Source organism: Pelobates fuscus, chromosome 3 (assembly GCF_036172605.1).
Source record: "Pelobates fuscus isolate aPelFus1 chromosome 3, aPelFus1.pri, whole genome shotgun sequence".
NCBI lineage: Eukaryota > Metazoa > Chordata > Amphibia > Anura > Pelobatidae > Pelobates > Pelobates fuscus.
The window spans coordinates 379518522-379805746 of NC_086319.1; the positions used below are offsets into that span (position 1 = coordinate 379518522).

The following is a 287225-nucleotide window of genomic DNA, read 5'->3' on the forward strand; positions in this document are numbered from 1 at the left end:
CATCTATTCTGCTATCACCTAAATTCGATGTTTAGAATTTAGTCAGTGATCTGACCTAATACAGTCTGTATTTCAAGTTAACACATTGTGAATCAATTCCTCGGGGGCTCGCTTCAGGTCTCACTTTTTGCCGAAAATCTATATTTACTTTATGTTCCGCTGCATTGTTTGCAGCATATTGCTTAAGAAACCGGTTGAAATGCTGGTAAGAATCCATCTCCATGAAGGATCTTGTCTTCACAGGAACCAACATGCAATAATCCAGTTTGCAAACCTGGAGCTCACTGATTTCACATTTCATCCTGAGTTCTATTAATAAAACAGGAATTTCAATAACAGTACAATTTCTGTAGAACACTAGTAGCCATTCTTACGTAGCATGGGAGGAATTTCCAAATCCACCTGACGTTGTCTCAGTCATTTTGATCGCAGACTACATCTAGGCCCAGATGGAGATTATGGCTAAGGAATAGCGTGGCAGTTTAAGGTAGGTTAACTATTGTCATGTGGAATAAGGTAAAGATTAGGGGGAAAAGGAAGCGGTAGTGAGGTGAAGTGGTGCTATAATTATGAGAGTTTAGCGTTTGGGAGAATTCAGGTTTAGGAAAAAGGCTGTGGAGTTAGGGTTACCGATTAGTCCTCACAAACAGGGTAAGGCGTTAGGTAACATTATGAGGACCTTGGCAGTGGTAGGTCAAAGATGCAACCTATGACAGAAGCTTCTTTTCACATTGATGCAACTGTTGCCTTTACTTTTACATTGCCGGAATCAGCAAACCTACTCCCTCATCATCATGTGTTAAGAGTCTAGAAGGCTTGCAGAGGGGCTTGAGACTTAGCCTATGGTCCAGGGGTTAGGGGCCTTCTTGTACTCAGAGACTCGATCAGCCAGCCCTGACCAGGGCAGCCTGTACAATATAACCTGACTACTACATGAACTTCATTTGGTGCAGTGCCATCTGTTGGTTGAGAGATACTTTGTTGCAGATATCAGAATTGAATAGATGTTTAATGTAAACAGTTTGCATATCTACATATATTTGCATACCACAGGCAAAATGATTCAGGTTTTTATTATCTATGTTTCCCTGACACCTATACCTTGTGACAAAGTTTTGTTTTCATGGATAGTTAGTTTCACGTTTCCCCATACTGTTGTTTTATCTGTTATTTTACATTTATCATCGCAAGTTAAAAGTAGAGTAGTGAAAGACTAGTCCTAATTTAATATATATTTGAGACTGTTTTCTGTGTCTTTCAGTCATACAAGTAGTAGAGCTGAGTGCCATAAGGCAATTGAGATGTGCTATAAAGTCCGAGATACTGTTGGTTAAGGTCTATCACTACGGCTAAAGTAACTTAAAATATTGTTATAGGGGCGGAGCCTGATTGGGGAGCTGCACAGACACGCTTACTGTAGGCTCCGGAGCCTGCACCCGGTTTTCGGCGAAAATCAGCGGGAAATCGACAGATCCTGCACCCCAGTTCACCCTGCCTTGCTACACAAAGGAAGGGGTACCGGGGGACACCTCACATGCCTAAATGCCCGCTGTGATACTGGACCGAAGGACCGAGGCCTACATCTCACAGGGCTGTCGAGAGACGGCCGCTCTCCCAGCTCACCAATCCATGCACCTGCAGTATCGGACCTCCCTCCCCCCCCCCAGGACCGGCGGGGTTATCCCGGTCCCCACTAGCATGTATTGTCGGCCCACAAATGCCGCAAAAGCTGACGACACTCCACAGCAGGCTCTGAACCAGCAAGCTGAGTACCACAAAATGGCGACCACAAACCTTAACGCCGAGCCTGCGTCCCCTCAGCCTCTTCAAGAACGCCTGGATGCTCTGCTGCAAAGTTTTTGGGAGAAACTGGGGCAGCGGAGGGCTCAACGAACCCCTAACCGACATGAGGTAATAGGGCAGCTGGAGGCCGCGAGACGGAGAGGGCAGATCCCGGGCACAGCCGCCTTACACTTGCTGGCGGAATGCCCTCCTAGGCAGGGGCCCAACAGGAGACTCACTCCAAAACACCGACCACACCGCAGGAGGGTCGCCCGCCGCTGGCGGCGGAGAACCATCAGGGCCCTCCACAGCGCCCACAATGGGAAAGACCCGGCCCCGAGAGGTACCCGAGTCTGTGGACACGAGGTGTGGGCCCAACCTAAAGCCTGGAGCTGGGGAGAAGCTTCGCGCCGCACTCCATTCTCCTCCACGTTGACCCACCTGACACCTCTGCAGCTGAACAACCAATTACCCCTCCACCAACATCAACCATGATGCTGACAGGGATCGGCTGAATGAAACCAAGACCCAGACATAAAAGGCCAGACCACAAGCTGACGAACACTTACAACCTGGCGCAATGTTACCCAAGCAACCTGCCTACGTGATATGAATATCCCCATGTTTTGTATTACCAAGTACTGCACTTAAGCCTTACTAGTTATTCCCATTTTTCATAGGGGCATTAGCTGTGCCAGTCGCGTAATATCTAAGATATATATTTAGACCATGCGACCACCAGGTGGCATTTTTAAGTGTCTTGCCACCATAATTGTATAACTTACATCTCTGACTTACTACTATAGATACATTAATGGAGGTAAACATTTCGGATTGCTACTGCATCCAGGCTGACACCAAGCTGGCAAGGAAACCCGGCGGGCTAGGTGGTCATATATCCATTTATATACGCTGGTGCCCACTGTAATACTCTGCGTGATTAGGAACGCATCTAGCTACTGTTTTGAGCACCCAGCTAATTAACTCGTAGATTGCCCTATAACTACCTTGACGACTAAACATGTTAGTTACACACGTTATAAGATTCACCGTATGTCTTTGCAAAGCTACCTTCATAACTGCTACATTATACGTGTTATTACCTTTTTGGAAAGCTTGCTTAATATAAAATGAGGCTGCCATTCGTAGGAGATGTACTATTGTGTTAAAGTGACCCCATCCTGTACAAATACCGTGCATCCCCTCTTCTCTATTCTGTACCCCATTTAACTCCTGCCTCAATAAAAGAAAGATTGACAAAAAAAAAAATATTGTTATAGAGCTGAAACGTAGGCATCCAGAGGGGACAACACCCTTCTGGGAAAAGAAGTACGTAGAGGAGTAAATAGTAGCCAGTCCTGTGTCATAAGGCAAGACCTTACCTCAAAGAATTGCCGCAGTGATCCCTGGGGAAGGGACACTATAGTACTTTCTCAGGCAGGTAGAAGTACTGCGTGGTTTTGTTAATAAAGATATGTGCTACTGTTTAATAATCATATATTGGAGCTCTAAGTTTTCCCACATTAGTTCCCACAACGTTCTCAGCTAAGCAGTAAAATAATGGCTCAAAACTAGAGCCTTCACTAAATTACATTTGAAGAAAAAGACCAAGATCTGGTGCCATATTCGCCTGAGGGTCCCAAATTCGGAAGCAATAAAAATAAAACAAAGAATGAAGCACCGGCAGCACTTTGATTGTTTTCAAACTATTCACACACAAAAAAACAAAAACGGTTTAATCTCACGTGATTCTCTCATGAACATGAACATAGTTTACTAAAGTGGATCTGTCATTCATGGAGTTTCTCTTTCAGTTCCATTTTGCTCCTCTTTAAAGGATCACTATAGTGTCAGCAAAACAAAGCGGTTTTCCTGACACTATAGTGCCCTGAGGGTGCCCCAGCCTCAGGGTCCCCCTCCCGTGGCGCTGAATGGGTTAAAACCCCTTCAGCAGCTTACCTTAATCCAGCGCCGGGCTCCCTCGGCGCTGGTTATCTCTCCTCCCCCGCCGACGTCAGATCCCCCGTCCGACGAGCAGAATGTGCATGCGCAGCAAATGCCGCGCGTGCATTCAAAGTGTCCATAGGAAAGCATTTCTCAATGCTTTCCTATGGACGTTCTGCATGCTGAATGCGATTTCCGCATTCAGCGTTGCAGAAGCACCTCTAAAGGCTGTCAGGAAGACAGCCACTAGAGGCTGGATTAACCCTAGTGTAAACATAGCAGTTTCTCTGAAACTGCTATGTTTGCATCTGAAGGGTTAAAACCTGAGGGACCTGGCACCCAGACCACTTCATTGAGCTGAAGTGGTCTGGGTGACTATAGTGTCCCTTTAATTATATCCTACACTTTCACTCGTCTTTCCTCACCTTCATCCTTACTCACCGGAGCTTAGCAGTGTTCATTTTATCTATCTTTATCATATCACATAGCTATTTTTAATTTTAAAAAATTGGTTCAGTCCTTTCACACTTAATTCTTCTGTTTTAATCTGCTCACACAAAAATAACACTTTGATATGATGATCGCACAAGATCTTGACAGAGTCTTAAACCACCTGAGCAATGGCAACTGTCAGCAGAGACAAGAGGAACTGTCATAATAACCCATGAAACATTAAGTAGAGCTGCCCACCACTTGTGCCTCCACAGCTTAAGCTGATGATGTACTTGTAGTGGGGCTTTGATGATGCATTGGGTCATTTCAGTGGCATGGCTGATATAAGAGATAGTTGGAAAGATGTCTAGAGGTCGGAAAGCATAAACCCAGAATGGGATGGGAAAACTTTAAACTGATAGAGGGGATAAAGAATCAGGGACGAAGGAACAGTGAAGCAGGGCAACAGGAATTAAGAAAATGGGTGCACGCACAGCAGTCTTCACTGTACAGAATCTGCCTCAAAGCACAGTTCTGGCATTCGAAAGAGATCGACTTGAACTGTGTGAGTGTGTGAGTGGGCAGTGTGCGTTCAACACTATTTCCCCCATATGATGTAAGTGGGAAGTGAGGTGGAGCCAGGCCTGGGCAATGGAGATTAACACGAAAATCATGGCAATGGTTAATTTAAAGGCAAGGTTTCAGAACCCGCAATGTAGTACCATTATAAGCTGTACTAAAAGCTGTATTGGTTAGTTTTGAGTGTTGCTTTAATTCCAGTCACATGCTCAGTTCTTTATCTGCCGTAAATCTCTAATTAGTGCTCTTACACAATCAGGTATTTTCTAACTTAGTGCTCCAAAACACCCAGAATTTCTCTACGTGAGAGTTCTCACACACAGATCTGTCTATCTTAGAGGTCTCATGTATATCTCTTTATTTTTTCTACCTTAGTGCTCCCACACTCTCATCTTTCTCTTTTTTAGTGCTCTCCGATCCTCTACCAAAGTACATTCACATACATTGTTCTCTATCTACTTTACTGCTGTCACAAATGAAATACATTTTCTGCACTTAAACTCTCACCCTCCCTTACCCTTCCTACCTACCTTAGTTCTCTAGTTCACTCGTTATTTTTTTGTTTGTTTTTTGCTGTAGTGTTTGCACACCCTAACATCTTTATAAACCTTATTAGTGCCAATACCAATCCCTTTGCTGCAATGCAATTGTCACCGTGCAGAGAAACAAATTTCTGTGCCAGGGTTTTATTCTGTCCTGTCATATCTCAGAGGGACTGTAATCTATACTCCCCTTCTCCCACTGTACAGCAACCTTTGTTGGTCAAGCTACACTGCTGCATTAAAGCACCCATTAGGCAGGAGGGATGGTTTTAGGCACATTTATCACACTCCATAGATACTTTGTAGGCCGCAATAGAAAAGCCTTGTATAACATAGATTATTGGTGTCATTGAACTGGCTGTATGCATTCCTAAAAATTAGATCAGGTTCCTCATAAATACCCATGAGGGCATTTAACAATTTCCATGTATCTATTTATGTCATGCTTACTACATGTGAAAAAAATGGTATTCCACTTCTATGCTAATATTTCAAACCCTGACTGAAACATTGCAAGCTGATGGTTTGCCTACATTTTTGTGAAGGATGAACACATAAATAATGTGTTCATAAATGTACATTATTTTAGGATTCCAAAAACAGCAATCTGTATGTTGAATTGTTATTTTATCTCATGTTTATGTGCCAGCTGTGTATTCCATATTTCAAATAAATGTAATACGATTTATTTTGTAAATGAAAAAGAACATGTCTCAGTTCTTTCTCTGAGTTCTAACACACTCAGATCTTTATATTGTAAAGCTATAATCCACTTAGCTTTTTCCAAAAGTAGTGTTATTAAACACTGGCAGAGTTATTCACTAAAGTGAGAATTCAAAGTGAATTATATATTTAGGGTCGAAATAACTGAACTAGAATAAATCTCTAAGTCAGCAATGCTTCAAGTCCAGCTACTTTTGCCTAAAATTTGGAAGTCACTTTGAATTTTCAGTTTAGTAAATGGCCCTGATTGTGTTTACTTTCAACTCTCGCTTTGTCTTTAAATGACAGATCTAGGAGTAGCTTAGAATTGTAGAAATCTCTGTATCTCTAAGCCCGCCCTTCAGAGATGTCTGTCAGGTAGTCTAGAATTAGAGTTCCGGGTTGCCTGCTTTAATTTTATGAACATCACACACACTCAACTTGGACTGAGCTCCCTCTCCTCCAAGGACAGAGAGCCAAGCTTTGGATTGCGCATGCATTTTCATTTTGAGTTTATTTTATGCATGATTTCTTTTTATTGCATTATTTTTTATGATGCTTTAAAATCTGAGTCATTTTATCCCTTAATTTCTCTTTAATACTAAAACTCACTCAGCTTTTCTACCATTGAGCTATAGCGCACTATCACTTGTTCTTAGTTGTCTCTCAAACATTGGCTCTGTATTAGTGCTCTCACACTCAATTCTCTCTGTACCTCAGTGCTCACACTCAGCACTATGTCTGGTTTAGTGATCATGCACTCACTTTTCTCTTTACATTAGTGTGAGCACAAACATCTCCCATGCACATTGCTTCTCCTTTCTACACTCATTCGCTTTTTCTTAAAATGTCTCTCGTATTCCTTAATTTCCCTTACTGCAGCCCTCTCTCACACTCATTCATTCTCTCACTCTTAAATCTTCTCTCTCACTAAAGCACACTGTCACTCAGTCTCTCCATGAACCATTTCTCACTCTCATTCTTCTCATTCACCAGCCCTCTCATTCTCACCCATTCACTCTTATTATAACCCACTCTCAATTAACAATTTTTGATTTCATTAGCCTTATTGAAGCCTCCACTCACACTTCTCTCTTCCTTTAAATTCCTGCACACTCAGTTCCTCACCCAAACAACAGCCCTCTAATGTGTGCATTACTGCAGCCCCCACTCACATTCATTCCTTTTCTTACCCCAGTCCCCTCTCATTCTTTATTCTCGTCAAGCTCTCTCATTCAACTTCCTTTCACAGTCAGGTTTAAATGCACTCTCACACCTTCCTTTTCACGGTTTATCAGACACCTCTCTCTTTCTTTTATATTTTACTCTAAACTTCTTCTCTATTGTTCTGTACACCTTTAATATGCTTTCTTTTATTACCTGTTCTACTCCCCTCTCCCCCGCCAGTTGTAACTCCCCCCCCACCCCCCAGTTGTAGCAATCCCCAGGTGCAGTTTTGATACCCCCCTCCCTCCCTGCCAGTGTAACCTTGATAGAGAGCCTATGAAATCACCCACCAGACCTTTGTCCCTCTAATCTTCCCTATCAAATGTTATATGGCCACATTCTTTCAGATTATTTCACAGGGGGAAGTTAAGGCTGCAGGGAAAAAAAAATCAACTTTGCCCCCAAAATAAACTCTCCTTCTTCCTTCCCCCCTGCTCACACCCTTCCACCTCCTGCACCCCAAAAGCAATACACACCTTGAAAGATTCAGTAGATGCAGCCATATATTTAGCAGGACACAGGTCCTCTGATTACTCTGAGAAACCATCATTCCATCTGGAATCTGTACTGTACTTCTCTTGCTTTCTCTGTTCTTCAACCCAGTCCCCTTCTTTCCAGACTTTCCTCTGCCTCACTTGTGTTCAGCCTCCTTTCCAACTTTTTTTTCACTTTCTGTCTGTTTTCTTTCTCTCTCTCTCTAATTCACCCCATTCCTGGCTCTTGGCACCAACCCCCCCTCTCTCTCATTCACGATGCCCCATTCCCACCCTGCTGTACCCATGGCACTCACAGATTACACAATGTTAACACTACTGTAAGTCTCTTATTAATAATTCAATCACGACTTCAGTTATACCCTGGCACGAGAGAGAGAGAGAGAGAGAGAGAGAGAGAGAGAGAGAGAGAGAGAGAGAGAGAGAGAGAGAGAGAGAGAGAGAGAGAGAGAGAGAGAGAGAGAGAGAGAGAGAGAGAGAGAGAGAGAGAGAGAGAGAGAGAGAGAGAGAGAGAGAGAGAGAGAGAGAGAGAGAGAGAGAGAGAGAGAGAAATAAGAGAATGTGAGAGGAGCGAGAGAGGAGAGATAAAGGGCTGTTGGGGGAAAAACAGCGAAGAAAGAAAGTAAAGAGGAAGACACAAAAAGATAAATAGAATTCTAAAAACGATAGAATGAAAGAAGCAAAATAAGAAACAAAAATACATAAAGTGATCTGAGTGTGAGTGAAATAGGGCGCAAGGAGAGAGAAGAGGTAAAGCAATTTAGGAGACAGAGGTAAAAAGAGAGGAGGTGGCAGAGAGGGAGAGGTGGGGGGAGAGAGAGAGAGAGAGCTAGGGGTGAGGAGAGAGGGGGAGCCGGAGGGTGGATGGGGGGAGAGAAAGAGAAAACCTAGCCAAGAGAGAAAAACTCCAGTCCATGCCAACACCAGAGTTGGCACTAAAATGGCATGGGAGTCAAAGTAAAAATAAAGCAGGCAGCATGAAAAGCAACTGATGGGGGGGGGGGGGGGGGCTTGAATAGGAAAGACTGGAAACTCTAAACTAAGGAGTGAAGTAAAAGGAAAGGAGATAAAAAAAAAGAAAAAGAAAGAAAGTAAAAACTTACGGCACTTGGGGGAAAAGAGACAGCCGGGCTGTCTCTCAGAGTGTCTCTGTGTGTGTGTGCCCCCCCTCCCTGCACAGAGAGTATTGCAGGCTGACTGCAGCTGAGAGATCCTACAGGCTGGCTGCTCAGAACATGGCATGGCTCCAGCTCTCTACACTGACTTTCCTACATTTTGGACTGGGTGTAAGACTAAAAAGCAATTGAAGCAGAGGAGAAAGGATCAGTAGATGTAAGGTTTACCAGGCGCCTTTTTTTCCCACCATTTTTTTACCCCCCTGTTTTTTTTTTTTAATATTCTGAATAATTATTTGTCTCTGCTGAATCTCCTTCTAGGCAACACGATCACTCTGTCTCTCTAGAAGTTATTCTTTTGTGTTTTCTATTCCATTTTTTTGTTTTACCTTTTTTTGTGTGTTCCTGTACAGGAATTCCTTAACTCCTCAAACATTCTTTTTTTTTTCTTCCTTACTTCTCTGGAAACTCAAAAGTTGTTTTTATTTTTTATTTCTGTGTGTGTGTGTGTAGGGTTGAACCTGCTGGCAGATGTGCCATCTCCTGCCTGGTATGTGCATTTTTTTTTCATTATTATTATCATGATTAATATGATTAAACTTCCTAGGTAATGGGGTAGTATCAATAATAAAAATACAATTCCACAATGATGTATTTTGTTGGGTGGTGGAGGATGGTATAAGCTTTGTGATGGAGGTTGGTAAAGTTTGTCCTGGCCTCTTTGTAGTGGTTCTGTATGCCACCCAGACTGGCACCAACCCGACCCAGACCCAGGGTAGGACTGACCCCATACCACCTGCCCTGCAACCTTTATTTAAGGACAGGAGTGCACAATTACTTTGAGATTGAGCACTTACTACATATATGTACCTATATACCTGGTAGATTTACATGCATTGAGAAATGGGATTGTATATAGTACTGAAATGTAAAATATGGACTTTAGGTACACTAAAGAAATATATTTTATTTATTTTTTAAAACAGAAAAAGAAAGATGCATCAACTATTTTTATGCAATATACACATATAGGTTATAATACAGAGAGTAAAATATTGTATATATACATTTATATTAGATTATAAATGATTACACTGTAATGCTGCTTTCCTTCTAATTGTATTTTATTTTAAATATGTACACAGGTGTGTGTGTGTGTATATATATACACACACACACACACATATATATATATATATACATTTATTATATTTATACATTACTCTGATTTTTTTTTTAGTATCCATTATATTATTAGTAATATATGTATTGCATTCAGAGGGAATCTGTCATGTATTGAATTTTGCAGCTGTGGGGGTGCTAGCGAGGGCCCCCCCAATAAAATATCTTGGGCTGCTCTGTGCCAACCTAGTGCCATTTACTCCCTGCCAGAGCCACTGCTTTGCTATCTATTTGTGTGTGTGTCAATCTCGTGGATTGTGGATCTGTGGACGTGTCAGGTCTGGTCTCTTTCCCGCCTGATCTGTATCAGTCTGTGAGTTTACAGGTGATTGTTTTTTGAGCATACTGGGGCAAATCCCTGTTTTTATAACCACAAAAATGAAAGCTCACTGTAGGCATGATAGGCAAATTGAGTGCCAATCGGTTGCTGCTGGTCTTGTAGTACCTGCTGTTTTTGCCACATATTTGGTGGACATACCTTGAAGTGTCCCGCACTACTGGTACATGTGTCTGCCATACGTAAAGTGCTCATTCCTGGCAAATTGTGGGGTGAAGGTATTTTTAGCAGGTTTGGAAATTATATGTGCCTTTTACCCTGAATTTGAGGACTTTCAGTCACTTAAGGAGCACGTTCCTATTTGTGAGCTACTTTGAAGGGGTAAGTTATTTGTGATTATTATGTAGTTGAGGTGGTTCCACTCCATGAACTAAATTTGGGGTACCTGTCCTTGTGGCCCACATTTGAAAAACGTATATGTTATCTCAGTGACCACAGTATAAGGTTCCAGAGCAAAGTGTGAACCACTTTTTGGTTAGTCCTGTTGAGGTATGGGTTTCTTTGAGGGCCACATTAAATACATTGAGTATTTACGCCTTTGTTCATTTAATTGGAGGTGTAAGTACTTGATGGTCAAAGTTAAGAAATGTGGTTTATTGAAAGTCACTCTCAAGTCGCAGATCCTTATAGGAGTTATGTTTGAGCGGGGTTTCTCCAGTTAGCCAACACATGAGCAGTAAGGTCAAATTAAAGTACTGACCTTAAATCACAGTTTTAAGGCAACATTTGTGATAAAGTTCCCTCTCAGCTTCATTTGAGATATTGGGTAGTTTTCTTGTTTTGAGTTATTTTGTTACTTATGTGAACATTTCACTTTTGGCATTATAGCACTCTTCTTTGTGATAAAAAGTTTTGGACGGTAAACCTTATTGCAATAGAAATAATAATAATGTATAACGCATAAGCATAAACAAATCTGTTTATGACTTATTTTTAGATCACTCTTAAGCCACAGTGATATACAGGTATTATACATTATTATATCTTTATAAATATATTGTATTGTTTTATTGCTAGAATTGATTTTGAAAATACTTACGCACAAGTTATATATATATATAGATAGAAATAAATATGTGTGTGCGTGTATATATATATATACTCACAATATAAATTTGTATACATTAGAATTTATTTCTTATGTTTGTGGGTATATTTATTCCAGTATAGAAAACTAGTCACGGCTCTTATGCATTTTATTAAATCAACGTGGATTTCTTGAGTAATATATATCAGTGTTCTAGTTCAATATTGCTTACTTACGTTTGTGTTATTCACATTAAATAAGCACTTCTCTGAGTTTAAAATAAGTATGTATAATATATGTTTAATATAGTTAAATACATGAATATACGTGTCTATGTTTGTATGCCTTAAAAATATATACGTGTGTGTAGTATAGTATAGAATATATATTATAAATATATTGCCAGCTTAAGATGCAGAAAAGCAGAAATATGTATAAGTAAGGACCAGCTATAGAGCAGTTACTGGCGATATATATATATATATATATATATATATATATATATATATATATATATATATATCTGTAATTCTTAAATCATTTAAACATCTGCCGTACATACATTTCTGATAAAGTGGATAATGGATTCAATATGTATATTAATGATTATCTTTCAAAAAGAGAAAAAGAATTCTATGTGAATACATTTGTAAAGACTATTCTAATAAACAAAAATGTGCTTTGAAACTTGATTAATTACCATTTAGCTCTTAAAATAATGCTTAACAATAACTTTATTAGTCCAGTTTCAGTTACTCTTCACACTAATAATTGTTAAATGCAGGGAAAAAAAAGTACGGGCTTAAGGGACGTTAACTTAAAATTAAAAATGAAAGCAGGATGTCATAATATGGATTTAATAAAGTCTTCATGTCCTTAAGTGTACAGAAAGACTATAAAAAGAGACGTGTCACATAAATTATGACTAGTGCTTACATGACACTATAGGCATTAGTCTAAGTTTCTTATAATTTCAAGAGAAAAAGAGTGGGAAGTATATTTTTAGATTAATTCCATCGCCGATGATAACTGAGTCCTCCGTCCTTAAATACACTGAAATTTCTCTGTCTGCAAACTACATGCCGACATATTGCAGGAAACACGTAGCCCACTCCCATAGTATTGTGTTTGTGAAGTACACATATTTTGTATTGTTTATTTTATATATGATTCAAGAAATAGCCCAAAGGTGTGTTTTTTCTGTCTCATAAAAAAAAAATCTATAAATTTAATGTTAGAAACGTAAATTAAACAATGTGAAGGTAGAGCTCTAAACGGGTTTTATATATAGTAAGGTAGGGATTATCAAGGAGTAAGAGGAAGAGGTTATATGGAGAGGTTATATGGAGTAATAGGAGGAGTTATAGAGAGAGGTTATATGGAGTAATAGGAGGAATTATAGGGAGAGGTTATATGGAGTAATAGGAGGAGTTATAGGGAGAGGTTATATGGAATAATAGGAGGAGTTATAGAGAGAGGTTATATGGAGTAATAGGAGGAGTTATAGGGAGAGGTTATATGGAGTAATAGGAGGAGTTATAGAGAGAGGTTATATGGAGTAATAGGAGGAGTTATAGAGAGAGGTTATATGGGGTAATAGAAGGAGTTATAGAGAGGTTATGGAATAATAGGAGGAGTTATAGGGAGAGATTATATGGAGTAATAGGAGGAGTTATAGGGAGAGGTTATATGGAGTAATAGGAGGAGTTATAGGGAGAGGTTATATGGAGTAATAGGAGGAGTTATAGGGAGAGGTAATATGGAGTAATAGGAGGAGTTATAGAGAGAGGTTATATGGAGTAATAGGAGGAGTTATAGGGAGAGGATATATGGAGTAATAGGAGGAGTTATAGAGAGAGGTTATATGGAGTAATAGGAGGAGTTATAGGGAGAGGCTATATGGAGTAATAGGAGGAGTTATAGAGAGAGGTTATATGGAGTAATAGGAGGAGTTATAGGGAGAGGATATATGGAGTAATAGGTGGAGTTATAGAGAGAGGTTATATGGAGTAATAGGAGGAGTTATAGGGAGAGGTTATATGGAATAATAGGAGGAGTTATAGGGAGAGGTTATTTGAGTACTAGGAGATATAGGGAGAGGTTATATGGAGTAATTGGAGGAGTTATAGGGAGAGGTTATATGGAATAATAGGAGGAGTTATAGGGAGAGGTTATATGGAATAATAGGAGGAGTTATAGGGAGAGGTTATATGGAGTAATAGGAGGAGTTATAGGGAGAGGTTATATGAGTAATAGGAGATATAGGGAGAGGTTATATGGAGTAATAGGAGGAGTTATCGGGAGAGGTTATATTGGGCAATAAGAGGAGTTATTGGGAGAGGTTATATGGAGTAATAGAAGGAGTTATAGGGAGAGGTTATATGGAGTAATAGGAGGTGTTATAGGGAGAGGTTATATGGAGTAATAGGCGGAGTTATAGAGAGAGATTATATGGAGTAATAGGAGGAGTTATAGGGAGAGGTTATATGGAGTAATAGGAGGAGTTATAGGGAGAGGTTATATGGAATAATAGGTGGAGGTATAGGGAGATGTTATATGGAATAATAGGAGGAGTTATAGAGAGGTTATATGGAGTAATAGGAGGAGTTATAGGGAGAGGTTATATGGAGTAATAGGAGGAGTTATAGGGAGAGGTTATATGGAATAATAGGAGGAGTTATAGGGAGATGTTATATGGAGTAATAGGAGGAGTTATAGGGAGAGGTTATATAGAGTAATAGGAGGAGTTATAGAGAGAGGTTATATGGAGTAATAGGATGAGTTATAGGGAGAGGTTATATGGAGTAATATGAGGAGTTATAGAGAGAGGTTATATGGAGTAATAGGAGTAGTTATAGAGAGAGGTTATATGGAGTAATAGGAGGAGTTATAGGGAGAGGCTATATGGAGTAATAGGAGGAGTTATAGGGAGAGGTTATATGGAGTAATAGGAGGAGTTATAGGGAGAGATTATATGGGGTAATAGGAAGAGTTATAGGGAGAGTTTATATGGAGTAATTGGAGGAGTTATAGAGAGAGGTTATATGGAGTAATAGGAGGAGTTATAGGGAGAGGTTATAAGGAGTAACAAGAGGAGTTATAGAGAGAGGATATATGGAGTAATAGGAGTTATAGGGAGAGGTTATATGGAGTAATAGGAGGAGTTATAGGGAGAGGTTATATGGAGTAATAGGAGGAGTTATAGGGAGAGGTTATATGGAGTAATAGGAGGAGTTATAGGGAGAGATTATATGGAGTAATAGGAGGAGTTATAGATAGAGGATTTATGGTTAATGGGAGGAGCTATTGTGAGTATGTAGTTGTATGAAGTGGAGAAAATTGAGCACTAGTACAGTACAGTTACAAAACATTACAATACACACCTTTATTCCATATGGTATGCATTTTTAGTTAATTAAACAATGGACTGCACTGCCATTTTTCACAGTAAAAAGTAACATCCAACTAAGTTTCCATTTGAAAACATTGACAGGACCTTGGAAATTTTCAATTTACTTTATTTGCTCAACAGAAAGTGTATAATTAACCTTCTACAACTCTCGGTGCTCTATTTAAAGTCACTAGAACTACCTAGATGGACATGCAGACTACTGTTGCTTCATAGACAGCCCATGACTGATAATATAGATAGTCACTATAATGTCTGCAAATACTAGATAGACAATTGCAATAATGCCACCATTATATAGATCATAAAGACAGTCCAGATGGCTCCATCATAGACTAAACACTCAACCACCAAAATTCCAGCACTGAGCACACAGCCACCAACTATAACTCCAGCACTGAGCATACAGCCACCAACTATAACTCCAGCACTGAGCACACAGCCATCCACTATAACTCCAGCACTGAGCACACAGCCACCAACTATAACTCCAGCACTGAGCATACAGCCACCAACTATAACTCCAGCACGGAGCACACAGCCACCCACTATAACTCCAGCACTGAGCACACAGCCATCCACTATAACGCCAGCACTGAGCATACAGCCACCCACTATAACTCCAGCACTGAGCACACAGCCATCCACTATAACGCCAGCACTGAGCATACAGCCACCCACTATAACTCCAGCACTGAGCACACAGCCACCAACTATAACTCCAGCACTGAGCACACAGCCATCCACTATAACTCCAGCACTGAGCACACAGCCACCAACTATAACTCCAGCACTGAGCACACAGCCACCCACTATAACTCCAGCACTGAGCACACAGCCATCCACTATAACGCCAGCACTGAGCATACAGCCACCCACTATAACTCCAGCACTGAGCACACAGCCACCAACTATAACTCCAGCACTGAGCACACAGCCATCCACTATAACTCCAGCACTGAGCACACAGCCACCAACTATAACTCCAGCACTGAGCACACAGCCACCCACTATAACTCCAACACTGAGCACACAGCCATCCACTATAACTTCAGCACTGAGCTTACAGCCACCCACTATAACTCCAGCACTGAGCATACAGCCATCCACTATAACTCCAGCACTGAGCATACAGCCACCAACTATAACTCCAGCACGGAGCACACAGCCATCCACTATAACTCCAGCACTGAGCATACAGCCATCCACTATAACTCCAGCACGGAGCACACAGCCATCCACTATAACTCCAGCACTGAGCTTACAGACACCCACTATAACTCCAGCACTGAGCATACAGCCATCCACTATAACTCCAGCACTGAGCATACAGCCATCCACTATAACGCCAGCACTGAGCACACAGCCATCCACTATAACTCCAGCACTGAGCATACAGCCACCAACTATAACTCCAGCACGGAGCACACAGCCACCCATTATAACTCCAGCACTGAGCTTACAGACACCCACTATAACTCCAGCACTGAGCATACAGCCACCCACTATAACTACAACACTGAGCACACAGCCATCCACGATAACTCCAGCACTGAGCATACAGCCATCCACTATAACTCCAGCACTGAGCATACAGCCACCAACTATAACTCCAGCACGGAGCACACAGCCACCCACTATAACTACAACACTGAGCACACAGCCATCCACTATAACTCCAGCACTGAGCATACAGCCACCCATTATAACTGCAGCACTGAGCATACAGCCATCCACTATAACTCCAGCACTGAGCTTACAGACACCCACTATAACTCCAACACTGAGCATACAGCCATCCACTATAACTACAACACTGAGCATACAGCCATCCACTATAACTCCAGCACTGAGCTTACAGACACCCACTATAACGCCAGCACTGAGCATACAGCCACCCACTATAACGCCAGCACTGAGCTTACAGACACCCACTATAACGCCAGCACTGAGCATACAGCCATCCACTTTAACTACAACACTGAGCATACAGCCATCCACTATAACTCCAGCACTGAGCATACAGCCATCCACTATAACTCCAGCACTGAGTATACAGCCACCCACTATAACGCCAGCACTGAGCATACAGCCACCCACTATAACTCCAGCACTGAGCACACAGCCATCCACTATAACGCCAGCACTGAGCATACAGCCACCCACTATAACTCCAGCACTGAGCACACAGCCATCCACTATAACGCCAGCACTGAGCATACAGCCATGTACTACATGACTTTCATTGGTACCTGAATCAGTGATACCTTAGCCACGTCGAAGCTCGCCATGTGTAGTGCATCGATATATACTCATGTATTGCAACTTGTCTTAATTGCAGTCACAGCTGGCCAGCGAGACAAAGAACCTCCGCTGTCACTGCCTAGTGAAATCTGTTTCATTGAAGACTTTCTGTAACTCACTGCATAACTGATCTTCATCAGTCCTCTATTATTGTAGAAAAGAGGACCGATGCTCTTATAAAAGCAACTCCGTATTGGCTGGACAAATGACCAGGGTACTAATGAAGTCAGAAATATAGACAGATGCCTTCATATGTCCTATTTTGTTGCCAATCATAGAGCTCACATAGCATACCTTTACTCTAGAATGTGATATTCTATTAATGCCACCTTTACACATAATTTAGTAATAGTATTCAAATCTAAACTAGCAAAACAGATTCCCCCCACCTGCCCAAAGCAATGATGGGTCTTCAACTGGTCAAACAAACTGCTATTAACTGGTAAAGTAACACTATCCTTAAATGAGACTGTCACCCCACAATTGCTATTTTTTTTTTCTATACATGGTACTAGGAGTTTTGCTAGCATATCCATAGATTGGGAGAAAAACCTATTTAAAATTAAGATTCTAAACCACCTGTCAATCAGTTTTTTAGGATATACTCTAGTCTATACCAAAGAATTGATTGACAGGTAGTGCAGAAAGGACCTCCCACATGTGGTCCTTCTGCTCTCCACCTCTAGCAACCAACGCACATGCACTTTGGTTGCCATGGTAGTAGTGGATGCGTGGAATAGACTTCCAGTGGAAGTGGTAGAGTTTAACACAGTGAGAGAGTTTCAAAGAGAAGGAGTCCGCACTCTTCTGAGTCAAGGTTCAACTGGACCAGGACTGGCAAACCCCCATACATAAATTGCTTTTTAGATGCCCGTATTCTAGTAACACAGCCAGAGTGTCGGGATCATGGAGGAAGTTTTCCCTACTTAGGAAAGCATCCCCAAACAGGGCAAATCAGTGAAGACCGCAGGAGGCTCATGGTTTGACTAAAGATGTGTTGCAGAAGTGTAACACCCACCTCTATAAGGAGATTGTGGTGGGGAAGATAAGGGTCTAGTAAATGCCTGACAAATTCTCTTTAACTAATCCATTAACTCCTCCCTTAAACCATTCAACACTAGGCCTGAAGAATAACCTGCACCTGCATTGAGCTAGTAAATGCTCTTTTACTGGTTGAGTAAATCCTCTCCAACTAATCCAATAACTCTTTCTAATTGGTTCAGTGACTCCTCGCCAACTAGAGAAACAAATCTTCCTTAAACCAGTAGCTTCCCTCGAACTAGTCCAGTAACTCTTCTTCAAACCACTAACTCCTCTTCAACTGGTCCAGTAACTCCTCTTCAACTTGTCCTGTAACTACCTTGATAACTGGTAAAAAGAAAAAAAAATCTTTCATGATCCTACGGTTTTAAAAACTGCTCTCAAATGACCCAATAATGCTAAAAGTAAGTGATCCAATAACCTCCTCCTTCAACAATTGATACAATAAATTCACCCTAAACGGATCCTATAAATACTTCCATTAGATCCTGTCCCCAACTTGTTTGATGACCCTTACCCCAATGATAAAATGTCTCTTCCCGTATCACCTCCCTGTAACTCCAGCACTACCCAATATAGCACCAACCTACATTCTTAAATATTACAAATCTAGAATAATTGATTCAATACAGCCTCTAACAGATCAAATAATTCTTGCTATAAATAATTTGATAATTGCTTACTCTACCCTATCCCAATGCCTTCTTCCCCATTTTGTAATCACCACAGTCTTATAACTCAATCCTGGAACCCATCCTGTAACTTTTTATAAACCAATAATTGACTCTTACTATAATGTATCCAACATGTTTTGATTCTGCCCATCCTAAGCCTTCTCCTTAGGATATTTATTGCAATTCCCCAAACCTGTCTTACTTATCAGATAATCCCATCGACACTTTAGGAAACAAGTGCACATTGTTATATACTAAGGAGGAAGCTCTCCTGATGAATGTGAAAAATCTTAGACTGCATGGAAAGATTCTAACCGTGAATGAGTATATTCTCTGAGTGAATTCATCCTCTCTTGTATGATTCCTCACAATGACGAGGAAGAGATCCATCTTGAAAGAGAGTCGAAATTCCAGAATGTTTTACTCATCTTACCTGAATTCCAGGTTTATTAAACATCCAGTTAGATGTGAGGATGGAAGCAATACAAGAAAAATAAAATGCAAAGAAGGTTACTTAAAAAATAATCAAAAGATATTAGTGTCCAGAATGTAAAGGGGATGGCACTTCACGAATAGTCACCGTACAGAAGATATTAATTTACTGGTAAGTATAAATATATTTTTGGTTCTTGAGATGGTGAAGTTTCCTATAAGTTCTTTAATATTGGGTTCAATACCTTCAGATTCAAAAAACAACAAAACAATGAAGTGTTCATTGGGGACCAAGGGCCAAGTAGCTGCTTAGCAAATCTCGCCCATAGAGAACACCTATTGATAGGCCCAGCAAGTATGCAGTCAAAGCTGTAGTTGACTGGGCAGTATTCCTGCAAGGTAATGCCTTACCCTCTAAAGGATGCACATGCCTAATTGCCCACCTAAGCTGTCCATGCTCAAACTGTTTGATTTATTCTTTGGCCTTGATAAGTGAACAAAGAATCAGCTATGCGTAAGGAGCAAAAGATAAGAAATTCTAAATCAAACAGACTTTTCAATAAAGGAAGTGTAAACATTAGATGACTTTTTACAGGAAGTGTTTAGGAAGGCTGTGTAAGTCACATGCAGGGAGGTGTGACTAGGGCTTCATAAACAAAGGGATTTAACTCTTAAATGGCAGAGAATTGAGCAGTGAGACTGCAGCGGCATGATCTATACACCAAAACTGCTTCATTAGGCTATAGTTTTTTTGGTGGCTAGAGTGTCTCTTTAAACTTCATGAAGATTGTGGAGTAGTCTTTCATTGCTATTTTTAGACTTCAGATAAAATGAAGGAACAATGAAGAATGATTTCATGGTATATAGAACTAAGAGAAACTAGCTTAAAAAGAGATGAATCTGACATGCTCAAAAACAGCCTTACTTTCATATAAAATCAAGAAAACAAATACAGACCACTGGTCAGATACATGCCATGCTGACAAAATAGCCATGTCAAGTGGAGGCATAGTTCACAAAGCATATCCAGACTGAGGGACATGCTTCCTGAAAACAAAGCATACGTTCATTGAGTAAAGCTAACTAGGGCCTGCTGTGAGTGTGAACTGACAGACAACTCCTCGGAGAAATAGGTACATACTCATAGATTCTGGTAAAAGATACAGAAGGGAGTTTGGAGAACAAAATGTTAGTTCTGCACAGTTTTAGTAGCCAAAAGAACCAAACGCTAGAGACTGGTGGAATGCCAAATAGAGGACAGCCCAAATAATCAACATTTCAGAGGTCACCAAGGCCAATCCATTGTACGTGGATTCTTCAGGCTGGTAGTGGTGAGTAACTTTTAGAACTGTCTAGTAGCTTAGGACTGATTCCCAAATACTATCATTATGCACCATTCCCTAAATTTACCCCTAATACTGACACAATTCCTGCCACTCCGTTACCACTCTTGCTAGTCACTGCTCTCTGCATCCCACCTCAACCCATGTACTTTAATTTGTAATTTTCCAGTCTTCTGTGAATCCCCCGTTGCCGTGTGCCCATCAAATACAGAATAAGTCCTTATTTCTCATTATTACATTCATGGGTTTCAATATTTCACCAAAGCTAGCATAACTAGTCTTCGAGCACTGCACCGGGTTTCTGTATATGGCTTCAATGTGTAGTCATGTTTCTATGTCGTAGACCTGCTGCACACTTTTCTCAGAGCGTCTGTATTTGTGTTTATTTTGACAAGATGTGCCCCCTTATGCACACCCCCTCCCACTGATCACCATGTGTGAAAGGAAAGATAAATCCCAGCTAAGATCTGATCTGGACTCTTAATTAATTACTGGGAAAGAGAGCTACAAAAAGCTGCAAAGCATAATGGTGTTGGGTATCTTTCTGTTACGAATCTAGGCATCGGTATGTCCTATCCATGAGCGTGTGAGAAGTCTTATGCAGAGTACAGATATGCTGGCAATGAATATATCCTGGTAAATAACAAAGTAGTTACTATATATAAACACAAAGAAAGTGATATACAACCACCCTACACAAGTGTACCTCACGAACACTTCAGTATACAACTAATACGAACAAATATACACCCCAATAGGGGAAGTATGAAATGGGGGTTGTGATATACAGAGAATGTAATAAATCTATCCTGCTTTATACATATGTGTACTTTGTATAACGTCATATAGGACATACAGGTCTATTTAATAACAATTACAATGTACGCACCTATTCATATACGGATATTCAGAAGATGTTGTTTAAAGAACATCATTAGAATAACGTGGTGTTGGGTAGCAAAGAGTGTAAACTGTAATATATCTACATCCAGAATTGCTCTTTATGGATGCAGTTGGATTATCTACAATATTGTCAAATGTTTGTAGAATGGTTGGGAGAGAAACAAGACGTGAAGAAGAGATGAAGAGAATTAGAGAGACAAGGAAAAAAACTATAAACATAGTAGAGTAGAGGCAGAGTGAGAGAAAAGTATGGACAGATAGATGGGGAGAAAGACAAGAAGATCTAAAATGGGAAAACACAATAATGAGAACTGTCGGAGAGTGGGGGAGACACAAAAAGAGGAGAGAAGAAGAGATGGAGGAATACACGAGGGAGAGATAAAAAAAAACACATCGAGGAAGAGTACGCAAGAAACATGAAGAGAATGAGTGGGTGAAAGACGAAGAAATTGACATAAGCGAAAAGGTGTGGGAGAAACATAAGAGTGAACAAAAGGAAGAGACAGAGCGATGCGTTGGGTGATATATCGTGGGAAAGAGAACTAACAGTACAGTGAGGTAGAGATGAGGAGTTACATAGAAAGATAGAGGCAGATAGAGGTAGCGCCCGCAGGAGTGGAGGACAAAGAGAGAAACAATGACGGTGAAACACATCATAATAAGTGAAAAAAGAAGTAGAAGAGGAAATTGGTGCAGAAAGATGAGATATAACGGGGTTGGTGTTATAGAGAAAAGGATAAGGAGGGGAGGCAAGGACATTATGTGAGAAGGGATGAATGGAGGAGAGCAGGGATATTTAACAAGTAATTAACATTCAAAATAATATTGACAACCAAAAATTAAGAAGACCCTGCTCGAACATGCTTATAATCCTACAAATGTAAATCCTTAAATAGATAGATGGAGAGATTTGGTGAAATACAGTGAAAAAGAGAGGAACATATTGGGGAGAGGCAGTAGGCAGGCAATTAAGGATGACATAAAAAGGGCGAGAATTAGGCAGAAATGGACAATGAGCAAGAGTGGAAATACAATGATGAACAAAATAACAGATGGGGGGCAGAAACAGAAAATATGAGGCATAAAGAGCAACAGTGAGAGAAAAAATGAAGAGCCAAGAATGTTAGGCCATATATACATAGAACAATTATGGGGTATTAAATATAAAAATTAAATAAAACAGTCACCATAGAAACCAATGACATGTTTTTGCAGATGGCTTCATTTTAGCTTTCTGCCCCTGTATTATGTATATAGGGGAGAATGAGACAAAAGCTTAGTGAGAAATGACACATTGCACAGTGCTAGTAAATTACAAAGGAAGCCGTAAAATGTGGTTGAGAAGACCTCAAACAAGAGAGACATATTTTTACAAATGTCTGTAACAAATTTCATGGGTATTACTGTCAAAGTGTGGAGCAGAGATCACCACGTGTCTGGGTCAAAGGCCATCTGTGGTCTGGTTCAGTGTTTGGATCACTTCATTAGACGTGTGTATTAGAAACTCTACTTTACCATATCACACATACATGTATATATAAAAACAATAATATTTACTGTTTTAAATTATCTACAAGGCAAGCATATACTATCTAAATTATTACCATTTATATTACCCTAATACAATATCTGTGCAGCTGTTGTAGTACAGTATATACTATCCTTTAAATATAATGCATTCTGTAAAGTGATAAATTAGATCTATACATTATAAATTTATAGGGAGAGGTTATATGGAGTAATAGGAGGAGTTATAAGGAGAGGTTATATGGAGTAATAGGAGGAGTTATAGAGAGATTAAATGGAGTAATAGGAGGAGTTATAGAGAGAGATTATATGGAGTAATAGGAGGAGTTATAGAGAGAGGTTATATGGAGTAATAGGAGGAGTTATAGGGAGAGGTTATATGGAGTAATAGGAGGATTTATAGAGAGAGGTTATATGGAGTAATAGGAGGAGTAATAGGAAGAGGTTATATGGAGTAATAGGAGGAGTTATATGGAGAGGTTCTATTGAGTAATAGGAGAAGTTATAGAGATGTTATATGGAATAATAGGAGGAGTTATAGAGAGGTTATATGGAGTAATAGGAGGAGTTATAGGGAGAGGTTATATGGAGTAATAGGAGGATTTATAGAGAGAGGTTATATGGAGTAATAGGAGGATTTATAGAGAGAGGTTATATGCAGTAATAGGAGGAGTTATAGGGAGAGGTTATATGGAGTAATAGGAGGATTTATAGAGAGAGGTTATATGGAGTAATAGGAGGATTTATAGAGAGAGGTTATATGCAGTAATAGGAGGAGTTATAGGGAGAGGTTATATGGAGTAATAGGAGGAGTTATAGAGAGAGGTTATATGGAGTAATAGGAGGATTTATAGAGAGAGGTTATATGCAGTAATAGGAGGAGTTATAGGGAGAGGTTATATGGAGTAATAGGAGGATTTATAGAGAGAGGTTATATGGAGTAATAGGAGGATTTATAGAGAGAGGTTATATGCAGTAATAGGAGGAGTTATATGGAGAGGTTATATGGAGTAATAGGAGGAGTTATAGAGAGAGATTATATGGAGTAATAGGAGGAGTTATAGAGAGAGGTTATATGGAGTAATAGGAGGAGTTATAGGGAGAGGTTATATGGAGTAATAGGAGGAGTTATAGAGAGAGGTTATATGGAGTAATAAGAGAAGTTATAGAGAGAGGTTATATGGAGTAATACGAGGAGTTATAGAGAGAGGTTATATGGAGTAATAGGAGGAGTTATAGAGAGAGGTTATATGGAGTAATAGGAGGAGTTATAGAGAGAGGTTATATGGAGTAATAGGAGGAGTTATAGAGAGAGGTTATATGGAGTAATAGGAGGAGTTATAGGGAGATGTTAAATTGAGTAATAGGATGAGTTATAGGGAGAGGTTATATGGAGTAATAGGAGGAGTTATAGGGAGAGATTATATGGAGTAATAGGAGGAGTTATAGAGAGAGGTTATATGGAGTAATAGGAGGAGTTATAGGGAGAGGTTATATGGAGTAATAGGAGGAGTTATAGGGAGAGGTTATATGGAGTAATAGGAGGAGTTATAGGGAGAGGTTATATGGAGTAATAGGAGGAGTTATAGAGAGAGGTTATATGGAGTAATAGGAGGAGTTATAGAGAGAGGTTATATGGAGTAATAGGAGGAGTTATAGAGAGAGGTTATATGGAGTAATAGGGGAATTATAGGGAGAGGTTATATGGAGTAATAGGGGAGTTATAGGGAGAGGTTATATGGAGTAATAGGAGGAGTTATAGGGAGAGGTTATATGGAGTAATAGTGGAGTTATAGGGAGAGGTTATATGGAGTAATGGGGGAGTTATAGAAAGAGGTTATATGGAGTAATAGGAGGAGTTATAGAGAGGTTATATGGAGTAATAAGAGAAGTTATAGGGACAGATTATATGGAGTAATAGGGGAGTTATAGGGAGAGGTTATATGGAGTAACAGGAGGAGTTATAGGGAGAGGTTATATGGAGTAATAGGATGAGTTATAGGGAGAGGTTATATGAGTAATAGGGGGCGTTATAGAGAGAGGTTATATGGAGTAATAGGAGGAGTTATAGAGAGAGGTTATATGGAATAATAGGAGGAGTTATAGAGAGAGGTTATATGGAGTAATAGGGGGAGTTATAGGGAGAGGTTATATGGAGTAATAGGAGGAGTTATAGAGAGGTTATATGGAGTAATAGGAGGAGTTATAGAGAGAGGTTATATGGAGTAATAGGATGAGTTATAGGGAGAGGTTAGGGGAGTTATAGGGAGAGGTTATATGGAGTAATAGGAGGAGTTATAGAGAGAGGTTATATGGAGTAATAGGGGAATTATAGGGAGAGGTTATATGGAGTAATAGGATGAGTTATAGAGAGAGGTTATATGGAGTAATAGGGGAGTTATAGGGAGAGGTTATATGGAGTAATAGGAGGAGTTATAGGGAGAGGTTATATGGAGTAATAGTGGAGTTATAGGGAGAGGTTATATGGAGTAATGGGGGAGTTATAGAAAGAGGTTATATGGAGTAATAGGAGGAGTTATAGAGAGGTTATATGGAGTAATAAGAGAAGTTATAGGGACAGATTATATGGAGTAATAGGGGAGTTATAGGGAGAGGTTATATGGAGTAATGGGGGAGTTATAGAAAGAGGTTATATGGAGTAATAGGAGGAGTTATAGAGAGGTTATATGGAGTAATAAGAGAAGTTATAGGGACAGATTATATGGAGTAATAGGGGAGTTATAGGGAGAGGTTATATGGAGTAACAGGAGGAGTTATAGGGAGAGGTTATATGGAGTAATAGGATGAGTTATAGGGAGAGGTTATATGAGTAATAGGGGGCGTTATAGAGAGAGGTTATATGGAGTAATAGGAGGAGTTATAGAGAGAGGTTATATGGAATAATAGGAGGAGTTATAGAGAGAGGTTATATGGAGTAATAGGGGGAGTTATAGGGAGAGGTTATATGGAGTAATAGGAGGAGTTATAGAGAGAGGTTATATGGAGTAATAGGAGGAGTTATAGGGAGAGGCTATATATATATATATATATATATATATATATATATATATAGACTGTAAGCTCATTTGAGCAGGGTCCTCTTCAACCTATTTTTCCTGTAAGTTTTCTTGTAATTGTCCTATTTATTGTTACATCCCCCCTCTCAAAATATTGTAAAGCGCTACGGAATCTGTTGGCGCTATATAAATGGCAATAATAATAATAATATAGAGTTATAGGAGGAGTTATAGAGAGAGGTTATATGGAGTAATAGGGGGAGTTATAGGGAGAGGTTATATGGAGTAATAGTAGGAGTTATAGAGAAAGGTTATATGGAGTAATAGGAGGAGTTATAGAGAGAGGTTATATGGCGTAATAGGGGGAGTTATAGAGAGAGGTTGTACGGAGTAATAGGAGTAAATATAGAGAGAGGTTATATGGAGTAATAGGAGGATATATAGGGAGAGGTTATATGGCGTAATAGGAGGAGTTATAGAGAGAGGTTATAGGGAGTAATAGGAGGAGTTATAGGGAGAGGTTATATGGAGTAATAGGGGGTGTTATGGGGAGAGGTTATATGGCGTAATAGGGGGAGTTATAGAGAGAGGTTGTACGGAGTAATAGGAGTAAATAGAGAGAGAGGTTATATGGAGTAATAGGGGGAGTTATAGGGAGAGGCTATATGGAGTAATAGGAGGAGTTATAGGGAGAGGTTACATGGAGTAATAGGAGGAGTTATAGAGAGAGGTTACATGGAGTTATAGGGTGAGATAGTATGGAGTAATAGTAGAAGGTTTATGATTTGGTATAGCTAAAGGCTATATAGTTTTAAGCTATGCAAACATAGGAAACCAATTGTGTAAGATAATGTAAGCTACACAAGATAAACGTGTTAAATGGAAAGTGGGACAGAACAAAGAGTCAACAAAACCCAGCAATAGATAGATAGTAGAGCTCAGCAAGCGATTACTGAATGTGTGAATGAGAGGTAGAATGATTGGTGTCAGGATGATAGATATAGAAAGACACTAGGAGGGGAGATCACATAAAAGCTGACATGCATTTCTCAGACATGCACCCTCTGTTCACAGAAGAAATTCCGAGTTTGTTCGATCCCAGTTTTAGACATTTAGGGTGTCTTTGTACACCTCTCACCACTTTTTTCTAAGGGCAAAGTTAGTTTTTACCTTTAGTGAAGCCTACAGTCCCTTTCTTTGGCTTGGGTGCATTGAGCTGCTGATTTATTTATCCATAAGTCATTGAACTAACAATGTATTTTTCTGATTTGCGCTCGGTCTGTGTTCTATTCTGTGCTGTACTACCTCATCCTAATGCTCTCTATTTTTGGTCATTTTTTAAATGTAATTTTTTAAAATTCATTTTTAAACCTTTCTTTATTTCAGAGACATCCAGAGAAATACAAATATCAGAAGAGAGACAGGATAAAAATACACCAAGAGTGTAATATAAAAGGAGATATCCTTAAAAGACATCCCTAGGAGAAAAGACACTTAAAGAAAAAAAATTATAGAGACATCGGCACTTGGAGAAAAAGAGAGAGACTGTCTGGAGGAAAATATTAGAGAACCCAACTTGAAACAGACAGAAAACAGCTAACATTCCAGAACTGCAGAGACACCCACACACAATGAGACAGCCCTAGACGGCAACCAGGCCATCTGAAGAAAGACCTGTCATCCAGGGATATTCAGAGAGTTAGAGACATGTATTCTCCTTACTGTCTCACCCAGGTACTGGGGCAAATCAGAGTACCACCAGGGTGGGAAGGGCTTTTTATATTGCTTTCCTATGTCTCTCCAAGCTTGATTTTCAATTATACAGCTTTCCGTACTTTAATCCTGCTCGCTGTTCCTCACTCCTTAACCTGTCTTTTATCCCTTTTCTACTATTTACAGCTGTTTCAATTCTTCCTTCTCTCCATGCTGCCAATTCAATTGTTCTCTTCTCCCAACAAATCTTTCTGCATCTCGCTCCATGTCCTTCAACCCTTAAACCATCCTACACTGATCACCCTCAATAACAGGTTTATTTAAATTCTCCAGTCTGTTTGAGTAAACCATCAGTAACATGTAGCATTACAGTTCATGTTCTTTATATAGCGGTAAGATATGTCCTTGAACAAGAATACTTTAATTTAAAGAGCTGTGTGTGTGTGTGTACTCCTGCTTCCGGAGAGAACTTGAGTGTTGTTTGTTAATCAACAAATTGTTTATTCGTAATACTGCATTGACATGGCATTAATAACAGCATTTTTTTTTTATTCACAAGTTAATGTGATATTAAAAACCTGGACAGAATGGGGCAAATAAGGGGGTGGGTAGATTACCTGGGAACAAATAATGGAATCTAGTGTTATATTGACGCAAAGGTAGGCTGACTGTTTCAAAGACATACACAAGATCACTAGGTATATAAATATATTCATAAATTTAAAAAACAAAAAAACACCAATTGCCAGCAGATTGTTGCCTCACTATTTCTCACTACACACTAGGTGAACAAGGTTTGCCGAAGGAAGCGGAAGAGATTGTGCATATTTGGATGGCAGTAAAACAGACGACTGGTTATTCTACAATCACCCTATAGCTTGATGATGCCTGCACCCTATACGTCTATATCCTATTAATCAAAGTTTAATATGTAGCTGCTAGCAGGGTCCATATGGTGTTCTTTTAGCTAAGCAGCTGTTTCCCTTGCTCCTAGCTCTATGGGTGCCTCCGGAGAGCTCCGCAGATCATCCGGTATTTTGGGCTGCTTCTGTCATGTCCAAGTACTTTTGGGCAGTGTCTAAAACAATGGACAATGCCGAAAAATCTGCTGCTTCACTGGAGGCACCTGGAGAACGGACAGCAATGCAAACTGCTGCCTGAATTGAAGAGTAGGTACCCACTGGCACGCCTCATTAAGGATTCACTAACAATATATAGATTCATGCAGCTATCTCTATCACTAATAGGGCCCCAAATAACAGCTGTCCAAATTCCACCCGTAACAGCCAGACTGCAGGGCTGGCTAGATTAACTGAAATCCGAATAAACAATATGAAAAAATTATAAGAGCTTTTAAAAAAAAAAAAAAAAAAAATTCATGAAATTTAGGTTGACCCAACTACATATACATAATCACTAAATTTTAATAATTTGGTCTATCTCTATTGGCTTACATGTTAAATAATATGTGCATTGTGGGAGCTACGTAAAAATAAAATAAAAATAAGAATCTGTAAATCTATCTTTTAGTTATACAGCTCCAACATACTGTGCAGTGCTAAATAGTGGGTAAAATTGATATGCCACTAAGAGCCACAATGCATTATTTGATGATATATAAATGGACAGATGCATAGTTACATAGTTACATAGTTACATAGCTGAAAAGAGACTTGCGTCCATCAAGTTCAGCCTTCCTCACATATGTTTTTTGCTGTTGATCCAAAAGAAGGCAAAAAAAACCCCAGTTTGAAGCACTTCCAAGTATTGTTGTTGTTATCAATACTTAATCTATATAATCAATTGTTCCAGGTTTTACCGCTTCCTGTTTTCAGATACATCTTTGTGTAGACATATATATCAGGATGCTTTGATTTACAATCATGTCGCTACTTTTCAGTGACCAGCTCCTTTTCCATACTCCATACTCCATGCCCATCTTGTGGCCCTTTATGCCACATTGACATAGGTATTCAGACCCTTTGCTATGACACTTGAAATGTAGCTGATGCAGATGCATCTAATTTTCCTGGATCTAATTTAAGATGTTTATGCAATTTGGAGCCCACCTGTGGCAAATTCAGTTGAATGGGCATGATTTGGAAAGGCACACACTGTCTATATAAATGCATATCAGAGCAAAGACCATGTCAACTGACGGCAGAGCTCAGAGACAGGATTCTGACCCGCACCGATTTGGGGAAGTTTATAAAAAATGTGGCTGCATTGAAGGTTCCCAAGAGCACAGTGGCTTCCATCAAGGCCATCTTTAACTTGGGGCAAATAAGGCAGCTGCTCCAGTCCCAATTACTCCTGAGGTGCTCAAAGCATCTGCCCCATAGGCCCGCTGCCTGCAACAATCTCTATTAGGATTGCCAACTCTATCTCGGTGCAGCCGGTGCAGGTGCTACGGCTGCACAGAGGCCCGAACACTAAGGAAAGCCATTGGGTGGACCACCTTGGGACACTCCGGTGGGCATGTGTCAGCAGGTGCCCGGTTGAGCTCGGTGACCGTTTAACAGTGCGAACAGACCCCCTTCCTATCGGCAGCAGTGGGGGGAAGTGACAGCCAGACACTTCCTCCCAGTGAGACTGGAGCCTCATGGGAGACAGAAGCAGAAGGCAGTAAGGAGAGGGCGCAGACCTGGAGTGCCAGAGCCTTACTCCCAACAGCCTCAGCCAGCACACTGGATCCCAGGTAGTCATCCCCCTTTACCCAAAAGATAGGAAACTGCAGGGTGGCTTTAAAAGTGTAAATGTTGCATGTGAGTGTGTGTCAGTATGTTTGCCAGTATATGTGTATGTGTATGTCAATTTGTATCTGTATGTTGTCAGTATGTGTATCTTCATGTATGTCAGAGTGTGTATCTATATCTGTATGTCTGTGTACCTGCATGTGTGTCAGTGTTTGTATATGTTTGTCTGTGTATCTGCATATGTCAGGCTGTGTATCTGTTTGTCTGTATATGTGTCAGTGTGTGTATCTGTATGTTGTCAGTATGCGTGTATCTGTACATTGTCAGTATGTGTATCTGTATGTAGTCTGTGTGTATCTGTGAATCTGCATGTGTGTCAGTGTTTGAATCCGTATGTCTGTGTATCTGCATGTGTGTCAGGTTGTGTATCTGTGTGTCTATTTGTCTATGTGTCAGTGAGTGTATATGTGCCTGTATATCTGTTTGTGTTTCAGTGTGTGTGTGGTAGTGTATGTGCATATGTGCATACATCTTAGCATTCAAACGCCAAGACTACACACAAATACAACCCTGCATTCAAACTTTAGCACTACATACAAACACATCCATGTGTTAAACAACAAAATTATAAATAAACACATCCCTACATTCAAAAGCCAACACTACACTTAAATGCATGCTTGCATTCAAACGCCAACACCACATAGAAACAGACCCCTACATTCACACAAATGTACTCCACACAAAAACATGCTTACATTCAAAAATATAAACACGGCTTAGTGCAAAATAAAACCCTACAAGCATGGGAAAACGGTAGAGCCCCAGCTGTCAAAGCATTGTTGGATTTCCACAACAGATGGGGATCTACCTTTTGGCCACCAGGGCCCTTTCTACTTTAGTTCTGCCAATTCGTTGGGGTGGAGGGCGTGACAATGCCAGGGAGTGGGAGGGGGAGGGGTGGAGGGGTGCATGATCCAGGGGGCCCATGCAAATGCTTGCCCAGGGTTCAAGCAATATTAAAAATTGAAAATTCGTACATGGAAGACGTTTGGAACAACCAGGACTCTTCCTGGAGCTGGGAGCACGGTTTAACTGAACAATCGGGGAACAAGGACCTTGGTATGAACCCGATAGTAACATTGGGTGAGGTGCAGAAATCATGTGTGGAGATGGGTGAAACTTGCAGAAGGACAACCATCACTGCAACAGTCCTCCAATCTGGCCTTTATGGCAGAGTGGCTAGATGAAAGTCTCTCCTCACTGCAAGACACATTAAAGCCAGCTTTGAATTTGCAAAAAATCACCTAAAGACCCTCAGACTGTGAGAAATAGATACTCTGGTCTTATAAAACAGAGATTGAACTATTTGGGTACAATTCAAAGTATCACGTTTTAGGAAGAAACCAGGCAACACTCTTAACCTGCACAATATCATCCCAATGATGAACTATGGTGGTGGAAGCATCATGCTTAGGGGTTGTTTTTTCAGCAGAAGGGACTGGGAGGCTGGGCATGGTTGAGAGCATACTAAACTCAGCAAAATACTGTGATGGCCCACCAGACTCTTGTCTGGAACTGGAACTCAAGTGTAGCAGAACATCAGTCCATTACACGTACAACCCACAGGGTACCCTGGAGGTGAAGACATGATATTGGTGGATCTATGACTGCACGTGTGCTATATTAAGTAGGTGGTTAACCAGGTATCAGTTCCAAATGGGCATGAAGGTAAATCAGTTGAAAGACAGTCTGATGGTCGGAGCAGGGGGCAGAATACAAAGGTAGAGAGAAATGCCAAATACTGATAACCAAGAAGACACATACTAGAATATACTGTTAGATGCAAGGATAACGCTGTGAGACTCAGACTAGGTTACAGAACAACTAAGCAATTACTGGAGGGAGTTAGCAAAATTTATAAGGCCGAGATGTCACATGACAAATCTCTCCCTACGCAAGAGGAGTTACAGGATCCTATTAATGCTCATAGCACTCAACGTCCCTCTCAGATGCATCATTGCCCTCGCTTTGTCCATTACGCGTGTGATCACGCTGGCCCAGTCTCCCCCATGTTGGCCGCTATCTTGAGGGGGAGAAGTGGCTGTTGCGGGTTCCCTATTGGCGGATGGACCAGTGAAAGCTGCATGACGTCATGGAGTAAAGAATCACTGCCAGCTGACCTCATGGATGCTGTGGGCACTCCGGGCAGGTGAGTGATCGCTTACGGATGTGACAAACACAGAGATATCCTGGAAACCTGATCCAGACTGCTCTGGACCTCATCTGGGACATAGGTTCACCTTCCAACGGGACAATTACCCTAATTACACAGCGAAGACGATGGAAGACTGGCTTAGGGACAACTCTGTGAATGTCCTTGAGTGGCCCAGCCAGTCCCCGAATTTGAACCTCAATCAAACATCTCTCCAATCGAACATTGCTGTCTACTGATGGTCCCCACCCAACCTGACAGAGCTTGAGAGTATCTGCAGAGATGAATGGCAGAAACTATGCAAATCCAGGTGGTCAAAGCGAGTCGAATCATACCCAAAAAGATTTAAAGATGTAATGTCTGCCTAAGGTGCTTCAACTAAGTACAGATTTAAGCATCTGAATACACATGCCAATATGATATTTTACGTTTTTTTTTTCTGCTTGAAATATATAATAAAATTATTTTTTTTTGCTTTGTCATTATAAGTTATTGAGTGTAGACAAGGCTGCAACATGAAAAAATTAAGGGGTCTGAATACGATATGGATACACCTTTTTTTAATATATACGTATATATTTATTGCATGATAGAAAGCACTCTTTATTGTTCTCCATAAGTAGACACAAGCACCATGCAGTGTAATGTTTAAGTCCATTTCCTCTGACTTTTTAGAAAGAATAGGGCTGAAACTTAGATATCCTATATAGTCTATGTGTTTGCTTACAGAACATAGCCGAGTTTTTGTTTGCATTAAGCCCCAAGAGTGCTCTCTGTCATGGACTTTATATATAGAATGGAAACTGCATCGAAGCATTAAATATATAGGATACACAGAACACAGCCCCAGGTGAGTATATCTATAATGTATCTCCACAATATCACATTTATCCTGCAAATATTAATTTACACTGATATAGACAGATGGCTAGCACTTTCATATTCTTTGATCATACATAATAATAACAAGCATTATACCCTCAGTACAATCAATATATACTTAGGAGGAGCACACAAATGTCCTCTGCTTTACAGTTATATGCAGACAGAATCTCATATAGACACATACTAAAAAAGGTTTTAATAATTCCAAATATTTGATATAATACATGTCAAAAACATGATTATCATAATTATTATTATACAATATTCAGTCTACAATCGTACTATAGCAAATACAATCTCCCTATAACACCTCCTAACTATTCATACACTCTCACTAAAATCTCCCTATAACTCCCTATAATCCCTTCTATTACTCCCTATAACTCCTCCTATTACTCCATATAACCTCTCCCTATAACTCCCTATAATCCCTTCTATTACTCCATATAATCTCTCCCTATAACTCCTCCTATTACTCCATATAATCTTTCCCTATAACTCCTATTACTCCATATAACCTCTCTATAACTCCTCCTATTACTCCATATAATCTCTCCCTATAACTCCTCCTATTACTCCATATAACCTCTCTCTATAACTCCTCCTATTACTCCATATAACCTCTCCCTATAACTCCTCCTATTACTCCATATAACCTCTCACTATAACTCCTCCTATTACTCCATATAACCTCTCTATAACTCCTCCTATTACTCCATATAATCTCTCCCTATAACTCCTCCTATTACTCCATATAGCCTCTCCCTATAACTCCTCCTATTACTCCGTATAACCTCTCCCTATAACTCCTCCTATTACTCCCTATAACCTCTCCCTATAACTCCTCCTATTATTCCATATAACCTCTCCCTATAACTCCTCCTATTACTCCATATAACCTCTCTCTATAACTCCTCCTATTACTCCATATAACCTCTCCCTATAACTCCTCCTATTACTCCATATAACCTCTCCCTATAACTCCTCCTATTACTCCATATAACCTCTCCCTATAACTCCTCCTATTACACCATATAACCTCTCCCTATAACTCCTCCTATTACTCCATATAACCTCTCTCTATAACTCCTCCTATTACTCCATATAACCTCTCCCTATAACTCCTCCTATTACTCCATATAACCTCTCCCTATAACTCCTCCTATTACACCATATAACCTCTCCCTATAACTCCTCCTATTACTCCCTATAACCTCTCCCTATAACTCTTCCTATTACTCCATATAACCTCTCCCTATAACTCCTCCTATTACTCCATATAACCTCTCACTATAACTCCTCCTATTACTCCATATAACCTCTCTCTATAACTCCTCCTATTACTCTATGTAACCTCTGTCTATACCTCTATCTAACGTCTACCTACACCCCATCAATATTGAATTATGAAACGTCAATACAAAGATCAGTTGCATTATAATAGAGTATAATAAAGAGTACAGAGCAGTTGTACACAGTTTCATTATTTAATGTTCCATGTTTATTATGAGTTTGTAGATACTCTGCACTTCTCTAAAATGCTCATTAATAACACAATGGCCAAGGGATTTAGTCTGAAATTTATTACACGTTAGTTTCCCCCCATACTGGCCATATGGAAAAAGTACTAATACATAATCGTTGTACTTTTCTTCCTCCAGCTTTGCTTTACGCGCTCTCAACCCCCCTTTTTTTCCTGTTCGTACTGCCCAACCCCTTTCACTGTCCTTCCCCCTTTCTTTCCCCCCTTTCCCTCCATCCCCTCTCCAACCTTTCCCCTGCTTCGTTCTGTTCCCCCTCATGCTCTCTCCCCCTTTCCCTTCCCCGTCTAAGTCTGCGTATGTTTGGACGGAGTCCTGTTCTGTAGTCCTGACCTTGCATTACCTTATCATGTGATGCTGAGCTGGGTTTGGTTTATATGACAATAATGAGCAGGCCGGCAAACAGAATTAAAACACTATGTTTAACTCTTTCTCTGACAGATTGCTGTTATACTATACATAGTATCTTTAGGGCTGCAAACCAATGAATTATAGAATGTTATGCTGACTTTTTCCCTCTTTAAATCAACTTGTAATACTGAATCATACTGCAAGAGTTCTTTATTTTTTTTATCCTTAAAGAACACAATCCCTGCCATAAAGTGATATCATAAACTGGACCTCTCATCTAAAACAATTTTAGATTAATCAGCAGAGCTAGGAAACGCTCTATAAATTGTGTACGTGTTAACAACAGTCCATCAGGTTTTAAGAATTTTTTTTTCCATTTATAATAAATTTCCTTTTACAAATCTTTGTAGAACTTTGCAACTTTCTCAGCAATATGTTTTGTGGATCTGGAAGGATGAGTGGGGTCCCAAGTAAAGCTTGGCAATGTATAAAGTTACAGTATTCTTACTGCTGTTTCGTAGAATAACCTTAACTCCCCCCCAAATAAAAAAATGTTAATGTGTTATAGTTCTTTCTTCTGGGATTCTCTGACAATATGTAAGTATATAGAATCATTCAATAATATCTGCAGGGTAAGTCAAAGTGTCAATCAGGATAAAATAAATTAAAAATAAAAATGTTACATAAACAAACACAATGGTATATATTTTAACGAAAAAGCAACGTAACGAATAAATCAGCCAACAACCTAAAGATAAACAATTATAGCAAACGCCTTACAAGTTAAATAGAACGGAGAGAGAGACAATCAGATTCCATTACCCCTACTTATACCCTTTGTGTCACTATACCCCGCTCCCTCTAGCATGTAGGCTCATTGAGCAGGGCACTTAACTCCTCTGTTCCTGTGTGTCAAAAGTTTCTAGTTACAATTACGTGTCTGTTAGTCCACCCATTGTATGGCGCTATATAAATAATAAAATAATATTAATTATATTTATATTTAGTATTAACATGATTACTTATTGAGCATGTGCAGGTCCCACAGTCTTCCCAATGCAATGGAACTCCAGTTAATATTACACAGAGTTATTTAGTAACGTAAGTATTCAAAGTGTATTTTACGTTTTATAGGGTCATTCATTAAAATTCAAGGTAAATTTCCAATTTATGTTCAAAAAAAGCCAGACTGGAAAATGTTTCTTTTGGCTATGCGTTAATTTTTAGTCTGGGATTACAATTTAAATTCACATTCCAGTTTCACTTTAGCGAATAACTCTATTAGGTCGAAGTGACTGAACTTGCAGTATAGGTGAGAATTTTGTTTTTTAATTAGGTTATTTTGGCCTTAAGTTTGAAATTCACATTGAATTCTCCCTTCAGTTAATAACCTCGTCAGGATTATTTAATAATGTGAGAATTTTAGCCAATTCAAAGTAAATTCAAAGTGAAATTTCAAATTTACTGCCAGTATGAAGGAGACGACCAGTATAGGAATAAGACACAAAAATAAAACATAGTACGAAGGGGACTAGCACAATGGTCTTTGGGCTTTAGTCCATCACTGCATATGGTGATTAAAATATATCAGGAAATAAAATATTAATGGGATTAAAAGCTATTGATAACATCAGAAGTTTTTGTCTGGAGGATAATGAAATCCATTGAATAAAACTGAATTCCTGGGTGGTTGATATTAAGTGTTTGGAGCCCGAAATGAAGTTGGAAGTAACATTAAAGATTGATTGGAAAAGGGAAAATGGCTGAGATTGATGCTGTTTCCAAAAAATGTTACAGTAATCCTTTTGAGATGCAGCTAGGGAGATTTGAAAGTGACATATATCTTGCACAAACCATAAATGGGGCTTTGCTGTACACAGTGGCATTATCATATAGGAACTGAGAAAGTGAAATATAGACTGTTAATGAAGGATCTACGCGGGATCTGGGCTCTTACACAGCAGTCTATACCAATCTCCTAATTCTGTTTAACTGGGGATAATAATATATCCTAGTATGCTGGCTGTCTATGAGGACTGGTGTTACAACATTACAGTGATACCCTTTATAACGATTCCATACTTTTAATACTAACCAATTTTGATACACTAACAAATAGACATTCACAGAATCAGTAATATGTAGTTTTATTTCCTTAGTACAGTTCTAGCTTGGTAACACAGTACAAAAGGTAAAGCATGAAGCGCTAAGTGCATAGTCGGAGGCAATCTATATTTAATCATGGTTTTACTCTTAACCAACCAGTAATTCCACATGTGGTTGTTTATTCCTCCTGCAAACATCTTACAACCCTTGAAGTTTTTCGTGTCATCTATGAGCATCTTACATAAACAATAAATAAATACATCTGAAGAGCAGAGATTCTCCTATTAATTGTTTTTGTGGTGGAGTATTTACCTGTCTGATAACTGGGGAGAAAAGGTTTGAAAATGTAACTCTAATAAGAGATGAACAGACAGTAGTATTTATGGCCTCGGAATTGTAAAATGATTTATGAGAACAACAAACGCATAAGCTAACAGGGTTTTATAATATCAACAAGCCAGGGAATAAAACAAATATTGCTGTATGATGTAAAGAAAATGCATGGATGTTTAAGCAGAAAACAAACCACTAATCCAAAATGATTGCAAGTCATAGTAATCTACAGAAAAGAAAAAGTCTTGCTGTGATATGTTCAAGGCAGCTTTATTGGATCCGCAACGTTTCGACCTGTACCCAGGTCTTTATCAAGCTATCAATAAAACTGCCTTGAACAGATCACAGTGAGTGCCTGAGACTTTTTCTTTTATGTTGATTATATGGGGTATGCTGACCCATGCTCAGTGCACCCTGTGTTGATTTTTGTGATTGAGTGCAACCCTCCTTTTTATTTTTAATAGTAATATACAGAGACGGAAATGCTTACTGGTGTACAACAGTCAGCACAAACGTAGCGTGTTTCAAACCATAGACTTATCCTGGACACCATAAGTGGCTCTTCCACTCTTATGACAAACAAAATTGCAGCATAGCTGCTGTTGCCCCCAATCGCCATGTTCGTCTTGTTGTAATAAATCTCAATAAAGAAATACAAAGTTAAACTATATCAAACAGGGGAAAAAATATATACTTATTATTACTATAAACAACAACACAGATGACTATATACCAAGTGATAATGAAAGATAATATATTATCAACTTGCCATTGGCTGTCTGTTATCAGCATGCTGTTTATGCTAATGACATGCGCCAACTATGCACAGAATTGCCATTAGCCCACTTGGAGGTCTTGTTCCTAACTGGCTGAGGCGCTAATGACCCTGCTGGATGTAAAGTTACACTTTCAGCAGCAAAAGGCTATATCTTTACATACAGACTTACTCCAAACACGATATAAACCTTTAAGGGACACCAATTTAAAATAAAAGATAGTAATTTTGTTTTCCTTACAGAGCACAGGAGAATGTAACAAGTGTGTATAGATAAAAACATATGGTAAAATGTATATATCACTCTTAAAAATGTATACACCATACCTCCATGGTGTGTTCTATATAGATCCACAAATCATCTAGTGCTCTGTAAAAGGGACATATCCCTGTTTATTTATCACTATTGTATATACAACATAATATTTTTGTTTTTCACGCATTACATTAATGATTTCAATATCTTTTGTATTTTACGCGCCCCCCAGGAAAATGACCAGAATGCCACTACCTTTACCTCCATAAGAGAGGACTCAATGGGTCAGGCTTTGTGGGCTTTACCGACACATTAATCACATTACAAATATAATATATACTAGATTATGTTTCAGTATACTTATTTTATTTCTTATGGTATAAAGGAAGGGATACATTTGAGGTGCTGTGTATAAATGTCAGTTTCCCGTGAGAGGTGGGGGGCTCATTTTGAACTGATTAAAAGCCCATTCATTATTGATAAGAAGAAAGGGGAACACAAGGACCAGCATGGATTTGGAAGGAATTGAACCTGAATAATTAATATTGAGTAGAGAGCATTCTTGGAAAAGGGGCATGGACATCATCAGTGCCATGCTCCCTCTATACACACTGGTACACCATGGCAATGCATGCACAATATAGACAACAGGAATACGCCACTTAAATGTAGAGACAGAAATTTAACGTGTGTACAGATAGATACAGAAAATTCACTAACGCAAACACCACAGCTTTAGTGGAATCAGAGATATTACTATTCCCAGCAGAACACACGACATTACCATGCAAATAATTCACAAAACAATCCTGGGCAGGCAGTGACCATGCCCAGGCTTGAGAGCTGTGTTTTCAGACACAGTTGGCAATGCCAATGTGTGTGTGTGTGTGTTTGCATGAAGGGATGAAAACTAAATGCTGGATTGGTCATTACCATTTGAATGATATGGCTGTCTCTCTCTGCTGCCCAGCTGGCTCCAAGCCACCTGAAAAGTCCAGCAGCTTAACTGGTACGGAAGAGAAGGCTAGCATAAGACAATAAGGCATGCAGGACTGTAATAAACAGCTACTTTGGAGTAATAAGCCACTCAGGAACCGGGTTACTGTAATAAGATGTTAGAGGGTAATAAGGCACTCAGGAGCCGGGTTACTGTAATAAGATGTTAGAGGGTAATAAGGCACTCAGGAGGCGGGTTACTGTAATAAAATGTTAGAGGGTAATAAGGCACTCAGGAGCCGGGTTACTGTAATAAGATGTTACGGGGTAATAAGGCGCTCAGGAGCCAGGTTACTGTAATAAGATGTTACAGGGTAATAAGGCGCTCAGGAGCCAGGTTACTGTAATAAGATGTTACAGGGTAATAAGGCGCTCAGGCACCGGGTTACTGTAATAAGATGTTACAGGGTAATAAGGCACTCAGGAGCCGGGTTACTGTAATAAGATGTTACAGGGTAATAAGGCACTCAGGAGCCGGGTTACTGTAATAAGATGTTACAGGGTAATAAGGCACTAAGGAGCCGGGTTACTGTAATAAGATGTTAAAAGACACTGAAGGGTTATGTTATTTTAGTAACATGCTACAGGGATTAAGAATGACTCAGAAACTGGGTTTCAGTAATAAATATTAGATGCGAAAGAGCTTTATGGAATTCCCCTTATTGCTTGAGAATCAATGTTTTGGACTGCATCATTGCTTTTGGGGGAGGGGGAGGGGCATGTGCAAGAGTTTTTAAAGGGACTGTAATTACTATAGTGAAGCTTAATTTACAGCCTAATAATTGATTCAAGATCTGGGTTACTGTAATTCGAAGATTCAGAGTAATAAGGCACTCAGGAGCTTGATTATTGGAAAAAAAATGTTACCAAGGCATTTTCTTTTAAGACAATTTACACTATCTAAAAACTATGTGAACAATAAGTGATGCCTTTAATGACAACTGGAGAGCAAAAATGCACCTGACAGTGTTATGGAAATAATTATTCTACTAAGCAATTGAAAGGAAACATGACAACTTCATTAGAATTAAGTTGTTATGGTGTCAACAGGTTCCTGGCTCAAGTTTTAGGGTTTAAAAAGTTCACGAACAGTTTAACTCCAAAGTCCAATATCAATCGCCTGATCGTTTGGCACTATGTCCTCCCACTGCTCAGAATCTTGAAAATGAAAGCCTGGGACAGGGGCGCTGCTAATTGGCTGAGAGTGTCAGTCAATACTTTGCTAATATAGGTTATTTCAAGCAGCCTTTTACATTTTTAAACTTTTTGCGCGAGCGGTTCCTTACGCTGTAGTCACTATTGAGAAGGTGTCAGTGTGAAATGCGTCCAGCTGTTCTTTGCTTCTGGCCTTTTCTGTTTTCTTCCCTTCTATATGGTGTGTAGACTATTATTATTTTGTGTTTCATAGTCTTTTTATGTGGACTTTTCTCCCCTTGTATAGTAAAGTAGAGTTTACTGGTAACTTTGTACACTGGAAATTGTATAGACAAACCAAAGAAGGCTAACTGAATATTGTATTAAACATTAAAGAGCCACTATAGTTATTATAATTTTTTCATCTTAGTGATTTGCTTATAGTGCATGGAGCCCCTTTAGACTGTCCATCCATTCAGTTCTAAAAAAACATTTTTAAACAGTTTAATGGGGCTCCTGGCTTCCCATAGCCTGCCCCCAGAAGGTATGGCTAAGACAGAGATTACCCACATCCTTGTAGCCATACCATATATAATTGTAATGGGCACTGTGATAGGCTGAATGCAATCAGCTGACCCACAGCCAATCACAGCCACCCATTGCGGCTCCGTTGAATGCTTCCTCATTAGCCCAAGCGGCACAGAGGAGATGGGTTGCTGAGGACTCTTGTACAGCATTAACATATTAAAATGGTTTAAAGCTGACAGTACCAGGGGACTGCAGACACTATAACCACTTCAGTAAGATTAAGCATTTACAGCACCTACAGGGCCCCTTTAATATACTATGAGTACAGGGAGTGAGGACACTTTTGTCCACATGTGTAGGTCAGGGATAGGATAATGATATACGGTAAGTTAAGTCAGGTGTAAGTTAATTCACCTTTGGTTTTGTATGGGGAGGGAAGTAATGGTACCTGAACTTAATCTCCTGGCTATCCCTATTTAAAGAAATGAATGGATTAGGCATGTCCTAATATTTTACTATATTGGTTTGTGGTACTTAAAGAAACCCTAACTTGGTATTTATATGTAACAGGAGAAGATCTATAATCTGCTCATTGTCCTGACAAATTCTGGATGCACCATAGGACAATGATGCACAGTTGCTGCTTATAGGGACACTATAATCACCAAGACAACTTCATCTCATTGAAGTGGTCTGGGTGCAGTGTCCCAGTTCCACTTAGACCTGCAATGTAAAACATTGATTACCTTGCAGGTCTAAGAGTTGCTGGTTGCTTAAATGACGCTGGATGTTCACACGCTCTGTCTGAGGACATCCAGTGTAAGTGAAATCCCCATAGAAAAGCAGGTTGAAGCAATGCTTTCCTATGTGGAGAGCCTAATGTGCTTGCTGCGCATGTGCATTATTGCCCCTCCCCCTATTGGATGACATCAGAGGAGGAGAAACGTTGAGGGACATCAGCTCAGGAATCAGGTAAGCGACTAAAGATTTTTTTTAACCCTTTATGTCCAGGATGGGGGGGGTCGCACGCGAGGGAGGCACACGGCTCTATAGTGTTAGGTATACAGGTTTCTTTGGCATAGACCTATTTCCTTCAGCAAATAATGTATTTTATTTTCGTTGTTCAGTTGCATTCTTACAGGTTGTTCTTTTTTGATTAACGTATCTTTGACTTTTTACTTACACCAAATTCTTTTCTTCTCTGTAATGTCAGTGTTCAAAGTATTTTTTCTACAATTCATCTGTCTTTTCTTTCTAATAATCCTATTTACTATATCTCTCTTTGTCTATTGTTCAACATACGTTTCTCCATATCCCTGTTTCTCACTATGCTATTTCTTTTCTTTACTTCTCCTTTTTTAGGAAGTTACCTGGATAGTTTTTGTTACTCTGTTTTGAAATTACTCTCTCTATGCCAGCCTACTCATAGTCCCCTCTCGTTTATGATTTGTCCTGCCTCACTGTTTTTATCGCTCATTTACATCCACTGATCTTTTTGACACTCTCTAACTTTTCATTTGGTCCAGCTTTTGATCACTCCTTATATCTTTTGACATTTCAATTTTTTTAATAATCCCATCTTTCTATGTCCCCAACCTCATTCTGCCCCCTACTAATCTTTAACTATGTCCCCCTGCTCTTTCCGCGCCTATTAATCTCTCTCTATGTCCCCCTGCTCTGTATGCCCATACAAATCTCTCTATGCCCCCCTGCTCTGTCTGCCCCTACAAATCTCTCTCTATGACCCCTGCTCTGTCTGCCCCTAGAAATATCTATGTCCCCCTGCTCTGTCTGCCCCTAGAAATATCTATGTCCCCCTGCTCTGTCTGCCCCTACAAATATCTATGTCCCCCTGCTCTGTCTGCCCCTACAAATATCTATGTCCCCCTGCTCTGTCTGCCCCTACAAATATCTATGTTCCCCTGCTCTGTCTGCCCCTACAAATATCTATGTCCCCCTGCTCTGTCTGCCCCTACAAATATCTATGTCCCCCTGCTCTGTCTGCCCCTACAAATATCTATGTCCCCCTGCTCTGTCTGCCCCTACAGATATCTATGTCCCCCTGCTCTGTCTGCCCTTACAAATATCTATGTCCCCCTGCTCTGTCTGCCCCTACAAATATCTATGTCCCCCTGCTCTGTCTGCCCCTACAAATATCTATGTCCCCCTGCTCTGTCTGCCCCTACAGATATCTATGTCCCCCTGCTCTGTCTGCCCTTACAAATCTCTCTCTATGTCCCCCTGCACTGTCTGCCCCTACAAATATCTATGTCCCCCTGCTCTTTTTGCCGTACTAATCATTTCCTTTGTTTTTAATATTCTCAGCTAATCTCTCCCTGTCTTTACTCTTTCTGTCCTCATTTAATCTATGTCTCTCCTCTTTCTGTTTTCGAGAAATCTCTCATTCTCCCTGTTCTTTCTTTTCTCTAATCTTTTCACACAGTTCTTTCCGTCCTCCAATCTCTCTCTTTCTTTGCTCGGTTTCTGTCTAATTTCTTTATAACTCCCTTCACCCACTATGGTCTTTCTGCTGTTCTCTCCATCTGCTCTTTCTGTTTTCTTCTAAGCTCTTGTAGTCTGTCTCTGGTCTCTCTGTTGTCTTGTAGTTTCTCTCAACTCTGTTCTTGACTAATCTCTGTCTTGCTCTCTCTCTGCTCTTTCTGTTCTTGGCTAATCTCTCTCTCTCTCTCTCTCTGCTCTTTCTGTCTTTAATCTACCTTGGTTCCTGCTCTTTCTGTTCCTCTCTTGTTCTTTTCTGTTCTCTACAAACTTCTAGAATTCTCTTAATCCACATTCTCTCTGATTGCTCTTTCTGTTCACTGCTAATCTCTTTACCCCTCTTTCTGTTTCTACCAATGTCTGCCCCACACACTTTCCCCTTTCTATTTCTACTAAATTCTCTTTTATCATTCTCTTGTTCTCACTCTTTTTTCTCATATTTATATGCACGGTGTTACGCCTATGACCTGTAATCTGTCTCTTTCACATATCTCTCTCTGTATACTCATTCTCTCTGCTTGCATTCCTATTCACCTGGTTAGAGCAGTAGGATCGAAAGCAGATTATATACAGATATGCTACACTCCCTTTAAATCTATTAATCCGATGGGGCAATTTACCATGATAATGCACTAAAGAAATCTTTCACAATCAGCTGAAACGTTTGTTGTTGTAATTAAGGGGTAAAGGTCACATTTCAGAGTTTGGTACTTGACTATTAATGCTGACATGTAAAATAAAAATTAGTAAATGCAAACATGTAAATATTCAGAACACTCTCAAAATCGCTCATTTCTTATTTTTACCCTTTCCTGGATTCTTATGTTTTACCTTTTTTTCTCCTTTAATATACTTTTACCTCCTCTAACTTTTTTTTTGATCGTTCTCTGGTTTAGTCCTGTATTTTACTGTCTTCTCCTTTTCCCCTCAGTCCTTTTCCATGGTTAATTTCAACATGATCATTTATGTTTCCAATTTCATGATATTGTTTCAGTGTTGTCCTCTTTTATGTTCTTTTGTTTATTCCGTACCTGTATTACATTCTGTTTACTCCTTTCTTCTTGGCATTCTGCCTATTTTGACATATCTTTTTTCCATTTTATAAAATCATCTTTGTTTTCCTGTTGCATTTCTTGCTATTAGGTAGAATTGTATAATTCTTTCCTAATTGCAATTCATTTTCGTGTTTTTCTCTAAACCGTTATAGTGTTTTTCCGTACCTTACATATTCTATAATATTCTAGCTTCTATTTTTCTATTACTTTAGGTATCTTGTTTCATAATATCTTCTTTTTCAATATCCGGCTTTTTTATATTTTTTCTGTCTTGTTTAATTATGTCTTCCTTTTCTCAATTGTGCTTTGCATCTCCCTGTCGCCAATTCCTTAATCCCTTTATTTTCTCTATTATCGGCATTATATTTTATTTTATCTTTTTGATTTTGATTATCCTATTTCCTTATTTCTCGTAATGTATTTGGCTTCTGAGTCATGGTCTAAAAAAATATTTTTAACTGTTCATTTCTCCGTTTCACGAAATTTAACTTTTCGGAAACCATGTTTTTTTGTTTTCATTTACCTCTTTATTTTTCCTTCCTTTTGTTCTGTCTTATTCTGAAACCTTTTTTACCCTCAGTTTCATTAACTCTTAATTTTGGCTGCACGTTTACATCATTTTCTACCTTTTTTCTTAACTCATTTCAAGATCTTTCATTTTTTATGTTAATTTTTACTGTCTTTTTTCCCCTGAATTTAGCACATTTGTAATCTCTTATATCAAACCAGAACCACAAGCTTCAATTTTTTTACCATGTTATTTCATTATATCATGATATTATCATATTTATTTTCATTACATTTCGCTTGGATTTATTAGGGTTTCTTGTTCTAAATTGATTTTCATGAGCTCTTTATTTCTATTGTCCAGTTTCATATTTGACCATTCGGCATGTTTCAAGTTCTCCTTTTTTGTCTTTGTCATCTCATCCTATTCCCTGCCACATTTCATGTGCCCTTTTTTTAATTTGATATTCTTCAGTTTCTTATTTTCCTCCATTCTCTTTGTTAGTATTTTCTTTATATGACTTTTTAACTCTTCAATTTCTCAGTCCCATTTTACTAGTCACCTTTTTTCCACCTGATTTTCAATATTCTCCTCCTCTGAATTCTATTTCTGCATTTTCTTATTTTCTTTGCATTTAGTCCGTAAAATGCTTCATTTACCTCTTGATAATTCATCTTTCTTCTTCCTTTAGCCATTGTTTGACTATTCTTTATATAATTGTCCATTTTATAGCCCTTTAAACTGTTCCAAATATTATTTTCATCCAGTTTCTGCTTATTTCTCTATTTTTACTATTTTCCTTGTCTTGTTATTCTCTTGCTTTTTGCCGGTTCGCGCACCACCTTTACCGAAACACTACAACATTTACCCAATCAAATACACAAATGACACGGCTCTTCTCCCTCTGTTTTTGTAATAGCTCATCTTTGTCTGTCTTACTCTTTATCTCTCTCTTCTGTTGACTGAACTGTCTCTCTTCCTTTTGTAAACCACCTATGAAGTTCTCTTTCTAAAACCATAAAACATATAAAAATATTTTCTTTATCAGCATAAACACTGGGACAGACAAGCCCACACCCCACCACCACCACCACATGTTACAGAGGTTTGGGACAAAACCTCCACATTCTTTGCAACCTGGCAGCACTTTTTAGGGGCTATGGACTAACAAACTAATAAACAATAGGAGTAAAAACAAACAAAAGCAAAAAAAAAAAAAACTATAGCCGAGAGAAAGAGTGTAACAAAGAGGCTAGTGGTGGGAAGGGTACAGGGTGTGGGTACCTGATATATTGCTAATAAAAAAGGAAATCAAATTCCTTTTAAATCCATCCAGACCACGGCTAGATTGGCAGGGGGATGGACTGACACAGCTGAGATCTATTGAGGTTCACCCACTGCCAAAAGTGCACTGCGGTTTTTTGAAGCCAATCAGCGTGCAGGATTTTAGTTTTTGGACTCCAGTATTTTTAGGGGGCCTTGGTCCTTGGAGATTGGGGGCGGCTGGTTGCAGGGGGGAGAGGGGAGGGTGTCCGTCTCCAGTTTTCTTGGTACAAAATTTAACTCATTTAGGTTCTTTATTTCTTTCTTTGGGGGGAAGGGGGGCAACATTGAAGAGAATATAGTTGGTTGCTGGAAAGTGCAAGTGAATAAGGGAGACAAGGATTATTATGGGGTGGGTGTATAAAGGTGTTTTGTTGTAGTTGCTTATTTTTTAAAATAAAAATCCAGGCTGACTGACCGTGTCTGGAACTGGCATCTTTTCCTTTGCCTGCATGGCTTTATATATATATATATATATATATATATATATATATATATATATATATATATATATATATATATATATATATACATACACACACACACACCCTTGGTGGCATTCTTTTTTCTTTAATCCTTCTGTAGTTTCTCCCTTTCTTTATTCCACTGTGTCTTCTTTTTTGCTTTTTTTTTGCCTTGTGTTTTATTTACCTTTCATATGCGCTATTTGCTCACGTTGCTTTTTTTCTCTATGTTACTCTCAAATGTTTACTTCGTCCCTTTATCTTTTATGTTTCTCTTTTTCATCTACATTCACCAACGCTCCCCGTTTTCAGCTTTTGTTTTCTTTCTTTTTATTTGCATCTGATTTTTCCATTCCCTTTTTTACACCATTCCCTTTAATTCACATTATTGGTTTTACAATCTGTTTGGCTATTTTTGTAACAAAACCTGTTTGTGTATTGTGTTTTTTTTTTTTTTTTAATTGTTATATTTACACATATCTTTCCTTTCTTCGTGAGTGAATTTATTGTTTTTAATTTCTTTATATCTTTTTTTATCTTGTTTTATAGGCATTACAGGATTTATAGTTTCTGTTTTAGGTATTTGCCAAATTATCCCTAATATAATAAATGTCACTGAGATCTGTAATTGAAATTATCGATTTTTTAATTTACATTAAGCACTAACTTGGAACTGTGGAATTGAAAAGTGACGGCACATTTTTAGACCAAAATAATAAAATTCAGAAAAATTATCCAGTTCAATTGCTTTTCCAACTAGTTGGTATAGTTTCTCAGTTCTCCATATATAACATCGATATGCCCACTGCTGGTTTATTGCTCCAGAACTATCTGTGAAAACGAAATATCAAAACTAACCCTTCATTTTATTTTGATTGAAGCAAAACATCTCTTTAGCTACTTGATGAGTGGTGTGCAATCTGTACACAGCGACAGCTTTAAATGTTATCACTACTGCTTCGGAGCCTCAGTTAAGGTATTCTCATAGTAAGTGAGTTTGAAAATGTGAATTGTTTACATTTCTATTAAAATCAACATTCAGATTTGCTTATTACTAAATTAAACCCAGATAAGGGTTTGGAGAAGGCATCTAGTCTTTATCCAAATTTTCCACAGTTTATTGTGCGATCATTATCAAACATATAATAAAGCAGACTCTTCGCCTTCAAGCACATTACCATAGACAGAATTGCAGTACCAGTTTGTATCTAATATGATCAATTTCCCATGATCTGCCCTTAAAAATAAACTCTCTATCCAAACTTCCGCTGCTCATAACCTGGGATGAGGAAGCCTTGGATAGGAGTTAGCAGGGGAAACAACTCCTTGCCCTCAATTTGATGGGACATAATTTCCCAACAGAGTGGCTTCCCCCCCCCCCCCCTCTAACCTCTGCACCTAGGAAGAACAAAGGTCAAAAACCATAATCAATTTATGTGTCTCTTTATCAGGGATTTAGAGAGTTAAATTGCCTAAGAGACAGACAGCAGGAGCTTTGACACTGTGTGTATAAGTTGCCAAGCCATGTGTAGCCTGTCTATGGTGTCTTTGGTTAGCTTGCTCTGTGTCCTGATACCAGGTTGCACACAATTGATACTGCAACCAGGAAGAGAGTATCCCAGCTGGCTGACTAACAGCCCAATGGGCTGGCCTTACACACAGAAGCCGTCATGAAACATATTTAGAAGCCACAAGTATTTGCACCATAACCATTTCAGTAAGATGAACTGGTTATGGTTCTAAGAGCAAAACTTTACGCCTTATTTTAACAATTTTTTTTACATTGTTATCCAAAACATTTTACAAAATGTAGCAGCTAATGATAGGTAAAGTTGAAAACAAAGGGATATATAGTTAAACAAACAAATGGGGAAGAGCATAACTCAGCAGTAGGAATAAGGTTAATAACTGTAGCACTTATGGTATATGTGACTAAATTAGGTGGGGACTTGGTCTATGATAGTTTTCCAGTGGTTGGCTGTACAATCAAAACTAAGTTCAGGTTGCTAGATTAGGAGTGGTCTGACAGTCTGTGTACAGATTTATTGTTCCACTGCACAGTTCATGAAGGTCAGTCTTAATGGCAAAACTAGTTGGACTGCCCATGCTGACATCACACATGGAACAGATGGATAGTGAAAGAGATAAATATAACAGGGGTTCATAAGGATTATATTGCTTATAAAATCTATTTCTATCTGTCTGTCTGTCCATCTATCTATCGCCAGGTATGGCCAAGGCGGAGTTTACACTCTGATTTACCAAGTCATGCCTGTAGTGGTGCCTGTGTTTGGTAGAGAGTGGTCAGCTGATGCTCTCAGCCTATCACTGGCACCAATCATTGCTTGGGCAGCATAGGGGGTCAGATTAGAGAGTGTCGGAGCGCACTAATTCAGTGTTAAAATATTTGAAAATGCTTTAACACTAAATGGAGGGACAGAGCTAGGAGACCCCAGGCACCATAACCACTGCAGTGAGATAAAGTGGTTATACTGTTGAAAGGGTCCCTTTACCAGTAACAGTAACATTAGATATCTTGCACCACCTCAAGAATGTAAGCATCACACTCTTCTAATTAAATATGTAGACAGAGAAGTAGATATCATTTTGCATATATGTAGAGAATGACAGATGGAATAGGGGTGGATTTGATTGCATTCTGAATATTCTAAATGTGATCCCTTTGTGTCATCTAAACAGCTGCTAAGACTTCGGTATGTGTATAAAAGACCCAGGTCATGCATTGGAGAACACAATATGAAGTGAAAGAGACATTTCTCTGCCTGAATAAAAAATACAAATAAAACAACCAGTATTTAGTAGATATACCCCAATAAAAACACATCTAATAACAGTTTGCAAAAGCTGTACATCTCTAGCCTCCAGCCTTTGCAAGTCCTCTGTTTCTAACCCTGTCAAGACTTTCTGTGACTGTTCAACCACAGACTTTTACAACACAGCTCAATTGCAATTCTTTGCAAGCAGGTGCTCTGGGCAATTGTTGCCCTTTGAGTTTAGCTCCACTGAGCTAACCAAACCAGGAAGTAACAGCCATTGACAGCCAAGGGGTGTACCAAGGTTAATTAGGAGCCTATCTACCATTAGTTGGAAGAGGGCATTCTTATCTGGAAATGCATGACCTTAAAGGTACAAGCCAAATGGTGTCATGAAGGCTGAGTTCAGAATAGCATTCTCGGCTTGGGGAATTTTCCAATAGGGCTATTGCGGTGAGATTTCACCAGTCCCTGGCCCAGAAGAGATTGGAGAAAATAAGGACAAGATTGCTTGGCTGGAAGCCAAGAAATCATTGTAGTGACAGAGCCACTTTAAGCTGGGTGGGATATGGTACAAGCCGATTAAGAGAAGAGCTACAATGGGAATGGTTATAGTCATCGAGAGCAACAGCAAGAGCAGTGGGAGGAGTTACAGAAAAATGAATATTGGAGAGCAATTCAGTGGGAGGAGTTATAGACAGATGAAGATGGCGAGCTGCAGAGAAGTGTAGTATGAGGGGTTCCAACAGAGAGCTGCAGAGGGAGGAGTTCGGAGCAGTGATATAGAGAGGTTCAGTTACAGAGAGCTATAATTAGTGATCTACAGGGAATGCCAGATTGACTCTGGCTGACTTACTTGTAGTCCGACACTGTTCCTTTAATTCACTCCCTTCTGTCTATATTTGCTTCCTTCTATAAATTCTTCTAGGTTAAGCAGAGCATAAACAGAAAATTGATGGACAGCTTATTGTGCTGAAACTCTATGAGAAGTATTGTTTTATTTTTGTTACTGACAGTTTCCATGTGTTTTATCAGAGTAATTCCCGTGTGTAATGTGAATTTATGATTACATAGTTGTTAAAGGACCAATTAAGGCCAGAATGACTTCATCTCAGTTATAGGGAGAGGTTATATGGAGTAATAGGAGGAGTTATAGAGAGAGGTTATATGGAGTAATAGGAGGAGTTATAGAGAGAGGTTATATGGAGTAATAGGAGGAGTTACAGGGAGAGGTTATATGGAGTAATAGGAGGAGTTATAGAGAGGTTATATGGAGTAATAGGAGGAGTTATAGGGAGAGGTTATATGCAGTAATAGGATGAGTTATAGGGAGAGGTTATATGGAGTAATAGGAGGAGTTATAGGGAGAGGTTATATGGAGTAATAGGAGGAGTTATAGAGAGAGGTTATATGGAGTAATAGGAGGAGTTACAGGGAGAGGTTATATGGAGTAATAGGAGGAGTTACAGGGAGAGGTTATATGGAGTAATAGGAGGAGTTATAGGGAGAGGTTATATGGAGTAATAGGAGGAGTTATAGGGAGAGGTTATATGGAGTAATAGGAGGAGTTATAGAGAGAGGTTATATGGAGCAATAGGAGGAGTTATAGAGAGAGGTTATATGGAGTAATAGGAGGAGTTATAGAGAGAGGTTATATGGAGTAATAGGAGGAGTTATAGAGAGAGGTTATGTGGAGTAATAAGAGGAGTTATAGAGAGAGGTTATGTGGAGTAATAGGAGGAGTTATAGGGAGAGGTTATATGGAGTAATAGGAGGAGTTATAGGGAGAGGTTATATGGAGTAATAGGAGGAGTTATAGAGAGAGGTTATATGGAGTAATAGGAGGAGTTATAGAGAGAGGTTATATGGAGTAATAGGAGGAGTTATAGGGAGAGGTAATATGGAGTAATAGGAGGAGTTATAGAGAGAGGATATATGGAGTAATAAGAGGAGTTATAGAGAGAGGTTATGTGGAGTAATAGGAGGAGTTATAGGGAGAGGTTATATGGAGTAATAGGAGGAGTTATAGGGAGAGGTTATATGGAATAATAGGGGTTATAGAGAGATGTTATATGGAGTATTAGAAGGAGTTATAGGGAGAGATTATATGGAGTAATAGGAGGAGTTATAGAGAGGCTATATGGAGTAATAGGAGGAGTTATACAGAGAGTTTATATGGCGTAATAGGAGGAGTTATAGGGAGAGGGTATATGGAGTAATAGGAAGAGTTATAGGGAGAGGTTATATGGAGTAATAGGGGGAGTTATAGGGAGAGGTTATATTGAGTAATAGAAGTTATAGGGAGAGGTTATATGGAGTAATAGGAGGAGTTATAGAGAGAGGTTAAATGGAGTAATAGGAGGAGTTATAGAGAGGTTATATGGAGTAATAGGAGGAGTTATAGGGATATGTCATTAGGAGTAATAAGAGGAGTTATAGGGAGAGGATATATGGCGTAATAGGAGGAGTTATAGAGAGAGGATATATGGACTAATAGGAGGAGTTATAGAGAGAGGTTATATGGAGTAATAAGAGGAGTTATAGGGAGAGGATATATGGAGTAATAGCAGGAGTTATGGAGAGGTTATATGGAGTAATAAGAGGAGTTATAGGGAGATGTTATTAGGAGTAATAAGAGAAGTTATAGGGAGAGGATATATGGAGTAATAAGAGGAGTTATAGGGAGAGGTTATATGGAGTAATAGGATGAGTTATAGTGAGAGGTTATATGGAGTAATAGGAGGAGTTATAGGGAGAGGATATATAGAGTAATAGGAGGAGTTATAGGGAGATGATATATGGAGTAATATGAGGAATTATAGGGAGAGGTTATATGGAGTAATAGGAGGAGTTATAAGGAAAGGTTATATGGAGAAATAAGAGGAGTTATAGGGAGATGTTATTAGGAGTAATAAGAGAAGTTATAGGGAGAGGATATATGGAGTAATAGGAGGAGTTATGGAGAGGTTATATGGAGTAATAAGAGGAGTTATAGGGAGATGTTATTAGGAGTAATAAGAGAAGTTATAGGGAGAGGATATATGGAGTAATAGGAGGAGTTATAGAGAGAGGATATATGGAGTAATAGCAGGAGTTATGGAGAGGTTATATGGAGTAATAGAAGGAGTTATAGAGAGAGGTTATATGGAGTAATAAGAGGAGTTATAGGGAGAGGTTATATGGAGTAATAGGAGGAGTTATACGGAGAGGTTATTTGGAGTAATAGGAGGAGTTATAGGGAGAGGTTATATGGAGTAATAGGAGGCGTTATAGGGAGAGGTTATATGGAGTAATAGGAGGAGTTATGGAGAGGTTATATGGAGTAATAGGAGGAGTTATAGAGAGAGGGTATATGGAGTAATAGGAGGAGTTATAGGGAGAGGTTATATGGAGTAATAGGAGGAGTTATGGAGAGATGTTATATGGAGTAATAGGAGGAGTTATAGGGAGAGGATATATGTGTTTGTTAGTCCACCCATTGTACAGCGCTACGGAATTTGTTGGCGCTATATAAATAATAAAATAATAATAATAATATGGAGTAATAGGAAGAGTTCTATGAAGTAAGGAAAAGTAATTGGAAGAAGTTATATGGAGTAGTATGAAGAGAATACAAAAGATCCAGGACATCAGGTTAGTGAGAATGACATCTCTAGGAGATAAAAATAGGAACCCACATATGGAAGATTCATGCTGCCACCTCTAGGATTGAAGACATTATTTGCAGATTTTAAACTGGATGCTTATAGTGTACTTATAGCAGCTGGAGAGTTAACAGGTCTCGGATCTGTAATGTCTCCCCCTTCCTGCCTTGGCTTAAGGCCCATGGCCAGCGCAAGTCTTGATTTAAACCCCACTTTACAATCACCTCATCAGGCCGCCCCAGGAAATGACAGGCCCAGCAGGGAGGGAGTGTAAGGTTAACCCCTGCTGTCCACACACCCTTTCATTGCAGCCAAGGGGTTAAAAGTTATAAACCCACTGATTGACTTTAAATGCATAGAATATCTAGTGAACGAATATATGGCCTGTGTAATATTTTGTGTGTTTCTTTTGGTACAGTGGATTCACTCTCTATTCCTGATTGTCTATTTGTAGCCGTCTCACAGCTTTTTTACTCCTCTCTCTTTTCCTAACACTCTTTACTAGTTTCCCTCTTCTCTCTCTTGCTCTCTCCCCCTATCCTAGGCCCATAGTACTTTGATCAAAACAAACTTGTGTGAGTGATATTGGAGTTATTTCAGGTCGCGTTGGCTCAGACTCAGGTCTGTTCTGCATTAACTTGCTTTTTTTTGTATATATATTTATATATATATATATTCAGTGTAGAGTTATTAAAGGGGAAACGTCCATCTCAAAAAGTTCAAGGGAATTAGAAAACCACATACTGGGAAGAACAGACTCCATGCCCTATAACTCACTACTGTCTGTGTCACCCTGTGCTGGGAGGGACAGACTCCATGTCCCATAGGTCCCTCCTGTCTGTGTCACCCTGTGCTGGGGGGGGGGACAGACTCCATGTCCCATAGCTCTCTCCTGTCTGTGTCACCCTGTGCTGGGAGGGACAGACTCCATGTCCCATAGGTCCCTCCTGTCTGTGTCACTCTGTGCTGGGAGGGACAGACTCAATGTCCCTTGGCTCCCTCCTGTCTGTGTCACCCTGTGCTGGGGGGGACAGACTCCATGTCCCATAGCTTCCACCTATCTGTGTCACCCTGTGCTGGGAGGGACAGACTCCATGTCCCATAGCTCCCTCCTGTCTGAGTCACCCTGTGCTGGGAGGGTCAGACTCCATGTCCAATAGCTCCCTCCTGCCTGTGTCACCCTGTGCTGGGAGGGACAGACTCCATGTCCCATAGCTTCCTCCTGTCTGTGTCACCCTGTGCTGGGAGGCACAGACTCCATGTCCCTGCTGGGAGGGACAGACTCCATGCCCCATAGCTCCCTCCTGTCTGTGTCACCCTGTGCTGGGAGGGACAGACTCCATGTCCCATAGCTTTCTCCTGTCTGTGTCACCCTGTGCTGGGAGGGACAGACTCCATGTCCCATAGCTCCCTCCTGTCTGTGTCACCCTGTGCTGGGAGGGACAGACTCCATGTCCCATAGCTCCCTCCTGTCTGTGTCACCCTGTGCTGGGAGGGACAGACTCCATGTCCCATAGCTCCCTCCTGTCTGTGTCACCCTGTGCTGGGAGTGACAGATGCCATATTACATTGCTTTCTTTTGGCTTTAATACCAGATTGCTCTCTGGGCCAAAGGTCTCCTGAACACCTTGTTGTTGTTATTTCCTGTGACAGTTATCTTTCCCATTTTATATCTCTATTTTACAACTGAAGGATTATTTAACCGACTAGAAGCAGAGGTATGCTTGCTTGATGGATGTGCTGCACTTTATAACAATGCTGAGTATCTATACACTGATAATAAACACACTACACTGTATAATAATACTGAGTATCTATACACTGATAATAAACACTGCGCTGTATAATAATGCTGAGTATCTATACACTGATAATAAACACACTACACTGTATAATAATACTGAGTATCTATATACTGATAATGAACACACTGCACTGTATAATAATACTGAGTATCTATACACTGACAATAAACACACTGCGCTGTATAATGATACTGAGTATCTATACACCGATAATGAACACACTGCACTGTATAATAATACTGAGTATCTATACACCGATAATGAACACACTGGACTGCATAATAATACTGAGTATCTATACACTGATAATGAACACACTGGACTGTATAATAATACTGAGTATCTATACACTGATAATGAACACACTGTGCTGTATAATAATGCTGAGTATCTGTACACTGATAATGAACACACTGCACTGTATAATAATACTGAGTATCTATACACTGATAATGAACACACTGTGCTGTATAATAATGCTGAGTATCTGTACACTGATAATGAACACACTGCACTGTATAATAATACTGAGTATCTATACACTGATAATGAACACACTGCGCTGTATAATGATACTGAGTATCTATACACTGATAATGAACACGCTGCGCTGTATAATGATACTAAGTATCTATACACTGATAATGAACACGCTGCGCTGTATAATGATACTGAGTATCTATACACTGATAACGAACACACTGCACTGTATAATAATACTGAGTATCTATACACTGATAATGAATACACTGCGCTGTATAATGATACTGAGTATCTATACACTGATAATGAACACGCTGCGCTGTATAATGATACTGAGTATCTATACACTGATAATGAACACACTGCGCTGTATAATAATACCGAGTATCTATACACTGATAATGAACATGCTGCGCTGTATAATAATACTGAGTATCTATACACTGATAATGAACACACTGCACTGTATAATAATACTGAGTATCTATACACTGATAATGAACACGCTGCACTGTATAATGATACTGAGTATCTATACACCGATAATGAACACACTGGACTGTATAATAATACTGAGTATCTATACACCGATAATGAACACACTGGACTGTATAATAATACTGAGTATCTATACACTGATAATGAACACACTGCACTGTATAATAATGCTGAGTATCTATACACTGATAATGAACACACTGCGCTGTATAATAATACTGAGTGTCTATACACTGATAATGAACACACTGCGCCGTATAATAATACTGAGTATCTATACACTGATAATGAATACACTGCGCTGTATAATGATACTGAGTATCTATACACCGATAATGAACACACTGCACTGTATAATAATACTGAGTATCTATACACCGATAATGAACACGCTGTATAATGATACTGAGTTTATATACACTGATAATGAACACACTGCGCTGTATAATGATGCTGAGTATCTATGCACTGATAATGAACACACTGCGCTGTATAATAATACTGAGTATCTATACACTGATAATGAACACACTGCACTGTATAATAATACTGAGTATCTATACATTGATAATGAACACACTGCGCTGTATAATAATATTGAGTATCTATACACTGATAATGAACACACTGCGCTGTATAATAATACTGAGTATCTATACGCTGATAATGAACACACTGCACTGTATAATAATACTGAGTATCTATACACTGATAATGAACACACTGCGCTGTATAATAATACTGAGTATCTATACACTGATAATGAACACACTGCACTGTATAATAATACTGAGTATCTATACACTGATAATGAACACACTGCGCTGTATAATAATACTGAGTATCTATACACTGATAATGAACACACTGCGCTGTATCATAATAAATATTGAGTATCTATATACGAGACACACTGCACTGTATAATGATGCTGAGTATCTGTGATGATTCTAAGTATCTCTACACTGGTATTAAGCATACTGGACTAAAAAGTAGATGAAAAGTATAACTTTGTTAGTTTTGAGGACTGTCTGTTGAAGTACTCTACTTGGAGGATGAATGAGTTAATTTTATATTAGACTGCAATAAGGATTGTGAAACAGCCCATTGTAATTTTTAGAAAATGTGAAATTGCAAAGTCCTCAGTTTTAGCATGATTTTATTTAATTAAGCTCTGCATTATTATGTCATATACCTTTTCTAACTCAGGGTTGTTTTCTCCACATATCAAAAGGGGCAGCTGCTACACAAGTGGTCCCATAGATGCTCATTCTGCCACTGTTGCACTTTGTAGGTAGACAGATATACAAATTAATGTACAGTATAAGATAAGAAAAGATGTGTCACTAAAAATGCAAACCGAATATAGTTTCAAACTCACCATTTGCTCCGTATGTAGATTCAGTTTGGAGAGTCATACACACACATAAAACTCAAAACACATATAACGCTACTTTACAACCCTCCCTCCCTACCCATAACTTGTCAATCTATCCGGCAATTTTGATCTTTTTCTATATTTTTCTGACATTTTTGCACTGTGTCCATTGAAAACATCAAACTCAATACATTTTAAAATATAACTGTTTTCTCTATAAATGGATTTGAAATTCTGAGACAGAATTTTAAGGGAAGTTTGGCTACTGCACTGAATATTCTGTGGACTTTAACATAAATAATTCTCAGCAACATAAAATCCATTTAAAACGGTGCAATCCTAATGGAGCATTATATATTTATAGTTAAATATTTAGTGTCATATTAATAGTGCATTAATGTTTGTAATGTTATCAGTAAGGTTGGTTGTGTTTAGAGGAGAGTCACTTTAGCTTAGTATTCTTAGAGAGTTCGGAAGGTTAGGTGAGTATCCCATAAAGAGGCACTAGAGACCCTGTGGAGGCTGTTAGAGTTCACTCTCACCACTAGGACCACCAGGGCTTCTCCAACGGACCACCAGGGATTGCAGGAAATGTCCCACCTCCCAGGCAAAGGTAAGCAGGGATATTAAAATTACTATTTTTTTTTCATTAAAAAATATATACATTTATTAATCTACCCACCAACCCCACAATCATTCTCCCCTATACACACACTGTCCCTATACATACACACTCCCCTCTATACACTCACTGCCCCCCATACACACACACACACACTGCCCTCCCATACACACACACACACAGTGCCCCCCATAAACACACACTGCCCCCATACACACACACACACTACCTCCCCCCCACATACATATACACACACAAACTGCCCCCCATACACACACACTGCCCCCCCCCCCCCCCCCCCCACACACACACACACACTGCCCCCATACAGACACCCAGCACCCCTCACACATACCATTGGTTTCTATTTCTGGCTGATGCCGGTCCGCAAAGTATTTCTCCTTTATCGCTGGGCCTCTGGTGCTAAAAGGTTGCAGAACACTGGGTTAAGTGACTACCTAGGAGTTCCATCAAGGAAAGGGACCTGTATAAATTTGAGATAGCTATCACAAGGTAATATCAGTAATTATCTGAATTTAATTATCTATTTAAACACACCCGAATATGCATATAGTGTTTCTTGTATTTGTATCTGATAAAATCAATAGTTGGTGATGTAAGAAAAATCTTTTTTCGCTTGGGGCCCCTAAACCTCCTAAATTTGATCCTGCAAAGAAAGCCACAGTAGCTAGGCTTCCAATTACTTCATTAGTGAAAATACCTGAAAACTCTCCAGATTTGTGCAAATGTTCTAGAAAAAAAAGTCTGGAGAGCTCTACTATTTCTTATCAAATTTAGCAATTTTATTTTCCACACACTCATTCATTGTTTAGTGAATAAACCCCTTGTTTCTAAATGTAGCACTAGAGCTGTTTTGTATTGTGTTGTGCAATTCTGCACTTCATTTAGAGAAAGTATTCATCTATATTTGACAGCATTGGATCACACTCTGGATCATTGTGAGTCAGCAAAAACTCTTTACCTATTAAAGCCTCACAGGGGAGACAATGTAAATAATGCATGATCTAATGCCATGTCCTGCAACAGGTGCTTCCATCTATGGTAAAGTAATGAAAAGTAATGGCTCTTGATGATGGGAGTTGCCATCCTTTATTAGTAATATTGGCATGGGCGGTGTGTTAAGGATTTCAGCAACATAGAGCTGGTTTGCTGAAGGTAGTGTGAGCTGTGGTACAGCAAACCTTTATCTTAGTGTTTGAAAGAACACTCAGAGCTGGGTGAAATTTTGCAGACATATTATGCATAGCTCAGATTTTACAGACTATTCACACCAAGAGCTTTAATATAATATATTCCATATATTATTGTGTTTCCTTTTTTGGAAGATATGGAAAATATCTCATTATTTGCATGATGAACGTCCTGATATGTCTTTGCTGCAGCAGACTCCTGTCTTCCAACAACAGAGGACGTGCTTATCAGGGAAAATAAATATTTTACATTCTGTTATGAAAAGTAAATATTTCCATATATGTAATGGGGTTTGCTCTTGAGGCTATTTCTATATGTCCATATGGTCCTGTCATATAGGTTCCTGCAGCACAGGTATCTCGTGACTCTATCAATCTGTGCTCAGGTTGGTACTGATAGGAGTAGAAGTGTATCTCTCTCCTGAATTGTGCTGAATGAGAATGTTAGCTAGGAAAATTGGGTAAATGCCACAGTCTAGAGAGGATCTGGGTTTTACTCAAACTGCAGATATGGACGGGTACAGGAGCAGGTAGGATCTCTACTGGAGGGAAGCACTGCGACTTTACCAACTCAGGAGACAGAGTACTCTCTTGGGTCTCATCACCAAACTGTGTTTGCTTGTGAAGCCCTACTTACTTGCTTGATCTCTTCTGTATTCTAAAATGGCTTAGGCCCAGGCTGTGGCGTACACACAATCCATGGGCCCACGGTGCAAAACTGATCCGTGGGCCCCTCCCTCCCTATTCCCCCAACTCCCACCCCCCCGACAGACACACACACATACATACATAGAGACACACAAACACACACACATACATACAAACAGACAGACACATACATACAGATCGACACACACAGACAGGCATACACACAGACAACACACACACACATTCAGACAGACAGACACACACATACAGACAGACACACACACACACATATATACATACAAAGACAAAAAACATACAAACAGACAGGCACACATATACACAGGCAGACACACACACACAGACACATACAGACAGACAGACACATACATACATACATACACATATATACATACAGACAGACACACACACACATGACACACATACATACATACATACATACATACATACATACAAAGGCACATACACACAAACAGACAAGCACACACACACAAGCAGACACACAGACAGACACACACACATACATATACAGACACACACACACACAATACACACATACATACAAAGACATACATACAAACAGGCAGACACACACACACACACACATACACAGACAAACACACATACACATACAAACACACAGACACATACAGACACACACATACATACCGACAGGCACACAGACAGACACATACACACATACAAACAAACAAACAAACACACACAAAATGTTTAAGTCACCCTCCTGTTTCCTACCTACCTTTTTAGGTGCAGGAGGGTGACTTTCCCTGGGGTCCAGTGGTGGCTCAGGTGGATGGGAGTCAGAGTTCCCACTCTGACTCCCTGTTCTTCCGCCCGCACGGGCTCGGTGTATGCTGGGAGGAGTGATGTGCAGTCACTTCCTCCCAGCTTGTGATCTCATCACAGGAGGCCCGGTCGCGTTGTTAAAGCGCCCAGCGCTGACCGGGCCCCCTGACAATCCATATCCAATGGGTGGCCCTGGCAGCATGGGCCAACCGATGAACCCCTTGGATGGACTGGAATGGCTGGCCCGGTCGCAGCTGCGACCACGTTATGTACGCCAGTGGGCCCAGGTTCCCATCGCTGTTTGTCTTGACTGGCATTATGACTCCTTTTTGAAGGGATACACGCACACAGACCGTATTCAGTGACTCTGCTTTAAAAGGCAGCCTGACTGAGATGTGTTAGTAAGAAGCAGCAAGCTAAGTGCAGGGAAAAAACTAACAAGAAATACTACCTCTAGTCAGCCCACCTGGCCTTGTGCTGACACTTACAATGGGCCTAATTACAGAATCTTATCAACAGAAAACACTAAAACAGTTATACCTCCCAAGTATCATCTATCTGGTGGAGGTGGTGCTGGACGGAACTCCGGATGCATTTATAAGAATACAAATACCCTATGATAATTTTTTGCTTTCACTCTCAACCAAATCCATACCCCTTAACTGCAGCATCCGGTGACGCAGCGTGTCAGTGGGCCAGTCAGATTCGTATCAGGTCACTGGCACTGCTCAAAGGGTGGGACTCGCCCAGAAAGGGGGCAGTTCTGCTCGAAGAGTTTGAAGGCCATGCCAGGCTGCCTGCCAATCACGTAAGACGGCTAACTCAGGAAAGAGTAGGCGGACTGCACTGTTTCAGCACCATGAGGTTGGTGTGCACACATCTAAAAATGTGCTTGCTCTATGTTTTCTGAGAACAGTTCACTGGTGTCCCCCAGCTCTCACTTGTCCACTCCTCTCCTTCCCTTCTTACTAGCAGGTAGAAGCAACTGGTATGTAGTCTGGGACAGAGAAAAGGTGAAGCAGCAAGAGCATGTGCACAGTACACATAGTGAGCTTTGCTTTAACTAATTTATAGTCCGCAAGTCCACAAAAGGTTTGTTCCTCTACATCCCTCCTATGTTCCCATGCCTAATTTCCTCAGCACAAAGCAAGAGCATGTTAAGAGTAGTCAAAGCAAACAGCTCAAAGTCTAGATTGCTACATTTGCCCCTAGCTTAAACACTTGTTACTCAAACACTGTGAAGGTTGGAGAGGGCAAATAACACAACATGAGAATCAATAGGAACGGTGAGAAAACACAGCCTCAACACCACACATTGTCTTGACAAAAGCTCACTTGAATCTTTTGTAGACAGACTATATAAGTGTGAAAACATTATCTGTACATATTGTAAAGTGCATTAAAAAGCACCACGGCAAGAATGTGTTGCATCATCGTGTCTGACCTTGAGCTCCATCATATAACAAAGGCACATTATATGCTATAAGAAGCTAATATAGATCAATTTCTTTATCTGGGAGATAAACCATACCTGGGCAAATCCCCTTTAAAAAATAGTAATTTCTCCATCTATTGTGAAAATCCTTAGGCAGAAATTTAAAATTGCTGTTTGCCCCAATATGGCCCAATCCTATATATTACTGAGCCCTGGTTAATACAATTTTGTGTTCAGCTAGATCAGGACCTTATACATGATATACTGATCTGGACCTTATACATTATATACATTATATACTGATCTAGTTCACAAAGTAAGTTTCCTCTGAATAATAACAACATCTTAATTGAATAATTTCTCCTTCTTCATCCATTGATGTAAGGGTACCATTGGAATCTGGTTTTCAGCTGGGTTATCACCCTAACGAACACCGTGAATGAATCAATCCATAAAAAGACTCCCATTGGCCCCTTTATAATTTAGCATATCTAATCATGTCTCAAGGACTCCTTTCATCCATTCATATAGGTAGCTCATTTGATAACATGATTCAGCCTCCTGTACATATGGGGATTCTGACTTGATGGGGGTTACAAACTTAATCTTCACACAACACTTTGAGTTCAGCTTGTACCATGAGTTTAAGAAGGGAAGTTTCTTGGGTCAATCATGTTGCACCAATCAGCATATTTCCACTTACAGGTCTAGGTTTTGGCCCAAATTGAACAGACCCCAAGTCGAGCACCTAATATAACAGATTTTCAACTTCAGAGCACCTTTAATCAGCTGCTGGGCCTATGTATGCCATATGTTTTTGAGGTCTGCTCAACACAGGGAAGCAGATGTTCGCTAAATTGCTAAACGGTTGAGAGTAGCATCGCCTGATGTTCTGGGTACTTTGATTAAGTTGAAGGTATGTCTATTTAATAGACTAATCTTAATATCAGTGTTATTCAAACAGGATATTAGGATCTTTAGTACTGCTTCAATTTCTACTAAAGTCTCCTCGATGCTGTTCCGCAATAAGAGGCTTGTTTCTAAAGTGGATTGTGAAAATTAAGTGTAAGCTGTTGGTATTACTAACAGCTGGTAGATATTTCAGCCAAAAATAAATTGATAGATTTTCATCCAACAAGGACATGCTCTATGGTTTACCCTAATAATGTCCTCACCTACAGATAAAGCCCTCCACTTAGCCTTCACCTATTAGCAACACCAAACTGTATAATGCATGCGTTATAGGATGTAGCTATAGCAACCACTGGACGATATAGAAGGCCTGACATCATCCCTTACTGACCTTAGGACAGACTCTAGAGATTTTGGTGGTTTCAGCTGGAATATTTTTTATTGGTAGATTGAAGTAAGGATTCAGATGTGTAGGCCAATACTAGCTGTTTGTTACACACATACATATACTTGCTAGTTAACCATTACAGCCTGGTGTAGTGATCATGGTACCACGAGTTCCCAATGTAAGTAGTCAAATTGTCTGGTAATGGTTTAACTTCTTACTTTAGGTCTGTGTGCTAATTATTTCATAGTACCTGTGCTGCTAAATTTGGAAAACGACTAACTGACCCAACAAATGATTTTCAGGACAGAGCGCCATAAAATGCCATGTTGCTTCTGTTGAACTTAGTTTGGTAGCATGCACTGAGAATGCCATGCTCAAGGTCCGTCTTAGGGGTGTGTAACCTGTGCGACTGCCAACAACAAACCAGTTGTGGAGATTAACTGGCTATGTAGCATGTCTCGGCTATCAACGCTCTGTCGTTGCAGCTCCTGCTCAGCCTAATACATACACACCATGCACAATTCACAGCAAGATGATGATATAGAGGCAGGTATTTGAATTTATATCATGTCTTTGCACCCTCCACTGAAAATATTCATGTGAACCACGTGGTATGTGTGTGTTAAGGCTGAACAGGATCTGCAGAGACAATGGGCTGACAGTTCCACCTTGCTACAACAAAAACCTGGAACTAGGAGAGATGGAGGAAAAGAACTACAGGGGATTAGGGAGAGACATTTAAGGTGCCTTATTGAGAACGTGATTTTTAAGCGGGCTAAAGGGAGAGAGTGAGACATCTAACGGGAAAAAGGAGAGAGAGAGAGAGAGCAAATGGAGAAAAACAAAGCTCTCTCTCTCTCTCTCTCAGGGAACACTTGAGGAGGTTATAAAAGCCAACCTATACAAATGAGGAACTGTTACTTCTCTGGAAGTTACACCATTGAGTAAAACAGTGAATATTACCAGTGCTTGTATTAAGCTTTTTTTTTTTAGATGCTCCAATTTTTAATTAAAATGTATATTAAAGATTTCACAAATGTCGTCATAACATAATCCAGTTCAGATAAACAATGCAAAGCCAGGGCAAACATTGCAAATAAGGAGGAGACTGTTTCACCTCTTTGAATGATGTACTAATGTTGACTGTCAGGAGCGAAGGACAAAGGTGTAACGATGACTGAAGGGGAGTAAAGATGGAAGGGTTGATCGATCGATAAAGAGCTGTGGTTTTCTATATTTAGTTTTATTTTTTATACCTCACAAGTAAATATTAGTTAAACATGGTGATAAGTAAGCATACTATTAAAAGGAATGGGCGTCATTGCACCTTTAACATTTTGGGGGATTTGTAGTTCCTGCGATGCTTAGTTAGCCATTAAAGTGTCTCCCAGCAATTTCACTTATGAGTTTTTCACTTAGGCCTATGGAGGATGGCATGGTCTTGTGGCATCCTCCTTAGACTCAGTGTTGGACGCTTGTAAGTTCAAGAGTGGACAACAGTTAAGTGGTTTCTGGCAAATGAAGTTGAAGCAAAAGATGCTGTTGCCCAAATTGTACTCACAAATATTATTATTATTATTGGCATTTATATAGCGCCAACAGATTCTGTAGGGCTTCACAATATTATAAAAAGGGGATATTTAACAATAAATAAGACAATTATAAAAAAAATTACATGAAGAATAGGTTTAAGAGGACACTGCTTAAATGAGCTTACAGTCTAGAGGAGGTGGGGTATAAAACACATTAGGACAGGAAATAGCAATCAAATAAGGTGGAGTGAAGCAGAGCTGGAGGAGAGAGTAAAGTGCTGTCCTTTAGGAAAGAGCAAGAGACAGGTATGTGAGGTAGAGGTTAATCTAGGAATCCATAAGCTTTCCTAAAGAGATGGGTTTTAAGGCACTTCTTAAAAGATTGAAGACTAGGGGAGAGTCTGGTGGTGGTAGGCAGGCTATTCCATATCAAGGGAGCCGCCCGCGAGAAGTCCTGCAAGCGTGAGTTGGCCGTACGGGTGCGAGCAGCGGACAGGAGAATGTCATGGGGCAGAGTGTAAAGATCGAGAAGGGGCATACCTATGGATCAGTGAAGAAATATAGGAGAGGCAAGAATTGTTCATATATTCATAACATATACACGAATACCAGTGTTTACATATACTGACATTTTACATGCACAAAGTTATACAAACGTACTGACATTGTGTATACTCAACATGCATATATACTGATATTGGAAATACAGGAGCAGCAATACACACATACCCTAACATAACACGCATACATATAGGAATGCAGGCATGCACACAAACTAGCCATATGCACCAGAAGAACCATGATATGCACTGACAGTTTGCACACAGAAACCCTGATCCACGTTGTCACTGCACACATACGCAATGATATTGCATGCAACAAAATATTCACATACATTCACAATGCTTCTACACACAGAAACTCTCACATGCATGGATTTTGTACAAACTATATTTGTTTATTTACTTGTGATGTTAACAGGAACTCTCAAACAAGCTTAAATAAACGTATCTGTGAGCAATTGATTGTTTTATGTAATAAATGGCTTTTACAACTGTTAATATGATGATAAACAATAATGCTGGATGGATGGACACCGGGGGCGGGGTGAGGGGGGGGTCACTCCTACATTTAACACAGGGCGCCTGAAAGCCTAAGGCCGGCCCTGGCAAAGTTGAATGGGGTGGGCTTTGTACACCAGTAAATATAAAGCTCTGTACCTTGACTTGGTGCCATTGGCACAGCTTGAACCCAGGAGACTCTGCTTCCTGAAAAACACAAGTTAGCGTTACAACGTTACAATAAAAAAAGCGGAGTAAGCACAAAAATGTAAAAGAGTCAACCCTGCTGCTGTTTATACTTTGCATTATAATTCAATTTATAAAAAAAAAAGTTCATTTTGTGTCTGTCTTTTTCTCTCTCTCTATATATATATATTTGTTTTTTTAATTGCCTTTTTAATCTGCCGCTATTATTTTCTTTCCACAAATTTATTTTAACCAATATTCTCACCTGAATAATATTTATTTTAACCAATATATGGCCCAGTTTAACAGTAATTAAAACTTAAAAGTTTTGTCATTGTACAGGCAGACATCTTTGAATTGCATTACAAGGTACAATCAATGATCAGTGACAATTACTAAAATATTTAGAGTTCAGACGCTTCTGCAAGACCACATTGGTTACCTGCAGATGTAATACTTTGTGATGCAGAGAGACACATTATCAGTATAGGAGCAGCTAACTCTTAGCAAGAGAGACAACGAATTAAAGGAACACTATAGCACAAATACACAAATGTGTATTACTAACACTATAGTGACTGTGACTGGGACCAATGCTGCCTGGGTTAAAAAGGTGAGTTTACTTGCCTTTTCTTCCTCGCAGTGCTAGTCTCCGGCAGGCTGCTCCGCCTCCTTGGCTGAGATCATCAAGATTGATGATCTCACCCAATCTAATGTTTTCCCATGAGAAAGCATAGGAAGGCTACAACTCTGTGCCGATTGAAATAGTGCAGTTTTACTCCACTATTTCGGTGAAAGCGCCTCTAGTGGCTGTCAGCATGACAACCACTAGAGGCATGCTAACACTGCAATGAAAACAGTACAGTCATTTTTCAGTTGCATGGTGAAACCAGCGGGGATATGGCACCCAGACCACCTCTTTGTTGTCTCTTGCTGCTTACAGCGTTCCGTTAATATATGGAGAAGAAGGAGTATTTCAAAATAATATTACTATATAATATCACTCCTCTGCAGAGTTTACACTCAGACCTGCAAAATGCTAATTGTGGAAAATTCAAATGGAAATTAAATTTTTTAGACGGTAATATAACTGACTTGGAGAATTATTCTAATGTGGCTCTTTCTAATGTAAAAGATAAAATTTGCTTTGAATTCTTAACAATTTATACTTTAGTGAATGACCATGACAGGATCGATTTAGTAGAGGAACTATTGCAGGAAGGAAACACTGTTCTGCACAGTTTGCTCTGAAATACAGAGAAACAATTAATCAATTAGATATAAGTCTGGAGTGTCTGTGCTCTGTTAGAGACGTGATAACAAATTAGAGAGAGAAAGGAATGATTGAAGACACCAATATTTCCCTGCAGAGCTTACACTTAATCATGAAGGCCTCATTGGAAAGGCAGAAAATCAAGTTGAACACAGTTTAAAATTTGATGTATAGAAAACCAGAGGTAAGGATCAAGCAGGTGAAGGAACTCCTGCTTGCAATGACACTCTAAATACTTTGATAAAATACACAGGGAGAGGAGGGCATAATCTGTCTCTTTGTCCCTTCAATGTCTTTCCTTCTTTCTCTATGCCCTCTGGAGGGGATTCTGCTCACGTCAGCAGCCGACTCACACCATGTACCATGTGTGCCAGGGAGACACCATGCCAGGGTAACACCGTCTGTTACCTTGGTAACTCTCCCCCTTCTCCAAACCTTTTCCAACTCAGCCAAAGAGAAACACACACAGGGGAAGAAGAGATAGAAAAAAAGACATGGAAAGAGGAGACGGGGGAAGGGGGTAAGGTGACAGAGAGAGGCTAGTAATAAAGGGAAATGAGAGATAGGAGACAGATTTTGAGAAGGAGGTATGAATTTTATTACATGGGGAACAGGAACAATGGAAGGAAATAAAACACATGCAATTACAAAAAAACGGGAAAGAGTAACAAAGAAACAAAGTAAAAATAGTCAAAGATAAAAAAGAGAAATTGACAATACTATTATTTAAAAGCATAGCAGAAAGTGTAAAATCAAGACAAGAAAAGTAAATTAAGGGAGACTTGCTAGGTTATTCTCTGAAGTGTAAATTGTTTAGAATTAATAATAATAATAAAGTGAATTCATAGTAAATTTCAAATTTAAGACCAAAATAGTCATAAAAATAGTGAAAATATGTGACTTTCGAAAACTTGCATATTCTAGTCTACAATTGTACATTATTTTTTAATTCCTGGCATGTCAAATTTATAACCCTAGAGGAAGATAGAGATTAAAGCCACAATTTGTTCAATGGTAATGAGAGAAACAGATACATAGGAATGGAATAAATAAGGAATAAGCAAATGGTAGACCTCCACATGTTGAAACTTTCATGATGATCTGCCATTCTAGGTCGGCAAAGCCACCTAGAACCTACCTTTTGCTGAACCCTGGGATAAGTGGTAGGAAATTGTGAAAGGAATAAAGTGATAGCTCAATGATAAGGAGAAAATGTGAAAGCAACATTATTTTTGTGGGGTAAATAGGACTGAAAATTTCTAAAGAATCAGTTTGGGATGGGGTAAAAGAAGAGAAAGCGTGAAGAGGCACTATAATAAGAGTAGATTGGAAGAAAAACAATATATAGTGCATATATTTTTTTAACTTGTGCATTCTAATAGCCTCCTATTACTCCATATAACCTCCTACTATAACTCCTCCTATTACTCCATATAACCTCTCTCTATAACTCCTCCTATTACTCCATATAACCTCTCTCTATAACTCCTCCTATTACTCCATATAACCTCTCCCTATAACTCCTCCTATTACTCCATATAACCTCTCCCTATAACTCCTCCTATTACTCCATATATCCTCTCCCTATAACTCCTCCTATTACTCCACGTAACCTCTCCCTATAACTCCTCCTATTACTCCATATAACCTCTCCCTATAACTCCTCCTATTACTCCATATAACCTCTCCCTATAACTCCTCCTATTACTCCATATAACCTCTCTCTATAACGTCCTGTTACTCCATATAACCTCTCTCTATAACTCCTTATATTACTCCATATAACCTGTCTCTATAACTCCTCCTATTACTCCATATAACCTCTCTCTATAACTCCTCCTATTACTCCATATAACCTCTCCCTATAACTCCTCCTATTACTCCATGTAACCTCTCCCTATAACTCCTCCTATTACTCCATATAACCTCTCCCTATAACTCCTCCTATTACTCCATATAACCTCTCCCTATAACTCCTCCTATTACTCCATATATCCTCTCCCTATAACTCCTCCTATTACTCCATGTAACCTCTCCCTATAACTCCTCCTATTACTCCATATAACCTCTCTCTATAACGTCCTGTTACTCCATATAACCTCTCTCTATAACTCCTTATATTACTCCATATAACCTGTCTCTATAACTCCTCCTATTACTCCATATAACCTCTCTCTATAACTCCTCCTATTACTCCATATAACCTCTCCCTATAACTCCTCCTATTACTCCATGTAACCTCTCCCTATAACTCCTCCTATTACTCCATATAACCTCTCCCTATAACTCCTCCTATTACTCCATATAACCTCTCTCTATAACTCCTCCTATTACTCCATATAACCTCTCTCTATAACTCCTCCTATTACTCCATATATCCTCTCCCCCTCTCTCTATAACTCCTCCTATTACTCCATGTAACCTCTCCCTATAACTCCTCCTATTACTCCATATAACCTCTCTCTATAACTCCTCCTATTACTCCATATATCCTCTCTCTATAACTCCTCATATTATTCCATATAACCTCTCCCTATAACTCCTCCTATTACTCCATATAACCTCTCCCTATAACTCCTCCTATTACTCCATATAACCTCTCTCTATAACTCCTTTTATTACTCCATATAACCTCCTTCTATAACTCCTTTTATTACTCCATATAACCTCTCTCTATAACTCCTCCTATTACTCCATATATCCTCTCTCTATAACTCCTCCTATTACTCCATATAACCTCTCTCTATAACTCCTCCTATTATTCCATATAACCTCTCCCTATAACTCCTCCTATTACTCCATATAACCTCTCCCTATAACTCCTCCTATTACTCCATATAACCTCTCTCTATAACTCCTTTTATTACTCCATATAACCTCTCTCTATAACTCCTCCTATTACTCCATATATCCTCTCTCTATAACTCCTCATATTACTCCATATAACCTCTACCTATAACTCTTCCTATTACTCCATATAACCTGTCTGTATAACTCCTCCTATTACTCCATATAACCTCTCTCTATAACTCCTATTACTCCATATAACCTCTCCCTATAACTCCTCCTATTACTCCATATAACCTCTCCCTATAACTCCTCCTATTACTCCATATAACCTCTCTCTATAACGTCCTGTTACTCCATATAACCTCTCTCTATAACTCCTTATATTACTCCATATAACCTGTCTCTATAACTCCTCCTATTACTCCATATAACCTCTCCCTATTGATACCGGAGAAACTGACGGAAGCCAAGCACAGAGAGATGGACACAGGTTTCTTCAGGAAGGAAGAGATTCTTTATTGGATCACCGATCGGGACTCAGAGGGACTAGCGTCACCAAAATACAGCAAAGTCTGAGTACTGAATACATAGAGTACATTCCTTATATAGCACTGTAGCTCCTCCCACAATTAACTACACCCACACATACCCTTAACCTATTTAATGAATAGAGTCTAAACTCATCCATCCGGTCTAACCACGTGGCTCATCTGATACAAAGGAGAGGGACGCGTAATTCCAGTTCTTACATTCCTGCACCTGGTCAGTACAGTGATGACAGTATCTTAGCTACGTGTAATTAACCAGATACTACAAACACATATACATACATATGCCTTGTGGCAATCTTAGCCTGCTAAACTTGTATTTTACTGGAATTACATCACATTCCCCCCTTTGATGCCTCTGATATTTCACAATTACTTGAGGCATCACTTAACCTTGGTTTGCATATACCTCAGGTTACCATGAACCAGACCAGACTTATCTTATGATGTGAATCTTTTAACACTCATCTTCCTGCATTGGTTCTCCTTGATCTAGAGCCTTATACTTATATATCGCCATTATCTGTGCAGCAGCCTTCCTCTCTGCTATACTTCCTATCAGGCTTTGCACAGACCTAACTACTAAGGGTATAAGACACGGTAGGAGTAGACACAACAGTAAAATCAGTAGGACTCCACCTACCACTGCCTTAAGCCCTCCAAACCACTCATACCAGCTACCAAACCAACTACTTGGATTGTACCCTTTCCATACCTGAGTAGGCACATGCGCTAGTTTAACCATATGGCTAGTAAGCTCAGCTATTGCTTGCCCTTCGTCATCTATTTGAAGACAGCAATTGCTTAGGTTAAACTTCCCACATACACCTCCCTCTACTGCCAAAAGGTAATCCAAGGCTAATCTATTTTGGTAGACTGCTGTCCTCATCCTGGTGTTATGCTTCGCTAGAAGATTGAGCGCTTGTGATGTCTCATTTGTGATAATCTCAACCACCGCCTGTAATCTTATAATACGGTTGAGCATATAAATAGGGGTTCTATAACCAAAGGTACCATCCTCAGCCCACGTGGCTGGCCCATAATAATCTATGATACGCTGGGGAGGCCATTCATTATCTTCCCAGGTGCCTATCTCTATGGGTCCCCTTTTCTTCCTATGATTCACATCATACACTTTAACACCTAAAGTCTCACCTGTTTCAATCGGTAACAAGAAGAAGGATGGTTTGAGCATACCTAACACACATGCCCCTTCCCAGTCCTGTGGCAGCTCCGAATAGGCTTTCTTACCACAGATCCAGTACAAATTTGCTGGGGCTCTCCAGGTAGATGTGATGGATAGATCAAACCACACATCCTTTAAATTGGCATATCTAGCAAACGGGTTAGATGGTTCTGAGACATTTGAAGCCGACCACCAAGTTGTATTCTTTGTATCATCATCATAAGCTTTTTGCCCTAGACAAGTTAATTCTCCTACAGAAGTATTATACATTATTCCTTTCCTTGCTATGCAAACATAACCTATGATGGAGGTCTTTAATCTCCACTCAGATTTACCTCTAACACTCATATGATAATCGGCTTGTGTAGATATTAATTGGTCAACTGCCTCAGAACCGGACATTACCTCCTTTGCTTCCCAAGGCCATTGGTCTCCCATGTTAGTACCTCCACACACATAGCAGTTGGTAACATTAAGACTACCGGCAATACTTTCAGCTAAATCGATGAACAGGTTTTTAGCATTATGGGGGATCTTATTATCTATACTCATCTCTGCGTAAAAGGAATGGTATACTTGATGAGTCTGGGAGGATACCGTATCAGTCTCTATTCCTATAAACAATAATGTCCCAGGATCTAAACCCGTCCCGTATATCTGAAACCCAAATAAATTTCCATACTTATCTAAGAACTTGTCGGGGTTATTAATGAGTATATGGACTGGGTTGCATTCCATAGACTTACAATAAGGGCTAGTCGGCAACTTAGTCACTATCATGTCTTTATCTACTGTCTGTCCCCAAGTCGCCCACCCCACACAAGACCAATATGGACAAAAGTTATAGTCTTTATTTGGGCATCTAGGACTCACATATTTATTTTTACTACTGGGACAAATATATTTATCATTAGACCCATACGTCCTCTCCCATCTAAGATCCCCACATACATTCCACGGCTTTCTACCACTCGATATCGCTTTACACGCATCAAATAGCAGAACACCCGAAGAATGTACGGATTCTAACACCGTTTTATTAATTAGGGTCCCCTGAGGATCTCCATTCCTGAGAGTCAACCAAATTGTACGAGGTTGATACTCCGGACTGAAGCACTTAGGTTCTCCTACTCCTAAATGGCACACACTATATTCTATATTTAAGTATCTACATCTCGATACATCTCCTTTACACTCGTATTGTGAATGCCAAATTAGGGTTTGGGAAATATGATTACCTGTTCTCGTAGTCTTAATGCATACCTCACAGCTAGGAGTGTCGGTACCTCTACCTTCCTGAATATAAAAACACATATAAATAAACACAATCAAAAGCACATCTTTCGCCGTCATCCTCAGTCTTCGTCCGTGCGATGGAACCTCAGCTTCCAGGATGTGAGGGCTGCAGGGAATGGAGTTCTGCTCATCTTCACAGGTGTCCCTTCGAGACTTTCCTGGCTTATACACTATGTGATGGTAAGCGGACAGGCTTTATTATGGCCTTCTCACTCACACCTGTAACAATAAAATTTGTAATCCACAATAATTCCTCGTTACTCCGACTGAGTAGTGCGTTTTAACCGGATCTTGCAGGGATTCTCTGGATCTGCTGTAACTTGCCAAGAATCGACTGCTGCTGGTTTAACCCTGGAGTGATGTATCCACGGAGTCACTTCTGCTACTTTTATTGCTGTAGGGGTAGACAAAAGAACAACATAAGGACCTCTCCACTTGGGCCCTAACGGTACAGTATTCCACTCTTTAATCCACACTTGGTCTCCTGGATGGTAACTATGAACAGGGGGATAAATATTCACCGGTAATCTATCTTGTACCCATTTCTGTACCTCCTCCATAGTTTTACCCAACTCTACAACCTGCTGCCGAGTAATTCCTTCTCCCAACTGACTCAAGTCCCCCCTTAAGTTACCAAGTACGGGAGGTGGTCGCCCATACATGATTTCAAAAGGAGAGAGGCCCATCCTTCTGGTAGGGGTACTGCGGATTCGCAATAAAGCTATGGGTAAGAGAACGTTCCACTTAAGTTGGGTTTCCTGACACATTTTAGCCAACTGGTTCTTTATAGTTCTATTCATTCTCTCTACCTTACCAGAACTCTGGGGTCTATATGCAGTATGAAGCCTCCACTTTATACCAAGCATATGAGTCAGTTGTTGTAGGCACTGGTGAACAAAAGCTGGACCATTGTCCGATCCTATAGAACAGGGTAGTCCATATCGGGGTATTATTTCTCGTAGCAGGAATCTCACAACTTCTCCTGCTTTCTCTGTACGAGTAGGACATGCTTCTACCCAGCCTGAATAGGTGCACACAATTACCAGCAGGTAACGATGTCCACCCGATTTAGGCATCACTGTAAAGTCTATTTGTAGATCGGACATGGGGAGTCCCCCCATAAACTGAACTCCTGGTGGCTTTACTGGTCCTTGTCTTGCATTATTCTTAGCACACGTTACACATCTGCGTACAATGGCCTGAGTCAAGTTGGACAATCTTGGTATGTAGAAATGTTTTCTAAGAGATTCTTCAGTACTGTCTCTCCCAGAATGTGTCCCGTTGTGATAATTTTGGACAATTTCTACCGCTAGCGATGCTGGTATAACTATTCTTCCATCTTCTAGCTGATACCACTTGTTCTCCAGATACTTTCCCGGTTCAGTCTTTAACCACTCCTCTTCTTGAGCTGTATAAACTGGAGTCCATTGGGACAGTGGAGTTGGTATAAGAGCAGCTATATGCCCCACATACTCCTGTCTTCCTGATTCAGCAGCACGCTTAGCTGCACTATCTGCCATCCGATTTCCCTTGGTTACATCACCATCTCCTCTCAGATGCGCTCGACAATGTATGATACCGACTTCTTTCGGCTCCCACACTGCTTCCAATAGTTGTAGGATTTCAGCTGCGTACTTGATTTCTTTGCCTTCTGAATTCAGTAGTCCTCTTTCTTTATACAAAGCTCCGTGGGCATGAGTGGTTAAAAACGCATACTTAGAGTCCGTATAGATATTCACTCTTAAACCTTCAGCCAATTGTAACGCTCGTGTCAGTGCTATCAATTCTGCCTTTTGTGCTGATGTTCCTTTCGCCAGTGGCCGAGCTTCTATCACCTTGTCTATTGTTGTCACTGCATATCCTGCATAGCGGATCCCTTCTTTCACATAACTACTGCCGTCGGTGTAATATTGAACATCGGGGTTCTGGATGGGAAAATCACGAAGATCTGGTCTACTTGAGAATACTTCATCCATTACTTCCAAACAATCATGTTGACTTTCAGTAGGTTGTGGCAAAAGGGTAGCTGGATTTAAGGTGTTTACAGTCTCTAAATGCACTCTTGGGTTTTCACACAACATTGCTTGATACTTGGTCATACGGCTGTTACTAAACCAATGATTTCCTTTGTAATCCAACAACGTCTGTACTGCATGTGGGACTCGTACATAAAGTTCTTGACCCAGAGTGAGTTTATCGGCTTCAGCTACTAGCAGGGCGGCTGCAGCTACGGCTCTTAGACAAGGTGGAAGTCCGCTGGCCACTGCATCCAATTGTTTAGACATGTAGGCAACAGGTCTTTGCCATGATCCCAAGTACTGTGTCAATACTCCCACAGCCATTCTTCTTTGCTCGTGTACATACAGGTAGAATGGTCGTGTGTGATCAGGTAGACCTAATGCTGGGGCACTCATCAAAGCCTTCTTCACATCTTCAAATGCCGTTTGCTGTTCTTGGGTCCATAAGAAGGGGTCGTGCTCTGTACCTTTGATAGCTGCGTACAGAGGTTTTGCTAGTATCGCATAGCTGGGAATCCATATCCTACAGAAGCCTGCTGCCCCCAAGAATTCTCGCACTTGTCTTCTATTCTTGGGTATTGGTATTTGGCAGACAGCTTCTTTTCTCTCTGGCCCCATAATTCTTTGACCTTCAGAGATATGGAATCCTAGATACTTGACAGTTGGCAAACACAACTGAGCCTTCTTTCTAGACACCTTGTATCCTGCCTTCCAGAGAATGTGTAGTAGATCGTGCGTTGCTTGCTGACAGATTTCTTTTGTAACTGCTGCTATCAACAAGTCATCTACATATTGTAACAATACACACTCTCCTGGGATGGACTCGAAATCCAATAGATCTTGACTTAGGGCTGAACCAAATAGGGTAGGTGAATTTTTAAACCCTTGGGGCAGTCTTGTCCAAGTCATTTGGCGTTTTGAGCCCGTTACAGCGTTCTCCCATTGGAAAGCGAAAATACATTGACTTTCTGCGGCAATTCGGAGGCAAAAGAAGGCATCTTTGAGATCTAAGACTGTGAAGTAAGTAGCCCCGCCCGGAATTAAAGCAAGCAGGTTATATGGATTGGGTACAACTGGATGTATACTAACAACCGCATCATTGACTGCTCTTAAGTCCTGCACAGGTCGATACTCATCTGTGCCGGGCTTTTGAACAGGCAGCAATGGGGTGTTCCAGGGGGAAGTACAGAATTTTAGGATACCATACCGTATGAACTTATCCAGATAGGATTGGATGTTCTTCTTAGCCTTCTGCGGAATGTGATATTGTCTTAGGCTCACTGGATAAACCCCATGTTTCAGTTCAATTTTTATTGGTGGAATATTGCGGGCCAGTCCTGGTGGGTTGTTCTCTGCCCAAACTCCTGGTATGTTAAATAATGTCTCATCACTCCTAGGGTTTTGGCTAGTCAACACTGTATAAAGTCGCCACTCTTCTTCCTTTGGTACGGATAAAGTCATAATACCTGAAGGTCCATTAAACTTTAAAGATGTTGTTCCATCTGGTAGGAACGTAATCTGCGCTTGTAATTTGGATAGCATATCACGTCCCAGCAATTGGACTGGACATTCAGGCATATAAAGGAATTGGTGTTTTACTACGTGGCCTCCCAATGTACAGAGTCGACTTTTAAGAACCGGTCTTTCAGCACTTCTTCCAGTTGCTCCTATCACAGTAATAGTCCTTCCAGATGGAGGAGCAACTAGATTAGTCACCACTGAATGTTCAGCACCAGTGTCGATCATGAACGCACTCCTTTTCCCCCCTATTGATACATCGACCATAGGCTCCGCTCGACCAAGGGGGATGGAGCCCGGTCGGTATCAATAGTCCTCCATGACCGTGTCAGCCAATCCTACAAAGTCCCTACCTTCTCTATCGCGAGACCTTTGCGCTGCTGGAATATACCTGTCTTCCCTAACACTTCCTCTGTTCCCATTACTCCCTCTATAACCATTACTCCCTCCGGGGCCTCCTCTACCTCTCGCTCTGCCTCTAAAGTTTCCGTAGCCTGCCCTGGGTAGGACCCTCTCGTACTGCTCTCTTTGCGGACATTCGTTCCTCCAATGCCCTTCTTCCTTGCAATACGCACACTGATCCCTACTCAAAGGCTCCCTACTCCATCTATTATTGCCTCTATCTGGGCCCCGTTTATCTACGCCTGCGATCGCTACCGCTAGCATATCAGCCTTTTTACGCATCTTGCGCTCCTCCTCTTTCTTGCTTTCTGTTTCCCTGTTCATATAGACCTTATTTGCTACCTCCATTAGTTGGGTGATGGACATACCTGCAAACCCTTCTAACTTTTGTAGCTTGCGCTTAATATCTCCGTATGCTTGGCTGACAAAGGCGGAGTTAACCATTCGGGAATTGTCTGCGTCTTCCGGATTAAAGGGGGTATACAAGCGGTATGCCTCCAATAATCGGTCATAAAAGACACTGGGCGCTTCATCGCTTTTCTGGATCACCTCAACTGTCTTCGACATGTTAATGGCTTTCTTTCCTCCGGCTTTCATGCCAGCAATTATAGCGTCTCTATAGGCTCTGAGTTGAACCATATCAGCACCATTTACGTTCCAATCGGGATCGGTGTTGGGATAGTGTGTCGCGGCCCATGCTGCTGGATTGGCTTGGTTCAAAGCACGGGCTCTATCCTCTAATGCTTTAATGGCTGCTTGATTTATTCTTGTCCTTTCCTCATTGTTAAATAAAGTCATTAGTAACTGCTGGCAATCAGCCCATGTCGGATTATGCGTCTGTACTATTGAGGTGAACAGATCAGTCATAGCTTGTGGTTTCTCAGTATACGAGGAATTATGGGTCTTCCAGTTTAAAAGGTCGGTAGTGGTGAAAGGGACATATACGAAGACAGGGTCAGCGTGTGCCATTTGACCTGCGGCATCGATATAAGCTGACCCGGGATTTAAGCGAAGAGGCATCTGATAGTGCTTTAATTGTTGGGCACCAGTCAACTGTCGGGTTTGGATGGGGCTACGTAGGGAAGCGTCAGTCATGGGTTCCGGTCGGGGAGATATAGGGTATGGGGATGTGGGAGGTTGGTTTTGGGAAAAGGTAGTGAATAGAACACTTCGGGCCGAGCTAGATGAAGCTTGACCGGAAGTCTGAAGTGGCGCCAAATCAGGATATTCGTTTCTAATGGGGGTGGGTTCTGGTTCCGGAAGGGGAGATTTAGTACGAGGGGGGGTGGATCCTGTACTGGAGGAGGAAGCGGAAGTGGATGAGGGTAATGAGGGAAGGGTTACAGGACTTCCTGTATTTGCGTCACTTCCTCTTAACGGAAAGTAAGGGGGCGGCAAAGGGATCTCGGACTCAGGGGGCGTGTCCAAAATGGGCCTAACACCAGTCCTAGTGGACGAGCAAGTCCTAGCTACCATGAGGCGACACTGCTCCTCGTGGCATGTCTGGAGCCATTTTGGCGAGTCATTTACGGCCTGTCTCCAACAGTCAATATAAGGAAACTGGCCGTAAAGTTCAGGCCTACCCGATACAGCCACGTGTAAGCGCTGTACCAGAGTTGGATCCAAACTGCCACGTGGCGGCCATGCCGCAACCAAAGTAGGCCACTCCCTAGTACACAAAGTGACCAAACGTACAGGAGACATCTTTACCCCAAAATCACAAACTTTGAATCCCTTTTTAAAATTCTTAACCATACATCCTAAGGGATCCGGAATCGTTGACTGCGACGCACCCATACTTAACAATGGAACGTCGTCGACAACGAATACTATACACGCGTACTATTCAACAGTCACACCCGTTTCCTCTGGCAACAGCACCACGTGGTACGGTTACCAAGTGAAACGTACACAATAACAATAAACACTCAGGGAATTCCCGTACACACACAGCTGTTACACCAGTCACTATATAATCAATATTATGCCCTTTGGCGTAACTATACAGTCACCCACGCTATAATTCTCTATATACGAATTACCCGTCTATAACACACCCCAGTAACATCGTCTTTTACAAATAGCGGTTACAGTACGGTTAGCATAGGTCAAAGCACAAGTTAAGGTCACAATACAATTATTAGTGGTTATGGTGTTAAACATGCAATGGACGACAATGATTAGTACTTATTATATAATGTCAGTAAATATACAGGGTTATGGTACCGTGCACTATAATACAGCAACACACTATTAACACTCTCGCTAGACGGCTGAGCTCGCGCTATCTAACAAGATATACACTTTACTAAAACAATCGTTAACACATTTACAATTCCCAACTAAACTATTGGCCAGTACCTTGAATGGACTACCTAAAACTATATACACCCGTTTTGGTTAGCCACACTGCCCAATCACCACATATACATAGCGAGCTAGAGATCCGAATTTACACAGGCGCCTCTTAGTCGCACTATACAACGAGCTAGAGATCCGAATTTACACAGGCGCCTCTTAGTCGTACTATCAAAAGTCTAGTGGGTTCCAAATTTACACGCCTTCCCACTTAGCCCAGATAGGATGAGAACTAGCGAACCGAATTTACACAGGCGCCGCTTAGTCTCCCGGTCCCTCCGACCTAGCGAACGTAATATACACCCTAGAACGCTAGTCTAGACAAGACACCGGTGTCCGGCTAGGGCTATCTTACACCAGGACCCCGCCTGACTAACCAAATCAAACGGTCTGACTAAAGAGCGTTCGATCGAGCGGTGCGCCTTCGCTCCTTCCCTCCGACAGAGGGGGCAGATACAGATTCAAAAACCCCTTTGGGCCTACCGCACAATCGGTATACCCCTAGCGGGTCCTGCCGTCTAAAACAGCAGTTATCTTACCTCCTCGTTCCTGAACCTGAGTTCACACTCATCGACGGGGACACCCCAGCACTTCTCACGTAGAGGCCGATGATCTCCTGGACAACAGACCAGTGGCGCCGAGACGAAGGGAGGTCCACGCAGAAGTTCAGGGGTGCAGCCGTAGAGAACGTGGGCAAAGATAGACCGTCTCACGCCTCTGCCTCTCAGCTACCGTTGAACGATGAGCTTCCCGGCCAATGCACCAAATGATACCGGAGAAACTGACGGAAGCCAAGCACAGAGAGATGGACACAGGTTTCTTCAGGAAGGAAGAGATTCTTTATTGGATCACCGATCGGGACTCAGAGGGACTAGCGTCACCAAAATACAGCAAAGTCTGAGTACTGAATACATAGAGTACATTCCTTATATAGCACTGTAGCTCCTCCCACAATTAACTACACCCACACATACCCTTAACCTATTTAATGAATAGAGTCTAAACTCATCCATCCGGTCTAACCACGTGGCTCATCTGATACAAAGGAGAGGGACGCGTAATTCCAGTTCTTACATTCCTGCACCTGGTCAGTACAGTGATGACAGTATCTTAGCTACGTGTAATTAACCAGATACTACAAACACATATACATACATATGCCTTGTGGCAATCTTAGCCTGCTAAACTTGTATTTTACTGGAATTACATCACACTATAACTCCTCCTATTACTCCATATAACCTCTCCCTATAACTCCTCCTATTACTCCATATAACCTCTCCCTATAACTCCTCCTATTACTCCATATAACCTCTCTCTATAACGTCCTGTTACTCCATATAACCTCTCTCTATAACTCCTTATATTACTCCATATAACCTGTCTCTATAACTCCTCCTATTACTCCATATAACCTCTCCCTATAACTCCTCCTATTACTCCATATAACCTCCTCCTATTACTCCATATAACCTCTCCCTATAACTCCTGCTAAACTCCATATAACCTCTCTAACTCCTCCTATTACTACATATATCCTCTCTCTATAACTCCTCCTATTACTCCATATAACCTCTCTCTATAACTCCTCCTATTACTCCATATAACATCACTCTATAACTCCTCCTATTACTCCGTATAACCTCTCTCTATAACTCCTCCTATTACTCCATATAACCTCTCTCTATAACTCCTCCTATTACTCCATATAACCTCTCCCTATAACTCCTCCTAACTCCATATAACCTCTTTCTATAACTCCTCTTGGCTGGGGCAAACAAGGAGACATACAGAGGGGCTGAGGGGACAAAGACACAGAGGAGCTGGGAAAACAGAGACATACGGAAGGCTGTGGGGAGGAGAGACACACAGAGGGTCTAGTGGGGAAAAGACACACAGAGGAGCTGAGGAAGAAACACACACAGAAGGCTGGGGAGAAGAGACATGCAGAGTGTCTGGGGGAAAAGACACACAGAGAGTCTGGTGCGATAGGCACATAGTGGGGCTGGGAGAACAAAGAGACGCACAGAGGGGCTGGGGGACAAAGAGACACAGTGGGCTGTGGCGGACAAACACACACAGAGCAGCTAGGGTGGCACATCGACACACATAGGGTCTTGGGGGGACAAAGAGACACTGTGGGGTGCAAGTAGCTGGTCGTTCCTAGGGTGCAAAATAGTCTGGAACTTGCATATAGACACTACTTTGACATGGAATAAGAAGGAGCATTTGGCTTTATTTCCCTAAATGTGGCAGCCTGCAGGGGAACTCGTGATGGACTCATTTTTTACAGAAACCATGATAATTTGAAACATAACGCTTCTTACATTCTCAGACCAAAGAACCAAGCTATTGGGGTCAAGTAATGTGCTTCCCTTTTTACCAATTAAACATGTTTTGCTCAAGTGCTTCCTTTTGCCCTGCACTACTATGTGTCTGTTTGTATATTGCAGGTTTCATTTTTCAGGTTAGGAGCCCAGTGTTCTAATTACTCATACTTTCCCAATTAATCGTAATGGTGTTGATCTCTGAATTGGATTGCTAGCTCTGTATTCAGAAAAGTTTTATCCCTTAATTGTTTTGGTATCTTTCATTGTAACAAAGAGTTTGTTTTGTAGTACCAGGTTTATTTATTTTTTACCATTTGATTCTGTACAGTATTGAATGTCAGCTCTTTTGCACAGGATTTCATTATCCCTATATTTTATCTGTGTATCTCAGTACAAGAGTGCATTAAGTCTGTGCAGTGGGGTTCTCCCAGGAGTAATATGTCTGCTCCCCTGCTGATTTTGAACGTTTGCCCACTGACAAAGAAATTATCAGTTTATAATTTAATGCTAGGTGTATTTTAACAGTGAGAGACAGAATAACAAAACAAAACAAAAAAATCTAGAAAAACAAATGTCAAAAAAGTTATAAATTGATTTGCAAGTCAATTTCCAGGTCAGATGTTTCTTGTAATTGCCCACCATCTCTGGAGGGATTTTGTCCCACTACTCTTTGCAGATCTTCTCCAAGTCATTAAGGTTTCGAGGCTGGTGTCTGGCAACTCGAACCTTCAGCTCCCTCCACATATTTTCCATGGAATTAAGGTCTGGAGATTGGCTAGGCCACTCCAGGATCTTAATGTGCTTCTTTTTGAGCCACTCCTTTGTTGCCTTGGCTGTGTGTTTTGGGTCATTATCATGCTGGAATACCCATCCATGAGCCATTTGCAAAACACCCCCAATGCATAATGTTTCAACCTCCATGTTTGACAGTGGGGATGGTGTTCTTGGGGTCATAGGCAGCATTCCTCCTTCTCCAAACACGGCGAGTTGAGTTGATGCCAAAGAGCTCGATTTTGGTCTCATCTGACCACAACACTTTCACCCAGTTCTCCTCTGAATCATTCAGATGTTCATTGGCAAACTTCAGACGGGCCTGTACATGTGCTTTCTTGAGCAAGGGGACCTTGCGGGCGCTGCAGGATTTCAGTCCTTCTCGGCGTAGTGTGTTACCAATTGTTTTTTTGGTGACTATGGTCCCAGCTGCCTTGTGATCATTATCAAGATCCTCCCGTGTAGTTCTGCACTGATTGCTCACCGTTCTCATGATCATTGAAACTCCACGAGGTGAGATCTTGCATGGAGCACCAGACCGAGAGAGACTGACAGTTATTTTGTATTTCTTCCATATGCGAATAAGCGCACCAACTGTTGTCACCTTCTCAACAAGCTGCTTGGCGATGGTCTTTTAGCCCATTTCAGCCTTGTGTAGGTCTACAATCTTGTCCCTGACATCCTTGGACAGCTCTTTGGTCTTGGCCATGGTAGAGAGTTTGGAATCTGATTGCTTCTGTGGACTGGTGTCTTTTATAGAGGTAACAAGCTGAGATTAGGAGCACTCCCTTTAAGAGAGTGCTCCTAATCTCAGCTCGTTACCTGTATAAAAGACACCTGGGAGCCAGAAATCTTGCTGATTGATAGGGGATCAAATACTTATTTCACTCATTGACATGCAAATCAATTTATAACTTTTTTGACATGCATTTTTCTGTTGCTCACTGCTAAAATACACCTACCATTAAAATTATAGACTGGTCATTTCTTTGTCAGTGGGCAAATGTTCAAAATCAGCAGGGGATCAAATACTTTCCCCCCTCACTGTATATGTCAAAGTATAAAATTCCACTTTTAGGTATTTTTATTTTTATTTGTCTAAACTTTGATAGCTCTGTATATTAGTTTGTGTAACAGAGGGTTAACTCTATGTTTTAGGATTATCTTATACTTTGCATGTGTGCTTCTCTGTATAATCACATCATAGCTGTCTGGGTACAGCTGTAGCATTTATTCCTCGTCTGCATATTAAGATTATTGGCAGGATTTTACCTGTTTGCTCTGTGAGGTACATTGCTAGTAGCACACAATGAAATAAACACATAGAGCTGCATGAATTATTAGATGCAATATCCATTACAATTCAGATAAGACTCTCACAGGCCTGTGTAATGAGGAAGTAATTAAGCTTTGACTTTTTAGGTGTTGTGTTTGAACTTGTCCTATTAAACTAGGGCAGACGTAATCTGTGAAGGATCTGATACTGCAGGGTAAGGAGGATTTATGTAAAAGTCAACGTACATACAATATACAGAATCTGTTTTATTTCCCAAGTAATTCTGCATGTCTATCTATCTAGATATCAAGAAATGTCTATCAATTTGCTGATCTATGATTCTCCATACAAGTTGATATATACATGTAAATCTAGTTATCTGTCTCTCTCTCTCTCTCTCTCTCTCTCATCTTTTAAGGTTATTCAATCTCCATCTTTTAAGGTTATTCACAAAAATGTCAGCTTTGGAAATGCAAACATAATTGTTTACCTTTTTAGCCCTAAATAACCAAATTGAAAATTTAGCTTTGTCCGATTGACCTAAATTTAAAATGTTGTTTCACACTTCAGTATGCTCTGTCTCTCTGTATCCCTTAAAAAAAAAATTATATTATGATAAAATGAATATATATATATATATATACACAGCTTATTAACACATAATGAGTTATTTGTTTTGAGTGTTGTTTTGGGATATGGAGATCTGGCACAGTAATTTCATTGGCCTAAAAGTTGGGCTGTATTCTGAATTAAACATTCTAATTTGCCGAGTGAGGGGTGAATTGGGAGGTATTTAGACCTGTATATGTACATAAAATCATATATATCGGAATATTCTCTGTTAAGAACACATGCGCATAAAATTACAGGTACTGTGCTTATCAGGTACTGTGCTACAGCGTTTTCTGCAAAATGCAGTGCAGAGAATTGTTGGGCACTGTTTTCTAGAGCCATCGCTTCTTGACAGAAAATCCTTGAGCATGTAAAGTCCAGTTATGGCTGCCATACAGTGCTCATTAGCCTCTTCAAGAGTCTATTAAATAAAGGACTAAGGAGTAATTTTAAAGCTATTATTTGCAAGTGAATTAACAATGAAGCTGAGGTTTCAGGGAATGTGAGTGTGAAAGATCACTGAGGATTTTTGTGTAAATCCGTGTTCTACAAGTTCCTCTATGGACCAGATTTATCAAAGTGTTGCAGCTTTTTTTTGCGTCGTATTTTTTGGCATGATTTATCCATTTTGTTGTGTACTGAACATTTATCTCATTTGCGCCTCAACCTTCTTTTTTTTCTTTTGTGTTGGCTTTTGGCAATCACATCCAGATCGTTATTAATCACTCCTCTTTTACATAAAAAAAGATAAAAAATTCCATTTTTTTTTTCTTCTCTACCTCAATCTAATTTTCGCCATAGAAAGTGATGTGCCTTTATTCTGGTACTAATTGCAAGTGACAGGGTAGTAGTAAAAAGCAAAAAAAAAGTGAGACTTTTTAGACTACTTGAAGAAGACTAATAATTTTGACACATTATTGCACAACAAACCCAAACTTTTCAGATCACTTTGATAAACCTTTCTCTAAGTGTCTAGGCTTTATAAAAGAATGACTTCATGAAAAGTAACCCGGACTATAATAAACAATGTATATACTTATGTTTGGTTTATTTATTATTTTTTTTTACTTTTGAGTGTTAGTAAAAGGAAGTAATCGGCAATGTTACACACTAGGGTTAATGTACTAAATAATTGTACGACCAGAAAAAAGAAAATGAACATTTTAAATTGAAATATCCAAGCCGGGAAAACAATTAAGCTGGATCATTTTTCCAATCACAGTGTGGCCGGTTTGGATTAGCATTTCCCAACAATCCCCAATTTATTGAATTGTTATCTTTCTGCTGCAGATTATTATTGATTTTTATGTATTAACTGGTACATGCACAGAATTGTTGGAACAAAAAATTCACCTTTCTGTCTTCGTCTCCGGAGTAAAGAAAAGCAGGGTTATTTACTGAAGTGAGAATTGGAGGGAATTCAAAGTGAATTGAGAGCAAATTTCAAAATGTAGGCCAAAATATCTGGAGTAACTAGAAAAAGTCAGTTTTCAGTTTTGCTATTTTAAATATTATTTTATATATATGATATATTTTTTTTTATAATTTACTTTGAATTCTCAGCAAGTATCACTTGCGTGTATTGTACGTACTGCAAAAACCACAAAAAAAAAGTCAATACTTTTATTGTGTTTCACCTGCATCAGGAAACCATTTGTGGCCTTTGATTGTGCTGCGTATAATTTTTCAGTGTTCAGAACCAACTTTGTGGAGAAAAACACAGTAAAAAAAAAAACGATAAAACCGCCTGTAAATTCTCGTCTGAATTCCCCGTGAAGCAGAATTTTATATGAGCCATTAGTGGCGAGTATGTATGTCACTTTGGAATATGATATATGGTCATATTTGCACAATGCTGGACTTTAATTCTGTGCGTCAGGAAACACGTAGAATTTCAACTGGAGGTAAAATAATGAAGATTATTTCTTCTGCACAGAAGCATACGCTGTAATGTTGAAAAAGACAAATACTTTGATTTCAACTTTTCCAAGACATTTCTCTCTGTACTTCCCCATGTAAGCAATCTCAACGCACTATTGGCAGTTTTTCCCCGTCAGGGACCTTATTTACTTTACATTGTTTAAAAGTGTTTTTTTTCAGGCCTATATAATAATGCGAGTCTGTTTGACTTATATATTAGTTTGGTTATATACAATAAGGTATTAATGTTTTTTTTGAGGGGAGTTCATAGATGCTCCTATTTTGTGAAGAAATGTAATAGCGCCGATGCAGCTTTGGGTTAGTGAATTAATTAATTCATTCCAGTATATAGGTCTGGTGTTTTCTATGGCTGAAGATTACAATTAAGATGTTGCTTTCAGATTAATTTCCCTTTCTGCCAATGCAGTTCCGTGTTGCCAGTTATGTTCTATGTAAGTTGGATGGCGGATAGTATGTTCCCTATCGTATCAGCTCTGCATAATACTTTTACTGCTGGTTTGTGTTTTCTATTTTATTTTGTACAGACACCTTCTTGTTACTATCTGGCATTTATTGGGAAGTATTCTGGTCTTTTGGTTAACTGCCTTTCTCCAAATCCATTATTTTTGAGAAATAGAATAACACATAATATTTTTTGTCTACTTTTTATTTTTTTTCGTGTTTAATATGTTTTCCCTCTGTTTTGCACCTTCACCCACCCCCCCCTCCCCCCACCCCTCTCCAAACACACCTCCCTCCGGCATATTCTGTAATTGGCGCTATCTATTCTGTCTGTCTTTTGGGATGCTGATTTTCCTGATTTCTCTTTTTGTTCTTTTTCTTTGCTGATGTGTAATAAATGCCAGGTATTTAATTGTGCAGTGATCTATCATCACTTCCTGATAGGTACATGCATGTAGCTGCCATTTACTTGCCGATTGCAGTAGCATTATATTAGAGTAGACTTCTTGAAGTTGAGATTTATATACAAGTACGTTTAGTAACTTAAGGTTTGTAGTTGTTAGAGTTTTATTATGCGATGCACAGCACTAACACACGTTCTGGTGGACACAGACACTTATACAATGCAGTCATTTTGAAAACGGTGTCTGCATACACTAAAATATAAGAAATCACATTTTCAACCACATTTAATGTTGCCTGTTGCTCATATCTGGTCTAATATTGAAATGCAAGATGTATGAATATTTATTCTCCAGTGCTCTAAAATATATAAATATATATATTTAAGCATTTAAAATGTGTAAAAATGCTTATGAGTACATAGGAGTGCTATCTGGAGATTTGTAAAAAATATTCTGTTACGAAAAAGAAATCTGCAAGTTGTGTAATAGAAATACTATTTTAAATAGATATATACAGGCTCATGGATCTAAAAGTAAGTGTTATGTTTGCGCATTCCACAAAAGAATTGTGTTGGTGAATACTTTTTTTTCTTGCAAGTAAATGTAAAATATGGATATGTCTTTATATTGTGTGGTTGTTTATATTATATAAGTGTAAATATATGTGTGTTTGTGTGTGTGTGTGTGTGTGTGTGTAAATATGCACACACATACACACACACAATCAAACAATATACAGACACATATCCATATTCAAAATATTCACATTAAATTGTGTGTATGTATGTATGTGTATATATATATATATATATATATATATATATATATATATATATATATATATATTCTTTATTCTTATATATATATAAAACAAAGTCCAGAAGTCTAGCACTCAGCTCAGTAAAGTCAACAGTAGTCTATAGACTGAATAGGTGCCACTCGGCGCAAAATATAAAAACATAAAGAGGACAATCAGATATATATTCATATATATATATATAGTATTTTTGTGTACATAATTTAGGGCAAAAACAATTGATATTGATAGCGTAAGTGAGAGAGTGAGGAGGGGATAGAGAGATTGGTAATCAGAGCGGTCGATGAGTGGAATTGAAGATCAGAGCAAAAGTGAACAGAAAAAAAAAGATAAATGAGTAAGAACGTAATAAACAACTTCATGAAAGAAAGAAAGTAGTGGAATAAAGAAAGACAAAAATAAATGTTGAAAAGGGGGAAAAGAGACACATGCCAAAAACGAGAGGGAGAGCATACAGAAATGGTAAGGGAGATTCCAGGAAGGAAAAATAGACAAACAGGATAGATTGCCGGAGAGAAAGGCATATACATAGCAAAAGAGATGGCTGGAGAGAATTAGTGAAAGAAAGACATCAAACAGTGGAATAGACCGAGAGAGAGGTAAAAACGCGCTAATGCCAAGAAAGAGAGAGAAGGCATAAAGAAAGAGAAAGAGAGGTTGCAGGACGGAAAGTTTGCAGACGGGAGAGGGAGAAAGCGAAAAGGTATAAAAGGGACAGAAAGGGAGAGTACAACAGAAAGATAGAGAGAAAGTAAGAACGATTACAGGAGGGAGGCTGAAAGATTAGGATAGGGAGAAAGAGTGAGAATGCAGTACAAATTACAGGATGAGAGTTAAAAATCTAGAGATCAAAGGAGAGAGAGAGCAAGAAATTTTACAGGTGAGAGAGATTACAGGAGAAAGAAAGTAAAAAAGAAAGGTTACATGAAGGAGACAGACTACATATGGGAGAAAGTGAGAGTACAAGAGAAAATTGGAGAGAGAGCATTTATTCAACACTTACTAAAGAAAAACACATAATAAAACAACAAAACAAGTAGAGAAACTTGGAGAAACAATGAGCGAGAGAGCAATTAAAGGGAGTGAGAATAAACAGAGACAAAACTATAAAAAAAAATATAAGAACAGCAATTATTACCTAGTTGAAGAAACAAGAGGAAATGAGAATCTGGTGAAAAATTTTAGAAGGAAAAAAAAAAGTAGGGTAACTGAGAGACAAAGAACCGTGTAGAAATGTATAGTGAGAGATACTTTAGAAGACATAAAAAAGTTCATGAAATTAAGAAAAGAGATATAATGAAAAGGTGACATTATTACAATGAATTTAAAAAGAATGGAGAGAGCAAGAAAACAAAAATATAACTGACCTGAAAAAAAGTGATAATGAGGCAAATAACAAGTAGGGGAATGAAGGAATGTAAAAGGAGAAAAGAAGATGAAGTAAAATGGGAAAGGGATAAAAAAAAAAAAAATAGCAGTACAAAACCAGGGTCTGGGAAGAATATTTTTTCAGAATTGTAGAGAGAAAGGATAAAAAGGCTGAATAAAACAGATAAAAGATAAAAAAAAGGAGAAAAAAAATCCGGCATTGTACAAAGCCATTCAGAACTGGCAGTAATTGAGGGAGTCAGTGAATGATTAAAACACAAGAGATGAATGGAAAACGTACGCCTTTATTACAAGAAGAATCCAAAAGCTGGAAAAAGAGAGAGAGAGAGAGAGGAGTAAAAAAACAGGGATAAAAACATTGTTTTGTTTTTCAATTTAATTTATATGGAATCTTTCAAAGAAAACTTAACATACACGTGTAATAAATATTTCTGAGTATGGGAAATGTTAAAAAGAGGGTGAAATGTAAATAGAAACTAAATACGAGTGTATGTATGTACTGTATGTGTGTGTTTAGATAGATAGGCAGGCAGATGATAGACAAAGATACATTTGTGGCTGCAAAATTGTAGTAAAAAAACAAAACAAAAAACCCACAGAGGTCATTCCGGACATGTGCCCTTAAACTCTACAAGGCAGAAGAGGTTAAAAGGATAGTAGAAAAGAAAGAGAGTGTATATGTTTGTGTGTGTCTGTATGGGGTTGAATTAAGAAAGCTGGGAAAGAGGAGAGAGAAATTTTGTTCTGAAAAGCAGTGTCTTTAAAATGTGTGACTTGGCTAGAATAATCTGGGCAGTGCCAGCTAAACCGCAGAGAACGAGGGAACAAGACAGGAGTGGTGGAGAAAAAAAGGGAGTAAGAGAGAAAAAAACAAAAACAAAATGCATTTTGAATACTTGCTTTTAATTTAACCGGGGAAGAATGATGTATTAACTTTTGGAAGGGAGCGTAGATTTTAGTAGTAGATATTTGACGCAAAAAAAAAAAAATGGAAAGGGAGCGTAAAAGAAAGGACAGCAAATGAAAGACAGCTGCTCCCTACCAATGTCCTAAGCCATGAATGTTTACAGTGTTTGGCCAAAACACACGGGGCAAAATAAATAAAAAAAATTTAAAATGAAACCAAAATAAATGAAGATAGAAAGTACCGGAGAAAACGAATTGAGTGACAAAAAAACAAAACAAAAAACCCAACAACATTACACTGAAAGAAAGCAAGGCGTCAAACTTTTGCGTATGTTTTATTTTTTTCCCTAAGTTGTCTGTTTTGGCAAAACGTTTTTTTTTTCTGCCTTCAATATTTTTTTTCACGCTCTCTCTATTTCTCTCTCCACTTCCCTCCTCCTTTCTCTCTTCTCTCTCTCTCACTCTCTCCCCTCCCTTTATCCCTGCCATTGGCTAGCTTCTTCATTTCACTTTGCCAAAAAGGTGGGTCTGTTCGAATCAGTCTCTCTCTCTTTTTTTTCCTCCTCTCTCTTTTCCCTGGCATCGATGCTGGCCACCAATTCAACACGGAGAGTGAAAGCAAGAGAGAGAGGGAACGAAAGAGAGTTTAAGCGGACAGGAAAAAAACCCTTTCTCTGCAGTTCGTCACCCCCTTCAGAAATTAACACCCCTTTCCCTTTTTAAGCATTTCCATCTTTCCCCTTTTTCCCCATTTTTATTTATTCTCTTCTGCAGTTTTCCAACGGATATAAAGCATTTTTTTTCATAGCATACTTCTTCTTGGTGATTTCGCTATTTGTTCCTCTATCGCTTTCTCTTGTTCTGTATACCAAGATTTTTTTTTTACCTATTTATTTAATCTGTATAGGCCCATTTCCATTATTAAGTTGTGAGGGCATAATACTATCACCCAACAAAAATCATATTTCTTTGTAATCGATTGCGTTTTACCCTCCATACAAACATTCAATCATTTTGGAAAGGGATGACCTATCCTCTTGTGTGAAGAGTGACATATCTGTCCCCCATTTTATACAAATTCCAAATCTTGCTCGCTTTTCCTTTCTGTGTATATCCATGCTTTTCTTTTTCTCTCTCTGTAATTTTGCTGAGCTCTGAATTTGGACGGTTATAAGTTTCTCCGGCAGTTCGATATGACACCAAGAGATGGTAACCACCCCCCATTAACTGTTCCGTAACACAATTTTCATAGAACAGCTTTAATTTTTTTAACATTAACTTTTATGTATTTTTCATCAAATGAACAAAATAATTGCATTATTATTTAATCTAAATTAAAAGGAAAATGTTACTATTTGGTACAAAAACCTAGAAGAAAAGTGGTGAAATATAATGTGAAGAAAGGAAATTGGTGTAGCTTCTTAATGAATGTGTATTTTCATATATTGATTTAAAATTCAAATCTGCTTGCTGTAGCTTTCATTTTTTTTATTCTTTCTCTCTTTTTTCGTAGGATGAATTTCACCCTTTCATTGAAGCGCTTCTGCCACATGTCCGCGCCTTCTCGTACACATGGTTCAACCTCCAGGCTAGGAAACGCAAGTATTTTAAGAAACACGAGAAGCGGATGTCAAAGGACGAGGAGAGAGCAGTGAAGGACGAGTTGTTGGGTGAGAAGCCTGAGATAAAGCAGAAATGGGCATCTCGACTCTTGGCCAAGTTGAGGAAAGATATCCGGCCAGAGTTCCGAGAGGACTTTGTCCTTACCATCACTGGGAAGAAGGCTCCGTGTTGTGTCCTCTCCAACCCAGACCAGAAGGGGAAAATCCGAAGGATTGACTGCCTTCGCCAAGCAGACAAGGTGTGGAGGTTGGACCTGGTGATGGTCATCCTGTTTAAGGGGATTCCGCTGGAAAGCACAGATGGGGAACGTCTCTACAAGTCACCCCAGTGCTCCAATCCAGGGCTGTGCGTCCAACCCCACCACATTGGGGTGTCGATCAAAGAGTTGGACCTCTACTTGGCCTTCTTTGTCCACACGCCTGGTAAGTCTTGCGCTGTGGTCTACCACGCCTACAGTTATGTTTTCACTTCCACAGTAGTACTGCTATTTTTATTTACATTCTTAAAAGACCTCTATGATTTTAATAATTGGCACACTTATACTGACAATATTCCAGTTTTCCATCCTCTTTGAGAAGGTTAGTTATATCTATCTGTTCCTTATCCTTAAATATATAAGTATATTTGTGTAGTTATCACAATAGTTACCAGTCCAAGACATATATAATTATATATATATATATATATATATATATATATATAAAACCACATTTCTTTTATTTATCATACTCTGGAATGTATTTATCCTCCCTCTCAAAAACTTTATTTTGGCTATGTTTTACTTCAGGGGTCAGGGGGTAAAATTTTATTTTACTATACATCCAAGTTATAGCTGTACCATACAGATTTGGCTCTAAAGTGTGTTGATCACTTTATACCATAATTCTGAGTGTACATAATGCCATGTTCCCTAAACTTCACCTTGATTTACACTTAGATAACATATTAAGTGGCTTACTGCTTTCTGACACAGTGAGAAACTTAATTCAAATGGTTTTGTCTGTTGCAGTTGACAACTAGACAACTATATGTATTACCTGAGAAAGGACTAATAAAAATTAATTTGCAATATCCTAATACCTAATATTAATAACCATCTAGTGTTTTTATTTTATTTTATACAGTTCCAAATAATTGTCTTAAAAATAATTGTAACTTAAAAAAAAATAACATAATAATAATATATATACACACACACACACACATATATAAACAATGGTCTTACATACTCTAATCATGCACTAAATCAATGCATAAAAATGTTAATGATAAATACATGGAACTGTGTATTTTGTTAGTAGATGACTTTTTAGTCTGGTCTCTGTGCAGACGAGGAAAATACATTTAAAAATAAATATTAACAGATGGTACAGGTGTTAAAAAAATATAAAACATGTTTTGGGGGAAGAAAAAAACCTAACCATATTAATTATGTGAGAAAGAAGTGGACTTACATTTGATAAGGAGGTTGAATAAAAAACAATCATCTAGATATCACACAGTTTAGCGTGGTACATATTTCCAATATTAGTATTTTTTTTCTCTCGATTTTATGTTTATTATTAATTATATTTGTTTTTTTTTATATATAGCATTTTCAGTAATAAGTAATCTTAATTGATCATATTTATATTTATATAAGCACTTTTTTAGTTAGCTTTATAAGTCATTTGGTTTTTATATTTTTTACTTACCACATATAAACTCATATTGTAGTTCATTTAATGCAATTACTAAATATTTTTGCTCCTAGAAATGTAACTTTCCAAAGAAGTGTCAGGACAGAGTTGTTCTAAATGTTTATACAATATTAATGATTTAGGGAGTAATTAATTATTATACAGTTGACAGTTACACTTTCATACTTGTCATCATCTTAATAATGAAGTATTTAATTCTGGTCTAAATGTACTAGGGGTACAAGTGCTAATAATTTTAGAATTATATTTTCATTCTTCCAAATAACATAAGTAGATATAAATTATCCTGTTCTGATATATATACACACACACACACACACACACACACACACACACACACACACACACACACTGGGGTTTGCGAGGGAATATAGAAGATGGTCACTGCTCTGCACAGCTTGCATATAGCAGGGGCACTGATAAAATTAAGAAGAAACTGCAAGAAGAAAAGTATCCTGTCTTGCTGAACAGACAACATAATATACAGAATAGACATTAATATTAACAGTAAGGCACACATGCTGTAAGAGAATAAAATAATATTAAATGTTATTTTGAGTTATACTCCAGTATATGGATGTCTGCAGAAACAGTGCAAGAAGGATGGCAATTCATGGGGAATACAGTATTATTTCAATCAATAGAGCTTGCTGGATAGATGAATAGATTGAAGTTTGTGAATGAGATAGTTCCATGTAATCTATATTAATAACTCTCAGAATTAAAACATGGCGAGTGTGAAAAACAATCTGCCTTTCTTTGAAGTGAAAGAGATAGTTTCTTGACGTATATACCTGCCTGCTCCTACAACATAACCATTTGCACACACTTGTCTTGTCACTGCATAATGGTGACCAGGCACCATTTATAAATATATAATTCCTGCGTTTGCCACTGTTATCTTATATGATGACCGGACTTTACATAAAATTATTTTCTTTCTCTGCCTGTCACTGTCACCATTGATTGTAGGCCAGACTTATGTGTGGTTGCCCCCTTCCTGTGTGTGTCACTGTCCCTGCGCTGTGTAGGCCAGACTCCATATACAATTACTCCTTACTATGTTTGTTTCTGTATGTTTGCTTCTCCTGTGTGTGTCACTGTCCCTGCTCTGTGTAGGCCAGACTCCATATACAATTACTCCTTACTATGTTTGTTTCTGTATGTTTGCTTCTCCTGTGTGTGTCACTGTCCCTTCGCTGTGTAGGCCAGACTCCATATACAATTACTCCTTACTGTGTTTGTTTCTGTATGTTTGCCTCTTCCGTTGTGTGTCACTGTCCCTGCGCTGTGTAGGCCAGACTCCATATACAATTACTCCTTACTGTGTTTGTTTCTGTATGTTTGCTTCTCCTGTGTGTGTCACTGTCCCTGCGCTGTGTAGGCCAGACTCCATATACAATTACTCCTTACTATGTTTGTTTCTGTATGTTTGCTTCTCCTGTGTGTGTCACTGTCCCTGCGCTGTGTAGGCCAGACTCCATATGCAATTACTCCTTACTATGTTTGTTACTGTATGTTTGCTTGTCCTGTGTGTGTCATTGTGTCACATAGACCATTCTCTATGTACAATCACTCCTTCCTGTGTGTCACTGTGCTACATAGGCCATTCTCCATGTACAATTACTCTTTACTATGTGTGTTATTGTGATAGTGACTTGTAGGTCAGACATATGTATGTTTGCTTCTCTTGTGTGTGTCATTGTGCTACGCAGGCCATTCTCAATGTACAATCACTCCTTCCTGTATGTGTCACGGTGCTACATAGACCATTCTCCATGTACAATCACTCCTTCCTGTGTGTCACGGTGCTACATAGACCATTCTCCATGTACAATCACTGCTTCTTGTGTGTTTCACTGTGATATATTGACAATTCTCCATGTACAATCACTCTTTCCTGTGTGTCACTGTGCTATATAGACCATTATCCATGAACAATCACTCCTTCTTGTATGTGTCACTGTGCCACATAGACCATTCTCAAGGTACTATCACTCCTTCCTGTGTGTGTCACTGTGCTACATAGACCATTCTCCATGTACAATCACTCCTTCCTGTGTGTGTCACTGTGCCATATATACTATTCTTCATGTAAATTTACTCCTTCCTGTTTTTGGCACAGTCACTGTGCCGTGTAGGCCAGTCTCCACAAATGATTGCTTCTTCCTGCTTATGTCACTGTCACCATACCGCATGGGCCAGACTCCATGATTGAATGCTTCTTCCAGTATGTCTCTGTCACTGTGCCATGTAGGTCAGACTCCATGTACAATCAGTCTTTCCACTATGTGTCACTGTCACCAAGCCATGTGGGCCAGACTTCATCTACAACTTCTCCAAACTGTGTCTGACACTGTGTCGGCCAGACACCATGCATGGTAACTGGTTTCTGTCGCTATTTCTTTTATGACACACGCAGTGTACAGTTGCTCTTTTTGTTCTTTGTTACTGTCACCATGCAGTACAGGCCAATTGCTCTTTCCTGTTTATGTAAATGTGACCATCCCATGTACATTGGACTTTGTGTATAACGACTCCTTTGGGCCTCTCACTGTCAGCATACCATTCAGGCCATACTCCACAGTCAATTACTTCCTTCAGCACATCTCGGTCATCATGTCGTATAAGTTGGACTATATGTTATATCTTTTATGTGTCATAGTCTCCATGTGTCATTGTCATGCATCCTTTGTCAACATGCCAGAATCTATGAAACTTCTTTCTTCCTGTGTCTCTGTCACCATGTCACATGTGCAAGACTCCCATAAAGCAGAGCTCCTTTTGGACTGTGACACACTCATCACGTAGTGTATGCAGGACGCTAGGTTTGACTCTCCATTCTGTCTGGGTTAGTGTCAACATGTCATGTAAATAAGAAACCATGTAATAGTATGCCCTCCTGCCTTTGTCACTGTCACCAGACACTAAATCTCTGCTATTGTGAATCATCTTAACTTGCTATGTAGTGAAAGCAATAGCTACCATTGAGACATGCGTTAAAAATCACATTAGGTATAGTCCATGCAAACAGCTAAAGCAAGATTATTTTTTCATGTACAGTTCTTCAAAGGAATTAGGGGTTATATCTAAAAAATGTCTGTTCTGAAATGTAATGCAAACATGGAAAGGGGGGTGGGGTCACCAATACAATGTGCCTGCTGGTTCCACTGGTTATAATGGTGATTGGCCCACTTTTAGTAGTTTAGACCACTTTGACACAATGCTTTCCTATGGGGGTTTTAGAAGACGCTGGTCATCCTCCTACAAAGCAAGAGAACGCCCGGCATCGTTTCACAGAGTTAAACTCCGTGAAAGGCCAGGAAGCACCTCCAGAGGTTGTCTTGAAGCCATCTTAACTTTGCAATGTAAACTGTTTGCAGCTGCAGGGCTAAAGGGATATGGACACTGCATCTACACCACTTTAATGAGATAAAGAGTCAGGGTCCGTCCAGCTTGAGTGTCAGAAATTATTGCCTCACTGTGCATGAGACCTTTAAAACTTAAAAAGGCTAGATAAAGATATTACCCCACCAGAAATGTCATCCCCCTGTCCTGCTGCTGTTATTTTGGCAGTTCTTTTAATAATTCATATGGGAAGTTGTCACATCAGTCCCAGCTGTATCTTATTATAATGTGTTTCTTATCTTTAAATTGGAAATTAATTTAGCCCCACTCCCGAAACCTGAGCAGGTGAAAATGATGGGTTGACATTTTTCTACTCACCATTCATCCATTGCAGGAATGCTTAACCTCTTAACTACTACTACATGCTAGAGATACAAAAAGCGCATGTATCTCCAACCTGTAAGTAGGTGTTAGACCCAGCATTCTAAACCGCTTTACAAATAATATGGGATTTTTAGAGTGCCTAGTGTACGCAAATCTAACTGTGCTATGAATAGAGAATCTTGCAAAGGCTATTTCATTTTTTTTTTAACACATTGCTTCAACAAAAGAAGCAAACTCTACAAATATTCTAATATGGTAATCATGAATAACTACTGTAAATACTGTTCTTAATCCCTTTTGCCACAGGGAAAAAAAATGCCACCGGCCTATAAATAAATTCACTGTAGCAGTGTTTTCAAATGTCTGAGGAAGTGTTTATTCTGCATTTACTATTGACAGGACAAACCCCGTTTGTCTGTGTCAACCTGTGCTTTGTTGGGAAAGAGAGACTCCATGTCTCTTAGTTCCCTCCTGTCTGTGTCACCCTGTGCTGGGAGGGACAGACTCCATATCCCATAGCTCCCTCCTGTCTGTGTCACCCTGTGCTGGGATGGACAGACTCCATGTCCCATAGCTCCCCTCTGTCTGTGTCACCCCGTGCTGGGAGGGACAGACTCCATGACCCATAGCTCCCTCCTGTCTGTGTCACCCTGTGCTGGGATGGACAGACTCCATGTCCCATAGCTCCCCTCTGTCTGTGTCACCCTGTGCTGGGAGGGACAGACTAGATTTCCATAGCTCCCTCCTGTCTGTGTCACACTGTGCTGTGAGGGGCATGCTTCATGTCCCATAAACCCCTCCTGCCTGTTACATCCTAATGCTTGTGTCACCTTGTAGTAGAAGGGACAGACTCTGTGTCACATAGCTTCCTTCTGTCTGGTGGGCTACATATTTGAAGGAACACATACCATATATCTATCAGCTGTGGAGACATGCTCCTTGACCTACAACTCCTTTCTGTTTAAGTCACGCTTTACTGGGAGGGATATAGACTACAGCACCCTTTGTCTGTGACAATGTGTCACATAGAGAAAGTAAGAATGAACTTCCTCTGTATTCTACATCATGATTCTCATAGTCTCAGTATGTCCCCTGGTTTTGGGACCCCCCTGGCAGTGAAGGAGTGACTCCTCTCCTCCCTTCTGTTTTTACGCTCTCCGTTCCAACTTTTCTCTTGCCAAATAAACATGGGAGCAGCTGAATTTCCTCTCACGGAGACATCTGCGATCGAACAGACGCTGGGGACAGAGGATGGGGACTCTGGCATTCCTCCCTTCCTGATGGTGGGGGTGGGGAGAAAAGGACAGAGCAAAGGAGAGACCCCAGAGGTGTGTGGAAAGAGAAAGGGGACCCTTACGTATTGAAATAAACCATTTTTTTTTCTATTTAAAACTCACAGTAGATTCTCCTCTCCCACCCGTATTATCGTATTTGAATCAATCTGATATTCTTTTCCAAACTTACTCTTCCATTGTCCTACTCTGGATAAAATTCTAAATAAAATTGCCAGCCAGTGATTGAAAGTCCATTGAAAAGGGCCAACAGCACACATGCTTGTGTAAATTAACAAAACAAACGAGACAACTAGATAGATAAGAAGAGGAGTATCCTTACAATTTAACTCTCCAGCTCTTAAAGGGTTAGATATTATTTTAAGAAATGCTACACTTTACAAAACACATCCTATCTGTACATACGTCATCTGTTGAAAAGTGGTTTCCAACGGGCAAACGCACAAATGCGTGGTGTGTTTGTAAAGAGAAGCCATCAATGCTTTCAAATCTATGTTTTATCCTGCACTTAACACATTTTGTGATCTGCTGGGGTTGGATTAGCAATCCCTGGCACTTCCAAGGGTGATATTTTGGCTTTTACAAACACAGTCCTCATATTTTTTTGCTGCACAAAATCCAAACAATGCAGGGACATGCAAAATATGCATCTTGAACTGTACGGAATAATATTTTGGGGCTTTAAAAAAAAAAAATAAAAAAAAATGCTTATTGGATCTTTAACTGCTTTGAATAACAGTCATTTTTAACCATTGTGCTTGATATATAGTATTTTCTGCAGGAGTTACATCCACGTGTACCAAAGCCAAATGAACTCTGTGTGACAAACAAATGAGCACATGTGAAACTATGTGCGACAAACAAATTAACACAGTTTCTGTTTATACTTGTGTGGGAGGAGTGATGTTTAGCCCTGCCCACTCCGTGCTCCAGACCAGAGGCCACACCCATTTCCCTGCTTGTTCCCGTCCCACCTGAAGTCCTTTTATATAGGGCTTCCCCTGTAAAAGCCCCGTTCACAGAAAAAGGGATGGGTATCCAGGCCACAAACCCACATGTGTTATGCCTTGGTTGAAGCAAGGCTGTGCCTTGGCATACCGGATAAAATCATGTTTATGGCAATGTTAGCATTTGTTAGGTTGTAGAATGTACTCTCCACTATCCCACGGATTCTATAAAGAATATTGAAGGAAATAATACAGCCATTTTAAAAACTCTTATTACAAAATATTCATGCAGATGTATGTCCATGTGTGCGTCTATCTGTCTAACTGTACAGACGATGCCACCGTCTGTGCAATATGAGATTCTAGAATATGATCTACGAGTGGACAGACCATGTGATAAATTGACATGCAGGGCCAAATATTTACAGGCACCCACTAGCCACTGCTAAGTGAAAATTCGCATCTAGCAAATAGAAATTCACCCCAGGTGAGTGTGCCAAGAACCCTCCAGGCTAGTAACTTTTAGGCCTGTCTAGTAGAGTAGGAGATGACATTTTTTGTCTCTGATAAATGTGTAATGTATTTAAAATAATATGCACGTACAATACATTTGCATAGACGCAATGAATGTATTAACCATTAGAACACCTTCCTAATGCTGTCTACAGAGTAGACGTACCTTGCCAAGATGGATGCTACAGATTGTATGAAGCTTTCCATGAGGAATGCTGGTCTCTGCTAATGCCAGTGCTTGCTAGAGTGGTATCAAGCTGGCAGGAAGTGGATCTCTGCTCCAAATAGGTCATCCCACAGCTGCTCATTTGGATGGACATGTTGTGATGTGGTGGCTGGGCAGACCACTGCAGCGAGCACATTCACGCTTTTTCAAAAAATCCACAGCCATGCATTTATGTTAGACCACGATAACTACAGTTCCTTGTGTTTTGCTGGAGAATGCAGAATTGTGCCAGGTTGCTGGCTACCGTGCTACAGTTTGTGTCAGCATACTCTGGTGTCTTTCATTAATAAACTGTTTTCGAGCTGTGGTCTGCTGGTGGCTGTATGCCCTGTGGGTAGTAGGCAATACTGGATATATGAAAAACAGCTTTCTAGTTCTTGACACTAAAACAGATTCACCTAACACCCTAACATTTTTCAGTTGTATCAAACCTTAAAATGTTCTTTCGCCAATCTTCTTCCCTTAATCTACAATGGCTGATTTGGTTTTAAAGGGAAACTATAGTGTTAGACATACAAAACTGTATTTCTAACACTATAGTGCTCCCCTCCTTACTTGAAGCCTCCTACATTGCAGGGTTTAAAGAACAGGAACACTGCACCCAGACCACTTCAATGAGATGAAGTGGTCTGGGTGCTTATAGTATGCGTTTAAAGGCTTTCCTGTATTCATCAGTCTATTTAATGGAAAGAATATATGTACCTAATGTTTACCTTATTAAACGAGTTAGTATAATAAGATATTACAGGGTAATAAGACACTCAGGACCCGGGTTACTGTAATAAGATGTTACAGGGTAATAAGGCACTCAGGAGTCGGGTTACTGTAATAAGATGTTGCAGGGTAATAAGGCACTCAGGAGACGGTTACTGTAATAAGATGTTACGGGGTAATAAGGCACTCAGGAGCCGGGTTACTGTAATAAGATGTTACAGGGGTAATAAGGCGCTCAGGAGCCGGGTTACTGTAATAAGATGTTACAGGGTAATAAGGCACTCAGGGTTACTGTAATAAGATGTTACAAGGTAATAAGGCACTCAGGAGCCGGGTTACTGTAATAAGATGTTACAGTGTAATAAGGCACTCAGGAGCCGGGTTACTGTAATAAGATGTTACAGGGTAATAAGGCACTCAGGAGCCGGGTTACTGTAATAAGATGTTACAGGGTAATAGAAACATAGAAACATAGAATGTGACGGCAGATAAGAACCATTCGGACCATCTAGTCTGCCCAATTAATCTAATCTAAATACCAATCTAAATACTTTAATTAGTCCCTGGCCTTATCTTATAGTTAGGATAGCCTTATGCCTATCCCACGCATGCTTAAACTCCTTTACTGTGTTAACCTCTACCACTTCAGCTGGAAGGCTATTCCATGCATCCACTACCCTCTCAGTAAAGTAATACTTCCTGATATTATTTATAGAAACATAGAATGTGACGGCAGATAAGAATAAGGCGCTGTTGTTACAGGGTAATAAGGCACTCAGGAGCCGAGTTACGGCTAAGGTGTTACAGGGTAATAAAATACTTAAGTTCCAGAATCTTACAGTTAGAATATATAGTAACTCTGAAGCTGGGTTACTAAATACTAAATTATTGGGAGGGAAGGGTGGGTCAGATGAGGACAGTCACCTGCACCTGTAGGTGACATTTGTCATTGCTTTGTCCTGTGGTTAGTTTACCCTCTGTGTGTTTGCTCTGGCAGAGAAGGAGGTATACGGAGGTGTACAGAGGTATACGGAGGAGGGCAGAGCAGCTCCTACACAGAGGAGCATTGTGCAGCCTGCGGTAGTGTTTATTCGCTAATTAACCCTTCCCAGTCCTCTCCCTGTGGGTTTACTGGAACGCTTTATTTTTCTGTTTTCTTGTAACTTTGCTGCCTTTCGTTTTATATATATATATATATATATATATATATATTTTTTTTTTTTTTTTTTAATTCTTGCTCTTTGTTGTCTCGTTTCTTCACTATATTATTTTTTTTGTTCTCTCTTTCTCCCTCCCCTCCTGCTTTTTAGCATGTTCACTCCCCCTTTCCTTTTCCTTCTCAAATTTCTGTTAACTTTAATCTACTATTTTCCCTCTTTCTGACATTTGCGTTCTCCACCACCATTGCTAAAGCTTTATAAGGAGGTTCTCAATTTCTTTTTTCCTATCTACTTTTCTCAGACTGCAATAGTAATGCCTTTTCCCCAATTATATTGCAGGGCTTTCTCACAGATTGCACAAATTCACACTAATACAAAATAAATAAACCCATCTCAGGTCATTTGGGCCTGTTGAGGAATACATGAATTATGGAAAAGTGATATTTTATCTTTATAATATAAAAATAAAAGTTTAGCCAATTTCCAATAATTAGTTGTCTTATGTTCACTTAGCAATAAAGCATTAGCATTAAATAGCATTAAATGACTAATTATAGAGGAGTTGGATAATTTCTACAAATCAGGTATATTAGCCTAAATTTTGTCATTTTGATTTTAATTGCTTATAATCCGAGTTATGTGAATAGAGTTGTTGACTTTAGCGTCACTGCTTTCTCCAGTACAAAGGAGAAAACATTTTTAAACTTTTTTTTAAAAAATTAAATTAATTTTATTATTATTATTATTATTATTATTTATTATGTATTTTATTATTATTCTTACTTCATGTCAAAGGTCCTGTCATTTTAACCCTGCAACGTAAAACTATTATGAAATAGTTAGAAACATTTTATGAAATAGTTAGAAACAGCAACATTTACATTGCAGGGTTAAATCCACATCCATCTAGTGGTGCCACAGCCACCAGAGATGCTTCCGCTGCACTGACCGAGTAAAACCTGGTCACTTGACACAGAAGCTCTCAGGACAGCATTTGATTCAATGCTTTACTATTAGAAGCACGGACATCAGGTCCCCAATGCTCCTCTATGAAGAGCATTGGATTGGACCACGCTGGAGGAGACCATGCCTCTTCAATGACATCACAGGAGGCGGAGAGGAAAGCACATTGGAGCAGGGAACAGGTAAATAAAACTTTTTTTACTCACTTTTATTGCACACTGGGTAGAGGGGATGGAAATCTGTATATAACTAGGAACAGGGGTACTAAAGTGTTAGGAATACAGGTTTGTGCTCCTAAGTGTAGTGTTCCTTTAAAGAGCCAGGCTTTACTCAGACCTATGCAATATATATATATATATATATATTTTTTATTATTATTATTATAATTTTTTTATAAATTAACCTTATTTTTACTATAGGTAATATTATCGCTTATTAAAAAAAATGAAAATAATTATTAATCATATAGCTACTTGAAAGCAAAAAAGGAGATAGAAGAGATAAATAAAGAAACAAACTATCACAAGTCTTGAGGACTCTGTTGGAATGTGTTTACAATCTAGAGGTTGTTTTGGAATTATTTTTGGTGTGCAGTGCATTTTACAACCTTTCCTTTACATGGTGGAGCTCTTGTCGTGTTAGAGACTTGTTAGAGACTTTATGCTAGTTCTGAAAGAAGAAAAACAAAACGTTAAATAACTCATTGGTAAAAAAAAAAAAAACCCTCTAAAAAAACAACCTGAGGATGTAATGCATATATGTTTTGAAGTTGTAGAGAACCCTCTCTCCCTCCCTTTTTGAGTATAAATGAAGTTGAAGTTTGTGGTTTTATCTTCTTCTGGGTCAGCGGCAGCAATATAGAGGTAAAAGGTTAATCTTGATGCATTTAAGGTCTTTCGCAGTCTGATTTATAGTTTTTTTTAATGTATTTCTATCTTTTTGTCCTTTGCCTGTAAGTGTTTGAGTGATGTGCCCCCCTGACTCTGACACGTGCCCATGTTATTGCTGTGGTGACCTTCCAATCATTGTCTCATTGACCTCTGACACTCTCTCACTAATCTGTGTCAACATGGCCTTAGGCTGGTGCTGGCCTCCCCCTCATCACTGCAGGTGGCCCTGTCTACTTCTCTCTCCTCCATCTCCACATCTCTCTGTCACACACCTCTCCAAATGTACTGTTAACTACAAAAAATCCAGTGAAGCCGTATACTTTTCCACTATGCATCATGACAAAACACTAAGGAAAAAGGCAATACTGTTCTGTAGAATTGACGTTTCATAACAGGGCATGGATACCGGATAGATAAGCAATTTACTGACTGCTGGGGGAGTAATAGTGGTGTAGGGAGTTTACAATCTTCAGACAGAAGGAACAGAATTGACAAGGGCCTATGCCACCTCACGTTTCTATAAATGCCTAGATTTGTTGGTCTTCATAAAATGCATAACAATATATGTGTTTATATATATATATATATAAAAAATAGTATAAATAAATAATAATAGTGCTTATTTCACAGTTCTGACGGGTTAAACTGACTGTCCTAATAAACAATATAATTTAATATAAAGAAATACATAGATACAAAGCGGGGAAATGGCATTCTTAGTGTAAACTAGACTAATCTTTCCTTGCTGAAGAAATACCTGATATAATGAGTCTCCAGAGCTTACACTCTAATATGCAGAGGGTCATGAACAAGGGGCAGTGAAGAGGGACCACTAAAAAGCTTGCCCTAAAGAGCTTACACATTCTACATGTAGTATTGAGACACAATAGTTCAAAACATATCTATTAGGGAAGTGTGTTGTGTGTGAAAAGTGGAGGGAGGGGTGACATGCTAATGACAGAGGGCGCAGTATGGTGACATGGTAAGTGTAGAGATTGCTGTGGTGACTGTAAGTGCAAGTGCCAGGAGAGTAATTATTCTCTGGTCGTCAGTAATTAGCATGCGGCTGTCAGCTCACCAACACCACAATTACACAGGCTGTCTTCACCCAGAGCTTAACTCTTCCATTGCTGACTTCTCAGTAGGATATGGTTCTTTGATAGCGGATATCAAGTGACATAAATATGACTCTTTTTTTTTTTTTTTTATTGAGGAACAGTTTGGGTGTTTAACAAAAGTTTGCCATTTTAAAAGTGTTTACAATATTTTCTGCATTAAAATTTTCTTTTAATATTTTTCTTAAACATAGAAAGGAATATTGAAACACATAATAGTGTTGCTAATGCTTTATATGTAAAACAACAATACTGTATAGCAATAATAATAATAATAATAATAATAATAATCTAGGTTTTATTTTCATTTTATGCAAATATTTAACTCTAAAATGTATTCAGAAAAAATGTAACAGAAAACATACTATTTTTATATGAAAATGTTCTCCCCAAGGAGATTCAAAGCACACAGCACAGCATATGTCTTTTGAATTCTAACCATATCAGTAGATATATATGATTGTGGTTACTCTTATCTCCATAATAAAGCTCAGCAGGATGAAGATCTCTTGTATAAGCCACAAATCAAACCAACAGCCCTCATGTTTGAATACCCCCACTGTTGGTGCATTTACCAACTGAGATATCTCGCTAGCTATAACTAGGCTTCTAAGGTAACCCTTAATCCATTTCTGCATGGGGACTCCACTCAAGAGCAGGCTTTCACATGCCAAGTATTGGGCAGAGGGCCTCTAAGACATCACAATCTGTACTGAACCAACAATGGTTAAATGTACAGTGCTGTTGAATGGTAGACAGGGAGGAGGGGGTATTCAAGTGCTCTGTGCATGCAGAAGGGCTTATGTGCAAGGTCCAACAAAAGCTTGCAGTACTTAAAATGGACACTATAGTAACCAGATAATTGTAGTTGTTCTGTTGTCCATAACCTGTCCCTGCAGGCTTTTTCATGTAAACACTGCCTTTTAGAGAAAAGGCAGTGTTTACATTACAGCCTAGGAACACCTAGTCGCCACTCCTCAGATGGCCCCTGCAGGTGCTTCCAGGGTCAGTGCTGCACAGTGTGAAGCGCTGACATTCAGTGTCTCCACTTTTATGCATTGAGACGCAAATCTTTCCCCATAGAGATGCATTGATTCAGTGTATCTCTAAGAGGAGATGCTGATTGGCCAGGGCTGGGTTTGGCTCTGCCCCCCTGTCCGCCTCCTTGGCTGAGATAATCAGAATTGACAATCTCTGCCATTTCAATGCTTTCCCATAGGAAAGTAGTGATTGGCTGAGATCATCAATTCTGATGATTTCAGCCAAGGAGGTGGACCAGGGGCGGAGGTAGCACCAGCAGACCTGTGCGGCTCATGTAACAAGGTACGTTTTTACTAGCTTTAGGGGGTACGGGGCAAAATAGTTAGTTTAACAATACAGTGTCAAAATACATGTTTGTGTTCTTGACCCTATAGTGTCTTTTCAAGCACAAATGCCTGATTGTATTGTTTCAACATGTTAAAACATTTAAACAGCAATATATGAACAATTTTGCTGTCTTGTCCTAAGTTTAGAGATTCATCTTTCTATGAAATTGTATTTTTTTTCCATGAAAAACACTCGGTAGTGAATGGACCGTTATTGGTTAGCATTGATTTTTATAATTTCCCTAAAATATGGGTGCATATGGCATTCAGTAATAACGCATCTGACCTACTTTGTGTATAGCACTTTTAGCGGCATTGTGTGACTTTGTGCACATGTAAGACCCGATTAGCGGTATGTAAATATATCTTTGGTATGTATAATTTAGACTTGTGTGTAAATGTATGTCTATGTATAATTTAGAAGTGATGATGAATGCATAATTAGCAAATGTATAATTAGACATACATGTGAATGCATAATTAGTATATATAATTTAATCATGTGTGTGTGAATGTATAATTAGGGTGATATAACATAATTAGGTGCACCAATTGTACAACTAATAAATAATGGATTATTGCCTGATTTCTGGTACAATTATGGTGAGTGCAATGTTTTGTATAATTAGATTGGTTATAATTTGCATGTAGTCAGAAAGTGTGAATATTATTTAAAGCAGCGTGTACATGTATAATTTGTGTCAGCATATTTAGTAATGAGTGTAAATAAATCAGTAAGTGCAAATATTAAACAATATTAGGAATTAGTTTGATTATTATTTATTCATGTATGAAGATAAAGTTAGAGAGATTTTAATTTAGTAATGTGTGTGTATTCAGTTGTGAGAGCGTTAATTAGGAATTAGTGTTTGTATGTGGTGTATGTCGTCACATGTCATTTAGTGGTTTTGTAAACTAATTATTATAGTTTAGTGACATACGGGATTGAATAATAGAATTTAAAATCCACAAATAATAACTGCGTAATTTCACACCTTTGATTTTTGTGTCCTTAAAGGAACACTGCATGCGCCATACCATCTACATTGTACTGTATCGGTTATAGTGTCAGGAGTGCCATGGCGCTCCTCCTGTGTAAGTAGTCAAACCATTTGAAAACTTACTTGTGGTCTTCTGGGTGCCAGTCACCTCCTCCATGAGAGCCAGAGGCTCACTGCATTGAGCTAAGCCCTGCACCCAGCCAATGAGGTGGTCAAACAAGGTTTAGCTCTGAGAGCTAACAGTAAGACCATGCAGAAATGCAGGAAAACAAACTCGTTTTCCTGGCACTATAGCTTCCACTTCTGTTAAGGCCCACCCGTGTAGTGCAGAGGGGGTTAATAACCCCTTCTGTCATTTACCTAGGGCCAGCGCCGATGTCCTTCTGCGCTGGCTCAGCTCCGTCCATGCTCCGATGGAGACCAAATGCGCATGCGCTGCAATGGCCGCGGTTGCATTAGAATCTCCCCATAGGAAAGCATTATGAAAAAGTCCCTCTCGTGGCTGTCTACTAGAGTTAACCCTGGCAGGTAATTATTGCAGTTTATTAAAAAAAAAACTGCAATAATTTCTTGCTCAGGGTTAAGGGTGATGGGAGTTGGCACCCAGACCACTTCAATGGGCTTAAGTGATCTAGGTGCCTACAGTGTCCCTTTAAGGCTTTAGATAATTTAGACTGCCGTAACAATATCAGGCTATGCGGGTGTCCTGAAAGTTAGAACTCATAGCTCCCTACCTCCACTCACACAGATACTTCAAAGCCACAGAATACAGTATTTAAGGCAGATGTCAATTGGACATTTGGTGTTCACACACTACGACCTTCTGACTGTCTGCTCCCGAAAGACCTTTGTTCTGTTGGGTGACACACTCCAGTTGCCTGCTATTACCATAAGGCAACCCAACCAGCTGGACTTTGTCTCTCCTGACTCCCTCTAATCGGAAGGAGGAGCTCTCCCACAATCCTCCTAATACCCACATAACTTCCAGAATGCTTATATGATTGAAGCAACAAGAACTCAATGCATACCTCTTAACTGGAGGTGCTGGATGTGGATGGGACATGCGCCTCATCCCTGCTCCTGAATGGATTACCACCTCTTACTTTGGCCAGGTGGTACCTCAGTGCAACTGACTGATTTCTGCATCCTACGTGTATCAGTTGAACCCCAATTCGATGATGGCTCTTACCTCTTATATTTTATACATGAGCTCACTTTTGGTTGTTGATAATAGGAGGGGATTTCCACATTGCCTTTAACCCACTTTAGGAATAAGAACAGCCACCCATCCAAACATACACATGGTTTGCAACTTACTTCATGCTTATTGATTGTCTGTTGACATGCCAGAAAAGAAAGACTACATTTTCTCACAATGCCGAATTTCTAGTACTTGATGTTTGACTGGCCAGTGGCAGTCAATTATTAAACATTCTCAGTACCTGCAAGACAGATATTTTCTTGCTAGCATACCCCAACAAACCCCCTTTGAGCTTCTGTGCACAACCTGGAGCCAGTGGCACATGGGATTTCATATATTTACTCGTTCTTTAGCAGGTGGGAGGGGGCACTGGCATTGATTTCCAACCAGTGGCTCAATACATGCAATCTGATACATCACTGCTCGATTGAGAGCAAAGTACAGGAAACCATATACAAAATCTTAATAATAGGGTATAAAACACCTTTGCTTTTGAAACGTATGGAACCAATGACCTTTGCTGGCATTGCAACACCGCCCCCAAATCATTTATTCATATAGGTTGAGATTGCCCGCTCTTTGTACTGCATTGGAGGAAACTGCATGCCATAATTAGGAAATTCTCCGACAATCCACCTCCAATCCAACTGGCTCCGCTTCTAATATATAATACCACAATGACCTCCACAAGTATAAAAAATCTTTAAGAATTAGAATCCCAAACGTAGCCACCCTCTTTTCAAAACAAAGTACTGCCCCACCCCTACATCTTTGGTATAGCAGGATAGTGGAACTGACATTTGGCTTCCAAAGTGGATCCCCACTGGTTTGTCATGGCTATCAGATGACTTGAGTAAATGATCGTTTAACTGGATATGCCTTTACCATGACAAATGTGAGACCCCTAATTTAGCATGCATCCTAAATGGTTATCGTCTATATTACACTCCTTACTCTTTCCAAGGGTCACAACTTCCCTTCCTATTTCGGATTATCAAGGTTTAAGTTGACTTCGATACAAAGTAGTTATTTATGTATCTGTTATGTTGCTCTTGTGCTCCCACCTATGTGCAGTGTTTGCCCAATTGTGTTCATAACAGTATACAGGGATCTGTATTGTACTTTTTACAGTCTTGACTTTCCACATATGCTAAAAAAAAGTTAAACATTTTTTTTTTTACAAAATAAATAAATTACTATATTAGTATAGTGCTCTACATAATTTAAAATGTATGAGTGACTGTATAATTTATAGGTATATTGTTCTATGAGTAGTATGAATAATGCACAGTTATGACAAAATATTGTGTATATTTCACAGTAAGTGAATATGTACACCTTTACCAGGTGAGCACTGTATTTAAAGTAAATGTGTTAATGCGCATCATTTACGCACGGTAAGTGTATGTACATTTGCTAACACGGGTATTAACTAAAGTGAGGATTCTAAGTTAATTTACAGCGAATTTCAAATTTTAGGCCTACGTAGCCAAACTAAAAGCATAACCAAATTTTTCCCTCTGTGTCTATTTTGGCTTAAAATTGAAATTTACTTAGAATTTTTACTTTAGTGAATTTGAAGTTTACTTTCAACAATGTTGGAGGCCTGTCTAATGGTGGGGCAGTGTAGTGGGACTGTAGCCCCAGAAATAATCATAGCCTCGTTTAATTAACACTATTTTTAAGGTTAATAGAAATAAATGAATTGCACATTACATTTTACGTAATATTAGCCATGGCAATAGTATTCCTAAATACAAAGTGCCAAACATCTGAAAAATATTTGTGCCCTACACAGAAAAGCATTGCCTCCCTTCCACACCATCTGTGAAATTGCTAATGAACTTGTCAAATATAGTGAGTCTAGCAGTGATGCCCACAAGGTTGATCCCAGGATGTTTAAAAACTACAGCAAGCAAAGCATCTTGGGAATCCATGATGTCGCTGTTTAGCTGGTGACCCATATGAGTTCGTGTGGAGGCTGTTTTTACCCGTTAATCAGCCGAATTTGCCTGGGAGAGCAGGAGCTGCTTTACTCTGCGTCCTTTACGCTCAGCGGCCAGGCCCCGCCCCCCACAAGTGGGTTTTTAATTAAAGAAAGCTTAAATTAAAGTTGTAGAGATTCAAGGCTGGAAAAAAGGGCTAAATTTGAGAATTTATCATTGCTGACTATTTTGCCTTTTATAATACCCTTTTTCAATTTTCCATGATTCCTGATCTATTGGATAAATCTAAATAGTATGCACTGTAGTGTTTTTGAAATGGGGTTAAAACTGAACTGCAGTGGTTAGTCCAAAGTAGCTGATATGAAAAACATTCTACCATTCACTTCAGAATAACAACGTCAAGTTTATTTGAAAGTACCGTGTATCTGATTTAAATGGAAAAATATCTGGATGATAAGATATGAGTCAGGCAAATTTATAGATTAAATAATACACTCATGGCAACTTTCTAAACTTCGTGCCACTTAATGTGCGACCACAATGCCAAATGTGGCATAAAGCATTGTGTCGGCTATACTACCAGAAATTGTGGGGAAGCTCAGAGACAAATACTATTGCAGTCTTCCGATTTGTAGTTTTTTTTTTTTTTTTACATATATTGATGGTTCAGTGTAGAAAAAGTGAATACAATTTAGAAATATGTGTGCATGTGCACGTGGTGCACAATCTAAGAACGCAGGTTATAGAAATGTGTAAAATTGAAAAATTTGTGTAAACCATAGTTTTGAAATGTGTGGGAATGTTCGACTGGTGCTTAGAATTTAGATGTGTGGGAATATATAATTAATCTATAGAATTTAATCAGTTAGAAGAAGAAGAATGGGACTCAATCCACACAGCAGGCTGGACTAGTAAGTACAATTCCCTTTATTTACAAGTCCATTCAAATCAGGAAAACACCAGACGTAAATAGAAAAGGCTGTCATAAGCCACTTCAAAAGGGTCTGATGCAGATTGTCTGCCCCAAGACTTCAACAGAGACTGAGCTTCTCAAATGGGGTGGTTTATAACACTTTTTTTAATTGCATGGATAGATAACACATGTGTCTGGAAGAACAGACTGCATAGTAATGAGAACCCAGCATCCTGAAAGCTGGATAGAATATAAAAAATAACTGCAAATTAAAAACGGCTTGTGTGCTGACAAGAAACTGAAATGATAAATTCATTGTAAATATACTCAGACACTAATATATGTCAAATTGGATAGTATGTTAGACAACACAAAATGAACTGTGATTTTAAAAGAAATAACTTTTTTTAGGAGATACAGAGTATCAAATGGAAGGATTTGAATACAGTAATTCATATTGCTGAAACTGCATAAACCTCAAAGAATCATCAACAAACACAACATATCAACCTGTTGTTTAACCCCTTAAGGACCAAACTTCTGGAATAAAAGGGAATCATGACATGTCACACAAGTCATGTGTCCTTAAGGGGTTAAATTCAGATTCCTGAATTTAACCTGAGCAGGAACTTAGGAGTCTTCTCCCAGCACACTGGATACAACGAGGCTAGACCTGAATCTTGTGTCTGCTCTCAAAGGACTTTTAGCAAACACTGCACTGACTCCAAATTGCATCGTAATTTGCAAATTTCAGAATTCTGCTAGTGAGCAGTAAAGGCATAATATGCAATGTAAAGTGTGATATAATTACAATAATTCAAACTTTCTAAGTAATTTACCTATTTGAAAAATATAATTCCTATAGTATTATTGGAAAGAACTTACCATCAAGAAATAATGCTAAAGTTATGATGTGGTGTGTAGGATAAATGCAAACTGGTGACCAACACCTATCTCAATTAAAACAAAACCCAAACATAGCAAAATATTAATTATCCTAGCACTGTACATTTTTCATCAAAATGCTTGTAATGTAGAAGGGGGTCCACTGGCAAGTGATTGTATATAGACATGGCTAAATAGAACTATTCCAACTCTGGTGTTTATTCAACACAAAGGCTGTCAGGGTCAAAATGTTTCCTCTTTTGATAGTGGAAAGACATCAAATACATATTCTTTGATTATATTGCAGAACTACTTATTCTGATTCTTATCCAAATCAGATTTGGATATTTGAAGTTTAACTCTCAAAAAGGTTATATTTTTTGACAATACAGCCCCATGTCAGTTCACTGTTATCATTAACCACCTGCTTTGAAAATGGCAGTACCTCATGGCAAAATGGCTAATACAAAACTAATTACAGTCATTTTATGACTATCTTGTGCCAGAATGGCATTTAAAGAAGAAAGACTCACAGGCACTCCGAATTCAAGTCTTTCTTCTTTGCCTATTATTCTGGGATTGCTGGTCCTGCTCTGGAGCACCCGTGGCCGCTCATAATGAGGGCGGTTCCCACCATCTACTCTGCTTAATAGAATGGCATTTAAGTCTAGTTTCTTAGGTGTATTGGTAGTATAACTAGAAGATGATCGATCATCTTACAAAGATTTAGTGGGTCAAGAAGAATTCACCAGATTTCTTACAAATGACCAATCAGAGGCCGTATTAAATGGTGGTTCAGTTTCAAAAGTATAATGCATAATGATGTCGTTACCATGTTTGAGCCTATGGGCAGTCCTACTAATTGCGGTAGAAAGCAAAAAATATATTTATCAAACTGTATGATCGGTTCCCTGCTGTTTGTTACCATTCACTGCTATTACCACTGCTTGCAGTGAACTGTATGATTATATCCATAACTCAATAGACTATAATATTTAATCGATACATTGAAACTTATGTGTGAGATTTATGATGTGCAGGGGGCACAGTATGCCAGCTGTGTGAGGCGAAGGGTGTATGTAGGAGGATGAGATAACTCTTGTTTATTTAATTTATCTGAAAACAACAATTTCATCCTTGTCACCCACTTATTAGTGGTAGATATGGGAGGGTGAATGCTGAGTACACATAACTAACTGCCTTTATCTGTGTATAAGTATGTTTGGATGTGTGTTGTGCTCCATGCATGGGTTCATTAAAGAATATGCATATAAATTATCATGTTATTCCAACACAGAAATTACATTATAAGACACTGAATATATATAAACTGTGTTTCTGTGTATTTTTGGCATACAGAAAAGACATTAATGAGACATAGATTTTGTCAGTATGATCCTAGGCGTTTATGGAAAAATATTTAGTTTTGTGTAGAGGATAGGGATTATGGGATTTACTTGCCTGGTGCCACAGAGAGCTATGGGACATAGAGTCTGCCCCTCCCAGCACAGGGTGACACAGACAGGAGGGAGCTATGGGACAAAGAGTCTGTCACTCCCAGCACAGCGTGACACAGACAGGAGGGAGCTATGTGACATGGAGTCTGTCCCTCCCAGCACAGCGTGACACAGACAGGAGGGAGCTATGTGACATGGAGTCTGTCCCTCCCAGCACAGCGTGACACAGACAGGAGGGAGCTATGGGACATAGAGTCTGCCCCTCCCAGCACAGGGTGACACAGACAGGAGGGAGCTATGGGACAAAGAGTCTGTCACTCCCAGCACAGGGTGACACAGACAGGAGGGAGCTATGGGACAAAGAGTCTGTCACTCCCAGCACAGCGTGACACAGACAGGAGGGAGCTATGGGACATAGAGTCTGTCCCTCCCAGCACAGGGTGACACAGACAGGAGGGAGCTATGGGACATGGAGTCTGTCCCTCCCAGCACAGGGTGACACAGACAGGAGGGAGCTATGGGACAGGGAACCCTGTCCTTCCCAGCACAGGGTTACACAGAGAGGAGGGAGCTATGGGGCATAGAGTGTGTCCCTCCCAGCACAGGGTGGAACAGACAGAAGTGAGCTATGGCACATGGAGTCTGTCCCTCCCAGCACAGGGTGGCACAGACAGGAGGGAGCTATGGGACATGGAGTCTGTCCCTCCCAGCACAGGGTGGCACAGACAGGAGGGAGCTATGGGACATGGAGTCTGCCCCTCCCAGCACAGGGTGACACAGACAGGAGGGAACTATGGGACGTGGAGTCTGTCCCTCCCAGCACAGGGTGATAAGAACAGGAGGGAGCTACGGGACATGGAGTCTGTCCCTCCCAGCATAGGGTGACACAGACAGGAGGTAGCTATGTGACTTGGAGTCTAAACCTCCTAGCACAAGTTGCCATACATTCCAGCAAAGTGACTGGAATTTTAACAGTAAGACAAGCACAGCTAAAAAGGAATGGAGGAAATTAGAGTGTTGTGGCTACTCTGCTTTGTGTCGCTATTCTGTGTGTGACTTTCTGCTACTGTGCTGCAGCAGTTCAGGCACTCCAATGAGAGTGATACTGTCATGAGGTTGCCTGGGGACAACTGATGAATGCCTTGTCTTCCTGGATACCAAAACACAATGAAAAAGCAATATAGAGGGAGCAACACAGACTAAGCTAGTGAAAAGCGGTGTAATGTATTAATGACACAAGCTTGTGAGTAGCATGATGTGTTAATATTGTGAGCAATGTGCAGCAATTGTGCATGTGAGGCATGTGCTGTTTTGTAATAATATGTGCTTGGAAGTAGTGCCATATGTCTTTACATGCACATGAGTGGGTGTGTATGTATGTATGTTTAAATGAGTGTGTTAGTGGCATACAATGTGTGGGTGCATGCATATAGAAATATATACTTCTATGTATATGCTTAAGGATGATATGGAGTGCATGTCTGGAAGTGTATGTATGTATGGGAGTTTTTGTCACATGTGGACACTGTGGAAGGTTCGCCGAAGAATGTGTGAGCTTTCCTGTATGTTGATGATACTGGCTTGTGGAAAAATCTGTTGTAACAGTTCCCCTATAAATTTAACCTATCTCCGTGGTTCATTATTACTATGGGCAAAACATTATTTGCTTTTATATTACAATGGGTCAAATATTCTTTGAAAGGGTATTGTACTTTCTCAATAACAAATACCTACTACCAATATCCACCATGGGTTTTAAATGGTACTGCTTTGTTAATTGCTCCACCACAGCATTTGGCTATTTGCATGTTTATCCTCAGTGCACTTTTTAATTTTTTGCCAGACTTTGATTTGTGTTCTGTCTCCCTCTGGTGCAAAACATTGGTAGTACATGTAACAGGTCAAAGGTGAAACTTATTCTCTCTAATAGCAATTATATTGTACAATGTAGAATTAATTTAAGATTGCACACGGCTAAGTTAACTATACACTATGCATGAAGAAAATGTGAGACACGGAATCATAGATTCAATAGAAGAGATTGTGATGAATGTGAGTCTGAGAAGAGACCTAAGGGTCTTCAGACAGACCACAAAGAGGTTACCCAGGAGAGAGTGTCTCAGTGAACGTAATGGAGAAACGTAGGCATCAGTGTAGTATAGGAGCAAGAATAGGTCTTACACTTAGAAATGAAAGTTCCTCATGCCTTGCTCATACCTACTTATTTCACCATTTCTTAAATTCCTTCACCTCGGTTTTCCTTTACATAGCCTTGCCCTTAAATGCCTTATGTGTGTTTTGCCTCACATAACTTATGACTCCCCCATCATACTCGCTAACCTCTATCTTTTATCACATTCTTTTTTTTGTATCCTATACATTTTCTTTCTATTATTTCTCTTGCTCTACTCCTTCACATTACCTCACCCCTTATTATTGTTCAGATTTCAACACTTTCACTAATACTCCTCTCCCTCACATTCCTTTTACTCTTCCCAATCATGTTTTTTGTTTTTGAATCCCAAAGGGTTAACATGCCATTTCTTGTCCTTTTTACGACTCTCCTCACTCGTCCATCCAACCCTCTCCTCCCTCTCTTGTTCCTTCACAGTCGCAGAGGGTTAAATTGAATGAATGTTGGCACGCTTCCAAACAGATGCAGAACTGGATCCTTCCCAACACTTCACATTCACTGCATTTTATTTATACCCGTCACAGCTTCACCACCAGGGAGTACTCCATCTCACTATACATTACGCCAGCTGATGCTCATACAAATGGAAATGGGAATCCTGACCTGCAGAGCTTTCACTCTAATACAGAGATGAGGGCAGGAATCAGTACAGGAAAGGTGGGACAGTGTAAAGAAATCTAGATCTGCAGTACACTCAGGAGATACTGACACAATATGGAAAAGGCAAGGATGGGGAGAAGGGATTGCGCCCAGTAGTGTTTACACTCCATTGTTTGTGGAACCATGATACAGGCCAGAAGAAGGAGGTACTGTTCTTCTTTCTCCTTCGATGCCCCAACTAGATCAAGGCCCAAAGCAGTGATGGCTATGGCTGATATAGAAGCTTTTGATTAAGGGTGCTCAGCTGTAGCACAGATCTCCCCAGTTAAACAGAGCATCAGGTGCACACTCCACCTCCCCTCTTACCAACCCATGCCAAAATGGCCATCTGTGGGCAGCTTGTGAGCCCAACAATCACTGCTGTGTATTTGGGCCTTGCACTCTTTATTTCCCTGTGCTTTGTTTCGGCAACATTTTCTGTACACCCTAGTCCTGCCCTTTTCACATATCTGTGTTTTCAGTGTGCAGATAACACACATTAAAAAGTAATTTTATAAAATACTACTAAATCAAATATTATGATAATAATAATATGAGTTCGAAGTCTTACACTGATCCCTGTGCTTTCTGTGCTGAACCATTACGGAAAATGTAATGCATGGATTTCTACTATATATATATATCGCCTTCATCTTGATCCTCTCCTGGGACCCCCGAAACTGTAGATACAATTTTAAAATTGAAATTCCTAAGAATCAGTATGCAGGTTCATTGGAGTCCTCTCTCACTCTATACAGTCTTTTGGAACATGGCTGTCTAGACTTATAGAGTGACCTATATATTTTCACATTGATCTTGAACAGTAACCATTATTACTGCAGGGCAACCCTTTTCGTGCATTTTCATAATTATGAGAAAATTAAGTGTCCCTGAAAACATGGTGGATCTGGTAACTCTGTATATAAATATTCAGTGATGTATTGATTTTCTGTTACCATTTTAGGAAATGGTGCAGTAGAGAGCAATATATTACTTCTTACTCAGCCTGTGTAGCATGTTTGAAATAAACTTGCAGTATTTCTGTAAGACATCATGTGACAGATCAGAATGTAATTCAAGGCGAATTCAAAGTTCATTTTACATTTAAGGTCGAAATAGCCAAACTGCAAACAAGGTCAAAGTTAGCTATGCTGTCTATGCGTAAATATTGTGTGGTGTATGTAGGCGCTTCACTTTTCATTTTGTTTCTGCTTTCCGTGCTTTTCATTGCAAGTCATTAAGATCCGCACTTAGAAATGACTATTTTGATCATTAGTAATTAATTAACTGAAGTGACACAATATTATTCTATAATCCAGATTTTCCGAATAGTCCATTTGATTTGCAAATGTGCTTGTAATTTTTTTTTAAATCAATTGGACAATAGGACAGAAATTCAATCTCTGAATATACTCAGGCAATATTGCATGAATGAATTGTTCATCTCTTTATATTTTATACATTACATTGGGCAGTGGGCCTTATTTATAAAAAACTAAACTAAACACAAACCTATTGTATCATGTCTATTCTTAGTAAATATAATGGGCTATATACCCAATAACTATAATATTTTACCGTTATAACACATGACATGGAGATAGCACAGCCCTGGCCTCATACATGCAAAGCAGATCAGCAAAAATGTGAACTGGGCTGATTCTGACCACTTATGGACGGAGGCAATTGTACAAGTTTTGATCCAAAACAAAACCTAGAATTTGAGCTGTATGTGTGTTCAACCATAATATACTTCTTTCATATTACGTGCAACCACACTTATTATATATAATTTTGTTCAGGAGAATCATGGCTGTCATTTCACATCTAATATTTATAAAGGAAACAATTTAATATGAATAAAATCTTGAAAATGTATTAGTAAAAATGAAGAAATGCTATTTTCTTATTATTTGTTAGAAACAAATAAACAAACTGTGGATAAAGTAAGTCCTCACTTGATGATATAAGCGAGGACTTTTTTTATCCACAGTTTGTTTATTTGTTTTTACTTATGTTTCCAGCTTTGTATTTAATAAACCTGCTATTCTATACATCATCACCTGTGGAGTACACCCTTCATTCAGCCCTCATTATCCTTCCGGTTCCAACATATATCCCTTGGTGGGGATTGTTCCACCTCAAGTTCTTCATACCAGAGCAGGACATTGCTCTGCGTGATATAAGTAGGATATTTTCCTCCATCAATACCAATTGTTTCTATATACCATACCACTGGATTTTCTATTTTGTCTTTTTTCACATATACCTTCTCCATCCTGAAAACAAGCTCCAAAGACCCTCCATTTATATCCATAGACAGGGATTATTCCATCCAGGCCTTCATAGTAGAGCTGAGACAGCTCTAAAAAGTATTCATATACTAAGAATATCATCTGTATCGGATGTATATATAATCTTAAGTGCTGATCACCTCCTGTCTGTTATCTTTACATATAATTATATTAATTTAAAAATACACTTAATTATATATAAAATATAAAAATATGTTTCGAGTTGTATATATTTTCATATATATATTAATATCAGAATACTACCTAATATAATATAATATATAGATTTTACACTTAGAATGAATATATATATGCCTCAGTTGTCAGGCAGGTCTCCGATCACGATTGCTGCAGTGGGTAAGTATTTGGGCTGGAGGAAGGACACAATCATTAGAGAAGTGGTTAAAATAACAGCACCTATAGATGGATGGAGCTGGGGGATAATTAACTTATCCCAAAAACTTCTGCTGGATAGGACTTTATGAGGTATGAACATATACCGAGTACTAGAATGAGAACCTCCTGACTGGTGAAGCTTTTTTCCTGTGAAGTAGGGGGTTGCCTAAAGCGGCAGACAGTCTATATAAGCTGTACAGTTCCAGGGTTTTGGAAGGTGTGTATCTTAATTTGTTTTCAGTTATTCATTTAATCCATTATCTGCATCATGAATGACTAAATATGGGCATTTTGCCCTACTCTTTACCTATAAATCTGTTTATCAAGGCATAAAATATCCCAGCTATGGTGGACCCACTTTTTTTTTGTTCAGTACAGTTGAATATAGAAGCATTTTAGGTAAAAAGATAAAAAAAAAAAACAGAACGAGACGGTGTGGTATAAACTACAGAGGGATGACGACTGACATTAAAAGACAGAGTAACCTGTGACCCGTATACTGGAGGTAGGAGAGGCAAATTTTGTAAGGAACTGGGGAATGCCTGAAACGTGCATACGGCCACCCAGATACAAATAATTAGACTGACTAGATGGACCAATTGGTTCTGATCTAGCACAATCTATATTACTAGCACTTTAGCTGTTGCTGAACAAACCCCATACTATCTATTTATGTACAGAGAAAGGACACAACTTCAGCGATTCCCTTTTCCAATATCATCAGAATCCTCAAATATTTAATAAAATCAAGTGAACTCTCTAAAACTGTCGTTAGATTGCGGAACCAAAGAGCATCAAGGAATCTACTTAGTAGGATGTGCATTTAAATTATGTGGAATAAATAGTTATGAACAAATGAAAATATCTTTCTTAAACAAGGTCCGTAAATGGAACATCCCGTTATCAAGCATCTGTCAATGAAATATGCGTTATCAAAGTAATAACCCATAAAAGTGAAAGAGTCCAGCCTTCCTGGCAACAATCTCAAACCAGATTGTTTGGGCCAAAGGAAGGCATTTGCTGCAGTACACATGTGAAATTACAGTCTGTGGATAGCGAGATTCATAATAGTTAAAATGCACAAGTAGGATTACACTGAGCTCCTTTGGGAGGGGGGAGTTAGAAACCCTTTGCTTATCAGTCTCAAAAGAGGCACCAAACGCTGCGTGGAGTGTTTCAGTTTTGCAAAGCACATAACTTTAAAGTGTTTACCAAAATGTAAATATCTGCTGTTGTAGACAACATTTCTGATTGTGTTGCACAACCACAAAGCCTATGTTTAGCTGAGCAACATGGGAGATTCAGTCCACAGAACGTTTAGTGGCACCGATAAAAGCATAAGATCATTTTGATATTTGGGACCTCCCAAAGAGAATGCCATACAGACAGCCTTGCAATGTGTAATTATAGTAAAGAATGTTGAGGTACATTAGAAAGATGGACATAACTTCAGTTCTCCACGTTTTTAATCATAAAACGACACCATTTTCCCCCAAATCGCCGCCTTTCTTGTACATTAGGTGATTTACAATTATTCATAATAGTAGCATTTATAAAGCGCCAACATATTCCGCAGCTCTTTATAATTATTAGAACACAAGTAATGACACACATCGTAATGTTGACAGGAACAAGAATTGAATGACCATAAAATCTAAAGACAAAAACAATATTTTACAAAAATCCTTGCTGATATCACTCTTTTATATTTAACTACAAATTGTGATTTCTCTATCTTTTCTAGTATCTTGTCTTTTTATGTACCTATTATCTTACAATAATCTTTGCTTCCCCACCGCACCCCATCTCTTCTTATCATCTTTTAAGTCCTACACTACTACCCAGAACTAAAAGTTGCTCGCTACTGCAAACCTGGATGGTACGTGGCATACTAGATACTAGATACTTTCAATTTACAACCTGACAGTGCACCAGAGCAAGCAATCAAGCCAATAGACATTACATTTCATTGGCACGTGAGTGTGAGGACCAATAGCTCATAGCAAAATAGCTAGCCAGATACGGACATGGTAAAAAAAATAGACAGATGGAAGGGTGGTTGGATCGACAGACAAAGAGATAGATAGAAGTGTGTGAGGCAGGCATTCGGTATTGTATGTGTCAATTCGTCTCCCTTTTTAAACGGAGTTCATAAAATAAAAATATAACCAGAGAACTTGTTGTGTAGACCTACTATATGTGAAATATGTGCTAAAACAAATTATAGGAGATAACATTTTTGTAAGCTGTTTACCTACTTGTTTTTTTTCTATTTGTAAACAGATACTTGTTTACAAATACAGGCCGACTTAGGGAACCATCTATTTACTGTACAGCTGTCTCAAAAAGAACTACCTAAAACAAAAGCTCATTAAGCACTTGGTAGAACACATCTATACATTAACATGGTAAAACAGAAAATAAAGAAAACAAATAAACAAGCATTTCAATCCAACCTGTTCGTCTGTTGCATAAAGCTAAACTAAGTTTACCAATGTGATTTGTATCCATTTGAAATATTTAAGAAGAAGATAATCATGTTTATGTATGTGTCTTTGAAATATTGTTCATAGCTATGGCACGCTCTGCTTGGCTGTGTGTTGTGAGCAGAGCAGTGTATGCATGCAGCAGATAACCCTTATTGTGGGTAAGGGTCTGCTCCTGGCTGAGATTAATCAACTGGCGCTACTGATAAGAGAGTGGAGGAAGTGTGCATGGGGTAGGGGGGCTAGGGGGTCTTGGTACTAAATAACACAAGATTAAATCACAGTTCTCACAAGATCAAATAAATCGGATGCACAAGATGTTTCTTACATATTTTTCTAAATGTCACATATTCTCAATCATTCAGTGATGGGATGTTCACACAAGTAGTGAATTGTAGTGAATTCATTTAAATATGGATTAATAAAATAGCTGAGTGTGAGAGTTTTTTTTGTAAAGCTTTGTTATGTTTGTGTAAAATTCCTGACCCATTTTTACCTCCAAGTTAAGCAACATAAACATAGAATGTGACGGCAGATAAGAACCATTCGGCCCATCTAGTCTGCCCAATTTTCTAAATACTTTCATTAGTCCCTGGCCTTATCTTATAACTAGGATATCCTTATGCCTATCCCAAGCGGGGTGACTTGAGAACTGACTTTGGTCCAAAGTAGCATATAGTTATTTGAGTCTGCATTTTCTAAGTCAGATCTCAGCTCGTCCCTTGCTGTTTAGTGAATGGGTTACCGAGTCTGCTGTATTGGCTAATGAAATCAAAGGAAACACCCTCGGAATATACACAGACACTGGCCATTTACTATGTGAGTCCCTTGAATGGATTAGACAGTGGAAATTAAACTTACGTTTACCAAATCAGGGAAATGGGTAATAGTATAAAGCAGAAATGTGCTAACCAACTCAATGTTATGCATAGGAAATATAGATTTTTGCTTATATAAACAGTATTATATATCTTCAATTAAGTTAAACTAGATCAATGAAATGTGCATTGATAAAAATGTAATATTTATGGATAAATGTATGTATGTATAAATCAAATCCATTTGAAAAGAAAAGGATGGGTATTAAAACTCGAAAATCTTTCAATGTCAACGCTGCGATTTTCTACAGTTCTCTCTTTTTTGCTTTGCTTGAAACGGACACGGGTAGCCAGCTCTAAAATGGCTGCCAAGTTTTAAAATGGCTGCCAGCACTTCAGCAACAGCTCGATTATATTTACATCCATATCTCAGCCTTCCCCCAGTGAACCATTAATAATAAAAACGGTGTTATCGACAGTTTAAAACACCCTCGACTGAGCAGAAACAGACACAGATAAACAAATTAGCGTTATAAATGAAAATGCTGGGTGTAAAAAAATGCCCCTTTCCTAGGGAATATGTTGGCGTATTTCTGCTTTTTGCAGAGACAGATGGGAAAGCCTGGCCTTTGGACCAAAGAAAACACTTCCGAAAAAAAGTGAACTGTGGTTAGTCTGTGGTGACAGACAAAAGTTTATTACCGTATATACTCGAGTATAAGCCGAGTTTTTCAGCACATTTTTTGTGCTTAAAAACCCCAACTCGGCTTATACTCAAGTTACTGTCTGTATTATGTCAATTTACATTGCCATAATACAGACAGGGGGCTGTGTGCGGTTACTTACCTCTCCTGCAGCTCCTGTCAGCTCTCTCCTCCTCCGCGGCGGTCCGTTCAGCACCTCTGTCAGCTCCCAGTGTAAGTCTCGCAAGAGTCGCGGGGTCATAGTGCGGCTCTCGCGAGACTTACACTGGGAGCTGACAGGGGAGCTGCACGGACCGCCGCGGAGGAGAAGGGAGCTGACAGGAGCTGCAGGAGAGGTAAGTGCTCTCTGCCAGCCCCCTCTCCCCCCCCACTAAACTGCCAATGCCACTGGACCACCAGGGAAGGAGAGCCCCCCTCCCTGCCATGTATCAATCAGGGAGGGGGGACGAAAAAGAAATAAATAATAATAATAATAAAAATAATAATAAAAATAAATAAATAATAATATAACAACAAAAAATTTCAATAATAATAATAAAAAAAATATAAAAAATGCCCACCCCCCACCAAGGCTCTGCATCACACACACACACACACACACAGCACTCATGCACACACACACTGCATTCATACACACACACTGCATTCATACACACACACTGCACTCGTACACACACACTGCATTCATACACACACTGCATTCATACACACACACTGCACTCATACATACACACTGCACACACTGCACTCATACACACACTGCACTCATACACACACTGCACTCATACACACACTGCATTCATACATACACACACTGCACTCATACACACACACTGCATTCATACATACACTCTGCACTCATACATACACACTGCATTCATACATACACACTGCACTCATACACACACACTGCATTCATACATACACACTGCACTCATACACACACTGCACTCACTCATACACACTGCACTCATACACACACTGCAGTCATACACACTGCACTCATACACACACTGCACTCATACACACTGCACTCAAACACACACTGCACTCATACACACTGCACTCATACACACACACTGCACTCATACACACACACTGCATTCATACACACACTGCACTCATATACACACACACTGCATTCATTATATACACACACTGTAAATAAATACTCGAGTCAATACGTTTTCCTAGTTTTTGGAGGTAAAATTAGGGGCCTCGGCTTATATTCGGGTCGGCTTATACTCGAGCATATACAGTATTTGTATTTATATAAAAAAAGACACAATGCAATACTTTTATTAAAATTACAATTTACAACAATATAACAAAATAAGCAATCCAGCATCAGTGGAAGTGGCAAAGTATGTATTCCTTGGTGTTGGGGTTTATTTGCTAAGCAGTGAGTTGAGTAAAAAGCCGATATCTCCGGTATCATGGCATGAATTTGAAAATGATTATCAAAGCATTAAAACTCACTGCTTAATGATTAAATCTATACTAAGAAATACATATTTTGTATTGTTTTAGACTGGGTCACAGAAATCCCTATGGTTATGTTGCACAGGCAAGGAAAGAGTTAGGAAAGAGAATAGTCCAATTCTCTCACTTGAGTGAAAAACCCTGCAAGTGTGTGTGTATTTCAATGGAAGAACACATTCTGCAGTATATTTTCATAGGCAAAAATTTGACGGAGCAACTGTTCTAAACACTAATAGCCAATTACAGTGGTTTTATGTAAATGGGACATACACCGAGACACCATCTAAACAGTGGTGATAGAAACAATTAGGATCATACACTAAACACTGAATACCAGCAGATTGAGTCTAAATGTCAAATTTAAGGTTAAAATAGATGAATTAAAAAAAATAATTATACTACTCAGCTATAGTCATGGCCTTTTATTTTGCCATTTGAATCTGACTGGCCAAAATTCAGTGTTTAGTAAATAACCCTGAAATAATTAACATTGTGACACAGAATTTGAAAGAGAAATTGCAGTCACCTTGTTGGCATTATACCAAAAACACTTCCTCGTTTCGGTCGCCTAGCCGGAAGCCAGAGCCAAACTACAAAACGTACAATTACTTGTACACTTGTACCAGCCCAAACATAGAGCTTTCTTTTGCTTGGTCACAGACAGCAGTGCATTTGTATGAAATAGTGCTACTGCAGCTTTTCCATTCATTGTTACTTGTTATTGAATGCTTATTTGGATGAATGGCTGCAGCTGACACACTGTAGCCTGGAAGGGACATATCTTCCAAGATTTGGAAAACATTATAAATCCAACTATAGCCACAGATACCTCAGCCTGAAGTTTGTGATGTTGGTTCTATTTCACTACAATTCAGTTAAGAAACCCTTGTGTAACTGTTGGGAATTCACCAGGAACATGTCAATTTAAGGCTACAATGGAAAACTTATGTCCTAAAGTATACATTTTGCTGGTAGATTTCCATCAATTCCCTGGCTAGAGGACTATTTATAATACAGCTTCACAGATATGATACTGAATGTAAATGCAAAAAAAATAACATATTTTAGCTTCATAAATAAACAGATATATATTAAGGGTTTACAGTATACTACGAAGGCACGTAATATACTGGCCACACTGTTTGACAGTTCAAAATGCTGCATGTTATAAAAGTGCAAAGTATGAAGAGAGGTATGATCTGTATTCATGGATGGAGAGCTGTGAATCTGTTCTTTTTTAAACACTGTGTCTGTGCAAATCTCCCCCATGGGTTTTCCTGCTCTCCTGTCTGCTTGAGATTGTATACATATTTCGTAAATGATCTGATTTAGGCATATGTTAATTCAAGATGGTAAAACCTGATTCCATTGAAAAGACTAAAATATACACTTTTATCCTGAAATGCTAATAATATATTAGTCATGTTAAAGACAAGAGCAAGTGTTTTCTTAAAGAGATTCTATTTCAAAATGCTTATCCTCTTTCTGTAGATTCCGGACAGTCTGACAACTCAAACCAGCAAACTGAAGTGGATATAAAACCCCCTCCGAACGGTAAGTCTGAGATGTATAAAACACCTTTTATTACTGCTTATAGATTCTCCTCTGAACTCAGTTACTCCATATAACCTCTCTCTATAACTCCTCCTATTACTCCATATAACCTCTCTCTATAACTCCTCCTATTACTCCCTATAACCTCTCTCTATAACTCCTCCTATAACTCCCTATAACCTCTCTCTATAACTCCTCCTATTACTCCATATAACCTCTCTCTATAACTCCTCCTATTACTCCCTATAACCTCTCTCTATAACTCCTCCTATTACTCCCTATAACCTCTCTCTATAACTCCTCCTATTACCCCATATAACCTCTCTCTATAACTCTTCCTATTACTCCATATAACCTCTCCCTATAACTCCTCCTATTACTCCATATAACCTCTCCCTATAACTCCTCCTATTACTCCATATAACCTCTCACTATAACTCCTCCTATTACTCCATATAACCTCTCTCTATAACTCCTCCTATTACTTTATATAACCTCTCCCTATAACTCCTCCTATTACTCTATATAACCTCTCCCTATAACTCCTCCTATTACTCCATATAACCTCTCCCTATAACTCCTCCTATTACTCCATATAACCTCTCTCTATAACTCCTCCTATTACTTTATATAACCTCTCCCTATAACTCCTCCTATTACTCTATATAACCTCTCACTATAACTCCTCCTATTACTCCATATAACCTCTCACTATAACTCCTCCTATTACTCTATATAACCTCTCACTATAACTCCTCCTATTACTTTATATAACCTCTCACTATAACTCCTCCTATTACTCCATATAACCTCTCACTATAACTCCTCCTATTACTCTATATAACCTCTCACTATAACTCCTCCTATTACTTTATATAACCTCTCCCTATAACTCCTCCTATTACTCCATATAACCTCTCTCTATAACTCCTCCTATTACTTTATATAACCTCTCCCTATAACTCCTCCTATTACTCTATATAACCTCTCACTATAACTCCGCCTATTACTTTATATAACCTCTCACTATAACTCCTCCTATTACTCCATATAACCTCTCACTATAACTCCTCCTATTACTCTATATAACCTCTCACTATAACTCCTCCTATTACTTTATATAACCTCTCCCTATAACTCCTCCTATTACTCCATATAACCTCTCTCTATAACTCCTCCTATTACTTTATATAACCTCTCCCTATAACTCCTCCTATTACTCTATATAACCTCTCACTATAACTCCTCCTATTACTCCATATAACCTCTCCCTATAACTCCTCCTATTACTCCATATAACCTCTCCCTATAACTCCTCCTATTACTCCATATAACCTCTCCCTATAACTCCTCCTATTATTCCATATAACCTCTCTCTATAACTCCTCCTATTACTCCATATAACCTCTCCCTATAACTCCTCCTATTACTCCATATAACCTCTCACTATAACTCCTCCTATTACTCCATATAACCTCTCCCTATAACTCCTCCTATTACTCCATATAACCTCTCTCTATAACTCCTCCTATTATTCCATATAACATCTCTCTATAACTCCTCCTATTACTCTATATAACCTCTCCCTATAACTCCTCCTATTACACCATATAACCTCTCACTATAACTCCTCCTATTACACCATATAACCTCTCACTATAACTCCTCCTATTACTCCATATAACCTCTCTCTATAACTCCTCCTATTACACCATATAACCTCTCACTATAACTCCTCCTATTACTCTATATAACCTCTCTCTATAACTCCTCCTATTACTTCATATAACCTCTCGCTATAACTCCTCCTATTACTTTATATAACCTCTCTCTATAACTCCTCCTATTACTCTATATAACCTCTCTCTATAACTGCTCCTATTACTCCATATAACCTCTCCCTATAACTCCTCCTATTACTCCATATATCCTCTCTCTATAACTCCTCCTATTACTCCATATATCCTCTCTCTATAACTCCTCCTATTACTCTATATAACCTCTCCCTATAACACCTCCTATTACTCCATATAACCTCTCCCTATAACTCCTCCTGATACTCCATATAACCTCTCCCTATACCCCTCCTAATACTCCATATAACCTCTCCCTATAACTCCTCCTATTACTCCATATAACATCTCCCTATAACTCCTCCTATTACTCCATATAACCTCTCCCTATAACTCCTCCTATTACTCCTAATAACATCTCCCTATAACTTCTCCTATTACTCCATATTACCTCTGCCTATAACTCCTCCTATTACTCCATATAACCTCTCCCTATAACTCCTCCTATAACTCTATATAGCCTCTCCCTATAACTCCTCCTATTACTCCATATAACCTCTCTCTATAACTCCTCCTATTACTCCATATAACCTCTCTCTATAACTCCTCCTATTACTCCATATAACCTCTCTCTATAACACCTCATATTACTCCATATAACCTCTCCCTATAACTCCTTCTATTATTCCATATAACTCTCGATATAACCCCTCTCTATAACTCCTACTATTACTCCATATAACCTCTCTATAACACCTCATATTACTCCATATAACCTCTCCCTATAGCTCCTCCTATTACTCCATATAACCTCTCACTATAACTCCTCCTATTACTCCATATAACCTCTCTCTATAACTCCTCCTATTACTCCATATAACCTCTCTCTATAACACCTCATATTACTCCATATAACCTCTCCCTATAACTCCTCCTAATAACATCTCCCTATAACTTCTCCTATTATTCCATATAACCTCTCTCTATAACTCCTCCTATTACTCCATATAACCTCTCTCTATAACACCTCCTATTACTCCTAATAACATCTCCCTATAACTTCTCCTATTACTCCATATTACCTCTGCCTATAACTCCTCCTATTACTCCATATAACCTCTCCCTATAACTCCTCCTATAACTCTATATAGCCTCTCCCTATAACTCCTCCTATTACTCCATATAACCCATTTCTATAACTCCTCCTATTACTCCATATAACCTTTTAAAAGCCATTGTTTCTTACAGACACTATTCTCAACTGCTCTAATTTCTTAGCATTTGTTTTTATCCTCATGATATTATATAATATGCCCTGTTTCTCCGCAGGTCATCTCTCCTTCCAGGATTGCTTTGTCACCTCAGGAGTATGGAATGTCACTGAGCTTGTACGCGTGTCCCAGAGTGAGTTGGTAGGATGGGGAGATAAGAATGGGATCACCAAGGTTGTGAACTAGATTATGGGGCCTACAATGATGAGCTTACGTGATTAAGGTATACTTTTTTTTAGCTCCTGTTGCCACGGCATCTGGTCCCAACTTCTCATTGGCTGACCTGGAAAGTCCAAGCTATTACAATATAAACCAGGTGACACTTGGCAGGCGATCTTTAACATCTCCTCCTTCCAGCAGGTAAGAGAGATCCACCACTATTTATTGCTGCTAACTGTAAAACACTGCTTAAAAGCTCCCTCTACAGAGTGTCAAACAGTAGGCGACTACCTAATATTCATTGTTTCTAATACGCAGTCCAGTACCCAGGTTGATACCTTAGTCTATTTCTTCTTCTTTTAGGAGAAAATCACGCTACAGTGATCACAGCTTCCCACAGACACTAGACAACCCAGTGATGGGGACGAATAATGGCTTTATTGTGACAAACAGCATTATTTATAAGGACCATAGCAACTTGGGGTCACACATAAGTACAATAGTTTGCCGCCCTAGTGTCTCTGAATCTGTGAGGTAATTAAATTAAAGACTTTATTGCACAGACAGCAGGGCTGGCAAATAATAAAACATTAAAAAATTAAAGAAAGACATACAAATCATACATCCTTGGATAGGTCTCGTTATCCTAAGCAAAGTGTCCAAAAAGTACCTGGATCGGATGTAGCTAGTCCGAGAAACTGTCGCATGACGTTGGTACAGGCTAAGTGCCGGTCACCATAATAGTCTGTTTCCTCATTGTTAAAGGGGGCTGCCTCTGGCTCTTAGGTAGCGAATGCTGGCTTCTACCTCCTCTATCCCCCTTCAAAGAGCGCTCTCCTAGGTGTTAAATTCAAGTAAGACCGGCTGTTAATTTTACCGGGCAGCCACACTGGACTAGGCCGACGTAGAGTGCCATGCTATTGCCGCCTGGTCCTGTTGGAGGTACAGGTGGTCCTCGTTTTGCGACCTACCTGTTTTACGACAGCTCGCACTTACGACCAACTCTCTCGCGGGGTGGTGAGTGCGAGCCATCGTGGGAGTTCGAACATAGACGAACGCAACAGAGCAGGGAATCCCTCTAACTATGTTCAGAGAAATTTCCCTGAGCATAGATTAGAGGGATTCCCTGCTCTTGTGCGCTCGTCTATGTTTGGTGAAGTGTCCCTGGACACAGACATGCGCACCAGAGCAGGGAATCCCTTAAATCTATATTCAGGGAAATTTCCCTGAACATAGAAGAACGCAGCAGAGCCGGGACTCCTCACTTACGGACTAATTCGCTCTACAACCGGGTCCTAGGAATGGAACCCGGTCGGTAAGTGAGGGGTGTCTGTATTGCAGCTGTCCCAGGCCTCTGGAACCATTTTGCGGTCAGGAGAGAGAGCTCTCAGGTGATTTCGGCTTGGAGAGGGTAGGAGGGGGAGCGGGTTAACTAGCTCTTTTGCTTAGGAGTCCTGCACTGCTTAATCCAGTTCTGGTGCAGGATCCGTCACAGTTTCTTCCACCACGAGCTTAGAAACAATAGTGACTAGCAAACCTTTCACTTCCACCACAGTGTCCCAGATAATAGAAAATGATACAATATTGTCATGTATTTCCACCACAGGGATAAAGAAAGGATGTAATTAAAAGATATCCAGCATCCACCACAATGTAACAGACAGTATCTAATTTAGGACTACAAATAGTAGAAAAACACTACCACTACTATAGGATATTCAGTCTCTCTTTTATACCTGAACAGGTGTGTGAAAGTAAGAAACTAAAGGAGGGATATTCGGTCTCTTACTTCTTCTAAAGGGTTACAGGCTGTACATAGTTACACAGCTGAAAAAAAAACAACAAGCTCAGCCTTTCTCACATTTGTTTTTGCTGTTGATAAAATTGATGTATATAGGATTATAATACATTTAGTCTCTCTCCTTCAACTGAAGGGTGAATGCCATGGGGAACTATTTTTTTTTTGTTAACGGTCTTACTTTGTCTCTTTCTATTTAGTTCTACAAAACGCCCCAAGTCTTTGGATGACAGTGAGATGGAAAGTCCGGTGGATGATGTGTTTTATCCGGGTACAGGCCGGTCACCCGCAGCTGGAGGAAGTCAGGCCAGTGTGTGGCCTAATGATGTGGACACAGGTAGTTGGCCTATCCCTCTGTATTTTAATTATCTTTTATATCTATATTTAAATTTTTATATAAAAACATTATTGGAGTATATTAGTTTTGCTTATTTCTGAGAATGCCCCCAAACCAGCTTTTTGTCTTTCCTTTCAGTTAGCAGACTCTTGATTTTATTTTGCCTATACGTATATTTACCTTATTTGCATTGTGCCTCATGTACACATTCTACATACACTTATAACCCAAGTACATACCTGAATTATTAATTTATGCAATTATACAGTGATTATATCATGCAGTCCCTGTACAAACTAAATTCACAACTTCCATGATCTAACATCTTTTTGAGTATGACAGTCACGGTAGTAACTCCTTAAAAAGGGACATGCACAGGTATATTTTACAATGCACTATAAATTCTTCCTATGTTAGTGTTAAAGGATCACTCCAAGCACCATAACAACTACAGTGCGCTGTAGGGGTTATAGTGCCTGGAGTACCCTGGTGCCCTTCCGTTGCAAGTAGTCAAGCAGTTTTAGACTGGTTTGACTACTTGTCTGGGGTCAACTTGATGCCATGTCCACTACTTACAAGAGAGAGACAGAAGCTCTCTGCCTAAGCTAAGCCCAGCAGTGCAGGACTTAGTCCATTGGCTGAGAGTTAGCAGCTGAAGCTCTTAGGTAAAGGGCTAGCATTGCAATGATTTTCTATGGCAAGCGTGACAGCATGCGCGCGTAACGTCATGATATGACTGGATATGAGCGCTAACAGTCCCAGCTCTCCTATCTAGACGTTTTTTTAAAATGTTTTGGGGGCACTTAGTTGTAGGGATCTACTGTAGGCTATATGGCAACTTCAATTAGATTAAGTTGTTATAGTGAGTACAGTGTTCCTTTAATGAGACTTGTACATTTCATGATATAGGTACTAGATGGAACGTTCTAACCCTTGGTGATAGTATAAAAGATTTTCAGATAGTAGCATACTACCACAAAGCTATGTGAGGTCTCTCTGTATTGACAAGGAAGGTCATATGGGAGTACATATATATGATGCCCCAACACTACAATACGCTTCTGATTTTAATAAATAAACACGTACGCAATATTTGGACACGTGTTTGTATGATCGTATTTAGCATTAGTCTCTCTCATTCTATTTGACCAAAATTACCTATGAGCAAAGTATTGTTCTTTAAAGAGAAATAAAAGAGCTTTCCTCTTACTGAAACTGTTTTCCTTTTTGAGCTTTAGAACTAAGAACGCATTTTCATGACCCACTTCCATATACAAATATATAGGGAATAATATCAAATTAAAACAAATCAAAGCTTTATTGAGCATGAGAAATGCAAGTTATCTCAGACCAGAAGACCAGACTACACCACACATGCAGATACCAGCAGTTCTTGACAGGGGGAAGGAATATGGCATACAGTTGGAGGTACAGTAATTACAAACACCACAGTATATGACATTAAGCTTGTTTCATACCATTTGGTGATATTTCATATGGGATTACTCAACATGCAGGATCATAGACAGCACTGAACATATTTTATGAGTAGTGCTTCTTTGTGAAGCTGCACTTTGCAATTAAAAATTAAAGGGCATGACACTTAGCAGTGAGGATCCTGCACTTTATAGATATGTCTTATAAACATATGAAGCAAGTCGTATGGCAACAAATTGAATGGCCTCTTAATCAGAATGTGGTCACTAGCCAGTAGCAAGCCTGGTTAAGTCTACTGCCAGTTTGTGCCAATAACAATTATCTTTTCCTTATTAAGCCCCACATATTCCATATTGCTTTATGGTGTAAGTATTATTATGGGACAGTTAACAAATGACTGCTTTTACACATGGAGATACAGCGCAAGCAGAGACCCTTAATGGAATCTTATAAGCTAGTTTGTGTTACATTTATTCAAAGATAGGATGTAGTTTAAGGATTTTCTTGTTCGCTTAAAGAAATAACTGAGGTGCCTGAGAAACAAGAGAGGAATATAGTAACATTTTTAATTATCTCTTGTGCATTATGCTACAAGCAATCTGAAATGAGACAGGCAGCAGAGTGACTCTTCTGATCTTCATTGCTGTATTAATACAAAGTGCTAGCAAGAGTGGAGGAGTTTGTAAAGGAAATTTCTGTTTACCTTCCCAAATTATCTCCAGAAATGTAAACCGCAGACGTCACAACTTTTTGGCATGCACGGCATTTACATAAGCAATCATAGGACTTTGTACAATTTGCAAATACCCAGAACAATGACATTGCTACTGGGGGTCCGGTAGTAAAATTTGGGTTTCACTGCCCGAACCTATCCGTTGCTGGCGCCACCATCATCTTCTGGCCGGTTGTCACTACTGTACTCTAATGCATGCGCAGAAGTGCAGCATTGAGGTCTATTGAGGATCCTCCATAGAAAGAGCCAATTCATTGGTGAGGACTGGGGGATTGACACTTCTTGACAGAAGTATCTCAGCCCAGTGTATAGACGTGTCAAGCAGTGGAAAATTGCTGAGACAAAGTAGTCCTTACTTTGTCTCAGTGTATCTTTTCACTGAGAGGGAATTTCATTGAAATTCCAACGCGGTCAATTTGAGTTATTTCATAAAGATTTTATCTTTATGAAACGATAATTTTGCAGGGGTAGATGACAGTGCCGCTTTAAACTTTAATTTAGCATATTGTACATGGCTGGCATTGTTTAGCCTATTATCTCCCTAAAGGTCTAGTGATTTCACTGTCTGTCTGTGCTGAACCTGTACACAGCACATTAGAGCCACTGTTCAGAGAGGCTGTGAATGCATTTTTGTTTCTCCAGCACAGAAGCATGGACTCGATGCCTGAAGGGTTACTTTTTGGGAGTGGTATGCCTGAATGTTGTATTAATGTGACAACACATCATTTCATTTAGTAAGGCACATTATAGGTTGTGAATGTCAAATTTAAGGCTAGAGTAGCTGCAGTAAAAGCATAGCTGACAGAGATTTTCTTCCAGTTTGGCTATTTTGACCTTTGACATTAATTTTTGAATGAATAACCCTGATAGTATTGAGCATACATGCAAACACATATATACAAATGCACATGGGTGGACAAGATAAGTGAAACACAGGACAATCCATGAATATGAATGCCATGATAAGGAGAAGGCCACTGGCTGTCCTCAGTAGAGGTACAGTTGTTATTGGAATGTTGAAATGCTGAACTCTATATAAAGGGATATTGCACAGTACAAAAGTGTAGTAAATTAACATTCAGCGTTTTACAGACATTAACAATAGACCATCAAAGCACAGGTCCCCATGTGATATCTAGCTGATCTTAAGGTAGGTTGTTCAGCTTTACTGTTTTAACACTGACAGAAACAGAGATGCTAAATGCTCAAATAGCTACAGTCCTAAAAAAAGTCAACAATTCTCATTCTCAACACAGACTGTACAGTAGGTTGTGAATATTGCAAACCTGCAATTTATGACAGGTATATAATATACAAAGACACATCATCTAGAGCAGGGGTTTTCAACCCAGTCCTCAGGACCCCCTACCAGTCCAGGATTTGGGGATTACCTGGGTGTGTCTAAGGTGTTTAGAAAAAGGGGAAAAAAACACCTTAGACACACCCAGGTAATCCCTAAACCCTGGACTGGTAGGGGGTCCTGAGGACTGGGTTGAGAACCCCTGCTCTAGAGTAAGGAATACAAACACTATATTATGACTGATGAGTCTAAGCTTATATTCCATTTCCTACATCAAGCATGTTAAACGGGGCACTTTAATAACCCTTAATAGTTCACTATAGTGGCTACATTGATTCTTTAAGGACCACTATAGTGCCAGGAAAACATACTCGTTTTCCTGGCACTATAGGGTCTCTAGCCCCCCCCCCCACCCACCCTCTGGGCCCCCTTCCTTCCGGGCTCTAGGGGGTGGAAGGTGTTAAATCTTACCTGTTTTCCCCTGCCGGGCTCCCTCGGTGCAGGGAACTCTCCTCCTCCTTTTCGCCGTCATCGTCTGAATGCGCAGGAAGAGCCGCGCGCGCATTCTCAATGCTTTCCTATGGACGCTGGCGTCTTCTCACTGTGAAAATCACAGTGAGAAGCACCTCTAGCGGCTGTCAATGAGACAGCCACTAGAGGCTGGATTAACCCATAGGTAAACATAGCAGTTTCTCTACAGCAAAAAGGGTTAAACCTAGATGGACCTGGCACCCAGACCACTTCATTAAGCTGAAGTGGTCTGGGTGCCTATAGTGGTCCTTTAAAGCATTGAGCTGAATTCAGTTCAACCTTAACCCAGGAATCTGCACTGGTTTTTTTCTGCTAAAAAGGTTAAACTAGCCCAACAGGAGAATTCTTCAAGGCACCTTTGCTTCTAGTTTGGCTATTTTAGCATTAAAGGGACACTTAGTCACCAGAACAACGACAGCTTAATGTAGTTGTTCTGGTGAGTATAGTCAGCCCCTGCAGGCTTTTTAATATACCAGTGCTGTTACTGATAGGAATGTGATTGACGGCAGCAATCACACTCCTATAACTCTGACAGCTAGCCCAGTACATTACAGGGAGTGGGACTCACAGAAAGGTTTGACGTGAGATCACGATGTATTGCTTCATTGACTAGAGTTTCCGGATGCAGTAGACAGTGTGTGGTGGCTGGGTGAGTAAGTTATCAGTAATACTGGTAAAATACAAAGCCGATACCAATTATTGCTAAAATGCTAAATATCGGCTGTAATAATCGGTGAACCAATAATTGGTCTATCCCTAAGCAGGATTAACCATAAGGCAACCGCCTATGGCCCAGAGGTTATACAAGGACCATAGAAATCAGATGAAAAATTAGGTGGGTGGCAAACTGCCTATGGCCCGGTGGGATTTTATCCTTCTGAACAGCTTAGTGGTTATTACACCTGGAGTAATAAGGCACGGTTCCCCGGTTAAGTAGCAAACTGCTAAGCAATGGTTTGCCCCCTTACCTGGGTCACTACCGGGCTCCAAGGCTCACTGATGGTGCGGTGATGCGCTTACGGCTGCTGCAGAATCTGGAAGCTTCAGCCGTGGCCATTTATTGGCTGAGAGCAATGGCTAACATCTCTCAGACAGTGACTGACATTCTGTACAATGATAGTTGCACAGCATTGGCCGGAGGAAGAGTTACGCCTCCAGCAGCAGAAAAGTTAAACTCCTTATGTGCAGTATTTCACAGTGAAACGTTGCACATACAGACTCCAGGCACCATGACCACTTCAAATTACTGAAGTAATTGTCACAGTGCTAGTGGTAACCCTTTATATCACTAGACTTTTTTTTCCCCAAAGTCAGAAAATTATAGTTTTCTAAAATAATTAAAAAGGCAATACTATTGCTATGAGTTAATAGCATATTTTCTATCATAATAATGACTGGTAAAGGTCACACACAAACAGACCTCCATCACAGACATCTGAGTCCTATCACACAAACATAGCCCCCATCATACACAGAAACAGGCCACATCACACGTACAATGGAAAGAATGCCTTTTATTGCCTGTTTGCTACCAGCACTGCTAAGAAGATGCAACTTATCTGTCCGGCAGATGCACACAACCATTCACATCTGTAGCCAGTCTTTGCAATATCAAACTTTACTCTCTCTCGTGTTTTTGTTATTGGTCTGTCCTTCAGTCATACATTACGATGCAAGACATTACTACTGGGTTGTGAGGTTGGCACTTAACTTTTCAGGATACAAGACAGATAAACAGACAGACTATTAGATAGTTGGAAAGAAACAGAAGAAAAAAAAAGTTGTTGTTTTTTTGTTTGTTTTAAAAACAACAACAAAAAAACCACTCACTAAGCTTAAAAATAAATACATGTCAGTAGATTGCATCAGTTTATATGCATCAGCACTAAGACTTTTCACAAGCTGACGTGTCTAGAAAAATGCCTGTGTAAATTGTTTGGCAGTGACAAAAAATATAAAAATGTTTTTGCTTTATCTGGAGTGGAAGCTATATAATTGAACACACATTTATTTAGTTGCAAAATATTTTACCAGGAAAGAGATATTGATATTGTTTTCAAGTAAATGCTGGATGGCTTATATATTGCTACTCACAAAATAGGAGGTGCAATATATATATATATATATTAATAATGAGTTGCTGTTGACTTTTTAGGTAGATGGATGCAGGTATTTTAAGTGGTGGTGTTTCAGATTTTCAGTGTCACATTTGATAATATCCAGCAAGTCATTGCGCATATGCAGAGGAGAAAGCTGCTCAACTCATCTGCTTTTATACGTCTACTGCTCCTAGCTATATATATATATATATTATTTTTTTTTTTTTTTTTTTTTATTATTATATTTTTTTTTACTATCCTGTACATGTTTTTGCTCTATAATGTTATCCAGAGGGAGTGGAGTATGGGAATTAGGGAGGGGTGAAAGGAAGCAAATCTGTCCAAAACTAACTTTTAACTGGCTTTGTACACTGTGCAAATGCTCCTCTAATAGTCCAACATCCTTTTTACAGCAGGTAGATCTATGATATACCTCTAATTGCAAGGATGTGGAATTTATATCACCCTGTGCTCAGGAAATGTAGTTTTGGAATCCAGGCAGGCTGTTTATTACAATCCTTTAATAATTCCGCAGGAAAGCAGCAGGGCACATATTTAGGAACCTGCAGAGGGTCAAGGTCAGAGCAGCGAATATGTGACCTGCACCTCTGGTGGGAGCAGACCATGGCAATCACCCACCCCACACATGAGTCAGTGCGCAGCCATTGGGCTTTTAACATGGGATTACTGTGGTTTGCACTCACCAGAGGTGCACACCGTATACTCCTCCACTGGACCACCAGGGACTTTAACCCCCACTAGATCACTAAGCTTCCTGGACCTCCACTAGAACACTAAGTAGTAGGGTAGGGAAAAAAGAACAAGCACCACCACACAAGCAGAGTTCAACATACACATACATACACACACTATGGAGGTGGAGGACATAGGGAGATACTATTGGGGGCAGAAAGTAGGATACTATTCAGGGATTGGCAACCTTCGGCACTGCAGATGTTTTGCACTACACCTCCCACAATGCTTTGCCAACATTATGGCTGTAAGAGAATTGTGGGAGATGTAGTCCACAACATCTGGAGTGCCGAAGGTTGCCTACCCCAGCGTCTAGGTTATTTACTAATCTCAGAATTTTTGCCGATTAAATCCGAATTTCAAAAGAGAAGCAAATCGTTTTTTCCATTCACATTTACGGTAATTATAACCTATTAATGTCCCAGCCTTTCCAATTAAATTATTTTTGTTTGTTTGTCAGAACAAGTAGATTGTTAGATAGAAAAGTATATTTAAAAAATTAAAATAAAATCCACACCCTTGTATTGTCTCATTCAATCATTAAACACTTTATAAACTTATAAAGGTTTTGAAAATAAGCAGCTAATTAGGAAGAATGAGACCAGGTGAAAGATAACAGAAGCATAATTTCAGATTCTATAATTGAGCCCACAGTAATCTTCCCCTCCAGGCTCAAGAAGCCATAAATCCAGCGCCGAGCAGAAGTGAGCATACTGCTTAAAGGAACACTATAGTCACCTAAACAACTTTAGCTTAATGAAGCAGTTTTAGTGTATAGATCATGCCTCTCAGGTTTCACTGCTCAATTCGCTGCCATTTAAGAGTTAAATCGCTTTGTTTCTGTTTATGCAGCTATTGCCACACCTCCCCTGGCTATGATTGACAGAGCCTGCATGAAAAAAAACTGGTTTCACTTTCAGTCAGATGTAATTTACCTTAAAGGACCACTATAGTGCCAGAAAAACAAACTTGTTTTCCTGGCACTATAGGGTCTTTAGGTTCTCCCCACCCTCAGGGTCCCACTCTTGCGGGGCTAAAGGGGTTAAACATTTACCTTTCTCCAGTGCCGGCTCCCTCTGCCGGCGTCAGCGCCAAATGCGCATGCGCGGCAAGAGCTACGCGTGCATTCAAACAGTCCAGTTTCTCTGAAAAAGCTATTTTTACAGCTGCAGGGTTAACACTAGATGGACCTGGCACCCAGACCACTTCATTGAGCTGAAGTGGTCTGGGTGCCTATAGTGGTCCTTTAAACAATGTTATCTCTTGCTCTGTAAATTTAACTTTAATCACATACAGGAGGCTCTTGCAGGGTCTAGAAAGCTATTAATATAGCAGGGGATAAGACACCTACATAGGTAGGGGGACACTACAGTGTTACGAATACACATATTCTAAAGTGTTCCTTTTAACATTTAAGACTTTGTATTTATTATTATTAGCATTTATAAAGCGCCAACATATGCTGCAGAGCTTTACAATTATAAAATGGAGATATTTGATAAGTCATTACATACAGAATATTAACAGAGACAAGACGTGAATAATCTATGAGGAAGGAGTAAAGATTCACAAGAGAAACACCAGCATGTCACAGGTGGTAGGGATTGGTGGACAGGATGTCTGTGTCGTAAGTAAAAGTGGTGTGTGGAAGAGCCAGTGACAGGAGAGAGAATGAGCTGGGCTATGGAGGCAATGAAGGTGATGATGGCAGTGAAATGAGAGAGGTGTCACCCAGGAAGATGATAAGAATTGCTTAAGAGGTGTGTTTTCAGTGACTTTTTAAAGGACGGAGACTAGGGAAGACACTGATGGCATGGGGTAACATATTCCCGTATTTCATAGGAAAGGGGCAGCTCTTAAAAAATTCTGCAGATGGGAGTTGGCAGTGAACAAGTAGATGTCAGGAGAAGGCTATTTGCAGAGAAAAGGAAATTAAAAGGGGTTTGTTGAGTAAAGAGGAAATGTAGTGAGGAGTGGATTTGGTGAAGGGTTTGTAGGTTAGGGCTGGTACTCTAGTTACATTGGAGAAGAAAGCAGCATAATGAATGTTGAGTTTAATAAGATTTCTTTGCAATGCACCTGAATATACTATATCTCTATAGTCTGAATGGCATTTATATTTCCAGCACAATAAGAATTTCTTATGGGAAGATCTTAGCAGGCTTTATATCTGTACAGAACACCGCGTTTGGGATAAAGTTTGGAGGTTAGATTTTCCAATATGTAATCTAAATACAATTTGGTGAAATAACCACATATCAAGATACTTAGGATAGAATCTGACTGTTATTACGTTACAGTTACACTGGTGGTTAGTTTAAACTGTTTTGCCAGTGTTTAACCCCTTAAGGACACATGACATGTGTGACATGTCATGATTCCCTTTTATTCCAGAAGTTTGGTCCTTAAGGTGTTAAAGGGACAATAGAAGCATAAAACAACTTTAGATTATTAAGGGATTTTGGTATACAGCTGATGACACTGCAGTCTCACTGCTCAATTCTCTGCCATTTAGGAGTTCAATCACTTTAGTTATGCAGCCCTAGCCACACCTCTCCTGATTGAGGCTCATACAGCCTCCCTACACACTTCTTGAAAAAGAGTCATGTATAGCCACTTCTAAAGTAAACACACTGTGCTGTAAGATCTGCTTGAAAATAAAACCTTTTCTTAATGGAGACTGTGTGCATCACAGCCTTGGGAGGTGCGGCTAGGGCTGTATGAACAGAAACAAAAAGGGCAGACAATTGAGCAGTGAAACTGAACAGTGATCTATACCCCAAAATTGAATCATTAAGCTTAAAGGGACACTACAGTCACCTGAACAACTTTAGCTTAATGAAGCAGTTTTGGTGTATAGAACATGCCCCTGCAGCCTCACTGCTCAATCCTCTGCCATTTGGAGTTAAATCCCTTTGTTTATGAACCCTAGTCACACCTCCCTGCATGTGACTTGCACAGCCTTCCATAAACACTTCCGGGAAAGAGATCCCTATTTAGGCTTTCTTTATTGCAAGTTCTGTTTAATTAAGATTGTCTTATCCCCTGCTATGTTAATAGCTTGCTAGACCCTGCAAGAGCCTCCTGTATGTGATTAAAGTTCAATTTAGAGATTGAGATACAATTATTTAAGGTAAATTACATCTGTTTGAAAGTGAAACCAGTTTTTTTTTCATGCAGGCTCTGTCAATCATAGCCAGGGGAGGTGTGGCTAGGGCTGCATAAACAGAAACAAAGTGATTTAACTCCTAAATGACAGTGAATTGAGCAGTGAAATTGCAGGGGAATGATCTATACCAGTGATGGCGAACCTTTTTGAGCCCGAGTGCCCAAACCGCAATACATGCCAACTTTTTTTTCCTTAAAGTTCCAACACGGCAATTGCGTGTGTGTGTGGGGGGGGGGGCGTGTGTGTGTGTGGGGGGGGGGGGGGTGCGTGTGTGTGTGGGGGTGCGTGTGGGGGTGGGGGTGCGTGTGTGGGGGTGCGTGTGTGTGTGTGGGGGGGTGCGTGTGTGGGGGTGTGCGTGTGTGTGGGGGGGTGTGCGTGCATGTGTGGGGGGTGCGTGTGTGTGGGGTGCGTGTGTGTGGGGGGGTGTGTGTGTGGGGGAGGGTGCTGTATGTGTAAATGAGGGGTGCTGTGTGTGTATGAGGGGTGCTGTGTGTGTGTGGGGGGTGCTGTGTGTGTGGGGGGGATGCTGTGTGGGGGGGATGCTGTGTGTGGGGCGGTGCTGTGTGTGTGGGGCGGTGCTGTGTGTGTGTGGGGGTGCTGGGTGTGTGGGGGTATGTGTGGGGGGGTTGCTGTGTGTGTGTGAGAGGGGTGCTGTGTGTGTGTGTGTGGGACGGGTGCTGTGCTGTGCTGTGTGTGGGGTAGGGGTGCTGTATGTGTGTGAGAGGGGTGCTGTATGTGTGTGAGAGGGGTGCTGTGCTGTGGGGGGTAAGGGGTACTGTGTGGGGGGGTAGGGGTGCTGTGGGGGGTAGGGGTACTGTGTGTGGGGGGGTAGGGGTACTGTGTGTGGGGGGGTAGGGGTACTGTTGTGGGGGAGTAGGGGTACTGCTGGGGGGTAGGGGTGCTGCTGGGGGGGTGGGGTGGTGCTGTGTAGGGGTGGTGCTGTGTAGGGGTGGTGCTGTGGTGGGTAGGGGTGGTGCTGTGGTGGGTAGGGGTGGTGCTGGGGGGGTAGGGTGCTGTGGTGGGTAGGCGTGGTGCTGGGGGAGGTAGGGTGCTGTGGTGGGTAGGGGTGCTGCTGGGGGGGTAGGGTGCTGCTGGGGGGTAGGGTGCTGCTGGGGGGGTGGGGTGGTGCTGTGGGGGGTAGGGGTGGTGCTGTGGTGGGTAGGGTGCTGTGGTGGGTAGGGGTGGTGCTGGGGGGGTAGGGTGCTGCTGGGGGGGTGGGGTGCTGTTATGGGGGGTAGGGGTGGTGCTGTGGGGGGTAGGGTGCTGCTGGGGGGTGGGGTGGTGCTATGGGGGGTAGGGGTGGTGCTGGGGGGGTAGGGTGCTGCTGGTGGGGGTGGGGTGGTGCTATGGGGGGTAGGGGTGGTGCTGTGGGGGGTAGGGGTGGTGCTGTGGTGGGTAGGGTGCTGTGGTGGGTAGGAGTGCTGCTGGGGGGGGTAAGGGTACTTCTGGGGGGGTAGGGGTGGTGTGTTAGTATCCCCCTCCCCCTCCTTCTTACCTTCAATGAAGTGTGGGGGGCACAGCCATCCCTGGTGGTCCGGTGGTGGTAAATACTGCAGGGGGAGGGATCTGTGTAGCAGCTCCCCCTGTCCTCCCGCGCGATGCTGTGTGGAGCGTTGCCATGGTAACGCTCGGCAACGCTCCACACAGCATCGCGCGGGAGGACAGGGGAGCTGCTACACAGATCCCTCCCCCTGCCTCCCGACCCGGAAGCAGAATAGGCGCCTGCTGTTTCGGGCAGGCAGGCGCCTATTCTGCAGTGATGGCGGACCTGTGGCCACGTGCCCACAGAGAGGGCTCGGCGTGCCACAGGTTCGCCATCACTGATCTATACACTAAAACTGCTTTATTGAGCTAAAGTAATTTAGGGGACTATAGTGTTCCTTTAAGACGTATTGGTGCTAAGAGTGGCCCTCTAAGGATTTTTAGTAATCCATGTTTCAGTCTCTGAGAAATGGTCCTGTAACATAGGCTTAGGTTGTGTTAAATTTATAAAATTCTACAATAGTTATACAATTACACACAAAACTTCAGTTTTAACTAGCAACAACATATATATATGAAAAGGGCTATACTGTGCATAAAGATTTCTAATTTATTACATTATTGAGCATTAAAGGTATATCTTTATATGTGTCTTGTCTATGGAGCAAACTTGTGTTAATGACCATGATATTGCGTTTGTTTATCAATGTTAATGTCCCAACAGTCCCTAACAGCTGCCTATTACACTCTGGGTCTCAACTTAAGCAGCTTCTGTAAACAGTGGTGCATGCCCCCTACTTTGTAATCATATGCTTTCTAGGAGGCATTACTGTATAAGTTTGGGGCCTTTCCCTATTGCCCTGCAAGTATGAGTTGAGCTCCTCTGTCCAAGAACTCCCTCGGTCAGCAAGAATTCTTATAGAGGTAACTTTTATTTGTTCAACAGGCACAGCAGGAAACAATACAAGAATGAACAGTGCAGCCGGCACACTGGGAACCCAGGAGAGGTGGATGTGGCCTGTATCCCCCTCTCAGAACAGAAGGCCCCCTGCAGAGCAGAATGGTAGAAACCCAGTGCTGTCCTGGTTTGCTCTATGACTCATCCCTCCATGGTGCCCTATGTTGCACCTTTGAGCTGAGGGCCCTTTTCTCCCCCAGAGGTCATTGAGAAGATTTTTAGTATGGCTCCTCTGGCAGGGAATGGCATTTTAGTGGGGACTTCCATCTAATAAAGTAGTTGTCAAATATTATTATAACATTAATAAGGATTATAAAAAAATAAATAAAACCAATCAAAATCAATATTTTCTTCATTAAAGAATGAAAGTGAGTTGCCTTAGTGTGATTTTTCACTAAAAGGGGGGGAAAAGAATCCTTCATGACTCAAAAGTCAGACAGTTTAATGAATGGATAACATAAAGTAACATTTATTATTTTTTTTTTTTACAATTTAATAAATGTCTGTTGAGTTTATACAAAATATTGTGCTGTAGAAACCTGTATACAAAGTTACAAGTATGGAAAGGAAAACAAGGTTAATATGTATAGGTATTGCTTTAAAAGGGAACTAAAATAATTCCAAGTTACTCAGTGCTGTTTACTGACAGCAGGGCCGGTGCTAGGATTTTTAGTTACACAGGCGAAGATGCATTTTCACGCCCCCCACCCTCATTAAAAATAAATAAATGCATCTTCACCTGTGTGTCTTTCCTCCCAAGCCACAGGCACACAGGCATCATTTTTCAGTCACACAGTCAAAGTCATACAGGTACACTGTCATACAGAGACATACAGACACATACAGTCAGAGACATACATGCATACAGAGACATGCAGGCATATAAAGACATACATGCATACAGAGGCATACCGTCATACAGACAGGCATACAGAAACATACAAACAAAGACATTCAGGCACATACATACAGACATACAGGCATAAAGAAACATACATACAGAGACATACAGGCATGCAGACACATACATACATACATACATACAGGCATACAAAGACATACACACATACAGACACATACATACATACAGAGGCATACCGTCATACAGACACATACATACATACAGAGGCATACCGTCATACAGACACATACATACAGAAACATGCATACAAAGACATACAGGCATACAGAGACACACAGACACACACATACGTACATACAGAGACATAAAGGCATACAGTTACATACATGCATACAGAGACATATATACAGACATTCAGAGACAAACATACATCCAGTTACATACATGCATACAGAGACATACAGAAACATACGTACAAGACATACAGGCATACGGACACATACATACATACAGAGGCATACCGTCATACAGATACATACATACAGACAGGCATACAGAAAAATACATACTCACACACACACAAACAAACTCACAGACACATACTCGAACACACACACACTGACAGACACACATACTCACATACACACCGACAGACACACTCACTCACACACAAACTCAGACACACTTACACACACACTGACAGACACACATACTGACAGACACACACACACTCACTCACTCACACACACTGACAGACACACACAAACTCATATACACACTGACATACAAATTACTTTAGCTCAATAAAGCAGTTTTAGTGTATTGATCATTCCCCTGCAATTTCACTGCTCAATTCACTGTCATTTAGCAGTTAAATCACTTTGTTTCTGTTTATGCAGCCCTAGCAACACCTCCCCTGGCTATGATTGACAGAGCCTGCATGAAAAAAAAACTGACATACACACTCACTCACACACAAACTGACAGACACACACACTGACAGACACACACACACTCACTCACACACATACACACTGACATACACACTCACACTCACATGCACACACACAGTAATTAATACAGTAATTAATAATAAATTACAATTAAATGTCCCACCCAGCCTCCCTACCTGGAGTGCTGGCGTGGGTCTCTCATTGGTGGTCCAGTGAGGCTGCTGGGAGGCGTGCGGCTGAAGTTGATTAGGAGGCGGCGAGGGAGCTCTCTGATCTCTCTGACCGGCTCCCTCGCAGGCTGTTTTCTGATGCCGCAGGAGCCGGAATATGACGTCATATTCCGGCTCCCGCGGCATCAGCAAAAGGCGCGCGAGGGAGCCGGTCAGAGAGATCAGAGAGCTCCCTCGCCGCCTCCTAATCAACTTCAGCCGCACGCCTCCCAGCAGCTCCGGGGATCCAGGAGGTGACCAGGCAGGAGGGAGCACTTCCCTCCTGCCGGTCACTGGAATTTTGCGCCCCCAGAGCCGGTGCGCCCTAAGGCCCCCAGAGCCGTTGCGTCCATAAGGCGGCACAGGCCGTCATACATGTATGTGTCTGTATGACGGCCTGTGCCGCCTTATGGACGCGCCGGCCCTGACTGACAGGATATGTAAAAGAATGTTGACTTCCAGATGGTAGAAACCAAGAAACAATAGAAGGGATTATTATTACTTCACTGTGTACACAACTATTCCAAGATTTTAGGTGAGCTGAGGGGAAAAAAAGAGTTCTACAGCGAAGGGTTAAAAGTAAGTTAATGAAATGGCAAACACAGTAATTCTGTTCTTGACTTCAAGAAAAGCTTTGGCGGATTAAAAGGTTTCACAACATTGTTTTAGGTCTATAGATTCTAAATTACTGTACGCATACAAGACAGTGTCAGGGACGGAGATACTTTTCAAGTATAGGTCATCCTTTGAACAAAATTAACAAAGTATTAAATACCAGTCCTTATATGGCCTATCTTAACACAAAGAGCTCCAAGGATGTGACATATGGAAAACAACATAGCTTGGTAACTAAGAAAATGTAAAAACCTATAAAGTAATGTCACGATGCCCTATGACAAAATGTTCATGACAAGCCAGGTCAAATACTCATAAATTATAATATAAACAGACTGGCGGCAAGAACCATAAGGCAAGTGGTTCTGTGTTTAAATAAGTAGATTCATAAGTAGCCCATTCCATCTATATACAATAGTTAAGTACTGGCTATCCAGTTTGAGATAGTAGTGGTGAGAGGAAAGACAGTGGTTTTAGTGACCACTTTTCAAACTCTCATTAAAATGTGTTACCAACTAGTCCAACATATGCCTTCGAGAAACACTGTTTGCACCATAACAACTTCCTCAGAATTAAGGAAGTTGGATTAGCTCTATTTTCTTCACTCTAGCACCATTTAGCTCTGCCCTATATATATGGCTTAAAAAAATAAGTTTCTCAAACTATTTTGCGAATGGGGAGATATTGATTGTCTGAGAGCGTCCACTGACGCCTTCAGCCAATCAGTGGCATCCATGTCCAGGGCAGTCTGAGGCTTCCTGTTTGAAGAATAGGAGAGCACAGGGCAGAGCTACATAGCACTGGAGAGAAAACTTTGGTGTTAAAGCATTCATGAGAGGTTTAACCCCCTAAAGGTAAGCTGGGACCAGGGACCTCCTGTCAAAATAACAACTTCCTACTAATGATGTTGCTATGGTGCCCAGAGGTTTCCTTTAAGTCTATAATTTGTTATTTTTTATTTTTCTCTTTACGTAAGTTGAATTTCACTAGAACCACTGACCACAATCTTCTAAGGATTATGAGGATTTTGGGTCAGTCCTGTGGTCTTCTAGTGGAAATGTCATGCATGAGGTTATGGCATATTTATGTTTATCTTATAGAGGTAGCTATTAGCTGTTTTCTGGTTTGTTTGTATGGGTTTTTTTTAGTTAAAGAACAAACATTTTGTGTTTTTTAGTTACATTTAAAGAGGAAGAGTCTCAAGTCAGGTTATAGCATATTAACTATTAAGTATGTTTTAACTCTTTTCTTTGTCTCATGGGAAGTAAATTTTCAATGTGGTTAGGGTGCCATTGGAAGATAATTTCCAATATGTGTACATATTCCTGGGAACTAATACCCAGTGTAGGCAGGGGATGATAGAATATAATTACAGTATGCATAAGGAGTCATGGGAAGATAACTGGCAGTGTTACTAGGGAGTCACTGGAATATAATTAGCAATGTTAGTAGGGAGTCATTGGAAGATAATTAGCAGTGTTAGTAGGGAGTCACTGGAATATAATTAGCAATGTTAGTAGGGAGTCATTGGAAGATAATTAGCAGTGTTAGTAAGGAGTCATTGGAAGATAATTAGCAGTGTTAGTAGGGAGCCATTGGAATATAATTAGCAATGTTAGTAGGGAGTAATTGGAAGATAATTAGCAGTGTTAGTAGGGAGCCATTGGAAGATAATTGGCAGTGTTAGTAGGGAGTCATTGGAGGATAACTAGCAGTGTTAGTAGGGAGTAATTGGAGGATAATTAGCAGTGTTAGTAGGGAGTAAATGGAGGAGAATTAGCAGTGTTAGTAGGGAGTCATTAGAGGATAATTAGCAGTGTTAGTAGGGAGCCATTGGAAGATAATTAGCAGTGTTAGTAGGGAGTCATTGGAAGATAACTGCCTGTGTTAGTAGGGAGCCATTGAAAGATAATTAGCAGTGTTAGTACAGAGTCATTGGAAGATAACTAGCAATGTTAGTAGGGAGCCATTGGAAGATAATTAGCAGTGTTCGTAGGGAGTCATTGGAGGATAATTAGCAGTGTTAGTAGGGGGTAATTGGAGGATAATTAGCAGTGTTAGTAGGGAGCCATTGGAAGATAATTAGCAGTGTTAGTAGGGAGTCATTGGAAGATAATTAGCAGTGTTAGTAGGGAGTCATTGGAAGATAATTAGCAGTGTTAGTAGGGAGTAATTGGAAGATAATTAGCAGTGTTAGTAGGGAGCCATTGGAAGATAATTGGCAGTGTTAGTAGGGAGTCATTGGAGGATAATTGGCAGTGTTAGTAGGGAGCCACTGGAAGATAATTAAGTGTTAGTAAGGAGTAACTGGAAGATAATTGGCTGTGTGACTAGGGAGCCATTGGAATATAATTAGCAATGTTAGTAGGGAGTCATTGGAAGATAACTCTCTGTGTTAGTAGGAAGCCATTGGAAAATAATTAGCAGTGTTAGTAGGGAGTCATTGGAGGATTACTAGCAGTGTTAGTAGGGAGTAATTGGAGGATAATTAGCAGTGTTAGTAGGGAGCCATTGGAATATAATTAGCAATGTTAGTAGGGAGTAATTGGAAGATAATTAGCAGTGTTAGTAGGGAGCCATTGGAAGATAATTGGCAGTGTTAGTAGGGAGTCATTGGAGGATAACTAGCAGTGTTAGTAGGGAGTAATTGGAGGATAATTAGCAGTGTTAGTAGGGAGTAAATGGAGGAGAATTAGCAGTGTTAGTAGGGAGTCATTAGAGGATAATTAGCAGTGTTAGTAGGGAGCCATTGGAAGATAATTAGCAGTGTTAGTAGGGAGTCATTGGAAGATAACTGCCTGTGTTAGTAGGGAGCCATTGAAAGATAATTAGCAGTGTTAGTACAGAGTCATTGGAAGATAACTAGCAATGTTAGTAGGGAGCCATTGGAAGATAATTAGCAGTGTTCGTAGGGAGTCATTGGAGGATAATTAGCAGTGTTAGTAGGGGGTAATTGGAGGATAATTAGCAGTGTTAGTAGGGAGCCATTGGAAGATAATTAGCAGTGTTAGTAGGGAGTCATTGGAAGATAATTAGCAGTGTTAGTAGGGAGTCATTGGAAGATAATTAGCAGTGTTAGTAGGGAGTAATTGGAAGATAATTAGCAGTGTTAGTAGGGAGCCATTGGAAGATAATTGGCAGTGTTAGTAGGGAGTCATTGGAGGATAATTGGCAGTGTTAGTAGGGAGCCACTGGAAGATAATTAAGTGTTAGTAAGGAGTAACTGGAAGATAATTGGCTGTGTGACTAGGGAGCCATTGGAATATAATTAGCAATGTTAGTAGGGAGTCATTGGAAGATAACTCTCTGTGTTAGTAGGAAGCCATTGGAAAATAATTAGCAGTGTTAGTAGGGAGTCATTGGAGGATAACTAGCAGTGTTAGTAGGGAGTAATTGGAGGATAATTAGCAGTGTTAGTAGGGAGTCATTGGAGAATAATTAGCAGTGTTAGTAGGGAGCCATTGGAAGATAATTAGCAGTGTTAGTAGGGAGTAATTTGAGGATAATTAGCAGTGTTAGTAGGGAGCCATTGGAGGATAATTAGCAGTGTTAGTAGGGAGCCATTGGAAGATAATTAGCACTGTTAGTAGGGAGCCATTGGAAGATAATTAGCAGTGTTAGTAGGGAGCCATTGGAAGATAATTAGCAGTGTTAGTAGGGAGTCATTGGAGGATAATTAGCAGTGTTAGTAGGGAGCCATTGTAAGATAATTAGCAGTGTTAGTAGGGAGTCATTGGAAGATAATTAGCAGTGTTAGTAAGGAGTCATTGAAAGATAACTGCCTGTGTTAGTAGGGAGTCATTGGAAGATAATTAGCACTGTTAGTAGGGAGTCATAGGAGGATAACTAGCAGTGTTAGTAGGGAGTCATTGGAAGATAATTGGTAGTGTTAGTAGAGAGCCATTGGAAGATAGTTAGCAATGTTAGTAGGGAGCCATTGGAAGATAACTGCCTGTGCTAGTAGGAAGTAATTGGAAGATTATTAGCAGTGTTAGTAAGTAGTCATTGAAAGATAAATACCTGTGTTAGTAGGGAGTCATTGGAGGATAATTCGCAGTGTTAGTAAGGAGTAACTGGAAGATAATTGGCTGTGTTACTATGGAGCCATTGGAAGATAACTGCCTGTGCTAGTAATAAGTCATTGGAAGATAATTAGCAGTGTTAGTAAGGAGTCATTGGAGGATAATTAGCTATGTTAGTAAGGAGTCATGGGAAGATAAGTCCTATTATAGATAGAGAGTAATGGAAGAATATTTTCCAGGTTGGTTAGGGACTTATGGGATGTTGATCACTGCTCAGTTGGTTTTTCAGAGACAAGTGTGATTTTGCTTTGCTCAACTGCAAGTTTTCCCCAGGAGACACTTCAGTTGTGTTAGCTATCTTAGTTAAAATGTACAATCATACAATGTATCAGTTCTACCATAATGAACTATTTTACCCTGTGTCCATAACGTTTGCACCTATGAAAGATCATTTACTAACTCTTGAACTCCATTTGGGGGTTTGTTCATTGGCTAATTCTGCAATCTATAATCTCTAGCAGTACAGCATATACAGTATGCAATAAATAATACACTAAAACTGTGAAGATGTTTACTATATCAAATCTATTTCTAGATGATAGTTTAACTTGCCTTATGCTTTAATGATATTTTCATACTTTTTATACTTGGCCCCTGTGTGCTTTACTCCAATATTTACTATGTTTGTTTCATATATTTTCTTTTTGTTGCCATATATATATATGACATTTTTACCAATTTTCACAATTCTAACTGGTGGATTTAATTTTATGCCATTTTGTTCTCTCATGTCTGTCATCCAGCAGTGAGATTTTATGTTTATGTCACCTGGCAGTGATATGGATAGATTACATGTCTCATAATTAATCATGCCTGTGTCACCCGACAGTGAGATGGAAAGTCTCTGTACCTCATAATTTCCTCATGTATGTCAGCTGAGAGTGGGATGGACAATATGTGTGTCCCATAGTTGTTTTTGTCACCTGTCAGTGAGATGGACAGTCTCCATGTCGCTTAACTCCCTTGTGCCTGTAACACCCAGAAGTGAAATGGTCAATCTAAGTGCCTCATAACTCCCTCGTGTGTACGTCACCAGGTGTGAAGTGGACAGTCTGCACGTTACATTGCTCATTAGAGTTTGTGTCACTCTGTAGTGGGTGAGATAGATAAACCCTTCACTCCCACCTGTCTTTGTTATCTTGTGGTTGGGACTGGATCACCCTAGTTTACCTTTTCTTCTATTATTTCCTAGGACCTGGGTCTCTTAAGAAGCCAGGCAAGCTAGATTTTTGCAGTGCCCTGTCCTCCCAGACGAGTTCCTCGCGCATGGCATTCACACATCACCCCCTACCTGTGCTGGCCGGAGTGAGACCAGGTAAGTCCTGGGCCACTGATGCACAGAGAACGTAAGGGAGAGCTGGAAATGATAGCTTGTCAAATGAGTCAGTTTCTCCTACGGCCAAAATGTATTAATATCCAAACCCTATCCAAATATTGTTCCCACGATAGTGTTGAATTTAATTGGACCTTTTTTTTAGGGGTACAACATATCACAGATGAAATGTTAAAAGCCACTTGTAAACATAATTAAGCACACAGATAACATGAACAAGTGATCTGTTCTGGTTTCCAAAACAGGTTGATTTTTTTTAAGGCTTTAAGGCATATATCACTTTAGGTAAGAGCATCCTAAAATGACTCCTCTAACTCTCATTCGCTAACAGTAAAGCTGCCACAGCTAGAGCCCAGTTCTTGAATTTTCACTTCAGAAAAGCTCCAGTAGAAGCACTTCCCTACAATGAAGTCACATGTACAGCCAACTTTCCAAGCAGCATGGGGCACAAGATAACCAATTTTGACCGTATCTTTGGTAGCTTCTGGATTTAGCATCCTCATACTGTTAAAAATATTTGAAAATAGTGCATATATGTTCTTCATAATTATAATTATGTACATCAGGCATCAGTGTTCTAACAATGCCAATATGTTCAATGGGCATTAATCTACTTAAGAGGTCTGGAGACAATGGTCCTAAATGGCTTTGTGTGAATGCCTAATGTGCTTGCTTGTGACTATTTTAATTATTTACTTTCTGTTACCTGTAATGTAAACATAGTTCAGCAATTACCATATAGTCTCAGTCACCAGCACTGTGTGCTCCAATGATCTGTTTTTTCCTTTCAGGGAGCCCACGGGCATCTGCGTCTGCTTTACACTTTCCCTCAACGTCCATCATCCAGCAGTCCAGCCCTTACTTCACCCACCCAACAATACGTTACCATCATCATCATCATAGCCAGGACTCCCTCAAAGAATTTGTTCAGTTTGTCTGCTCTGACACCACTGGGCAGGGGGCAGGACAGGTGAGTACCTCTTTTTGGGCAAACCAGTGGGGCGTGGGGAAATAATGTATTTTAGTTATGTCCTCTCAAACTAGGCAGCCAAAGAATGACATCTAATTATGAACTGGATTTATTAATAAATATATATTTTTTTTAATTTAATTTTTCTATCAATACTCCGGACATAAAAAAGTTTATTTACTTTTTTTTTTTTTAAACAAAGAATATAAATTTTTTGCTTTGTATTTTTTGTAGAAACGTCGATACATATAAATACATTTACTCTTAAAATACAAAATTGATTTAATTAATCTTAAGTGAACCATTATTCCTAACCGTCTTAAAATTCTTAAAACATAATAAGTGTTTTATAATTTTGTTTTACCATTTATATTACTTAAAGGACTGATGTTAGGCCAAATATGGCATGGTTTCACATTACAGGGAATACAATTTAATTGACATTTTTTGCTATGCCATTAGCATACTGGTATAAAAATATATAAATATGAACATATGAGTATTTTATAAAGATAGAATCTTCATAAAATACCCATATTGCCTGTGTTGGGATTTCACAGAAATTCCAACCCAGTCAAGAGATATAATAAGACAAAGTAGGGACTACTCTGTCTCTGTATATTTACTTGTCTGACACTTCTAGACACTGGGTGAAGCTTTTACTATCAAGAAGTATCCCCCGGATCACTAGTAATGGCTGCAGGGCTCCCCCATAGACCTCAGTGCTGTGCTCTCAATGCATGCGCAAGAGGTCATCAGTGGCATCGGCTTCTGGCACTGAAACTCCAGGAGTTGAAGACGACTCACTGGGAGACGATGGCGGCGCCTGCAAGGCACAGGTTAAGGTAAGTAGAAATCACCTTTGTCTGCCCCCCCCCCCCCCACCAGAATGCAAACATTTTTGCAAACTCTGCAAAGTTCCCAAACGTTGACAGTGCCATTGAGATAAAATTGACATCAAGTAATGTTATATTTATGTAGTAATTAAAGGGGCACACTAGTGATCAAGGTTACAATGATTTTAATGAATTATACAGATAATGTAATAACACATTTGGAAATATAATGAATTATAAGCATAAACTAAATATAAAACAAAAAACCTACACCTTTAAAGTATATGAAACTTGTGCTAATCAACTGTTAGCAGAACAAGCAGATATATCCATTTTAGAGCAGGAACAGGCTGCTACACCAATCAGGGGCCATTCTTTCTAGTCTCCAAGGGCAATATCTTATCCCAAAAAAACACCGTAGCGGGTGTTAGTGGGATAATTAGTTCAGCCCTCACTCACAATTCCACTCATTTAATGTGAGCGTAACTGGCCAACACTACATTTATCCCATTGTACAGCGCTAGGGAATTTTGCTGGCGCTATATAAATAATAAAATAATAATAATAATAGTGTGGCTTCCATCAGTCTATTCAAAGCAGTGTTCACAGTTTTGTGAACAGGGCTATCCTCAGCAATTTCTTTAGACACTGATTCACAATGCAAGCATGTATCTGCAGCTCAGGGGAAGGTATGGACCTGTGTAGCATGTGTCTGTCAATTGCCTGTCATGAATGGGCATGTCATAAATGGCAAAGAAGGAAGCAAAATGTCTTCCTTGATATAACTGATTCAGTGGGCAGGTATATAGTTGCAGAATTGTATTTTTACAAACTGCTACAATAAGAAGTCAAACTGTACAGACAGACTGGGGCCAGGGTACTTTCTGCCCCAAACCTATCGGCTTTTGCAAACTACACATTTACACGTTGGTGCTGGCTTTGGTGCTAAGAAAGACTCAAACTTCTTAGTTATTATATTAGTTTACTGTAAATCTGTGAGCCAGGTAGACGCAGTGGTGTTCTGAATTTCTGATACTTTGTTTGTTCTGTTAACTTTACTACATAGTAAGGAAGCAAAGAAACAATGAAAGTCTCAGGTTTTGTCTCAGAGTCAGATTAGTCTTAGTTTGATTCGGTATCTGGCTCACAGATTGTCATCTTCTAACAGCCTATTTCACTTTTAATCACCATCTACATGTACATTAAATACACAACACCATGCAAGGTGAAAGGACTACTTTATAGTTATATTATGTAATAGCCTAATTAATGTGCAGGAAATGTTGATGATCTTTATAAATAAACACACCAATTAAGAGGCTGCAGTGAGAAACAAAATATGCAGCCTGTGGCTGGTACCCCAACATCTCAAGATTGTGGAGTGCTGTTTTACCAAATACTTTAGATTGCTACCCAAACCCACAAAATTTATTTTACAGTATTTTATTATTACTAATTTATTTTTTTACATTTATTAGATAAAATTAACTTTATATTTTCAGTCTTATTGGTATACCATAATAACATTATAATTTATGCTGTGATTTGTCATTTGTCCTGTAAATTTGTTGAATATCGATTTACCCCTTGCTTCTAAATTTGTAAGATTGATAAATTGTGTATAGTATGTCAGTTTAAATCAAAAGAGTGGCACATAATAGGCATTAAAGCACACAAAATGATAACACATTAAACAGCAAATAGTAGTATGTTGAGTCTAGTCCATAATCCCAAATGAATTGAACATTTCTTTCTAAATGGGCTGTTCAAGTGCCAAGTCATCAGAACTCTCTGTTTAGTGAATATACCAGACCATTCGTTGGTACTCCTCAGTGACATTTTGCTCACATTATAGGCCATTTTTACAGTAACATGCAAGTAGAAATTCCAAAGCAAAATTCTAATTTGAAGCAGTCAGCAGAAAATGCAATGTGGTGATTGCTCCAAATAGAGCACTGTGCCTCAGAACTGTTCCAGCTCTCCCTTGATAATAGAGGCACTCTGTATACTGAACATGAAATATGTTAAAACTGTGATATGGAGGTGAACTATGTAGCTTATATTAAAACAAATAGAACTACAGTACAAGCAAGTACATCAGCAGCTAGAGACAGAATTAATTAATACATATATAGAAATGGAATAGAGATTGTACAAATTATAACACTGTACATGAATACATAGAGAACAGACACCAGAAAGAGCTTAGTTGTTTCACTTGTAATTTAGCCCTTATCAGCCGTCATCTGACTTATAGGTGTCTTGAACATGAATCTCAGACTTGCATGGTTAATCTGTGACACCAAAAGTGACACATCTCTAATAATAATCGCATGTAGTGCATTCTTTATTGCACATACACATATGCAGTATTAGCGCTAATACACATTTAAAGTGTAAAGCTCTGCATTCCAAATTTGCACATGGTGAATAAAAATGGATAGGTCACACATATAACCATCCAAATACCTTGAAGTTAAATATTGAAATGTTTTATCATTCAAGTATGCAAGGTTTACAGCGCATAGTCATTGCATAATACATTCATTGCTAACCCTGGCACTTCGGATATTTGTAAACTACTTAAACATTTGCCAGGTATCTAGATATGATATGATTAGTTTTTAAACACCAGACTTGCTGAGCAATGGAAAAGGGTAGTTCAAAGTTATCTGCAGTGCCCAGACTAGCCGTCACGGGTACAGAGTGTACAGAGAAATATAAACATGCTTAGATTATTGTTAATATATTTATAAAATACCAACCCATATCACAGTGCAGCATTATGGGCATAGACTACATACAAGCAGTTCATGTTGACGGAATTTTTTTTTAACGTACTGGATCAAAAGGAGAGATTGACCTTGCCTGAATGAGACTGCTGTCACAGGTTGGGCGAAAACACTAAACCAGGCCTGTCCAACCTGCGGCCCCCCAGATGTTGCTAAACTACAACTCCCATGAGTCTTTCAATGAAACAGATAGCCAAGGAATCATGGGAGTTGTAGTTCAGCAACATCTGGGGGCCGCAGGTTGGACAGCCCTGCACTAAACCATAAGCACAGGCGTGATATATTAATAATTTTAAGATGTATAGTGTGCTGTATTATTTATTTTCTTCTCTCATCACAATGTGTATACAAGTGCTGACTATTTGGCATCACAAATATAGTCCTTAAACTCACAATTAAATACAGCAAATTGCAAGAGAATAGTACATTTTATGAAGCTGTATTGTCAGAGGTGTTACCAGGTCCCTTAAAAATACCCATCATGACATTTGGCCATTTATCTATATTGTGACTACTTATATCTATTTCTGTTACAAACGTTAACAATTCTTAAGTAAAATAAATCTCAAAATAACAACATTCTACCGTATTAGATTGTCAGCTCTTCTGTCCACATACCCCTCAAATACATGGAATCTACAGCTGCTATATTTTCATTTTCATTATTATTATTTTTTTAAATTTTTCTATATATTTTATATCATTTTGCCAATAATGTACTTTTTCTCATTAATGTTTGTTTTATATTATTTTTAGTTGTTTTTTTTGGTATATATTGATATCATTTTTTTTTTTTAAATCCATTATTTTCTAGTAAAGCATATACATTATTATTTATATTTATACTACATATAAACAAAAATTTCCGTACAACATTTTATGTAATTCGCTTTTTATGAGTCATATTTGGTTTTAATTATTTTTATCACTATTATATTATTCATCATTTGCAAATATTTTATGAACTATAATTCAAAATTTAATTAAATTTAAAACATTTCTGTAATTTTTTCAAATTTAATTTTCCCATTATTTTTGTCATCCGTGCCTCTTCAGGCTTCCCGCTATTTTCGGTCAAAGGAAGGGTTAGGGTATGACCGGGCTCCGTTTACTCTCGTTTTGTTATTTATGTTATCTGCAGCCCAGCAGCGGGGCCCAAGGGAAAATGTCGGGTTCCTTTTTGCTGCCACCCCCAGCACCCGTGGCCAGGCCTGTCCCCCTTCCCCTGCCAGACACAAAACCTGTCACCAGCAACAGCTCTGTCCCTGAAGGAGGACTGTCCGCACCAGCATCGCCCTGTAAGTGACATTAATCACCCCAACACTCCCAAGCAAAATAGTTTAAACCCGTTTATTAATTTGCCCTTAGCATGTGATATCTGAGAGAGACAGAGAGTGAAAGTAAAATAAGATGAGGAGAAAGAGTGGCAGGGAAGAAGATTAAGTGTGAAGTTAGTAAGGAAACATCAAGTTTAGAAATTCAAAAGGGCATATATGTTTAAAGGGCAATTCTAGGACAACATTTTAAAAATGAAGTACCATGTGAATCAATGAAATATTCCAGCAGACTAATCTACTTTTTAAAACTTTTCCTCATGATTGTCCACTATGTATAGACTCTGTTCTCAATCTGAGTGAGTGGGAACAAGAGAACGGACACTGAGAGTGAAGCATAAGAAGGAGGAATAGTTTGGGAGAAAAGGTAAAATTATAGTGAGGCTGCAGAAATAGTAAATTAATGTCAAGTAGCTATCAAAAATTAGTTTTTTTTTAGACATCATAGGGAGACTAAAGAAAACACTTAGTTGATTATTGCTAATTCAGATACATTGATGCATGGTGGAATGCATTAAAACTGAGTAACTTTTCAAAGGGAAACAAACGCATGTCCACCTCATCTGAGCTAGATGGCAAAATGGAACTGTACAGAGATGCATAGGCTTTGTGGTAGAGCAGGCTTAAATGTAACAGCATATTATCATGCCACTGTATTTATGAAAAAGGTGATAGTAGGAGAGATCATATGTAAATCATTATGTCCATCAAAACTTCACAGCATGCACCTAACATACTAATTCATGTTCTTAGTGACCATTGCTCGTGCATTTTATGAGATGAAGCCCTTTACATTGCAATTTGTGGTGTGAAATAAAGCCAATTTTATACTTGAAACTTGATTAATGGTCAACCAAAAGTTATGTTAATATATAGGGCAAATTAAAAAGAGAGAAAATCTAATCTGAAATCCTTCTAGTTCAGTTCTGATAGATATTTTCTTTTAATTAAATGTATACAAGTATGTTAAAGCAGCCCTTCTCTGTAACTTATTAGGCATTTTTATTTCATTCAGGGTGACACAGTCACCAAGGAAGCCCTGTGTTACAGTAAGCCAGTCAACTAGTGTGAGCAACAGTTATTTTACATTATAGCATGCAATTCCAGCAACAATATAATTTAAGCCCCATAACACAAGAAGAGCTGACAATCTATTACCTCAACAGCAAAAATCTTTAAGGAAATGTTGTGTCAGGTGAGGCCATTTTGTGCCAGTGCACATATTATCATAAATTAAATTAAATGAATTTCTCTCTAAAGTAAGTATAATTTATGATTGAGTAATCCATCTTGGTACAGATTATAAATTATACATTATACACACTATTATAAATTTGATTTGAATGCAGTTTGTAGCATAATTAAGGATGTGGATTCTAGAGCTTATGTGTAACAAGCATTCCACTGAAAAGACACAATACTACAAATAGGAAAGTTCCTCCCATTACATGAGAAATATCTAAGGTTTTTGCTAGACGAGTGGTTCTCTAAACATTTTTTGGAACAAAGCACGCTTGAATTTTTGTATTTTTCATTTTATTGCAGCCTTGCCTGAGAGGAATGCTATCTTCTAACTAAATTGACTTGGTAGTTCTGAATGTTCGCAAAAAGTGAATCCCTAATATTAATGATAACCACAAAAAACAATAAAATAAAAAAAAAAACATCGTAATCACTGCATTCAACCTATTACAGAGCTCAAGTTCCCTTAAGGCATGAGGCCCCAGCACACTGGTTAAAATCGATGTGCTAGCTAAAAATTATGTATAGAGGCCTTTATTACGGGTGACTAATTGAAAAAAACTCAAACAATAGCTGTTAAAATCGGTCCCAAGAATTACACATTTACAGAGGTGAAACTAACTGCATTCATTTTACACATTGACACATTTGGAACATCAGACATACAAACAGAAGGCTTAAGACATTTACTAAACAAAATTCCTAGAAATGGTCGCTGTGTTTAAAAAAGGGCACTACAGACCATGCAGTACACTAATAGGGGATTTACACCATTGTTTGACAATCCACTTAGGCACCTAACCACATAAAGCTTGAAAACAAGCAATACATTTGCTATCAATATATATATATATATATATATATATATATATATATATATATATAACTATATATATATATATATATATATATAACTATATTGCATTGAATGTGCATCACAACAATATGATTGGACTGAGAAACTCATATTTAAAGAAATGCTATAGGGTGAAGAACACAAATGTTTTCCTGACCCTATATTGTTAAAAACACCATCTTGCCCCCCTGAATATAGTAAAATGTTATCTTTATTCCAGGCTGCTGCTGCTGGCTCTGCCCCTGATATACCTGCTTGGCTGACATCATTAGAAGTTATGATCTCAACCAATCACAATGCTTTCCCATAGGATCCTATGGATTGGTTTAATGTATCAAGGAGGCAGAGCCAGCCTTGGCCAATTAGCATCTCCTCATGAAGAAAGTTGAGCATCTCCATGCAGAGGGTGAAGACACTGAATGTCAGTGCTGCACAGTTTGCAGCATTGCATCAGGAAGCACCTCTAGTAGCCACCTGAGGAGTGGCCAGTGGAGGTATCCCTAGGCTGTAACGTAAACACTGCCTTTTGTCTGAAAATATAGTGTTTACTGCAAAAAGCCTGAATGGGACTGATTATACTCACAAGAACAAATACAATAAGCTGCAGTTGTTGTTCTGGTGACTATAGTGTCCCTAAAAACTCAATTTAATTTGGTGTAGTTTTTTAAATCATGTGCTTAAAGCATTATCCTGCCCAGTTAACTAACTAATACTAAGATGAGAAGATGGAAAAGCATCAGCATGGACATTACAAATACCCATTTAATACTGAAAGGACCCTGGTTGCTGGGCCCGGCAGTATGGTAGGAATCTGGCAATTGGGCATGGCTCCATAGAAGCTGGTTATTAGCAGTAAAGTCTTGGTTGCTTTGAAGGGCACTACAGCAGAATAGACACTGCAATAAGTGCCTGGATATTGGGCATGGTAGAAGCTATAGATGTCTAATTATTGTGCAGTGCACTGCAGGAGGTGAGTACAACAGTTAATAACTGGTTATTTGGCAGGGCTCTAGAGTAAGTGTCTGGTTATTGCCACCATTACTTCAGTAGTTGCTACATGGCCATGGTGCAGCTCTAGATGACTGATTGTTAGACAGACCATTGTAGTAAGCATCTGCTTGTTGCTGGGCCAGGCAGGATAGAAACTGACTGGTTATTGGCCATTGCACTGCAGTAGGCACACTGTTATTGGGCAGGGTATTGGAGTATGTGAATGGTTAGTGGCAACAGTACTGCAGTAGGTAATCGGGTATTGGCCAGCACACTCCAGTAAGTGTCTAGTTACTAAGGACACCTTTTATTTTGCCAGATTATCCTGCATTGTTCAAATACTTCATAAAGTTGCATAAAGGCACAACGCAAAGTATTATCTAAATGAAATAAAATATCACTTAAGTGGAAAAAAAGAATGGAGTGGCTATTAACAGGCTGTATTTAATAATATTTTTATTTGCAAATTGCTGCATATAATAACTATTTTTTTCTATACAAGCACATACCACAATAGTATTTGCCTGGCTTCTGTGGAACATCACAGCAGTTAGTTTCTGGTCACTGGCCAAATTAATGCAGTAAGAACTTTGTAATTGATCAGTCCACAGCAGTAGATGCTTGGGTATTAGGCACTGCACATTTCAGATAATTGGACAGGGCACTGCAGTTGTTGTCTGATTCATAATATTGTAACTACAGTAGATTCTGCAATTGGTCCCCGACTATTTAGCTTGACACTGATGTAGCAGCCAATAACAAGTGATTGCCTTGTTATTGGCCAGGTGACTGTAGTAATTGCCTTTTTATTGGCCAGGTGACTGTAGTGAGTGCTTGTTAATGGCCAGGTAACTGTAGTAATTGTCTTGTTATTGGCCAGGTGACCGTAGTGAGTCCCTTGTTATAGGCCAGGACAGTGAAGTACGTGCCTGGGCAGGGCACAGATGTATATACGTGGTTATTGGACAGGACACTGCAGTAGGAGCCTGTTGATTGGGCAAGCCACTGTAGTAAGCAGCTGATTACTAGACAGGGCACTACAAAAATTACTGGTTACTGACAGGGCACTGCATTAGGTACCTGGTTACTGGGTTCGGTGCTGAATAGTGTAGCTATTGGAAAGGGCTGTGCAATACGTCCCTGGTTATTGGGCAAGGTGCTGTAGGCATATGATTAATAAGCAGGGCACTGCAGTACTAAAGTGTGTATTGAGAATGAAACTACATTAAGTGTCCTGTTGCTGGGCAGGAAATTGCTGTTGGTGCCTGTTTAATGGGTATTCCACTGCAGTAAATGCCTAGTTAATGGGCTAGGTACTGTAACAAGTAGATTTTGGGTAGGGCACTGCAATAGGCGCCTGATTACTGGACATGGCACTGCAGTAGGTAGATGAGCAATACTCATTATGTGCCTCTCTATTTTGCAGTAGGTTTTCAGCTGGGCAATGCATTAGGTTCATGTCAAGAATTACAATACTCCGTTAAAAGCTACTTAACTCTTCTGTTCTGCCTATTTACCCCAAATGGTACAAATATATAATAAGGTCTCATTAGAGCATAGCTTAATACATCTATTTTCACTTTGTCGCCCCCACATTTTCCAATTCTCAACAAAATAATTACTAAATTTAGAATTAAGTGGATATAACAGTTAGTATATAAAAATAACAAATACATTTTTGCTCACCAAGACAGATTAGTGCACACACAACTACATTTTCCTATAGTACCATTTATTAACGACTTTTAGAAGATACAATATAACAATAGCAGCAAAAGTGTGTATATTGCTGCAGGATATATATATATATTTGCGTGTCCAGTGTGTGTTTAGATATGTGCGTTTGTGAAGAAAGATGTGTTGTATTAGTTTTGTGTTTGATTGCTTATATATCTTTCTCTCTTTCTTTTCCCCCATTTGTTCTATTATTGTGTGTATGTATGTGCGTATGTGTGTTACTCTGTACCTATCATTGTGTGTTACTTTATACATTATGTGCTACATCTGCCATTCATTTGCTTTCGTGTTATTTTGATGTTATGTGCGTCTCTGTATTGCATGTTATCATGCTGTTGTATTGTGCGGTTCTCAATATTTGTCAATCTGTTATGTCATTGTTTTGCATCATTGTGTTGTGTTGCTGTTGTGTGTTGTTGTGTAGCATTCTCAGCGCCTCCCGCCGGGTCCAACAGGTTTGTCACAATTGGATCACGAGACAGCAACTTTCTGAACCTCCCCCAGCAGTCTCAAGTAAGTCAGAACTCTTCCCTAATCTCTAACAGAGCACACCTAATCTGCAGCATGACACTGTGTTAACTGTAATACATAACTCCATAAACTGCAACACAGAACTCTCTAATACACAACAAACTAAACTCTAGAATATATCAGAGCACTCACAAACCTGTAATGCAGTACACTATAATCTTTAAATCTAATCTGTAACCCAGCACTCAGTAATCTGTGACACAAGACACTTTACTGTTTAACACTGCTTTCCTTAATGTGTAATCTAGCGTTTACTAATCTGCAATGAAGCACTCTGTAGTATGTAAAACAGCACTCTATACTCTGTAACATGGTACTTTTCAATTGTAACAAAGCACTTTATGTTGTTGTATTCTTGTCGTGTGATATAACAGCCCTGTTCTGTAATGCCAGTATGCCAAACATATATCACAGAGTTCTCTAATCTGTAACAAAGTGTTTTTTATTCTAATATGTAATGCAGCATTCTGTAATCTGCAAGAAAGTGCACTCTAATCTGTGACAGCATTTTCTAATCTGTAACACAGCACTCTCTATATGTAAGCAAACTGTAATGTGTAGCACCTGTATCCAGAATCTCACAGAAAATATTCCAAACAGTAATGCAATTCTTAAAGGTAGCACAGTGGTTGCTACTCTGTAAAACAGCACTTTCTAATCTGTAATGCAATTCATTGGGATGTTTGTACCAGTTTTGTTTGTTTTGAAAAATTTATATTTTTCTTTGGCTTCTCACATGATAAAATGACTTTGAATGTAGCTGTATATGTTGGTATCAGCCTCACTAACACACAGAAGAAGTTGCTCTCCCAATAAAGGATCCCTACAAATACCCATAAGAGCAGAGCGTTTGTCCATTTTTATAAAATTTTCTCACATCTATTAAGGACATTTCTATTTGTCTGCTAATGCTTTCCACACTGACTGAAAGGAACAATCAAAACACCATAACAACTACTTCACTATGTAGTAGTTATGGAGCCCTGGTGCTCACCCTTGCCACCCCAAAAAGTATTGCAATCACTTGCTAAAGGTTTGACAACTTACCTGAGATGTGCTTGACACCTGTCACCTGAGTTCCAAAAGCTCTCTGCATTGAGCTAAGCTAGGCTGGGCAGGGCTTAGCTCAATGCTTAGCTGAAGGGTTAGAAAAGGAGAGCTTATGGAAACTCCATGCAGCTCTTAATGGAATAAGTGAGTGGCGCCCAGCAGATCCCAAATAAGATGTTACATGTTAGAAACTGGTTTGACTATTTACACTGCGGAGCATCAGGGCACTACTGGCACCCTAACACCTACAGCATTCCATAGTGCTTATGGTACTTGGAGTATTCTTTTAAATATTGCATAAGGGATATATTATAATCTATGTGAATTTAGATCTCATCCAATATTTTTGTACAGGATGAATAAATAATTGATAAAAAATGTAATATATATATATATTTTTATTTTATTTTTTTAGGTATACACAATAGCTTACTTACTAGATTACTCTAATAAGTTTAAGTCAACCCATTTTTGCACGTTTTTACTTTTATTTTAAAATAAAAGTTAGCTCATGTATCCCTGTTTTGTTTCGGCGAAGAAATATAGATTTCCATTTTTTTTTAATCCTCTTTATAGTACAATAGCATTGTATAATTGACCTATTGTATATGGGCATGACAACATCAAACACTAGTCTTATCTATTCTGTTGTCATTATTACGAAGCTGCATTAAAGAATCACTATAGGGTCAGGAACACAAACCTGTATTCCTGACCCTATAGTGTTAAAACCACCATCTAGCCCCCCTGCGCCCCTCATGCCTCCATAAATATAGCAAAATCTTACTGTATTCAGGCCTGAAGCTGTAACTCTGCATGCTGTTGGCCTCAGAAAAACAAGCTGTCTGCTGACATCATCAGAAGTGGTGGCCTGATCCAATCACAATGCTTCCCCATAGGATTGGCTGAGTGGCTGAGACTGACAAAGAGGCAGATCAGAGGCAGAGCCAGCATGATTCAAACACAGCCCTGGCCAATCAGCATCTTCTCATAGAGATGAATTGAATCAATGAATCTCTATACGGAAAGTTCAGTGTCTACATGCAGAGGGAGGAGACACTGAATGTTTGGATGCATTTTAGGCAGCCATGACCCAGGAAGGATCTCTAACAGCTATCTGAGGAGTGGCCAGTGAAGTTATTACTAGGCTGCAATGTAAACACTGCATTATATCTGAAAAGACCGTGTTTACAGCAAAAAGCCTGAAGGTAATTGTTAAGACCTGCAGTGGTGATGGTGCTGCGGTCTCCTGTTCCTTTCCCAGCTGCTGAGTATCAGTGATTATAGCTCCTGCAGAGGTAGAGATGAATACAGCTTCCCAGACAATCCTTCCCAGTGGATAGAATATTCTTTCCCCAAACATGAGCCAAGACTTCATGAAGGGTGTAACAGAACTAAAGCTTTATTGAAACAGGCTGGCTTTTATGGGGGATCCTCATGCAAGAGGACCTCCCAAAACAAACAAACATATCACCAATCACTGTACAGTATTTTCTTAATACACGCCCTCCCTCTGCCTGGGAGATAGTGAGATAAGTTAAGGAGTAAATCAATTATCTCCAGGCAGAGGGCACACATTTTACCCAAACGTTGGAACACCCCTTTCCCCACAAGGTATCCCCACAAAATACATATCCCCTGATAGCCCCGATCTGGGAGGTAAACATATCCAAATTTCACCCAGATCGGTTCAGGGGTTCTTAAAAAGTGTGGAAGTCTTGTTTTACCGACCACACACGAGGCTCCTGCCCAAAACAGTTCCACAAATTCAGTGTGTGTGGTCGGTCAATTGGGAAAAAAGGCGAAAGCGGTCAAAATACCGAAGATACCCTCCTGGCTCATAGGAGCGATTGTTCCCCTGGTCCGTACGAACATAACTACCGAATGCCGCTCTTCTGGCTGTTCGGTAAGTAGGAGAAGCGGGCGTTCGGTAGTTCTCAGCAGTACTTCGTGCGGTCGAGTGTCCGATTTTAGTTCCAGACACTCGACGACCAAGTCCCGCTGACTCGCCTCGTGCGAACAAGATGGCCGCCGTTTTCGTTTCCACGTGGCGTTCGGCTATACGAACAGCGGCCACCCAGGGAACACTTAATTGCCGGTGCTTTAGATCACAACAAGCCAGGAGGGAGGTCGGGGTTCGGTAGTTGCAAACTGCCGAACGAATAATCCACTATAGGCAGAAAAATGAAACAAAATACACAGAAATAGAAGAAAAGGTCGGATGAGGTCCCTTTTTCTTCACAGTAATGATTCTACTCACCAGAACAAATTCAATAAGCTGTATTTGTTCTGGTGACTATAGTGTCCCTTTAATACAAATACCAGTTAACTTACTAGTAACCATCTGCAGAATAATTTCTGTTTGCATGCTAATATATCAGACACTGTCTGAAATAAAGCAAAAGAAAACAAATAAAAAAGGAAACCTAAACATACACATATATAATATTACATAATATATAAATATTCAAGATGCAGTGCACTCCTGAGTGCCTTTCTACCCCATAACATATTATTGCAGTAACCCGGCTCCTGAGTGCCTTATTACCCCTGTAACATCTTATTATAGTAACCCGGCTCCTGAGCGCCTTATTACCCTGTAACATCTTATTACAGTAACCCGGCTCCTGAGTGCCTTATTACCCTGTAACATCTTATTACAGTAACCCGGCTCCTGAGTGCCTCATTATCCTGTAACATCTTATTACAGTAACCCGGCTCCTGAGTGCCTTATTACCCCGTAACATCTTATTACAGTAACCCGGCTCCTGAGTACCTTATTACCCTGTAACATCTTATTACAGTAACCCGGCTCCTGAGCGCCTTATTACCCTGTAACATCTTATTACAGTAACCCGGCTCCTGAGTACCTTATTACCCTGTAACATCTTATTACAGTAACCCGGCTCCTGAGTGCCTTATTACCCCGTAACATCTTATTACAGTAACCCGGCTCCTGAGTGCCTGATTACCCTGTAACATCTTATTACAGTAACCCGGCTCCTGAGCGCCTTATTACCCTGTAACATCTTATTACAGTAACCCGGCTCCTGAGTACCTTATTACCCTGTAACATCTTATTACAGTAACCCGGCCCCTGAGTGCCTTATTACCCTGTAACATCTTATTACAGTAACCCGGCTCCTGAGTGCCTTATTACCCCTGTAACATCTTATTACAGTAACCCGGCTCCTGAGTGCCTTATTACCCTGTAACATCTTATTACAGTAACCCGGCTCCTGAGTACCTTATTACCCTGTAACATCTTATTACAGTAACCTCCTTCCTGAGTGCCTTATTACCCCTGTAACATCTTATTACAGTAACCCAGCTCCTGAGCGTCTTATTACCCTGTAACATCTTATTACAGTAACCCGGCTCCTGAGTGCCTTATTACCCTGTAACATCTTATTACAGTAACCCGGCTCCTGAGTGCCTTATTACCCCTGTGACATCTTATTACAGTAACCCGGCTCCTGAGTGCCTTATTACCCTGTAACATCTTATTACAGTAACCCGGCTCCTGAGTGCCTTATTACCCTGTAACATCTTATTACAGTAACCCGGCTCCTGAGTACCTTATTACCCTGTAACATCTTATTACAGTAACCTCCTTCCTGAGTGGCTTATTACCCTGTAACATCTTATTACAGTAACCCGGCTTCTGAGTGCCTTTTTACCTGTAACCCGGGTCCTGAGTGCCTTATTACCCTATAACGTCTTATTACAGTAACCCGGCTCCTGAGTGCCTTATTACCCTGTAACATCTTATTACAGTAACCTGGCTCCTGAGTGCCTTATTACACTGTAACATCTTATTACAGTAACTCAGCTCCTGAGCGCCTTATTACCTTGTAACATCTTATTACAGTAACCCGGCTCCTGAGTGTCTTATTACCCTATAACATCTTATTACCGTAACCTGCCTCCTGAGTGCCTTATTACCCTGTAACATCTTATTACAGTAACCCGGTTCCTGAGTGCCTTATTACCCTGTAACATCTTATTACAGTAACCCAGCTCCTGAGCGCCTTTTTACCCTGTAACATCTTATTACAGTAACCTCCTTCCTGAGTGGCTTATTACCCTGTAACATCTTATTACAGTAACTCAGCTCCTGAGCGCCTTATTACCTTGTAACATCTTATTACAGTAACCCGGCTCCTGAGTGTCTTATTACCCTATAACATCTTATTACCGTAACCTGCCTCCTGAGTGCCTTATTACACTGTAACATCTTATTACAGTAACCTGGTTCCTGAGTGCCTTATTACCCTGTAACATCTTATTACAGTAACCCAGCTCCTGAGCGCCTTTTTACCCTTTAACATCTTTTTACAGTAACCCGGCTCCTAAGTGCCTTATTACCCTGTAACGTCTTATTACCTTGTAACATCTTATTACAGTAACCCGGCTCCTGAGTGTCTTATTACCCTATAACATCTTATTACCGTAACCCGCCTCCTGAGTGCCTTATTACCCTGTAACATCTTATTACAGTAACCCGGTTCCTGAGTGCCTTATTACCCTGTAACATCTTATTACAGTAACCCAGCTCCTGAGCGCCTTTTTACCCTTTAACATCTTTTTACAGTAACCCGGCTCCTAAGTGCCTTATTACCCTGTAACGTCTTATTACCTTGTAACATCTTATTACAGTAACCCGGCTCCTGAGTGTCTTATTACCCTATAACATCTTATTACCGTAACCCGCCTCCTGAGTGCCTTATTACCCTGTAACATCTTATTACAGTAACCCGGTTCCTGAGTGCCTTATTACCCTGTAACATCTTATTACAGTAACCTGGCTCCTGAGCGCCTTATTACCCTTTAACATCTTTGTACAGTAACCCGGCTCCTGAGTGCCTTATTACCCTGTAACGTCTTATTGCAGTAACCTGGCAGATTTCAACTTTATCTTTAGCTATCTTTACATGGAAAATATATGTATGTTTGCATGTATTTTATATGTGTGTGTGTTTATATGTGTATGCATACTTGGAACTGAAAACAAAGAAACCTCAAATTACTTTTTTAGTTACATATTTTTCAAATACATAAAAAGAAATGTGTCAACATATTTCTTAACTATGTGCAGTGACTGAAGAAAAAAAAAAAACTCAATGCAAAATTCTTAATTTGTGTACACATATATATACAGAAAGCTAGCCCAACAAGTGGTTATACATATCACATGAAACAAGCTGAAGGATATGTGTGCATTGTATTGAGTTTGAGGTAAGTACGCACTTTGTAAAAAATGGGCTTAAAAGGGGGATCCCCCTGGCAGCCAACTTTTTAATCACTGTTGTCATGTATAAACATGTCTGGTATCCCTTTACAATGAGACATGGTGTCACTTCCAGAACAATGGGGGCACTCTGTACTCCCCAATCCTTCTAAGAAATAGCTGCAAGTATTAAGCCTTCCCATACATTATAAAAAAGAAAATGTACTGAAAACAAATATATATATGCAATACATTTTTAAAATGACTCATGTTAAGATGCTAGATAAAACCGTTTAATCTCAAGTTGTTAATAAAATGTTAATTAAAATGATGGGCAATGCACAGGCGGTGCATGTACTGTGCCACCTAAACTAAAGCAGGAAGATTTTTATAAAAATAAAAGGTAAATCTTTTAAATTTGGCTCCGATAGTATCCAAAAGTATATTCCTAATGCTAGTATCCCTATGCACCTAAATGATTGTCATTATTCCCCCCCCCGCCCCCAAGTAAAGAGTTAAATAAAAAAACCTTTTAAACATATACCCGATTACAGGGCTGAGGGCTCTTCCTCCCCTCACGCAGACTATCTGTGGGAACCTAATGCGATAGTCCGAGTGTCGCACACGGTTTTGGCTTTCCCCAAAGGAAGGATTGATTCGATGCTCTCCTATGTGAGATTTCAACACGCTGGATGTCCTCATGCAAAGTGCCTTTAGTCTGTCTGATAGACAGCCACTAGAGGCAATCTTTAACTTGACATTGCAGGGTTAAGGGAGACTGCACCCAGACCTAATGAGATGAAGTGGTCTGGAATCCTAAAGTGTCCCTTTAAAGCTTAAAGGGACAGTTTAGGCCCCATAACAACTTAATCTAAATTAAGTTGTTATGGTGCCAGAAGGCCCCCCATGCTCACTCTTACCCTACGGAACTAAACCATTTTAGAATGGCTTAATGACAAACTTTCCTCCAGCGCCGATCGCAGCATTCCCTCCCCACCCGACATCTAAAATTTCAGTTTCAGGAAGCGGTTGGAATTATTGAAATTTACAGTGGAGTGGAAGGGTGATTTAAGCTGCACTAAAAGCAATACTGCCATGCCATACGTACCTTACCTCAATCTGTTGCTCTTCTGTTCCTTACTTCTAATTTGTTCTTCTTTTTGCAATCTATTTGTCCTAAAATACATATTAGGGACTATTGCCTTATGTGTTTTTCCTCCACTTGACAAAAAGCAGAGCTATTTTTGTCACTTCCCTCAGCTGTCGCTAGCGATGGCTGTAAGAATAAGGCATTGTCTTACTCGTTGCCAGACAATTTCTTTGGAGGCTGCTGTCGTTTCACAGGATTCTCCATAGACCTTAGTGCTATACTCACACATGCGTGTGAATATAGCACTGATGTTGGATCCTGAAGAGGACCCTCCGGATGCAGATGGTGGTGGATAAAGATTAAAGGACCACTCTAGTGCCAGGAAAACATACTCGTTTTCCTGGCACTAGAGTGCCCTGAGGGTGCCCCCACCCTCAGGGACCCCCTCCCGCCCGGCTCTGGAAAGGGGTTAAAACTTACCTTTTTCCAGCGGTGGGCGGAGAGCTCTCCTCCTCCGATCCTCCTCTTCTCCTCCCCGTCGGCTGAATGCGCACGCGCGGCAAGAGCTGCGCGCGCATTCAGCCGGTCACATAGGAAAGCATTCATAATGCTTTCCTATGGACGCTTGCGTGCTCTCACTGTGATTTTCACAGTGAGAATCACGCAAGCGCCTCTAGCGGCTGTCAATGAGACAGCCACTAGAGGAAATAGGGGAAGGCTTAACCCATTCACAAACATAGCAGTTTCTCTGAAACTGCTATGTTTCTGAAAAAATGGGTTAACCCTAGAAGGACCTGGCACCCAGACCACTTCATTAATCTGAAGTAGTCTGGGTGCCTAGAGTGGTCCTTTAAGGTAAGTAAAACTCAATTTCCCCAGCAACCACCAACCGGCAAAATCACCATTGAGTGGTCTTTGCAAATGATTAATTAAATAATGAAACCTCTCCCTCTTGGAGTGACTTGTTCCTGTTACATCTTTCACAGCAGTTTTGCTTCCGTACCCTATGTTCTCTGTTGATATCATATATCACATTGACACACACATACTTACACACATTAATTAAACTTGCGCTGCACAAAACAAACACAGGGCTTTTCCCCATTCAAGGTTGTGGGGTTCTTTGATAGACTCATACACATTAAGCCAGGGCTTGACAAATCCCAGGCGCCAGATCGCCACCCGCGGGTACATGGAGGATGCCACTCGCCTGCGGAAGCACTGTGCGAGGCCGCCACCCGCGGGAGCATTTGATTGCATCTGCTCTCTGCTCCCTCGCGCTGTGTAATGATGTCGGGAGCCGGAATATGACGTAATTCCAGCTCCGGCATCATTACAGAGCGCGAGGGAGCAGAGAGGAGCTACAGGCAGAGTACTGCTCCTTCACACATAGGAAGAGTGCAGCCCCACTGGACCCCAGGAAAGACTCACTCAGCTCTCCCAAAGGTAGGGAGGATGAGTGGGTTTCAATTAAAACAAAAATGTGTGTGTAAGCCTGTCAAGAGTGTGTGTTTGTGAGAGAGCCTGTCAGACTGTGTGTGTTTGCGAGAGAGCCTGTCAGACTGTGTGTGTGTTTGTGAGAGAGCCTGTCAGACTGTGTGTGTTTGTGAGAGAGCCTGTCAGACTGTGTGTGTTTGCGAGAGAGCCTGTCAGACTGTGTGTGTTTGCGAGAGAGCCTGTCAGACTGTGTGTGTTTGCGAGAGAGCCTGTCAGACTGTGTGTGTGTGTTTGTGAGAGAGCCTGTCAGTGTGTGTTTGTGAGAGAGCCTGTCAGACTGTGTGTGTTTGTGAGAGAGCCTATCAGTGTGTGTTTGTTAGAGAGCCTGTCAGTGTGTGTGTGTGCTGTCAGAGTGAGCGAGCCTGTCAGAGTGTGTGTGTGAGAGAGCTTGTCAGTATCTGTATGTGTGTGTGTGAGCGAGAGCCTGTCAAGAGTGTGTGTGAGCACCTGTCAGAGTGTGTGCGTGCAAGCTTGTTGTCAGCATGTGTGTATGTGTGAGAGCCAGTCAGTGTGTGCGTGCGCGTTTAGGTACCTGCCCCCTCCGATCGCATGAAGGTGTTTTTTTACTAACCTTTCTTCCCATTTTCCCACGTGTGCCAGTTTTGCCATGGCTGAGATGATCAATCTTTATGATCTCAGCTAAGGCAATGCTCTCCCTTAGGAAAGCATTGGGAGGATTTTGTGCATGCGCAGCAAATGTACCAATCCGCATCTCCTCATAGAGATGCATTACATTAACCAATCTCTATGGGGAACATTCAGCGCCTCCATGCAGAGCTTGGAGACACTGAACCTGGGTGCTGCACGTGGTGCAGCAGTGACCCAGAACTCTCTAGTGACCTGTCAGGGACAGGCTATAGACACCAGAACAACTACATCAAGCTGTAGTGGTTCTGGTGACTATAGTGTCCCTTTAGGAATTGCACTTTCTCGTTGGAAATGACTGGCTCCTAACTTTTTTAGCTGGCTCCTATATTCCAAACAAATTTGTCAAGCCCTGCATTAAGCATTACTTTAGTTTTTTGCTCTGGAGGTCTGTGATACACTCAAACACACTGCACATTACTGTGAGTTTTAATAATGAGGACGTCAAGGATTGTCCTGTAATTTTAGTCCACAACAACAAAGAAAATCTCAATAAGTAATGTAAATGTGACAAACACAGAGCTTCAGCGCAATATAGCTCACAGGATTGTTTGGTACGGTTGTGTATTGAGAATCTCCAACGCAATAATCTCTGTTTGTATGTGGCACATCTGTGTAAATGTTGTATATGCATCCTTTGCGTGAGGGTGCTGTGTAGCCAAAAATCCTTCTGCTGGCCTTGTGCGTGCATGCGCAGCAACTGCCACAAATACAATGATCAAATATAGTTCAAAAATAGAATGGTTCTATAGAGAATAACTAGATTGATACATTCCTATGGAAGTTCTCACTTCCGCTTGAGCAGTCAATCAAGTAAAGTGAAGCAGGAAGCATTCTTGGCTGTCAGCTTAAAGGCTAGGTGGTGTTCCTAAACACATTTATAAAACTGCTAAAGTACTTTAGGGGTCTGCAGTGTGCTTTTAAACGTGATAGCAAGAATATTTGTTTAATTTGTAAACCTAAGTGCTTAACGCCTAAATGGCAGAGAATTTAGACTGCAGGGACATGATCTATACACCAACACTGCTTCATTAAGCTAAAGTTGTTTTGGTGACTATAGTGTCCCTTTAAGTGGGCTGGCACTGTTTATGAGATGTAATGTATAATAAGAAACAGAAAATGTTGGTCACATGCTGCATAACTGTTCAGCATCTCCACCTGCAGCCAGAACTAGTTAAAGTTAAAGGACCACTATAGGCACCCAGACCACTTCAGCTCAATTAAGTGGTCTGGGTGCCAGGTCCCTCTAGTGTTAACCCTGCAGCTGAAATGTAGCAGTTTCAGAGAACTGCTATGTTTACATTAGGGTTAATCCAGCCTCTAGTGGTTGTCTCATTGACAGCCGCTAGAGGCGCTTCCACAGTGAGAAGACGCTGGACATCCATAAGAAAGCATTGAGAAATGCTTTCCTAGGTGCGGTTAAATGCTTCAGCCCAGCGGGAGTGGGACCCTGAGGGTGGGGGGGACCTATAGCCCATATAGTGCCAGGTAAACCAACTTGTTTTCCTGGCACTATTGTGGTCCTTTAAGCATGGTGACACAAGTATTGACAGGTATAATGCAGCATGAAGCTGTAGCAACAATATTGCCTCCCAGAGCTGGGTGAATACAATAAGATATTTCAGAAATATTAAGCTACACAGTAGCTCCCATATTCGTGAAATCATGAAAACAATAGGGTGCTTAGAAACTTGGTTACTGCTACTAAATAGTTCTAAAGCAACAACATACTCTGTAGTTGGCAATTTGATAATATTATTCAAGACAATAAAAAAAAAAATGGTTCCATTTCTAAAAAATCATCCAAAACATTTACTTGTATTATTGATTTATTTTAATCACTTTTAATCCCTGCTTTACCACTTTCTCTTTTTCAGTCCTGGTTCCTTTGATATTATCGCCGAAATGCAAATCTGCGAGCAGAAGGAACAAAGATTTGTGACACAGACCCCCTTCAACCGTTCCACACACCAACCCGATACAGGAGACTAAAGGTGTATACCGCCAGAACAAGCTTGGAATACCAGAATGCTCCTTGTAATGTGTACAACAGAAAGAAAGCCTTTCTGGGGAGAACGTTTTAACATCTGAGTAACCTAACACCCCTCTGATAGAGAAGGAATAATGCCACTCCCTTACCATCCCAACATCTATCATCCCTGTCACCTTGTCTTTTTCAATGCTAGTGTGCTTGCCAACTCCCCTCCAATCCTCCAGAAATTCATCAGTAAAACAAAAGACACACACAGGAGGAGGCTATGCATCACAATGTCCGTCCCTTGTGCTGGAAGATGACATAATGACAGACAGGGAGATAAAGAATATAAAAACGGCCCCTCCAACTTACAAAGTGACATTATGATACAAGAGGGATCTTTTTGTTTGGACATGGAAGTTTTTCTTATCGCCACAGGGTGATACAGTGACGGACAAGAGGAACCCCAGCAATTGTCACCAATTGGTCAACCGTGGTCCCGTTTTGATTGGGTGGGATGTACAAGAGGTTTTATTCAAAGCAGGAGATTCCCATAAAACTATCCATCTCTTACTTTCAGTCATTTATGTTTTATTCAGCAAAAAAAAAAGATGAATTCTTAAATCAATTAGTGTTTTGTGGCCTTTTTTGTGTTAAAAAAAAAAGTTTAAAAAAAAAAAACACTTTTTAATGGGCCTATAGGCAAGGGACAATTACAACTTCAAAAACTTAAGTGCAATGATTTAAAACTAGCTTAGAACATTTTTAAGGTTAATATTTAAATGCACGGAATACATTTCTATTTTGTTTTAAGAAAATACAAAAAAAAAATGTTTTCCATTACTTTCTTTTTCCAAAAAGTCCTTTTTCTTTCCCAATGGACTCTAAAAAAAATAAATGGGAAATCTGTCTGTCTTCAGACGTTAACCTTTTTGGGAATTTTATTTTTCTTGCACTAAAGATTTGAAATATTTGTTTTTAGATGGGTTTTTTTTTTTGTGTTTAGCATCTGTTTTCCCATTGCACTATTTTACAAATGCTCTGTAAAAAGGAAAAAAAAAAAAAAAAGGAAAAAAAACTTTCAAAACTTTTTTTTTACAAAAATAAACAGCAGATTTAAATTTAATTTGAAACACTACTTTCTTGACAGCAAAAAAAAAAAATTAAAAATATTCTGTTTGTTTCATTTAACTGAACACTGCAGAATTAAAAAAAAAAAATTGTATTAGTGGAATTATATAAAACATTCCTAAATGTAGAAATAAATACATGCAATGTATTAATCTTCTGCTGTTATTTTAGGGGATACAATTTGACATTTTCATTATATTGAGGGTTTAAGCTTTTGTGCGTGCAACATTAGCACTGGTGCGAAGAAGTGTTGGCACTATACCCTTTAAATAAATGATCCTCTATTTATCTTATACAGCCATAGAAAATAAGAGTTATGTATGTTACTTACGCTTCAGCATTACAAAAAATGTTCCATTTACAATTATTGCACTTGTCGATAAAATAAATCTAGTTGAACATATATTGTGATATGAATTCTGCATCAATGTACAGCACCTGAACTCATTTCATATTAGGTCCTTATTCTACATGCAGTTCTCAAGTTTGACAAGTTTTACTGCCAGAAAGTGAAATCAATTTCTGGAATTGCCTTCATAGACAAGAAAAAATAAGAGCAGTTCAGGGCAATTGTAAAATAACTTTTTGTTAATCACAAAGAGACAAGTCTCTGTACATGTACCCCATGGTGACTTTGTAATAGAATAGATACTGTACCTCTATAATTAAAAATCCTCACTATAATTACTCTCTTATACACTATGAAATTATCTTGTTTGTTTTACATTTTACACCAACTAGCTGTAAATCTGATCTGATTCTTCATTTCATTGTGTTATTTTTGTTGTTGTATGGTTTTTTTTTTATTTCCAGAATATGCTGGAATTTATCAGGGGGGGGGGGTGGACATATTTTTGCACCTTTGTGAATAACCCTCTTATATGATTTTTTTGGGGAATTGCTGGAAGAATCATATTATTTGCTGCTGATTAACAAATGTCTTTAATGAGTGGATGTAAGATTTTGGGATCTAAAAGCAAAAACAACTGTCATCCCTTCGGTGCTTTGCTTTTATTTTGATTATATTGTATTGAAACCAACTTTAAAGCATTAATGCACTTTTTCCTTTCCATTCAGTTCTCCCAAGTTTTATAGATTTTAGGGTGTGTATAGTGTGGGGTCTTTGGAGAAGCAGAAAGATGTTAAATGACCCTTTGTAGAGGGAGACAACGCTGGATTTTTGTTCGTCCATGAAAATTCTTTCTGCTATAGGAATTAATTTCTGTTTCTGGAAGTAACTAATGCTTTTAATGTGTTTGGTGCTGGACACAATTAGGATGACTTTATGGAGAGTGATTTGTCCCTGAAACGTAGCCCTAAATTCTCCCAGCAAGAAGGTATCGCGTTTCATTTTTATACCAGCCTGCATAGTGCCTTTCTATAACACTGTAGTGGTTAGGACACGAGGAGCTGGGAAGTACAAAGGGTGGATGGGTCCTGCCCCCCAAAAAGACTAATAAGCCATACTAATTTCAATTTAATTTTCATATTGGGAAAAAAGACATTATAAAAAATACATTCAATGTTATGTAAATTTTGACCCATTCTATAGAAGTCATTAGAATTTTACTAAAAGGGAATATTTATTTTAATGTTTGACCTTCTTTGTGGTCAAATAAAAACATGATTTGAATGATAACATTTAGCAGAGCAATATGTTAGACAGGGTATACAAAATATATTTTTGTTTGACAAGTGGAAGGGTAGATCCCTCTACAAAGGGCAACAAATGTTCTCTGTTACTCCCCTGAAGGTAGAAATTTCTTGTAGCTTTTGAGAAAGGCAGCGTGTGTGCCTATATATATATATATATATATATATATATATATATATATATATATAGTATCATTACATTGCATATTCAGAATGGAAATCCCTCCTCTCTCCTTCATTTGGTATTTGACCCTCCATAAGTCCTATTCCTCTCTCCCCTACTTTTTACACATATTACCACTGTGTATGTTCCACTGCTCTCTACAGAATGTGTAAATGGAATGCTTGTGTCAGTATAGCAACCCTTCAATTCCTCCTTCAGCGTTCCCCCATTGCCTCGTTCCCAAATTACCATAATCCGCTCTCTGTTTATACTCTACTCTCATGCTTTCTACTCATATTACATATATATCTTTCTTCCCTTTCCACCTGCCTCATTCTTTTTTCCATATACATTCTTTTTTCTCACTTTATTCCCTCTAATCCTGTCTCAAGTTCTGTCAACATCTACAATCCCTGTGACCCTTGCCTTCTCATGTTCAGATATCCCTATCCCTCTTTTTCCAATCCCTACCATGTGCTCTCCTTTCCTATTTGTCCCACCTCTCTGTGTATTTTTCCCTGCTTGAAATATTATCAGTTTATTTTTTTTATACGTTTTTTAATCGCCCTCGTACCTGAATCGCGTCAAACTTTTCCTGCCCCATTTCCTACTTTTCCCTGTGCTTCCCCATTGGATGGCTATTATTATGTGTATGTGAAATAAAAATCATTTCCTGGAAATAATTTTACTTGTGTGGTGTATAATTTGCACATTTATAGTATTGGGAATGTGACATATTTCACTTTCTAAGAGTAAGTGCTAAGTTATCTACCAATCTCATAAGGCTGGTTGACAGATTAGAGACGTAGTACAGATTGCCAATCTGTCTGAGGGTGTCCAAATCCAAGAAGGTATCCAACAGGTCAACATTAAAAGACATGTAGAAAAATGGTGACCTGACTTCACGCTTAAAGGGACACTGCAAGCCGATATTAAGTTTTTAACTCTTGGAGTGTTCCTGTACTACACCAGATTCCAGGTGTGTTTTTGGTCTGGTCTCAGCTTTTTCTACAACTGGTACCAAACCTGTCAAGCATAATCTCCATGACATTGACATCTTTTCATTTTAGAATATATTCTAATATCATGTGTATTCCCACAATAATATATGTTCCTGAAGGATACACCAGGCATCTAAGATATAACTCAAGAAAGAATGCCGTTTGTGGTTGGTATTTTTCACATTCAAATAACACATATTTTTGACAATACAGAATGATAAATTAGAGCAGCGTTTCCCAATTGGTGTTCCGCGGAACCCTAGTGTTCTGCGGAACACTAACTGGGGTTCTGCCAAAAAAAAATTGAAAATAAAATGGCCGCGGGCGGCGAGGGAGCAATGGGCAGTGATCTCCCTGCTCAGCTCCCTCACGCGCACAGCAGTGATGCCGGAGCCGCAATATGACGTCACTCCGGCATCACTAAGAGGGAGGGAGCTGAGCAGGGAGATCTGAGCTCCCTCGCCGCCTGCCACCACCGTTCACCTGTCTGCCAGACCACCCGACCGCCAAGCTGCAGCCAGCCCCACTGGACCACAGGGACTTCATGCCAGCAGCCCCACTTGACCCCAGGGACTCCAAGCACTCCTAAAGGTAGGGGGGCTGGGTGGAGTAAAATGTTTAAAAAAATAAATAAATTGTATGTGTGTCTGTTAGAGAGTTTGTATGTGTTTGTCAGTGAGAGTGAATGTGTGCTTGTCAGTGAGTGTATGTGTTTGTCAGTAAGAATGCATCTGTTCTTGTCAATGAGAGTGTATATGTGTTTATGTGTCTGTAAAAGAGTATGTGTGTCTGTCAAAGAGTTTGTGTTTGTCAAGGAGAGTGTATGGGTGTCTGTCAAAGAGTGTGTGTGTTTGTCAGTAAGAGTGTATGTCAAAGAGTGTGTGTTTGTCTGTGAAAGTGTATGTGTGTCTGTCAAAGAGTGTGTATGTTAGTGTATGTGCCAGTATGTATCAGTGTGTTTGTATATGCCTGTGTGTGTCTATCTGAGTGTGTCAGTGTGTATCTGTGGGTGCAAGTGTGTGTGTATGTCACTGTGTGTATCTGAGTGTGTGTGTGTGTATTTGTGAGTCATGATGTGTGTGTCTGTGTATCTGAGTGTGTGTATCTGTGGTAAAGGTGTGTGTCAGTATGCATTTGTGTGCCAGTGTGTGTATATATCTGTGTGTCAGATACATATAAACACTGACACAGAGATACACACACTGGCGCATACAAACACAGATATACACACCTTGACACACACCGGCACATACCTTGACACAGATACATACATACACACACAGATACACACAGGTGTGTATCTGTGTCAGTGTGTGTATCTGTGCACTATCTGCTAGTGTGTGTATCTGTGTGTCATTTTCAGACATACACACAGGGCCGGATTAACATAGGAGCTGATGGAGCTGCAGCTCCAGGCCCAGGCCCATGGAATAGGCCCATTTAAAAAAAAAAAAAAAAAGAATTTTGTACTTTCTTTTTTTTTACACACACACTTCTCTTAGGTTTGCCACCTGACTGGTATTTTACTGGCACAGCCGGTATTTAAGGCTAAAAAAGAAAAATAAAGTATCCCTTAGACAGGGACTTTTCAGTGTGTCCAGACCATACCTGAAAAGGGGGTAACCCTTATAATGTACTGCAGAAAGAGGATAAAGTGATCCTTGGACACAAAGTCCAGGATACACTAATGAGATATAGGTCTGAGTAACCTGTTACTTTAAAAATATATAAATGTATTAATCATAAACAAGAACAAAAAATAATAAACAAAAATAAACACACTCCAATAGATAAAGAGGAGATATAAGAAGCTCAGGGAGCTAAGGGGGGGGGCCTGTACAGTGAGTAATAGGAGGTGTTCATAGCAATATAAATGCCCAAAATAGAAAAAGAGAGAGAGAGACTAAATGTGCCTCTCAAAAAAAAAACGGGCAGTAGCTATTACAAAGTCTGATAAAGATACCCTCCAGCCCCAGTATGGCTACACTTAAGGATCCTAACTAGAGTAGCTGATACTCTATGCTAGATAGTAACACACGCTGGCTAGTGCTGTCAGATATATCCTAAGTGAATAAGAGCCATCTAATAAAAGCAGGCTGACACTCTCCCTAAACTACGCTCCAAACAGGCTTCAACTCCTCTAATCCTGAATACACACCCCAAACAGTGTCAAAATAAAAAGTGCTGTGATAATAAAATCATAATTCGCCTAACGCGTTTCGGCGCTAAAACAAGCGCCTTTCTCAAAGGCTATCAACGAAGAAATACACTTGAGCTCGTGTTAAATATGTTCAGCGGCATTGGTGAGCCAATCGGAGGAGAATATGTTCATCTGTTCATCTGTTGATGACTTCATAGAGAAGGCGGCCTGACTAAAAGCCAGATTTAAAGCTAAAGGCTATCCGAACAGATGCCTAAAACAGGCATATCAAAGAGCACTTCGGAGTGAACGTGAGGTCCTTCTAGATAATAGTCCCAAACCTTGCCCTCCTAAAATAATCAGGTGTGTGGCGAACTTTGACGCAGGGTGGGACACAGCCTCCATATATGGTGGCACTGTCCAACCCTTAAACCGTTCTGGACGGAGGTTCATTCATTCCTGCGCAACTTGACAGGCACCTCTGTACCATTTACGCCCCAGGTGTGTATCACACTACTCCTCCCATCCGAAACTCCAAGAGCTATGAGAAAACTCATGTATCATGTTCTCATCTCAGCTCACAAGGAGATCGCAAGAGCATGGAAATCTACTGTATGCCCGTCCTTCTCCAAAATTTTAGCTGCCCTGATAGAACAAAGAGCATATGAGGGAGCATACACTAAGCTGTGGCCCCCATCTCATACCTCTGTAAAGGCATGGGAGATTTGGGACACATGGAGACCGGGTCAATTGCGTTAATCCCGTTTGAAGGGAATTATGGATCTTATGTTTAAATATGCACATTGTCTATCATTATTCATCTGGTAATAACTGGCTGTTCGGTACTGTATGAACAATTGTTGTACAAATTCTATGCAATTCGCAAAAATATATTCTGCTACCCCTTCCCCCCCTTTCCCCCTCTTTCTCTTCTGTACCCTCTCCCCCGTTCACAATCTATGTCGTCGTTTACGACATAAAATGCCAATAAAAATTGTCAAATTAAAAAAAAAACAAAAAACATACAGTTATAAAAACATTAGCAGGTGCAAAAGGCCCTGTCTATGACATCACTTGCTGCTGCAGCCTGGCACAGGTCAGAGTATTTTTGCGGTTGCCATCTTCAAATGGTCGTATTTTAAAAACTATAAATCCTACAGTGAAGAGCTTTATATTGCGAGAATCACGAGACCAAGACCTACATTTTGATGCATAGTATGTCTCTGAAATATTCACAATGAAGGCACAGTCGCAGTTTAGAAATTGACCTTCAAATGTGAGCTTTGCAGAGTGGAGTTTCAATGAATGTCAATGGAAGGCGTGAGTTGCAAACAAATGGTCATATTGTGAAAACTATCAGGACTATGGCTTAGCCGTGGACATTTCTAGTGGCAGCAGGGATAGCTGAACGTTTTGATATAAGATTTGTGTAGGTGGGCCTGAAAATGAGGGAGTGGTGGCAGTTTAGAAATCATGTCCTGATTTTTCAGCTTTTGCCAGCTCCCACTCTAGCTTTGCCATTCATTCCTATGGGACAAATTTCGCCACAAGAACGACGATATTCCGTGAACCATTCGGCGAAACGTTCCACAAAGTAATAGCAATCCGATCGGGAACAATCTGCACGTTTTGGTATATTTTTGTCTATGTAGTGTAAAAACTGTGGGAGGAGTTAGGGTGGCAAATTTGGCTATAATAAGAATAATAATAATAATAATATATATGTGAGATAACATTAAGTGGTCTTGCTATGCAAGAACACTTAACTAGAAAAGCTACAATTTCTGGGGAAATTGTGTGAAGTGTTCTTGCCTCCACCAGTAGTCTACAACTGGAGTGGGCGGAGTAACTGTTATTATTTATTTATATAGCACATTAAATTGCAACGTTGTTGCCCAAAGTGCTTCACAGTAACATTAAAACATACAGTTATAAAAACATTAGCAGGTGCAAATGGCCCTGTCTATGACATCACTTGCTGCTGCAGCCTTGCACAGGTCAGAGTATTTTTGCAGTTGCCATCTTCAAACGGTCGTATTTTAAAAACTATAAATCCTACAGTGAAGAGCTTTATATTGTGAGAATCACAAGACCCAGACCTACATTTTGATGTATACTATGTCTCTGAGATATTAACAAGGAAGGCACAGTCGCAGTTTAGAAATTGCCCTTCAAATGTGAGCTTTGCAGAGTGGAGTTTCAATGAATGTCAATGGACGGTGTGAGTTGCAAACAAATGGTCATATTGCGAAAACTCTCAGGACTATGGCTTAGCTGTGGACATTTTTAGTGGCAGCAGGGATAGCTGAACGTTTTGATATAAGATTTGTGTAGGTGGGCCTGAAAATGAGGGAGTGGTGGCAGTTTAGAAATCATGTCCTGATTTTTCAGCTTTTGCCAGCTCCCACTCTAGCTTTGCCATTCATTCCTATGGGACAAATTTCGCCACAAGAACGACGATATTCCGAGAACCATTCGCCGAAACGTTCCACAAAGCAATAGCAATCCGATCGGGAACAATCTGCACGTTTTGGTATATTTTTGTCTATGTAGTGTAAAAACTGTGGGAGGAGTTAGGTTGGCAAATTTGGCTATAATAATAATAATAATATATATGTGAGATAACAGTAAGTGGTCTTGCTATGCAAGAACACTTAACTAGAAAAGCTAAAATTTCTGGAGAAATTGTGTGAAGTGTTCTTGCCTCCACCAGTAGTCTACAACTGGAGTGGGCAGAGTAACTTATCATTTATATAGCACATTTAATTGCAACGTTGTTGCACAGTTACATTAAAACATACATTTATAAAAACATTAGCAGGTGTGAAAAAGGCTTTGTCTATGACATCACTTGCTGCTGCAGCCTGGCACAGGTCAGAGTATTTTGGCGGTTGCCATCTTCAAACGGTTGTATTTTAAAAACTATAAATCCTACAGCGAAGAGCTTTATATTGTGAGAATCACAAGACCCAAACCTACATTTTGATGTATAGTATGTCTCTGAGATATTAACAATGAAGGCACAATCGCAGTTTAGAAATTGCCCTTCAAATGTGAGCTTTGCAGAGTGGAGTTTCAATGAATGTCAATGGACTGCGTAAGTTGCAAACAAATGGTCATATTGTGAAAACTATAAGGACTATGGCTTAGCTGTGGCCATTTTTAGTGGCAGCAGGGATAGCTGAACGTTTTGATATAAGATTTGTGTAGCTGGGCCTGAAAATGAGGGAGTGGTGGCAGTTTAGAAATCATGTCCTGATTTTTCAGCTTTTGCCAGCTCCCACTCTAGCTTTGCCATTCATTCCTATGGGACAAATTTCGCCACAAGAACGACGATATTCCAAGAACCATTCAGCGAAACGTTCCACAAAGTAATAGCACACCAATCGGGAACAATCCGCACGTTTCGGTATATTACTGTCTATGTAGTGTAAAAACTGTGGGAGGAGTTAGGGTGGCAAATTTGGCTATAATAATAATAATAATAACTAGAAAAGCTACAATTTCTGGGGAAATTGTGAAGTGTTCTTGCCTCCACCAGTAGTATACAACTGGAGTGGGCGGAGTAACTGTTATTTATTTATATAGCACATTTAATTGCAACGTTGTTGCACAGTTACATTAAAACATACAGTTATAAAACATTAGCAGGTGCAAATGGCCCTGTCTATGACATCACTTGCTGCTGCAGCCTTGCACAGGTCAGAGTATTTTTGCGGTTGCCATCTTCAAACGGTCGTATTTTAAAAACTATAAATCCTACAGTGAAGAGCTTTATATTGTGAGAATCACAAGACCCAGACCTACATTTTGATGTATAGTATGTCTCTGAGATATTAACAAGGAAGGCACAGTCGCAGTTTAGAAATTGCACTTCAAATGTGAGCTTTGCAGAGTGGCGTTTCAATGAATGTCAATGGACTGCGTGAGTTGCAAACAAATGGTCATATTGCGAAAACAATCAGGACTATGGCTTAGCCGTGGACATTTTTAGTGGCAGCAGGGATAGCTGAACGTTTTGATATAAGATTTGTGTAGGTGGGCTTGAAAATGAGGGAGTAGTGGCAGTTTAGAAATCATGTCCTGATTTTTCAGCTTTTGCCAGCTCCCACTCTAGCTTTGCCATTCATTCCTATGGGACAAATTTCGCCACAAGAACGACGATATTCCGAGAACCATTCAGCGAAATGTTCCACAAAGTAATAGCAACGCGATCGGGAACAATCTGCACGTTTTGGTAAATTTTTGTCTATGTAGTGTAAAAACTGTGGGAGGAGTTAGGGTGGCAAATTTGGCTATAATAAGAAGAATAATAATAACTAGAAAAGCTACAATTTCTGGGGAAATTGTGTGAAGTGTTCTTGCCTCCATCAGTAGTCTACAACTAGAGTGGGCGGAGTAACTGTTAGTATTTATTTATATAGCACATTTAATTGCAATGTTGTTGCCCAAAGTGCTTCACAGTTACATTAAAACATACAGTTATAAAAAATTAGCAGGTGTAAAAGGCTTTGTCTATGACATCACTTGCTGCTGCAGCCTTGCACAGGTCAGAGTATTTTGGCGGTTGCCATCTTCAAACGGTCGTATTTTAAAAACTATAAATCCTATAGTGAAGAGCTTTATATTGTGAGAATCACAAGACCCAGACCTACATTTTGATGTATAGTATGTCTCTGAGATATTAACAATGAAGGCACAGTCGCAGTTTAGAAATTGCCCTTCAAATGTGAGCTTTGCAGAGTGGAGTTTCAATGAATGTCAATGGAAGGCGTGAGTTGCAAACAAATGGTGGCAGCAGGGATAGCTGAACGTTTTGATATAAGATTTTTGTAGGTGTGCCTGAAAATGAGGGAGTGGTGGCAGTTTAGAAATCATGTCCTGATTTTTCAGCTTTTGCCAGCTCCCACTCTAGCTTTGCCATTCATTCCTATGGGACAAATTTCGCCACAAGAACGACGATATTCCGAGAACCATTCGGCAAAACGTTCCACAAAGTAATAGCAATCCGATCGGGAACAATCTGCACGTTTTGGTATATTTTTGTCTATGTAGTGTAAAAACTGTGGGAGGAGTTAGGGTGGCAAATTTGGCTATAATAATAATAATATATATGTGAGATAACAGTAAGTGGTCTTGCTGTGCAAGAACACTTAATAATATATATGTGAGATAACATTAAGTGGTCTTGCTATGCAAGAACACTTAATAATATATATGTGAGATAACATTAAGTGGTCTTGCTTTGCAAGAACACTTAAATATATATGTGAGATAACAGTAAGTGGTCTTGCTATGCAAGAACACTTAATAATATATATGTGAGATAACATTAAGTGGTCTTGCTATGCAAGAACACTTAATAATATATATGTGAGATAACATTAAGTGGTCTTGCTTTGCAAGAACACTTAATAATATATATGTGAGATAACATTAAGTGGTCTTGCTTTGCAAGAACACTTGATAATAATAATATATATGTGAGATAACATTAAGTGGTCTTGCTATGCAAGAACACTTAACTAGAAAAGCTACAATTTCTGGGGAAATTGTGTGAAGTGTTCTTGCCTCCACCAGTAGTCTACAACTGGAGTGGCTTGAGTAACTGTTGTGTGGTTGGAGTGGCTGAAGTAACTGTGGAAAGGTTGGACTGGGCAGAGTTACTTTATGGAGTGGGCAGAGTAACTGTGTGGAGTGTTTGGAGTGAGTAAAGATAGTAAACATTACACTAACCAATTGATTGATCAAATTTAAAAAGTGCACATGGCAAGCTTGATAGAGTGAGAAATGCATTTCAACTTTTATTTATTTATATAGCACATTTAATTGCAACGTTGTTGCCCAAAGTGCTTCACTGTTACATTAAAACATACAGTTATTAAAACATTAGCAGCATTATCAAGCCTAGCAGATGAAGGTATGACCACATGCATTTGGGGGGTCTCAGCATCTTGACGTAGAATGGAGGTGAAGGTGTGCTATCTGTTTGGTGATAATCAGTGTTTACAACCACTGTTTCCTGGCAACGCTCATGCCTTGTTTATGCAGGCTCTAAGCGTGTTCACAACCACTGCTCAAAACACAATACACGGGATCATGATAGCTGTAATAACTGTGCAGTACTCCTGACTGGAGACAGTGCTGCACCCTGGAGATGTAAATGTGATCCAACAGTGTGTTTTTTTTCTGTGGTGGCTGCCCAGACCAGTTGGGTATATCCTCTTGAGTGAAGGTCAGATATTGGCTTCTTTGCTCTGCACAGAAAATCTTCATTGAAATCTCCACAGAGTATTATAGGTTGGCAATCAATTCTTTCCAAAGATTCCAAGAGGCCCAGCAGGTTAGTAAGGAATTGGCCAATACTGCAATCAGGTGACCTGTAAACAACGGTGATCAAAGCTTGTACAGGGGACTCCAGTTTGACAACCAAGAACTCCAAGTCAGTCACATTGTGATGGTACTGCTTTTCAAAGGCCTTGAAATGGTTTCTGACATACAAGGCGCCACCTTCGCCACCTTTACTTGCAATTTCAGGACGGTTCGTGTACGAGCGATGTCTGTTGCGTTTGAACAGGTTGTAGCCTTCCAGCTGGAGACTTTCAGCAACAGAAGAGCCTGAGAAATGAGTTTCTGTGAAGCATAAAACATCCCCAAGTGTCAACTCGTGGGGAGATTTGATATCTTCAATGTGAGCTGGTAATCCTTCCGTGTTGTGATGGATAATTGTTAATGTTTGCTGTTTGTCTGTTGTCTGTAAAAACTTCAAGAGGGGCATAACACTTTTCAGTGATGCATTCTTCATTGAGTCCAGGGAGGCTGTGATTTCAGGATCAGCAAAGATCTTCTTCTAATCAAAGTCTGTTATGTGCAGTCCTTGCAGTGTAGTCGTTCTACTCAGAGCTACATAGGCCATTCCCGGTTGGAAGACCCGTTTCAATGAGACCACTGCCGACTGTATCGACATCCCCTGACACTTATGAATCGTACATGCAAAAGACAACTTCAGGGGGAACTGCCTGCGAACAACTCCTTTCTGTCTCAGGTTTTCCTCTACCCTTTCAATGTACACCAAGTTGTCAGCATCACAAGATGACTTGTTACGGTATCTCTGTCCTGCATTTGGATTGTCCAGTACAAGCCCAAGCTTGTTTACCGTAGTAGCACCATTCTCAGTCTGGATGATTATTCTTGCAATCCTGCCAAATGTCCCGTTAACAAGCCCGTCTTCAACATCAATGTTTCTTGTGATCATGATACGGGCACCTTCAGCTGCTTGCAGTGTGTCAATCAGATTGTCTTTATGTCCTTTAAAAGGTTGGTGTTGCCTCAGCATCACTCCTGTTTTAGGGTCTTTTCTGTAATCGTCGGCATCTATGTTGGTGACGTTTGAATGGAGAACAGACACAGTTGCGGAATTATATTTGTGAACCTCTTTGTTGGTGGCAAAGATGTGCAGCACGTCATTAGGGCAGTGGGTGGGATCTGTCAAAGCCTGAGCAAGCAGAGCTTTGTCATCATTGCTTAAGGTGCCAGTCTTCTGCTTGACTCTGATTCTATTCAAAAGCTCTGCAAATGAAATGTCATCCTTCTGTCGCATGATCTCTGTCAGCGTGATCATCTGAAAGTAGCCTTTCCAGACGTCATTGGTATTTTCCTCAAACACGCAGAGTGGCTTACTTTTTCCCAGCGGGGGGACCTGGTAAAAGTCTCCTACTGCTAGTACTGACATACCACCAAAAGGTTTCTTACTGCCTTTGATTTGCTGTAATCGCCAGTTGATGTAGGCAAACAGGGGCTTTGAAATCATTGACACCTTGTCAATAACAATGATCTCCGCGTTGGACAGCTGTGCCCTCACTTCATCTATGAGATTTCCAAGTCCTTTGTAGGGTGGCTTCAAGCTTCTTGGCAACTTCAGCAGAGAATGCAAAGTGTTGCCTGAAATGTTGAAAGCTGCTGTTCCTGTAAATGCAGTTAGTAAAACGCTGGGGATGGATATGTCTGCTTCCTCACGTAGTCTGGTAAGTTTACAAAGGCTATATTTGACCCTGTAACTTCCCAAAACACCATAAAACCTGTACATAGGGGGTACTGTTTTACACGTGAGAATTTGCTGAATACAAATATGTGTATTTTATTACAGTAAAAGCAAACACTATTATGACATTGACAGTTAAAATATCATGTAGAACTAAAACAATAACATTTCTTATTTTCTCCCATTTATCTCATATTAAATTATGTTTCATAGCTAGTAACATTTAGTAACATTTTTTTTTTTTTTTTACAGTATTGTAAGTTTTTATTTAATATTTTTGTTTTTGCGGGTGTTACAATTCAGCATAAATATAAGAACACCACTATGCCTTTCATGAGCCGTAAACTTTAGCATAAACAAACAAGTGTTCAGAAAATCGTATTTAATACTCAGCTCCCTATATCTTTTTTTTTTTTCAAATACAATTTTTATTGTGAATGCAAAATACATGGCATACATGTAAGCATCAATCATAGAAAACAATACAATTATAATAACAATGGTGATAATGCAGTTGGCATATCTAACATTCACTTTTCCCATAAGAAACAACGTGAAAACTAAATAAAGAAAAACCTCAAACTCAAATGTCCAGTCCTATTATAGTGTTAGTAAGTCACAGTCTGTGTGGTCACTACAGTGTCCCAAGGAATGTCCACGCGGCAGATCACTAGGTTTTATAAAGGGGAGGCACATCCCATCTGGATGATTAGATATAGAGCAAATTATTAGAAAAGGATATAATGTTGGGGGGGGCAAAAAAGGTTCCACTGGGAATTGAGGAAGAGAAGAGTGTACTTCCTCAAAGTAGCTGGTTGTTAATATGGGGCAACATCCATTGTGTAATGCTGCCTGCTAGGCCATAGTATATCCCATGGCGTTCACATGAAGCAAGTAGAACCATTGGCACGTGATACAGTACATAAGCAGTTTAATAGTTACATAACTTGTGGCTACAAATCTTCTGATAATAGAGAGACACCAGTGGGTTGCTAGAGGTGCAAAGGTATATGGCAGTGGGGAGTTCCCGTAGTCTTAGAGATCTGAGTAGATGTAGGGCAGACAACCCATGGACGGATGGAAAGATCCAGTAATTGCATGAAACCACGCTAAGCTTAAGGAACTGGATGACCGGCAAAGCTAATTAAACTTAAAGGAGCACTATAGGGTCAGGAACACAAACATATATTTCTGACCCTATAGTGTTAAAACCACCATCTATCTCCCCTGGCTCCCTCTTGCTTCCCTAAATATAGCAAAATCTTACTTGTATTCAAGCCTGCAGCTGCTACCTCTGCCCCTGTTTGCCTGTGAAACTGCCTGCTGACATCATAAGAAGTGATGGTCTGAGCCAATCACAGTGCTTCCCCATAGGATTAGCTGAGACTGTCAAGGAGGCAGATCAGGGGCACAGCCAGCACAAGTCAAACACAATCCTGGTCAATCAGCATCTCCTCATAGAGATTAATTGAACCAATGCAGCTCTATGAAGAAAGTTCAGTTTCTGCATGCAGAGGGTGGAGACACTGAATGCTGTGATGCATACTAGGCAAGACTGTTTAAGGAAGCACCTCTAGCAGCCATCTAAGGAGTGGCCAGTGAAGTTATCACTAGGCTGTAATGTAAACACTGCATTTTCTCTTAAAAAACAGTGTTTACTGCAAAAAGCCAGAAGTGAATGATTCCACTCACCAGAACAAATGCAATAAGCTGTAGTTCGTGGGAATCGTCTGACTGTGATTGGGTCGCTGACCAATAAAGCTCCTAGCTAACCAGCAGATTGCAAGCCTGGGTAATGACCACTCAAGACATGGGCCGAAGCGCAGGCACTGCGGGACTCTAGGGGACTTGAAACCTCTGGTGTTGCCAAGGTACCCCCTTGCACACAGAGAATGACATAGCTATCCGTTTATTTTAAAGCAGCGAAATACCGGTTACAAGTCCCTCTGTTAATATTTAAGTTCCCCCTTTTCTTTTAGCTTAGCATATAAGCAGTCTTAATGTGAGTGATTCAAGGTGCCCAGCAAAGCTAGTTTACACTATAACAGCATCTATTATAACTCACCACGGGCATAGGCTGAGAGGACTGTTTTCACCCGGTCCGAGACTGTATCAAGGCTAACCACTAATATTTTGCTTTTTAATATATTATGGTATCACACAATCCTATATTTGATATATTGGAAAGCGAGTCTCACAACCTGCACCCAGAATCATAGCCAACCCGGTGCGGGGTTATGTCGTCAAATTCACCTCAGCTCCACATCAACAACACCCACCACCATCACTGCGAGTGTCCAAGGAACACAAGGCCTTTATCAACAAGGAAATTCAGACGCTGTTCTCCAAAAGGCTCTGTTCAATATGCACCGGATGACGGCGGTTTCTTCAAGCCACATCTTCCTGGTTCAGAAGAAGACAGGGATTTCCGCCAAGTCATCAACGTGCGAAAACTCAAAGGTGCACTGACATTTCAAGATAGAAGGTATTCATCTGTTACACGATTTACTCCTTCAAGACGATTGGTTCACTCAACTTGACTTGAACGTCGCATACCTGTCAGTGTCGGTTGCTCCCCCCTGTCCGAAATTCCTAGGCTTCCTGTGGAAGGGCCTCTTGTGCCAATTTGCCTGCCTCTCCTTCAGACTCAGTTTGGCTCCATGATGTTTCACAAAACTCCTAAAGCCGATAATGGCACGTCTACAATATCTGGGCATTCGGTGCCTAACATACCTGGACGCTTTACTACTCTTCTGCAACTAGGCTTCTCATCTCACCTCTCAGATAAACTTTGTCATAGACTTTCTCGAGTCTAACTCCCTAACTCCCTCACAAGTCATTCAATTTCTGGGATTCAAGATAGACTCCATTACGTCCTATGCCTGCCTATCACAAAGATCGCAGCCATTCGTAAGGAGATTCTGAAGACTTACCACGTCTGGCTACTCGCCCAAGTGGTGAGCCTTCTATCTGCTTCAATCCAAGCGATTTACCCCAGCCCTCTGCACTACAGAGCCATGCAACTACGCAATGCACACTATCTACAGGCAGGATTCTCATACGACCACCTGGTACCTCTCAATCACAAAGTGCGAACACAGCTCCTTATTCACTATTTGCAGTATGGCAAGACACATGTCCAACTGTTGCATATTGCTCGGCATGGACAATATTTTGGCTGTGCCAAGTCAAGCGTGGTTCCCAGATCTATTTGAATTGTCCTACGACCATCCTCTCCTCCTATCAACGTTTCCCCTCCTACTATCCAATCCTAGAGGGAAACCGCATTCCCTCATACTACAGGACCGACTGGAACTCGTGGCCAGTACGGATTTTCGGGGAACTTGAAATGTCGATGGCTTATCGCAAGCCTCTAATGAACTGTTATCGGACTCATGGACTCTCAGGACTAGACAGAGTTACGTCGCTGTCTGGAGAAAGTGGATTAGCTGGTGTGTGGAGAGGAATTCCAATCCCTTTAATGCACGTCTTCCAGTCATATTGAACTTCCTATCTCAGCAATACTCTTCAGGTCGTTCATACCCACTTATTTATTAACTTCTTCTGGGTATTCAGTTATCATCAATATTCTCGTCTTTGGGACGTAGACGTGGTCCTTAATTTCCTTCAGGATTGACTATGTGGCGGACCACCTGGCACCCCAAATGGGTACCTCTGCCAATCGCTGCTTTCCAGTAATCCTGAGTACCAAAAGCACCGCACCGGACACCATAACCACCATAAATCCTCGCTGTCCTTCACCCACCCTGCACCCAAGACCAGGTTCCAGCTTCCAGTGGGTAGACCTCTCCTAGTCCAGAGAGCAAAGCAGGCTGCTTTTACAAGGGCAATCATTGTAATTCAAAGTAATATAGTGATTATAGCAATCCCCAGAGTGAATATAGCTCTCCAATCCCTCAAACATGAGCCTAGACTTCATGAAAGGTAAAACTAATCTGATTAATGGCAGCCACAACTGGCCTTATATGCAGGTGCCCATGCACGGGGCACTCCCCCCTGTACCTGAGAGTAGACTACAGTACAAACATACACACTATTACATTGGCTCAGATCCAGGACACTCCCATACAAAATAGGTCAATCCCTCCCCTGTGCTTGGGAGATAATTGAGTTGTGACGAGACCAATCTCGCCACATTGCATTGGAGGAGCCTGGTTGCCCACCTGCTGCCTTTGGATTATGGACCGGCAGTTAAAGGGTTAATTTTACTGTGCAGAAAGATTTATTTCTCCCTTTCTGCACAGCAGTTCGGTAGATGCTATCTACCGAACAAACAGACGTTTTTCAGCCTCCCCAGAGCCGTGGGAAGCTGGCCGGCGCCGTTAGTGGGCCACCCAGAAGCTGGCGTGTGCCCTCCATCTACCACCCTTAAGCCGCGGTTAACCGCGGCTTAACGAGCGTGTGCCGGCAATTGACCACCCAGTAGCTGCGGTTAACCGCAGCTTAATTGATTGTTACTGGGTGGTCGCGGTTACACCTAGCCGCCACACGATGGCAGTGTTCTGGAGCTACCCGGGCAGCCAGCGCTTTTCTGCCCGGCTTTCATGCACCAAACCCGGACACTTTTACGTGCAGGCACCGCTGAACCTCCAGCCCCTGGTTCTAATTCGTACTGATTTAACGAATGCATGTAAATTCGGTATTTTATGTTGGAGGAATGTTTTAACCCAGATAGCTATGCCATGGAGCCTATTCGTGTAATTAAAGACTTTGGCTCCATGGCAATTAAACTGTATTCGTGTGGTCTGAGTGCCATTCACCTAATAATGTGCACTCAGACCTGAGCTATCTGGGGATATGTTAAATGTATATATTTACTGTACCATTTGTCCCATTATGTATTTTAAAGTGATAGTCTGTCTTTGTGTCCCCACGTGTGTAATGGAGTTTTGCCTTTGTCCTGGGAGATAATTGAATTACTTCTCAATTATCTCCAGGGCAGAGGGGAGGAATCCAGGATGCATTGTGGGGATGTTTTACTTCTGTATGTCCTGAAATGCTACTTGTCTGTCCGTTGTTACAGTCTTCCATCTGGTCCCCTAGGGGAGTGTCCACCAGGTGGGAGACCTGCATAAATACATGGACAGGTAGCCCTCAATAAACAGACCACTGCTTGACCCTCAACACGGAGCCTTGTCTCGTTCTTGGGGGGATTCACTGTATGCTGATAGAGACTGATTGCCAGGAGTGTAAGCCGCTTGGGAGCTTTTCCTGTTCGTCTGCTAGCAGCTATTCGTGTGGTTCCAGTTCAGGAGTTTGGAGTGCTCCCTTATTCCCATGTATGCAGTTCGGGAGTTTGGTGCATTCACTTATATCCAATTCGTGAGTTTTGGGGATTCTACAGTAGTTGTGCCTGTCTGTGAAAAGGGGATTATCGCCTAAACAATTTTAACCGCTTGTCTGCTGAAACGGTCCGTTACAATTGGTGGCAAGCGGCGGGATCGTTCCTACAGCCAGAAGGACAGCTACAGGAGACACCATTTCTTGGGATTTTACAAATTGAGGGCAACGCATGTCTGAGTACAGCGACCCTGACAGCACCAGGATGGAGTGGAGAATGATGAGGGTGCCATGGATGACCGAGATGCAGTCCGTAAAGGCATCTGGTACCAGGCACTGGGTATTACGGAGTACCAGCGGGGCGAGAGACTCCCCAAGGAAGACCAGCGGTTGCAGAAGCGAGTAGCCCTGCGGATGCCCTTCCTGGGAGAGCAGCCCCTGGAAGAATGGGTAAAGGAATTGGAGCTCCGGGTATGGCAGGAGATGTGGCTGGAGGATGCCTACCAGGCGCTCTGGTGGTATGGGGCAAAGTACCTGCCCTGGACAGCCGAGCATGACAAGCCAGAGGGAGAAGAGTTTGATGGTCCTGGCTTGTTATGGGAGTCTTTTTCAGAGCTCGAATTTGGGAGCCCTACACAAGCCCGGTTCAGTGATCTCTTGGAGTGGAGGGAGAGCAGGTATGACTGGGACGACACTCACGAAATTGAGCAAGACCTGGTCCACCTGGTGACCCGGGAGATGAAGCTAGAACAGGACTACCAGCAGCTGTTCCAATACAGTGAGAAGGCTCAGCAGAAGAGCAGCATGACAGACCCAGAGCCAGACCCATTCAGAGGGGACGAGATGGTACAGTTTTACTGGGAAGAACCCCAGGTGGCCGGTGGAGATGGGACCGAGGTCTCTCCACCGGTCCTGTAGGGAATTGGGAGCCCAGTCTCCATTCCCCAGCGGCAGTGTGAAGTCCAGGGAGAGGAGAGCAGTGTCCTCCCTCCCCATCGGCAGCGTGATTTTTTGGGAATTGGGAGCCCAGTCTCCATTCCCCAGCGGCAGTGTGATATGCCGAGAATTGGGAGCCCAGTCTCCAGTCCCCAGCGGCAGTGTGACGTGCCGGGAATAGGGAGCCCAGTCTCCATTCTCCAGCGGCAGTGTTATTTGTTGGGAATTGGGAGCCCAGTCTCCAGTCCCCAGCGGCAGAGTATCCAGCAGGGAATAGAGAGTCCAGTCTCCTTTCCCCAGCAGCAGGACTTTGTGTTGGGAGGAAAGACAGTCGGTCTCCCTCCGCAGAGACTGGAAGTATGAATGGGAGAGGAGCTTGTTACTACCTCTCCCCAGCGGCAGAGTAGTAATGTACAGGGAATAGAGAACCCAGTCTCCATTCCCCAGCGGCAGAGTGTTCTATCGGGAGAGGAGCTTGTTACCCCCTCTCCCCAGCGACAGCTTAATGTACCAGGGGGAGACTGTAAGCCCCACACCTGTGCAGATGGGACCGTGGTCTCTGCACTTACCACCCAGGGGGTAGGGACGGTCGGTCCTACCCCCCCACGACAGGGCTGTTTAGCCAAAGGGGAGACAGTCGGTCTCCCCCTCTGGCAGCAGAGCTGTGTATCCAAAGGGGAGACGGTCGGTCTCCCCCTCCGGCAGCAGAGCTGTGTATCCAAAGGGGATACAGTCGGTCTCCCCCTCCGGCAGCAGAGCTGTGTATCCAAAGGGGAGACAGTCGGTCTCCCCCTCCGGCAGCAGAGCCGTACACCTAAAGGGGAGACAGTCAGTCTCCAGCAACCAGGCTCAAACCAGACTACTCCCGTGGTAGTGCTGGTACCAGGACAGAGTACCGCTGGTCTCTGCCCACTCAGCAACCCACCAAGGCAGCCTACCAGTCCCCCACACAGCCGTGGTGAGGCACCTGGACATGGACAAGATTCTCCCTTACCCAGGTGTAGTAACCATTTATTGTGGGTGGGCTGTACTGTTTTTTCTGTTTTGTGGGTGGGCTGCTGGATTAACAAGGGCACTGACCGGCAGGAGGTCAGATACCCTGTTAGTCTGTTTGGAAAAGGGGAGAGATGTGACGAGACCAATCTCGCCACATTGCATTGGAGGAGCCTGGTTGCCCGCCTGGTGCCTTTGGATTATGGACCGGCAGTTAAAGGGTTAATTTTACTGTGCAGAAATATTTATTTCTCCCTTTCTGCACAGCCGTTCGGTAGATGCTATCTACCGAACAAACAGCCGTTTTTCAGCCTCCCCAGAGCCGTGGGAAGCCGGCCGGCGCCGTTAATGGGCCACCCAGAAGCTGGCGTGTGCCCTCCATCTACCTCCCTGAAGCCGCGGTTAACCGCGGCTTAACGAGCGTGTGCCGGCAATTGACCACTCAGTAGCTGCGGTTAACCGCAGCTTAATTGATTGTTACTGGGTGGTCGCGGTTACACCTAGCCGCCACACGATGGCGGTGTTCTGGAGCTCCCCGGGCAGCCAGCGCTTTTCTGCCCGGCTTTCATGCACCAAACCCGGACACTTTTACGTGTAGGCACCGCTGAACCTCCAGCCCCTGGTTCTAATTCGTACTGATTTAACGAATGCATGTAAATTCGGTATTTTATGTTGGAGGAATTTTTAACCCAGATAGCTATGCCATGGAGCATAATCGTGTAATTAAAGACTTTGGCTCCATGGCAATTAAACTTTATTTGTGTGGTCTGAGTGCCATTCACCTAATAATGTGCACTCAGACCTGAGCTATCTGTGTTAAATGTATATATTTACTGTACCATTTGTCCCATTATGTATTTTAAAGTGATAGTCTGTCTTTGTGTCCCCACGTGTGTAATGGAGTTTTGCCTTTGTCCTGGGAGATAATTGAATTACTTCTCAATTATCTCCAGGGTAGAGGGGAGGAATCCAGGATGCATTGTGGGGATGCTTTACTTCTGTATGTCCTGAAATGCTACTTGTCTGTCCATTGTTACAGTCTTCCATCTGGTCCCCTAGGGGAGTGTCCACCAGGTGGGAGACCTGCATAAATACAAGGGCAGGTAGCCCTCAATAAACAGACCACTGCTTGACCCTCAACACGGAGCCTTGTCTCGTTCTTGGGGGGATTCACTGTATGCTGATAGAGACTGATTGCCAGGAGTGTAAGCCGCTTGAGAGCTTTTCCTGTTCGTCTGCTAGCAGCTATTTGTGTGGTTCCAGTTCGGGAGCTTGGAGTGCTACCTTATTCCCTGGTATGCAGTTCGGGAGTTTGGTGCATTCACTTATATCCAATTCATGAGTTTTGGTGATTCTACAGTAGCTGTGCCTGTCTGTGAAAAGGGGATTATCGCCTAAACGATTTTAACCCCTTGTCTGATGAAACGGTCCGTTACATGAGTCATCACTGTATTAAACTCAATTATCTCCAGGCACAGAAAACATATATTTTTACAAAACCCCAAAAAGGCCTTTAAACACAAAATCCCCACAAAAAGTTACATCCCCTGATAGCCCCGTTCTGGGTGACCAACATATTCAAAAATCACTCAGAACGGTTCAGGGGATCAGTAATTTCTGGGAAGTCATAATTTGACCGACCGCACACATGGTCCCATGCCCAAAACAGTTCCACAGAATCAGGGCTTGCGGTCTAGTATTAAAAACCGAAGAAACTACCGAACATAGACAATGTTCTTACCCTGGAGCTTGTTCACCTTGTTCGTGGGAATGTTTCCACCAAACAGTGCCCTTCTAAGTTGTGTAGAACCGAACGCAGGTGATCCTGGAAGTCCAGCGGTGTTCAGGAGTTTCAGTATCCAAAACCCCAAGTGTCTCAGTGTCCCCATGTCTTCAAGTGTCCCCTAGTCTCCCAGTTTCCGTGATGTCTCAGTGTCCCTAGTGCCTGTGTCCCCATGTCTCTCAGGGCCCCAAGTGTCTCAATGTCCCTATGTCTCCCAATGTCCCCTGTCTCAGTGTCCCCATGCCTCACAGTGTCCCCATGTCTCTCAGTGTTCCTAGTGACATGGTGACCCTGGAAGACATGGGGACACAGACACTAAGGGACAATGGGAGACATGGGAACACTGGTGGACACAGGGAGAGACGGGGACACAAGAGGACACTGGGAGACATGGGGCATTGAGACACTGAAATATAGGGACACTGTGATACATAGGGACACAGACCTGGGGTAATCAAAACATGGGGACACTGAGTCATAAGGGCACTGGGAGACTAGGGGACACTGAGCAACATGGGGTCACTGGGAGACACTGAGACAGTGGGAGATTTGAGACACTGGGGGACAGGGAGACACTGGGAGCAATCCATCTATACAGCAGAATCAAACGTTAAGTCGTTTTTTTGGTGATTTTACAGCATTTTACAGCATGTCACTTCTTGTGATTTACATCATGTGATGTCACCCATACATAATAATTATGCAAATTAGTAAGGCGGGTATGTTTTTTCAAGAAAGGTGGCAACCATAACTACTTTTCACATACTCTTGCTTAAGTATGGAAACTTAAGAGGGATGTATGGGAACAAAACTTGTGTGGACTGGCTGACAATGAAATTAGTTAAGGTACATGATGCTTGGGAGTGTTTAAGTGTTTTTGGTCGATAAGATTCTGTAATTAGGCCCATCATAATCGTCAGCACCAGGCCCACTGGTCCTGACCACACCACTGCGTCATGCCCCGACCGGTCAACTACTCATTTCATACAGCCATGTTTCTCTTACATAGTTACATAGTTACATAGCTGAAAAGAGACTTGCGTCCATCAAGTTCAGCCTTCCTCACATATGTTGTTGCTGTTGATCCAACACTCCTTGCTCATAATGCTTAATAACCCTTTACCTCTATCTATATCTAAAAAAAACGCCTGGTTAAAAGAAAACTCAAAGCACCATAACCACTACAACAGAGTGAAATTCAAACTTTAGGCTAAGACAACTGAACTGAAAATATAGTTAACTTGATTTTTTTTTTTCAATTTTGTTATTTTTACCTCAGTTTCAAAATCACTTTGAATACCTGACAATTCACACTTTAGTGAATAACCCTCTGAGTGGAAAATGACACTTTTAATTAACTTTGCCATTTACAGTGTGAAGGGATAGGAAATAGTAGTCTGCCTGTAAGACATGCATCTGTTCCACATCATAGAAAGAAATACCACGAAGGAAACTAATTTCCATTGACATGAATCAAAACTGTGTTTTCAGATATGCAGCCATAGATTGACTGTTCCTAAAATGAGACTCTCTTACCTCTATGTACCAGTTTTGGTAAATATTGCAGCATTGCGTTGCTAAAGTTGAGTTAAGTTCCAAGATTCTCCAGTAGGCATGCCATTATCACTGCAGAAGGCACTCAAGTCCTCATCAGAAAAAGATTCACAATAACAGATTGAGTTAATACGGTAGCTTCTGATTATACAGTAGCTTCTGAGTTAATTTGGGTGCTCGGCTTTAGTTATTCTCAAGTTGCTGCTGAAGACCAGTTCTCTGTAAATTAAGCATGTCACCATTTAAACAATTATGTATATAAACAGCTTAAAATAGACAATATCATAATACCCATCCTAACCCATTATCACACCTTCATCCCAAGCCAGGGTGAAACAAAGATACCCATAAAATACACAGAGTTAGGTAGACTACAGAGAAACAGAGGAAGGCTTCACAGACGTAACGTTGGGGTTTCATTTCTCCTGCTCTTGGTCAATATACCTTTTTTAATGGGTTTTTGCATTTAGCACTTTACTTACATTGAGATTTTGGTACAATAAGGAGGTACTCATAACTATTCCACCCAGCCAGTATCACTGCAAGGGATTACACAGAGCTTCAATACAGAAATCCCCACAAAGTACGTCTTTGTAAAATGCTGTAGTTCTCTCTGTATCCTCCTAGCTCTCTCTTAGCGCTCCCTTACATGATCTCATTTTCATTAGTGCTCCTGTTATGATAACTTTAGCTTTCTATTAAATATTGCTGCTGTTATGAAACATGTAAACTACTCCATTAGCACTCAGCACACAGGTTAAAGCAGCACTGTCACGCCATACTTACCTTTCCCCAATCGCTTATTACAATAGGTCTAAATGACAGGACATTCGGGAAAAGTGAAAGGAGGCATCGCGACAACGCGAAGGAAAGGTGAGAATTGTGGGAAATTGCTCTGACCACAGGAAATGGAGCACACTTTGCTCCTTTGCTTGGTCATAGCTGGTCAAGTGTAGTAAAAATACATAAGACAAAATAGTCCCTACTTTGTCTTATATTTTAAAGAAAACTAAAGCAGATAGGAAGAAATGAAGAACAGATCCTGAGAGAGGGAGAGAAGAGGAAGCGATTGGGTAAAGGTAGGTTCGGCATGACAGTGCCACTTTAACCCCTTAAGGACACATGACGTGTGTGACACGTCATGATTCCCTTTTATTCCAGAAGTTTGGTCCTTAAGGGGTTAAAGAACAGGATACTGATAGACTCCAAACATGTTAGCTATTCCTGACTCACTATTAGCTCTCAGCACACAGTGTACGCAGGGTTAAAGCAGCAGGATACTGATAGACTCATTACATTTGCAGCTGGCAATATAATAAATCTGCAGTGGTAATATAGAGCTAAGAAGTAGGTGACATGGTTCACAGAATCAAAAATCATTGCAGATTAAAAGAGATTGAAATCATAATCAAATCAGTCCTCAGAGTTACAGCCCCAGTCCTGCAATTTGAAGCTTCACAACTTTCAACTGGGCACTGTATGAGAATCTCGGGTCACAGTTGTAGAGTGACTAAGCATTTTAAAGAAGATGTAGGATATGTGCAGTAGGAGTTATGAAAACTATTAGTGATAGGCAGCACAGTTCTCAGAAATGCGTGTGTCAGAAATGCCCCCTTCCCCCTTCTCTCCCCTGGGATTGACTCCCTGGCTCTATATTTATTGATTACAGTAATTTAATTGGGGGGAGAGGGGTGACAAGTGTTCCGGGCTGGCTACATACAATTACGTGCCTAGTTTTATGCACAGATGCTCATTCATTGGCTGAGAACGGTCAGCAGATTGACATCCAGCTTCCGCAGTTCTGCAGAAGTCACATGTCATAAACCTGCTGCAAAGGAGACCCGGCACCTGGTGGGGACCCAGGTGAGAGGGCAAAGCATTACAAAATGCTGTATATTTATTTTATAAAATGTATGCTGAGAAAAAGTGCATGTTATTTTATCTCTGGAGATACAAGTCCTATTAATTTGGATTCATGGAGATCCTTTAACAAAAATGTTAATGTTTCAAGAATACACAGCCTCATGCTGCATAATTAGTCCTCTAAATGTGCCATACACAAATGGAAGGCTTGGACTGTAATTGTGGGAGGGACTATGTCCCCTATTTAAACCCAGTGAGCCCCTGCTTACCTGTCGTCAACGATCTCGGAAGTTCCCCTCCCACCGCACCCTCTATTTATTCTCACGTCACCTAGGTGGGCCCTCTTTTACAGGTCTAACCTCACGTCAGTTTCGGCACACCTCAACTGAATTTGCTCTTACTATATATTTTTCATATTATGCCACACGTTCTCTAAATGTGCCGTACACACACACACACACACACATATACATATATATATATAGAAATAAAAAGCAAAAAAGTTATGGTGGGGAAAAATTGTGATTGAAAATCCCTTCCACCTGAAGTCTGTGGATAGTCAATACAATGTTAAACAAAAATCTGCACACAAGTCAAGCCATAAGACTTGCCTTTCCCACAGAAATCACAAATGTACATTGATGTTACTACCGCAAAGGATTCTGGGTGGGCATATGCAAATTAGTTCAACAAAGAATTACATTTTTGCCTCCTTCCATTTTAAACATGGATTCCTTTGAGTCTGTGTTTGCTGTGTACAACAGATTTGAAACACAACTTAGGAAAGATGCAAAGCCAGTGACCCACTCATGGACAGCTGTTTCATTGTTAATGCAAATCATCAGCATGAGGAAATGGAATGAGGCAAAAATGTGATTCTTTGTTGAACTAGTTGGGTTATCAAGGACCTGACATATTGCATAAATTTAGAGGTTGTAAGGATTGAGCTGTGTAGGGAGAATAATGGCTGTGAAGGTTGTGAGTTGGGGTTCTGAAGATAGGAGTCTAGATAATATTAAATTATATATATATTTTAATTATCTATATATATTTATGTAATATTTTTACAGGCAGAAAGTCCAGATAATTTAATTTGCTAGCATTATATTTAACCCTGTAACTTTCCAAGACACCATAAAACCTGTACATGTTTTACTTGGGAGACTTCGCTGAACACAAATATTAGTGTTTCAAAACAGTAAAATGCAATTTTTTGAATTTTTCACCCACAAACGGCACTTACACTGACGATATAATTGTTGTGATACCTTTTACGGTTTTGAACCACTATTTGTGTTCAGCGAAGTCTCCTGAGTATAACAGTACTCCTCATGTACAGGTTTCATGGTGTTTTCAAAAGTTACAGAGTCAAATATAAGGCTTGTGTTTCAGTTTTTTCACATTGAAATTCGCCAGATTGGTTATGTTGCCATTGAGACCTTATGGTAGCCCAGCAATGAGAATTACCCCCATGATGGCATACCATTTGCAAAAGTAGACAACCCAAGGTATTGCAAACGGGGTATGTCCAGTCTTTTATAGTAGCGACTTAGTCACAAACACTGGCCAAAATTGGTGTTCAAATTAGTTTTTTGTATTTTTCACACACAAACAAATATATATATTTTTTATTCTTTATTTTGTGATGACAGAAAGCATATATGGGGCTTGTGCAAAAGCTGTCTTATACTTCAATTAACAATCGGTAAGTACAGAAAGGAAAATTGGTTAGATTCTTACAGATAACATGCATGAGGTAGTTATGTAGGTTTTTGTTGCTGTCTGCCAGGGTTTTTCAGTGTTTTGAAAGGTTTATATACATTAAATGGGGTGAAGAGACACAAATATTAACGCTAACTTTGGCCAGTGTTTGTGACTAAGTGGCTACTAAAGAAGACTGGACATACCCTGGGTTGTCTACTATTGCAAATGGTATGCCATCATGGGTGTAATTCTCATTCCTGGGCTACCATACGGTTTCAAAGGCAACGTAACCAATCTGGCGAATTTCAATGTGAAAAAAATGAAAAATTTGACACGCTATATTTGGCCCCAAAACACCATAAAACCTGTACATAGGGGGTACTGTTTTACACGTCAGACATCGCTGAATACAAATATGTGTATTTTATTGCAGTAAAAGCAAACAGTATTTTGACATTCACAGTTAAAATGTCACGTATAACTAAGAAAATTTTACAAAATCTTATTTTGTCCATTTTTTTTAATGTTTTATTCATATTAAATTATGTTCCATACCTACCGTAAATATTTGATGTTAAAGGAAAGCCCTGTTTCCCCTGAATAAAATGATATATAATAAGTGTGGATGCATTTAATATGAAAGAGGTGAATTACGGCGGAGCCTAGCAGCCAGACTGAGCGGTTGTGCTGAACCTCAGCACCTGCTTACACCAGCATACTTTGGGGGTATCCCCCCAAAAAACAGCGCAATTGCTCACTGGAGTGGAGCTATCATGATGGGGACACCCGGGGGAATCTATAGAATCCAAGAACAAGCGTGTAGCACTCTGGGAACCCCACATTGTACCCTGAGGCCTAACGGGAATCGAGTGTTGGGGAGACGGCCGCTGCCCACCCTAACGGTCCTGAACATGGATCCCTCAGGGCTCTCACCTCCTACCCCCCCTCCCCCATGGACCGATGGGGGTCATCTCGGCCCACAACAAGCGACAGGAGCAACAGACACGAGCAGAACCTACACCCCGATGAACGGCAACACCAAGGCAGCATAGCACATGGCGCGCCTATTATGGCGGCAGCAGGAGTACCATGCGACTTAACATTGTTACCTGAGCTGGAGGGCTCCTGCAACATTCAGCAGCGTCTAGATGCCATCTTCGCCCGATTCTGGCGCAAGCTGTGGAGAAGGATGCAAACGCCTAAGGCACCCCTGCAAACCCTGTCACATCAGGGTAAGCTGACTGGGGAGAAAGGAGAGCAGAGTACAGCACACAGGACTGGAGCTGTGGTCGGGGGGAAGAGGCACCCTACTCTGGGCAAAGCGACGTACCCCAAGCCCGCCACACACACACATGGCCTGCCCAAGCTAAGGGTAGCCAGGAGAGAACCTCCGAAGCATCAACTACCCGGCAGGAAGGATGCCCGCCGCAGGCGGCGACGGAACATCGGCAGCCTCCACTGCACCCAAAAGGGGAATGCCTCGGACTCACCGAGCTTTCGAGTCAGTGGTAAGAAGATGCCACCCTTTACAAAGGCCTGGGGCTGGAGGGGGTCCTCGCCCTGGGATCGCCGCTCCAACATCCTGTGCCATATCTCCCCAGATGACGGCTTGCCACGAACCGGTATGGGCTGAAAGAGACTGGTCTGCAATCCCACAGTCCACTCTAAACCTAGCCTCTTATGTTATGTCTTAATTTCTAACTGCCGGAACTCTTTGCATCTCCCTATAATCTTTTTTGCAGATTACATGCAGATTACATTAGCTACTGCTGATCCCTGACACCAGAGAAGGGAATGTAGAAAAGTACCCCTTACTAGCACTACCCTTATGTTTAAGCCTACGCCCCTCCAAACAGTATAAAAATGTGCACTGTATTTATATTGCTATGCCCTAAGAAGTCAATGTTTCTAACTATAACAATTGCATATGCTGTCGGGACACTGCAAAATCGTATGTGCCTGTTTGCTCTCGTTATTCATCAGCAACTTGTATTACATGTCTAAACAGTCATTATTGCACGCATACATTAATGTTAGAACTGGTACGCACAACCTGTTATTAGTTTACCGTGCTCGCTTTTGATACTAGCCAGTGACAGCTGATACTGCTCGTGTCTATATGTTTAATGTTGAATCTACCTAACATGTGCCTCAAACGTCTGACCTTAACACAGCATAGCAGCATAACATGATGGGCAGCGATAGGGCTGTAGACTGACCTAATGAGTATTAACCATACCTCCATGGCAAAGACAGCAAATGTACTAGGATAAGCAGACCGTGAAAGAATAAAAAAATAAACTAATACGACATAGCAAGACAGAGAGGCACTAGTCACATTGGATGAACCACGCTTGACTCATTGGCCCTCACTTTAGCCTGTTGCTAATACGCTATTGTTCATCGACACACAAAAATATAAAATGAGGCATTACTGTTCTGAAAATGTAAGTGAACACTGTTTGCACTGTTTCGACCCTATTTTGTAAATGCATTTCCCTTTCTTTACTCTGTACCCCTCACGTATGCCTTAATAAAAGAAAGATTGACAAAAAAAAAGAGGTGAATTACGGTTGGACAAAAATATAGCGCAAATGCCAGGTTTTGTTTACATTTTGTTTTGATCACAACGTGTACATTTGGCTGCGGTCTTAAGGGGTTAAAATGGAATTAGGCAAAAATGTGATTCTTTGTTGAACTAATTTGCATATGCCCATCCAAAATCCTTTGCGGTAGTAACATCACTGCAAATTTGTGATTTCTGTGGGAATAGCAAGGCTTAACATTGTATTGAATATATATATTTGTGTACGGGATTATGGAAGGGGCGCACATTAAACTGTGTGTAATTTTAATATATGAGAGTCGGTTGAGGTGTGCCGAAACCGACGTGAGGTTAGGCCTGCATAAGAGGGCCCACCCAGGTATAATGATATATGAAGAGGGTGTGGTGGGAGGGAATTTCCGAAATCGTTGCAGACAGGTGAGTAAGGGGATTAGCTGGGTTTAAATAGTCACAAAATCCCTCCCACAACTTCAGGCATATGCCTTCTATTTGTGTACGGGATTATGGAAGGGGCGCACATTAAACTGTGTGTAATTTTAATATATGAGAGTCGGTTGAGGTGTGCCGAAACCGACGTGAGGTTAGGCCTGCAAAAGAGGGCCAAAAAGTGTGTGACATTTATTAAACATAACAAATCATTTAGACATATTATAGAGAGCGAGCCTGATTTCTTTCTGGATTTGGAATGTACCGGTTGTATGCCGAGGACTTCCAGCCACCCATCTTCTCTACAAGACGAGTTGGAACTGGACGACTTGAGGCTGCTGTGGCGGCCCTAACACGGAATGAATGACCCGAGAAGGAATTCGGATTGAGGCCAAGACTAACAAGCAAGGAGCGAATGTATAGCATGAACTGTTTGAGAGATGTGGCAAGAATTGTACGAGCAACCGTTATAATCGGAACGCATTTAGTATCTTGAACCACCTACAATACTTACACATATCGTAGGCCGTGGAGTACGTTTGCTTAGTATTAGTAGGCAAATCTTACCTGCGTAGACTCTAATTTCAGGCGTGATCGATACCTTTTTGACCTGCAGAGGAAATCTGGACTGCGTGTTATTTTATCTCAACCGTTATGTTTAAGCAAGGTCCTACTTCAGGACTTCGGAAGTGGCTAAAGCGGAGGGTACTGCAGGGGACTGGAGCTAGTTCTTGTAGCATGCTGTGAGGAGGAAGGGAACGAAATAAGTTTAAATTATGCAAAATTCAGAAGCCCATTGAGCTTTCTCGTGAAGTAGAGCTGCTAGCTAATGGGTACCAGTAGGTGAAGATAAGGACTATCCCGTAAGAGTTGAGGCCGTGCTAGTAGCCCTGTGTTTGAGAGAAGCCCTACCTACGATTTGGGTCATGTGGACATGTATCATCTATGCGCGGCAGGGTATTAACTTCTTGTGGAAGTTTGCGATTACCTGCATTAAACCATAGCGAAAAAGGACTGAAACAGGCGCCTGATGAAACTGCCGTGATGTGAATCGAAGAACAGAATGCGAGGCCGTGACCCACCGTAGGGAAATGTTTGCACGAGAGAGGAACCTGAAAAGAAGCTTTGACTAAATTCGAAGACGATATATGCTCGTATAGCAAGTACCCTATAGCAGTTACTTGGTGGGCATGAGATCGTAAAAGATTGTACTCCAGGATGCATAAGGTGTTACGCCTTAGATCAAAACATCCAGCATGACCGAAAGTAACTCCCGATGGACTACTTAAGCATACATAAAGAGAAGCGTGAACAACGACCAATGCGTGACTAATGAATTGACTGCGCATGGAGGACCCTGTGGATGTCAGGCGTGCAGACAAGTCCCTAATTAGTAGATTAAGGATTCGAATTGTATTTGTTTGGCCAAAAAGGAGGCGGAGTGATGCCTCGATGTTCGATATGAAACAAGCGGGAATTCCGTTCACCTGGTCCGATCAGATTGCTAAAGTTTATCCTGCATTGCTTGTATAAGCGACGCCAACGTGAAAATTGAGTGATAGTATGAGTCGATAAACGGTAATTTAGAACTCAATGTACCAAAAGTGCCCCCAAACGTTGCGAAGGAATAAACGGTATATCCGTGATACATGAGTCCGGAAGCAGTCACTGTACGTCACGTCAGCGCCTGGAGGACCCGACGATGGTCCAATACGAGGCCAAATCTGTACAACGTGCAATGTGGAGGGCAACGTGAGGCCCAACATACCAATTCGACTGAATATAAGTAAGAAATGCCTGAAACAAGTTGATGGAGGAACCGCTGGTCCTGGAGTCTACTAGCTTGGTCTGGGCACGTAGTGTACGTGGTACCTAAGGATCGCCAGTGAGCGACAGATTGGGGTAACATATGTATATATATATATATATATATATATAAATATACAGGTATCCTTGAACTGCTAGCACTGAGCATCTAGCAGACCCATAGCCCGTAAGAGATAACGTATTGAAAGCACCGGAGTAGCCGAGTACGATAGTTCTGAAATACTGATTTGCATCAATGTAGGAGTATGTAACGCACGATCGAAACTAAGGCGGGAAATAAAGCGCTAGGATACCCGGAGCGGTTATGGGAACTAAAACATAGTGATTATGCTTGACGGGTCTGGGGTGTGCCGCCCCCCCCCCCCCCCAGCTGACTAGGAGCGCGAGTGTGAGTGCGTGTGTGCTGGCTGACTAGCTAGTGCCGCAATGCGGCGAAACAATTACACTAGGTTGGTGACAGGTGAGGCCCTGCTAGTTGCCAAGCGGCTTGAGAGGCTCTATCTATGCGTTGGCGCGAGGGGGTAGCGTGGCCACTGAATGAGGTGGCGGGGTGTCGGCCTCTCGGTGACAGTAAACATAAGATAGAATGGGAGTGACGGATGAGGCCCTCTCTATGCCACAATGCGAGGCGACTAACTATGATTTGGCCCGAGGGGCATAGTACCTCCGAGTATGAGGATGGGTGTTGGCCTCGCGGGACCACTAACCTATGGCGAAGAAGCCGGGGAAAATAACAACTAGTGGACACCTAGGAACCTAACAGCCAGCAGTTGCTAACTAAGATGGAAGGGCAGTTAGTGAGAGAGGACATACTACAGGACGAAACGTGGGTAGCAAAGAGGTAGGATCATATGGTTTGACCGAAACTGGAGTGCCCAGAGAGCATGTGGGGTCCGGATGGTCGGGACGTATGCACTAGAATGCGTGTATGATCGTATGTATGGCCCTCGGGGCTCGTGGTGCCAGACCGTGGCCTTGAGTCGAAATGCAATACGAATAAACGTGTATATCAGTTGTCGTTGTCGTAATACATATATATGCAGATCCTGTTCGTAGTATTGTTAAATGCGTACTTGCCTCAGCCGAGGCTCGCTCACCAGAACTGCAATATGAAAGTAGACGCATTTGTCCAATAACGTAAGTACTTGTCTGCGTAGGAGTACGCCGGGTTTTACACGTAACGCAAATTGCCGCGCTGACTGAGGATGAATTAGGGCTGGTACAGACAATGCTTCGTTTGCTGTGTACATACATCGCTTCAAAATACCCTCACAACGATGAGCAGGTTAAAGAAAGTCAGAATAGCCAATTATCCAAAAATTCAGCAATAACCAAGCGAGCTGGCAAATTACTGTAACCGTCAATGCGCGTCACTGTATATCAGTACATCAGTGTTTATATCTGCGTATGTGTGCGTACGTGAACATCAGGGATATAATATTAATATAATTACATAATTATTAAATTAGCAAAAAAAATTATTTATTTATTTATTTTTTTTTTATTTTTATTTTTTAATTGCCCTTCACTGCGAGACTTATTGTATGTATACGAATGTATATATATATATATATATGTATATATATATATATATATATATATATATATTTGTGCGGCGTTCTCTCGTATCTACATGGAGGGATATTAGGATAGAAAAGAGGGACTTGGGCCCAAAATAGGGACTGTCCCTCCTAAATAGGGAGACTTGGGATGTATGATATTGTAATAGGGGCCAGAGGCTGTAAAGGTTAACTTTAGTAACTGCAATAAGAAAAAATCAAAGATTGAAGAAATGTGTAGTGCTGTCTTTTTGACTAACAAGCAGTATGTATTCCTGTCAATGAACGACTCCCGAGATATTATCATAATGCGCACAGGAGAAACAAACACAATGTCTGTGATTTAAACATTTACCGTGGATCAGATCTGTAAATGTCGGCCATCATTTTAAGTTGAGCAGTATAGAGAGCCTTTAATTATGCAGTTTGTGAAATGCAGCCCTGAATAGTGGGAAATAAAATTAAAACTACGGATGAAATGGTGAACTTGGGCAGAGGCAGAAGTGAGCTGTCGTGTAATGTTAATGGCTTTAGCGTCCACCCGGAATCATATCAGTAAAGCGATTAATGACATTTAAGTAGAGAGCCCATTAGTGGATTCTCTACAGCACTATAGCAGCACACTCTACACCATGGAAATAAATAGATATTTGCGTGTAGTTTCACTAAAAATTAGGCAGGAAGGGGTGACGAATGACCCAGCCATGTGCCGCTCGTTAAAAACAATCTACAGACTGAAAATTGCATTCCCCTGGGATAAGGCAGAAAGGTAATTCGAATACGTACCCCCAGCAAGCCTACCTCTCCTTAATTAACTCCGTAATGACCAAATGTTGGATCGAAACCCAATGTCTGGGGTTGCCGAGGCCGGCAGCACATGGTTGAGGGGCGAGACATTGTACTCTTAAAAAGCCTTTCCTATCCACGTACAGGCATGACCAGGTACAGGAAGGACCCCCCGCTAGCGAGACGGTCATCGGTTCTCATCGGAGAGACGCGACAAACAGCTGTGGCTGCGAGAAACGAGGAGTCTCCCCTGTAGAGATGAGATGGTGCACTACAATACGTGCTCATTTCAACAATGCAATTGAGAGCAGAAAAATGCCACAGAAAGAGATAGAGAGAGAGCAAGAGGAGAAAACTAGTGACATAGACGGAGTTCATCTAGGGTAAGGAGCGGTTTTGTTCCAGCTCAGTCTCGGAGAATCTGGGCTGCCGACGGGGTGAATCCGGCAGGAAATACCATGGGTCAGCGGAGCTGGTAAGTTAAACCATTTATACCCTTACAAAGCCCTGCCCGAGGACAGTATGGATAGCAGTGTAACAGCTAGCTGGAGAGAAGGAAACGTGAGCGGGAAGCTATACAGAGCATTTCATGTTGTATGAATGATAATGCGAACGGAACGTATGCGTAAAAGGAAGATTATTCGAATAGACTTACAGTTTGTACGAGATCGACGAATGGCTTCCGCGCGTGTGAAAAATACTCACGAAAAACTGGCGGGCCGTGTACGAGCGTCGCGGCAGATTGACGTCAGAGGTCTGTGAAAACGGAAATGAAAGCGAATTTCCGAAATCGTCGCAGACAGGTGAGTAAGGGGATTAGCTGGGTTTAAATAGTCACAAAATCCCCCCCACAACTTCAGGCATACGCCTTCTATATATAGAAGGCATATGCCTGAAATTGTGGGAGGGATTTAAAGCCCTATATAAGCCTAACAAACCCCTGCTTACCTGTCTTCGTCGATCTGGAAGTTCCTGCTTTCATTCCGCCTCGCAGACCTCTGACGTCATTCTTCCGCGACGTGCGCCACGCAGCCCGCCGGTTCCTGGCTGTCCCACGCGAACCTAGCAATTTTCTTTCATCAAACCGTAAGTCTTTTCAGTCCGTACGTCGTCTCACTCTTTCATATTTTACTCACCCTTAGCGATCACTATTCGGAGATCATCTCACTTTCCCAGTTCGTCGCATTTGTTTCGTTTCAAACGCATGCCTTTCCATCCTCACGTGCACATGCCGGTTCGGCTGTTTCCTTCCCAATTTTATTAAAAGCGCTTTGCATAATTAAATGATAGACTATGTATATATACGTGTACCTGAACAGTTCTTTACCCCCCATGGCTTTTTATTGCTGAATGCGGATTTACGTTAACTGGGTTCAGGAACTGTTTTCTTATCGCTTGATTGTTAAACTCCTGTGTTGATGCGATTTTTCATATGTATAAGGTACAAGTGAGGGAAGCATGGGGAACACTGTCATGATACCTGAAATGTTTGATTTGTTTGCCATGAATTTACATAGATGCTAATGGTCATTTAAATTGGTTTTCCGAATGGCTGGCCTTATGGACTTTAATTTTTCACGTGGCTACTGAATTCATGGGTCTCCTCTGCTTTCTCTCCGTTTATATTTCCGGGGGTAATTCTGCCGTTACAATTTGCGGTTTGGCTAGTATTATTTCCTCTCCTACCCTATGTTTTTTTGGGGGTTTTTTTTCCCATCTGCTTAACTCGTTTCTAGTGTGAATCGGTAGACTCACTCATCTTACATATAAAAAAAAAAAAAAAAAAAGGAAAGAGGGGGGGGGGGCTTCTAACCTGAAATTTGCTTTTTATTTTTATATTTTCTAAAGTCACCTGGGTCCCTTCTCTACAATTCGGGGCATCTGCAGTACAAGCTAACAGAGTGTATTTGACTCTGTGGGTCGTCTGGGCTACTACTTGTCGCTAACTCATTCGTTCAGGTAAGGATAGCGTTTTCTATTCGAATACGTTCAGTCTCGTGGCTATTTTTCTCCATCCAGTTTAGTTGTGGCTGGTTTCAGGGTTTTAGGAGCCCAATAGCGGTAGTTTTCCCCCGGCTTCTTCGCCTTAGGTTAGTGGTCCCACAAGGCCATCACCCATCCTCAATTCGGAGGTTCCATGCCCCTCGGGCCAAATCATAGTTAGCCGCCTCGCATTGTGGCATAGAGAGGGCCTCGCCTGTCACCCCCAGTCTGTCTTATGTTTACAATTCACCGAGAGGCCAACGCCCCGCCACTACGCTCAGTGGCCACGAAATCCCCTCGCGCCAACTCATAGATAGAGCCTCTCAAGCCGCTTGGCACTTAGTAGGGCCTCACCTGTCATCAACCTAGTCTAATTGCTTCGCCACGGCGGCACTAGCTAGCCAACCAGCTCACAAAAAAAAAAAATAAATAAATAAATTAAGGTTTTATATATTTTTTTTTTGTTCTATCTGTTTGTTCTATCTGTTTCAGGGCTCACGCAAAAACAATGTGCCCGAACAAACTGTTTCCGAAAAAGGCAATAACACCAATAAACGTACCTAATTTGCAACGTTACCTGACTATACATCCTTCCTCACACTTGGCGGACTTTCTCATCTCCGGTTTCACCAAAGGCTTTCACACAGGTTTTGTAGCACTCCCTCCAGGCACTCTAGAATGCCCCAACCTGCATTCAGCGTTGTCCGACCCAGCCACTCTGAAGGATCTCCTCGATAAGGAGGTGGGTAGCGGCTTCATGATAGGTCCTTTCACCACACCTCCTTTCACGTCCTGAGAACAAGTCCGTTGGGTATAGCCACGGGTAAATTTAACGACAAAAAGAGGTTAATAATTGACTTTTCGGCACCGCACTCTTCCACCTCCCCAAGTTTAAATTCCCTTATTCCATCAGAGAAATTCTCACTACATTACGCTAGGATAGACGATGCCATTCAGGCCATCATTAACCTCGGTAAGGCAGCCTGGTTAAGCAAAACGGACATCTCTAATGCTTTCAAATTGCTACCCATTATGCAGTCGCTCTGGCACCTTCACGGAGTTAAGTGGCAAGGGGAATACTATTTTGCAACCAGGCTGACCTTTGGCTCCAAAAGTAGCCCAAAACTTTTCGACATGTTCGCGGAGACCCTGAATTGGCTTTTACTCAACGAGTGCAGGTGCCAGTAGTAATCCACTACCTCGACGATTTTCTGTATGTCGAACCTCACTACTGCACACCACTCAGCCTGCAAAAGGCGCTCTCCTTATTTGAGGAACTAGGTGTTCCAGTAGCCTCTAATAAGACAGAAGGTCCTAAAACTGAAATCACCTTCTTAGGTATCACGATCAATATGGTAACCATGCAAGCCAGCCTCCCTCAGGTCAAAGTAGATAGGATTCTAGATTACATTCACACCTGCACCAACCTCGGGTCGTGCACCAGGAAAGAGTTACAGTCTCTCTTGGGCTCTCTTAACTTTGCCATGAGTATTATCCCGCAAGGCAGATCTTTCATCTCCAGGTTGCTCTCGCTACTCCACGGCTTCCCTGACGATGACACTAAGATCAGTTTAGACAGTTCTGCAAGGGCTGACCTAGCTATGTGGGAACTGTTCTTATCCTCGTGGAACGGCAGGTCGTTATTCATTCCTCCCATCTCCGATGATTCTCCAGTTATTTGGACAGACGCTTCTGCTTCACTTGGGTATGCAGCAATATTTGGGGATGAATGGGTATATGATAGTTGGCCACCTGAGACTAGTTCACTAGATAACTTCGACAAAACCTCAGCGTTGTTCAAAATTTTTCCCATAGTGGCAGCAGCACACATTTGGGGTGAGGTTTGGAGGGGTAAAGCGGTTAGGTGTTATTCGGATAACTTAGCAGCCTGCAATATAATTAACAAAGGCGATCTCAGTCCCTGTCTATAATGAACTTGGTAAGAAAGCTCACTTGGTTGGCAGCAAACTTGCAGTTTTTCATTTGTTGTATGCATGTTCCAGGTATGTTCAACAACGCAGCTGACGCTTTGTCACGTTTCAATTTGCAGGAATTTTTCCGACTTCACCCTACAGCGAACAGACAACCCAAAACTCCCCCGCAGTTCAGAGATCTAGTCATGCTTTAGATCAATTATTGGCCCACAGTAGAATTCTAGCTCAGGCCGGGTTATCCGCTAACACAAAAAAGGCATACAATAGGGCGTTTGATTTGTTTAATAACTTTGTACGCAACTTTAACATAATAAATCGATTTTCTATTGAAACTATGGTGGCATTTTCAACTTTTTGCCACTTCTCTTTGAAACTTGCATACAATACCATCAAACTATACTTAACAGGCATACAACACTTCATGCTTACCCTCTATCCAGACAAGACCCCTTTCTTGTCCACATACCCAATCAAAAACATTCTTAAGGGTATCCAGAGACTGAATAACCATAAAACCCTCGTAAGACTCCCAATAGATAGTAACATCTTCGAAAGAATCTCTAAGCTGTTAGATAAAAATCCTTTTGAAAATTCTACTAATCTGGTAATTAAATCTGCAGCTTACTTGGCCTTTTTCGGGTTCCTATGGCCCAAGGAGTTTTCAGTAGAAAAGATAACTGACACAGACGCTTGCCTTAAACAGAGAAACTTGAACAAAATAAATGATCATTATATATTAGCAATTCCCCGTACAAAAACAAATCAAACAGGCCCCCCTGTGGAGGTTAAGTATTTCCCCACGGGTTCTAAATTTTGCCCAGTTCAGGTGCTGGATAAATTGTTAAGTCAGCAGACTAGGAATCCAGAACTGCCGCTTTTGTCCCTACCAGGAAAACCACTCACTACAAAACACTTTATGCTACACATACGTGCTTTACTACTTAGACTTGGCCTCAATCCTAATTCCTTCTCAGGACATTCATTTCGGATCGGAGCAGCCACCACGGCTTCAAGTAGTCATGTCCCGTCACATATAATAAAGAGAATGGGTCGCTGGAAATCTGCAGTGTACAACCGGTACATTCCAAACCCAGAGAGAGAGATCAGACTCGCTTTCCACAGAATGACTAAATAATGTTATCATTGTGATGTTAATAAAGACATAATTGTTACATACTTTTTGGCCTCTTTTTTGCAGGCCTAGCCTCTCGTCGGTTTCGGCACACCTCAACCGACTATTATTTGTTAAAACTAAACCTATTGGGAATGTACGCCCCTTTTCATAATCCCGTACACAAATAGAAGGCATATGCCTGAAATTGTGGGAGGGATTTAAAGCCCTATATAAGCCTAACAAACCCCTGCTTACCTGTCTTCGTCGATCCGGAAGTTCCCCTCCCACCACACCCTCTTATCAGATCATTACAACCAGGCGGGCCCTCTTTTTTGCAGGCCTAGCCTCTCGTCGGTTTCGGCACACCTCAACCGACTATTATTTGTTAAAACTAAACCTATTGGGAATGTACGCCCCTTTTCATAATCCCGTACACAAATATATATATATATATATATATATATTTTTTTTTTTTTTGTTGGGGGGGGGGGCTGGCTACGGGTTAGACCCCCCCTGAAAATGATTGCTAATATTTTATATTGTAGAGTAGATCTAACAAACAAAATTGCTGATCTAACCTTAACTAACAAATGGAATTGTGACAGACCCCTTTTGAGAGTGACAGATACCATCTCGGAGAATTGTCGTTGTATTTGGATTATTGTGGATTTCGGGTACTTGTGGATCCGTACGGTACGCGCCGCCACGTGGAAAGAACAATGGGTCGCGGCCATTTTGACCGCATGGACTAATGACCGAACAATCACGAACTTTCCACACGACGAATGTCAACCTTACCGGTAACGTACGCCCATACTGGTCGACAGATCCAAAGTACCGAAATAGAGACACCGGATCCAAGAGAGAGTTTTTGTTTATGTTATATGGTTCCTGAGTAAATGGTGCGAACGTGTATCTAGCGAACGGCCCAACCGATCTAGGGGATTTTCACGTATATTGTTCCCCTAGATCTCCGTTCCCTAATACACGTAGCACATTGTATTTTTGTTATATATTGTGTGTATTATTAAACCTGTAATTTTTGTATAATATTCTGCTCGGTACAGTGGGAGTGACTCCCACTGTAAATGTATTATCTCCTCCGGATACGGGGAGGAGTTGTTGTACGGCATAAAAGCCCGAGTTGCAGAATAAACATTATTCCTACTTTGACCCTCAACACAGAGTCTCGTCTCGTGCTTGGAGGGGATGACCATTACTTGGATGTCGTAATTATGGGGAACCTGTTATGCTTTAGCTGACTTCGTGCTTGGGGGAAAGGACACCTTCTCAGCGGCGTAAACCCCTACTACACCGGGGTGCCGCTACAATTGGTGGCAGCGGCGGGATCGTTCTTTCACCCCAGAAGGACAGCTACCGAGAGCAATCAGGATGGAGGCCTACTACGGAAGGTTGAAACGATCTACCCTAAAAGACTTGTTGGAGAGCCGTGGTCGTTCGGCTAGCAACAAAAAGAAAAGAGACATTTTGGCAGAATTGGTCGCATTGGACTTAGCTGAACAGAATGGCGAACTGGGTGTCGAACCAAACCCAGAACCGGAGATCACCTTGGTCCGAACCCCGGAAGATGAACGATTCGACCACGAGGTGAGGGTAAGGTTGGCTCACTACGGACCAAACCCCTCACCTAGGATCGTAACCCAAGTAATTGCGGCGGTCGATGCCAACCGGCGCCAGACTTCAACCAGCGCCAGTCCAATTGCTGGGACTTTTCAAACTCCCGAGGAAAAGAGGAAAGTCCACTTTGCCGCTTTTAAAAATTTCGTAGAAACAGAGGGGGAGATTGACCAATACCTGGCGGATTTTGAGCGTCAATGTGCCCTACATAAAGTACCCTCCGAGGAGTGGGTTAAAATTTTGTCTGGCAAATTATCCGGACGAGCCAGTGATGCTTTCCGGGCGATCCCGGACCATGAGGTGGGAAATTATCGATTGGTCAAGGAAGCTCTATTGTCCCGATATGCAGTAACCCCCGAAGCATATCGGAGACGCTTCCGGGAATCCCGAAAGCAAACCGGTGACTCCTACACCGAATGGGCCTGCCGACTACAACGCACGGCTGGCCACTGGATGGATGGGTGCCAAGCTACCACCGCGGAGGAGGTATTACAATTGTTTTTGTTGGAGCATTTTTTTTAAAAGGTGGACAAGGAGCTCAGGGAGTGGATTCGGGATAGGCGACCACTTACCCTACCCGAAGCCGCCCGGCTGGCTGACGAATATGCGGACGCCCGAAAACCCGACCCCTCGGTCCAAAAGGCAGCTCCCCGAGTAGAAAGCCGCCCCGTCGGCCCTACTCCAACCACCTCCGCTAATCCACCTAGCTACAACACCCCCTCCCGCTTCGCCCAGTCCAGTGCCCCGGACCGCCGGCGGTGCCATAGGTGCCAACAGGTGGGCCACCTGAGAGACAAATGCCCACTAGATCCAGCTCGACAAGCTTCTTGGAGGAAGCCCGCTGAAGGGAACACCCGGCCCTTTACCTCAGGGGCCCATTGCATTGAAGCCCAGCCCCTGGGGGAAGAGCAATGGGAAATTTTGCACGAGGCCAACCCCCTATATGCGGCTGCCGTAGACAACCGTCAACATCACCGACAAACAGTCCGAGTGAATGGACAAGTTGTCAGTGGATTACGAGACACTGGGGCCACCCTAACCTTGATCCAACACGACCTGGTCCCAGAAAAAGAACACACTGGCCAAACGGTGGCCGTCAGAGTGGCCGGGGGTGCGGTGCATCGTCTTCCCACGGCCCGAGTGCATTTGGACTGGGGGGTGGGAGCTGGCCAAGTGAATGTGGGCCTGATGAAAGGACTACCAGCGGAAGTACTCTTGGGAAATGATTTAGCCCCGCTATTGTCCGCTTTTGCCCCTCAAGGCCCTGCTGGAGCCTGCCCTGTCACCACCCGGGCTCAGGCTCGTGCTATTGGAATCGGCCCGCCAGTCGCGGAGACCCAGGTAAGATCTAACCCTCCGACTGTGACCTTAGGACAGACCCCCTTAGACTGGGATACCCCTGAGACTTTTGGGAGGGAGACGCGGGAAGACGTCACTCTACGGAAGTATAGGGATAAGGCAGATAAAGGGGAACCGGGGACAGATGGGGAAAGCTACGAGTGGGTGGGGGATAGACTGTATAGGATCCCCCAGGAGCCCGCAGCAGGTAAAAACCCCGTCCCGCAGAAGCAACTAGTGCTACCGAAAAAATACAGGCAAGAAATCATGAGGATCGCTCACGATATACCCTTAGCTGGCCATTTAGGAGTACGTCGCACGGGCCATAGGATTACCCAGAATTTCTTCTGGCCAGGGTTTAACCGGGACGTGCGACACTATTGCAGAACCTGTGACACTTGCCAACGGGTGGGTAAGAGGGGAGATCGCCCGAAGGCTAAATTAATGTCGATGCCGATCATTGGGGAACCTTTCTATAGGGTCGCCGTCGACATTGTAGGCCCCCTAGCGCGACCTAGCCCGTCCGGTAAGAAATACATTCTTACTGTGGTGGACTATGGGACCCGGTACCCCGAGGCAGTACCCCTGCCGAATATTGAAGCTGAGACGGTAGCCGATGCCTTGGTTAAGATATTCACTCGGGTGGGGTTCCCTAAAGAAATCCTATCCGACCAAGGAACCCAGTTCACTGCCGTACTCACACAGCAGTTATGGAAAGTGTGCCACATTAAACCCCTGCTCAGTTCCCCGTACCACCCCCAAACTAACGGTCTCTGTGAGCGCTTTAATGGGACTCTCAAACAAATGTTGAGGACCTTTACGGACGGTTGCAGAGACTGGGAGAGATTCTTACCCCACCTGTTATTTGCGTATAGGGAGGTCCCCCAAGAATCTACGGGTTTTTCCCCCTTTGAGTTATTGTATGGGAGGAGGGTGCGAGGACCCCTCGATCTCATTCGGGACCACTGGGAAGGGGAAACCGAACAGGCAGGGACGCCTATTGTGCCATATGTCCTGGAACTCCGGGACCGCATGGAGCAACTCTCCCTATTGGTAAGGGAGAATCTCCAGGCGGCCCAGGGGCGACAGAAACGATGGTACGATAGGGGTGCCCGGCAACGACTATTCCACATAGGGCAGAAGGTATTGGTGCTAAAACCGGTAAAGGACAACAAACTGCAAGCTGCGTGGCAGGGTCCCTACAAGGTTCTAGCCCAACTCTGTGATACCACCTACCTTATTGCCAGCTGTGCAGATGAAAGGATCCAACGATCCTTTCATGTGAACATGTTGAAAGAATACCAAGAGCGACAGGAAGATATTAACGCTGTTTGTGCCCCAGCTACTGATGACCCTGAAAATTTACCCCTACCTGACCTGCTAGAAAGGGAGACTCACCCCGACCCAGTTAGCCTAGTGAAGCTGGGAGAGCGACTGAACCCTTCGGAGCTAGAGCAAGCTAGACAGCTCCTATGGGAAAAACAGAGTACCTTCTCCCAGGAGCCCGGATACACCACCCTGGCCATGCACAAAGTAGAAACCCCAGGACAGGCCCCCCTCCGACAACCCCCTTACCGTATTCCGGAAGCCGTCCGGGACGGGATGCTGAAGGAAATACGGGAAATGACCCAGCTAGGGGTCATTGAGCCATCAGACAGTCCCTGGGCCTCTCCCGTAGTCCTAGTACCCAAGAAAGACGGAACCACTCGGTTCTGCGTCGACTACAGGCGACTAAATGAAAAGACTACCACTGACGCTTACCCCATGCCCCGGGTAGACGAATTATTAGATCGCATAGCCAGGGGTAACTATCTCTCTACCATAGACCTCTGCAAGGGTTATTGGCAGATTCCCCTGGCCGAGGATGCCGTCCCCAAGTCGGCCTTTGTCACCCCGTTTGGCTTATACCAATTTAAGGTCATGCCATTCGGGATGAAAAATGCCCCGGCTACGTTCCAGCTAATGGTGGATCGGCTCCTCGATGGCTTCCAGGAGTTTGCGTGTGCATACCTGGATGACATTGCGATCTACAGTGAGTCTTGGGAAGAACATTTAGTCCACGTAGGGGTAGTACTAGATAAGATTCGGGCCGCGGGCCTGACACTAAAACCCGAGAAATGCCATTTAGGAATGGCCGAGGTCCAATACCTGGGACACCGGGTAGGGTGTGGAAACCAGAGACCGGAGCCTGCCAAGGTTGAAGCAGTAGCGAACTGGCCCACACCGAATACCAAGACCCAGGTATTGGCCTTCTTAGGGACCGCCGGGTATTATAGGCGCTTTGTCCCTGATTATAGTACGGTAGCCAAGCCCTTGACTGACTTGACCAAAAAGAATTTACCCAGACAGGTCCTGTGGTCTCCCGCTTGCGAAGCCGCATTCCAATCCCTCAAACATGCTCTTGTTAATGCTCCTGTCTTGGCTGCCCCAGTACCTAACAAACGTTTCCTTGTACATACAGACGCTTCCATGTATGGACTGGGGGCTGTGCTGAGCCAGATCGGGGAAGATGGAAAAGAGCATCCGGTCGCATACCTCAGCCGAAAGTTGTTACCGAGGGAAGTGAGTTATGCGGCCGTAGAGAAAGAGTGCCTGGCCCTGGTATGGGCCTTGAAAAAACTAACTCCCTATCTGTATGGACAAGAATTTTCCTTGGTAACCGATCACAACCCATTGGTATGGCTTAACCGGGTCGCAGGAGACAATGGCCGATTGTTAAGATGGAGCTTGGCCCTGCAAACGTACAATTTCACCATCAGCTATCGACCCGGTAAGCTAAATGGCAACGCCGATGGGCTGTCTCGACAACTTGACAATTCTCCGGATAAGTAAATTCCGGTCATCCCTAAGTTCATCCGAAAGGATCAAGCCAGGTCTGCCGGAGTGTACCACTAGGAGGGAGCCGTGTGACAGACCCCTTTTGAGAGTGACAGATACCATCTCGGAGAATTGTCGTTGTATTTGGATTATTGTGGATTTCGGGTACTTGTGGATCCGTACGGTACGCGCCGCCACGTGGAAAGAACAATGGGTCGCGGCCATTTTGACCGCATGGACTAATGACCGAACAATCACGAACTTTCCACACGACGAATGTCAACCTTACCGGTAACGTACGCCCATACTGGTCGACAGATCCAAAGTACCGAAATAGAGACACCGGATCCAAGAGAGAGTTTTTGTTTATGTTATATGGTTCCTGAGTAAATGGTGCGAACGTGTATCTAGCGAACGGCCCAACCGATCTAGGGGATTTTCACGTATATTGTTCCCCTAGATCTCCGTTCCCTAATACACGTAGCACATTGTATTTTTGTTATATATTGTGTGTATTATTAAACCTGTAATTTTTGTATAATATTCTGCTCGGTACAGTGGGAGTGACTCCCACTGTAAATGTATTATCTCCTCCGGATACGGGGAGGAGTTGTTGTACGGCATAAAAGCCCGAGTTGCAGAATAAACATTATTCCTACTTTGACCCTCAACACAGAGTCTCGTCTCGTGCTTGGAGGGGATGACCATTACTTGGATGTCGTAATTATGGGGAACCTGTTATGCTTTAGCTGACTTCGTGCTTGGGGGAAAGGACACCTTCTCAGCGGCGTAAACCCCTACTACACCGGGGTGCCGCTACAGGAATAATCTATAGTTAAAATTCTCAATTTGGGAGGGGGGGGGGCTAACCCAAGGGTGGTAAGCACTATCAGTATTTCACTTACACCCCCACTAAATAGTATCTAACCTAAAATATTATGTCACCTTCTGACCTAACCTTATATCATCTACACCCCAACCTAATATTATCTTACCTACACCTCATCGCATTGTCACCAAGTGGTCATCACAATATCTTTATCCGTTGCTCTACTTATCAATTACTTTAACAATTATACACTATAATTAATTTAATTAGTCATAAAATGCATTAAGTAACTTCTCTCACCTAGAAAGCCCTTATCATAATGTTTCAACTACACCCCAACTTCACCCCTCTGTACTCACATACACAGCACATTACCTCACTGCACATTACCTCACAGCATTTACCCCCTCACTGCACATTACCTCACAGCAAGCCCCCCTCACTGCACATTACCCCACAGCAAGCCCCCCTCACTGTACATTACCCCACAGAGTCCCCCTCACTGCATGTTACCTCACAGCAGTTACCCCCTCACTGCACACTACCTCACAGCAAGCCCCCCTCACAGCATTTACCCCCTCGCTGCACATTCCCTCACAGCAAGTCCCCCTCACTGCACATTACCTCACAGCAAGTCCCCCTCACTGCACATTACCTCACAGTAAGCCCCCCTCACTGCACATTACCTCACATAATTTACCCCCTCACTACACATTACCTCACATAATTTACCCCCACACTGCACATTACCTCACAGAATTTACCCCCTCACTACACATTACCTCACATCATTTACCCCCTCACTGCACATTACTTCACAGCAAGCCCCCATCACAGCATTTACCCCCTCACTGCACATTACCTCACAGCAAGTCCTCCTCACTACACATTACCTCACAGCAAGTCCCCCTCACTGCACATAACCTCACAGCAAGCCCCCTCACTGCACATGACCTCACAGCAAGCCCCCCTCACTGCACATTACCTCACAGAATTTACCCCGTCACTACACATTACTTCACATCATTTACCCCCTCACTGCACATTACCTCACAGCATTTACCCCCTCACTGCACATTACCTCACAGCAAGACCCCCTCACTGCACATTACCTCACAGCAAGCCCCTTCACTGCACATTACCTCACAGCATTTACTCCCTCACTGCACATTACCTCACAGCACTTACCCCTTCACTGCAAATTACCCCACAGCATTTACCCCCTCACTGCACATTACCTCACAGCAAGCCCCCCCTCACTGCACATTACCTCACAGCATTTACCCCCTCACTGTACATTACCTCACAGCAAGTCCTCCTCACTACACATTACCTCACAGCAAGCCCCCCTCACTGCACATTACCTCACAGAATTTACCCTGTCACTACACATTACCTCACATCATTTACCCCCTCACTGCACATTACCTCACAGAATTTACCCCCTCACAACACATTACCTCACAGCAAGCCCCCGTCACTGCATAATACCTCAAATCATTTACCCCCTCACTGCACATTACCTCAAAGCATTTACCCCTAACTACACATTACCCCACAGCAAGTCCCCCTCACTGAACATTACCTCACAGCATTTACCCCCTCACTGCACATTACCCCACAGCATTTACCCCCTCACTGCACATTACCTCACAGCAAGCCCCCCTCACTGCACATTACCTCACAGCAAGCCCCTTCACTGCACATTACCTCACAGCATTTACCCCCTCACTGCACATTACCTCACAGCACTTACCCATTCACTGCACATTACCCCACAGCATTTACCCTCTCACTGCACATTACCTCACAGCAAGCCCCCCTCACTGCACATTACATCACAGCAAGCCCCCTCACTGCACATTACCTCACAGCATTTACCCCCTCACTGCACATTACCTCACAGCATTTACCCCCTCACTACACATTACCCCACAGCATTTACCCCCTCACTGCACATTACCTCACAGCATTTAACCCCTCACTGCACATTACCTCACAGCAAGCCCCCTCACTGCACATTACCTCACAGCAAGCCCCTTCACTGCACATTACCTCACAGCATTTACCCCCTCACTACACATTACCCCACAGCATTTACCCCCTCACTGCACATTACCCCACAGCATTTACCCCCTCACTGCACATTACCTCACAGCAAGCCCCCCTCACTGCACATTACCTCACAGCAAGCCCCCCTCACTGCACATTACCTCACAGCAAGCCCCCTCACTCCACATTACCTCACAGCATTTACCCCCTCACTGCACATTACCTCACAGCATTTACCCCCTCACTGCACATTACCTCACAGCATTTACCCCCTCACTACACATTACCCCACAGCATTTACCCCCTCACTGCACATTACCTCACAGCATTTAACACCTCACTGCACATTACCTCACATCAAGCCCCCTCACTGCACATTACCTCAAATAATTTACCCCCTCACTGCACATTACCTCACAGCATTTACCCCCTCACTACACATTACCCCACAGCATTTACCCCCTCACTGCACATTACCTCACAGCATTTAACCCCTCACTGCACATTACCTCACAGCAAGCCCCCTCACTGCACATTACCTCACAGCAAGCCCCTTCACTGCACATTACCTCACAGCATTTACCCCTTCACTACACATTACCCCACAGCATTTACCCCCTCACTGCACATTACCCCACAGCATTTACCCCCTCACTGCACATTACCTCACAGCAAGCCCCCCTCAAGGCACATTACCTCACAGCAAGCCCCCCTCACTGCACATTACCTCACAGCAAGCCCCCTCACTACACATTACCTCACAGCATTTACCCCCTCACTGCACATTACCTCACAGCATTTACCCCTTCACTGCACATTACCTCACAGCATTTACCCCCTCACTACACATTACCCCACAGCATTTACCCCCTCACTGCACATTACCTCACAGCATTTAACACCTCACTGCACATTACCTCACATCAAGCCCCCTCACTGCACATTACCTCAAATAATTTACCCCCTCACTGCACATTACCTCACAGCATTTACCCCCTCGCTGCACATTACCTCACAGCATTTACCCATTCACTGCACATTACCCCACAGCATTTACCCCCTCACTGCACATTACCTCAGAGCAAGCCCCCCTCACTGCACATTACCTCACAGCGTTTACCCCCTCACTGCACATTACCTCACAGCACTTACCCCTTCACTGCAAATTACCCCACAGCATTTACCCCCTCACTGCACATTACCTCACAGCAAGCCCCCCTCCCTGAACATTACCTCACAGCATTTACCTCCTCACTGCACATTACCTCACAGCAAGCCCCATCACAGCATTTACCCCCTCACTGCACAATACCTCACAGCAAGTCCTCCTCACTACACATTACCTCACAGCAAGCCCCCCTCACTGCACATTACCTCACAGAATTTACCCCGTCACTACACATTACCTCACATCATTTACCCCCTCACTACACATTACCTCACAGGATTTACCCCCTCACAACACATTACCTCACAGCAAGCCCCCGTCACTGCACATTACCTCAAAGCTTTTACCCCTAACTACACATTACCCCACAGCAAGTCCCCCTCACTGCACATTACCTCACAGCATTTACCCCCTCACTGCACATTACCCCACAGCATTTACCCCCTCACTACACATTACCTCACAGCATTTACGCCCTCACTGCACATTACCTCACAGCAAGCCCCCTCACTGCACATTACCTCACAGCAAGCCCCTTCACTGCACATTACCTCACAGCATTTACCCCCTCACTGCACATCACCTCACAGCACTTACCAATTCACTGCACATTACCCCACAGCATTTACCCCTCACTGCACATTACCTAACAGCAAGCCCCCTCACTGCACATTACCTCACAGCAAGCCCCCCTCACTGCACATTACATCACAGCAAGCCCCCTCACTGCACATTACCTCACAGCATTTACCCCCTCACTGCACATTACCTCACAGCATTTACCCCCTCACTGCACATTACCTCATAGCATTTACCCCCTCACTACACATTACCCCACAGCATTTACCCCCTCACTGCACATTACCTCACAGCATTTAACCCCTCACTGCACATTACCTCACAGCAAGCCCCCTCACTGCACATTACCTCAAAGAATTTACCCCCTCACTGCACATTACCTCACAGCATTTACCCCCTCGCTGCACATTACCTCACAGCATTTACCCCTTCGCTGCACATTACCACACAGCATTTACCCCCTCACTGCACATTACCTCAGAGCAAGCCCCCCTCACTGCACATTACCTCACAGCGTTTACCCCTCACTGCACATTACCTCACAGCATTTACCCCCTCACTGCACATTACCCCACAGCATTTACCCCCTCACTACACATTACCTCAAAGCATTTACCCCCTCACTACACGTTACCCCACAGCATTTACCCCCTCACTGCACATTACCTCACAGCAAGCCCCCCTCACTGCACATTACCTCACAGCAAGCCCCCTCACTGCACATTACCTCACAGCAAGCCCCCTCACTGCACATTACCTCACAGCAAGCCCCCTGACTACACATTACCCCACAGCATTTACCCCCTCACTACACATTACCTCATAGCATTTACCCCCTCACTACACATTCCCTCACAGCAAGCCCCCTCACTGCACATTACCTCACAGCAAGCCCCCCTCACTGCACATAACCTCACAGCAAGCCCCCCTCACTGCACATGACCTCACAGCAAGCCCCCCTCACTGCACATTACCTCACAGAATTTACCCCGTCACTACACATTACTTCACATCATTTACCCCCTCACTGCACATTACCTCACAGAATTTACCCCCTCACTGCACATTACCCCACAGCATTTACCCCCTCACTACACATTACCTCACAGCATTTACCCCCTCACTGCACATTACCTCACAGCAAGACCCCCTCACTGCACATTACCTCACAGCAAGCCCCTTCACTGCACATTACCTCACAGCATTTACTCCCTCACTGCACATTACCTCACAGCACTTACCCCTTCACTGCAAATTACCCCACAGCATTTACCCCCTCACTGCACATTACCTCACAGCAAGCCCCCCCTCACTGCACATTACCTCACAGCATTTACCCCCTCACTGTACATTACCTCACAGCAAGTCCTCCTCACTACACATTACCTCACAGCAAGCCCCCCTCACTGCACATTACCTCACAGAATTTACCCTGTCACTACACATTACCTCACATCATTTACCCCCTCACTGCACATTACCTCACAGAATTTACCCCCTCACAACACATTACCTCACAGCAAGCCCCCGTCACTGCATAATACCTCAAATCATTTACCCCCTCACTGCACATTACCTCAAAGCATTTACCCCTAACTACACATTACCCCACAGCAAGTCCCCCTCACTGAACATTACCTCACAGCATTTACCCCCTCACTGCACATTACCCCACAGCATTTACCCCCTCACTGCACATTACCTCACAGCAAGCCCCCCTCACTGCACATTACCTCACAGCAAGCCCCTTCACTGCACATTACCTCACAGCATTTACCCCCTCACTGCACATTACCTCACAGCACTTACCCATTCACTGCACATTACCCCACAGCATTTACCCTCTCACTGCACATTACCTCACAGCAAGCCCCCCTCACTGCACATTACCTCACAGCAAGCCCCCTCACTGCACATTACCTCACAGCATTTACCCCCTCACTGCACATTACCTCACAGCATTTACCCCCTCACTGCACATTACCTCACAGCATTTACCCCCTCACTACACATTACCCCACAGCATTTACCCCCTCACTGCACATTACCTCACAGCATTTAACCCCTCACTGCACATTACCTCACAGCAAGCCCCCTCACTGCACATTACCTCACAGCAAGCCCCTTCACTGCACATTACCTCACAGCATTTACCCCCTCACTACACATTACCCCACAGCATTTACCCCCTCACTGCACATTACCCCACAGCATTTACCCCCTCACTGCACATTACCTCACAGCAAGCCCCTTCACTGCACATTACCTCACAGCATTTACCCCCTCACTGCACATCACCTCACAGCACTTACCAATTCACTGCACATTACCCCACAGCATTTACCCCTCACTGCACATTACCTAACAGCAAGCCCCCTCACTGCACATTACCTCACAGCAAGCCCCCCTCACTGCACATTACATCACAGCAAGCCCCCTCACTGCACATTACCTCACAGCATTTACCCCCTCACTGCACATTACCCCACAGCATTTACCCCCTCACTGCACATTACCTCACAGCATTTAACACCTCACTGCACATTACCTCACATCAAGCCCCCTCACTGCACATTACCTCAAATAATTTACCCCCTCACTGCACATTACCTCACAGCATTTACCCCCTCGCTGCACATTACCTCACAGCATTTACCCATTCACTGCACATTACCCCACAGCATTTACCCCCTCACTGCACATTACCTCAGAGCAAGCCCCCCTCACTGCACATTACCTCACAGCGTTTACCCCCTCACTGCACATTACCTCACAGCACTTACCCCTTCACTGCAAATTACCCCACAGCATTTACCCCCTCACTGCACATTACCTCACAGCAAGCCCCCCTCCCTGAACATTACCTCACAGCATTTACCTCCTCACTGCACATTACCTCACAGCAAGCCCCATCACAGCATTTACCCCCTCACTGCACAATACCTCACAGCAAGTCCTCCTCACTACACATTACCTCACAGCAAGCCCCCCTCACTGCACATTACCTCACAGAATTTACCCCGTCACTACACATTACCTCACATCATTTACCCCCTCACTACACATTACCTCACAGGATTTACCCCCTCACAACACATTACCTCACAGCAAGCCCCCGTCACTGCACATTACCTCAAAGCTTTTACCCCTAACTACACATTACCCCACAGCAAGTCCCCCTCACTGCACATTACCTCACAGCATTTACCCCCTCACTGCACATTACCCCACAGCATTTACCCCCTCACTACACATTACCTCACAGCATTTACGCCCTCACTGCACATTACCTCACAGCAAGCCCCCTCACTGCACATTACCTCACAGCAAGCCCCTTCACTGCACATTACCTCACAGCATTTACCCCCTCACTGCACATCACCTCACAGCACTTACCAATTCACTGCACATTACCCCACAGCATTTACCCCTCACTGCACATTACCTAACAGCAAGCCCCCTCACTGCACATTACCTCACAGCAAGCCCCCCTCACTGCACATTACATCACAGCAAGCCCCCTCACTGCACATTACCTCACAGCATTTACCCCCTCACTGCACATTACCTCACAGCATTTACCCCCTCACTGCACATTACCTCATAGCATTTACCCCCTCACTACACATTACCCCACAGCATTTACCCCCTCACTGCACATTACCTCACAGCATTTAACCCCTCACTGCACATTACCTCACAGCAAGCCCCCTCACTGCACATTACCTCAAAGAATTTACCCCCTCACTGCACATTACCTCACAGCATTTACCCCCTCGCTGCACATTACCTCACAGCATTTACCCCTTCGCTGCACATTACCACACAGCATTTACCCCCTCACTGCACATTACCTCAGAGCAAGCCCCCCTCACTGCACATTACCTCACAGCGTTTACCCCTCACTGCACATTACCTCACAGCATTTACCCCCTCACTGCACATTACCCCACAGCATTTACCCCCTCACTACACATTACCTCAAAGCATTTACCCCCTCACTACACGTTACCCCACAGCATTTACCCCCTCACTGCACATTACCTCACAGCAAGCCCCCCTCACTGCACATTACCTCACAGCAAGCCCCCTCACTGCACATTACCTCACAGCAAGCCCCCCTCACTGCACATTACCTCACAGCAAGCCCCCTGACTACACATTACCCCACAGCATTTACCCCCTCACTACACATTACCTCATAGCATTTACCCCCTCACTACACATTCCCTCACAGCAAGCCCCCTCACTGCACATTACCTCACAGCAAGCCCCCCTCACTGCACATAACCTCACAGCAAGCCCCCCTCACTGCACATGACCTCACAGCAAGCCCCCCTCACTGCACATTACCTCACAGAATTTACCCCGTCACTACACATTACTTCACATCATTTACCCCCTCACTGCACATTACCTCACAGAATTTACCCCCTCACTGCACATTACCCCACAGCATTTACCCCCTCACTACACATTACCTCACAGCATTTACCCCCTCACTGCACATTACCTCACAGCAAGACCCCCTCACTGCACATTACCTCACAGCAAGCCCCTTCACTGCACATTACCTCACAGCATTTACTCCCTCACTGCACATTACCTCACAGCACTTACCCCTTCACTGCAAATTACCCCACAGCATTTACCCCCTCACTGCACATTACCTCACAGCAAGCCCCCCCTCACTGCACATTACCTCACAGCATTTACCCCCTCACTGTACATTACCTCACAGCAAGTCCTCCTCACTACACATTACCTCACAGCAAGCCCCCCTCACTGCACATTACCTCACAGAATTTACCCTGTCACTACACATTACCTCACATCATTTACCCCCTCACTGCACATTACCTCACAGAATTTACCCCCTCACAACACATTACCTCACAGCAAGCCCCCGTCACTGCATAATACCTCAAATCATTTACCCCCTCACTGCACATTACCTCAAAGCATTTACCCCTAACTACACATTACCCCACAGCAAGTCCCCCTCACTGAACATTACCTCACAGCATTTACCCCCTCACTGCACATTACCCCACAGCATTTACCCCCTCACTGCACATTACCTCACAGCAAGCCCCCCTCACTGCACATTACCTCACAGCAAGCCCCTTCACTGCACATTACCTCACAGCATTTACCCCCTCACTGCACATTACCTCACAGCACTTACCCATTCACTGCACATTACCCCACAGCATTTACCCTCTCACTGCACATTACCTCACAGCAAGCCCCCCTCACTGCACATTACCTCACAGCAAGCCCCCTCACTGCACATTACCTCACAGCATTTACCCCCTCACTGCACATTACCTCACAGCATTTACCCCCTCACTGCACATTACCTCACAGCATTTACCCCCTCACTACACATTACCCCACAGCATTTACCCCCTCACTGCACATTACCTCACAGCATTTAACCCCTCACTGCACATTACCTCACAGCAAGCCCCCTCACTGCACATTACCTCACAGCAAGCCCCTTCACTGCACATTACCTCACAGCATTTACCCCCTCACTACACATTACCCCACAGCATTTACCCCCTCACTGCACATTACCCCACAGCATTTACCCCCTCACTGCACATTACCTCACAGCAAGCCCCCCTCACTGCACATTACCTCACAGCAAGCCCCCCTCACTGCACATTACCTCACAGCAAGCCCCCTCACTCCACATTACCTCACAGCATTTACCCCCTCACTGCACATTACCTCACAGCATTTACCCCCTCACTGCACATTACCTCACAGCATTTACCCCCTCACTACACATTACCCCACAGCATTTACCCCCTCACTGCACATTACCTCACAGCATTTAACACCTCACTGCACATTACCTCACATCAAGCCCCCTCACTGCACATTACCTCAAATAATTTACCCCCTCACTGCACATTACCTCACAGCATTTACCCCCTCACTACACATTACCCCACAGCATTTACCCCCTCACTGCACATTACCTCACAGCATTTAACCCCTCACTGCACATTACCTCACAGCAAGCCCCCTCACTGCACATTACCTCACAGCAAGCCCCTTCACTGCACATTACCTCACAGCATTTACCCCTTCACTACACATTACCCCACAGCATTTACCCCCTCACTGCACATTACCCCACAGCATTTACCCCCTCACTGCACATTACCTCACAGCAAGCCCCCCTCAAGGCACATTACCTCACAGCAAGCCCCCCTCACTGCACATTACCTCACAGCAAGCCCCCTCACTACACATTACCTCACAGCATTTACCCCCTCACTGCACATTACCTCACAGCATTTACCCCTTCACTGCACATTACCTCACAGCATTTACCCCCTCACTACACATTACCCCACAGCATTTACCCCCTCACTGCACATTACCTCACAGCATTTAACACCTCACTGCACATTACCTCACATCAAGCCCCCTCACTGCACATTACCTCAAATAATTTACCCCCTCACTGCACATTACCTCACAGCATTTACCCCCTCGCTGCACATTACCTCACAGCATTTACCCATTCACTGCACATTACCCCACAGCATTTACCCCCTCACTGCACATTACCTCAGAGCAAGCCCCCCTCACTGCACATTACCTCACAGCGTTTACCCCCTCACTGCACATTACCTCACAGCACTTACCCCTTCACTGCAAATTACCCCACAGCATTTACCCCCTCACTGCACATTACCTCACAGCAAGCCCCCCTCCCTGAACATTACCTCACAGCATTTACCTCCTCACTGCACATTACCTCACAGCAAGCCCCATCACAGCATTTACCCCCTCACTGCACAATACCTCACAGCAAGTCCTCCTCACTACACATTACCTCACAGCAAGCCCCCCTCACTGCACATTACCTCACAGAATTTACCCCGTCACTACACATTACCTCACATCATTTACCCCCTCACTACACATTACCTCACAGGATTTACCCCCTCACAACACATTACCTCACAGCAAGCCCCCGTCACTGCACATTACCTCAAAGCTTTTACCCCTAACTACACATTACCCCACAGCAAGTCCCCCTCACTGCACATTACCTCACAGCATTTACCCCCTCACTGCACATTACCCCACAGCATTTACCCCCTCACTACACATTACCTCACAGCATTTACGCCCTCACTGCACATTACCTCACAGCAAGCCCCCTCACTGCACATTACCTCACAGCAAGCCCCTTCACTGCACATTACCTCACAGCATTTACCCCCTCACTGCACATCACCTCACAGCACTTACCAATTCACTGCACATTACCCCACAGCATTTACCCCTCACTGCACATTACCTAACAGCAAGCCCCCTCACTGCACATTACCTCACAGCAAGCCCCCCTCACTGCACATTACATCACAGCAAGCCCCCTCACTGCACATTACCTCACAGCATTTACCCCCTCACTGCACATTACCTCACAGCATTTACCCCCTCACTGCACATTACCTCATAGCATTTACCCCCTCACTACACATTACCCCACAGCATTTACCCCCTCACTGCACATTACCTCACAGCATTTAACCCCTCACTGCACATTACCTCACAGCAAGCCCCCTCACTGCACATTACCTCAAAGAATTTACCCCCTCACTGCACATTACCTCACAGCATTTACCCCCTCGCTGCACATTACCTCACAGCATTTACCCCTTCGCTGCACATTACCACACAGCATTTACCCCCTCACTGCACATTACCTCAGAGCAAGCCCCCCTCACTGCACATTACCTCACAGCGTTTACCCCTCACTGCACATTACCTCACAGCATTTACCCCCTCACTGCACATTACCCCACAGCATTTACCCCCTCACTACACATTACCTCAAAGCATTTACCCCCTCACTACACATTACCCCACAGCATTTACCCCCTCACTGCACATTACCTCACAGCAAGCCCCCCTCACTGCACATTACCTCACAGCAAGCCCCCTCACTGCACATTACCTCACAGCAAGCCCCCCTCACTGCACATTACCTCACAGCAAGCCCCCTGACTACACATTACCCCACAGCATTTACCCCCTCACTACACATTACCTCATAGCATTTACCCCCTCACTACACATTCCCTCACAGCAAGCCCCCTCACTGCACATTACCTCACAGCAAGCCCCCCTCACTGCACATTGTCTCACATAATTTACCCCCTCACTACACATTACCTCACATAATTTACCCCCTCACTGCACATTACCTCACATAATTTACCCCCTCACTACACATTCCCTCACTTCATTTACCCCCTCACTGCACATTACCTCACAGCAAGCCCCCATCAAAGCATTTACCCCCTCACTGCACATTACCTCACAGCAAGTCCTCCTCACTACACATTACCTCACAGCAAGTCCCCCTCACTGCACATTACCTCACAGCAAGTCCCCCTCACTGCACATTACCTCACAGCAAGTCCCCCTCACTGCACATTACCTCACAGCAAGCCCCCTCACTGCACATTACCTCACAGAATTTACCCCCCTACACATTACCTCACAGCAAGCCCCCGTCACTGCATAATACCTCAAATCATTTACCCCCTCACTGCACATTACCTCAAAGCTTTTACCCCTAACTACACATTACCCCACAGCAAGTCCCCCTCACTGCACATTACCTCACAGCATTTACCCCCTCACTGCACATTACCCCCACAGCATTTACCCCCTCACTACACATTACCTCACAGCAAGCCCCCCTCACTGCACATTACCTCACAGCATTTACCCCCTCACTGCACATTACCTCACAGCAAGCCCCCCTCACTGCACATTACCTCACAACATTTACCCCCTCACTGCACATTACCTCACAGCATTTACCCCCTCACTGCACAGTACCTCACAGCATTTACCCCCTCACTGCACATTACCTCACAGCATTTACCCCCTCACTACACATTACCTCACAGCAAGCCCCCTCACTGCACATTACCTCCCAGCAAGCCCCCTCACTACACATTACCCCACAGCATTTACCCCCTCACTACACATTACCTCACAGCATTTACCCCCTAACTACACATTACCTCACAGCATTTACCCCCTCACTACACATTACCTCACAGCAAGCCCCCTGACTGCACATTACCTCACAGCATTTACCCCCTCACTACACATTACCTCGCAGCAAGCCCCCCTCACTTCACATTACCTCACAGCATTTACCCCTCACTACACATTACCTCACAGCATTTACCCCCGCACTGCACATTACCTCACAGCATTTACCCCCTCACTGCACATTACCTCACAGCATTTACCCTTCACTACACATTACCTCACAGCATTTACCCCCTCACTACACATTACCTCACAGCAAGCCCCCTGACTGCACATTACCTCACAGCATTTACCCCCTCACTACACATTACCTCACAGCAAGCCCCCCTCACTGCACATTACCTCACATCATTTACCCCCTCACTGCACATTACCTCACAGCATTTACCCCCTCACTGCACATTACCTCACAGCATTTAAGCCCTCACTGCACATTACCTCACAGCATTTACCCCTCACTACACATGACCTCACAGCATTTACCCCCTCACTGCACATTACCTCAAAGCAAGCCCCCCTCACTGCACATTACCTCACAGCATTTACCCCCTCACTACACATTACCTCACAGCATTTACCCCCTCACTGCACAGTACCTCACAGCATTTACCCCCTCACTGCACATTACCTCACAGCAAGCCCCCCTCACTGCACATTACCTCACAACATTTACCCCCTCACTGCACATTACCTCACAGCATTTACCCCCTCACTGCACATTACCTCACAGCATTTACCCCCTCACTGCACATTACCTCAAAGCAAGCCCCCCTCACTGCACACTACCTCACAGCATGTACCCTCTCACTACACATTACCTCACAGCATGTACCCCCTCACTGCACATTACTTCACATCATTTACCCCCTCACTGCACATTACCTCACAGCATATACCCCCTCACTGCACATTACCTCACAGCATTTAAGCCCTCACTGCACATTACCTCACAGCATTTAAGCCCTCACTGCACATTACCTCACAGCATTTACCCCTCACTACACATTACCTCACAGCATTTACCCCCTCACTGCACATTACCTCACAGCAAGCCCCCCTCACTGCACATTACCTCACAGCATTTACCCCCTCACTACACATTACCTCACAGCATTTACCCCCTCGCTGCATAGTACCTCACAGCATTTACCCCCTCACTGCACATTACCTCACAGCATTTACCCCCTCACTGCACATTACCTCACAGCAAGCCCCCCTCACTGCACATTACCTCACAACATTTACCCCCTCACTGCACATTACCTCACAGCATTTACCCCCTCACTGCACATTACCTCACAGCAAGCCCCCCTCACTGCACACTACCACACAGCATGTACCCCCACACTACACATTACCTCACAGCATGTACCCCCTCACTGCACATTACTTCACATAATTTACCCCCTCACTGCACATTACCTCACAGCATTTACCCCCTCACTGCACGTTACCTCACAGCATTTACCCCCTCACTACACATTACCTCACAGCATTTACCCCCTCACTGCACATTACCTCACAGCATTTACCCCCTCACTGCACATTACCTCACAGCATTTACCCCCTCACTGCACATTACCTCACAGCATTTACCCCCTCACTGCACATTACCTCACAGCATTTACCCCCTCACTGCACATTACCTCACAGCATTTACCCCCTCACTGCACATTACCTCACAGCATTTACCCCCCACTGCATATTACCTCACAGCATTTACCCCCTCACTGCACATTACCTCACAGCATTTACCCCCTCACTGCACATTACCTCACAGCATTTACCCCCTCACTGCACATTACCTCACAGCAAGCCCCCCTCACTGCACATTTCCTCACAGAATTTACCCCCTCACTGCACATTACCTCACAGCAAGCCCCCCTCACTGCACATTACCTCACAGAATTTACCCCCTCACTGCACATTACCTCACAGCAAGCCCCCCTCACTGCACATTACCTCACAGCAAGCCCCCTCACTGCACATTACCTCACAGAATTTACCCCCTCACTGCACATTACCTCACAGCAAGCCCCCTCACTGCACATTACCTCACAGCATTTACCCCCTCACTGCACATTACCTCACAGCATTTACCCCCTCACTACACATTACCCCACAGCATTTACCCCCTCACTGCACATTACCTCACAGCATTTAACCCCTCACTGCACATTACCTCACAGCAAGCCCCCTCACTGCACATTACCTCACAGCAAGCCCCTTCACTGCACATTACCTCACAGCATTTACCCCCTCACTACACATTACCCCACAGCATTTACCCCCTCACTGCACATTACCTCACAGCAAGCCCCCCTCACTGCACATTACATCACAGCAAGCCCCCTCACTGCACATTACCTCACAGCATTTACCCCCTCACTGCACATTACCTCATAGCATTTACCCCCTCACTACACATTACCCCACAGCATTTACCCCCTCACTGCACATTACCTCACAGCATTTAACCCCTCACTGCACATTACCTCACAGCAAGCCCCCTCACTGCACATTACCTCAAAGAATTTACCCCCTCACTGCACATTACCTCACAGCATTTACCCCCTCGCTGCACATTACCACACAGCATTTACCCCTTCGCTGCACATTACCACACAGCATTTACCCCCTCACTGCACATTACCTCAGAGCAAGCCCCCCTCACTGCACATTACCTCACAGCGTTTACCCCTCACTGCACATTACCTCACAGCATTTTCCCCCTCACTGCACATTACCCCACAGCATTTACCCCCTCACTACACATTACCTCAAAGCATTTACCCCCTCACTACACATTACCCCACAGCATTTACCCCCTCACTGCACATTACCTCACAGCAAGCCCCCCTCACTGCACATTACCTCACAGCAAGCCCCCTCACTGCACATTACCTCACAGCAAGCCCCCCTCACTGCACATTACCTCACAGCAAGCCCCCTCACTACACATTACCCCACAGCATTTACCCCCTCACTACACATTACCTCATAGCATTTACCCCCTCACTACACATTCCCTCACAGCAAGCCCCCTCACTGCACATTACCTCACAGCAAGCCCCCCTCACTGCACATTGTCTCACATAATTTACCCCCTCACTACACATTACCTCACATAATTTACCCCCTCACTACACATTCCCTCACATCATTTACCCCCTCACTGCACATTACCTCACAGCAAGCCCTCATCACAGCATTTACCCCCTCACTGCACATTACCTCACAGCAAGTCCTCCTCACTACACATTACCTCACAGCAAGTCCCCCTCACTGCACATTACCTCACAGCAAGTCCCCCTCACTGCACATTACCTCACAGCAAGCCCCCCTCACTGCACATTACCTCACAGAATTTACCCCCCTACACATTACCTCCCAGCAAGCCCCCGTCACTGCATAATACCTCAAATCATTTACCCCCTCACTGCACATTACCTCAAAGCTTTTACCCCTAACTACACATTACCCCACAGCAAGTCCCCCTCACTGCACATTACCTCACAGCATTTACCCCCTCACTGCACATTACCCCCACAGCATTTACCCCCTCACTACACATTACCTCACAGCAAGCCCCCCTCACTGCACATTACCTCACAACATTTACCCCCTCACTGCACATTACCTCACAGCATTTACCCCCTCACTGCACATTACCTCACAGCAAGCCCCCCTCACTGCACACTACCACACAGCATGTACCCCCACACTACCTCACAGCATGTACCCCCTCACTGCACATTACTTCACATCATTTACCCCCTCACTGCACATTACCTCACAGCATTTACCCCCTCACTGCACGTTACCTCACAGCATTTACCCCCTCACTGCACATTACCTCACAGCATTTACCCCCTCACTGCACATTACCTCACAGCATTTACCCCCTCACTGCACATTACCTCACAGCATTTACCCCCTCACTGCACATTACCTCACAGCATTTACCCCCTCACTGAATATTACCTCACAGCATTTACCCCCTCACTGCACATTACCTCACAGCATTTACCCCCTCACTGCACATTACCTCACAGCATTTACCCCCTCACTGCACATTACCTCACAGCAAGCCCCCCTCACTGCACATTTCCTCACATAATTTACCCCCTCACTGCACATTACCTCACAGCAAGCCCCCCTCACTGCACATTACCTCACAGAATTTACCCCCTCACTGCACATTACCTCACAGCAAGCCCCCCTCACTGCACATTACCTCACAGCAAGCCCCCTCACTGCACATTAACTCACAGAATTTACCCCCTCACTGCACATTACCTCACAGCAAGCCCCCTCACTGCACATTACCTCACAGCATTTACCCCCTCACTGCACATTACCTCACAGCATTTACCCCCTCACTACACATTACCGCACAGCATTTACCCCCTCACTGCACATTACCTCACAGCATTTAACCCCTCACTGCACATTACCTCACAGCAAGCCCCCTCACTGCACATTACCTCACAGCAAGCCCCTTCACTGCACATTACCTCACAGCATTTACCCCCTCACTACACATTACCCCACAGCATTTACCCCCTCACTGCACATTACCTCACAGCAAGCCCCCCTCACTGCACATTACATCACAGCAAGCCCCCTCACTGCACATTACCTCACAGCATTTACCCCCTCACTTCACATTACCTCACATCATTTACCCCCTCACTGCACATTACCTCATAGCATTTACCCCCTCACTACACATTACCCCACAGCATTTACCCCCTCACTGCACATTACCTCACAGCATTTAACCCCTCACTGCACATTACCTCACAGCAAGCCCCCTCACTGCACATTACCTCAAAGAATTTACCCCCTCACTGCACATTACCTCACAGCATTTACCCCCTCGCTGCACATTACCTCACAGCATTTACCCCTTCGCTGCACATTACCACACAGCATTTACCCCCTCACTGCACATTACCTCAGAGCAAGCCCCCCTCACTGCACATTACCTCACAGCGTTTACCCCTCACTGCACATTACCTCACAGCATTTACCCCCTCACTGCACATTACCCCACAGCATTTACCCCCTCACTACACATTACCTCAAAGCATTTACCCCCTCACTACACATTACCCCACAGCATTTACCCCCTCACTGCACATTACCTCACAGCAAGCCCCCCTCACTGCACATTACCTCACAGCAAGCCCCCTCACTGCACATTACCTCACAGCAAGCCCCCCTCACTGCACATTACCTCACAGCAAGCCCCCTCACTACACATTACCCCACAGCATTTACCCCCTCACTACACATTACCTCATAGCATTTACCCCCTCACTACACATTCCCTCACAGCAAGCCCCCTCACTGCACATTACCTCACAGCAAGCCCCCCTCACTGCACATTGTCTCACATAATTTACCCCCTCACTACACATTACCTCACATAATTTACCCCCTCACTACACATTCCCTCACATCATTTACCCCCTCACTGCACATTACCTCACAGCAAGCCCCCATCACAGCATTTACCCCCTCACTGCACATTACCTCACAGCAAGTCCCCCTCACTGCACATTACCTCACAGCAAGCCCCCCTCACTGCACATTACTTCACAGAATTTACCCCCCTACACATTACCTCACAGCAAGCCCCCGTCACTGCATAATACCTCAAATCATTTACCCCCTCACTGCACATTACCTCAAAGCTTTTACCCCTAACTACACATTACCCCACAGCAAGTCCCCCTCACTGCACATTACCTCACATCATTTACCCCCTCACTGCACATTACCCCCACAGCATTTACCCCCTCACTACACATTACCTCACAGCAAGCCCCCCTCACTGCACATTACCTCACAGCATTTACCCCCTCACTGCACATTACCTCACAGCAAGCCCCCCTCGCTGCACATTACCTCACAACATTTACCCCCTCACTGCACATTACCTCACAGCATTTACCCCCTCACTGCACAGTACCTCACAGCATTTACCCCCTCACTGCACATTACCTCACAGCATTTACCCCCTCACTACACATTACCTCACAGCAAGCCCCCTCACTGCACATTACCTCCCAGCAAGCCCCCTCACTACACATTACCCCACAGCATTTACCCCCTCACTACACATTACCTCACAGCATTTACCCCCTAACTACACATTACCTCACAGCATTTACCCCCTCACTACACATTACCTCACAGCAAGCCCCCTGACTGCACATTACCTCACAGCATTTACCCCCTCACTACACATTACCTCGCAGCAAGCCCCCCTCACTTCACATTACCCCCTCACTGCACATTACCTCACAGCATTTACCCCTCACTACACATTACCTCACAGCATTTACCCCCTCACTGCACATTACCTCACAGCATTTACCCCCTCACTGCACATTACCTCACAGCATTTACCCCTCACTACACATTACCTCACAGCATTTACCCCCTCACTACACATTACCTCACAGCAAGCCCCCTGACTGCACATTACCTCACAGCATTTACCCCCTCACTACACATTACCTCACAGCAAGCCCCCCTCACTGCACATTACCTCACATCATTTACCCCCTCACTGCACATTACCCCCTCACTGCACATTACCTCGCAGCAAGCCCCCCTCACTTCACATTACCCCCTCACTGCACATTACCTCACAGCATTTACCCCTCACTACACATTACCTCACAGCATTTACCCCCTCACTGCACTGCACATTACCTCACAGCATTTAAGCCCTCACTGCACATTACCTCACAGCATTTACCCCTCACTACACATTACCTCACAGCATTTACCCCCTCACTGCACATTACCTCACAGCAAGCCCCCCTCACTGCACATTACCTCACAGCATTTACCCCCTCACTACACATTACCTCACAGCATTTACCCCCTCACTGCACTGCACATTACCTCACAGCATTTAAGCCCTCACTGCACATTACCTCACAGCATTTACCCCTCACTACACATTACCTCACAGCATTTACCCCCTCACTGCCCATTACCTCACAGCAAGCCCCCCTCACTGCACATTACCTCACAACATTTACCCCCTCACTGCACATTACCTCACAGCATTTACCCCCTCACTGCACATTACCTCACAGCATTTACCCCCTCACTGCACATTACCTCACAGCAAGCCCCCCTCACTGCACATTACCTCACAGCATGTACCCTCTCACTACACATTACCTCACAGCATGTACCCCCTCACAGCACATTACTTCACATCATTTACCCCCTCACTGCACATTACCTCACAGCATATACCCCCTCACTGCACATTACCTCACAGCATTTAAGCCCTCACTGCACATTACCTCACAGCATTTACCCCCTCACTACACCTTACCTCACAGCATTTACCCCCTCACTGCACATTACCTCACATCATTTACCCCCTCACTGCATATTACCTCACAGCATTTACCCCCTCACTGCACATTACCTCACAGCAAGCCCCCCTCACTGCACATTACCTCACAACATTTACCCCCTCACTGCACATTACCTCACAGCATTTACCCTCACTACACATTACCTCACAGCATTTACCCCCTCACTGCACATTACCTCAGAGCAAGCCCCCCTCACTGCACATTACCTCACAGCGTTTACCCCTCACTGCACATTACCTCACAGCATTTACCCCCTCACTGCACATTACCCCACAGCATTTACCCCCTCACTACACATTACCTCAAAGCATTTACCCCCTCACTACACGTTACCCCACAGCATTTACCCCCTCACTGCACATTACCTCACAGCAAGCCCCCCTCACTGCACATTACCTCACAGCAAGCCCCCTCACTGCACATTACCTCACAGCAAGCCCCCCTCACTGCACATTACCTCACAGCAAGCCCCCTGACTACACATTACCCCACAGCATTTACCCCCTCACTACACATTACCTCATAGCATTTACCCCCTCACTACACATTCCCTCACAGCAAGCCCCCTCACTGCACATTACCTCACAGCAAGCCCCCCTCACTGCACATAACCTCACAGCAAGCCCCCCTCACTGCACATGACCTCACAGCAAGCCCCCCTCACTGCACATTACCTCACAGAATTTACCCCGTCACTACACATTACTTCACATCATTTACCCCCTCACTGCACATTACCTCACAGAATTTACCCCCTCACTGCACATTACCCCACAGCATTTACCCCCTCACTACACATTACCTCACAGCATTTACCCCCTCACTGCACATTACCTCACAGCAAGACCCCCTCACTGCACATTACCTCACAGCAAGCCCCTTCACTGCACATTACCTCACAGCATTTACTCCCTCACTGCACATTACCTCACAGCACTTACCCCTTCACTGCAAATTACCCCACAGCATTTACCCCCTCACTGCACATTACCTCACAGCAAGCCCCCCTCACTGCACATTACCTCACAGCAAGCCCCCTCACTGCACATTACCTCACAGCAAGCCCCCCTCACTGCACATTACCTCACAGCAAGCCCCCTGACTACACATTACCCCACAGCATTTACCCCCTCACTACACATTACCTCATAGCATTTACCCCCTCACTACACATTCCCTCACAGCAAGCCCCCTCACTGCACATTACCTCACAGCAAGCCCCCCTCACTGCACATAACCTCACAGCAAGCCCCCCTCACTGCACATTACCTCACAGCAAGTCCTCCTCACTACACATTACCTCACAGCAAGCCCCCCTCACTGCACATTACCTCACAGAATTTACCCTGTCACTACACATTACCTCACATCATTTACCCCCTCACTGCACATTACCTCACAGAATTTACCCCCTCACAACACATTACCTCACAGCAAGCCCCCGTCACTGCATAATACCTCAAATCATTTACCCCCTCACTGCACATTACCTCAAAGCATTTACCCCTAACTACACATTACCCCACAGCAAGTCCCCCTCACTGAACATTACCTCACAGCATTTACCCCCTCACTGCACATTACCCCACAGCATTTACCCCCTCACTGCACATTACCTCACAGCAAGCCCCCCTCACTGCACATTACCTCACAGCAAGCCCCTTCACTGCACATTACCTCACAGCATTTACCCCCTCACTGCACATTACCTCACAGCACTTACCCATTCACTGCACATTACCCCACAGCATTTACCCTCTCACTGCACATTACCTCACAGCAAGCCCCCCTCACTGCACATTACCTCACAGCAAGCCCCCTCACTGCACATTACCTCACAGCATTTACCCCCTCACTGCACATTACCTCACAGCATTTACCCCCTCACTGCACATTACCTCACAGCATTTACCCCCTCACTACACATTACCCCACAGCATTTACCCCCTCACTGCACATTACCTCACAGCATTTAACCCCTCACTGCACATTACCTCACAGCAAGCCCCCTCACTGCACATTACCTCACAGCAAGCCCCTTCACTGCACATTACCTCACAGCATTTACCCCCTCACTACACATTACCCCACAGCATTTACCCCCTCACTGCACATTACCCCACAGCATTTACCCCCTCACTGCACATTACCTCACAGCAAGCCCCTTCACTGCACATTACCTCACAGCATTTACCCCCTCACTGCACATCACCTCACAGCACTTACCAATTCACTGCACATTACCCCACAGCATTTACCCCTCACTGCACATTACCTAACAGCAAGCCCCCTCACTGCACATTACCTCACAGCAAGCCCCCCTCACTGCACATTACATCACAGCAAGCCCCCTCACTGCACATTACCTCACAGCATTTACCCCCTCACTGCACATTACCCCACAGCATTTACCCCCTCACTGCACATTACCTCACAGCATTTAACACCTCACTGCACATTACCTCACATCAAGCCCCCTCACTGCACATTACCTCAAATAATTTACCCCCTCACTGCACATTACCTCACAGCATTTACCCCCTCGCTGCACATTACCTCACAGCATTTACCCATTCACTGCACATTACCCCACAGCATTTACCCCCTCACTGCACATTACCTCAGAGCAAGCCCCCCTCACTGCACATTACCTCACAGCGTTTACCCCCTCACTGCACATTACCTCACAGCACTTACCCCTTCACTGCAAATTACCCCACAGCATTTACCCCCTCACTGCACATTACCTCACAGCAAGCCCCCCTCCCTGAACATTACCTCACAGCATTTACCTCCTCACTGCACATTACCTCACAGCAAGCCCCATCACAGCATTTACCCCCTCACTGCACAATACCTCACAGCAAGTCCTCCTCACTACACATTACCTCACAGCAAGCCCCCCTCACTGCACATTACCTCACAGAATTTACCCCGTCACTACACATTACCTCACATCATTTACCCCCTCACTACACATTACCTCACAGGATTTACCCCCTCACAACACATTACCTCACAGCAAGCCCCCGTCACTGCACATTACCTCAAAGCTTTTACCCCTAACTACACATTACCCCACAGCAAGTCCCCCTCACTGCACATTACCTCACAGCATTTACCCCCTCACTGCACATTACCCCACAGCATTTACCCCCTCACTACACATTACCTCACAGCATTTACGCCCTCACTGCACATTACCTCACAGCAAGCCCCCTCACTGCACATTACCTCACAGCAAGCCCCTTCACTGCACATTACCTCACAGCATTTACCCCCTCACTGCACATCACCTCACAGCACTTACCAATTCACTGCACATTACCCCACATCATTTACCCCCTCACTGCATATTACCTCACAGCATTTACCCCCTCACTGCACATTACCTCACAGCAAGCCCCCCTCACTGCACATTACCTCACAACATTTACCCCCTCACTGCACATTACCTCACAGCATTTACCCTCACTACACATTACCTCACAGCATTTACCCCCTCACTGCACATTACCTCAGAGCAAGCCCCCCTCACTGCACATTACCTCACAGCGTTTACCCCTCACTGCACATTACCTCACAGCATTTACCCCCTCACTGCACATTACCCCACAGCATTTACCCCCTCACTACACATTACCTCAAAGCATTTACCCCCTCACTACACGTTACCCCACAGCATTTACCCCCTCACTGCACATTACCTCACAGCAAGCCCCCCTCACTGCACATTACCTCACAGCAAGCCCCCTCACTGCACATTACCTCACAGCAAGCCCCCCTCACTGCACATTACCTCACAGCAAGCCCCCTGACTACACATTACCCCACAGCATTTACCCCCTCACTACACATTACCTCATAGCATTTACCCCCTCACTACACATTCCCTCACAGCAAGCCCCCTCACTGCACATTACCTCACAGCAAGCCCCCCTCACTGCACATAACCTCACAGCAAGCCCCCCTCACTGCACATGACCTCACAGCAAGCCCCCCTCACTGCACATTACCTCACAGAATTTACCCCGTCACTACACATTACTTCACATCATTTACCCCCTCACTGCACATTACCTCACAGAATTTACCCCCTCACTGCACATTACCCCACAGCATTTACCCCCTCACTACACATTACCTCACAGCATTTACCCCCTCACTGCACATTACCTCACAGCAAGACCCCCTCACTGCACATTACCTCACAGCAAGCCCCTTCACTGCACATTACCTCACAGCATTTACTCCCTCACTGCACATTACCTCACAGCACTTACCCCTTCACTGCAAATTACCCCACAGCATTTACCCCCTCACTGCACATTACCTCACAGCAAGCCCCCCTCACTGCACATTACCTCACAGCAAGCCCCCTCACTGCACATTACCTCACAGCAAGCCCCCCTCACTGCACATTACCTCACAGCAAGCCCCCTGACTACACATTACCCCACAGCATTTACCCCCTCACTACACATTACCTCATAGCATTTACCCCCTCACTACACATTCCCTCACAGCAAGCCCCCTCACTGCACATTACCTCACAGCAAGCCCCCCTCACTGCACATAACCTCACAGCAAGCCCCCCTCACTGCACATTACCTCACAGCAAGTCCTCCTCACTACACATTACCTCACAGCAAGCCCCCCTCACTGCACATTACCTCACAGAATTTACCCTGTCACTACACATTACCTCACATCATTTACCCCCTCACTGCACATTACCTCACAGAATTTACCCCCTCACTGCACATTACCTCACAGAATTTACCCCCTCACAACACATTACCTCACAGCAAGCCCCCGTCACTGCATAATACCTCAAATCATTTACCCCCTCACTGCACATTACCTCAAAGCATTTACCCCTAACTACACATTACCCCACAGCAAGTCCCCCTCACTGAACATTACCTCACAGCATTTACCCCCTCACTGCACATTACCCCACAGCATTTACCCCCTCACTGCACATTACCTCACAGCAAGCCCCCCTCACTGCACATTACCTCACAGCAAGCCCCTTCACTGCACATTACCTCACAGCATTTACCCCCTCACTGCACATTACCTCACAGCACTTACCCATTCACTGCACATTACCCCACAGCATTTACCCTCTCACTGCACATTACCTCACAGCAAGCCCCCCTCACTGCACATTACCTCACAGCAAGCCCCCTGACTACACATTACCCCACAGCATTTACCCCCTCACTACACATTACCTCATAGCATTTACCCCCTCACTACACATTCCCTCACAGCAAGCCCCCTCACTGCACATTACCTCACAGCAAGCCCCCCTCACTGCACATAACCTCACAGCAAGCCCCCCTCACTGCACATTACCTCACAGCAAGTCCTCCTCACTACACATTACCTCACAGCAAGCCCCCCTCACTGCACATTACCTCACAGAATTTACCCTGTCACTACACATTACCTCACATCATTTACCCCCTCACTGCACATTACCTCACAGAATTTACCCCCTCACAACACATTACCTCACAGCAAGCCCCCGTCACTGCATAATACCTCAAATCATTTACCCCCTCACTGCACATTACCTCAAAGCATTTACCCCTAACTACACATTACCCCACAGCAAGTCCCCCTCACTGAACATTACCTCACAGCATTTACCCCCTCACTGCACATTACCCCACAGCATTTACCCCCTCACTGCACATTACCTCACAGCAAGCCCCCCTCACTGCACATTACCTCACAGCAAGCCCCTTCACTGCACATTACCTCACAGCATTTACCCCCTCACTGCACATTACCTCACAGCACTTACCCATTCACTGCACATTACCCCACAGCATTTACCCTCTCACTGCACATTACCTCACAGCAAGCCCCCCTCACTGCACATTACCTCACAGCAAGCCCCCTCACTGCACATTACCTCACAGCATTTACCCCCTCACTGCACATTACCTCACAGCATTTACCCCCTCACTGCACATTACCTCACAGCATTTACCCCCTCACTACACATTACCCCACAGCATTTACCCCCTCACTGCACATTACCTCACAGCATTTAACCCCTCACTGCACATTACCTCACAGCAAGCCCCCTCACTGCACATTACCTCACAGCAAGCCCCTTCACTGCACATTACCTCACAGCATTTACCCCCTCACTACACATTACCCCACAGCATTTACCCCCTCACTGCACATTACCCCACAGCATTTACCCCCTCACTGCACATTACCTCACAGCAAGCCCCTTCACTGCACATTACCTCACAGCATTTACCCCCTCACTGCACATCACCTCACAGCACTTACCAATTCACTGCACATTACCCCACAGCATTTACCCCTCACTGCACATTACCTAACAGCAAGCCCCCTCACTGCACATTACCTCACAGCAAGCCCCCCTCACTGCACATTACATCACAGCAAGCCCCCTCACTGCACATTACCTCACAGCATTTACCCCCTCACTGCACATTACCCCACAGCATTTACCCCCTCACTGCACATTACCTCACAGCATTTAACACCTCACTGCACATTACCTCACATCAAGCCCCCTCACTGCACATTACCTCAAATAATTTACCCCCTCACTGCACATTACCTCACAGCATTTACCCCCTCGCTGCACATTACCTCACAGCATTTACCCATTCACTGCACATTACCCCACAGCATTTACCCCCTCACTGCACATTACCTCAGAGCAAGCCCCCCTCACTGCACATTACCTCACAGCGTTTACCCCCTCACTGCACATTACCTCACAGCACTTACCCCTTCACTGCAAATTACCCCACAGCATTTACCCCCTCACTGCACATTACCTCACAGCAAGCCCCCCTCCCTGAACATTACCTCACAGCATTTACCTCCTCACTGCACATTACCTCACAGCAAGCCCCATCACAGCATTTACCCCCTCACTGCACAATACCTCACAGCAAGTCCTCCTCACTACACATTACCTCACAGCAAGCCCCCCTCACTGCACATTACCTCACAGAATTTACCCCGTCACTACACATTACCTCACATCATTTACCCCCTCACTACACATTACCTCACAGGATTTACCCCCTCACAACACATTACCTCACAGCAAGCCCCCGTCACTGCACATTACCTCAAAGCTTTTACCCCTAACTACACATTACCCCACAGCAAGTCCCCCTCACTGCACATTACCTCACAGCATTTACCCCCTCACTGCACATTACCCCACAGCATTTACCCCCTCACTACACATTACCTCACAGCATTTACGCCCTCACTGCACATTACCTCACAGCAAGCCCCCTCACTGCACATTACCTCACAGCAAGCCCCTTCACTGCACATTACCTCACAGCATTTACCCCCTCACTGCACATCACCTCACAGCACTTACCAATTCACTGCACATTACCCCACATCATTTACCCCCTCACTGCATATTACCTCACAGCATTTACCCCCTCACTGCACATTACCTCACAGCAAGCCCCCCTCACTGCACATTACCTCACAACATTTACCCCCTCACTGCACATTACCTCACAGCATTTACCCTCACTACACATTACCTCACAGCATTTACCCCCTCACTGCACATTACCTCAGAGCAAGCCCCCCTCACTGCACATTACCTCACAGCGTTTACCCCTCACTGCACATTACCTCACAGCATTTACCCCCTCACTGCACATTACCCCACAGCATTTACCCCCTCACTACACATTACCTCAAAGCATTTACCCCCTCACTACACGTTACCCCACAGCATTTACCCCCTCACTGCACATTACCTCACAGCAAGCCCCCCTCACTGCACATTACCTCACAGCAAGCCCCCTCACTGCACATTACCTCACAGCAAGCCCCCCTCACTGCACATTACCTCACAGCAAGCCCCCTGACTACACATTACCCCACAGCATTTACCCCCTCACTACACATTACCTCATAGCATTTACCCCCTCACTACACATTCCCTCACAGCAAGCCCCCTCACTGCACATTACCTCACAGCAAGCCCCCCTCACTGCACATAACCTCACAGCAAGCCCCCCTCACTGCACATGACCTCACAGCAAGCCCCCCTCACTGCACATTACCTCACAGAATTTACCCCGTCACTACACATTACTTCACATCATTTACCCCCTCACTGCACATTACCTCACAGAATTTACCCCCTCACTGCACATTACCCCACAGCATTTACCCCCTCACTACACATTACCTCACAGCATTTACCCCCTCACTGCACATTACCTCACAGCAAGACCCCCTCACTGCACATTACCTCACAGCAAGCCCCTTCACTGCACATTACCTCACAGCATTTACTCCCTCACTGCACATTACCTCACAGCACTTACCCCTTCACTGCAAATTACCCCACAGCATTTACCCCCTCACTGCACATTACCTCACAGCAAGCCCCCCTCACTGCACATTACCTCACAGCAAGCCCCCTCACTGCACATTACCTCACAGCAAGCCCCCCTCACTGCACATTACCTCACAGCAAGCCCCCTGACTACACATTACCCCACAGCATTTACCCCCTCACTACACATTACCTCATAGCATTTACCCCCTCACTACACATTCCCTCACAGCAAGCCCCCTCACTGCACATTACCTCACAGCAAGCCCCCCTCACTGCACATAACCTCACAGCAAGCCCCCCTCACTGCACATTACCTCACAGCAAGTCCTCCTCACTACACATTACCTCACAGCAAGCCCCCCTCACTGCACATTACCTCACAGAATTTACCCTGTCACTACACATTACCTCACATCATTTACCCCCTCACTGCACATTACCTCACAGAATTTACCCCCTCACAACACATTACCTCACAGCAAGCCCCCGTCACTGCATAATACCTCAAATCATTTACCCCCTCACTGCACATTACCTCAAAGCATTTACCCCTAACTACACATTACCCCACAGCAAGTCCCCCTCACTGAACATTACCTCACAGCATTTACCCCCTCACTGCACATTACCCCACAGCATTTACCCCCTCACTGCACATTACCTCACAGCAAGCCCCCCTCACTGCACATTACCTCACAGCAAGCCCCTTCACTGCACATTACCTCACAGCATTTACCCCCTCACTGCACATTACCTCACAGCACTTACCCATTCACTGCACATTACCCCACAGCATTTACCCTCTCACTGCACATTACCTCACAGCAAGCCCCCCTCACTGCACATTACCTCACAGCAAGCCCCCTCACTGCACATTACCTCACAGCATTTACCCCCTCACTGCACATTACCTCACAGCATTTACCCCCTCACTGCACATTACCTCACAGCATTTACCCCCTCACTACACATTACCCCACAGCATTTACCCCCTCACTGCACATTACCTCACAGCATTTAACCCCTCACTGCACATTACCTCACAGCAAGCCCCCTCACTGCACATTACCTCACAGCAAGCCCCTTCACTGCACATTACCTCACAGCATTTACCCCCTCACTACACATTACCCCACAGCATTTACCCCCTCACTGCACATTACCCCACAGCATTTACCCCCTCACTGCACATTACCTCACAGCAAGCCCCTTCACTGCACATTACCTCACAGCATTTACCCCCTCACTGCACATCACCTCACAGCACTTACCAATTCACTGCACATTACCCCACAGCATTTACCCCTCACTGCACATTACCTAACAGCAAGCCCCCTCACTGCACATTACCTCACAGCAAGCCCCCCTCACTGCACATTACATCACAGCAAGCCCCCTCACTGCACATTACCTCACAGCATTTACCCCCTCACTGCACATTACCCCACAGCATTTACCCCCTCACTGCACATTACCTCACAGCATTTAACACCTCACTGCACATTACCTCACATCAAGCCCCCTCACTGCACATTACCTCAAATAATTTACCCCCTCACTGCACATTACCTCACAGCATTTACCCCCTCGCTGCACATTACCTCACAGCATTTACCCATTCACTGCACATTACCCCACAGCATTTACCCCCTCACTGCACATTACCTCAGAGCAAGCCCCCCTCACTGCACATTACCTCACAGCGTTTACCCCCTCACTGCACATTACCTCACAGCACTTACCCCTTCACTGCAAATTACCCCACAGCATTTACCCCCTCACTGCACATTACCTCACAGCAAGCCCCCCTCCCTGAACATTACCTCACAGCATTTACCTCCTCACTGCACATTACCTCACAGCAAGCCCCATCACAGCATTTACCCCCTCACTGCACAATACCTCACAGCAAGTCCTCCTCACTACACATTACCTCACAGCAAGCCCCCCTCACTGCACATTACCTCACAGAATTTACCCCGTCACTACACATTACCTCACATCATTTACCCCCTCACTACACATTACCTCACAGGATTTACCCCCTCACAACACATTACCTCACAGCAAGCCCCCGTCACTGCACATTACCTCAAAGCTTTTACCCCTAACTACACATTACCCCACAGCAAGTCCCCCTCACTGCACATTACCTCACAGCATTTACCCCCTCACTGCACATTACCCCACAGCATTTACCCCCTCACTACACATTACCTCACAGCATTTACGCCCTCACTGCACATTACCTCACAGCAAGCCCCCTCACTGCACATTACCTCACAGCAAGCCCCTTCACTGCACATTACCTCACAGCATTTACCCCCTCACTGCACATCACCTCACAGCACTTACCAATTCACTGCACATTACCCCACAGCATTTACCCCTCACTGCACATTACCTAACAGCAAGCCCCCTCACTGCACATTACCTCACAGCAAGCCCCCCTCACTGCACATTACATCACAGCAAGCCCCCTCACTGCACATTACCTCACAGCATTTACCCCCTCACTGCACATTACCTCACAGCATTTACCCCCTCACTGCACATTACCTCATAGCATTTACCCCCTCACTACACATTACCCCACAGCATTTACCCCCTCACTGCACATTACCTCACAGCATTTAACCCCTCACTGCACATTACCTCACAGCAAGCCCCCTCACTGCACATTACCTCAAAGAATTTACCCCCTCACTGCACATTACCTCACAGCATTTACCCCCTCGCTGCACATTACCTCACAGCATTTACCCCTTCGCTGCACATTACCACACAGCATTTACCCCCTCACTGCACATTACCTCAGAGCAAGCCCCCCTCACTGCACATTACCTCACAGCGTTTACCCCTCACTGCACATTACCTCACAGCATTTACCCCCTCACTGCACATTACCCCACAGCATTTACCCCCTCACTACACATTACCTCAAAGCATTTACCCCCTCACTACACGTTACCCCACAGCATTTACCCCCTCACTGCACATTACCTCACAGCAAGCCCCCCTCACTGCACATTACCTCACAGCAAGCCCCCTCACTGCACATTACCTCACAGCAAGCCCCCCTCACTGCACATTACCTCACAGCAAGCCCCCTGACTACACATTACCCCACAGCATTTACCCCCTCACTACACATTACCTCATAGCATTTACCCCCTCACTACACATTCCCTCACAGCAAGCCCCCTCACTGCACATTACCTCACAGCAAGCCCCCCTCACTGCACATAACCTCACAGCAAGCCCCCCTCACTGCACATGACCTCACAGCAAGCCCCCCTCACTGCACATTACCTCACAGAATTTACCCCGTCACTACACATTACTTCACATCATTTACCCCCTCACTGCACATTACCTCACAGAATTTACCCCCTCACTGCACATTACCCCACAGCATTTACCCCCTCACTACACATTACCTCACAGCATTTACCCCCTCACTGCACATTACCTCACAGCAAGACCCCCTCACTGCACATTACCTCACAGCAAGCCCCTTCACTGCACATTACCTCACAGCATTTACTCCCTCACTGCACATTACCTCACAGCACTTACCCCTTCACTGCAAATTACCCCACAGCATTTACCCCCTCACTGCACATTACCTCACAGCAAGCCCCCCCTCACTGCACATTACCTCACAGCATTTACCCCCTCACTGTACATTACCTCACAGCAAGTCCTCCTCACTACACATTACCTCACAGCAAGCCCCCCTCACTGCACATTACCTCACATAATTTACCCTGTCACTACACATTACCTCACATCATTTACCCCCTCACTGCACATTACCTCAAAGCATTTACCCCTAACTACACATTACCCCACAGCAAGTCCCCCTCACTGAACATTACCTCACAGCATTTACCCCCTCACTGCACATTACCCCACAGCATTTACCCCCTCACTGCACATTACCTCACAGCAAGCCCCCCTCACTGCACATTACCTCACAGCAAGCCCCTTCACTGCACATTACCTCACAGCATTTACCCCCTCACTGCACATTACCTCACAGCACTTACCCATTCACTGCACATTACCCCACAGCATTTACCCTCTCACTGCACATTACCTCACAGCAAGCCCCCCTCACTGCACATTACCTCACAGCAAGCCCCCTCACTGCACATTACCTCACAGCATTTACCCCCTCACTGCACATTACCTCACAGCATTTACCCCCTCACTGCACATTACCTCACAGCATTTACCCCCTCACTACACATTACCCCACAGCATTTACCCCCTCACTGCACATTACCTCACAGCATTTAACCCCTCACTGCACATTACCTCACAGCAAGCCCCCTCACTGCACATTACCTCACAGCAAGCCCCTTCACTGCACATTACCTCACAGCATTTACCCCCTCACTACACATTACCCCACAGCATTTACCCCCTCACTGCACATTACCCCACAGCATTTACCCCCTCACTGCACATTACCTCACAGCAAGCCCCCCTCACTGCACATTACCTCACAGCAAGCCCCCTCACTCCACATTACCTCACAGCATTTACCCCCTCACTGCACATTACCTCACAGCATTTACCCCCTCACTGCACATTACCTCACAGCATTTACCCCCTCACTACACATTACCCCACAGCATTTACCCCCTCACTGCACATTACCTCACAGCATTTAACACCTCACTGCACATTACCTCACATCAAGCCCCCTCACTGCACATTACCTCAAATAATTTACCCCCTCACTGCACATTACCTCACAGCATTTACCCCCTCACTACACATTACCCCACAGCATTTACCCCCTCACTGCACATTACCTCACAGCATTTAACCCCTCACTGCACATTACCTCACAGCAAGCCCCCTCACTGCACATTACCTCACAGCAAGCCCCTTCACTGCACATTACCTCACAGCATTTACCCCTTCACTACACATTACCCCACAGCATTTACCCCCTCACTGCACATTACCCCACAGCATTTACCCCCTCACTGCACATTACCTCACAGCAAGCCCCCCTCAAGGCACATTACCTCACAGCAAGCCCCCCTCACTGCACATTACCTCACAGCAAGCCCCCTCACTACACATTACCTCACAGCATTTACCCCCTCACTGCACATTACCTCACAGCATTTACCCCTTCACTGCACATTACCTCACAGCATTTACCCCCTCACTACACATTACCCCACAGCATTTACCCCCTCACTGCACATTACCTCACAGCATTTAACACCTCACTGCACATTACCTCACATCAAGCCCCCTCACTGCACATTACCTCAAATAATTTACCCCCTCACTGCACATTACCTCACAGCATTTACCCCCTCGCTGCACATTACCTCACAGCATTTACCCATTCACTGCACATTACCCCACAGCATTTACCCCCTCACTGCACATTACCTCAGAGCAAGCCCCCCTCACTGCACATTACCTCACAGCGTTTACCCCCTCACTGCACATTACCTCACAGCACTTACCCCTTCACTGCAAATTACCCCACAGCATTTACCCCCTCACTGCACATTACCTCACAGCAAGCCCCCCTCCCTGAACATTACCTCACAGCATTTACCTCCTCACTGCACATTACCTCACAGCAAGCCCCATCACAGCATTTACCCCCTCACTGCACAATACCTCACAGCAAGTCCTCCTCACTACACATTACCTCACAGCAAGCCCCCCTCACTGCACATTACCTCACAGAATTTACCCCGTCACTACACATTACCTCACATCATTTACCCCCTCACTACACATTACCTCACAGGATTTACCCCCTCACAACACATTACCTCACAGCAAGCCCCCGTCACTGCACATTACCTCAAAGCTTTTACCCCTAACTACACATTACCCCACAGCAAGTCCCCCTCACTGCACATTACCTCACAGCATTTACCCCCTCACTGCACATTACCCCACAGCATTTACCCCCTCACTACACATTACCTCACAGCATTTACGCCCTCACTGCACATTACCTCACAGCAAGCCCCCTCACTGCACATTACCTCACAGCAAGCCCCTTCACTGCACATTACCTCACAGCATTTACCCCCTCACTGCACATCACCTCACAGCACTTACCAATTCACTGCACATTACCCCACAGCATTTACCCCTCACTGCACATTACCTAACAGCAAGCCCCCTCACTGCACATTACCTCACAGCAAGCCCCCCTCACTGCACATTACATCACAGCAAGCCCCCTCACTGCACATTACCTCACAGCATTTACCCCCTCACTGCACATTACCTCACAGCATTTACCCCCTCACTGCACATTACCTCATAGCATTTACCCCCTCACTACACATTACCCCACAGCATTTACCCCCTCACTGCACATTACCTCACAGCATTTAACCCCTCACTGCACATTACCTCACAGCAAGCCCCCTCACTGCACATTACCTCAAAGAATTTACCCCCTCACTGCACATTACCTCACAGCATTTACCCCCTCGCTGCACATTACCTCACAGCATTTACCCCTTCGCTGCACATTACCACACAGCATTTACCCCCTCACTGCACATTACCTCAGAGCAAGCCCCCCTCACTGCACATTACCTCACAGCGTTTACCCCTCACTGCACATTACCTCACAGCATTTACCCCCTCACTGCACATTACCCCACAGCATTTACCCCCTCACTACACATTACCTCAAAGCATTTACCCCCTCACTACACATTACCCCACAGCATTTACCCCCTCACTGCACATTACCTCACAGCAAGCCCCCCTCACTGCACATTACCTCACAGCAAGCCCCCTGACTACACATTACCCCACAGCATTTACCCCCTCACTACACATTACCTCATAGCATTTACCCCCTCACTACACATTCCCTCACAGCAAGCCCCCTCACTGCACATTACCTCACAGCAAGCCCCCCTCACTGCACATTGTCTCACATAATTTACCCCCTCACTACACATTACCTCACATAATTTACCCCCTCACTGCACATTACCTCACATAATTTACCCCCTCACTACACATTCCCTCACTTCATTTACCCCCTCACTGCACATTACCTCACAGCAAGCCCCCATCAAAGCATTTACCCCCTCACTGCACATTACCTCACAGCAAGTCCTCCTCACTACACATTACCTCACAGCAAGTCCCCCTCACTGCACATTACCTCACAGCAAGTCCCCCTCACTGCACATTACCTCACAGCAAGTCCCCCTCACTGCACATTACCTCACAGCAAGCCCCCTCACTGCACATTACCTCACAGAATTTACCCCCCTACACATTACCTCACAGCAAGCCCCCGTCACTGCATAAAACCTCAAATCATTTACCCCCTCACTGCACATTACCTCAAAGCTTTTACCCCTAACTACACATTACCCCACAGCAAGTCCCCCTCACTGCACATTACCTCACAGCATTTACCCCCTCACTGCACATTACCCCCACAGCATTTACCCCCTCACTACACATTACCTCACAGCAAGCCCCCCTCACTGCACATTACCTCACAGCATTTACCCCCTCACTGCACATTACCTCACAGCAAGCCCCCCTCACTGCACATTACCTCACAACATTTACCCCCTCACTGCACATTACCTCACAGCATTTACCCCCTCACTGCACAGTACCTCACAGCATTTACCCCCTCACTGCACATTACCTCACAGCATTTACCCCCTCACTACACATTACCTCACAGCAAGCCCCCTCACTGCACATTACCTCCCAGCAAGCCCCCTCACTACACATTACCCCACAGCATTTACCCCCTCACTACACATTACCTCACAGCATTTACCCCCTAACTACACATTACCTCACAGCATTTACCCCCTCACTACACATTACCTCACAGCAAGCCCCCTGACTGCACATTACCTCACAGCATTTACCCCCTCACTACACATTACCTCGCAGCAAGCCCCCCTCACTTCACATTACCTCACAGCATTTACCCCTCACTACACATTACCTCACAGCATTTACCCCCTCACTGCACATTACCTCACAGCATTTACCCCCTCACTGCACATTACCTCACAGCATTTACCCTTCACTACACATTACCTCACAGCATTTACCCCCTCACTACACATTACCTCACAGCAAGCCCCCTGACTGCACATTACCTCACAGCATTTACCCCCTCACTACACATTACCTCACAGCAAGCCCCCCTCACTGCACATTACCTCACATCATTTACCCCCTCACTGCACATTACCTCACAGCATTTACCCCCTCACTGCACATTACCTCACAGCATTTAAGCCCTCACTGCACATTACCTCACAGCATTTACCCCTCACTACACATGACCTCACAGCATTTACCCCCTCACTGCACATTACCTCAAAGCAAGCCCCCCTCACTGCACATTACCTCACAGCATTTACCCCCTCACTACACATTACCTCACAGCATTTACCCCCTCACTGCACAGTACCTCACAGCATTTACCCCCTCACTGCAAATTACCTCACAGCAAGCCCCCCTCACTGCACATTACCTCACAACATTTACCCCCTCACTGCACATTACCTCATAGCATTTACCCCCTCACTGCACATTACCTCACAGCATTTACCCCCTCACTGCACATTACCTCAAAGCAAGCCCCCCTCACTGCACACTACCTCACAGCATGTACCCTCTCACTACACATTACCTCACAGCATGTACCCCCTCACTGCACATTACTTCACATCATTTACCCCCTCACTGCACATTACCTCACAGCATATACCCCCTCACTGCACATTACCTCACAGCATTTAAGCCCTCACTGCACATTACCTCACAGCATTTAAGCCCTCACTGCACATTACCTCACAGCATTTACCCCTCACTACACATTACCTCACAGCATTTACCCCCTCACTGCACATTACCTCACAGCAAGCCCCCCTCACTGCACATTACCTCACAGCATTTACCCCCTCACTACACATTACCTCACAGCATTTACCCCCTCGCTGCATAGTACCTCACAGCATTTACCCCCTCACTGCACATTACCTCACAGCATTTACCCCCTCACTGCACATTACCTCACAGCAAGCCCCCCTCACTGCACATTACCTCACAACATTTACCCCCTCACTGCACATTACCTCACAGCATTTACCCCCTCACTGCACATTACCTCACAGCAAGCCCCCCTCACTGCACACTACCACACAGCATGTACCCCCACACTACACATTACCTCACAGCATGTACCCCCTCACTGCACATTACTTCACATAATTTACCCCCTCACTGCACATTACCTCACAGCATTTACCCCCTCACTGCACGTTACCTCACAGCATTTACCCCCTCACTACACATTACCTCACAGCATTTACCCCCTCACTGCACATTACCTCACAGCATTTACCCCCTCACTGCACATTACCTCACAGCATTTACCCCCTCACTGCACATTACCTCACAGCATTTACCCCCTCACTGCACATTACCTCACAGCATTTACCCCCTCACTGCACATTACCTCACAGCATTTACCCCCTCACTGCACATTACCTCACAGCATTTACCCCCCACTGCATATTACCTCACAGCATTTACCCCCTCACTGCACATTACCTCACAGCATTTACCCCCTCACTGCACATTACCTCACAGCATTTACCCCCTCACTGCACATTACCTCACAGCAAGCCCCCCTCACTGCACATTTCCTCACAGAATTTACCCCCTCACTGCACATTACCTCACAGCAAGCCCCCCTCACTGCACATTACCTCACAGAATTTACCCCCTCACTGCACATTACCTCACAGCAAGCCCCCCTCACTGCACATTACCTCACAGCAAGCCCCCTCACTGCACATTACCTCACAGAATTTACCCCCTCACTGCACATTACCTCACAGCAAGCCCCCTCACTGCACATTACCTCACAGCATTTACCCCCTCACTGCACATTACCTCACAGCATTTACCCCCTCACTACACATTACCCCACAGCATTTACCCCCTCACTGCACATTACCTCACAGCATTTAACCCCTCACTGCACATTACCTCACAGCAAGCCCCCTCACTGCACATTACCTCACAGCAAGCCCCTTCACTGCACATTACCTCACAGCATTTACCCCCTCACTACACATTACCCCACAGCATTTACCCCCTCACTGCACATTACCTCACAGCAAGCCCCCCTCACTGCACATTACATCACAGCAAGCCCCCTCACTGCACATTACCTCACAGCATTTACCCCCTCACTGCACATTACCTCATAGCATTTACCCCCTCACTACACATTACCCCACAGCATTTACCCCCTCACTGCACATTACCTCACAGCATTTAACCCCTCACTGCACATTACCTCACAGCAAGCCCCCTCACTGCACATTACCTCAAAGAATTTACCCCCTCACTGCACATTACCTCACAGCATTTACCCCCTCGCTGCACATTACCACACAGCATTTACCCCTTCGCTGCACATTACCACACAGCATTTACCCCCTCACTGCACATTACCTCAGAACAAGCCCCCCTCACTGCACATTACCTCACAGCGTTTACCCCTCACTGCACATTACCTCACAGCATTTTCCCCCTCACTGCACATTACCCCACAGCATTTACCCCCTCACTACACATTACCTCAAAGCATTTACCCCCTCACTACACATTACCCCACAGCATTTACCCCCTCACTGCACATTACCTCACAGCAAGCCCCCCTCACTGCACATTACCTCACAGCAAGCCCCCTCACTGCACATTACCTCACAGCAAGCCCCCCTCACTGCACATTACCTCACAGCAAGCCCCCTCACTACACATTACCCCACAGCATTTACCCCCTCACTACACATTACCTCATAGCATTTACCCCCTCACTACACATTCCCTCACAGCAAGCCCCCTCACTGCACATTACCTCACAGCAAGCCCCCCTCACTGCACATTGTCTCACATAATTTACCCCCTCACTACACATTACCTCACATAATTTACCCCCTCACTACACATTCCCTCACATCATTTACCCCCTCACTGCACATTACCTCACAGCAAGCCCTCATCACAGCATTTACCCCCTCACTGCACATTACCTCACAGCAAGTCCTCCTCACTACACATTACCTCACAGCAAGTCCCCCTCACTGCACATTACCTCACAGCAAGTCCCCCTCACTGCACATTACCTCACAGCAAGCCCCCCTCACTGCACATTACCTCACAGAATTTACCCCCCTACACATTACCTCCCAGCAAGCCCCCGTCACTGCATAATACCTCAAATCATTTACCCCCTCACTGCACATTACCTCAAAGCTTTTACCCCTAACTACACATTACCCCACAGCAAGTCCCCCTCACTGCACATTACCTCACAGCATTTACCCCCTCACTGCACATTACCCCCACAGCATTTACCCCCTCACTACACATTACCTCACAGCAAGCCCCCCTCACTGCACATTACCTCACAACATTTACCCCCTCACTGCACATTACTTTACAGCATTTACCCCCTCACTGCACATTACCTCACAGCAAGCCCCCCTCACTGCACACTACCACACAGCATGTACCCCCACACTACCTCACAGCATGTACCCCCTCACTGCACATTACTTCACATCATTTACCCCCTCACTGCACATTACCTCACAGCATTTACCCCCTCACTGCACGTTACCTCACAGCATTTACCCCCTCACTGCACATTACCTCACAGCATTTACCCCCTCACTGCACATTACCTCACAGCATTTACCCCCTCACTGCACATTACCTCACAGCATTTACCCCCTCACTGAATATTACCTCACAGCATTTACCCCCTCACTGCACATTACCTCACAGCATTTACCCCCTCACTGCACATTACCTCACAGCATTTACCCCCTCACTGCACATTACCTCACAGCAAGCCCCCCTCACTGCACATTTCCTCACAGAATTTACCCCCTCACTGCACATTACCTCACAGCAAGCCCCCCTCACTGCACATTACCTCACAGAATTTACCCCCTCACTGCACATTACCTCACAGCAAGCCCCCCTCACTGCACATTACCTCACAGCAAGCCCCCTCACTGCACATTAACTCACAGAATTTACCCCCTCACTGCACATTACCTCACAGCAAGCCCCCTCACTGCACATTACCTCACAGCATTTACCCCCTCACTGCACATTACCTCACAGCATTTACCCCCTCACTACACATTACCGCACAGCATTTACCCCCTCACTGCACATTACCTCACAGCATTTAACCCCTCACTGCACATTACCTCACAGCAAGCCCCCTCACTGCACATTACCTCACAGCAAGCCCCTTCACTGCACATTACCTCACAGCATTTACCCCCTCACTACACATTACCACACAGCATTTACCCCCTCACTGCACATTACCTCACAGCAAGCCCCCCTCACTGCACATTACATCACAGCAAGCCCCCTCACTGCACATTACCTCACAGCATTTACCCCCTCACTGCACATTACCTCACAGCATTTACCCCCTCACTGCACATTACCTCATAGCATTTACCCCCTCACTACACATTACCCCACAGCATTTACCCCCTCACTGCACATTACCTCACAGCATTTAACCCCTCACTGCACATTACCTCACAGCAAGCCCCCTCACTGCACATTACCTCAAAGAATTTACCCCCTCACTGCACATTACCTCACAGCATTTACCCCCTCGCTGCACATTACCTCACAGCATTTACCCCTTCGCTGCACATTACCACACAGCATTTACCCCCTCACTGCACATTACCTCAGAGCAAGCCCCCCTCACTGCACATTACCTCACAGCGTTTACCCCTCACTGCACATTACCTCACAGCATTTACCCCCTCACTGCACATTACCCCACAGCATTTACCCCCTCACTACACATTACCTCAAAGCATTTACCCCCTCACTACACATTACCCCACAGCATTTACCCCCTCACTGCACATTACCTCACAGCAAGCCCCCCTCACTGCACATTACCTCACAGCAAGCCCCCTCACTGCACATTACCTCACAGCAAGCCCCCCTCACTGCACATTACCTCACAGCAAGCCCCCTCACTACACATTACCCCACAGCATTTACCCCCTCACTACACATTACCTCATAGCATTTACCCCCTCACTACACATTCCCTCACAGCAAGCCCCCTCACTGCACATTACCTCACAGCAAGCCCCCCTCACTGCACATTGTCTCACATAATTTACCCCCTCACTACACATTACCTCACATAATTTACCCCCTCACTACACATTCCCTCACATCATTTACCCCCTCACTGCACATTACCTCACAGCAAGCCCCCATCACAGCATTTACCCCCTCACTGCACATTACCTCACAGCAAGTCCCCCTCACTGCACATTACCTCACAGCAAGCCCCCCTCACTGCACATTACTTCACAGAATTTACCCCCCTACACATTACCTCACAGCAAGCCCCCGTCACTGCATAATACCTCAAATCATTTACCCCCTCACTGCACATTACCTCAAAGCTTTTACCCCTAACTACACATTACCCCACAGCAAGTCCCCCTCACTGCACATTACCTCACATCATTTACCCCCTCACTGCACATTACCCCCACAGCATTTACCCCCTCACTACACATTACCTCACAGCAAGCCCCCCTCACTGCACATTACCTCACAGCATTTACCCCCTCACTGCACATTACCTCACAGCAAGCCCCCCTCGCTGCACATTACCTCACAACATTTACCCCCTCACTGCACATTACCTCACAGCATTTACCCCCTCACTGCACAGTACCTCACAGCATTTACCCCCTCACTGCACATTACCTCACAGCATTTACCCCCTCACTACACATTACCTCACAGCAAGCCCCCTCACTGCACATTACCTCCCAGCAAGCCCCCTCACTACACATTACCCCACAGCATTTACCCCCTCACTACACATTACCTCACAGCATTTACCCCCTAACTACACATTACCTCACAGCATTTACCCCCTCACTACACATTACCTCACAGCAAGCCCCCTGACTGCACATTACCTCACAGCATTTACCCCCTCACTACACATTACCTCGCAGCAAGCCCCCCTCACTTCACATTACCCCCTCACTGCACATTACCTCACAGCATTTACCCCTCACTACACATTACCTCACAGCATTTACCCCCTCACTGCACATTACCTCACAGCATTTACCCCCTCACTGCACATTACCTCACAGCATTTACCCCTCACTACACATTACCTCACAGCATTTACCCCCTCACTACACATTACCTCACAGCAAGCCCCCTGACTGCACATTACCTCACAGCATTTACCCCCTCACTACACATTACCTCACAGCAAGCCCCCCTCACTGCACATTACCTCACATCATTTACCCCCTCACTGCACATTACCCCCTCACTGCACATTACCTCGCAGCAAGCCCCCCTCACTTCACATTACCCCCTCACTGCACATTACCTCACAGCATTTACCCCTCACTACACATTACCTCACAGCATTTACCCCCTCACTGCACTGCACATTACCTCACAGCATTTAAGCCCTCACTGCACATTACCTCACAGCATTTACCCCTCACTACACATTACCTCACAGCATTTACCCCCTCACTGCACATTACCTCACAGCAAGCCCCCCTCACTGCACATTACCTCACAGCATTTACCCCCTCACTACACATTACCTCACAGCATTTACCCCCTCACTGCACTGCACATTACCTCACAGCATTTAAGCCCTCACTGCACATTACCTCACAGCATTTACCCCTCACTACACATTACCTCACAGCATTTACCCCCTCACTGCCCATTACCTCACAGCAAGCCCCCCTCACTGCACATTACCTCACAACATTTACCCCCTCACTGCACATTACCTCACAGCATTTACCCCCTCACTGCACATTACCTCACAGCATTTACCCCCTCACTGCACATTACCTCACAGCAAGCCCCCCTCACTGCACATTACCTCACAGCATGTACCCTCTCACTACACATTACCTCACAGCATGTACCCCCTCACAGCACATTACTTCACATCATTTACCCCCTCACTGCACATTACCTCACAGCATATACCCCCTCACTGCACATTACCTCACAGCATTTAAGCCCTCACTGCACATTACCTCACAGCATTTACCCCCTCACTACACCTTACCTCACAGCATTTACCCCCTCACTGCACATTACCTCACAGCATTTACCCCCTCACTGCATATTACCTCACAGCATTTACCCCCTCACTGCACATTACCTCACAGCAAGCCCCCCTCACTGCACATTACCTCACAACATTTACCCCCTCACTGCACATTACCTCACAGCATTTACCCTCACTACACATTACCTCACAGCATTTACCCCCTCACTGCACATTACCTCACAGCAAGCCCCCCTCACTGCACATTACCTCACAACATTTACCCCCTCACTGCACATTACCTCACAGCATTTACCCCCTCACTGCACATTACCTCACAGCAAGCCCCCCTCACTGCACATTACCTCACAGCATTTACCCCCTCACTACACATTACCTCACAGCATTTACCCCCTCGCTGCATAGTACCTCACAGCATTTACCCCCTCACTGCACATTACCTCACAGCATTTACCCCCTCACTGCACATTACCTCACAGCAAGCCCCCCTCACTGCACATTACCTCACAACATTTACCCCCTCACTGCACATTACCTCACAGCATTTACCCCCTCACTGCACATTGCCTCACAGCAAGCCCCCCTCACTGCACACTACCTCACAGCATGTACCCCCTCACTACACATTACCTCACAGCATGTACCCCCTCACTGCACATTACTTCACATCATTTACCCCCTCACTGCACATTACCTCACAGCATTTACCCCCTCACTGCACATTACCTCACAGCATTTACCCCCTCACTGCACATTACCTCACAGCATTTACCCCCTCACTGCACATTGCCTCACAGCATTTACCCCCTCACTGCACATTACCTCACAGCATTTACCCCCTCACTGCATATTACCTCACAGCATTTACCCCCTCACTGCACATTACCTCACAGCATTTAACCCCTCACTGCACATTATCTCACAGCATTTACCCCCTCACTGCACATTACCTCACAGCATTTACCCCCTCACTGCACATTACCTCACAGCAAGCCCCCTCACTGCACATTACCTCACAGCAAGCCCCTTCACTGCACATTACCTCACAGCATTTACCCCCTCACTACACATTACCCCACAGCATTTACCCCCTCACTGCACATTACCTCACAGCAAGCCCCCCTCACTGCACATTACATCACAGCAAGCCCCCTCACTGCACATTACCTCACAGCATTTACCCCCTCACTGCACATTACCTCACAGCATTTACCCCCTCACTGCACATTACCTCATAGCATTTACCCCCTCACTACACATTACCCCACAGCATTTACCCCCTCACTGCACATTACCTCACAGCATTTAACCCCTCACTGCACATTACCTCACAGCAAGCCCCCTCACTGCACATTACCTCAAAGAATTTACCCCCTCACTGCACATTACCTCACAGCATTTACCCCCTCGCTGCACATTACCTCACAGCATTTACCCCTTCGCTGCACATTACCACACAGCATTTACCCCCTCACTGCACATTACCTCAGAGCAAGCCCCCCTCACTGCACATTACCTCACAGCGTTTACCCCTCACTGCACATTACCTCACAGCATTTACCCCCTCACTGCACATTACCCCACAGCATTTACCCCCTCACTACACATTACCCCACAGCATTTACCCCCTCACTGCACATTACCTCACAGCAAGCCCCCCTCACTGCACATTACCTCACAGCAAGCCCCCTCACTGCACATTACCTCACAGCAAGCCCCCCTCACTGCACATTACCTCACAGCAAGCCCCCTCACTACACATTACCCCACAGCATTTACCCCCTCACTACACATTACCTCATAGCATTTACCCCCTCACTACACATTCCCTCACAGCAAGCCCCCTCACTGCACATTACCTCACAGCAAGCCCCCCTCACTGCACATTGTCTCACATAATTTACCCCCTCACTACACATTACCTCACATAATTTACCCCCTCACTACACATTCCCTCACATCATTTACCCCCTCACTGCACATTACCTCACAGCAAGCCCCCATCACAGCATTTACCCCCTCACTGCACATTACCTCACAGCAAGTCCCCCTCACTGCACATTACCTCACAGCAAGCCCCCCTCACTGCACATTACTTCACAGAATTTACCCCCCTACACATTACCTCACAGCTAGCCCCCGTCACTGCATAATACCTCAAATCATTTACCCCCTCACTGCACATTACCTCAAAGCTTTTACCCCTAACTACACATTACCCCACAGCAAGTCCCCCTCACTGCACATTACCTCACAGCATTTACCCCCTCACTGCACATTACCCCCACAGCATTTACCCCCTCACTACACATTACCTCACAGCAAGCCCCCCTCACTGCACATTACCTCACAGCATTTACCCCCTCACTGCACATTACCTCACAGCAAGCCCCCCTCGCTGCACATTACCTCACAACATTTACCCCCTCACTGCACATTACCTCACAGCATTTACCCCCTCACTGCACAGTACCTCACAGCATTTACCCCCTCACTGCACATTACCTCACAGCATTTACCCCCTCACTACACCTTACCTCACAGCAAGCCCCCTCACTGCACATTACCTCCCAGCAAGCCCCCTCACTACACATTACCCCACAGCATTTACCCCCTCACTACACATTACCTCACAGCAAGCCCCCTCACTGCACATTACCTCCCAGCAAGCCCCCTCACTACACATTACCCCACAGCATTTACCCCCTCACTACACATTACCTCACAGCATTTACCCCCTAACTACACATTACCTCACAGCATTTACCCCCTCACTACACATTACCTCACAGCAAGCCCCCTGACTGCACATTACCTCACAGCATTTACCCCCTCACTACACATTACCTCGCAGCAAGCCCCCCTCACTTCACATTACCCCCTCACTGCACATTACCTCACAGCATTTACCCCTCACTACACATTACCTCACAGCATTTACCCCCTCACTGCACATTACCTCACAGCATTTACCCCCTCACTGCACATTACCTCACAGCATTTACCCCTCACTACACATTACCTCACAGCATTTACCCCCTCACTACACATTACCTCACAGCAAGCCCCCTGACTGCACATTACCTCACAGCATTTACCCCCTCACTACACATTACCTCACAGCAAGCCCCCCTCACTGCACATTACCTCACATCATTTACCCCCTCACTGCACATTACCTCACAGCATTTACCCCCTCACTGCACATTACCTCGCAGCAAGCCCCCCTCACTTCACATTACCCCCTCACTGCACATTACCTCACAGCATTTACCCCTCACTACACATTACCTCACAGCATTTACCCCCTCACTGCACTGCACATTACCTCACAGCATTTAAGCCCTCACTGCACATTACCTCACAGCATTTACCCCTCACTACACATTACCTCACAGCATTTACCCCCTCACTGCACATTACCTCACAGCAAGCCCCCCTCACTGCACATTACCTCACAGCATTTACCCCCTCACTACACATTACCTCACAGCATTTACCCCCTCACTGCACTGCACATTACCTCACAGCATTTAAGCCCTCACTGCACATTACCTCACAGCATTTACCCCTCACTACACATTACCTCACAGCATTTACCCCCTCACTGCACATTACCTCACAGCAAGCCCCCCTCACTGCACATTACCTCACAACATTTACCCCCTCACTGCACATTACCTCACAGCATTTACCCCCTCACTGCACATTACCTCACAGCATTTACCCCCTCACTGCACATTACCTCACAGCAAGCCCCCCTCACTGCACATTACCTCACAGCATGTACCCTCTCACTACACATTACCTCACAGCATGTACCCCCTCACAGCACATTACTTCACATCATTTACCCCCTCACTGCACATTACCTCACAGCATATACCCCCTCACTGCACATTACCTCACAGCATTTAAGCCCTCACTGCACATTACCTCACAGCATTTACCCCCTCACTACACCTTACCTCACAGCATTTACCCCCTCACTGCACATTACCTCACAGCATTTACCCCCTCACTGCATATTACCTCACAGCATTTACCCCCTCACTGCACATTACCTCACAACATTTACCCCCTCACTGCACATTACCTCACAGCATTTACCCCTCACTACACATTACCTCACAGCATTTACCCCCTCACTGCACATTACCTCACAGCAAGCCCCCCTCACTGCACATTACCTCACAACATTTACCCCCTCACTGCACATTACCTCACAGCATTTACCCCCTCACTGCACATTACCTCACAGCAAGCCCCCCTCACTGCACATTACCTCACAGCATTTACCCCCTCACTACACATTACCTCACAGCATTTACCCCCTCGCTGCATAGTACCTCACAGCATTTACCCCCTCACTGCACATTACCTCACAGCATTTACCCCCTCACTGCACATTACCTCACAGCAAGCCCCCCTCACTGCACATTACCTCACAACATTTACCCCCTCACTGCACATTACCTCACAGCAAGCCCCCCTCACTGCACACTACCTCACAGCATGTACCCCCTCACTACACATTACCTCACAGCATGTACCCCCTCACTGCACATTACTTCACATCATTTACCCCCTCACTGCACATTACCTCACAGCATTTACCCCCTCACTGCACATTACCTCACAGCATTTACCCCCTCACTGCATATTACCTCACAGCATTTACCCCCTCACTGCACATTACCTCACAGCATTTAACCCCTCACTGCACATTATCTCACAGCATTTACCCCCTCACTGCACATTACCTCACAGCATTTACCCCCTCACTGCACATTACCTCACAGCAAGCCCCCTCACTGCACATTACCTCACAGCAAGCCCCTTCACTGCACATTACCTCACAGCATTTACCCCCTCACTACACATTACCCCACAGCATTTACCCCCTCACTGCACATTACCTCACAGCAAGCCCCCCTCACTGCACATTACATCACAGCAAGCCCCCTCACTGCACATTACCTCACAGCATTTACCCCCTCACTGCACATTACCTCACAGCATTTACCCCCTCACTGCACATTACCTCATAGCATTTACCCCCTCACTACACATTACCCCACAGCATTTACCCCCTCACTGCACATTACCTCACAGCATTTAACCCCTCACTGCACATTACCTCACAGCAAGCCCCCTCACTGCACATTACCTCAAAGAATTTACCCCCTCACTGCACATTACCTCACAGCATTTACCCCCTCGCTGCACATTACCTCACAGCATTTACCCCTTCGCTGCACATTACCACACAGCATTTACCCCCTCACTGCACATTACCTCAGAGCAAGCCCCCCTCACTGCACATTACCTCACAGCGTTTACCCCTCACTGCACATTACCTCACAGCATTTACCCCCTCACTGCACATTACCCCACAGCATTTACCCCCTCACTACACATTACCTCAAAGCATTTACCCCCTCACTACACATTACCCCACAGCATTTACCCCCTCACTGCACATTACCTCACAGCAAGCCCCCCTCACTGCACATTACCTCACAGCAAGCCCCCTCACTGCACATTACCTCACAGCAAGCCCCCCTCACTGCACATTACCTCACAGCAAGCCCCCTCACTACACATTACCCCACAGCATTTACCCCCTCACTACACATTACCTCATAGCATTTACCCCCTCACTACACATTCCCTCACAGCAAGCCCCCTCACTGCACATTACCTCACAGCAAGCCCCCCTCACTGCACATTGTCTCACATAATTTACCCCCTCACTACACATTACCTCACATAATTTACCCCCTCACTACACATTCCCTCACATCATTTACCCCCTCACTGCACATTACCTCACAGCAAGCCCCCATCACAGCATTTACCCCCTCACTGCACATTACCTCACAGCAAGTCCCCCTCACTGCACATTACCTCACAGCAAGCCCCCCTCACTGCACATTACTTCACAGAATTTACCCCCTACACATTACCTCACAGCAAGCCCCCGTCACTGCATAATACCTCAAATCATTTACCCCCTCACTGCACATTACCTCAAAGCTTTTACCCCTAACTACACATTACCCCACAGCAAGTCCCCCTCACTGCACATTACCTCACAGCATTTACCCCCTCACTGCACATTACCCCCACAGCATTTACCCCCTCACTACACATTACCTCACAGCAAGCCCCCCTCACTGCACATTACCTCACAGCATTTACCCCCTCACTGCACATTACCTCACAGCAAGCCCCCCTCGCTGCACATTACCTCACAACATTTACCCCCTCACTGCACATTACCTCACAGCATTTACCCCCTCACTGCACAGTACCTCACAGCATTTACCCCCTCACTGCACATTACCTCACAGCATTTACCCCCTCACTACACCTTACCTCACAGCAAGCCCCCTCACTGCACATTACCTCCCAGCAAGCCCCCTCACTACACATTACCCCACAGCATTTACCCCCTCACTACACATTACCTCACAGCAAGCCCCCTCACTGCACATTACCTCCCAGCAAGCCCCCTCACTACACATTACCCCACAGCATTTACCCCCTCACTACACATTACCTCACAGCATTTACCCCCTAACTACACATTACCTCACAGCATTTACCCCCTCACTACACATTACCTCACAGCAAGCCCCCTGACTGCACATTACCTCACAGCATTTACCCCCTCACTACACATTACCTCGCAGCAAGCCCCCCTCACTTCACATTACCCCCTCACTGCACATTACCTCACAGCATTTACCCCTCACTACACATTACCTCACAGCATTTACCCCCTCACTGCACATTACCTCACAGCATTTACCCCCTCACTGCACATTACCTCACAGCATTTACCCCTCACTACACATTACCTCACAGCATTTACCCCCTCACTACACATTACCTCACAGCAAGCCCCCTGACTGCACATTACCTCACAGCATTTACCCCCTCACTACACATTACCTCACAGCAAGCCCCCCTCACTGCACATTACCTCACATCATTTACCCCCTCACTGCACATTACCTCACAGCATTTACCCCCTCACTGCACATTACCTCGCAGCAAGCCCCCCTCACTTCACATTACCCCCTCACTGCACATTACCTCACAGCATTTACCCCTCACTACACATTACCTCACAGCATTTACCCCCTCACTGCACTGCACATTACCTCACAGCATTTAAGCCCTCACTGCACATTACCTCACAGCATTTACCCCTCACTACACATTACCTCACAGCATTTACCCCCTCACTGCACATTACCTCACAGCAAGCCCCCCTCACTGCACATTACCTCACAGCATTTACCCCCTCACTACACATTACCTCACAGCATTTACCCCCTCACTGCACTGCACATTACCTCACAGCATTTAAGCCCTCACTGCACATTACCTCACAGCATTTACCCCTCACTACACATTACCTCACAGCATTTACCCCCTCACTGCACATTACCTCACAGCAAGCCCCCCTCACTGCACATTACCTCACAACATTTACCCCCTCACTGCACATTACCTCACAGCATTTACCCCCTCACTGCACATTACCTCACAGCATTTACCCCCTCACTGCACATTACCTCACAGCAAGCCCCCGTCACTGCACATTACCTCACAGCATGTACCCTCTCACTACACATTACCTCACAGCATGTACCCCCTCACAGCACATTACTTCACATCATTTACCCCCTCACTGCACATTACCTCACAGCATATACCCCCTCACTGCACATTACCTCACAGCATTTAAGCCCTCACTGCACATTACCTCACAGCATTTACCCCCTCACTACACCTTACCTCACAGCATTTACCCCCTCACTGCACATTACCTCACAGCATTTACCCCCTCACTGCATATTACCTCACAGCATTTACCCCCTCACTGCACATTACCTCACAGCAAGCCCCCCTCACTGCACATTACCTCACAACATTTACCCCCTCACTGCACATTACCTCACAGCATTTACCCCTCACTACACATTACCTCACAGCATTTACCCCCTCACTGCACATTACCTCACAGCAAGCCCCCCTCACTGCACATTACCTCACAACATTTACCCCCTCACTGCACATTACCTCACAGCATTTACCCCCTCACTGCACATTACCTCACAGCAAGCCCCCCTCACTGCACATTACCTCACAGCATTTACCCCCCTCACTACACATTACCTCACAGCATTTACCCCCTCGCTGCATAGTACCTCACAGCATTTACCCCCTCACTGCACATTACCTCACAGCATTTACCCCCTCACTGCACATTACCTCACAGCAAGCCCCCCTCACTGCACATTACCTCACAACATTTACCCCCTCACTGCACATTACCTCACAGCATTTACCCCCTCACTGCACATTACCTCACAGCAAGCCCCCCTCACTGCACACTACCTCACAGCATGTACCCCCTCACTACACATTACCTCACAGCATGTACCCCCTCACTGCACATTACTTCACATCATTTACCCCCTCACTGCACATTACCTCACAGCATTTACCCCCTCACTGCACATTACCTCACAGCATTTACCCCCTCACTGCACATTACCTCACAGCATTTACCCCCTCACTGCACATTACCTCACAGCATTTACCCCCTCACTGCACATTACCTCACAGCATTTACCCCCTCACTGCATATTACCTCACAGCATTTACCCCCTCACTGCACATTACCTCACAGCATTTAACCCCTCACTGCACATTATCTCACAGCATTTACCCCCTCACTGCACATTACCTCACAGCATTTACCCCCTCACTGCACATTACCTCACAGCAAGCCCCCCTCACTGCACATTACCTCACAGAATTTACCCCCTCACTGCACATTACCTCACAGCAAGCCCCCCTCACTGCACATTACCTCACAGAATTTACCCCCTCACTGCACATTACCTCACAGCAAGCCCCCCTCACTGCACATTACCTCACAACATTTACCCCCTCACTGCACATTACCTCACAGCATTTACCCCTCACTACACATTACCTCACAGCATTTACCCCCTCACTGCACATTACCTCACAGCAAGCCCCCCTCACTGCACATTACCTCACAACATTTACCCCCTCACTGCACATTACCTCACAGCATTTACCCCCTCACTGCACATTACCTCACAGCATTTACCCCCTCACTACACATTACCTCACAGCATTTACCCCCTCGCTGCATAGTACCTCACAGCATTTACCCCCTCACTGCACATTACCTCACAGCATTTACCCCCTCACTGCACATTACCTCACAGCAAGCCCCCCTCACTGCCCATTACCTCACAACATTTACCCCCTCACTGCACATTACCTCACAGCATTTACCCCCTCACTGCACATTACCTCACAGCAAGCCCCCCTCACTGCACACTACCTCACAGCATGTACCCCCTCACTACACATTACCTCACAGCATGTACCCCCTCACTGCACATTACTTCACATCATTTACCCCCTCACTGCACATTACCTCACAGCATTTACCCCCTCACTGCACATTACCTCACAGCATTTACCCCCTCACTGCACATTACCTCACAGCATTTACCCCCTCGCTGCACATTACCTCACAGCATTTACCCCCTCACTGCACATTACCTCACAGCATTTACCCCCTCACTGCATATTACCTCACAGCATTTACCCCCTCACTGCACATTACCTCACAGAATTTACCCCCTCACTGCACATTACCTCACAGCATTTAACCCCTCACTGCACATTATCTCACAGCATTTACCCCCTCACTGCACATTACCTCACAGCATTTACCCCCTCACTGCACATTACCTCACAGCATTTACCCCCTCACTGCACATTACCTCACAGCAAGCCCCCCTCACTGCACATTACCTCACAGAATTTACCCCCTCACTGCACATTACCTCACAGCAAGCCCCCTCACTGCATATTACCTCACAGTTAGTCCATTATACTGAGTCTTCTTCCACCAATCACAAATTAGCTCAGAGTGTTTCCCGCCTTAATATCAGACTCTGGCAACTAATGGTGGGAAATCACCGAACAAACCCTGTCTGTATCTACCAGGAGAGTGAGGAGACCAGCAAAGCATCTCAGCATGAGAGAGCACTCACAGACCTGTCAGCAAGAGACAGTGAGCACTCACAGACCTGTCAGCAAGAGACAGTGACCAGTGAGCACTCACAAACCTGTTAGCAAGAGACAGTGAGCACTCACAGACCTGTCAGCAAGAGACAGTGAGCACTCACAAACCTGTCAGCAAGAGACAGTGAGCACTCACAGACCTGTCAGCAAGAGACAGTGAGCACTCACAGACCTGTCAGCAAGAGACAGTAAGCACTCAGAGACCTGTCAGCAAGAGACAGTGAGCACTCAGAGACCTGTCAGCATGAGACAGTAAGCACTCACAGACCTGTCAGCAAGAGACAGTGAGCACTCAGAGACCTGTCAGCAAGAGACAGTGTGCACTCAGAGACCTGTCAGCAAGAGACAGTGAGCACTCAGAGACCTGTCAGGAAGAGACAGTGAGCACTCAGAGACCTGTCAGGAAGAGACAGTGAGCACTCAGAGACCTGTCAGCATGAGACAGTAAGCACTCAAAGACCTGTCAGCAAGAGACAGTGAGCACTCTGAGACCTGTCAGCAAGAGACAGTGAGCACTCAGAGACCTGTGAGCAAGAGACAGTAAGCACTCACAGACCTGTGAGCAAGAGACAGTGTGCACTCAGAGACCTGTCAGCAAGAGACAGTGAGCACTCACAGACCTGTCAGCATGAGACAGTAAGCACTCAGAGACCTGTCAGCAAGAGACAGTGAGCACTCACAGACCTGTCAGCATGAGACAGTGAGCACTCTGAGCCCTGTCAGCATGAGAGAGCACTCACAGACCTGTCAGCAAGAGACAGTGAGCACTCACAGACCTGTCAGCATGAGACACTGTGCACTCGGAGACCTGTCAGCATTAGACAGTAAGCACTCAGAGAACTGTCAGCAAGAGACAGTGAGCACTCAGACAGGTCCAAAACTGGAAGAACCACAGTACAGAGTAAGCTATACTGGCCTCATTGTAACAAGGTAATATTATTACTGAAACAATAATATTACTATTTAAATCACTTTGCTGACCTGGGAATTGACAGTGATATCACATAATATTACTGAGCTAAATGTGACCGCTATGCTCTCAGGCAGGGCTCATCTGAGTGGAGCTAATAGAAGCCCTTACATTTCCTTTTAAAATTGGCAATTTTACAAATGACATAAATTGAACTCTCCGAGCTTTCAATCCGACAGCAAGACGGGTGTTATTTCGCATTAACTTTGAATGCTTTGTCCAATCTGAATTAAGGCTTTTCATAGAAAAAAAGCATTGAAGTGGTCTGGGTGCACTGTCCCAGTCCCCTTAACCCTGTAATTAAGATTGCAGTTATTGAGACACTGCAATAATTACCTTGCAGGGTTAACTCCAGGGGTCAAGTCCTGGGGAAAAATGTTAAAAATTATACGCTCGTATGCATATATATATTTATATATATATATATAGTGTTCTTTCCCTCGCTCACCTGTCCCATTGTGTTCTTCCTCCCCCCCACCCCCCATCTTCTTGTGTTCCTTTCCACCCCCATCCCATAGTGTTCCTTACCACCTCCCCTCCCCTGTCCCATAGGTTTCTTCCCCCCCCCCCGTCCCATAGTGTTCTTCCTTATCACCCCCTTCCCCTGTCCCATAGTGTTCTTTCCCCCCTCCCCTGTCCCATAGTGTTCTTTCCCCCCTCCCCTGTCCCATAGTGTTCTTTCCCCCCTCCCCTGTCCTATAGTGTTCTTTCCTCTCCTCCCCCACAGTCTTTTTCCACACACACTCCCGTCCCATAGTGTTCCTTAACACCACCACCCCTTCTTCTGTCCCATAGTGTTCTTTCTTCCCTCCTGTCCCATAGTGTTTTCCACCCCCTTCCCTGTCCTACATTGTTCTTCCATCCTCCCCTGTCCCATAGAGTTCTTCCTTACACCCCCCCCCCGTCCCTTAGTTCCCCTCTCTCCCCCACTAACAGTCCAAGGTGTGTTTCCTGCCTCTCTTTGTATCGTGGCTGAGCGGAGCAAGAGCTTTAGTTTCCTGTACACGGCCGGACTGACAGGAAGTGCTCTCTGAGTGAGCACTTCCTTTCAGTCTGGCCTGTTACAGGAAACAGACGTTCTTGTACCGCGATGCGCACTGCTCGCGCTAGGCCAAGCTACACAGAGTGACTGGTAGGAGGGAGCGATATGCGCCCACCGTCTACCTGTCACTCCGTTCTAGCGCCCCCCTACCGGTGCGCCTTAAGGCACAAACGTATTCCAGACCCTATAGTGTTAAAGCCACTATCTAGCCCCCTCTGCCTCCTAAAATATAGTAAAATCTTACTTGTATTCAAGTCTAAAGCTGCTGCCTCTGCCTGTGAACTTCCTCTGACATCATCAGAAGTGGTGGCCTGATCCAATCACAGTGCTTCTCCATAGGATTGTCTGAGACTGACAAGGAGGCAGATCAGGGGCAGAGCCAGCACATTACTAACACAGACCAGGCCAATCAGCGTTCCTGCAGGACTCACAGGCGTGCCGCGGGGATTAGGGTGTGCCCAGGCACACCCCTTGCGCACGCCTATACAGCTCTATGAGGAAAGTTCAGTGTCTGCATGCAGAGGGAGGAGATACTGAATGTTTGGATGCATTTTAGGCAGCCATTACCCAGGAAGGATATCTAACAGCTATCTGAGGAGTGGCCAGTGAAGTTATCACTAGGCTGTAATGTAAACACTATATTTTCTCTGAAAAGACAGTGTTTACAGCAAAAAGCCTGAAGGGAATGATTCTACTTACCAGAACAAATTCAATAAGCTGTAGTTGTTCTGGTGACTATAGTGTCCCTTTAAAGACGGAGAACACAACAGAGAGGATTCAGCATCAAAATCTAGATGTAATTTGAAAAAGTACAGCAGAAACAGAAGCTGTCATTTTTTCTTTGTGCACTAGTGTGCGCTATTGCTTCTCTCTAATTTTTTCAGAGGTCCATGATTTGTGAACACAGAGTAAAAATGTGCATATATTAGATCTTTTGGGTTTATTTAGTATACTGGTAATTGCACAGCATTGACATGGGAAATGCAAATTGCAGGGCAAACTCATCAGTCTTTCTAAGGACATTTAATGGGACACGATGCCCCAGAACCTCTAAAGCTTAATGTAGTGTTTCTAGTGCAAATAGACTGCCTGCAGTTTTCTGAGAAAAGCTGTATTTACACTATGACCACTGTCAGGTGGTTGTCATTTAGCCACAAGCTAGGCTTCCTGTGGCAATCCTGCAATATTTGCAGGACTGATGTTCAGTGTCTTTACACTCTACATGAAGATGTACTCCCCATAGAAATTCATTGAGTCAATGCATATATATGAGGAGATACTAATTGGTACAGCGCACCGATTGTCTCATGTGTGCACTAGACCCCCAGTACTTCCCTTACAGGCAGTGGAGGGCCACCCTATCGCAAGGATGGAAATAATACTACTTTCACAATGCTTTGCTCATCCTTGCAGGGTTGTACTTAGCACTGGGCAGTGTTTAAATGTAAACATGTTTTGTATGGAGTATGTGTGTGTGTGATTGTAGGCAGAGGCGTACATACCGGGGTCACAGGGGTCGCGGCTGCGACCGGGCCTGGCCCGGCCGCCCTGCAACCCAGGTATGTACCCGCTGAGCCAGCCTCTTCTCCTGGGGGGCCCAAGAGCCGGCCACCTCAGGGCCCCCCGAGGCTGGCCCTTGTGTCACCCGGCTGGCTGGTCCTGCGGGCGCGCGAGGGAGCACTCTCCCCTGAGTGCTTCCTCTTCAGCTCCCTCGCGCACCGCACTGATACCGGAGCCGGAAGATGACTTCATCTTCCGGCTCCTGTATCAGTACGCGGCGCGCAAGGGAGCTGAAGAGGATGCACTCAGGGAAGAGTGCTCCCTCGCGCGCCCGCAGGACCAGCCAGCCGGGTGACACCACTGGACCCCAGGGAATCCCCTCAGCTCCCCCACAGGGATTACATAAAAAAAAAAAAAAAAACATGTGTGTGTGTGAGTTAGTGTGTGTGAGTGTGTGTGTGAGTTTGTGTGTGTGTGTGTGTGTTTGTGTGTGTGTGTGTGAGTTAGTGTGTGAGCGTGTGTTACTTCCCGATTAGTGTGAGTGTGTATTTTCACCAGATACGGAGAGTCTGTCCCTTTTGCCCCGAGGAAAACACAATCCTAGTCCTGTGTCGTTAGAAAAGGGATTCCATCAAAAAAGCATTCACATTTCACCTCTATTAATTTGTAAATTTTCTATAAATTGTAAAACAAAGCTTATGTAGTGACTACTAAGACTTCTATAAACTATTATATATATCGTCCTACTGTTTAAAAAAAATGTGTGTGAGTGTATGTTAGTGTGTGTGTGTAAGTGTGTGTTAGTGTTAGAAGAGTGTGTGTGTGTTAGTGAGTGTGCTACTGTGTGTGTCTGTTACTGAGTGTGTTTGTGTGCATCTGTTAGTGAGTGTGTGTTTAGTGAGTGTGTGTCTGTCAGTAAATGTGTGCGTCTGTTCATGAGAGTTTGTGTGTGTGTCTTAAGCACTTACCTGTCTCCAGCGCCGGACTCCCTTGGCGCTGGGGATCTCTCCGCCCCGATCCGCCTCTCCGCTCCGAATGCGCATGCGTGGCAAGAGCCACGCGCGCATTCAAACCGCCATAGGAAAGCATTACTCAATGCTTTCCCATGGACGTTCAGCGTCTTCTCACTGTGATTTTCACAGTGAGAATCGCAGAAGCTCCTCTAGTGGCTGTCAGGGAGAAAGCGAATAGAGGCTGGATTAACCCTCAGTGAAACATAGCAGTTTCTCTGAAACTGCTATGTTTTCAGCTGCAGGGTTAAAACTAGAGAGACCTGGCACCCAGACCACTTCATTGAGCTGATGTGATCTGGGTGTCTGTAGTGGTCCTTTAAGTGTATGTGTTTATGCATGCACTGGCGTACATACCGCAGTCGTAGCCCTGTGACCAGGTGCCCACCGCCATGTGTTGCGTCCCCAGCCCGCGCAGAGTAATCGCGCGCGGGGGGGCCACGGATCAGTTTTCGCACCGGGGCCCCATGGGTTGTGTGTACGCCACTGATTGTAGGGGTGTATTTGTGTGTAGTGCTGTGTTGTGTGTTTTTATGTACTGTTGCCATTTGAAAGAGGTGGTTTACTTGTGTGTAGTAGGGGTGTATTTATGTGGAGTATACACATATACACTGATACACAGACACACTTGCAGCTACACAGACACAAAAATACACACTGACACACGTACAGATGCAAACACTGACACACATATACACAGGTACAGACACACACACTAACACACATACAAATACACAGACATACACACTAGCACATACAGATGCACAGACACACTAATACACATAGTTAGTGACCCAGTGCTACACAGACAAACAAATACACACACTGACACAAATACAGATACAAACACTGACACATACAGCTACACGGATACAGATATGCAGATGCACACACACCCTGACACACTTTGAGATACATGAAGATATACAGACACACACAATGACACATATGCAGATACACACAATGACACTCATTAAGATACAAACACTAACACACATACAGATGCATAGACATATACATACCAGGGACACACATTAACACACAGATACACAGGTACAAACAGTGACACACATACAGATACACAGGTACAGACATGCAGATACACAGACACACACTAACACACATACAAATACACACACTAACACAAATACAGATGAACAGATACACACACAGACCAATCACATTCGCCCATCTCAATGTCACAATTTCGATAAAGGTTATGAAACTAAACTACAGATGCTCCTTGCTTACCGACTGTGTTCCGTTCTTATGACTCTGTTGTAAAACAAATTAGTTGGTAAGTGAGGCGCATGCGCACCAGTGCAGGTCTATGTTCGGGAAAATTTCCGCGAACATAGATTAGAGGGATTCCCTGCTCTGGTGCGTATGTTTACGTTCGGGGATTTCCTCAAATTTATGTTCGGGCAGGGGCGGAGCCTGACCACTGAGCTGAGCAGACGTGCGTGACATGACCTCCTGCCTGGCGGGCAGCAACTGGACTAATAGCGGCAGCTACGAAGCCCAAGGACTTACCAGGGTGCACTACCCATGTTGGGGGTGCACCACTGAATCGAGTGATACAATTCCAAAGCCAGTCGGGGCCCAGGGCGCAGAACGCCAAGTGCGGCCTACTGGAGTTGGAGCCGGGGTGAGACAGACGCTCTCCCCGACCTTGGAGCTCCCGAGCGACTTTACTAGCATTCTACCCGTTCGGGAAAATGTCCCCAAACATAGATTAGAGGTATTCTCTGCTCTGGTGCGTATGTCTACGTTTGGGGATTTCCTCAAATTTATGTTCGGGGAGGGGCGGAGCCTGACCACTGAGCTGAGCAGACGTGAGTGACATGAGCTCCTGCCTGGCGGGCAGAAACTGGAATAATAGCGGCAGGTACGAAGCCCAAGGACTACCCACGTTGGGGGTGCACCACTGAATCGAGTGATACAATTCCAAAGCCAGTCGGGGCCGGGGCGCAGAATGCCATGTGCGGCCTACTGGAGTTGGAGCCGGGGTGAGACGGACGCTCTCCCCGACCCTGGAGCTCTCAAGAGACTTTACTAGCATCCTACCCTCTCCTCCCCCCTTTGGACTGGTGGGGGTTATCCCGGTCCCCACTGGATGAACGGATCAAGTCTGATGACGGACTTACCGGCTACGCTGCCTGCAGGGGTACCGCACCGCAGAGGCTCAGCCAAGATGGCGGCTCAGCAAAGGCCCAAGTCAAAGAGCACAGGCACCCAGCCAACAACGCAGCCCCTGGAGGCTTTTGACCGGCTCTGCATGAGCTTCTGGACAACACTTTGCAATCGTGGAGTGGCCTATCATCAAGCGGTGAGAGCAGTGGCTTCCTGGATCTGCCCTGCAATCCGGCGTTGCCACTATGGGCCCCTACCTCGAGCCCCCAGAGCAGCCATCCGGCTACGCAGACACCAACGATCATCATGGCGGGAAACGGCGCCATGTTGCTCGGGCACAAGAGCTCACTCCCACACACACAGGAGCTGGATTATCAAGCAAGCCCCACACGCACGCACCTCACCTGACCCAAGAACCTGGGACCGGCGCGGCATACCTCTACCCTCTACGGTCACAGCTGCAAACCGTGTTGCTAAACAGAGGTCCACCCTACTGCCTGCCGCTAGAGCTGAATCTCAGCCGCGGGGCGCCATCGAATAGGCCCACAATGTCAATTCTTGAGACATTCTTGCACTGGACATAGGCTGAAGCACCTAATACTATGCCTCACGGTGAACATGCCTTACTTTGCATCCTGAGTGCATGTTTTCGTCTGTCGCTATATATATACCTCCTAAACAGTTAATGCTGGCCCGTCTACGTAGCCTGGAGCAATCCCCCAAGAGGCAGATCCCACGATACTCTTAGCACTTAGCTTTCCGCACTGCAGCAGTTCCCTCTACTTTATTCCCCGTCATGTTGCTTTTGTTAATGTTTATTTCCAGTGGACTCTCAGTATTGTCAGCTAATGATAATGCTTAGGATACATATGAGACCTTACAATATAGCACATATGTCAGTAGGTAACTCAGAACTGTTGCCTAGTCTGCCATAACTAGTACCTGACACGCGGTGATAATTTTCATGCAACTACATTACCTTAACGTATAAATTGTGTTTTATGCCCTGATATGTGAAACAATTACTGCTAAATGTTAAATGACCTGCAGGCAATAACTGTTGAACCATGCTTAAGTATAAAAACAAACAAAAAATGTGCGATTACTGCCAGTCAATGTTGTGCTTGTTTTGCTGCTGTGGCACCACAAGTAGGTTTGTAACTACGCAAACTGGAAAAATAAATGTGTGGGGATATAGTTGGCATTTTCTCCTCATGCTTTTCAGGCATCTGAAAGTCCCCTTGCTTAAAAACTAAACAGGGCAATGGCTGATTCTTACACTGCACTGTGCAGGGAGTGAAGCAACACATATAGTATATGTCTAAAGGGTCCTGTCATATACTAAACACAGGGAAGAGTGTTTCTCTTTTTTTTAAAACATTAACTTAATTTAAAACTATTTCCGAACCCCTAATTTTCTGTTTTATAGAGCAGCTTTACATTTTCTAGGCAGGACACACAAACAACAACCGCCACACTTTAGGACACGGGTAGGCAACCTTTGGCACTCCAGATGTTTTGTACTTGTATGGCTGTAAGAGGATTTTGGGAGATGTAGTCCACAATGTCTTCAGTGCTGAAGGTTGCCCTCCCCTGCTTTATGGTCTTGGAGTGAACATTTCATTATTTTATAATTTTCTAAATAGATTGGTTAACCTTTAGCTCTGCACCAGGGACATGTAGTTTGGTATTACTGGGAGTGTAGGGCCCCCTAGTGGGCCTGAAAAGTAATTAATGGGATCTTCTACTGGGACTGGAGTTTAGGCAGTAAAATGTTGCAGTATGATGGAAAGGGCCTCCCCTTACCTTTTAAGAGGCTCCTCTGTTTCCTGTCACTCCTTTTGGTTACTGCTGTCTCCTGAAGTTCTCCCTCCCCTTTGTTATCTGTGTACTTGTTCTCCTGGGCGCGAATTAGTTCCCTCTCTGGGCGGATTAATTTAGAGATGTGCTGGCGGCGGGGCCTGTTTAGTCAAACTCGCCTTTTAAATCCCTGGCTGGTAAATTTAGTCTCTCCCCTCGGATACCTTTGGTTATGACGGCCAGAAGGTTCCTTGGCTCTCCTGGGTTGGAGCTTCCGGTTCCCTCTACCGTGAGAGGGTGCGGCTTTAGAGCGTGGTGCAGAAAGAGAGGGTGGGAGTGACGGCGGCACGGAGGCTGGGCTTTTCCCCCTCTTGGGTAGTGGCCCGGCTGGGGCGCCTGCCTACAGTCTGCGTTCAAGGTGGCCGTGATGAAGATTATCCCTTGCTGTCCTTATGCCTCTGCTTGGGCGTATGCAACGGGTGCTCCGCTGCAGGATTAGGTGAGCCGCATCTTTTTGTGGGCTGAGGAGTTTAGCCCTCAGTGCCGCCACCCTAGCTAAATTTGGTTACTAGTTATATATGTTACGGCTGTTCTGTTTGAATGTTTTTTTCTGCCATGATGCCATAGTTATTTATGCGATAAATGCGGCCAGCAATGGCTTTACCTCCCAACATGGTGTCTGTGTTATTTATTTCAAGGGGAATGTTGGGTTAGGGAGGGTGTTATAGGGTTACGTATTTTTCTAAAAAGAAGGGACATTGGAGATTACCCATTATGCTCTGTGCTCTCTCATTGTCAGGATTTCCACCTTGTTAGGGGTCAGTTTTATTACACAAGGCCTTGTTTTCTTTCCTTCACTGTTTATCGTTCTTACTATACTTTTCTTGTTCTTTCCTACCTGGTATTTTTTGTTTTTTTCCTCCTTTCTCTCTCTTCTTGCTATTAGTAATGTCTCCCTCTCCCCTCCTGATAAGTGTCCCACTTCCTCCAAGCCACCCTCCCCTCTGTCTTCCTCTCTTAAATTGTGAAACACAAACGGCAAAACCACCAGCTTCCGCAAATCCAATCTGGCAAGTGCTTCTGCACAGTGCTCTATAAGTGCTCTAAACATTCACACATATTGACACACAAGCCGTCAATAAAATGAGGTATTCCGCTAGTGTACATTGTTTGCAAGCTGATCTATCTACATAAAGGGGCACTGCAGACCCCTAAAGCACTTTAGTTTGCTGAACTGCTCTATGTGCTTTTTTCATATTACAAAAAGTGCAGATTTTAGATAATAGAAATTGGCACTTTCATAAATAAACATTTTTACAGCACCCTGGCTGCCTGTCATACATTATTTTCCATCTGTTTAGGCAGTGCTGTTTTACTCAGAAAAGCTAAACTCAAGAGGCAGCAATTGCCCCGAGACTTCTCATTGAAATGCATTGGGGAGTCCGGGGGTGGGTTACGAGGGGAGGGCATGTAAAAGTTTCAGACAAGAGATCTGCTGTTATTGCAAAATGAAAAAGGACAGAGATTTTTTTTTTAATTGGGCAGGGGAGTTGCCCTTTAATAAGGGCTGCACTGGGACCTATTAACTGAGGTGTAAAAGTGAGAAAGTGAGAATTCAAGGTGAGTTTCAAATTTAGTATAGCCTTAAATAACTCAGATAGCTTCCACTTCAGCTAGCGT

The 287225-nt window shown here is 42.8% G+C and overlaps 1 protein-coding gene across 10 annotated transcripts; it reads left to right on the plus strand.

The window, feature by feature from the left end:
- The first annotated feature begins 8853 nt into the window (after positions 1-8853).
- Positions 8854-179560, plus strand: NFIX (nuclear factor I X). 10 transcript variants are annotated; one of them, XM_063449549.1, is made up of 14 exons: positions 8856-9034; positions 9331-9367; positions 27400-27747; positions 92583-93114; positions 127219-127281; positions 130404-130478; positions 130585-130705; positions 132503-132639; positions 145090-145206; positions 153015-153137; positions 153947-154125; positions 158895-159051; positions 164337-164425; positions 175833-179560. In XM_063449549.1, exons 3-14 carry the CDS (start codon positions 27721-27723, stop codon positions 175845-175847), a joined length of 1635 nt encoding a protein of 544 aa, XP_063305619.1. In that variant the 5' UTR covers positions 8856-9034; positions 9331-9367; positions 27400-27720; the 3' UTR covers positions 175848-179560. The 10 variants fall into 10 exon arrangements, with proteins under 10 accessions (XP_063305624.1, XP_063305619.1, XP_063305621.1 ...); XM_063449554.1 differs by lacking the exon at positions 153015-153137 and having other exon boundaries at positions 8854-9034; XM_063449551.1 differs by lacking the exon at positions 9331-9367.
- Positions 179561-287225: the final 107665 nt, after the last annotated feature.

Bases quoted from the DNA above. Each gene is read 5' to 3' on its own strand.
- NFIX (XM_063449549.1), top strand. From the start codon at position 27,721: ATGTATTCTCCTTACTGTCTCACCCAG. The intron at 93,115-127,218 runs GTAAGTCTTGCG...CTCTTTCTGTAG, and splicing joins CTTCTTTGTCCACACGCCTG to ATTCCGGACAGTCTGACAAC. The intron at 154,126-158,894 runs GTGAGTACCTCT...TGTTATCTGCAG, and splicing joins CTGGGCAGGGGGCAGGACAG to CCCAGCAGCGGGGCCCAAGG.